This window comes from Coptis chinensis, chromosome 6 (assembly GCF_015680905.1).
Source record: "Coptis chinensis isolate HL-2020 chromosome 6, ASM1568090v1, whole genome shotgun sequence".
Lineage (NCBI taxonomy): Eukaryota > Viridiplantae > Streptophyta > Magnoliopsida > Ranunculales > Ranunculaceae > Coptis > Coptis chinensis.
This window is the reverse complement of record NC_141461.1, coordinates 95,547,501-95,822,746: the sequence shown is the minus strand read 5'-3', so window position 1 is coordinate 95,822,746 and position 275,246 is coordinate 95,547,501. Positions and strand designations below refer to the sequence as shown.

Here is a 275,246-nt window from a genome sequence, read left to right as displayed (position 1 = left end):
AAAAATTAGTATCAGACATATATAGGGCTAAAGTTATCGACTAGAGACAGAATTTGTGGACAGGCACCAAAATGTTGTCCCATGGACAGCAGCATTTCATTGGTTCACATAAGCCTGAGCCACGTCAGACATTAGTATTTTCCAAAAAAGAAATGAAGTGGCAAAGGGTCAAATTGTTGCTCTGAAAAAAAATAAATAAACAAAATAAAAGGCAGCAAAGAAATAGCTGCATTCTACTATTCAAAGGGTGATACAAGAGAGAAACCACCCTGCCAAATGCCCAAATGTTTCTGGTCCTTATCGTTATCTACTTTTATACTTTTAATGGAAACCCTTTACAACTTCTCGTTATGTTATTTTCTTTAAAAAATGGCTCATTCTCCAACCTTTACAATTGAACATAGCCATGAAAGGTAAATATCAAATTCGGTAAGTTTTGAACAGACCTCGGGCTTCCCTGGAGAGAGTATACGGACTAGGTCGGTAAAGTCGATGCATACACTTATTTTCCTGTTTTTCTTAGGTACCGCCACAATGTTGGCCACCCACTCTGGATACTAAACTCCCCTAATGAAACCGACATCCAGCAACTTCTGTACCTCATCCTTAACAACTTGTTGCCATTCAGGAGACATGTAAGTTTAATTCTTAATATAACAGATGACACTTAAATTTATTCAAAAATAATCAAAACTTATTAGCACATGTACTTTGTAGCAATTAAAGAGAAGGCAGTGGCTACTGCAATGCATTTGGAATTGGATTAAAACACTGATACGTTAAACCACTGGGAAAACAAAAAATGGAAATACAAAGAATATAAAAAACCTATGAAAATTGAAGAATGGAAATTGAGAAGTTGTAACTTTTCACTCCAAGATGTTCTGGTTGTGGCAACCCATGATGTTCTAAACAGAAAACACAATTGAAACAATCAATACTATGGTGACTGGCTCAAAGCTGCCATTAACAAAACTAAATGTCAAATGGGAGAAAATGCAAAAAAGAAAAGCAGATTAGCTACCTTAAAAGTATCAATGCCAATGTTGATTCTTTCCATAATCATGTTGTGCCCACACTTGAGTATCTAACCATTTGACAAAATCATATTTGTAATGGGGAGAAAATGTCTTGAAGAGAAAGAAAATTTGAAGTTGAATAAATTGATGATGGATCATCTTAATGGTGAGGCAAAGTGAGATATAGATGAAATGGGGAGAGATGAGTTCTCGTATTCACGCTGTTCTATTATTTAGAATGATTCTTTACTGAATTGAAGAGCGATATAGATTATTTTTGTTTGATATTTTGTAATTTTGAAATTTAAATTGATTTTTTCGGACTTTAGGGAGATGTTTATAATCTATTAACTCTACTAAAGTTCTATCATTTCCTGTCCTCTCAATAAGCTAAGGGGCCATTTTGTTTTCCTCTTATAAAGGCATTGTCTGTTTATAAGATGTGGCTTTGATTTTGGGCATTTTTTACAGCTTTTTTAAGAAGATTTTAAAGGCTCCAATATAAAGCCAAATTAGATCTGTTATTACTTAAGTCTTATAACTCAAAAATGACTCAAACACCCCCATCCCCCCAGCCTCATTTCTTTTTTTTCCATTATCTTATTTTCCAAATAACTTTACCCTAACCACCACCGACTACCATCACCACCACCACCAACAATTTTTCACCACCACCATCACCACCACCACTACCACCCATCACCAAATTACCTCCGTACTATTAAGACTATCACCACCACCAAGTGTTTAAAATCACCACCACCACCACTTACCACCGCATCTTAATTAAGACTAATATCATCACCTCCACTACCACCATCACCGCACTTTAAAGACTATCACCACCACCACCACTCATTCACCACTTCTACTACCACCACCATCACCGTCTTATTAAAACCAATATCATCACATCCACTCCATCGCACCACCGTCTTTAAAAAGACCACTACCACTACCATTTACCATTTGCCGCGATTAAGGTAGTTTCCTAAAATCGATATTCTAATTATCAAAATTGATTTGAAACCAAAAATCAAACTATACTTTTATTTCAAATTAATATATTCAAGTTAAATGTGATGTAAAGTAGGGTTATATTTGTCAAATAATCATCTATAAGATGTCATGTATTTGTTTTTTCTATTTTTACAAGTGCTTATAAGAGGAACTTAAAATTAAAAACAAACCACTTTATAAGACCATCTTATAAGACCCTCTTATAACACATGGTCTTATAAGACCCTCTTATAACTTAACCCAAAAAAAACAAATAGCCCCTAAGCATTCGCTCCCCAAGTAGTCCAAAGAAAGTTGTCTGTTTGGCGCTCTCTTTTGTTTACAGCTTTTTTTATTTTAATTCGTAGCCAACTACTTATACTTACTTACAGTTACCAAACTTCCCATTTCTTTTTCCATCTCTTTGTACGTGTGAACAATTTTTGGTTCTACGAAGAAGAAGGGCAAGCCAAGTATGTTATTAATAAGTAGTAGCTTTTTCAATTCAATTTTTACAAATGAATTTACTCCATATTTTATAATTTACATTATAATAGTTGTATGAACCAAAAAGAGAGAATAGAAGGAACGATGAAAACAAGGACAAATGATGGCAATTAAACAACCAAAGTAGCGGATTAAGGGTCGTCCTTAAGAAAAGATTTAAGCCCTTCCAAAAGAGTCTTGAGAAAAGCGGCGAAGCATGTCTTCCTCACAGATTCAATGGTTAGAATGATCGACTTTGCACTAGAAACGGACTACCTACAGAACAACAATATAACTCTCTGGGCGGCTACATGAAAAGAAAAAAAAGAATAGAGGCATGGCATCTGTTTCTCGAGATGGATTTATGATATGTTGAAACCATCCCTCTATGGACTCGATCCCCATTTATAGAGGTTAGGTCCGTCTCCTAAACAGATAAGGAAGAGAGACCAACTCCTAATAGAACACCGAAACTTGCTGCTTAAGAAAAAAGCAAAACAAGTTTAGGCTATTGGTCAAACCACTACCCACAACAGTAAGCCCAAGCCCAAACCCGAACCCTACCCGATGTGGTGGATAACCAATGTGGGACTATCTACTATGCACTAAAGTGGAGAGAACACCCTTTGTTCATCTCTTCCACTTTGCACACACACACACTAGTATTTAGAAATACACAAGAGATTCCAACAATCCCCCACTATTTTGGAATAGGATATTACAAAAGAAATGGGTTAATTGAAAAAACAATACATAAGATATTGGTGCTTTACGGGCTTGAACCAGTCATAGGGTAACATGTCTTATAATACGTGAAAGTGGTGAATTAAAAAATCTTTGAACCAACATTCCCTTGTAGTAAAATAGATCACATGCACCCACACTGCTCTTTCATTATATGCCTGTTCTGCGGTGTTGAGTTTTTTGGCCCCTGTGTTCCATGAATGCTCTAGAGTACTTGCCCGAATACTCATAAGAACCGACCCAGTTCTACATTCACGTAGGTGGATTTCCATCAGGTGTATATTGCAGTTTAAATACACCACCTCATTAAAATATGGGATATGGAATCTAATAAGAGTTAAAGAACTCATCCTTACTCACTGCAATTCCAGTTATACAATGTATACTAAGTACCATCTCGCCATAGGGTGGGACGTCTCATAAATAAAGAAGACGATAGTACAATAGGACGACGAAGTGACTTGTTTTTCCCTTTGAACCTACTTCATGGGATCTCCAATCACATAGGTAGGGTTGCCGTCAGTGTCGCCCTATATATGGGTATAAGTCCAATCCCCCTCGACGTATAACCACTTGCCTCCAAAGAAGTGGTGCGGTCAGACATGTGGCCAAACTAAGTCCAACCTAACATAATCTCTAGCAGCTGCTTGATTAAGTTATATCTCAAACTTACATATATTCTTTTCCCATTGCACATAGGGTAACATGTCCTAGCTATTGCAATGAGATAGTTGCAAAGCATATACACATCAGGAGGCTATTTAAAGCCAATGGGAAGATTTGCCAAGAGGTTGCTAACCCACTCAGCATCATCACATGCCTTTTCTAAGGCGATTAGCTTGGATGATATCCAAGACACTCAATTTCCACCAAAGGTAAACACATAAACATTCTTTGGATCCAGGTTTATAACATATTACCTTTCCAACAATGATGGAAATCTACTAAATATCGATCCATAATCAATGGCTCTGCTATAAGACTTGGATAATCGACAATATATATCAAAGTTCCTTATAAGGACACAATGGGTTATCAGCTCAGTATGCCATTAATGTAGGCAATGTCATGTCTCACATACATTATCCATCAAGTACAACAGGCTACCAATGATATTGACATATTTAGTATGAGAAAATGCAAGGAGATTATTTTTCATAAGATGGATATCTGCCACAAAAGGTGTTAACACATGCTTACTATCATAATACCCATACTTTTCAATGAAAAATATTTCTACTAAGTGTTATAACAATATAATGAGACCAACATGAGTTTTAATCCCTATATTCACTAGTCATTCAATTCTGTAGTGCCCGAAATTCCCCTATACCATTCGGCCGGTCTGGTTTAAGATACGCTGTGGGCTTCAACCATATTCAAACGTCAACATCTTGACAACTAAATATAGCAGTTACAGAAATGAGTTTAACAACATAATAAACTATTGTTTTCAATGACGGTCTATTATGTGTTTCAAATAGGAATTTCTCTGTCTCATACACATTCTCAATGCTAGCACTCATGATATTAAACCATCTAAACAAAAAGAGATTAACACATATGTCTTGCTTTACTCTAAAGAAAGTACACATTTTTTATCAACAACAGTACTTTGACATCCATATGACACCAATATGTTGTTGAATTGCTCATGCCATTTATAGGCGCTTGAATCAACTCATACAAAGACTTAACTAAATTGTATACCTTAAGCTCATCACCCGTACTACTACTTCATTATTGTAGTTCCGCACAACTACTTGAACTAGAGTCTTTAGAATTCTGTAGAAGAAATTCTAGTTACATGAGCAAGGTTTCAAAGTAGTATAAATCTTGTCTCTTATTGAAACCCCTTGGCTATTATTATTAGCCTTTTATTTTGCAATACAACTATCACGTTTTAGTTTTCTCTTGAAGATCCAATTCAACCTATAGATCCCCCAATAAATCAAGAGTCCAGTTTAGAGGAGTTGTATCCTTAAAAAAGGACAATTCTCATAGATAGACAACTTCCTTATAGGTTAATGAATCTTCATCAAGAAACATATAAACATCATCACCGTGAATGGTGGATATACTCACTGATAGTCTTCCAAATTTCTTGTTCAAAAATTATGGGATCCTCTTATGTAGTTCATTATGAACATCCAACCACTCTATGCAAATTGTACATAAAGCACATCCTCAAAATAAAATTAGCATATAAGACATTCAATAATAGTGTGGTATCTACAAGATTGTTATCACGCATGACAACTAAAACAAACATCACTATTATGAGTTTCACCAATGAACATCTACTAGATAGTTCTAGGTCTCAAAAAAAAAATTCTTTTAGATTCATTCACAATAGCCTTGGCAAGACCACCCTCCCCTCCCCCCATTTTGGATAGGCCCAAGACCTTTCCATACTTTGTAGTTCAGTGTTTTTCCAGTTATCTTGTGAGGTAAACTTTGGTAAAACAGTGTCATGCATATGGGGCACAACCCCCCACAGTTCAATGGTTACTCAACCTAATCAAACTTACATGCAAAACACAGTATGCAGCTACAAACGCTAAAAGAAACAACAACAATAATATGCACTTTTATGACAAGAATAAACTTTACTCAAGTCTATGATTATGGATCATATTAAACATAGTCATATTATGTTCATGCTATCTATATGAAAGAAAATCCACAAGTGATTTAAATGAATTTTAAATAATAGAAGAATTAGATGAAAAAGGTTTTACCCAAGATAATATCATTATCATTCTTTTTTTCATCATTCAACATTCCAACTTACATAGAGAGACAATCCACGCACTTGTACATCACCTTGGCTATTTATTTATAGTCATAGGAGAATAATACCTAATAAGACAATCCACAATCGTTACATCTCCTTGTCTAAAATAGCCACTGGATGATATTGTCTAAAAAGACAATCCATAACATTACATCTCCTTGACTAAATTAGGTTTAGGAGGATATTGATTGTTTTCTATATTGTTTTCTCTCGTAGACAACGATGCTCATTACTTAATAATATATGACATAGTTAAGCTTCATGTCAATGTTAAATAATGCATTCATGCCAAACATGGTTAATATCAAATCATAGGTTCAGGAAAAGTAAATTTTAACTGTACCCCCCACAACAAAATGTATACGATATTAAGCAAATCTAGCCACTGAATATGCAAAACAACTAAGGACTCCACCTCCTCTCCTTACATGAGCTCAAGTAAGATAGGATACCTTATCAACAAGACCTCAAGTACTACCACAACATCTAATGGCTCAACCCATTAATGTCTTAAACTAGAAAAAATTTACCAATAAACTATCATCGATCAAGTTCAAAGTAAATCCACGATGATTAATATCCAAAACTAGCATGATATACAACTTTAACATATGCTATATTGAATATAAGTTACAAGTTACTTTATCTAACATGTATTTTCACAACAGTACAATTATAACCATCGTCTAACAACACGTACACTCAATAGAGGCAAACAATTATGCATTGAATACATTATAATTAATATCCAAGATTTGAGTGTGGTTGATATTAACTATCTTAAGGTCTCTCTTAGACCATCTACATACATCTACATATGTACAAAGAAAATTAATATCAAACTACTTCTAGTCAAACCAATTAATATCTTAGTGATAAACACATATAATTTGTTGACTAGGTTATTAAAGAAGTTTAAGCTTAGGGATTTCCCTCCTAAGAAAAACTAGCATGCAACTCAAGGCAAGAATATCACCATATAATCAAACCAAAAGAATTGCAAAGAGTGAAAGAATACGATACCTAACCGATTGAAAAATCGGATTACCATATTTTCCTCCTTCTAGAAAATAGTTCAAAAGAACTGTAATTCTGAACCAGCTCAGGACGAATTGGGTATCAAGGCTTATACCACTGGAAAGCTCTTTGAATCAGCTATCCAACACAAAAAACGGATTGCAAAACTGAGCTCTGAGCTGAAAGTTACAGTATTTTCCATAACGAGTGATGCAGCTGTCAAAAAGACGAACTTTGACGTTTTTCTTGATAGAAATCTCATATTTGACTCCCACAAATGTAGGAGAAAGGTCTACAACCATATATGGTTTGATAAACCACAAAATATCAATAAATATTCAATCTTTAATTGGTTTCCATAACAAAAATGAAATTATTAGAAAATTTATAAAGTCATAACCCAATAACACAAACAATAACTCAAAGTAAAATACTTATCTTTTAATTGCCGTATTAAAGCACTCCCCTTTGTTCTACTATGAAATTCTTTCCTTAAGATTGTTATAATAGTTATATGAACACAGCAACTAGAGTAGAACAGAAGGAACGATGAGACAAGGGCCAGTGATGCAATTAACAACCAAAGCGCATGATTAGAGTCAGTCCCCCAGGAAAGATTTAAGCCCCTTCTAGTGGTGCAGAAAGGCAGCAGTGGCGTCTCCTCACAGTATTCAATGGTTAACAGCAGTCTAACTTTGCACTAGAATAGACTACCCTCTAGAACAGCAATATAACTCTCTCTGGCGGCTACAGGAAGAAGAGAAAAAGAGTAGGGCAAGTTATGGTTTCTGTTTCTCTAAGATGGATTTCTGATCTGTTGAAGTACATCCATCTATGGACTCACAATCCTATTTATAGAGGTTAGGTCCGTCTCCTAAACAGATAAGGAAGAGAGACCAACTCCTAATAGAACACTGAAACTTGTTGTTCAAGAAAAAAGCAAAACAAGTTTAGGCTATTGGTCAAACCACTACCCACAACAGTAAGCCCAAGCCCAAACCCGAACCCTACCCGATGTGGTGGATAACCAATGTGGAATTATCTACTATGCACTAAAGTGGAGAGAACACCCTTTGTTCATCTCCTCCACTTTGCACACACACACTAGTATTTAGAAATACACAAGAGATTCCAACACTTTCCTCTTATTGTCTACACTTCTTAATCCAAACAACAATACAAATGATGAAATGAGAACAATTTTATTTTTAAATATTTTTCTTTGTTTTCACTTTTAAAATCGTCCTCATTCTCAATTGTTTCCAGATAAGCGATTAATTTTATCTTCACTGCTATTACTTGCATTGAGTTTTTCGTCCGCTCCACACAACATTTGATCTTTGCAAAAATGATTTTCATTTTGGCGCCCCTATTTCCTTATCTTTTCCGTGTTCTCCTAATAGAATATTTTTTTCTTTTATTTATACAGTTATAAATTTCATTTTTTCACGAAATCGATTGAGGTATTGTGAATGACGTTTTCTGCCCACAATGGTAACCATGAACATTCCACATGAAACTGATTTGGTTGCGGTGTAGTCCTTAGATCACTTAATATGACTTTTGTAAACTTTTTGCCCATTGAAATTTGAAAGGTTCGAAACAACTTCACATGTTTTGCATCAGATTGACTTATATGCAATAAGCTAAAATGATATCTTGGGGTACGAATCAATGGAATGGATAAGTTGAGCCGCTTCCAAGCACTGTCCTTCTATCCAAACTTATTGCATTTTGTTTTTTCGAAGGTCGGTATGCATACGTTGTCTTGCCGTTAATTGTGTTTCGAACAAGTTGACACAACTAAGAGGTAGCCTCCCTTTCTAAGAGTACACTTTGAAATTTTCACATTCAAATTTGCTATTCATTTATAACATTTAAATTTTTAAGTGGGTGTAATTGTTTGTTCCAAATTTTGAGTGTATTTTTAAATATTTTGGATCATTTCCCTTCATTTCCTCTAAGAAAGGTATACCATCCTCCCCTCTCTATTTACTTTTTAATTTGTTAACTCTTTTCTTAAATTACAGTTTCACATTCTCTCTGTTTCCTTTTGGTGAAATGCTAATAAGTATTGCGAATGATTTTCTTTTTCTTCGCCATCCATGTCTAGTTGTAGATTGAAGAGATTCTTTTGAAATCATTTGAGTTCCATGCAAATACAGTGCACTCCATGGGTCTTTTTCCCATCATTCGATTTTTTCGCAGAATGGTAAACGCCCCCTTTCACCCTCTCTGTTTACTTTTCAATTATTTATTAAACAAAATTTATTGGTTACAAAATTATTGGCTTTATGTTCACTTCTTTCTCCTTAATTCTTACTCAATATTTCTAATTTCTCACGTTATACTCATACTACAATATATTGATTTGTTTTAGTCTATACTCTGACTTCTTATCTCTTTATAATGGTGGTTTCTTTATTTCCATAGTACTCGAGTTCATTTTTTCTGTTCTGTTCTAAGCATTTGAGTGCATTTTTTTTTTTTTTGCTTTGTTCTATCGTCAGTTTATCATTCAATATTTGTGTTCAATATTTGTTTCTGAACCCAAATTGCTTCAAGCAACAATGGTCTTTGTTACCATGGAGGAGGCTAGGAAGTCAAGATTCCTTTGGAAAAATATCCTTAGGCAGATACTCAACAAAAGGAAGATTAATTTAGCGCGCGATGAGTTTTCGAGGAAAAGGACCATGCCAAGTTTCCCAAGTTCTAATAACTCAGCACCTGATGTTTGCATACATTCTCATACCATTGTTCATGTGGATGGTACATCTACAATGACCACAACTATGTCAAACAGTGCACCTAAATCGTGTCGCGATTTTAAAATGGAGATAAATCACAATGATTGACAACACGCAGTCCACATGCAAGCCAACACTTTTGGAAACAACCAAGCCAATGATGTCGGTGGATATTCACAGAGTGGTGAAAGTACCTCAGGTTTGGAGAACGTTAATTTATTTTTTTTTTATATTTTTCCTTTTCAAACTGATTTTTTAGAGAAACGTTGTATTTAGCTAACATGGAAATAGCTATTATTTTTATATTGATTATTACTTATAAGTCATAACTTGGAAACACGCTATTTGGGAATTGGGATCACCTAATCAAATATGTTGTCATTGTGGAGCATTCACTTGGTATGTAGAAAAGAATTATAAGGGAAAGACTACAGGAACCACCTTGATTTTTGGATGAGCTATTCGAATGTGATGGAGGCAGGACACAAGATTTCAGAAAAAAAAACATTCGCACTTACAATATGATATTTGCTTTCACATTGATGGGTGGGAAGGTTGATAGGAAGATAAATAATGGGCGGGGAGCATGTACCTTTTGGATTAAAGATTTGAATTATCATAGGCTTGGCACGACATGTTAATATAAACCCAAGTTTGCACAATTATACATGATACACACATACTAAATTCACTCAATCAAGACGAGAGGGATGACACCTTAAATCCTAAAATTGTGAAAGGACTTATAAAGGTATTAGATGACAATAATCATCTTGCTCAAACAATTAGAATGGCGCAATATTGGTTTCAGCATACTGACTTCTTAGATGTTAGTTTGTGAATTATTGGAAGTCGTCGAAGAAATGGTAGGCAATAAAAATGTCTAACTTCATCTGAGGTTTATAAAGCATTGTATGGTGGGTAATGGGTTAGAAAGCATTGATGGTCGAGATATCATTGCAGATAGAAAGGATACTAGATTGAAAAGAATCAGTGTTTTGTATCCAAGTTAACATTTTATGGCTATGCAATATCCACAGTTGTTTTCTTTCGGGGAAAATGGTTTTATAGTTAGCATCCCTTATTGTGATATCCGATGAAGGACTTTTAAACGTAAAAGGTCAGCATAAGAGAGTTCTATGCCTATATAGGACTCAATAAAGTTTTAGTGAAGTAGGTCAGACGTTAATTTGTAGAAGTCGTTTGTTCAAACAATATGTGATTGATGTTTATGCACGAGTTCAGAGATAATCAATCGAAGCTCATAGTAGAGTTGTACAGTGGATTGATGGATGCAGTTGTTGCATAAGCCACTACACCTGCCTCCATTGGGAAAATAGTTGTCTTACCTTCAACATTTACAGGTGGCCGGCCGTATATGATACAGAATTATCAATATGTCATTGCCATTTGTAGATGGGCAAGCACACCAGATCTTTTTATTACGTTTACTTGCAACCCAAATTGGCGTTAAATGAAAGAAGGTTTGGAACATATCAGCAACCAAAAATCAGAAGATAGGCTTGACGTTGTTGCACATGTTCGCAAGATGAAACTGGATGCACTTATGATCGACTTAAAGCAAGGAAGGCACTTTGATCGAGTTATTGAAGGTATCACATACTTTATATTATATATTTCATACACTTGCATTTTAATATTTAAAGAAAAATGTATTAACACCATTCAATTTGTTTTCCTTCAGCAATTAATCATGTTGTTTATTCTTCGGAAGAATGGAATTCCACATGCACACGTTGTGTTGTTTATTCTTCGTGGTGATAAACCAACTACTATTACTACCTGATAAAAGAAACCATCCAGTTGAATTTGAATGCATCGTTTAGTTCATGGCACACAAGCCATGTGGATTATTGAAGAGAGATGCACTTGCAGAATACAAGGAACATGTCCTAAGCATTACCCGAAATTTTTTTGCAACAAAACTTGTTTTGAAAAGTCACCAGTTATAAGAATGTTTGGATATGCGCTTTACATTTAACATTGCTTCTAGAAATGCTTTGAAAGCCTCCATAAGATTGTGAAAACCACATGACTATTCCAAGATCATTGTTCATCGTTGAAATGAAACAGCTCTAATGGAAGCTTTGTAGGACTGGCTTGATATAAGATTAGTCGACATTCTTCTTCTTTTTTGCAATTGTTTGTCAAGGTTCGAGGTGTTCTTGGGTGTGTCTATATCTTAAGTTTCTTAATCAAGAAAAAATACACATTTTTTTTGCTCGGTAAACACGAAAAACACACTTAAGTTGCTTCCATGCGTCTTATTTTTGGTGGAATTTGTTTGTTCATGCATGGTTGGAAGGTTATTAAGTAATCTACTTTGGAGTTTGGATTTGCTTTTAGTTTTTCTCTAAAAGTTTGACTGTTTATTTAAAACTATAAAAAAATTTAGTTGAATTCATTCTGCGGTAATGAAGTCATTGACACTCTATGTCCGAAAAAGCCATTTAGTAGTTGAACTTTTAATTAGCATAATGGATTGAACTAGACAGTCATAGAATCATTTCAAGAAAAACCCTCAATCTACTCAATAGTCTCATCCGATTCTGTGATGAGGGTGGATCTGTTATATGGTTAACCATTTAGATTTTTCTATTTTTTGTTGATTAATAACAATAGATCAACTCGGCCATTTATAACTTTTAAAGTTTCAAACTGCGGAATCCAAATCCCAAATCCAATTAGAAATAGCATAATAGGTACATGGTACTATGGTAGGCGAATTCTAAAGTGCATTATTTTGACTATTTTTTGGGTGAAATATAATTATTTTTTGCTTTTTTTATGTATATATCTATAGAGTGGTTTCCAATTTGTTTATCGAAAATAAAATAAGGGTACCCTAAAATTAAATCAATTGCATAGGGTAATGTTGTAGTTCAATTTGAACTAAAACTAAGGACAAAGTAACAAATGGGGGGAGGTGTCTCTAATTATTTAGCCACCCTTTTATGTGGGAGTCTAATAATATTGCACGGTTTGGAAAATAAAATAATATGGTGAGGAAAGAGAAAATGTGCGAGCTTGATATAGGTATAGATAGATAGATACGTCTAAGTCATGTATCAAGAGCGGCTAATCAGACTTCTTCGCTAGAGTCAATTTTTTTTATAATAAATGATATAACATAAGGGAAGGGAATGCCTTCGGAAGAAATTGTAAATTCATTATTTAAGTGGGCTAGTCGTAGTTCGTTTTAAAAAAAAAAAAGGGTTTTATATATCTGCACCCTTATTTTGAAACAAAAATAGACTTCCCCCCCCCCCCCGGACCGAAACTCACACACCGTCTTAGTCAATGCATTTTGACCGTTATTCCTTAGGTATTTTTAGGTATTTGGGTTTTATAGATATGCACCCCTATTTGAAAACAAAATTAGACTTGCCCTCCCAAATTCAGGGAAATTAGACTCCCCCCCCCCTCCATACTCACACACCGTCTCAGTCAACGCACTTTGACCGTTATCTCATAGTGAAATGTCCCAAATGTTTTTTAGTCTCATTGTGGAGCCACAAGATTAAAAAGGGCAGTTGGGACATGTGTGATGATTTTTCCTAATCTAGAAACACAAATATTTTGTTGATGATCAAAGAACAATGAAAAGTATCCTACGTATCCTGGCTGTGAGTATCCTACACTTTAAGCTTAACGCTCGGGTATTTTGTCACTTGAGCTTCTTCACAATAAGAGTACCTTTATATAAATATCCTAGTTGTGAGTATATGATCAGCTCCCAAATGTGTGTTTTATTACCCTTATATTACTGCTTACGTTTAATAAGAAGACAACTCATAGCTTTTATTGTTTTGTCAGGTTACAGAGAAATCCATATCACTTATCATAAAAGCTGCGTCTTAGCACCAAAAAGAGCCTTAATCACGCTTATTATAAAGACCAGAAGTGATGAAAAAGTCAAAGTCAAAGGTCAAAGGTCAAAGGTCAAAACCCTCAACTTATAAGACCAGAGATGGAGGTCTTTATCTCAAAATATGGCATTCTTCAAAACCTATCTTGATAAAGAAGAAATCAAAAAGCAAAAGCATAAAGTAAAGTATGAGGTGTCTCAATTGAAATGGAGAAGGGCAAATCAGTAAAAGGCATAAAGTAAGGGTATATAATCCAAAAGTTATGGAAAGATAATGCACCTAGACTTAATCTAGTGTCATGTAGGATTTAATTTCTAGTCTTTTACATTTTCAAGTCATTTTACTTTATTGTTCTTCATTTTTAATCTTGTTATTTTGGTTTATTTCAATCAATCAATCAATCTTCATTTGTTGTTCTTTGTTCAATCTTTCATTTCAATACTTTCTTTCAATGTTCATGTCATTTAAATTTTCAAACAACTTAAGTTTTCAATGTTCTTCATTAACTAAAAACTAAACAAGTTCTAAACTAAGAGTCTACCTTCTTTCTTCTTCAACTCCCAACATTCAAACTCTAAACAATTTAGAATGAACCACATCAAAAACGAATTTTGAAATACTCTTCACAACACTACATCAGTATCCTACACTGTAGGATACTTAAAATGTGTTCTGGTATTTTCTACCCACACTAAGACCATACCCGAGCGTTAAGAAGATGTTGTCACGTGTCACATATTCATTTGCTAAAATATGTACACATAGGATATTTTACCACGAGATAACGGTCAAAATGCGTTGACTCAGAAAAAAATATGAACTGCGTGGACTCGATGTCATGGCCCGAATGTCTAAACAATTAAAAAAATGAATATTTGAAATATAAATATCTCAAACATCACTATATTCAATTGTCTAAAAACTCAAGCTATGACGGGGTGAATACTACACATGCCAAAATCGAAAACCCACATCATAAAAGAATCTTAACAACAAAAATAATCTCCAAAATTCTACTTTCTAAAAAAATCTATCTTCCGTCCCAATAAAACATCAAACCACTCTAAGAATAGCAGGTCTTCAACATCGTATTTTCATGTCATATGAAAATAAAACTACGTTATTACATACTTCCAAAAGATCAGACCTAATAAAAATAACCTCCCGGACTGCTCCAGGCAAGAATCCAAATCACACGCCGCGGTTCCACTGCCTTCCACGGTTCCACCTATGTTCCCAATAACACACCCATGTTGCCAAAACAAAGCAAACATGGGTCAGCAAAATGGAATTTGCTGGTATGAGTAGACTAACCACATATAAACATTATCATACTTTAATTGTCCAAACAATCACTTTATATTTTCCCATAACTTAATCCTTTTCAGCTTGGAAGACAAGTAGTTCTGTCATTTCAACCGGCATAGTTTCTTCCCAAGCAAGACTTCCATTCTATTAACTCATTATCATAACTCGTTTTAATAACTAGGTAACTGAATTAAAACTTACTGATATCCACTTCTGGATAAGGATAGGACCGCGTCCCTGCACAAAATATTATTAAGTTCTACCCCCCTGCAAAAGAAAGTTAGTAGTTTTATATAACACATGTAGATATCCTATATATATTCAAATGTAAGTCCAAGCACACTTGCATAATCAAATTAATACCACTAACCCGCAAGGCGAATACCTTAGATCCTCTTTAAGGCAGTCCAAACAATCTGGTCATTCATGGCACATTTAATGAATACCCGGGTCATTCATGGCACATTCAATGAATACCCATTTATAACGCTAATGGGTCATTTATGACACATTCAATAAATGCCCACCTAACATATGACATCATTAGTCATAAAACTCATTTCCAAAACTTGAGACGTGGAGAGATCTAAAAGGGTGCGGTAAATTTGTTTACGCATTATTGAACTTTATTGCATAAATCATTTCAGAGAACGTAGGAGTATCTTGTTTCATGTATTTTTTTGGTTTACGTGTTATTAATTATATGGATGTCTAAGTGTCATAATGTTGCATATCATAAAAAAAATGGAATTATCACATAGTAGTTAATACACGTACACACGTATAGATAAAGGTATTAGCCTAAAGCCAAGCATGCTAAAAGCCCTAGACCTATCCTAATAGCCCAAATCATAATCCGAGTTAAAAGGTCAAATTAGGTCAACTGGTCAAAGTTAACCCTGGTCAAAAGTCAACTCTAGTCAAAGTCAAAGTCAAAGTCGACCTGCCAAGTCAACAGCAGTCAACCAGTCCCAAACTCTTCTAACCCAAAAGCCCAAAGTCTAAGGCCCAAAGTCTAATTAAAAATCCAATAATCTCAAAAATTAAAACATTCAAGCCCAAAACAAAATAGATCTCGGCCCAAGCCCAACTAAGGAATAGTGTCATCTTTCTCACCAGCTCCTCTTCTCCACCAGTCAATCCTCCACCGTCGCAGCAACCACCACTCGGCACCCCTAATAAACCCATCGGTTTTCATCCCCACGAAAAACCCAACCTACCTATACCATCAACTCTCAATTCTCTTATACTGTGACAAAATCGATTTGACGCCATTAAGGCTCTGCAAAAGCTCCCAACCGCACCTCAAACCATATACATCGACCCAACCATCAAACCTTTACTCCCCAAACATCAATCATCATTCAAGCATCAATAAAAACCAAATTAACCAAAGTTCACATAATCTACTGGCGATTTCTTGCGCTGCCATTAACAGAGTTACAAAGCTTCAAACCACCCCTCGCTTGACCTCCATTACATAATCACCCAAACCAAACATCAATTGCATTCCCAACACTTCACAATAACCACCCAGCATCATGAATCAACCAAAAAATATATCCCAGTTCAAACAGTTTACATACAGACGATTCTATTGGATTTAGAGACGATTCTATATGTGGGGCTTTAGCCGCCATGAACTGCGAAGCTTCCACCAACTTCGCGACCTACCAATAATCTATTCATCGACCTACCACTCTATTTACGATAGGCACGAATTAGTTTGAGCACTTCGCTTGCTATCACGCGAGTGGGACAAAGGTTTCCGGAGACGAGTTTCTTCAAACCATAAACGCGCATATAAACCACGGTTATCGATAAATAGAATACAACACTGAATAGAAACGATCTTAACGGTAAAAAAAATCCTATATTTTCTTTTTTTCCTCATTATCATAAAATCTACAATAAACGAAAAATCTAAAAACCTTAAAATATCTACTCACCTTTAAGCGGCTCCCGACTATCAACCAAATTTCTGGAAAAACTTCCTTTTTCTGCACATTAGTAAAACCCCCTCTTTTTTTTTTTTTTTCTTTTCTCTCTATAAAACTCTCTCTGTGTTTTTCCCCTCCCAACTCTACGTGAGAAAAACAAGGATAAAAATCTCACAGAAAAACAAGGATAACACTTATCTATTTATTTACGGGACTTTTATCCGAAACTGTTGGATAACATATATTTGTTTTATCTATTTCCATTATTACTATTATTATTATTATTATTATTATTATAAAAAAAACAAATAAAAGACGGGGTGTTATACTGGAGTTCTCAATACAGTGAAAAGAAAGTACCACCACACCTCCGAAAACAATGGGTCATATCTCTTGGTTTCTTCACCTCATTCTTTGTGTACTTCTCTATAGACACAACGTATCATTTGCCGCTCCCAGAGTCTGCTTTGACTTTGCAGGAGATATCATCGAAGAAACATGCCAAAAGTGTGCAGCAATGTCACCACGCTTGAGCTTCAACTTCTGTAAGAGTTCTCTGGAAGAAGTCGTCCCTCACAAAGGCAGTTTGAGTGTTCAAGAACTAGGCATCATTGCACTGGAATTAGCAACAATTAACGCCACCAACACAGTTACAAGCATACAAAAAATGTTAACTAGAAAAACGTTTGGCCCGCACGCCAGTCTATGCCTAAAGGACTGTCTAGAGTTATACTCAGATGTTATCCCCACGCTGAGTGATTCAGTCAGAGCCTTGGTGAACAACAATGAGTACACTGCTAATATAATGATAAGTGCAGCGATGGAGGCGGCGACAACATGTCAAGACGGCTTTGAGGAAGAGGAAGGTGAAGTGCGTCCACTGGTAAATGACAACAATGATTTTTTTCAGTTGTGTGATATAGCTCTGGTCATCACCAGTCTGGTTTCTGCAACACCAATGTTGCTCACGGCAAAGTGATAAGTGAAGCAATTCTTACATTCTTGTCCACAAATTGGATTCGATATACCATTAGGTCAGTGTCCATTATTTTCAGATGGTTATCTATGCAAAGTCTGTTATGAGACCCACAAAGCTGAATTATCAGCAAGGGAATCAAAATCATCTATATATATCAGCTACATGTCATTCTGATTACTGATACTGCTCTAGTCATCACGTGTTTTCTGAAAAAATTAGTGGGTCAAAATACAACGAGCTATTGAGCCTTGAATTTCCGTAAAAAAAATAATTATACTGATTACGTGCTCTGTCTTCGAGTATAATCACAGGCCTTGCCATAACTGCAGTCTCTGCCCAATGGATCAATTATCACTCTGGCTGTGCACATTTTCTTTTCATGCCCGGGTATTGACATATTTGTGTTATCTTTGGTGCACAATTGGTAGGCCCTCGGTAGGCTGGCTCAAAGACATCTTGTTGTACCCACTAATAATTCGAGTTTTGTATTTTCTAGAATTTGACATGTATTTTAAAAAACACGTTCTAGCAATGAGGTCACAGTCGAGCTCTCACAATCAAAGCTTCACAAGGAGCAATCTACGGAATAGCCCATCTTTTTTCATTTTATATAGACTGTAGTAGCCATATTTAGGGATGTATCACATAAGTGCTGGGCCAAGAGATAAGGCCCAGACCATAGTATGTATTGGGCCCAGAAAATGGGCCCAAGACCAAATATGCCCCATGAGTAACCCTAAGAGAGTGATATAAAGATGAGGAGAAGGGAGGAGAGAAGGGGGGCTAAGAAGAGAGGCTTGGAGGAGGGAGGAGAGAGGTGAACTACGGCGGCTTGATCCCGAAATGGGTACGTAGGCAACCAAATTGGTGCAGCCGATCCAAAATATAGAGTGAATGTGAGTAAAGTTAGAGATTGATGAGATTAAGCGGTAAAGAGGTTGTAACAAATGGCGCCGTCTGTGGGGATCGAGTAGATAAGTGGATAAGAGTGTTGAACTTCGTTCTCTTATTTCTTGAAGAACACCATATTTCCCCGGTACCCTGCAACAACAATGGTTAGAAGTATTAATTGAATCCACGCTTTTGGTGCGACTCGCTGTTTCCTTCTTCTCTAGCTTCTTTTCACCAAGAATGAAGAATTGAACTTTCCATTCTGCGGTCCCGTTACATCTCCATCCGCTTCCTCTTTGGACTCATCCAACCCAATATCCGGTTACGATTCGATTTCGTCATTTCTTCTATTGGGTCGACCATAGAGCTCTTCCCCATGTACATGTGTACCGGAACCAATAGTGCGGAGTTTGGTTTCGAAAGCTTTATTTGATTATTATGTTAAACTCTTTATCCGAGGTTGTTGGAAGCGAAGAAGCAAGAAAAGATTTATTTATTGTGTTTAAGATTTTGGAGCCATTTGGGTTTTGCGATCAAATTGATCACGAGGGTCACCGAAAAAGCTTAAAGATTTTCCGGTTGTTTATAATGTGATCGAAGATATGTACTTTCATATCAGGGAGAAAACAACAGCAGTGGCAGAATCAACTAATATTTTCGGTCAAGCTTAACGAATCGAGAGTCTCTTAAATATCTTCGACTATTATCATTGTTCTAAACCGAAGTTGGAGTGGGATCTTGATCATTGGCTTGCCAATATTAAGTGCCGAAGGTGGATTTGCTACTTTCGGACGAAGCAGGATCTTTGTATTGAAGTGTGAGAAAATTTCACGTTATTTGGTCCATTAAAACCGTTTGGTTTTTGGCGAAAATTGGTGAGGAGGCATCCTCCGTTACCCGGTGGATATGAGGTCATTTGATGAGCTATATAATGAAGAAGTTTATGAAGATTCGAATAGCAAGTCTCCGAGAGTCGTCTTCTTTGATGCCCCGAAGGTGTGGCATAAAAAAGTTCGAGGAAGAATCAATTATGGTGCGTCATTAGTTCATGGTGGCTCGGTTGTTGTGTATTCATTTTCGAACAACATTTCCGTTATACGAAGTTTTCTCCGTGATCAATATGCTCAATTTTTCCCATTCTCCTTGGTGGGGATTTTCAATAGTTAGGATTTAAATTTTTGATGGTTCAACCTGCAGAAGTCAAACACTTTTAGTATTGACTAGTAGGCGGTAGTTTTGCAAGATACTCGTGTGTTTTGAGGTGGCGGTGTAGCCGAAAATAGAGGCGATGACTACGTGTTCGCGGTAGCATTAGTCGAACCATTCATTAGTAAGATCTTGGTATTGTTGAGTGCAGTTATAGGCGCGGTTTCTTCGATTAGAAGCCGTTACCGGTTGGCTTTGGAAACTTCCAAGGATGCCAAGACTCTCATATTGATTTATGTAGCTTTGGCCTGAGGGAGTTGCATTTGTGTGTTTGTGAGAGCTATACTTGTTCTAACAGTTGGGTACAAGACAGCTACATTACTCTTCCAAAATATGCATTCATGTGTTTTTCGTCCTCCAATGTCTTTCTTCGATGCAACCCCAAGGGGATGGATAGTAAGTAGAGTTTAGGTGGGCCGGATAATAAAAATAAAGTTAGAAGTCGCATAAGAAAGGTAAGAGAAATGACGAGATTAGATTTTTTGCACCGGCAGATGGTGACGTTGAATCAGTTGAGGAAGTCAGGATGAAGTTTGATGCACTTAGACGGAGGTTTTCTCAGCTTGAAGATGCTAAGGAAACAAGCTCTGTTAATAAATGGGTTGATTTAAGAGCTAATACAACGCGATGAACAATGGGATTCGAGTGAATACAAGGAAAAGGATTGGAGTTGTTCCGGGGTTTACCACAATGTTGAAATTGGCAAAATTGCTGCGAGAAGCTTTTCATTATGGAGCCCGAGAATGCGTGGTAATTATGCAAGCCCAACATCTATGCCGCAAAATAGGTGGAATGATGTTGCGAAAGTCGGGCGTTGGATGAATACAAGGAGACAAAAAAGCGGCGGGTCCGATGGGATAGAATAGACGGTATGGTCCGGGAATTCTTCAATGCTGTTGATACTTGTCTTCAATACGAGGATATGTACAAAACTTGAGGCATAGGATTTGAGTTTAATTAGATAATCGAATCTGATTTTAGTGTGGGCCGAAATCATGAAGGCTGTTACAAGTGAGCTTGTTACTTATATTAAGTAAAATAATGAACTAGTGAACTTGCGGAATGACAAATTTGTCTAAATAAGCCATTGGATTCTGAGGGATGCGGTCGAATTCCACGAATTGTAGATGGTTCCACGTCTTGGGAGTTCGTCTATTCAGAGCAACACTTCAAAGGTTTGTAGTCAAGTATGATTGTTATCGATAAGCAAGAAGTTAGTATGAGATTGTTGAGGTGATCTATTTACGAGACACAATCTGCTATAAGCTGGGAAAGAGGATCAAACCTCGGCCGACCTTAATGATATCTGAAGGTATGTCTTAATCTATTGACCTTGATGCACTTGCTTAGGTGGTACCTTGAAAGGGGTGCGACAATTCACGCCCGAGTACCCGAGGAATGGTGACGGGTCTAACAAAGGGCAACATAGTCATCTCATTTGTGTTAGTGGTGATTTTAGTTTTTGTAGAGTATTGATGTAACAACATCGGCAACGAGGAAGTTGGAGACAAAGGGAACAATGGGACCAATAGATTGGGACGAGGAGATCAACTAGCGTGGAAGCGTCGAATATGGATGGTAAGATGATTGCACAAAAGTGACAAAACATAGAGGGGCATACACCGCGGCGACTGAAAGAGAAAGATCCGCGAACAGTTTTGAGATTGGCGGGTTTATTCTGAGGATATAACATTAAGCAAGACCGGGTCTAGCCCCTACTAGCTATCACGGGGAACCTCGGAATCTGGCGGTATCTCTACGTAGTGAAGATGTTGGGTCTACTCTTGTGTGGGAAGAGATAGAGAGGAGGCGCCCAAGCCGGGAGGAGGGGATGAGCCGCCGTGGACCCTCGATGTCCGAATCAAACATGGGGCGGGTTGAGTTGTTCCCTGATGTGCATTCGAAGAGAGAGCGGAGGGTTCGAGAAGACCGCTTCAGCGGATATGTCGTGGGGCTATCCGAATGAGGCGGGGTGGGATGAGCCCTCCGCTGGATCGAGAGGCGTTAGAGATACATGGGGCAATGAGAGAGCCCCAACCGGGAACCGGTCGAGCCATGGAGTGGGATAGAGCCCTCCGCGGATCGAGAGATGTTAGAGATACATGGGGCAATAGAGAGCCCCAACCCGGCGACAACCGGTCGAGCCCATGGAGTGGGATGAGCCCCGCATGGATCAAAATGCTAGAGATACATGGGGCAATAGAGAGAGCCCCAACCGGCGTATAACTCCGGTCCGAGCCAGCGGAGTGGGATGAGCCCCATGGATCGAGATGTTAGAGATACATGGGGGCAATAGAGAGGCCCCAACCGGCGACAAACCTGGTCCGAGCCCAGCGAGTGGGATGAGCCCTCCGGATCGAGAGATGTTAGAGATACATGGGGCAATAGAGAGCCCAACCGGTGACCTAACGGTCGAGCCAGCGAGTGGGATGAGCCCTCCATGGATCGAGAGATGCTAGAGGTACATGATAGAATGAGAGAGCCCCAATCATGACAACCCCGGTCGAGCCCGCGAGTGGGATGAGCCCTCCGCGGATCGAGATGCTAGAGATACATGGGGCAAAGAGAGAGCCCCAACCGACGACAACCCGGCCAAGCCCGCGGAAGTGGGATGAGCCCTCCATGAGATCGAGAGATGCTAGGGATACATGGGGCAATAAAGAGAGCCCCAAAAGCTGAGCTCGAGCAAGCCCACTTGGGATGAGCCACTTCACCGGGACAAAAGGCAAAGAGACAGGCGGTGTCAAAGAGTAGCCCCTGAGCTGGTTGAGCCGCAGGTCGAAGATACAAAAGAGATATCTGGGACATGAGATCCGAATCAAACATGGGGGCAAGGCGAAGTTGCCCTCATCGCTCCACTCCTTAGCAGAGGCAGCCGGGGGTGATGAGCCGCCGGACATGAGATCCGAATCAAACGTGGGGGCAAGCCGAAGGTTCCCTCATCGACTCCACCCTCTGGCAGACGGGGAGGAGGGGGGGAGCCCTCTGGACATGAGATCCGAAATCAAACCCCGGGGCAAGCAAAGTTGCCCCTCATCGGACTCCACCCGGGCGAGATAAGGGAGAGCCTTCCGCGACATGAGATCCCAATCGGACTTGGGGGCAAGCGAGTGGCCTCAATGAGACTCCACTTCGAGGTAGAGGCGGTGGGGGGGGGGATGAGCCCTCCAGCGTCTGGGAGTTCCGGAAGGAACAATACAATTGAATTACAAAAGAGAAATAGGGGAGGAGACCGCTGCGGCCGGTATATCGAATTACATGAGTAAGTGCAAGGGGGATGAGACCACTGGGCGGATACAATGTTGAGTCCTACGAAAGGGAAATGAAAGGGTGAGACACTCCGCGGACATGATAGAGATTTCTATGAAGGAGAGCTTATGGTTGGGCAGAGATCCTCCGCGGACATTGAAGTGAGTTATGAGAAGGAGAAATGCAGGGGTCGGTGAACTCCGCGACATAGTGGTGAAGTTATCCGAAGGAGATGGTGGGCGAGGTGATACATTCCGCATGAGACGAGGCGTGAGTTCTCTCGGAAGGAGATGGTGGCTAGGGTGATACACTCCACGCAGGCAGGCGATGAGTTCCGAAAAAAGAAGCGGTGGTCGGGGAGGCATCTACCGATATGGTAGGGAGTTCTATGTGAGAGGTGATGGTTGGGTTGAGACACATCGCGGGCATTGTATTGAGTTGAAGAGAGAGTGAAGGGGATGAAATAATTGAAGTCTTACGAAAGGGAAATGAAAGGGTGAGAGACACTTCTACTTGGATATAGAAGTGAAGTTATGTGAAGGAGAGATTATGATTGTATGGTGACACTTCATGGACATAGTGGCGAGGTTTTGGAAAGAGAGATGTTGGGTCGAGGTGAGACACTCCGTGGACATAGTAGTGAGTTCTATGAAGGAGAGCTTATGGGTCGGGTTGAGACACATCGTTAGGCATTGTATCGAGTTGAAGGGAGAGAGAGCGAAGGGATGAGATCCTTTGGGGATACGTTAATGGGGGTATATGAATAAGAACCGATGGATTGAGTACTTCACGATTATACGGTCCCAAGAGCGAGTACATGGATCTGAAATGTCCCGAGGAGGGAGAAGACTACGCTGATCGCGATATTGTGGATATCTAGAGTTCAAAGAGAGAGACAAGGAAGTTTGAAGACTTCCGGGTCCGCCCGTCATCATCGTCCCGAACCGAGAGGGGGCAAATGTAGTAGCCATATTTAGGGATGTATCACATAGGTCTTTGAAAAGAGATAAGCGCCCGCACCATAGTATGTATTGGGCCCAGAAAATGGGCCCAAGACCAAACTATGCCCCATGAGTAACCCTAAGAGAGGGATATAAAGATGAGGAGAAGGGAGGAGAGAAGGGGGGCTAAGAAGAGAGGCTTGGAGGAGGGAGGAGAGAGGTGAACTACGGCGGCTTGATCCTGAAATGGGTACGTAGGCAACCAAATTGGTGCAGCCGATCCAAAATATAGAGTGAATGTGAGTAAAGTTAGAGATTGATGAGATTCGCGGTAAAGAGATTGTAACATAGACCTAACAATATAAATCCACATTTTTCAAATTAATTCCAATAGAATAACCCTGACTTATAGATAGATTTGCACAATAGTCAGGACGTAGCCACCAATAAGCAACATGCAAATCAAGGTAGCAATTTCTGAGTTGATCCCAAAACCTTGAGCCCCAGCCCCAGTAGGCTTGACTAGCGGGTTGCCAGCACATTCAACACCTTATACGATTTTTGACTTTTCATTTGAAAGTGCTATATGACCATATTTTTCAGAAAGGACAAAACTGCATAAGTGGGCACTCAGGTCTGAACAAGAACGAACAAGGTCCGAAGACACTTCGGAGTTTGGACAGACATAGACAGATATGAAAATGTTGGCAAAAGCCCACTTGAATCCAACATTCAAGTTCCCATCTGGAGTTCTGGACCATCAACCAAAGATTAACAAGCGTGACACACTGACACCTTGTAAGATAAACCAAACAGATAAGCACCAGATGATTCTATCAGATCATCGTCTATCTTTCCCGTAATAAAGATAGAGCGGTCACCAGTACTTATGTAGTCTGGACTCTAGATAACAAGCTACGATATTAAAGCTAGGCAATCTATAGAATTCAGTTAAAAGATTGAACAGTAGAACTGTCAGGTTTTAAGACTATAAATCACAAGCTCTCAACAAACGTAAAGATCAACATCAAATTTTCTGTTTCCATCCTAATTGTTGTGTTAATACATGAACAGTTCAGGTTGAAAACACTGGGGAATAGTATGGCTAACTAGGGTGGTGATCAGGGGAAAAGACACAGAAGAAAATCAAATATACTATAAAAGAAAGGATGAATTACGACAAATACTAGTGAATGCTACAGATAACAAACATATCAACTACCACTTTTCATTACCACGATGTGAACCAAATCAAAATTTTGGCCTCCGTGAAATTTTTATCATACAAGGAGTAATCCAGTTAATTTTCTCTGTTTCAATCGAATTCATCACACAGGAACCCTTCTGCCTCTGTACCTATCTAAGAACTGCACAAACAAACAAACAATCCTTAAAATGAAGATGAGATCATACCAGATGACATATTGAAAAATTCCAAGTTCACAACCGAGATGAAACTATTGCAGTATTTTAAGTTTCCTTTGCAGTTAAAATACGGTAAAAATAAAATGAGAACATAGTAGCAGAGTACTTAATTAAAGAAACTTTTTGAACTATGGTGATAGATAGTAACCAGAGACTTGCAAAATTATAGAGTGATTTTTGCTCCCAGCGTTGGTTCCTCCAAGCCAAGGGATTTATCATTACACGTTTCATTTTTTCCATCCAAAAAAGATGTTACAGCTGTATAAAATCTTCAAAATTTTGGATTTTAAAGTTTGTCCCTCATAATTAAAAGGAAATAAAAAGGAAAAATATAAAGAAAAAGGAAAGTGGAATAAACCAACGTGTGTTCCTTCTTATACGGCAGTATCTTCAACTTTGCTAAATGAGAATTCGTGACCAAGAAGCTGCACCTTTTTATGAGCAGAAGTGTCATTGTGATGTTATCCAATTTCCATATAACTTTCAGATGCCTCTAGAATTCAACACTTTCTTACACTCCCCGAACACAACAAATGCAAAAGAACGAAGTTCCAAATAACTTTCCAAAAAGAACGAAGCTCCAAATAACTTTCCAAAAAGTTTTGTTCATTACTTCATTGTTGCAGAAAGCCAGAAAGCACTATGACAACCTTTTTTTGTCACAATGAGTCAATGAGATGATGGGGAAAAAATGTGCAAGACATCCTTGAAGTCTTTCAACTTCCAAGTAAGGGTAATGTTTGCTATGTAGAGGGAAAATGGAATGATGTGTTAGAGGTCATAAATACACAAAACTCAATGGTGATGAGTGGTTCTTTGATGTGCATTTGTACACTTGCTTTTGTTTTAGGTTTTACCTTTCTCCTAGAGGACAGTACAATGAGACATGCACCGAAATAAGGCATCATCCGAATTGGCAATAGCCTCAACTATCTAGGCACACCTCTCAATCTTAATGGACTCCATTATTTTTGTAGCCTCTTATTTGGAAGTTCTTTACCACCTTTTGACCTGTAAAGCGCGATGAAGCTACTCGAAACCAGTTCTAATGTCTCAGTGACTGTTAAATTAAAGTTCTTTTATTCTTTTCAGGTTTGATACTTTTTCTTGGTAAAATCAGGTTTGATACTTAGTAACCTGTATATACAATGAGAATATAAAGTTTTAGGTAGCACACACAACACACAATCACAGTTTCACTTCTATTAAGATTGACAAGTACACATTTAACATAACCTTTCCAAACAGTTCACCCACTATGAATTTTGTTATGAGCGGTCTGTTTTTCTGAATTAACTTGTGGAACTCTCATTCAGTCGCTCTTCTTTTTTTCAACTGAATCAACACTGCAGGCAGTGGATCATAAATCTCTCTGAAGCTGATAAACCTACCACTTCATTTCAAAATCAGTATTTGATTTTTGGAGGATGAAGAAAAAATCCTCCCCACCCCAATGTGCCAACTGCCTTAACCAAACAGAGTGTTGTGAGTGACGATAGTGTAGGAATTATTTCACAACTACGGTACAACTTACAGTAGCATCTACAAGCGCAGGTATCATCTTGAAATATATATAAAAATACAATCCTACATAGGGCATACAGACAAGTATCTAAATATCTCTTTAAGTCATCAAATAATAATTTAGACTCAGATGTCGCCCAATGAGGATGGAAATTAAGTAAAGCTGGTTAACATTGCAGAAGTAGAAAGCAGTTGACACACTTCATTAGTTCATTCTAACATGTAGATTCAGGTATCCCAAGTGTTAAGACAAACATCGATTAAAAACTATTAGGTTCACCAAAAAAATAATACTTGTTTTCCCATCGTGTTTTGCGGTAAGAAGTTGAAGATACTGCCGTATAAGAAGGAACACACGTTGGTTTATTCCACTTTCCTTTTTTTCTTTATATTTTTCCTTTTTATTTCCTTTTTTAATTATGAGGGACAAACAAGTAAAATCCAAAATTTTGAAGATTTTATACAGCTGTAACATCTTTTTTGATGGAAAAAATGAAACGTGTATGGCTGATAAATCCCTTGGAGCGCTTGGAGGAACCAACGCTGGGAGCAAAAAATCACTCAAAATTATATAACTACTGAGCCATACTCATTGTTCATTATGTCATTGAAAAGTCACATGTCCGGTAAAAGTCTGTGATATCCTGATACTGACCAACTATACTATATAATTGGTTTGGGACGTGACGACTTGTGCCTTGCTAAATAGTCCCCACTCCATAATTAAGCAATAATGAAGGCATATTTACGTTAAAACGCTATTTTCTACACAGTATATTTCCAAAACTCTAATAACAATTCCCACCCATCACATATCTGAACTTGTAGTAAAGCTTATAGCAAGAGATAGAAAACTCCGAAAAAACATTTTGCACAATGCAAATGCCCATGACTTCACACCAAAATCATTGTGCAGTTATGCTGGCCCATTGATCAACACGTGACAGTATTTGGTGTTCTGTGTCAACACATGCAACTTCATTTTATTTTAAATCTTTGATAGTAATAAAAGTTGAGCCTCAATGGTTCTCACCGACGTCACAAAGGGCTGTTGGAAGATCCAGCCAACAATAGGCATCCTTTGCAGAAATACAACCAGTGTGGGCCAAAAGCCACTGCCAAATGAAAAACAAAGTCAGCTATCAAAATTCCTCACGTACACTTGGAATAAACTTAGAAGATAGAAGCTTCAGACCTGAAAAGCACAATGAAACCATATGCTTCCAAGATCATTCCCATAATCGGCCATCCAATGAGGACCAGGAAGAAGCCAATTCCAAATGATATGGTACCCTGTTTAATTAATTAAAAATGAGAAAAAAAAAATGAAAGGGGAACCGAGTAATTTAAATACCCGTATCATCGAACTGGTTCAACGTGACAGTTCGAGGCCAGACTTGAGAAACTGTCGTGGGTTGATGATGACGGTGAATGTTGAAGGAGTGCATTGGATCCTCATCGTCGTTAACTTTCTCTCGTGGACTGTTCAAATCTACAACTCGTTGGAGAAGCTGAAAGATGGTGCCGTCTGGTCTCTGGACCCCGCACCTCGTTTGACAAAGTTGTTAACGGTGTTCCCTTACGCACTTCTTAACTCAGATAGTGAGTGTATAGACATGGCAAAACTGGGTCGCTAGTGGAAATTGGAGTTTGCCAAATGCGCCAAACAGACGACATACACAAAATTGGATACACACTTGCCTTTGCCGATGCCGACCGCCTACCGTAAATTTGCCACCGCCTTTTTCAATCAAAGAGGCTTAACGATATCAAGAAAAAGAATAGCAAAGGACTTGTTGGACTTTGGCATGACCGACTTTAGTATGTGGGAGGAGAGCTTCTCGGTCTTTGGACTTTGATGTGGGAGAAAAAACTCCAACAGTCAAGGGTATATCTGAAGTTGAAAATGCACCAACTGTTGTTGCTGCTGAGGTGGAAATGGTTGTTTAAATATGTCCCAAACACTAATTTATACTCTAATTTTGGATTAAAAATCTGCTACTTCAATAGGACATTGTGTGACTGTTGTAAGATATCATAGTTACCTACTGAGTTCTACACAATTTTTACGCAGGATGCTAGTATGTTTATTACTCAATCAAGAATCTACGTACGAATTCTTCCTAGCTTTGGAAGTGTCTTCCTTTTATCTTTAAAAATATATTTAAGTGTCACGTATATCATATACCAATTATTGTGAGTAATTATGTTCCTCTGTCGAGACTACGTACTTATTTGCTATCTCTTACAATTTGGCCACCCTGGGTTCTTCATCAAAAATACGATAGCCAAAGATCTTCTAGACTGCGGGTTAACTTCCATGCCTGGTGACATTTATTGAAGTTGTTCATGTGGTGCGTCGTGGATTTGTTTGTTTATTCGGAACCCTTGTTTATTTTGGTGTACTTTAAATTTGAAAGCGTCGCATTTTGGTCTGTTTTGGGTTCTCACTTTCGACAGACTAAAACTATCAACTTCTACCATATAATTTACTAAAACTTATCAATACTAGTATTCACTTTCATCACAACAAAATGGTCATATAAAACAAGTCTGAAACTCCAAAACTTTCCTCATACAAATTACTCCAAATCACCATATTCGCTTTCGCCGTAGAAGTCGACTTCAAGAGCTCCACATGGCGGTATATATGTGATGCATGGGTCCTTTGGCTTTGTAGGCAAAATAGCACTTCTACGACCACTTCCACCCATTCCTAGTCTTGGTCGCTTTGAGAGTAGATCGCCTTCCATTCAATGTCCTCGAGACCATTATAGCCTTGTCGTAGTTTCTTTTCAACTACACAAGATTTGAACTCAAATTTATTGCACATAACATACAACATAAACAGGCAACAATAACTTTTCCTTTCCTTATATATCAAATACTATTATATATTTCAAACCCATTTTTATTACCTTTTTTCCTTGGCTATCCACTGATACTTGGCATGGTAGTCGAAATGGCAGTGCTTCTGGGCGTGGTGGTTTTTTGGAAACATCATAGTCCTTTGTACTTTCAAATTCTCCAGGAACTTAAGCGCATAAACCACGCTTGGGTATAGAATAAACCTCATTTCTTTGGCCTTTTTGCATTGTCAGAAAAAACACACGGTTGGTTTTACAAATGATCCCATCTCATACGATACCTAGCCATGAAGTTTACATCGAAATGCCAATTCCTGAGCAAGTCAATGTCAGAAACTAACTTGTGAAATTCTCGTTTCACCACCGCCTCCATATTGAGCTCGAAGTTGTACAACTTGTTAATTGTCACCACGAAAATCTCCATCAAATGGGCCAAAGTCTCTAGATCCGGACAGTGAGGGGTTTGGGGATGGTAACTACGGAAATGAAGGTATCCACTATTGTTACATATAGCCACAAGTTCACAACTGCTTCTGGTCTCTTGCCAATAATCCAGTACTCGTCAAATGTGCCCATCTCAACATGACTTTTCCACCAATAGTGAGCTTTCTTTCTACAATATTTCCTCTCTATAGTCTTTTCAGAATCGCCATCATGGTATAATTCCTTTGGACTTTGATATGCTTTAGTGACCATGGCTGAAACAAAAACCCGAAACACTTCTATATAAGTTCAATTTAGAGAGAATACTACAGTTTAACTGAACTAAACATGATCTTATTAAGACATCTTATATCCCAACTACAACACTATATAAGTCCACTTTATACAGCTTACTACAGTTTACCTGACCTGAACAAGATCATATTATGACATCTTATCTCCAAGGTACAACACTATATTAGAACACTTTAGACACCGTACTACTGTTTACCTGAATTGAACTTGATCATATCAAGACATCTTATCTCTCAAGTACGAAACTATATTAGTCCACTTTAGACAGCGTACTACTATTTACCTGAATTGAACTTGACCATCTCAAGACATCTTATCTCCCAAGTACGACACCATATATGCCCACTTTAGACAGTGTACTACAGATTACCTGAACTGAACATGATCGTATTAAGACATCTTATCTCCCAAGTACAACACTATATCAGTTCACTTTTGGGAGTTTACTACAATTTACCTAAACTAAACATGATCATATTAAGACATTTTATCTCATATGTACTCCACTATATAAGTTCACTTTAGAGAGCGTACTACAATTTAACTTAAATGAATATGATCACAGTAAGACATCTTATCGCAAGTGTACAACAATATGAAGTGCTATAAAATTCAAATTTGGATAACCTGAAAATACACGATTAATATGGTTTTCATCCCTATTTTGCTTTACTTTTACAACATGTGGAAAGAATCCAATGATCAAAGTGACTTGGGACATTTAGGATGTTGCTATTAAACTGACATTTAACTCGAATGTAACAGAAACATTTATAAGCGTAATCAACTTAAATGTAAACAATTAATTTTAGCCTATTATCAAGCACACGGTTACCTGCAGTGCTTCTCCAACTGATTTTCTTAGATGAAGAACTCTAGAATGAAAGGTAAAGTACCTTATCATAGTAGAAATAGAGGGAAAAAAGAGGGGGGAAGGAAACTGGGCGGGAAGAAATGAAGTTTTCATTGGAGACTATGTACTCAGGAGTGAATGTTGTTGAGAGAGAAAAAGAGACGTCCAGTTTGGGTAGGAATAGGAGAGAGAAAAAAACTTTTGATGTAAGATAGGTGACTAGAGGGTGGGAGATGTTCAAGGGTTTATATGTAAATTCCTATTATGTTAATTTCATTTTTTTCAAATAAAAATAACTAATATTTGGAAGGGTATTATGGGTACTACACACTATCTTCTAGTGGGGACCACATCCGGTAGTGGAATAAAACTTGTCTGGTAGATTCAACGGGTTCAGTTTTCCTAAAGATTAAGTCAACGTCCGATCCAGGCATTTTCCGATCAAAAAATTGGTCCACGCCATCAATAAAGGAAGCTTTATCTTTATGGTATATTACGTTTTAGTCCCTAAAATATAATAGCTATTACAATTGCATTTAGCTAACTCTCTTATAATTTTAGATAGAAACCGGGGACAAAACCGTCTGAAATAGTGCGAACGGATTTGCCACACCCAAATGACTCACTTGCGTACGCCGCATTATAAGGTAAAACAGATATCACTTTCTAGATTGAGAGGAAGCACAAAATACACAATATTCTCTTCCAAGCATCCGTTGGAGTTATCCTTCACATGATGAAGAAGGAGAAACAGGTAATGTTCGTGTTAATAAGTCGAGCTGCCACAGACTCGATTGTCAGTTAGTCTGCCCAGCTTTTACATCTTCGTGAAAAAAAATATAGTTATTTTTTCAGCCTCTCACGAAACATGTATACTGGAGTTTGGGAACTGGAAAAATAAGATGGCGCGCGCGCTCAAATTGGCCTTGCCAAGAGCACACTCGCACGCATGCCTGAACAAACCGAGTTCTGATTTTTCTACAGTAAACACGAAATTTCGCAGACGCTCCGAAATTTCAGATTACTATAAAAACAAAATTAGGTTTTGGAAAACCAAATTTTGAATAGAAACCCAATTTTGAGAGCAATCAAAATTGAGAGAAAACCCTTGCAAAAAGAAAAACTTGTAAGGAGATAAGAGAGATCTAGTAAGGTGGAGAGACTTGAGATGAGTGATTGTAATCTTCCTTCCTATACTTATAAAGGGATTTGCTCTTGTGGAAGTAGGCATCATTGGCCGAACCATGATACATTTTTGTGTTGTGATATGTTTTATTTTCTCTATATTACTATTGCCTGTTTATAATAGTTATATCCATAGTTTAGGTTGTTGGTTGTAGTTAACGTTTAGATTTTTTGTTAGAGTAGTAGATTGTCTAAGTACAAGCTATCTTAGTGGGGATTGATTAGTATCATTTTCCCCAACAACATCTACCTAAGAGTATTTGCAATGCAGGTGATAGAGGGGGGGAAGTGAAAACTATCACCTACTTGGGTCCAAAAGTGTTGTGCAATGCAGGGTGATAAACTCGGTGATAATTTTCCCCAGTTCAAAACAAGGTGAAACCTTCCACCGAAGTTTTTCATCGACTTAGTTAACCGGACGGGATGTTGGATTCCGGCCCGGATTACAAAACTCACCGGCGAATCCAACATCCCATCCGTGAGTCCTAACGGCTAGTTTACTAACGGTCAAAAGTCGAACGGTCAAAAACGGTCAAAATAAAAACTTTGGTATATATACAACATTTGTTTCATTTCAACTCACACTTCCAACAATCATATATCATATTTTCTTCTTCTTTAAAAATCAGTTCTTAAAAACCAAATATCAAATGGCATCAACTCAAGCATCTCAAGCAAGTGGTAGCACTCAAGCAAAAGCGAGAGCTCACTTTAGCATGTCCGATGATCAAGCTCTATGTCTTGCTTGGATAAAAATTAGTGAAGACTCCATTGTTGGTGCTTTCCAAAATGCAAAAGGATTTTGGAATCGTGGTAACAAACGAAGTTCAATCAAGCACGGGGTCGATAGGTCTCCGATTCAATTAGCGGTAGGTGGAAATATATTTCAAAAATGATGAACAAATTTGTTGCAATTGTGAATGCGGTGGAGGCTCGACATGCAAGTGGTACAACAATACAAAGCCGGGTAATTACAACGTTGTCAATTTGGAATTTATTGATTATCTTAGTCTTAGTCTAATTATTTCCGCCTTAGTCTAATTATCTTAGTGTATTTATTATTTCCATTTTAGTCTTAGTCTAATTATTATCTTAGTCTAATTATTATTTTAGTTTAATTATCTTAGTCCTAGTGATTATTTTAGTCTAATTACCACCATTTTATTTTTTAGTTGTTTGAGGCAAGGATGACGTACCAACTACAAGAAAAATCGGTTTTTTCACTTGATCATTGTTACGTTATACTCAAGGATAATCCAAAGTGGAGTAACGTTTTTGAGGCAAGGTCAAGCCGCCCCACAAAGGGAAAAGGTCGCAAAATGATGGTGAAGATTCAACTTCTAATTCACCAAGTGTTGGTGGAGTTGAATTGAGGGTTCTCAAGAAATAGAGCGTCCAAAAGAAATGAAGCATCCTCTTGATCGAAGAAAGCCAAGTCCAAAAGGAACCAAGAAAAATCAGTTGGTATGTTGGAGGGTTACTTTACACGTTTAGAGGATACATTTTCACAGGATGCAAATGAAACACAAAAATGCTTAGAACTTAGGGAAAGGGAACTTGCATATGGTCAAAGAACTGTGATGGCAAGAGAAGAAAAAAAATCGGATTCAAGCAGAAAAAAATCAGGTTCAATTGGAAAAAAATCGGCTTCAAAAGATGCAATATGAAGCTAAGATTTTAGCGGCTGATACAAGTGTCCTCCATCCAGATACCGCTTTTATAATCGAGCAACAACAAGCTGAAATACGTGCTGAATGGGCAAGGGCTAGAGGTGGTTCTAGCTCTAACTAAGCTTATGTAATATCTAGTATTTTATTTTAATTAAAGCACTATATATTTTAATTAATGCACTATGTATTTTAATTTCATTGTATTTTTAATTAATGAACTATGTATTTTTATCTAACTTTTTTTTTTTTATTAATGCACTATGTATGTTCTGTCAAATATAATTATTTTCATAGAAATACAATTACCAATAAAATTAAAATACATTGTAATATAGTTCATTAAAACACAACTCATTAAACACATAAGAACTTATAGGAATTACATAGGAAATACATTAGGAAATACATAGGAAATACGTTGGAACTTAATAGTTCACATTAGGAAATACATAGGAAATACACTTTCATTTCCATTTTAATTTTAAGCCTCCTTCTCCCTCATCCGATCCGACCAATTTGGATCATAAATTGGTACCGGATCTGCTGTTTCTTCAATGCCAATCCAATTAAAAACATGTTCAACTAAGTCCTTTTGAAGATTAGTATGTGTAACTTCATTTCGATCTTATTTCTTGCTTCAATCATCCGATAGACAAAATGAAAACCATCATCTTCCCGAAAAGAGCGGGTATTGTTTCTTTCCTCGACCTTTCCAATTCCAAACTCCACTTTCACGCTCATTCTCAATAATCATATTATGCATTATAATGCATGCCTTCATTATATCTCCAAGAACAACAACACTATGACAACGCGCGAAGCCTTAACAATATGCCATCGTGCTTGCAAAACTCCAAACGCCCTTTCAACATCCTTTCTTGCGGCTTCTTGACGCTGAGTAAAGATCTTTTCATGCTTATTTCTTGGATAACGAATGGCTTGAACAAATGTGCCCCATTTTGGGTAAATACCATCGCAAGATAATATCCCATATCATAGCCATTACCATTCACATTAAATGCAACAGCCAGGAGCCTCACCTTGCTCTAATGATTCAAAAACATGAGAACGATGAAGCACGTTAATGTCATTATCGCTTAACCCGGTAGGCGAAGAAGCAATGCCAAATCCAACAATGTTTGTCTGAATCGGCTTCAAGTATCAAAGTTGGTTCCTTCTTGTACCCTACATGTGTTCCAAACCCATCCACTTGGACAATTCTTCCACACCCAAAGGCATACAACATTGATCCAAGCATTCTGGAAAACCCCTTGCCGCATTTTCAGCTAATATCCTAGCGATTAATCCGCCTCGGTTGGTCGCCTCTCAAGTACTCTTCCTCAAACGCCCGGATAATTGCCTTGCACCAACGCTTCATAGATACATTTGCTTGTGGAATCTCCAATTTGTAAATATTCATCCGTTGAATCAAAGAACAACCGGTTGCTAATTGTGCAACCGCAGCTAGTCCCTTTTGTAACCCGTAAATTGCTTGCCGACCCAATCCATCCACCTTGTCTTTAAAGTAATCGTCGAATGATGCAACAAAAAGATGCAACATATACATAAAAAGCTCTCTTGTCATCCTCAGTACCTTCATCTAAACTTATGAGGAGGCCACCTACAAGGTGTTGTGAAGTAATCCCTCATTATCTTTTGTTTATCAAATCACCACCATCTCTAAACGCGGTACTCTCGCCGATCCACGGATCCGCGTTTATGCAGATCCACATCTTCAATTTCAATGGCTGCTTGAGTCAATAATGCCCCCAAAAGGATAATAACTGCAACCTCCTCCTCCTCCTCCTTCGCCTCATCATATCATTATGCTCATCTCTTACTCTTTCCATGTAGTCATCTTCGCCAAGTACCGTAAGACGACCCGTGAAACCGTAAGCATCGAACTATTACTACTAGATCCTCCCTATAACCTTTGGTTATATGCAATTCTTTCTTCTCTAGACATTTTTCCTATTTTTAGCTTGGTTGTGGGGAAGCAGATGGCTGTGTTGTTTGTTTGATCTAAAAGAAAGAAGAGTGAAACGAAATATTAAAGGTAAGGTCACATATGATAAGGTCACATGTGATACTTCGATTTTGGTCCACTTGCCAATTGACAACACATTTTATTAGATTTTTGCTCACTCTCCAAGTGACAACACATTGTATCCAAATGTCTATCCAAATGTACCCTCAATAATTCCAAATGGGCCACCATCCCCATCCATAATTCCATTGGTTGGAATAGTAAAAGGTGCAGGGAGAGGGACTTAAAACCGACGGGATGTTACATTCCGTCTCGATATAACCAGACGGATGTTACATTCCGCTCGATATCCCCATACACTATTCCCGCCGAACCAAACCACCGCAAAATGAGTGATATTCCAAACTCAAAATTTTCGTTTCAACAAAGACAGGAAATGAGTGAAACGAAAGTGAAACGAATGTTCCATTTTTGGAAACATACGAACTTATAAATTTTTAATTTTTTTTGGCCATAACCTCATTTGTTTTATTGACATATTCATATCCAAAACCTACTAATATACTTTGAAAATAATAAATAAGACAAACAACAATCATGAACAACACTCAAGTCTAACACAGAAACTCGGTAAAAAAACTAACTTATAATTTCTAAAAAAAATTGGACATAACCTCCTTAGTTTAATGACATATTTATATCCAAACTCATCAAAGAAAAACCTCGCTAATCAAAAATTCATTACAAACAACAATCCCAAACGCCATAAGACAAGTAATGGTGCACGCTTATTACAAACTACAAAAAATATCTATCGAGACCTCCTCCCCCTACGAGAAGGTTTCTCGGTCGAAGAGCTCTCCCCCTACGTCGTTGTTAAGCCTCTCGGTTGAGCTTGAGCTTGAGGTACTCCACTTCCAAAGATTCTCCAACTCTTGCACACGCCTCTCAAGGCCGCAAAGTTCGACACGTTCTTCTTGTAAGTACTCAAAATCTGCGACGAGGGACTCCATGAAGGACTCACGATAAAGCATAACCGGAGAGTCAGTAGTTAAGGAGCTCCGACCTTACTTCATCCCGCTTAACAAAACAAATGCATGTTAGGGGTTATAGTGAATACTAATAATAACAAATCATGAATAAATTCAAATTATACTAACCTCGCTAACCGCCGAATCAGATCGACAAATCTGCTACCACGTGGCATCTATCGGTGGAATAGGTATTCTCATATCTTGCCCCCGAAATAATCATGCTCCAATGCCAAAGGTCATCATCATCAAATATCTGTGGAGTTCTTTGCAAAGATCCGAATATCATGAAACACCACGGTCGCGGATCGGGGCAACTCCACTCCTCCTGGAAATGAATGTCGGGCCTCAATGCTCCGTATAACCCTTCAAAATTGGTGCCCCGGTATAACGCGACCTAGCAAGAGACCTCGACCAACCCTCTTCCAATATAAGTCATAGTCAGCCCGTAAAAAGCGAAAGTCGATCGCGTCCGCCACTCATTTGGGTTTGCTTTATAGGTGTGAAAGAACAGCAGGAAGAATATCAAAGGCTGTCATATCTATAGGTGGTGGGTAAGGTATAACAATCTCTCCAGATACTTGCCGCCAACATCTATCCCCAAGGTACCATGCAGTGACTGACCCTATAAGTATCATTCGCCACTGAGAAAGAAACATTGCTCTATGACACATATATAATAGTCTACGGTACTCAGTGTTCTCTGGAACATCTGGAATATCCGCATAAGGGGTCTGAAAGATGAAGGACTCGGCCCAGGGTTGCCACTCAATTCGACTAGCTCCTAAAAGCTCAATCTGCTGACGAATGTTATGAATATTATGCGATAGGTCCCCATACCCCCTCTGCCTACGATGAAGCCCCCATGCTTGAATCGTGGAATCAGGTCATGAGTCTCATCCTCTTCCAACCTCTTCAACACAGATGCATCACACGAAAATGTTCGTATTCACCAATACTTGCCATCAATAGATAAAATACAATATCAATATATATATATAAGCATGTCAACATTAATAATTAGATAAATAAATGAAATGAAACAATAACTTAATAAATAAGACTTACCGGTATAATCCAAACAAAGCCGCACAAAATTGCCTTTTAGCGGCTTTAGCCTCAACAATTGAGGGTCTAGCCACCGGTAAAGATATGCCAAGATGGATTGACCCCGGTCATAATCCCACATCCTCTACGCCCGAGAGATACCGCCATCCACCCGATATGTAAATAACTATCAAAGATATCCAAATAATACCGCACCAACAAAGTAGAAGAGGAAGGCACGCATACATACTAAGTGGATCGACTCCTCACCAATATGATAGTCTTTCGGCTTCTCCTTGAGTCTATTCAAATATCTCAAAGTAAACCAACTCATATTTATAGCTCCTCCCTTAAACTACTCAGCCGATAATCTCAAAAACTCGTCTTGCTCATCATCTTCAATCAAATAAAAACTATAACACCCCGTGTTTTAGTTCTCTTATTTTCATAATAATAATAATAATGAATAATATATAAAATAATATAGGATAACTATCAGTTAAGGATAAAAGCCCGTAGATAAATGGATAAGGGTTGTCCTTGTTTTTCGGGGAGTCTTCACACGTAGAGTTTTGGAAAAAAAAAACACAGAGCGAGGGTTTTAGAAAGAAAATGGGAGTCTGACTGACAGAAGGAAAGGAGATTTTTCCTGGTAGCTGGGTGATAATCGGAGAGCGCTACAGGTGAGTAGCTATTTTTGCTAATTCACCGAATTTATAGTTTTCGTGTATCAGTGTATAGGTTTTTGTTTTTATATACTGCTCATGATCTTGTTTTATTCGGCGTCGTGTTCGTCGGGTTGTTAAAACTCCGTTAAATATCGGAGATTTGTTTTTGAACTGTCGAAGCTTAAGCTTGGAGGCCGTTAATGGCGGCGAGCCAAAACAAACCGTTGGTCTGTTTATGGGTTGGAACTGTTGTAGATTATTCAACACTGTTTATGTATTAATTTCGTTGGTTGATGTCGGGTATTGAAGATGGGTTAGATTTCTTTGTCGAAGCTTCGACAAGCGTTAATGGCAAAGACACCCCAAAGATCGTTTTGGTTTTTGTTGATTGTTGTGTTGATTGTTTGTTAATTGTGATTTGGGTCGGTGTGTGGTGTCTTTGTTGGGAGTTTGGAGAGGGCAGGCGAAGGGAGGCCGAGCCCCAATCCTCCTCCTCCTCAGATATTTGCATTCTTGCGGATAATTGGGGTGGATGTTCATGTGATTTTGTATGGCTTAACCGTTTTGTGGATGAATGGGTTGATGTTTGCTTGTGAGGGGTGTGTTTGAGGTTGGTATGAGGGTCGCTGGAAGCTTGAAACAAGCTTTAATGGCGCCGGCGGTCCGATTTCTTCAAGATAACGTAATGGTGAATTGTTGATATGGGTAGTTAGGGTTTTTCTCCCCGAACCAAACCGGGTTGGTTTTAATTATAGGTGGCCGGTGGTGGCTGTGGGTGGTGGTCGGTGGTGGTTGGTTGAAATTGGAGAGGAAGGAGATGAACAAGAGCCAAAAAACGATTTTGGGCTTGGGGCCAAAAATCGGGGCTAATATCATTTTACTTTTGGACTTTTAATTTTTGGACTTAAGTTAGACTATGGGCATTTGGCTTTGGGCTTTTGGGTTTTTGAGTTTAGGCATGGCTGACTTTGATCTGTTGACCGAGAGGGACTCGACTTTGACTTTGACCAGGGTTGACTTTGACCGCTTGACACCTAAAATTTGACTTTTCCTAAAATTATGATTCGGTCTATTAGGACAAGTCTAGGACTATTAGCCTGTTTGACTTAGGCTAGGACTTTTCTAAATATACCTGTGTACGTGTATTAAATACTATGTGATATTTTAGTTTTATACACAACGTTATGACACTTATACATTCATGAAATTAATAACGCGTAAACCAAAAAAATACGTGAATCAAGATATTCTGTCGTTCTCTGAAATAATAATACATGAAATAAAGTTCAATAATGCGTAAATAAAATTATCCCTCTTTTAGAACTCTCCACGCCTAAAATTTCATAATTGAGTTTTATGACTGTTGATATCATATGTTAGGTGGGCATTTTATTGAATGTGCCATAAATGGCCCGTTAGCGTTATATATGGGTATTCATTGAATGTGCCATGAATGACCCGGTATTCATTGAATGTGCCATGAATGACCGATTGTTTGGACTACCCTGAGAGGAACTAAGGTATTCGGCCTTTGCGGGTTAGTTGTATTCCTTGAGTGTACGGGGAATGTAAGGTTGGGTATTCCTTGAATGTGGGAAATGACCTAAGGTACATAGGTTGTGAAATATGTGTATAAGAAAAATTGATTAATTGATAAGAGAAATTGATTTGATTATCGCGAAAGTGTATTTGGGCTTGCATTGGAATACCTATAGGATATCTACACATATTATATAAAATTGCTAACTTTCTTTTGCAGGAGGGTAGGACTTAATAATATTTTTGTGTAGGGACGCGGTCCTACCCCTATACAGCAGTGGATATCGGTAAGTTTTAATGCAATGTTTTAGATATTAAAACGAGTGATTTGAATGAGTTAATATAATGGAAGTTTTGCTTGGGAAGAACTATGCCGGTTGAAATGACGGAACTACCTGTCTTCCAAGCTGTGAATGATTAAGTTATGGGAAAATATAAAGTGGTTGTTTGGATAATTAAAGTATGATAATGTTTATATGTGGTTAGTCTACTCATACCAGTAAATTCCATTTTGCTGACCCATGTTTACTTTGTTTTGGCAACGTGGGTGTGTTCTTGGGAACATAGGTGGAAGGCAGTGGAACCACGACGTGTGATTTGGATTCTCGCCTGGAGCAGTCTGGGAGTTTAGTTTATTAGGTCTGATATTTTGGAAGGATGTAATAACGTAGGTTACATTTTTTTTATATGACATGAGAATACGATGTTGAGGACCTGTTATTCTTAGAATTTTATATTGATGATTTTTTTGAATGGAAGAGAGACTTTTTGGAGTTTTGTTGTTAAGATTATTTATGATGTGGGTTTTAGGTTTTGACATGTGTAGTATCCACCCCGTCATAGCCTGGGTCTTTAGACAATTGAATATAGTGATGTTTGAGATATTTATATTTCAAATATTCATTATTTTAATTGTTTAGAAATTCGGGCTGTGACAAAAACCTTCAAAGAAACTCATCGTCATAGTAAAAACCTCTAAAGTTTCATCAAAAGGAACGACATCTCCATAACCAATTGGGATACCCGTGAGCATTGTGAAATCAAGAGGGGTAATCCCAAGCTCACCCCATGGGAAATGGAATGTGTGGGTAGTTTGCCACCACTGCTCAACTATCCCAAACAACAACGCCTGATCATTTTGTCTCAAATTAGAATTCAAAAAACTCCCAAATGGTGTGGCGGATATAATATCGGTAACTGTGACAAAATTAGGACCCGTTTTTTATTTCATACAACGCCACCACGACACAACATTTGAAAGTGCACAACGCACTTTCCATAAGTGTACTTCCTACATTCAACAAATACGCAATACGATATAATTACAACTATTTTTTTTTAAAACAATGCGACAAATTCAAACTAATTACACAACAACAAACTTGATATAAACTAACATAAATAATAATAATTAACATACAAAAAAAAAAAATCAAAAACTTACTTGAGACTCTGCCACTTGATTTGCTACGTGTCGGACCGATGTTGACGCTAATGGTGGGTGTTCCTCGATTTCACAATGCGGTGGAAAATTAAACCCAAGTTCAATTTCGTCCTCCTCACTCAAATTACGCGTTCTCGATGACGATTCTTTTTGCCCATTTTTTTTGGAAATTTTAACATTTCCAAACCATCGGGAATGCTCTTCATGTGGTGAGGTTGGTGGGGATGGGTTGGGGGGTGGAGAAGTCATTATGAATGGAAATTTGTGTCAAAAGGTTGTTAATGGAGGCTACAAAATCGAAATTTTGGCTGGAAAGGAAGTGAAAATTGAGCCTGTTCGCGTCTGTTCATATTGAGCCATCAAACGGGATGTTACATCCCGTCTCGTTATAAAATATCAGACAGGATGTTACATTCCGTCTCGTATCAAAAACCTCAAGACGGAATTTAACATCCCGTCCAAAATATTTTTTATCACCTTTGCATTGCACAATTTTACCTTATTTTTCACCGGGTTGGTGAAAAGGGGGGTGAAAAGTGATGAGGTGGCAGTGATAGAGGGAGGAAAAACTATCACCTGCATTGCAAATGCTGTTAAGATGCTAGGTGATCAACTAAATGATTAGTTTCCCTAAATATACATTAATAAAATAGATACTCTCAAATTCAGTACATAGTTTTTGGATACTGATAACCAAATTTAAGCAGTATCAATAGGGGCTGCAATTATTGGAAGATGACATCGAAAAATCTTGGTTTGACCCATTAAATTGAGAAACAAGATTTCTCATTGCGTAAGTCAAGAAAAATAACCATAAAATTAAGCAATGTTATTGAGAATTGACTAGCTTGACGCTGAAGCCTTTCGTAACACGCAACCCGCTGCTGCAAAACCCGAATTCCCAAGAGCTGCCCCATCAGTATTTATTGCCCAATCATCAATAAGGTGGGTGCCAGACTACCAGTTTACATACAACGTGACATCCTGTTTATGAACCTTCTTCTTTTTTAACTTTCTCAGCTAAGAGATGTGGTATGAATCTAGGGTAAATTAGCGATACCCCCATATTTTCATTTTCCCCCAAAGTACCCCTGTATTGCAACTGTCCCATGACACCTCAGCTAATAATACCCATAGTCTTTTAATTTCGAATTTGTCACTAAGAGCATCTCTAGGTGGTGGTAGCATACTCTTCAAATTTGAAGAATGCTACCACAAAATTTGATAGCAAATTTCGACCAACTCTAGGTGGTCGCAAATTCGTGGTCGCAAAATTTATTGGGGACCCACCGCTTGGACATTAGTCTTGGCGCGCCAAGATTGCAATCGCGTAGCGACAATTGCTGGTAGGGCGCCCCAAGATTTAATGTCGCGGTCGTGTTTTATTTAATGTCGCGCGACAGTCGGACTTTTGTCATTTTGAGAGAATTCACTCTAGTTAGTAGGAAAAAAATGAGTTCCGATTTAATTTAATCCGCCTATAATAACCAAACACGATGGAGTGGTGGCGGTGAGGAAGAAGAAAACAGTGCATACATTTGGGATAATCCCAAATGGTGATCTAGATGATGAACCAACCACTTCCTGAGAGCTCGGAAATCAAGGAGTCGAGGTCGACGATCCATTGCTGCTTCAATATCAGCAAGTCGATTTTGAATTTCCTGCGGAGGCTATTGATTTCAGCCATCTTAGGCCGGTGTCTAAGAGGTTTCATGAAAGGCATGTCTCAAGAGTTGTTCTTGAACAACAGGTATGTATTTTAATTTCATAAATTAGTAGTAGTAGTAGTTAATTTTAGTAGTTCAATACAATACGTATATTTTTATTTTTATTTTTTTAATTTTAGTTTCATTTTGCGCATCAGAGATGTGTTATGTATCGGTTCGGTGCACTCCACGTGCGCTTAGGAAGTGGTGGGATGATATTAAGAAAGTCGGTGCACTTGACCATGTTAGAGATGCAATTTTAGCGACTCCTTTTGCTCATCTAGTTGACATCCCTTACAATAAGACTGACATTCAGGGAGTTATTAATGGTTTAGTTGAGAGATGGTGGGATAGTACACATACTTTTCACTTCCCTCAGGGAGAGTTGGGCTTCACTCCATTAGATTTTTGCATGATATCTGGTTTGAGTATAGATTAGGTAATCCGCTGAGATGTAAAGATCAATTCCGTGAGTTGTGCCCAAATGATGACTTTCTTCCCTTTGTCCGACCGAGGAGTCGTATGACGTTGCCGGTGTTAGGATTTCGCATCAAGGCTGCGCATACATTACACCGTTGACTACCGATTCGTGATTGCAGTTTTTGATAGATTATTTGTCACTTGATTCGATGATGGTCAAACACATGTTGATGAGTATGTAAGAGCTTTTGTATGTATTTGATGGGTGTCTTCTTTTTCCTTCCGCCATTCCACGATTAACTTGGGATTTCTAGCTAACTTTGAGCACTTGTAATGAGTTACGGTATTGATTTTGGTGGAGCCATATACCGCCATTTGTCATATTGTTTAGATAGATGCCCTCGACATACCGGTGTTGTCGGTGAGTCCCCGTGATGGGAGTGGTTTGTCATTCTCTTAGAGGTATGGTTTTATGAGTATTTCCGTCGTTGCAAATCCTATCCTCACAGAGTATACCGATGAGAGGCCTAGGCTCGTGGCTTGGCACGGACCTTGTCGAGCTGGCCCCGACCGGGAGATCACCATAACATAACTTCGTCCAACCCGATCGAGCTTAGCACACGTGCTCTATTGTTTGGAGGCCTTGAGGACATCTCAGGCACATCGGGCGCCGAATGATCAGATATGCATTGTTCATTTCTCATAGAGGATGGTATTCACTTGTGGGAGTGATATGGAGTGGTATTTAGGGGATAGATGTTACGCATGATACCACACCATATACTTTGGTATCCCTCCCCGATCCGCTTCTACCCATGTATCGAGGCTAAGGACATGACCTTAGAGCAAGTCATCGAGAGTAACGCATTGACTTGGCTACGTGCTTCTAACCTAGTTACATTGCAGACTTATGAGCAAGACTACCGCATCGGTTCGGGGTGTCTATTGGTCATTTGCTCCCACCGTAGGTCGCATTGCAACATTCATACGGGTTAGCAATTTGGGTGTCGACGCGAATTCCAGATTGGCCGTCCACCGTCACAACCGACGCTTCAAAGATGGACTGTGCACACATTTGTTCCAAAGACTGATCCCCCCCCGCCGAGTGGCCTTGGGTTTTCAGTTTGAGCGATCCGAGTGGCCGACGATTTACCAGCCCATTTCTTCTATTGATGCCACTCGCCGCACGCTTAGAGCCCCGACCTTGACATCTATCTCCTCGTAATTATTTTTATTGGTTTTGTTTTATTATTTTGGTTTATTATGAAAATGTCATAAATTATTAATGAATAATTATTTCGTGATGACCTACGATGAGATATGAGACAAGCATTCGTGGTAAATGATGGCTTGCTACCCTCGGTATTCGCCACAAAGTTGTTGAGAGAGAGACTTCTTTCCCAAGCTCATGTGGATTATGACGATTTGCAACGCCAGATTGATGAGTTACAGGCTCAGATTGATCGCACAAGGGTGAGTTCATCACAAAGATGGATTGGAGAGTTCAAAGACAAGGACAAATCGAGGAGGAGTTCACGGCAGAGGAGGCGATGTAGGATAGTCTAGGAGGTTGTTGATGAGTTTATTATTATGTTGTGTGATTTAGAATTGTTCATTTGATCATTTTGATATGTTGTGTCATTATTATTATGTTGTGTGATTTAGAATTGTTCATTTGATCATTTTGATATGTTGTGTCATTATTATTATGTTGTGTGATTTAGAATTGTTCATTTGATCATTTTGATATGTTGTGTCATTATTATTATGTTGTGTGATTTAGAATTTATTTCCTTTGATTTAGCAAATGAATTACAATTTTTATTAATAGAACGACAACTAATACATGATTGCAAAAACATCAAATAAAAATAAATAAATAAAAGATAACTATTACATATCACCCTTATTACATACTACTAGAGTTACTCTTAATTATCAAGCCACCATCATTTTCTTCATCATTGGCTTCTTCGTTGTTGGAAGCTTCATTTGTACTACTTGCTCCAAAATTTTTTTTTCATATTTAGCTACAATTGCATCTTGTTTTAGCTCTAAAACCCTTCGCAAACGAGGATTGACATTGTCGAGTGACATTGCCAACAACCTAGTCTCATTTTCCTCCTCTCTAACACGGAGTTTTTCTTGCTTCAAAAATAACTTTTTTTGTGTCTTCTCTTGCTTCAATTTCATCATACTTTGAAATTGCTCATTTTGAATCTCTTCTTTATTTCTTCGACTTTCTTTAAAAGCTTCAAGAAAATCATCCATATTTTTAGCAGTGGATGCAACATTACCCTCAACAGTAGAAGCAACTTTCTTGTTCTTCTCAATTTCTTTGCTCTGCTTCCTACCGACTGACCTCTCCAAAACCTTCTGCATCGCTAGGATCGTGACTCGAAAGTACGCTGAAGGTGAAGGGGTAGAGTAAGGCGCTGAAGGGCTGGGGTTGAGGGTGAAGAATCAAACCTTCAACATCTCCGGATCTTGCTTTCTTCTTTGGTCTTGGAGCAAGCCGTTTAAGTTACAGAATCGAAGTTCTTTTGCCACTTTGGCGATTTTTGACTAGATTATAACAATCTTGCCATATCCAAGGTTTTCCAAGAGTAGCCGATAAGTTGTTGCTGCCCGAAAGCTACGCTTATTAAAAAAAAAAAAAAAAAAAAAAAAATATCAAGTAGTATATAAAATGAAGTATAAATTAAACGGGCGATAAAAACGAATCTTACAATGTCTTCACGCCCCCACCCGGCTTTGAGGTTGTTCTTCAAGCTTTCTCGAGTATAGCATGATATTTGTTGAAGAACGGTAAAATAATCGCCTAACGCTGTGAAACTCCCTTCCACTTACGGTTGCGGTCAAAACCTTGAATTTGATTCATTCTAGCCATAATTCGCTCCCAATAAACTTGACCCGATTGATCATTCCCTACTATAGGATCTTCTCCATCTCAATCCATGCTCTAGTAAGAAGAGCAATATTTTCTTCATTTGTCCAACTTGGACCCCTTCCTTGTTTTGGTTGTGACATTGAGAGTGTTATGTGTGAAAGGTTGAGAGTGTTGTGTGTGAAATGGTTGAGAGTGTTGTGTGTGAAAATGAAGAAGGAGATGAGTGTAGATATAGAAGGTAGAAATCCGCCGCTTTTTGCCCGCTTTTGCCCGTTGAAGCACGCGACATTAGAGGGCGCGCCAAGAGTAGTGGCGCCGCGATGTGGCGCTGGTGGGTAATGGCCCCTTTGTTTGTGGTCAAAGTCAAAAAAGTTAAGCGACATTAGTAATGGCGCGCGACATTACTATTGTCGCTCCGCATCCGCATCCAAATTGCCAAATTTGCGAACAAGAATGTGAACAAGCAGGTGATGCGACCACGAATGCGACCACCTAGAGTTGGAATTCCGGGAAATTCCGACGCATTTCTTCAAATTTGAAGAATGCGACCACGGATACGTCCACCTAGAGATGCTCTAAGTTCATATCCCACCCCACTAAGACTAAACCACATGTGTCAAGATCTTGACATGTGTCCATAAAATATAATAGCTACTACAATTGCATCGGGAACAAAACCGTTTGAAGTGGTGTGAATGGATTTGCCACGCCCAAATGGCTCACTTGCCTGCACCACATTATAGGGGTAAAATAGATATCATTTTCTAGATTGAGAGGAAGTACAAAATACATAATATTCTCTTCCAAACATCTACCTAAAGATGCTAGGTGATCAACTAAATGATTAGTTTCCCTAAATATACATTAATAAAAGAGATACTCTCAAATTACATTAATAAGTAGTATCAAATATGGGCTGCAATTATTGGAAGATGACATCGAAAAATCTTGATTTGACCCATTAAATTGAGCAACCAGATTTCTCATTGCGCTTAAGAAAAATAACCATAAAATTAAGCAATGTTATTGAGAATTGACTAGCTTGACGTTGAAAACTTTCGTAACACGCAACCCGTTGCTGTAAAACCCGAATTCCCAAGAGCTGCTCCATCAGTATTTATTGCCCGATCATCAGTAAGGTGGGTGCCAAACTACCAGTTTACATACAACGTGACATCCTATTTATGAATCTTTTTCTTTTTTAACCTTTTCAGCTAAGAGATGTATGAATCTGGGGTAAATTAGTAATACCCCACATTTGAAGATGACTTTTGCGATACCCCCACATTTTCATTTTCCGTTGGTCAACTGTGAGTTGACTCCGTTAAATTAAAGACATTACCAAAATAGCCCTGTATTGCAACTATCCATGACACCTCAGTTAATAATACCCATAATCTTCAACATGATGGATAATGTTCATCTCATTCATCTTGTTTTTTCACCATTGGTGGGCTAGTCTTTCCTCTCTTTTTTTCAACTTTTAGAGATGAAGGGGGAGTATAGTTTTGAAGAAGATTGTTAAAAAAGATTGAAAGACCTGAGTGTTAGTCGTGTTATGCGTATAGCAGTCCAGCAGTGAAAGCCACTATTGAACAAACATTGAATTCAACAAGTTCTGTAGCCAATTCTAGTGTAAACAGTATTGGTTCTTGTGGGGTTGGGTTGGGAGGTTTTCGACCTGCGCAATCGGCTAATAGGAACATATGTGCAAACATAGTACAAAATATCAGGATATGGGTATTTATCGATATTCAATTTCTGGATATGTATCCTGGATATATCCCTCTCTTTGGAGATATTTGACATTATTTCACATACAAATATCGTAGATATTATAGATATTTCTTAATATATCATGATATATTATTTATATTTATTTGAAATATAATGATAAATATTAAATAAAATTGTTATATATACAAAATATCGCTAAATATCGTCAAATATCACAAATAATGTTAAAATATCACCGATATTTACAGTCGTATATATCTCTGAACATATCGTGATATTTATATATCTGGATAGATATCCCCAAATATCGCAATATATCGGGACATTTTGTACTATGTGTACAAAAGAGTGAAAATTAGTGAGATCTGTCCAAATTCATTAAGCGGGTTGATTTGATTTTCAGGCAATGATAGTGCGTGGGAAATTGAAAACTACATCTCTTTTGATAAAATATATATATATATATATATTTTTTTTTTTTTTTTTGAGACTACAAATTAATGAATTAGTATGAATATTGATCAATTAGAGTACAGTGAAATCAACCTCCAAAGCTCTCGGATTTTGCAAATGGGTTTCCGAACCAAGCACTATTAATGGCTGTCAATAGCTTCATACAACTTCAATTTCTTGATGAAGAGGACGTCTCGTTCTCTGAAAAACTCCCGAATAGCTAAATTAATGATATTTGATCTTCAATCTCAAATAGAAGGCCCTATATTTGAACTTTGCTTAAGCCCCGATTGCTTTGAAATGCTCCTGATGTAGAATAATTACGTCGTACGTGTACCACAATTATTAGCATTGCACATATTCATTATCCTATATATACATGTATAATATATCAAACACGTGTATTATATATATAAAATATTATAAAGTACACGTGTAATATATATCAAGCACGTGTACTATATACATAAATATTATCACGTACACGTGTATATACAGTATATTAGTTACTTCATAGTATTCGTATACACGTTGATATTATTATTAACATTTATACAACACAATATTTACATAGTATAATATATTATAATACACAATATTTATAATATACATTTAACCAAATCTAAAATAACCACAACTTCACCTACAAAATTATTTAAAGCATAATCTTTTGTGTATATGATCTACTAACCATAAAAAACATCTCTACAAAAATATCAAAATCATAATAATCGGTTCCGATTTTGATTCGGATATCCACGGGTTTTTAACTATTCAGTTCTAATAGTTCCAGCTCTTTATCGGTTCGGTTATTAAATACCCATTATTTAAACAAGAAATAAGCCAAAAGGCCCAATTTCAAATTTTAATCATAGTCTAGGACAACTGTGTTTTGAAACCATTGATAAGAACATTTTTTGGCTTATAACTATTAGAAAAACTAGATTTCACATTTTAATTATTAATAAGGACAGAACTTTTTTTATTTTTTACTCTCTCCAATTTTACCCTTCTATGTTTAGTATGCATTGATGTCTTACTTCGTGATACTAAGTATCTTGACACCGACACTCATTGTACAATTTTCTTTTGTGATGTTTAAGATGACCGACGTCGTCAAGATATCTCACATACCAAGAGGTAGTATGCATTGACACTTGTACATACTATTTTCTTTGTGATGTTTGGTATGCACTGACATCTGTGCATACCTCGTATACCGAGAGGTAGTATGCACTGACACTTGTGCATAATATTTTCTTTGTGATATACTATTGTCTTTTTCAGACAAAAGTCAACTATTGTCTTTAAGAGTGTTTTTGAAATGCGGATAAGATTTTTGGTTCATTATTTCGGAATTTTGTCCCATTATTTAAATAGGTTCCGATTCGGTTTTGAGTAATCAGATACCATGCACACCCCTAGTGGACACTAGACACTCTGTTGATGAAAAATTTATGAGATTATCATCTAAGCTATCAGCAAAAGTAGATAAACTTAGAACAATATTGGACAACATAATTTTTTAAACTCCCATTACTACGTGCTGCGACATATATTGTAGGGTGAACTAGTGTTACCCCCCTACTAGATGAGCCAATTAGGATTTCCCCCCCACTAGATGGGAAATTAGGGTCTCCCCCCTAAATACACACAAAAAAAATTCAGTCAACCTACTTTGACTTTTTGTGTGTGTGTATTTAGGAGGGAGACCCTAATTTCCCATCTAGTGGGGGGGAAATCCTAATTGGCTCATCTAGTGGGGAGTAATACTAGTTAACCCTATATTGTATACATTAAATATATAGAGTTTGTGTCGCTTTGGTGAAAAATATTTAACCTTGGATCTAGACGCTTGCTTTCTATTAGAACTTTGTGTACCTGGACATGCCTTTGTTTTTTAGACATGGGTCCTTGGGTTCGGCATGATTCAATCTATTTTCTATGAGGTCTATATATTTTAAAATGACTACATATACAAAAAGGGGGAAGATAAGGAAAACTACAGAGTAAATCTTCATTCCCAGCTGAGGAACAGTACGAAGCTTCATTTCATGCTAACTCACTGAAATCCCTTGTGACCCTGCATTTATAGCAAAAGTAAGAAGACATCACAAGAAACATTTGGAAGCTTGCTTCCGGAAATGCAGTGATGCAGTTATATTATGGATATGGCCTAAACCTTAGTCTTGAACTTCTCAAGAGTTAAAGAATTTAGAGCTTGCAAGTCACGCTCACCTTCCCAATCGAGTCAGATGTGGTTCTTCCATTATCAACTCTTGCAGTGACTTTGCATTTACTTCCCTATCACTGCCAGTGATAAAGGAAATGGAATTTGTTAAGATCATCATCACCAGATAGCAAAAGTTTAAAGAAAAAGGAATGTGTTACAGTCATCATCACCAAATAGCAAAAATTCTTAAGAGGAAAACTGTAAAGAGTCTCACAAGAGGGGTATTAGATCTCGTCTTTACCATTTACATAGCCATGAAGTGTGAATTTGGTGATTTGACTCTATACTTCATGCCATCTCAAAAAACAATCTAAGGTCAACATACTAAGACCTGTCTTATTTTACTATTTGTTTACTGTAAATGTGCACAGACCTCATACCACAGCTTCCATACTACTAAGAGAAACACATCCTATGGCCAGTCATAGGTAAATCACGCACAAAATACATTATTGTATGATCTATCCATGTGTTTGATATGGATGCCTTCCACAGCGCAAGGATTATGACTCGTGCGGAAGAATTTTTGGACATCATGCCCTACGAGTTAGTTGGCCAGGTGCCCCAAAGTGAGGCCTTAATCTAGCATTCCAAAACTCAACCTCCTGTCTTTCTTGAACAAGCGGCAAGGGAGTAAGGCAACGAATGATAGCTCCTGTTACTTTAAAGAAGGGTGAACCCAACCTCTCCCTCCAGCATAAGGGCCCAATGGTCTTGTTATTTGCCTCCCTAGTCACTAATCATGAATTAAGTGGAACTCTGGGCGGGGACGGACTGTTCTACATTCCGCCATGCCACAGTGACCAGCGTAGGAAACGATTGTACCTAATACCTCGCTTTGATGGCATCTCAATTTCACTTAAGAAGACAATTATCTCGATAAAAGTTTTGTCAGTTCGGTGGTCTAAAGTCTTCAAAGAGTTTAAAAGATGTTTCTTTGAGTCTTTTGTAGCTAGATGGGATCGTCTTATGTTCTTAGACATGGGGTGACGGTGCATGTCTCGGGTTTTTTTTTTTTTTTTTCATCTCTTGTAAATATTTTTTTTTTGGTTATTCTCTTGTAATGTAGGCCTTCTCAGCCTACTTTTCCTTCATCACTTTTTAACGAGCAAAAAAAAAATCTCTCTTGAAGTTTGGGAGAGTATTCATAACAGCCAAACCAAACCCCCACACCCCTATATATGAAAAGGGTCACTCATCCTTTTCAAAACAAGACACCACAACTCTCTCTCTCCCACAAGGCCAAACCTCCACATCCACTTACCTAACAGGGTCAGGACAAAGGTGTGGACTTTCCTATCCCCAAACCTCCAACCTTCTTAGGTAAACAAACTAAGTTCTAATTGACAAGTTGGCAGCTATGCTGCTCCTCTAAGTCGTCCAACAGAAAATTACAGATGAATGAGTCAATTCTATGAGCCACACATTCACGCTTCCGTACAGAGAAGATCTAGTTAACAGGAAGATTGAATCCTGACAAAAAAAACAACTGGGAGATTGGATAGTGTGCTCTTAATGAGCACTAACCTAGACCTTTTAGACAAATACATGGCCTTCCACCCACTTAACTTTTTACCAAAGGGTTCAACCGTAAGATCCAAATGGACTTAACTCAGTAAACCATGATATTTAAATGGTAAAGACACAGCCTCACAACTGAATACAGATGTAACTGCCTCTATATCTCCCACCCCACCCACAGGAAGCTCTTGGGAAGGTTAATACAGTCCAGATACAGGCATAAAACACCCAAGAATGCCCCTCAACCACCTCACTAGCCAAAGTGATATTGAGGGCATGAGCAAGAAAACTAGTCCTGCTAAATTCCTCCACCATGTTCATGAACTCCACCCTGATGGTTTTCAACCACTTGGAACTAAGTCTATTGGGAAGTCGTCAGGACCCAGAGAACAATAATACCTATGCTACAAATGGCAAACCACATTTTTTCAAGGTCCTTTACATCCTACGGCCCAAATGAAGGCCATCCAAAGGACGAAGCTGGCAAGGTACAATATAAAGCTTTGGACAGAAATTTGCAATGTCTTCTGTAAGACAATCCTCGCCTATAAACTTAATTCCCTTGGTATGGAGACATTCCAAGTGATTAATGCTTTCCTAAGTCCTAACACTAGCCATCTGATGAAACAAAGTAGTGTCTTGATCACTCTCGACTAACAACTTAGTCTTGCAATTTTGTCTTCAAGACACCTTATCTCTTCTTGCCAACCTTCACTATTTAATTTCTCCATAGAATCTGATAATGCTGATTGAAATGAAAAGATGCTTCATAATAAAATAAATAAACAATAGTGGCAGTATTTATAATAGAACGAAACATAATTAGAAGTACAATTGCATAAATTGCAGCTTATAAGGAAAAGAAAAAAGAACCGAACTAATTGGGGTATTAGGAAGGAAAGAAACAATCATGGGTTAACTAGTATTACCTCCCCCACTAGATGACCCAATTAGAATTCCCCCCTAAACACACGGTCAACTTGGATTGACCATTAACTTTTGTGAGAGTATTGTTTTTATTATTTTGGGTGTTTTTAGTAATGGGTGTGAGTAGCATTGTGTGGTTGTTAAGTGGTGTACCTGTGGGTGTAAATATACTTGTTAAGACATAATAAATAGTGGGTTAGAGCAAGAACAGTTTATTCCAGACTGATCTCTCTTTCTCTTTCTTATTTTTGTCCACTCCAAAACTTCACTACTTTCAAGTCAAGCAACTGAAAATGACACAAATGCCCTCATTGTTTTCAAAAAGAAAATGTTCAATTTTACTTAGGTGGGGGCAGTTGTGTCATTTTCAGTTATTTGACCTAAAAGTTAACGGTCAAACCAAGTTGACCGTGTGTTTGGGGGGAGGAGACCCTAATTTCCCATCTAGTGGGGGGGAAATCCTAATTGGGTCATCTAGTGGGGGGTAATATTAGTTAACCCAACAATCATATCTTCGACTCCAAGCATCAAGGAGTTGATCTAATTATGGTTAGATTATAGAGCTCATATTCTCCTTTAAAATATTTAAAATAGTGGACTCTTTGCTAAAGAATTTTAGTTGTAATATGCTTGTTGAATTGGACTCCATTATCTTGCAATTGCTCTTGTAAATTGCTTCCCTTGGCATCTTGCCAAGGGTATAATGATTGGGAGTTGGGCTCTTCATTTGTATTTATCTTTTTGATGACATTGTTTTACCTATTAAACAAACAAAAACAAAAGCAAAACATAAAATGGGTATGGAAGAAGCGCACCTATAATCAACAGAGAGCAGCCTATGATGAATATAGTAATCAGGACCAACGAAGTAACAATCAAGCTACCAGCATCAGGGTGAGGCCAGCTCCGTGAAGTAGGAAACCTCAGCATGAAGGTCCCAGGCTCATGGATTCCCCTCAAACCTCTAAGAGAAAACTCTGCGTGTTCCTTTGTAATCAAACCTTCAATCCACATGGATGACACACACCCCCAGATTGCATTTATCCACTTTCTAGACAATGTAAAAGCTACTAGGTAGAGCCAACACCACATCCTGTCAAAATTTTCTCGAGTTATACTCCTGGCATCCAGCGAGTCTATGTAGAAGCTCGAAGTCCTGAACATTCAACAAAGTATGAATAAGCAAGGATTAGTTTTAACTGGTTACAGGAGTTCCAGCTGGAGAGTGAGATAAAAAACTAAGCAGGATGATGGTGAATGCTCTCACAGACTCATGGGTATGAAGTCTTAAGTATCGGGACTTAGCTTGGTTAAAAAAAAGCGAACTGTGATAACTTCCCTAACTCATTATTATGAAACAAATAATCCTAGTCATATAACAAAACCTGATCAAGAATGCAAATTTTCATAAACTTGTACATACACTAACAAGATTGGACTTAAATCCTATAGGTTCAACCATGGCTCTTGTACACAAACTCATTCCTCACTTATCAAGCCTTCTTTATTAAGAGCTAGGAATAATAAATTTTTGAGTTGTTAAAGAAGTAACCTGGTTTATCAGACACCTTGAACTGCAGTGAGAAATTCTTGTGAACAGTTCTCCAATCTCAACGATTGCATTTACCCAAAGAACATGAGTGTTGCCTCGTGAAATTAGGTCCCAAGCATCAGACCCCTCCTTTAATAATTGATTTGCTATTAAAATTGGGTACCTGAAACATGAAACGACTAAGAGGAAACCTAAGGAAATCATCAAGTAGATCTCAAGGACGTTGCAGCAGGTAGTGTAGAACTGTACAAGCAAAAAGCATAGAGGGACCTCACAGCTAAAACAGTTCGTTAAATCAACGTGTTCAATTTGTGACATTCTTTTGGAGAATCAAAAGAACATGAAGGGGAGGAAAGGGAAAGTAAAGTGTTCAATAAGCATTTATAGTTTGTAAATGAGCAAGCTCTTTATACGAGACTTGTTTAATGGTAGTTCAATTTCCCCCAATTGGAATGTACAAATACACTTCCAAAATCGTTCTACTGAAAACCTATTTCAAACTTCAAGTCATAACTCATACAGATATAGCCATATAACAGAATTTGAATGTTACCAGTGGTGGGAACACCCTGTGTAAAAGGAAACTTGCTGGGCAAAGTTTGTCATTTCCAGATCAGTAGCAAAGGCTGCAACCTCCTTGAGTAGTAGATGTCGTTCATTTATGCCCCCTAGGCAACATTTGAAAATGGTCAAATCTGGTATTGGATTTCTAGTAGCTCCCACCTTCTTGATAGCTGAGTTGCTTTCTCGAACACTTTCAGAGTCTGACGGAGTATTGTCTGTTCCTTCGAGGTTTTCTACTTTCCCCTTGACACCCTCCCCGTATGCATATCCAAGCTGTGTAATTGGTAAACCAATATACTGAACTATGTATATGATAGTAAATAGAGAAAATAAACACAAAAAATAAATAAATAAATTTTTAACCTGCAAATAAAAACAATACAAAAGTCTCCCACCCCCACTAACAAGTAGAAAGAAGGAACATCATACCCATATGAAAAAAAATCTGTTATCAAGGCTCTCCTATTAATCCAACAGTACATATTAAACAATACAATCAGAAAAAAACATGTTATACGAGGGGAAAGAAAAAGAGTGCAAGATGATGAGGACAAATATAAGCAATCTTTGGCATTATACTAAGACGTAAGACTCCAAATGTTGATACCTGAGTCTATTTGTCCCCCCCCCCCCCCCACACACACACACACACACGGATATTTCAGTGGATAATGATGCACAAGGAGTAGTTCCGAGGATACCTGAGTAGTGTTTGAGTTATTGGAGTTGCATTTATCATATGGATGGCCAAATGTGGGGTCAGACTGGACCCTCACTGATAACTTTCTGCTCCTACTTTAACACGTTTTGGAGGCGGACTGCAATTTGATCCTTGGATAGCTGATTTTAAAAGCTCTCCATCTCCATTACTCTGTTGAGCTTCTGGGGATCCGTCATCAAATCCCGTGAACTGAGGCTCATAGAGTAGAGAGACGGCCGAACTTGACTTCTTGCCCATAACAGAGGATGTTCTGGTATTATGAGTCCTTGAGACGCAACGAATCTGTTTGGTGTATGCCTCAAGAAAAGGATAGCTTCTGCTTTTCAAATGTCAAATCGGACACGAAACAGCCGATTTTCACACTTGGAAGAAAGCTGAAAAACAAGAGAAAATAAAGTAAGATCACAATCATCAAAAGAACCTTGTGGAACTGGAAGTTGTATCTTAATAAGAAAACATTGGCACACTAAAGCCAGAAAACCTGAAAGGTTACATAGATTCTTCCTCACAAAATTTTGTATATGTCCAGCTGACATACAGACATGCCAATTAAAATTTTAAAACCCAGGGTTGAGAACCAATTTATTTCTTCTTTTTTTGTTCTTTCTTTTCTTTTTTCTTGGTGCTAGGTAGGGTGGAGCACCATATAGTGCCAATGCCATCAGGTACATCATATCAACAGGGTTCTCTAAAAACTATAGCCATCATTTCATCCACCCCGCATACATTTTCTACTTTTCCATTTTCTACAATATAGATGAAAGATTTCTATGTTTTACAAACCATGCTATTCAATTAAAGATTTGGCCCATTTACCTTACCAGATCATCGGAATCTTGGAAATTGTAGACCTTGTCAAGCCCTGTTTCAACAAAATCCAAGATGACTAACTTGAGTCTTTTACAACTTGGTGAAGTCAACCCGGATAGTTTGCCTGACTAGATCAACAGGAGGATGACTAACTTGAGTATTTTACAAGATCCAGTGAAGTCAATGAAGATAGTTTGCCATCTTAACATTAATATGATTCTTATTAGATGAAGCAAACCATTGATGAAAACTATGTAACCTCTACTGCTCTACACCATGACGGTCCAAGTGTTGACCATGCATGGCAGCGATCCATCATTTTGATGGATCCCACCTACAAGACAAGTAACCCAAATAGTAGGGGAGCCTAAACTAAGTGAACTATAGCATAAATGACATGGAAAGAGGGTGGTAAATAATCAAGTGAAGAACGCCAGACACTTGACTATAGTTGCTAGATTTGTTTTAACTTTTGGAAAGATAGATCTCCCCAAACCTACTATATTCTGGTTGCTAGTCAGTAGTCTCTAGTGTGCTCAACGTATACAACAATGAGTTTGATAGAATGGTCCCGATAATGTGGGACACAGTTGCGGAAGATGTCTAATTTAAACAATACTTCAAGCTAAGTTTCCTTATAGTCGTGGCTGTGTCCCCGTGTACATCCTTCCAATGTAAACCTTATTAGACATCTCCAGGGTACTAGTTTTATGAACTTTTTGAAGTATCACCCAGAAATACTTATTCATGATTCTAATATATTTTAATCATAACTGTCATGTTAATAGAGGTAGAAATAACCATATGTAATGTCACATCCTTGAATTAAAAATACATTCTAACTATCAAGGCTCTTAAACTTATGGAGCTTCTAACTCAAAATCAATTGACAATGAGTGGAAAGGCCCAAAAACTTATACATTGTTATGCAAGGCTTTCAATGTCCAACATGGGACCATATTAACCCCCCTAACGTGTGTCATTACTTGAGCCTAATACATGGACAAACATACTTGGGTGACGTGGAGCTTAAGGGCCCTTTGGTCCAAGCACAATAGCCTGCTCTAGCACCATCTTAAACTTTGGAGCTTCCAACTCAAAACTAATTGGCAATGACTGGAGACTTATATATTGTTATGCAAAGCCTTCTATGTCCCATGTGAAACTATTTAAAACATCTAAAAAAACACAACATTATAGTTCAATTATTAGCACATATATACAAATATAAGTCGTTTAATTGATGCAAACAAGAGCTTCAAACATAATAGTTGTATCAGACCCAATTGGGTGATGGAAAGTTACAGCATTGGTAAAACATTGATGGGAGTCATGGGACGTTGCATGAAAATTTAAGGTATGATGACTTTCCATAGGTACACATTTAGATCACAATCTGTTTTGAGGATTAGAAGTTAAGGTAGTTTGAAAATTTAGGCAATTATATAATGAAATGTGTAGTGTAAGTACTGGTCCAAATAAAGCAAACCCCGATAGAAAGCATATAACCATAATCACGAAATTGGCATTTATTCATTAAAAAGATTCTCATGTTGCGTCAATTTTGCTGACCAAAATACCCTTTATACTTCAACGTCTTTTATCCTAAACAGTGATATTTTAAATCTTTTCAAGTGTTGAATACCAAGCAATGCTGCAAAATACTAGCCACAATACAACAAATAAACACCTGAGATATTTTGAGCTTGAAAGATGCCCGACCATGCAGCAATTTGCTTGGTCTTTGAGAAGATGCAAATTCAATTCCATCATAGCTTGTCAATAGTGGAGCGTCTGCATCAGTTGGGTTCTCAACAGGATTTCCATTGTCAGCATATATAAGTGAAGCAACAACCTAGTAACACATGACAACAGGTCCTGGTAAACAACGACAGAACTGCAGTGGCATAGAGATTAGTGATTTGGAAATGAAGCAAAAATCAGAGAATAAAACCTCCATTTCCTTGTTTACGGGATGCCCGAGGCCATCTAATAAAACAACATCCAAGTTGAAATTCTTGCGACAAGATGCCTGTAATATACAAAATCACTACTATAACATACTGAATCATTCTACAGGTAATACTGAAGAAATAGATTAAGTTCTTCATAAAAGTATAAAGACTACTAAAAGGTGAATCTGATTGACTGCTGGAAAGTATTCTCGCCACAAAAAAAAAGAAGAAAGTGAAACGCTTAGTTTTTAGCAGTTAACTATTTTTTATTTTTTTTATTAAAGGTGTTTCCATCAAGAATTTCTCATCAATTTGAAAAGATAACAGTGTGTGCAATTAATGGAAATGCTTCTATAAAAGTTTATTTAATTCAAAATCATATATAATTCCTCTTCACTACTGTGAAAAACTAGTATACGGGTATCCGGGGCCAAACGAAGTATAAAGGAAGAAGAAGATGAGAGGGGTTACCTGAAAGCAGCGGCACGGAGACAGAAGAAGTGGTTGATGTCTTGACTCATGAGGAAGAAGGATGGAGGGGGCTGGGTGTTTTGAGGCTTGCTTTTTGTTTTGTTTTTCTTTGTTTTTTTGAAACACTAAAAGACAAAAAAATCGGACAGACGGAAAGTGAGTTTAAGCGTCCCTCACCCAAAAACTCACTTCATTCGGGACAATTACAGTAGGAACATTCGGTCATGGACCACTGCCCGATCGGGAAAAAAAAAATGGACCACTGACCTATGATACAATCAAGTCGGTCAAGCAACCATGGTACTATGGTACTCAGTAATAGGATACCGAGTTGAATCACCAAAACAAATATTCTGGCTAGACAATAGAAAAATCAGGTTTCATCACATTATGTGATGTGCAAAACAGTATATTATTGACTTGTATTCGAGGGGCATCAGTGGTTCAAACTCCAAAAACAATGATTTGAAGCAGTTTATGAATCAATATGGATGGAGTTCATCAGTTGTACACAGCAATAAGCAATTGCTGCGCAATTAATTGTTTTCGTGTTGAAATGAAACATATTCAAGCATTTGCTTTTATAGCATAGAGATCACTATGCACGTAAAACATACAATAAGAATATCTCCAATTTGGAAACATAAATGGCTCAACCGCTCAACGCTACAAGGGTGTCACATATATTTGCTGTTGTTAGAGAATATAACTATATAAGTACCAATGGCCTTAGGGTTTAGTCTGAGTATTCAAGTTTAGTTAGTAGTCTTACGTGATCTGCCTATATATTGATGTAACTCTCGTATGTGGAAAAAAAAAACAATATGATAATGAACTCCAGTCTCTTGTTCATCTCTCTCCTCTTGAATAGTCATTTAATGTGTTTCTCTAGTTTTAACTTGGTATCAAAGCGGGTTATTGTATTGGCCCAAAGTTCTTCACTCGACGTCACCCAAGTCTTTTTCTCCACGTGTTAGGCTCAAGTGTGGCCCCAATTTATAGATGTTTGCAGATAATTATTATTATTTTAAATTTTAGATTTGGATATTATTATGGTTTTCCTATGAGTCAGTTTGTAACACACCAACTGTTTAATCAGATGCCTCATTGAAATCAAGGATATGATATGGAGTGGTGGTATCGGACTGTTTTGTGCTTTGTGTCGGACGAGTGTACAAGTTTCGTGGCGTTGTTTTGAGTGCTGGGAAGCAGCTGGTCCTCTTCTTGTGCGCTCTTGATGTGTGAAGATCCTTCGGAATTGGTTTTTTGCTTTACAAAGTCCTAAGCTTTGAAGTCGGTTCAGTGTTGAGCAAATTTTATTGAGTTTTTTTGTCAGAATGGTCTTGTGATAACTGATTAAATGAGTTACTTGTTGTTACACCCTCAAAGAAGATGTTTGTGGTTAGCTGGTCGTTTGTTCCAATGTAATGTAGTTGATGACTTAGTGCTACTGTTGTGAAACTTCTTGCAGATCAAGCCTCATGCCATGCCTTCGTTCGCTATGCTCTGTTTATGTGCACCCTTATGTTGAGTAGGTATACTACTGACAACGTTGTGTTGTGTGTCGTAGTTGGCAGTTTGCCTGAGGCATGTTTTCCCTGGCCGTTTGTGTGCCCGTGTTTTCTTTCCAAGCGCATGTGTTCGAGGATGAAGTTTGTGGTTGATGTGTGAAGCTTAATGTTACTGGCTGCCGCTTTCTCTTTTGGATGAAGTGTTGGTGAGGTATTTTGTTGTGAGGGCAAGTGGGGTACATGCTTCACATTTGGGTGTTTAGTAGTATTGCAAGCCTGAAACATACAGTCTGAATATTTCGTCTTGGGGGAGTGTTAGAGAATAAGTGTACTATTATAACCATTAGTAATTAGGATTTAGTCTGAGTATTCAAGTTTAGTTAGAAGACTTAGGTGGTCTGCCTATATACGAATGTAACTCTCATATGAGAAAAACAACGCAGTATGATAATAAACCCCCTTTCCTTGTTTTGCACTCTCCTCTTGAATAATTATTTAACGTTTCTCAAGTTTTAACTGCTGTCATTTCCGGAAGTTGAGTTAAAAAAATTCACCACTTCACCCTACCTAACAGATATATTTCCATCATTTGTGCATAAGTATGATATATCACGCTCTATATATGCATTCCTCATGACGTGGATATAAAGATTGAAATCAAAACGTTTCATTTCAACTCAAAAATATGCAACTATCCTATAATTATAGTTAAAACTATAGCAAATTAAGGTCAAACAAAGGAGTCACAAGTAAAAAATTCTCCAACCTTTCCACCAATGATGCTCCAAATACCATCCCCATCTTCTTCAATCTCGGTTATGCCTGCAGTATCAATGGATAACTCAATTGGTGGGTTCTGCCATCAAACAAAAATACTCCTTAAGAATTATGTGAGTTTAACTCTAACTAAGACAAATTTTAGAAGCAGTAATTTCACATGCACCTTAACAAAATGATCTTCCACAGCGGATTTCTGAGGCAAGATGAATCTAATGTAGCGAACATAACCTTGCAGTCTCCCATTTTCTGCATCTGTGCCACCCAAAGTAACTCCTTTCAAATCCTTCAATTTGGAGTCATTCTCCAATGAGGATAAAAAGCTCTTTTCTCCCTCCAACTCCCCGTCAATGTATAGACGAATAGATGTTAAAGGTACCTAATTAAGCCATAGCATTTCAGAAGTGAACAAAATAAAACTCAAACCAAATGTAATTAAAAATTACTTTCAGCACTATCAACATATTATTGTATAAGAAACCTGATCATGGTCATAAGATTGCAGTGGGCCTTCCTGTTGCGAATACATAAAATGTATTGGATCGAATCATTGGGTCTGACTTACATAAAATTGTACACAAAAAGGTAAGACCATTGGCACCCCTATGGGGCTTACGGGGTCATGAAATTGGGTGCTCTCTCTCTCTCTCTGTGTTTCCTTTTCTATTTTTTTTTTTTTTTTTCCCCTTTGTGTGTGTGTGTGAGTGTGGCGTTCCCTTGTTGCTTGAACATGTCATTGTAACGAACCTCACATCCAACATGAACCCATTTATTGAATGTCCACTCATTCTGTGCTGATGCACATGGTACTTCACACCATGAGGCAAAATTGCCAGCATCAGGAGCTTTTTCGAGTAGGAAAAACAATGGAAAGAGCATCATTCTCTTTTCCTTGTTCATAACAAGGAAAGGAACATTACCTTCAATATCAGGGTGCGTCTGCATAACCAGAAACATGTTAGACATCATTCTTCATAAGCGAAAAATGTATAGGAAGGAAAATGACAATCATGAGAAGTCAATGGAACTAACTTATTAAATTTTCAGATTTCTGATGAAAAATAGCCAATATGTTTTCCATTTTCTTAGAGTTCATCCTAGTCAGATAACGACATGAATGACGACTTGCACTCGGTTCATGATGATAAACGCGAGAACTGCTTCTTTTAATAGAAGTATAACCTTCTTCACAAAACACGCAAACACCAACTGAATAAGATCTTTACCCCATGATTAATCCATGAAAAACACAAACAAGCAACACACACATTGTACATGAAAGAAATGTCCAACTACCAATTAAAAGTAAAAACAAAAAATGTTTCTCTTTCGCAGTGAACAACTTCTTTCCAACTCTGGATTGTGCTTATAGGGTACTATGGGTTAGCCTAAACTTCCATTTCATTGTAACATTCAAGTTATAAATGAATACTACAAACTACAAAACCATCAAACACAATAAAATGGTGTAGCTTATTATTCTTCCAAAAAAATAATCATGAATTATTATCACTCCTCTCCATTTGGTCACCAAAAAACTCAAGGCCTTGCAGAAACAACTTCATGTAAGAATTTTTTATTCTCTGTTGTTCGGTATATCTAATTATCTTGTGGTATTCGCCAATGTAACATTTTATTATCAAGGCATCATCATCTACTTCGAACAAGAGTGAGAAGAAAGGTGCAAGAAGGAAGAAAACGCTGAAGATTTTCTAGACCCTCAGACTCCTCTTGGCGAGAAGAAACAGCTTTCTACTAAGATGGAGAGGCAGTATTAACCCTAGCCATGTCGAGAAATCATGGTACGACTGGTGGGACAAATCAGGTTTCTTTGTGCCAGATGCTGCTTCCAGCTCGAAACCCTCGTTTGTAGTTGTTCTACCGCCACCAAATGTCACTGGGGCTCTACACATAGGCCATGCCCTCACTACTGCTATTCAGGACACAATAGTCCGTTGGCGGAGAATGTCAGGTCATAATACTTTTGTGTCTTTGTTGATACCTAGAACAGACCACGCTGGGATTGCCACGCAGGTTGTTGTGGAGAAGAAAATTATGCGCGAGAGTAAATTAACCAAGCATGATATCGGTCGGGACAGATTTGTATCTGAAGTCTGGAAGTGGAAAAACGAGTATGGAGGCACAATTTTAAATCAGCAACGCCAACTGGGTGCTTCTCTCGATTGGTCCCGTGAGTGCTTCACTATGGACGAGAAATGGTCCAAGGCTGTGACAGAGGCTTTTGTTGGGCTATACAATGAAGGTCTTATCTACAGGGATAATCGGCTTGTTAATTGGGATTGTGTCTTGTGAACTGCTATATCAGACATTGAGGTAGATCACGTGGACATCAAGCCAAGAACTATGAGAGAGGTTCCTGGGTACGAAGACCCAGTGGAATTTGGTGTGATGGAATTGTTAGCTTACCCTTTAGAGGGAGACGTTGGTGAGATAGTTGTTGCCACAACCAGAGTGGAAACAATGCTGGGCGATACAGCAATTGCTATACACCCTGAAGATGACAAGCATACTAAATTTCATGGCAAGTTTGCAATTCATCCATTCAATGGAAGAAAACTGAAAATAATTTGTGACACACTTGTTGATAAAGATTTGGGGACCGGTGCTGTTAAGATTACCCCTGCTCATGATCCAAATGATTTTGAATATGGAAAGCGTCATAATCTTGAATTTATCAGCATTTTCACTGATGATGGGAAAATAAATAGCAACGGTGGTTATGAGTTTGAGGGGATGCCACGGTTTAAAGCTCGCGCAGCTGTGATCGAAGCATTGAAGAAGAAGGTAATGTTATCTCAATGTAGCGTCACATTTAATCGCCTTTCCTTTTGTGTCTGGTGTAAAATATTTTATCTTCTAGCTCTTTTAAAAAAAATTATATTTACTTTTAACATAGTTATCCTTGCATTCAGGGACTACATAGAGGTGTTAAAAATAATGAGATGAGCCTTGCTGTATATTCCAGAAGTAATGATGTGGTTGAACCAATGATAAAGCCACAGTGGTTTGTCAATTGTGCCCTTATGGCTAAGGAAGCGCTTGATGCTGTTGTTGATGATGAGAATAAGAAGATTGAGATCATTCCTAAGAAATATGCTGCTGATTGGAAGAGGTTCCGTCACATTCCATTTTACTTAGCTGATATATTTTGGTATTTACATCATATGCTAGACTCAGGAAACTGTTTTCTTGATTCTTGTTACCCGACTCCTAAAACTTCTTGCCATGGATATTACTCTCGTGTTTGTGGAACATATTCATTTTTGGACGAACGGCTGACTTTAAGTTTATAACACTGTGATTGCAATATTTTGTCGTTCAAAAGGATAGGAAGGACATAGTATAATAGTAACAAAATAAAACAGGTTAATGTCTCATCATCCCATGTCATAGTATTATATACTCGGGGAGGAGTTTCAACTGATAGTATAGCCGGCCTTTGGATTTGTTCCAAGACTGCTTCAGATGTATTTTACCCAGTGTTCTAAAAAACGCTAGGCGGTAGTCGGGCGGTAGAGCGCTAGCGCTGTTAGCCTTCTAGACGCGATGCCTGGGACGGGCTAGAAGCTAAAGGCGGTTTTTTAATTATTATTATTATTATATATATAATATATAATATATAATAATAATAATAATTAAAAAAAAACACCTAGAAGTTAAAGTAAAATTAACTTTATATACTTTTTAAAAATACATATTAGTAATCCAACCACAAAAGTTAAGTAAAATCATAGCATGTCTCCTAACGGTCATAACTCAAACAAAATGACATAAGATCAAAATAATCCAAATAAACATACAAAAAGATAACATTATGACTTCTGAACTACTCCACTAAGTCTACAATTCTTCCTCTCCATATCTTTCCATCACTCTCTCCCATCGATTCAAACTCATACTCTTCATCTCTCTCATCCTCGCTCTCGTCATCCGACACAAAAATCTTCTTCATGAAGCTCTCTAACATTATTAAATCTTGATGATTCTCCAACCATACCACTGTAAATCGAACCGGGATCAACTTCTTCATCATCCCCACCATGAACAATCCATCCTTGTGCCTTACTAGCTTCACTAGCAAGTAATACATCTACCTCTTCTTCTTTTTTTTCCTATTCTTGTCGATGAGTTTGGCATTAAATGGGACATAGACTAGATGCTCCAACCTTTGTCATCAAATTCCCTTTTCTTTGTATGTATCTACACAAAAGAAAATGGAAGTTAAAATATTATTAGTACTATGACTTTCTTAGTTTATTTATTTAACCACTTACTACAAACTTTCTAGTTAGTACTTACCCCTCTCAAAAGCTCCAATTTCTCTCGATCCCGATGAACTTGTAGTCGGTGAGAGGATCCTTGAAGCCATTCTTTGCAAGTTTGAGTATGATTGCCATAGTTAGACCACCATCCAACTAGCCAATAGATAAGACAATAAACACAAATATAAATGGTGTTAGTGTGTTACTTAGTATTAAATAATATCGGTGAATGGAAATGAGTAACTAAGTAATGAATATCTTACGGATCATACTTATCATCATTCTTGGCGATCCTCACGCTGCCAAGGGTCTACCAAATGCACCTTCTTTTTTCTTATACACCAATAACTCATCATTTGTGACTTTATTTTGCATATCAAAGTCACCATGAAAGAAGTGCTCCTCTATACAAAGAAAAATCCCGTTCATGACAATTGGATCCTTTCCAATATCTTGATCTTTGAAGTAGTAATAAGGATTCAAAAGGTAGGCAGACCAAATGCAATGGATGGTATCAAACCAACCAGCGCTTTTTCTTCGATAATATCTATGACTGGATTGTAGTTAGCGCCACATTTTTGAATGTTTCTTTGATATCTTTCTCTGCTTTGGTTAGTTCACCATGTAAAAGCCCATAGATGGCTTATCTCCGTCAAAGAATCACGAAGCACTTTCACTAAAGGAGCAAAAATACTTTCAAGCATAGTGTTACCCCATTCCAAAAGCCATACTTAACACGCGGTGGAATATGCCATTTTCCCTTTGCGCTTGGACCATTTGCACTCCCCCATTCATCACTAGTAAACATAGTTTTCAACTTCTCTTTTTATCCATCAAACTTTGCAAAGTCGGGGAAAGAAGTTGCAAATCTAGTAACTCCCTTCACTATGTCTCTTTTTTTGTAGCTTTCCTCATCATCGACAATGTTTTATGATGTGAATAAATGAAGATAGTGAACGCTTTTGCCTTATCAATCACTTCTTTGAACCTTGGTAGCTTTCCAATCCGCTTCAAGCATAAGGTTCAATGTGTGAGTGGCACATGAACTCAAAACAAGTGTGGTCTCTTGTTCCTCGATAAAACCGCCCATGCCATATTGTTCAAGCATTGTCGATCCACAACTTGAACTACATTTTCGCTGAATTTCTTCAATACACTTATCAACATAAGAAAAATAAATTCTCCAATTAGTGTGACTCCTCTGAAACTTCCTTAGAAGAAAGGAAAGTTGTGCCTAGCTTGCAATTGACACATAAATTCATGATGCTCCTTCTTTTTCGATCGGACCACGCATCCGTCATAATAGAACACCCACTAGTAGCCCATTCTTTTTTTTGCTTCTCGAGTAAACTTTTGGTTCGCTCATATTCTTCCTTCAACAATGGCTCCCTCAATTGGTATTGGCTTGGAGGTAGGTAACCTGGGCCAAATTGACCAACCGCTTCAACAAATCTTTTGAAGCTATCATTGTCAATAGCATGAAAAGCAATACCGCCATACACCCATCGAGACAAATATTGATGCACGCTATGAGTTCTTTCCTTCCAAAGTGCATCATTAATATTTTGTTGGCGCATCTTTTTCCTTGCATCAATTGAGGAATCAGGAGTGATAGCGGATGCAAACTTATCCATAGGCCCTAGAGTATGTGGCCTCTTCCTCGACACCACCCCGGCATCTTCTTCATCAATAATTTGAACTTCGCTCTTTATACGCAATGTGCTTGTCTTTCTTACCCTTTTTAACTTTTGCTCCTTCTAGTGCGGCTTTACACTTGGCTTTATCTTCGTCGTTAGACTTTGGACATCTTTGTTACTTGTCCCTTAATGTTATGATAATGTAGCTTCATTCGATAAATGCCCCCACTAATTTCTTTATTGCACGACTTACATTTTAACTTATCCTTGTTGTTTGCATCTCTCAACATCCCATACTCCCAACCAACATCGTTGAATCACGTTTCAAAGGATCGGATTCAGATTCGAATACGCGGCATTAGATGCCGTTAAGAAGAAACAACATTACCAACCATTGAACTGAAAATATCACAAAGATCATACAACAATTAATAACCCAAAAAAGACAATTCAACCATATTAGTTCCATACATCGATTAAACAAATCAAGTTCATGTTATGTTAGATACAAATTTCTCATTATACAAATTGCTTAGGTACGTACCGCATGCGGGGTCATATATATAATTTTGGTAATTTAGTGCTTCATTTATCGATAGTTAGCCTCCTTAGGAACCACGATCATGGTGTGTCGAAATCCGAAATAGTAATCGGTCTTAAACATGGGAATCAAAGTCCATGAATTGAACGTTTTGATCCCATTTACGTTTATATAAGATGGAACAAGTGTGGGGTCTTTTATATAAGATGTATCACAGGCTTCACAGCACATTGAGAAGACTCATGATCATGAACCTGTTGGCTTGTTTATACTTAGCAATTCCCTACCTCTTTATTATTAAAGGTGCTAGTTTTCCTAGCTAGAGTTTATTTTGTATACAATGTAAGAAAAATGGAAGATAAGGAAGTTAGTACCTTATCTTGGAAGTTGGGAGACAATTGGAACAGCAGCTGTTGAACGAAGTTGGACGAGCTGCTGAAGTTGGATGAGCTGCTGAACGAAGTTGAATACGGGTTGAAGAAGTTGACGAAGTTGGAATTAAGTAATTTGACTAATTTCAGTCAAACAGATAAATGTTTCTTTTCAAACAGATATATAAGTATATAACTTATAAGCCCTATTGGGCCTTGCCTTGGGCGTTTTTCAAAAAAAGTTTAAAAACAAATATGGGCCCGACTAGACTGATTAGCCCCCCCTTGACCGCTGGACCGCTTTAGTAGGACCGCTTACCGCTGGTCGGGTAACCGACTTGTCCACCGATTATAGCCTTTTAGGCGAGTCGCCTTACGCCTAGCCACCTTAAAAGGGCAAGCCTGAACGGCCGCCTAGGCCGATTTTTAGAACAGTGATTTTACCTAATTAAACAATTGTCCTTGTGAACAAACAAAGACAAAGACAAAGACAGGTGATTGGAATTAGCAGCTGCTTTGACTAGTTCCAAGAACGTGCATAGGTTTGGACTTTAGCCTGTAGGCTGAGATATTTGACAAACACGTGTAACTTTGAGGTTGTAGGTTCATTGAAGCTGGGCCTTAAAGATTATGAAATACAAAGATCTGAAATCAATTTATATTGTTGTGCTCTTTTTTGTTTTGCATCTCAAATTGAATGGCACAATTTTTAATAGCTGCATATTAAAAGCTTGGTGGTTGGCAAGGTTTAGAAAAACACACTGATGCTTAAGCCTCAAGGTGCGCGTTAAGCCTTTTCTGGGTTTAGTGCCTCGAGGCTTAAGCCTCACAAGTTTTTTTTAATATATTTAAATTTGCTGAACCCCTCACATCTTCTAAAGAACAAAACTTCCTATTAGGTTATATTGGTTGGTTCAAAATTGTTATCATATATTTAAGTTTTTTGACCTAACATTGTTTGTTCTTTCATTAATTTTTTAGAATTCTGTGAAGAGTCTTGAGATTTACTCATGGGTTTGGTACATTGCAGATGGTTGGAGAATATTTGGGATTGGTGTATCTCACGACAGCTCTGGTGGGGCCACCGCATTCCAGCATGGTATGTTACGCTTGAGGACGACCAACTAAAAGAATTTGGCGCATACAATGAACACTGGGTGGTTGGAAGAAATGAGGAAGAAGCTAAATTGCTGGCAAATAATTTATTTGAGGGAAAGGATTTCCAATTGGCTCAAGATCCAGATGTCTTAGACACTTGGTTTTCATCTGGGCTGTTTCCATTGTCTGTGCTGGGTTGGCCAGATAACACAGAAGAGTTAAAGGTGTTTTATCCAACTTCAGTTCTCGAAACTGGACATGACATTATTTTCTTCTGGGTCGCTCGGATGGTGATGCTAGGAATGAAACTCGGTGGTGATATACCTTTCAAAAAGGTGTTACTGATATTTGTTTGTTCCTCTTAGAAAGGTTCTGCGACCAATAATCTCCATATGTATACAACTGTGCGTGCATGATAAATGCATAATAGTCTCATCTTGCATATCTCAGAACTACTGATTTTCTCTCATGTTCTATGAGTAGTTGCATCCTGACTACATTAGTTTGAGGTTCATACCTTTAAGAATATTTGCATTCAGTCAACCCTTAGAAGTTCAAAACCAATCAGAAATCACACTGGTTGAGTTAGCCAAATCTTGGATCAATTGCATATGGGGTACAAATTCAATTATACATATCCATTAGTGTATCGTTACCATAAGAACAAGAAAAGCATGACCAGCAAAGGTGGAACTTTAGTTATGTCCTAAAGCTTGAATATAATTTTTGGCCATGTTAGTTAGGACTTAGGAGCTGATTTTTTGTGAGGGAGTATGCCTCTCTCTTCCCTGCATTGTAATATTGCACTCGTTTATTTATGTTTTTCCTCAATGGGTGAGCGTTCCAAAACTTTTTTACCATGCGGAGAAGGCTGGTAATAGTTGACTTGAGAGACAAGGATTGACCGAGTTCTTCTGCAGATTTATTTGCACCCAATGATTCGTGATGCACATGGTAAAAAAATGTCGAAGTCGAAAGGAAACGTTGTTGATCCTCTTGAAGTAATAAATGGTATATCCTTGGAAGGTCTCCAGAAATGGTTGGAAGAGGGTAACCTGGACCCTAGCGAGCTAGTTGATGCCAAAAGGGAACAAGCAGTTGAGTTTCCTGATGGTATAGCTGAATGTGGTGCAGATGCTATGCGTTTTGCCCTTGTCTCGTACACAGCTCAGGTTCTTCTCCCAACTTCTCTATTTTTGACTTGACGTTGTAATTTCCAATCAGTGAGGTAATTGTTTTCTTTTCTTCCAGTCTGAAAATATTAATTGTAATATCCTACGAGTCATTGGCTATCGCCAGTGGTGTAACAAATTGTGGAATGTTGTACGGTTTGCTATGACAAAACTGGGAGACAATTATACCCCTTGTACGGATATGCAAGATGGAATCTATGCCTTTCAGCTGCAGATGGATTCTATCGGTCTTGAACAAAGCCATATTTGAAACTGTGTCATCACTTGATTCATATGAGTTTGCAAAAGCTGCTAATGCAGTATATTTGTGGTGGTTCCAACTGTGTGATACGTTTATTGAAGTGATCAAACCATACTTTAGTAGAGCTGATCCAAAATTCGACTCATCAAGGAGTGCTGCGTGTGACACGCTGTGGATTTCTCTGGATAGCGGGTTGCGTTTGCTTCATCCATTTATGCCTTTTGTTACAGAAGAGCTTTGGCAGCGACTTCCTAAGTCGTCTGGGAATTACTCAAAGGAATCAATAATGATATCTAAGTACCCATCAGTTACACAGGTAAGATAACATGACATGTTATTTTATATTATTTATTGCTCAACATGGAACTTACTTTATTGTTTGAACCTTTGAAGAAAAGGGATCTCCTTAGAACTTGATCACCAAGCACTGATAAGAGCTATAGGTTAATTGAAGCTTGATACAAATATGACTGCTTTGGCATGACAATTGTAAATCATTCTAATTTTACTGCATCAGTTATATATTATCGTTATAACATAGAATGACCTTTTAATCTTTTTTAACCATGATGACGCCTTGGTTATGGCTGTTTTTTCCACTGCTTTTGAAATTTATTATATTTAATTTGCTGATATTATACTGGTCCCTTGACCCATTTTATCTTCTTTATTTCTTTCCTCAGAAATGGACAAACAATAGGATTGAATATGAGATGGGTCTTGTTGAAGTTATTGTAAAGATGCTTAGATCACGTCGCTCACAGCTATCTTCAGATGTGACACATGAAAGGTAAATGTAAGTTTAGCGTGTAGCTTTCTGATTGAGGAAAAATGCTCTAATATGTCTTTCTTCAGATGGCCAGCATATGCGGTTTGCCAGATCGATTTTATTTCAGAGATTATAAAAAACTATTAATCGGAGATCATGACTCTTGCCTCTTTATCGTCATCGTCGTTGGAGGTGGGTTGTGGTCCTTATTACTTCACTACTTGTTTTGGGAGAAGGCTTTTTTAGGCTTTTGATTATGACCTTGCTATGAATTTGTCATCATGTGTTTGAAAATCATGAAATAGTTGTTTTTAGTCAAGTCAATTGAAAAGGTACTGATTAAACAATTTCAATTCTAGGATTTAATTATACTTAAATGTTTTATTGGTTGATGCATTCCTTTTTGTTTTCAGTGTACTTCTTTGCATCACTGATCCCAAAGTATATGATCGTGTATGCTATATTTGGTTTTTGGCTCCTAGGCCCTTTCTTTTTTAAATTATAACACCAGGACAATAAACTATTGCAGATTTTGGGCGAATATGATGATAGGCTAGCTGAATGTGGTTCTAAATTTCTGAATGAAAACATTACAGTTTATCTAGAGCTACAAGGAGGTTTGAATGAAGAGGGTGAGCTTGAAAACTGAGAAAGGGCAAGGAGAATCAGAAGAGTCTCTCTCTTTTTTTTTTTTTTTACGTTGTTTGGACCAAGTTGATTTATCCTTGATTCCAAGTGGATTTTACAATTTTCTAAGATGACATTCATGTTACCCAACTTGGTACAAAATGATGAAAAAATGATTTGTACATATTCTCGCCATAGTCGCCCTGCGATTATAAGATTTAGTGATTGGCATCGGGTGTAACGGTTCACCCACCAATTCACCTCAAAATGCTTTATTTGCTCCTAGAACAACAAATTGTTAAAAAAAAAAAAAAATTTATTTGCTCCTAGTGTGTTAAAAAAAAAAAAAGTGTGTGTGTGTGTGGGGGAGGATATGGCACAATACACCAAATGACTACCCATAGCTTATAGCTATGTGGCAGTTATGGAAATGGACAACTCGGTTATATTCATTAACGCGGTCCTCCCGGTATATAATTGTTTCTCTTTCAATCAACAAAATGAAATTTCAGTTTCCCGATTAATATTTCTCGAGAGAGTGATATTGAGCGCAATATTTTTTAGATTTTTCTCCCCGTTTTGTGATGAAATTTTTGAATCTGCATGTCACATAATATATTTTGATTTTGTTTTGCAGACAACATGAGAACTTAAATGTAACGCCCCAAGATCCAACACACATCCCGAGGACATGGAAATGTATCTCGAGGCATTATGTCATCCTAATTTTATAAAATTTCGACAGAGTTTCTTTTGAAATATCGACATTTCAAATACATAGACCCTGTCATAACCTGAAAATCAAAATAATATAATCCTCATAGATCAACCCTTATCTAAGCTTTATACATATCTAACTTAACATACATCCTTATGTACCTATCTTTAATTATATTAATAAAGTTAACTAAATATATATATATATATAAGTTTGAGTGTGAACTGTTATACATATACATTAAGTATTTACAGCAAAATAAGTTGGATCCTCTCTCATCAAGCATAGTGAAAACCACCCAAGTCACCATAACCATCATCACTAGTAGTAGTAATTGTCTCCTCCATAACGGTTTCATCTAAAAGGTATTAATATAGGAATGAGCAAACAACGATGCCCAGTAGAAATGTACATAGCCAATAAATAATCTACTTATAGCAAAACTATTTAAAACATGTAGGGTTTCCATCATAATAATTAAAATATCGTGACTATATAATAAATCACTAACTAGCATAAATCATATCAGCATGCTTTTTTAATACTCAAAATAGATTTTTCACAATCATTATACAACTATTGTGGCCGCTGCATCCTATTAGAATGGTGAGGATCACTACACCATAACAGCTTTTTTGTGACTGGGGCTTTTTCTATTTTGTGATGCCAAATAGATGTCAGATAATTTGTGACGCCATAATAGCGTCACTATATGGGTTTTGCCGTCACAATAAATCGAATAATTAATTTGTTTATTTTTAGAAATGTTTAGAAAAGATAATGACGGCAAGGAGGCGTGAGATAATAACGCACGTGATGGTCATGTGTAACAAGATGAGGTGTAAACTCGGAACTGTCTACAAAGAATTGGATTTCTTCTCGACCTCAACTCAAGAACACAGCAAAGAGAAACCCTTCCCTCTTAACTTCGCCTGATCTTTTCTCCATGTTTCTTGATCTATTCGAATTCCACCTCATTTTCGTTCATCTTCCCCAAATTTCGATGAAATTGAACTAAAGGAAGCAGTTTGTTCATCTCAATATCTTCATCTTAGACAAAGGTACCATCTTTCATGAGTATCTGTTCATACATTTCTGTTTTGTTCTAGTTGAACTTGGTTACCTGCAACAAAGCAATCTGTACTAGCTGAGCTTTATTTTGGTATGATATACAGGACGTTCGCAAGGCCCAGCAAAGTGTGAAAGACCCACAAATAAGGAAGAGTTCTTTACGCATAGGTTGGCGAGAGAGATACAAAGAAACGAAGTTAAGGGAAGTAAGTGGTGAGGAAGAAAATGATTACATCTCGCGGCAGCAGTTTCAGGTTTTTCTTTTTACCCCTTGTTTTAAGTATCTTTTGATCTAGGGGAAATGGGCTCAATTATGTGTGAATTTAAAATAACTCGGCACAGTCCGTGTACAAAAACAATGTCTCTATAGAGCATTAGAGCATATTGCAAGGTGAGATTGACTAATAAATTTGAACTCCAGTCATTGCATCTTCCAACTCTCACTTCCAGTGTTGAGTGCGTACACCGGTCTGTAGGAAAATATCAGTAAGACTCGTAAGAGTGGGTTGTCACAGAGTGGTATAGATCGTCTGGACTGTGGGAGGATGGTATATATTAGCAAGGCACCTAGACCGAAGTGGTGAAGGTTGTGTCTAGAGTTCCTCACATCAATTGGGTGTAGGACAAGGGATGCTTATATTTTTTCAATTGCCATGTTGAATACAAAAGTTAATAAATTTCAATATTTTGATATTAGTTACATTAAAATTGTCATACTTGTAATGAAGTGTTCAAATTAAGTGTATGTTGGGTCCTCCTAAGATCCATTAGTCTTTGTTCCAAAATTGAAGAAAACCTTTACTATCTAAATACCATTATGAAGATCTGTCGCTTTGGCCTCAAGTGGCCCTTGTGACCGGTAATTGGACCAAACTCCATATCTGTGATACCGACTGTGACCAAACTCCAAATCTAATGAATTACGCTAAACTAAACTGACAACATAGTTATAAAGACTCAAGAACTTAGTTAAGCATGAGATGATGCAAATGGGCAACTTGCAACTGGTTATGCGCTAAAGCTAAGACTGAATAAAGAAGTTCAAAAGCAATTACTTGAGATATCAGAAAACAGTTGTGATACCACAAGGATATGCTGGATATGTGCCTTTCCTAGAGGTGAGGGTTTGGTTAGGAGTTTAATCGCTTACTGGTTTGGTGTTTCCCTGACCTGGGTTCATAAGTGACTGTCAAACTTATCTAAGCACTGAGGACTTCAGCAATCCCCTCACATTTATGGAAGGTTGGTAAGTTGGAAAATATCGGCATGTAAGACTCTTAAGTGTGTTGACACTAAGCTGAATAGATTGTCTAGAATGTGGGGGGGTGATATATGTTGGCAAGGCACCTAGCTCCACGGGGTGAAGGTTGTCAAGAGTCCCGCATCATTTGGGTGTTGTCCAAGGCCTGGTGACGTAGGACAAGGGATGTTTATATTTTATGAAAGTCATGTTAAATATGAACTGCGTATCCTCAAATTAGTATATTCTAGTTTCTTTTTGTCCAATTTTAGTCCATTATTTACCCTTACTTAGAACTCAAGGAGTTACAGAATGCCCCGTGACAGTAATTGTGGAGACTTTGTTACTTTATTACTTTGATTAGATTTGGACCAAAGTTTCTTTTCTAGGAAATTTATTAATCAATTTATTAACTTATTAATAAATTATCAATAAAGTTTCTTTGTTACTTTATTACTTTGATTAGATTTGGACCAAAGTTTCTTTGTTAACTTATTAATCAATTTATTAGTTGTATTTATTTTATGTCAAAGTATACACCTCGCACCAACCGTTGCTTGATATTTTTTCATTGCCGTTTCGATTTTGTCTTCAATCCATCCACAGACCAGACTGGTAGCCACTTTCATCCGCACGTCATATATTCCACCAGTGCTATGAAATAAATGAAACAAGTACCATTCTGATTTTCCTCGATATTATGATGATGAAGATGATGATTATTGTGACTACAACACCATTGGTACATAGACACCATACTGATGTAGGATAAGTTAACAAGTATTGTATTGGACTATTGGGCTTACGTAGATGCTGAATTTTTGTATGTGTGGGCTGATGTTGTGTTCCCATTGTGAGTTCTTGTGTACCAGGATCTTAGGAAACTAGAACAACTTTACTGTGATCCAGTACAACGGTTAGTTGCCGATTGTGCTCTTATGGACATGGACACTGCTGTTGTTTCTGATCGGCGGGGTAACATAACAGTACTGTCATGCACAACTCATTTGGAAGGTAATAAGGCATTTTTTGCATTGTTAAACCTAAATGGTTAGACGTTCTATCATTTCCATAAATAAACTAGAAATTACAAAGCAACTCTGTTAACATGTAAGTTTTTCTTGTATGGATTGGTGCTCTTTGAAGTGTCGGCAAGGTCATAATTAGTCACTTGGTTCCAAATATTCGAGACGTTTAATATCACGCATTACTTCTCTAAGTTATCTGCTGTGTCTTTTATGGAGTTGGGATTTCACTGTAATAGATGTGGAACCTATGACCTTGTGTAGTCGTCGTGACCATAGATATTTTCAATGATTTTGCCACACTATGGTGTTATATTTCTAGACATGTCTGATAACCACTCCTCAGTCCTCACGCCCACTTTATATTAAGGGAGTTTCGTATGTACACGTGCTTTGACTTGAGTAATGAGTATTATATCCACATTGTTCCAGTCTTAGGTTTATATGTTCTGTTGTTTGCATTGAATTGTTGAACTTCTTACCTGCAGTCTTTCATTCTTTCCCTGAACTTTGCTATTTCTTCCCCTGCCCCTTACTGGTTTTCTTTTTCTGAACAAGACTTAACTTAAATAATTAGGTTGTTTATACCACTCGCCTTTTGAATCTTTGTGTTTTTTGTTCTAGAAAATGCAAGCCCAAAGAGCAACTTGACATTGAGTTGTTCATATTATATTGGGGAGACTGTCGCGAGCATCAGAAAGGCAAGTCCTTATTAACTTCATGTAGGAGCTAAAACTATTTGCTTAGGGCTGTTATTTGATTCAACTCATTTAAATTTTCTTCAGGGATCATTTTCGTACAAACTGCCAGTTGATGATGTGGTAAAGAGTTGTGATGGTGCTGATAAATCTTTGGAATCAGCACGAAACAGTATTGTGGCAAGTACACTGTTAGGAAGTGTGATGATCTTAATACCTATTTCCAGGTATGGCCAAATATTTTAAAACTCGGTTAATACTTTTTCATTTTAAAGCAACTTTTGACATGGTTAGACATGCTCAATTGAGCTGATTGTTTGTAAGGGTGATCTCCATTGTAAAGGAGACCTTTACCAAAATTCAGTCGTCAATTCATCTTGTAAGTCCACTTTTGGTGGTGGCATTCTTTTGGAATCTACTTATGGTGGAATTTGTAAAAGTCTATCCAATTGTTTTTATATATCTCCGGTTACATTTTAAGGTAAAAGTCTATCTAAACTCTTTTGTTAAATGAAACAGGTAATGCATGTGGCATTTGTTTGTTGCCGACCTTGAAGGATGGAGGTGGTCGATATTGCCACTTGGACACTTTCTAATAAGAAGACTTTCTTTCTAGCTAGTTGTAAGCATAATGTAATGTACTTTTTCGTTTGGAAAATTAAAGTACTTGGTGTTTACAAGTGATTTGTATTGTACTTTTCACTTGGAAAATTGAAGTACTTGGTGTTTACAAGTGACTTGATAATTGAGTGATGGAATGAATGTTTTATTCTTGAATGGGATTGACAATGTGATTGTGTATTTTATGGAATGGACTGTTTTTTAAAAGAGTTGTATCTTAACTAGTTCATATAGTAACCGGTGGTGGTTAGGGCTAGTTGTATCTTGAATAATAATAATAATATAGCAACCAATTATTATTATTTTTTTCTAAATTATATTTTGTGATGCCAAAATGATGTCACAAATTTGTGACGCCTAATATTTTGTGACGCCCCGACGTCACAAATATTTGTGATGCTATTTTGGCGTTACTAATTTGTAATGTCAAAATGGCGTCACAAATATTTGTGACGTCAAAATAGCGTTACAAAAATAATTGACGCCAAATTGTGACACCATATTTGTGATGCCAAAATGGTGTCACTAAAATTATTTGTGGCGCCATTTTGGCGTCACAAAAAAGCTGTTTTGGTGTAGTGGATACGACTGGTACTCAGCCCCAATCCCAGGCAATATCTCGGTTCAGTACTTCTCTGTGTAAACCATGCACCATTATTTTCTGATTTTACCGGGAGGGAGTTAAAGTGTCGTTAGTTGTGGTCTTACACACAAAACCCAAAGCTTTTAGGGCTCAGGTGGGCCCTATGACCACGACCTCCATAGGGGTTGTCACCTAATTACGGTGGTCAACCGATCGACGACTGCAAACTGCTCAGGATCCTGACACGTCCAGGAGTGGACTAAACTCTCACTCCTCACGTCTAAAACCTCTTCGAGGTAACGTGTAACCTCACACAAGCTAATCATCATACAGCGTGGCACGTACAAAGATGGCTATCTAGAAAAGTAAACTGGAATTCCCGGAATACAACTATCAATGTATCTCTCTAGAAATGGCCCACCACCTCTAAAGGTGAACAAGGTAATTGTAATTCTTAGAAAAAAAACTCGCCGTCTCGAATTTGACAACAATTCCTTCTTTGTAGGAATTCAACAGTTTTTTTCTAAATTTCCTCATGATATGTATAATCTAATAAATAATTATTGCGGTCTTTTTAAAATAATATAAATATATATATAGTTTTCTTTTGAAAATGTTAAATCATGTATGTGTGAGTTCCGGATTTCCAACTAATCAATACCACAACAACCTAGCTATGACTCCCAATCGGGCCCACCATAGTAAATAACATAAAACAAATCCAATCAATTGAACAATCTAGGAACCTCACACATAGCTTACACACAACCGGGTATCCCATACCCGCATTTCAAAAATCCATCTCCCTTCTTTCTTACTGAAAACGAGAGACGAGAACCCCTTTTCAAGACGAGTTTTTTTTTTTTTTTTTTTTTTTTTTTTTTTTTTAAGAAAAGAAAATTAATCCCAATAACCCGAATTTCACAAAACTCCTTTTTCACGCAAAACCTATCCATATATTTAGTTTATATCAATTTAAAAATAAAATGCAAAACATGAGTATCACATATACATGCATGGTTCGATAATCAAACTATCTTTTATCAATTTAACAAATAAATCATGCATAAAACAAGCAGGCTATATATTGGTATGTAAGTTCCTACCTTAGCACGCTTCATTTCCTTAATCCCAACAAGCAAATAACCTTATCCAACTCCTATAAAATCATATAAGCATAATCGTAAATCTATTAAAACCCGAAGAAAACTAACTAATATTTCCTTTCAACTTAAGTCGAAAGAAATAATTAATCGTTGATTATATTAACTACTAATGTAATTACTAACGTACTACCCTTCTATTTACCAAAAGTTTTGTTCTAGACTGCTATAGGCCACCACAAGTCGCTACAGAACACTGACAGGTTGCTGCCAGGCCACGGCAGGCCTCCCCAGCCATTTTCAGTTCTTACATACATTTTATCAATAGCTTAAACAATTCAATTGCTTCATATACACTTTCCTCCCATCCCAACACCAATTCCATTTGTAATAAACTCCCAATCCAAGTCCAAATTTCAACACTCTCCAAACCATAATAACTTCATCATTGAATGGGTGTGAATTTACTCTAATACATATAAACTTAGAATCATTGCTTTTATAATTCCAAAGGCATATGAAACAAAGTATAGAACTAGAGGATATAAAAGTTTCTTACCAAATCAATAAGAATTTTCTTCATTTAGCTTTCTTCTTAACTGATTTCATTAAGCCATTACCTCTCCAAATAGCTACTGCCAAAATCTAAAACCACCCCATTCAAATATCTTCAGTAATACATCAAATCCATTGAAATGAGTTTAAACTAGCTATTTGGGAAGAAGACTAGACTCACCTCTAAACTAATTAAATGGAAGTTAACGGAACTCAATCTCGCCTTGTCGCGCGAATAAAAGAAACCCCGATAGCCATACCTACGTCATGTTTTGAAATTTCACACTTAACTTTAGTATTTACAAGAGATGGGTTGTAGAAATCTTAAGGTGGATATATGGGTGAGTGAACTAAAATGGGATAAAAGAAATTTCTCTCTTGGTGTTATTCTGTAAGTGTAAGGAAGATAGCTATCTTGTTATTCTTTTTAGTTTCTATTAAGTATGGTGACTAAGAATTATTTAGCCTTTACATGTTAAGTTAATTAAAGCCCAATCCCACAATATCTAAACTAGGCCTAAGATCATAATTAAACTTCTACCCATTAACTAATTTGACTTAACGTCGTAATTATTTTTCTGCCCATCAAGTTTAATTTAATTTCCTACATCCTATCCCACCGCATGCTATAATGATAACCCACTCATGCATGTAAGCTATTAAATCGTGCCAACTTCGAACGCGGAAAAACCGCTAAACGACATTTTTGTCTAATTTTTTGCATATGAGTTGCTTACCTAATGTGGCTTATGAGTCGGAGTTAAGTTTCATTAAGTTATGTAAGTTTGAAATGTAAACCCGACCGACCAACTATATAAATGTCCCTAGGTTTGATATGAAATTTATGAAAATACCCTTAACGAGAATTTGAGACTTTACATTAAAGCACATGATGAGTGACGATGCTTACCAGCAAAAGGTTGAGGAGGACCATCAAAAGGGGGATGTTGTGAAGTTGAAAATGCTAATGCAAGAACTTAGTGTTATTGAAGAAAGAGCAAGAAACTTGGAGAACAGTCACTGGACGATGAAGGAAATTAAGGCGGGCTTTCACAATGTTTTAGAAGTCTATAGGACCTACCTAGTAGGGAAGATAGTATTATCAGTTGGGGGAGCCTCTGATTTGTACAAAACTTCATTATAATCTTTCCTAACATATCAATACAATTTGCTCAATTAGCCAAAAAAAAAAAAAAAAAAACGGGTTTTAGAGAGAGCGAATTTGTGGACATACACATTTTTCCTATCCACAGGACACCAAATTCTGATTGGTCCACGTCATCAACACTATACTTTACTCACCACATCACCTATATTTATGCTTTTTTATATTTTTCTTAACAAAAGAGGAAAAAGTAAAATTAAAACAAAATAAGTAGTACAAAAACTAGAAGAATATGTGTTGTACTTTTATTCATCTTCTCCATCCTCCTTGTTTGTTGTACGTTTATACCACCATCTTCCAACTCAAAGTTATCTCAGGGAGCACAACTTACATAAGAATATTTCAACTTTACAAGTTTGAATTTATTCGAAATGGGTTGCTACTAAAGACTATTTTTTTCTCCAAATTATGTTTGAGAACTAATTTAAAAAAAATAATTTTTAAGGAAGAAGAACTGAAATGAGGTGGTTCTTTCATGGTGACATGAAGAACAACTTACCAAATCACAACCTGTTACGGTCTAGTTTGAACCTAATGGGCTTCATAGGTCCGGAGAACCTAATGGGCTTTGTAGGTCCAGAGGAATGAATGGGCTATTAGGACGAAATCCAAAGAGGAGGAGTACGCAAAAACCATAAAGCGGAGGATATCAAATAATTGGCTAGGCGGTGGATCTGTATGTGCCACGTAGTAGAGGACACGTGGGAGTAGCACAGTGGATGGATGAAAGCAAGATCAAGGGTTAAGCGTAGAGAGCGGAGGACCGAGTATAGCGGTGGATCTGTATGTGCCACGTAGTAGAGGACACGTGGGAGTAGCACAGTGGATGGATGAAAGCAAGATCAAAGGTTAAGCGTAGAGAGCGGAGGACCGAGTATAGCGGTGGATCTATATGTGCCACGTAGTAGAGGACACGTGGGAATAACACAGTGGATGGATGAAAGCAAGATCAATGGTTAAGCGTAGAGAGCGGAGGACCGAGTATAAGAGAGAAGAGAAAAACCTAATAGAGGGGAAGGAAAAAACTGAGAGAGAGAGAGAGAGTGCCAAGAAAAAGGAGAGGAAGAATTAGGTTAAGAAATTGGGTCATAACATTGGCACCGTCCGAGTGGACTAAACCCACGACTACGCCGGTTAAAAGTCACGGTGCTAAGAGAAGAGATGGCACCACCAAAAAGAAAAACAAGAGAAGATACAAAAATGGAAGTCATTGAAGCAAACAGTAGAGAAGTGGTTAATCAAATAGAGGTGGTAGGAAGAGAAGCAGATCTGGCGGCGGTGGAGAGAATGAGAGAGATGGAGATAGAGATGGATAGTCTGAGGGAAGAGAATGGAAAGTTTAGAAGAGAAAGAGAAATGGCGAAGGCGAGAGTAGAAGGAAACAAAAAGGAAGGAGAGTCAGATGAAGAAGATTCATTTGGAGAACCTTTGCAGCCATTAGACGGAGGCCAGATCCACAAATGGAAGGCGGCGGAATAATAGATAGGGTTACTTTGCAGCAAGTTTAATACATGCTAGAAAAGGAGAGAGAGACCATCCGACCAACACACCAAGAGAACAGAGGAGTGGCGAACCAGATAATAGCAGGACTGAGTCATAATCCACTAGCACCGGCGGTAAGAGCAACGGAGGTCCCAAGGCGATTTACACCGCCTCGGTTTGATCGATTTGATGGAAAAGGGGATCCAGTGCATCATGTCCAACACTTTCGCCAACAGTTGGCGTTATGGCAAGAAGATAAGTTCGATGGCTTATGGTGTATGCTTTTCCCGGTGAGTTTGAAAGAAGGAGCTTCCGATTGGTTTTACCGACTACCGGCGGGAAGTATACATAGATTCAGTGATATGGAGAAGGCATTCGTCACTCACTATATCCACCAAAAGAAAAGGGCAATGGATGTATCCGTGATATTCTATGTAAAGCAAGGAGAGGCAGAGACATTACGAGAATTTGTCTCTAGATTCAATGCAGAGGCTATGAAGGTTGAGAATCTGGATGAGAAGACTGCGGTGATAGCATTCATAAACGGAGTCCGCCAAGGGAGCGAGGTGCACATGTCTATCGTTAGAAATGAGGAAAAAATATCAAGTCTCGCAGAGTTGTATCCAAAACTGGAAAAATACATCAGATGTGAAGATTATGTACCACAGAACAGCAAAAGAGGGGGAAAAGGAGTTAGTGTGGTGGAAAGGGAAAGTGAAAGGAAAGGCAAAAGGGTCTACGAAAATAGGAGTTACAAGATGGAAAGACGCAAAGAAAGGGAGAGACGGGAGGACAGGGGCAAAAAACCATACCAAGAGAGGGTGAGTCCACCAAGGGAGCGAGGTGCACATGTCCATCGTTAGAAATGAGGAGAAAATATCAAGTCTGGCAGAGTTGTATATATCCAAAACTAGAAAAATACATCAGATGTGAAGATTATATACCGCGGACCAGCAAAAGAGGGGGAAAAGGAGTTAGTGCGGTGGAAAAGGAAAGCGAAAGGAAAGGTAAAGGTGAAAAAAAAAATGATAGATGAAGGGAATTTAAGAGAGTTTATAACCTTTTGTTGTGTCTTTTGTTATATCAAAGACAATAGAAAAGAGGTAAGGATATTGGAGGATAGTTGTATTCTAGGAACCATAAAGGTCATATTCAGTGGTGAAATTCCAACGCGGAACAGACAGAGGATAAGATGAGGCAGACTATGCAGATGTAGCAAGTGTCATGGCGAGTCTTTTTTTACCGTTAACCCGAGTGTCACATGATACAATAATATCATTTTCACAAAGGGGGACAAAGAAAGTGTAAGTCTTCTCACCAAAAGAATTTTAATTGATTGTGGTAGTTCTGTTGATTTAATATTTTACATTGCTTTAGATGAAATGCATATAGACTCTGTGGTATTGAGACAAGCGGCGAAGGTAAAATAATTTGTTTGGTTCAATAGAAGCATAACTGAACCAGTTAGGGAGATAGATTTGCCAATATCTGCAAGTCCGGTTATCGTTATGACTACATTCGTGGTGGTAGACTCCACGTTGCAGTACAATATAATTTTGGGATACAAATGGATATATGCAATGAAGGATGTACCATCTACCTCTTATTACCAAATACGTGGTTAGATTCCCTATTACAGTAGGGACTTATGAAATCAAGGGAGACCAATCTGCAGCACAACCAAGTTATTTTGCTACGATAGCGGTGCGGTGAAAGATATGGTGAAGAGAAATGGTGGGGTAGAAAGTTCTAAGCCCCAAGAGAAAACATATCAATTACAGATAGGGTTGTCCATGGATAAGCCTCATCTGCGGACCGAGTCTAACTGTGGAGGAGGTACAAATGGTCAATTTGAGCCAGGATATAATGAAGTGAAACTCACTGATGTGGGAACATTGTTAGCATAATCATGGAAGAAGAAAGGGGAAAATGATCCAAATCAAATAATGCAATTGATATAGTGTCTTGTAAATGATATTTTCTTTTCCATAACATAAATCTTTTTATTGGTTCTCCAAAAGAAAAAGGGGCAGATAATAGTTGTCCCTGGACTTGGCATGGTGCGCCAATCCGAATCAAAGATATAGGGGCGGAGGTCCCTGGACGTGGCATGGTACGCCAATCCAAATCAAAGACTTGGGGGCATATAATAGTTGTCCCCGGACTCGGCATGGTACGCCAATCCAAATCAAAGATATAGGGGAGGAGGTCCCTGGACGTGGCGTGGCATGGCACGCCAGTCCAAATCAAAGACTCGGGGGCAGATAATAGTTGTCCCCGGACTCGGCATGGTACGCCAAAATCAAAGATATAGGGGCGGAGGTCCCTAGACGTGGCATGGTACGCCAGTTCAAATGAAAGACTTCGAGGGCAGATAATAGTTGTCCTCGACTTGGCATGGTGCCCAATCGAATCAAAGACATAGGGAGGAGGTCTGGATGTGGCATGGTACGCCAGTTTGAATCAAAGACTTGGGGGCATATAATAGTTGTCCCCGGACTCGGCATGGTACACCAATCTGAATCAAAACTGGGGGCAGATATTAGGTGTTCCCGGACTAAGCATGGTATGCCGGTCTGAATCAAAACTGAAGAGCGAATATTAGTTCACAAACAAGACACTGCCCAAGCCGGTTGAAAACACAACTATATTCAAATAGTAATAGCCCCAATTGATGCAAAAGGAGATACAATTACAAACAATGCGCAATGAAGAGGTTTACAGTAAAAAATAGCTCAAGTATATTGTGAAGACAAATTGATTCAAAAAGAAATGATATGTGTGCATACAAGAGAATGACAATCATAACAATTTGGTTGTAGTATGCCGCAATTTTCTTAACACAAAATTGTTGCAATACTGGGGGACATATATTAGTTGTCCCTGGACTTGGCTTGGTACACCGGTCCAAATCAAAGACTCGGGAGCAAATATTAGTTGTTCCTAGACTAGGTGTGGCAAGCTAATCTAAGACTATTAAAGTATCCAAGAAAAGGGTCAAATTGTACAATCACATTGCACTCCACGCATTTGTAAACGAAAATAAAGTACATGTGCAACAATGACATGAAAATTGTATGAAGTGACATTGGCCGGTGCATAATTTAGGTCCGCGGTATACCTTCTATAGGCTTCAATGGTTACTCGAACCTTCTCACTTCAGTTGAAATTATAAGAAAACAAATGGTAGTGTAGTATACAAGGCAACATCAGATCCAGATGAAATATTTCATTAACTGGGAGCATATGTTAGATGTCCCCGGACTAGGTAGGTACGCCGGTCCGAATCAAAATTGGGGCAAAATGTTTAAGATGGCAAGACAAGGCAAAGCTAGTTGGTAGACGGAGTGTGACAAATTATCCCGTATCAAAACAAATAAATATCAAGTTTAATATGAATTTGGTGAATTGACTTCACTTACAATTGTTTCAACTTGTAAAATTTCTCATACATTGTGGTTCCATTGATAAAGTACAACAAAATGTTCGCCGCTACGGCTTGCATAACTGGAAATTATAAAACTTATTTGGTTGAAAAGATAAGACCGCAGTACACAACGGGTTAAGGTTAATTTCATCGCGAAATAGTAAGAGTTCCACTCCACTATGCGCTCATAGCTTGTAAGTTTTGGTGGTTTAATTTTGCCATTCTCGCTCAGAGTTCACACGACAAATGCCAAAACTAAAAGGGGCATATGTATAATGAATATCCACAGCTTAAGAGTTTAACACGATCAAGGGAGAATATGGCTGAACTTATGGTTCGATAATAATGTGCGGTATCACTGGGGAGACTTCCTCTGGAGCATATTCCCAAGTGGCCAACTTCAATTTTTGTTCCGACGGGCTAACTCCTTACGAACCTTCTTTTCTGCATATTCCTTAGCCTCATGAGTTGGTATCGTGCTTGAAGATTGTTAATCTCCACCATAAATTGGCCATGAAGTTCACGCTCTTTCTCAGCCACCCGCTTCTCTAGCTCTGCGGACTGGGACCTTTCAAAGGCATCAAGGCTAGACTTCAAAGTTTTGATTTCAACTTGAGCATTCTCATACTTAAAACGAAAACCTGGTTGGGTTTCAGACCCCTGGAGTTCTATCTTTAGATTTTCATTATCACTCAGAGAGAGGTTGAGTGCACAGACAATGTGAATAGCATCTACCACTAGAGGAAAAGGGAAAATAGGTGAACTTCTTGATACCACAGATTAATACAAGTCCGTGATACCAAGACTGTTATGGTCTAAATTGGGCCTAAGGGGTTCTATAGGTCCGGAGGATGCAGTGGATTCATGGGCCTAAAGTGGTCCGCGGATTGGAGCACACATATATCATGGAGCAGAGGAGCATTGAATAAAGGGGAAGGCAATTAATAGGTGTGCAAATTAGTTGATAGAGTGAGTTGGATATGGGTGATACTACGGACCTATCCCTTGGATAATAAACTAGTTGACAGAGCGAATTGGCTATGGGTGATACTGCGAACCTATCCTTTGGATAGTACAGAGCGAGTTGTGTATTGTTGATACCGTAGACCTATATATAAAATTCTTTCAATTAAACGTAGTAGATTGAGCTAAAAGATCTTAAGTGAGTTTTGGTAAACTGAAGTTTCTTGGCACCGCGGACCTATAGACACTCAACGGAGCAAGACTAGGGGCAAAGGGGAATTGTAATCATATGCCTCGAGACAAATAGATGAAAGAACAAAGTAATTAAAGCGATTCTCCCTTTTGTAGTATATTCACCCTTCTACTAAGAGATCGAGCGGGGCAATCTAATTGAGATGCTATTTTGAACTAGAGCAACGCGATAAATACTTTTCAGTGTAAAAAGACTATTTACATGAGTCAAGGGTGGCTAAAGGAGCTTGTTGAGTCTAGAATAGACATGCAAGGAGGGGAACTAAATCCCTATATCACTATTAGAGGCAAAATTCTTCACCAAGATATTCAAAAGCTTTCTTAAATTACCATATCGAGACAAAAGCCAATAGTGCCTGGGATACTAGGAAATACACTAGGGGACGATATGCGGAACAAACAAAAATAAACAACAAGTCTTAAACCAGAAGAGGTGAAAGCGCCATAGTAGTAAGGTTACTCCGCAGTTGGAGTATCGTCCACAGCCGCGGGATTTGATTCTTCCTCGATGGTTTTTTCGGTAACATCAAGGGAATTGAATCAGCAGCAACTTCCTCTTAATTACCGGCCATAGGAGAATCCGGCTCAACTAAAAGAGTAAGTGGCTGATCTTCGGGGACAACATGGTGAATAGTTTCCAAGGAAGTTTCTCCCATAGAAATTTCGAGAATGGATTAGGTTCTGCCCAAACGAGCCACCTTTCGGCCTTTCTTAATCTGCTCCATATATTCCAGGGCTTCACGTTGATACGGAGTTTGGAGTTTGGAAATTTCCCCTAGAAATCAGTGGTGGAGTTCCTTTTCTTTCTCAGCTCTCACCTTCACTTTCCCATGTTCTTCAGCAGATGCCTTGGGAGAAGCAGTGGGAACCGCAGACACAGTGGAACTGGGGCATGGCAGTCCGCGGACCTAATATTCTTTTGGGGGTCATTTGAGGCACGAATATCATGCGCGTCATCATCAGAGGAATCACGATCGGGAAACAGTGTTGGAGCTGTGGGAAACTTAATGTGAGGGTTGGAGGATCCTTCCCAGTCACTAATTGAAGGGAAGTTGGTGGTTAGAGAGCTATCGCGAGTAGGAGTAAAAGAGTGTGAGTGAGAAGAACGAGACAGTCTAGCTTTCAAATGAGGAACTGGGGACCTATTTTCTTTTTGACCTTCTTTATGGAAATCTTGGAGGACTTAGGGGGACAAGGGTTTAACCCACAGGAACAATGATCTGATATATGTTATACATTAGCTCAAGTATCAATGATGTCGCGTGGAATTGGTAATTTGAGATAAGTGTAATATTCAAACCACAATAGACCATAGCGGAGGAGTTCTTGGCACCACGAACTTGTAGTCAGCATCCCCAGGAGGGGACAACTGTTACAGTCTAGTTTGAGCCTAATGGGCTTCATAGGTCCGGAGGAATGAATGGGATGTTGATGATTTCAATTTAAGCAGTAGTAGAATAGTCGAATCTATATGCCAAAATGAAACAATTTTTATACACTAGTAGTAGTACTACTGGACTGGTGCGCAGACTGATCATCCCAACACCAGCCTTGTTGGGCTCCATTGGCTATACCGCGTTGAATGAATACTCTGCAATCTACATTTCAAATAACTACTGTGGAGTCGTCCATAACTCCATTGGCAGCTGATTCCGCCATGGTGTGAAGACTTACCTCAAAAGGTATTGGGGGGGTACTGTAAATAGGGATTAAAGTCCACTAATTTCCGTTGAAATACTTCTTCATTGCTTTGCGATGCAAGACTAGCTTTCTTAGAGATGATGATCATTAAGCAGTTCTTCTTTTTGCGATATGGAGTCTCATCTAGAAAACATAAATGATAAGCTCATGTCCTCTAAAGGAAAATCATAAAGTAGATCAAGAGGAATAAAATCAAGCTTAGATTTCTCCACACCACATCTGTTCCTACAGAGGACGAGTTCTTGGCACCGCGGACTTATAGACCGCAGCTCCAAGAGGGGGCAACTGTTACGGTCTAGTTTGAACCTAATGGGCTTCATAGGTCCGGAGAACCTAATGGGCTTTGTAGGTCCGGAGGAATGAATGGGCTATTAGGTCCTCTAAGTCCAAAGAGGAGGAGTAAAATCAAAACCATAAAGCGGAGGATATCGAATAATTGGCTAGGCGGTGGATCTGTATGTGCCACGTTTGTAGTAGAGGAATGACGGGGGAGTAGCAAGTGGATGGATGAAAGCAAGATCAATGGTTAAGCGTAGAAGCGGAGGAGGACCGAGGAGTATAGATGGATGGATTCAGATATGTGCCACGTAGTAGAGGACATGGGAGTAGCACGGGATGGATAGATGAAAACAAGATCAAGGGTTAAGCGTAGAGAGCGGAGGACCAAGTATAGCGGTGGATCTGTATGTGCCACGTAGTAGAGGACACGTGGGAATAGCACAGTGGATGGATGAAAGCAAGATCAAGGGTTAAGCGTAGAGAGCGGAGGACCGAATATAAGAGAGAATAGAAAAACCTAATAGAGGGGAAGGAAAAAATTGAGAGAGAGAGAGAACTGCCAAGAAAAAGGAGAGGAAGAATTAGGTTAAGAAATTGGGTCATAACACCCATTTCAAAATCGAATAATTTAATACCACAATTTCATGGCAAATCAGCCAATCCTAGCTTAAAAACCACTATAGACATTTTGGGTTTCAATCAACAGATCACAATAGATACTCTCATCATGCATCTCCCCAATTTGATTATGAGTCTCGTCCCCAATTTGATTATGCGTCTTCGTAGGATCGTAAAACACAGTTAACAGAGAAGAAGACATGTTATTCTTGTTTTATAAATTTAGTTTACCTTATATTTTTTGTTAATACTTAATACTAAGAATAAAAACAAAGCTGATGTGGTTAAGTGGGATGATGTGTACCAATTAGAAATTGGTGTCCCATGGATAGGAAAAATGTGTATATCCACAAATTCGCTCTCTTTAATTTATGAATAAAAATAAGGGTTAATTAGACTAAACCTCCCAAAGTTTGTATGAGTTTAGATTTAAGTATGTACTAGTTTAGATTTAACCTGTTTAAATCATTAGACTTAGGGGTAGTTTGTTTTTCTGAGCCTGTGAATGTTGAATGTTGGATGCTAAACGGCCCATCCTCTGAATGCTAAATATTGATTGATGAACTCTGAAAAATATTTATGTTAGAATAATCTGGCTCTGAATGTTGAATATAAATCATTCGAATAGTTTTACCCTTGCTATCTATTTTAAACACTAACTTGATTTATTGTAAAACAAAATATATATTAGATTTGAGGAGGGAAGATTAATTATCGAAGAAAAGAAATGATAAATAAACTTATTTTAAAATATGCTTTCACAAATATATTTTAACGTTTTATTTTCAAATTTTGTTTACTTTCAAAAAGTATTTATGTAATTCTATTTTTAACGAAGTGGATATCATTCACCCTAAAAAAAGGAAAAATCGCCAGCATCAAATTTTGAAGAACCCATTTTTAAGCCATAAAAGTCAAGGTAAGAAAGTAGATTGGTTCTTAAGAAGAGACTTCTTTGTTTCAAGTATATATTAGAATTCAGCATTCAAGAGGAACTTTGGTGCGGAATGTTGAATGCTTAAACTACTTAAAAAAACAAACAGGTTTTTGAGCCTCTAAATGCTTAAAACTTAAGTTTAAGAGGCACTGAATGTTGAATCTAAAAAAAACAGGGGTTAACGAATATTACCCCCCAAATACAATACAAAAAAACACACAACCCAAATTGACTTTTTTTTTGTGTACTTTTTAGGAGACCCTAATTTCCTCATCTAAGTAAGGGGAATAATTGGCTCATCTTTGTGGTGTATTACTAAACAAACAACCCCTTAAATACCCATTTTGTTGCAAAATGGTTGGCATTTCAATTATTTCCAAGACTACCCTTAATTATTTGACCGTTCCATCTTCTTCCCCAATCACTCGTCCTCGCTAACCCTAACTTGATTCCACAATACAATCACAACCCAAATGAAACCTCATAAAAAATCTCAACCCCCAACACTAATAACATACCCAACTTTAGGTAAACCTAAAGATTTTCAATTTCAACTTCTAAATACTCAATTCTTCTAATTATTAGTCCAAAACAAATTGAATTGTGTTAGTTTTGACTAAAAATTAAAACTTCCGTTCCAAGAGAGTTCGCAATATAGTTTGAACATTTTACCAAGTAGGTATTGTTTCAAATTATTGGTACTTGGGTTATTTGTTTGGCTATAGTGACACTCTTATTCTGCTATAATCTCACACCCCTCATGGTCCCTCAGATCTCAGATCTCATCCTGAGATGACTGATAAAAAACGTGAAATTTTGAAATTTCAAACTATTTCAGAAACTAAAAAAAAAAACAAAAAAACGCAAAATCAAACTTTTTACAAAGGGTTTTCTCTCCTATTCCTCTCTCCAATTTCTCCAAATCCAAACCAACACTTCCAAATTCAGCACCTCCAACTTTCTCCATGAGTTTCCCCACGAAGAACCATGCACCGTACTTTCATTTGCGTTTGTCCATGGCTGTTGTGACGAGTAACGGGTAAGAAATCTCTCTATATCAGTTTTAAATGTGAAATTGAAGCTACAAATTATTGTATTTGTTGATTTTGAACCTATTACTTCTCCAAGTCAAGTCATTGTTGCAATTAAAAGTTATAAGAAACCTTAGATGTAGCACGGAAATTGGGGTTAATTTCCAATACTCTCTACTTTTTTTAGCATTGAATGGTGAAATTCATGTTGAATTTTGCATAAATATAGTGTTCTTCTTGGCAAATCTTTAAATCGATCCCTCTTGAATTTGCAAAAGTTTTATGTTGTTTGTTTTCGACAGTGCGTAGATTTATGATTTAGTCAATTTGGGTATGATTATTCATGCTTGATTTGTATGGTTGGAGTGCGTGGTGTGTGAGTAGTATTGTGTGTGGTGTTGGTGGTAGAGTGGTGTGCATGGTGTAGTAATGTAGTGTGTGCAGTCAGGTGGTGTGGTGGGTGTAGTGGAGTGGTGGTGGTGTGCTGCTGCTGCTGCTGCTAGTGCTGCCTGAGTGGTGTGAGTGTGTGTGCTGATTTACAAAATATAATAGCATTAACAGTTCTTGCTAGAAGGAACCATATCAAAAAATAAAAAATAAAGATAGTGTGTACCTGTCCAAAACTCATTGATTACGTTTCTTCGATCTTACGCTTGGCAGAAATTTCTTTAAGGTGTTTGACGTTTTCCTCAAACTTATCTAGACAATATGGCTTCACATACTTCAGGTGACATTCGCAAGGTATTTTATTCGGTTAATAGACTGTTAAGATGTCACTAACATTTTAGTAAGCAACCTAAATGTATAAACTATCATGCTTGTTCTGCAGATACTTGTCGCTCTAGTAGGCACATACAGGTATGATGGGAATGAGGTAAAGGCAAATGTGGCATCCTCTGAGGTCAAGATTCTTGAGGATGCAATTGAAGGGAAGGCCTTCAATTGGAATTATGAAAAAACATCTTAAGAATAGTTTTGGATATCTATTCCAACTATTAAGTTGAACTTACAATTTTGTGTTATGGTCTGTCAAAGGTGGTTCGCAACATGCTTACAAAGGTGGGAACTGATGAAGATGCCCTCACGTGTGTAATTGTTCGACACACTGAGAAGGATCTGAAGGAGATCAAGGAGTTGTACTTCAAGAGAAACAGTGTAACCCTTGCCAAATCAATTGCCCAAGGAGACATTTGGGGATTACGAAGCCTTCCTCCTAACCTTACTAGGAGAGTGAAGGGCATTAGTTCTCCTACAGAAAATAACTCAGTTGGCATCCAATTAGCTTTTAAATCACTTGGCTTTCGTTTGCTTTATGTAGACTGTCGATGAGGTTGAGTATTTTGCTTTCTAGGCTATTGTTTTGTTTTGTCTGTTAAACCCTACTCATTTCTAGTGGTTCTATTTCATTCTGTATTTGATATAGAGGTTTCTGGTCATCCAATGTCAGTGCATTTTGCATTCTAAAAATTGTTGTTGGTATAAGTAAAATAATCCTTAAGTTTTCTTTATCCTTGCTCATTTGTGCCATAATGAGGACTATTTCCGGCTTAGGACGTCCTTAAAAGGCAATATTTTTATGATCTTCTGTTCCAAGTCCTACTTTGAAATAGCAGCACAATCCGTGGGATCATGCCCCATCACAGATGTTGCGAGTAAAAAAAACATGAACTTTTCCCTGTATACTCTTTGCAAATTGGACATTTTCACAGCAGAATGAACTGATGTGCCTCTAACTGGGAACTCATACCCCAAAGTTCCATTTATCATTTAAATTCAAACATATTACAGAGAATTGAGAGATAGAGGAAAAGGAACAAGAAGAGCTTAATAAAAGAGCTCAAAATGTTACAAACCTATATAATCTATATAATCTATTCCCCAAATCTATATAATCTATATAATCTATATAATCTATTCCCCAAATCTATATAATCTTTTCTATTACAAACCTAATGCAAACTAGAGTCGAGTGCTTACAATAACAAGTCACTGAAAACATATCCAAAAGATAACCACATGGGTTTTGCTAATCATGTTAATATGCACAGTGAATGCGGATGGGGACAAATCATTTCTTGCGAGCCAGTGCTGCATCAATTCCACCAACCAAAAGCCCTACAACAGTTAAGTTGCAGCAATGCCTATGCCGATCACACCATCTGCAACAAAAAGATTGCTCTCAGAACCATGTCCATTATAGAGCAAATTAGTGATTATAAGTTTACCTTTAGCTATTTTGTCTTCAACTGTCTTTCAGGGTCAGGGCCTGCTTTAAATCAGGTGCGATCTGGAAAGTTGAGTCCATGAAAGGTTATTACAGCCGAGAAGAATACAGCAAAGAGGTCAAGCTTAAAGTTTCTCATCCTAAAACTACAACAGGAGTATTCTAGCTGCATCATTTTGTGCAGCACCTAAAGTGAATAAATTAAAAAGAGCACCTCCAAGCTTTGTTCTAACAGCTGCCTACTCCTCGAATAGTCACCACTCCTAAAATTCCCAACTGCCAAAAGATAAAGCTTCTCCCTCTTTTGTAGCGGACTACCTGGAGTAACCAAAGAATCTGGAAAAATCAAGTTGGTTAGTCATAACATGATCGAAAGGAAGATTAGATCAGCACAAACATCCCAACACTATGAATGCCAATAAATGAAATGGAGTAGTGCTTATATGATAAACCTTCAAGCATGGCGAGCCCACGTTGCACATCTTATGGTTGTTTAGAGTGAACAAGCGCCCACAATAACCTCATGATGCTCTCTTTCTTAATTTGATATGAGGTACCATTTGTAGCCTCTACAACTTCTCTCTCGCAACCCTGTTAACCACTATAAAGGTAAACACAGCCAAAAGGAAAATAGAAAAAGGTACTCCTATAATGCAACAAAGGAAAACAGTGAAAAAAAGGTCAAGGAAGATTTTTTTTTTGGTCCGTAACAATTTTCTAAAGGGAAAAATATCATTAAAAATAAAATTGTAATCAAGACATCAACCAAACCAATTAATAATTATTTACCAGATTGAACGCACCCTTTTAGCTATTACAAGAGCCTAAAAACAAGTTACAGAGAAAGTAGTATAAATGAATCATGGATCAAAGATGTTACCATTGTGACCATTACTAGGGTAAGATAGTGGTGCACAGAAACATATTTTTATCTCCAAAACACCCAAGTTTTAAACCAAACATCTCTTTCAAGCAAATGGGTAACAATATCAGGTACTAAACATGCCGAAAACCCGACAAACTTGTTTTGACATATATGAGAAACACTGGAATCAATCAACCATACAAATCAAGCATGAATAATCATACCCAAATTGACTAAATCATAAATCTACGCACTGTCGAAAAAAAACAACATAAGATTTTTGCAAATTCAAGAGGGATCGATTTAAAGATTTGCCAAGAAGAACACTATATTTATACAAAATTCAACATAAATTTCACCATTCAATGCTAAAAAAAGTAGAGAGTATTGGAAATTAACCCCAATTTTCGTGTTGCATCTAGGGTTTCTTATAACTTTTAATTGCAACAATGACTTGACTTGGAGAAGTAATAGGTTCAAAATCAACAAATACAATAATTTGTAGCTTCAATTTCACATTTAAAACTGATAGAGAGAGATTTTTTACCCGTTACTTGTTCGCAACAGCCATGGACGAACGCAAACGAAAGTACGGTGCATGGTTCTTCGTGGGGAAACTCATGGAGAAAGTTGGAGGTGTTGAATTTGGAAGTGTTGGTTTGGATTGGGAGAAATGGAGAGAGGAATAGGAGAGAGAAAACCCTTCGTAAAAAGTTTGATTTCGCGTTTTTTTGTTTTTTTGTTTCTGCAATAGTTCGAAATTTCAAAATTTCACGTTTTTTATCAGAATTAGATCTGATCACCATAATAAGAGTGTCACTATAGGCAAACCGATATATATATATATATATAGGGTTAGGATACAACCACAGGTACTGTAGCCACATTGTGGACACAGCCGATCCACACCTTTCATCTCCCCATCAACCCAACCGATCCTACGGACAAATGAAATTCCAGAAATTTTGAAAAACGAAATTCCGTAAAACCAAAATTTCGAATTTTGAAAACAAAAATTTTGAAACCAAAATTTTGAAATGTTTACCTTCTTCTCCAAAAAACACCTAAATCATTTAAACACCTAATTTTGAACCAAAACACGAAACCAAAACACGAATTGGAAAACAAAAAACATTAAATCAGACATAAACACGAAATGTTTACCTTCTTCTCCAATTAGTTCATCGTTGTGAAAAACAAAATCTCCTCCAATTTCACCGATCTCTCTCCAAAATCTATAAAGGAGAAAGCGAAAACAAATCTATAAAGAGATTCATTTGAAGAAGAAATTAGGTATAACTATTCTCTCAACTTAATCTTATTTGGTATTAATGGTTCTTGACTGATTATGTATTTATGTGTAGTGATGATTAACCTGTGTGTATTCTCCACAAATTCGTATTAATGGTTCTTGACTGACAGTTCACAAATTCGTATTAATCTTATTTGGTATTAATGGTTCTTGACTGACAAAGTTCACAAATTTCTTCTTCACGAATTTATGTGTGACTGATTATGATTATGTATTCTTTTCCTTGCAATGAGATAAGCTAGTGTGTAGTGATGATTAACCTTTATGTTTCTTATGTCATCTCATGGAGCATTCTTCATGACTTTAAACAGCCTACCCCAACTACACAAGCAGCTGCTCCACCTACCTCTGCACCCACCCAAAGACCCGTAGATGTTCCCTCTTCCGTGAGTTGCCATGTGGTTCTAACTTATTATTGTACACTTAGTTTGTTGATCTCAAGTACTATACTCTTACGGTTTCAGAATTGAATTTACCTTCGCTGTGGCCCCATAAGCACTTGATCCGATTCCTCACCACAAAATCCAGTAAGAATTTTTTTTTCTTTTAATAATTTGTTTCTAATTTTGATAATTTTTTTTGTGTACTTTCATGTTAAACACAATCTTTCATGTGATACATGAAGTTTTTGGTTCAATCGATGAATCAGACTTTATGATGTCAATCGACACCAAATTACTACCGAGACAAGAAAATGTTGGTTGTTAAAACTTATATGTGATGGTTTTTGGTTCAAATGAATCGACTTTATGATGTCAATCGACACCGAAATTACTACCGAGACAAGAAATGTTGGTTGTTAAAACTTATATGTGATGGTCATGGGCTCGACTATGCAAGTAAATGTTTTGATAATCGATATGAAAAATGCATCCGCTTTGACTTGACCGTGATATTGAGCAAGTATTGCACCGAATTATTATGGAAGTCTTCCTTTTGTAGGACAAGCTTTAGTTAGTCCGGCTGATGTTGTGTAAAAATTTAGAAACCACAACCTCTACTTACTCATTAGTGAGTATTATCTAGATCTCTAAATTGTTGAATGAAAGGGAACTATTAATTGAGTGACAACCCAAATTTTGTACTCATACAATCCAATAAATATGTCACCAATTGGATTAATATTATTTAAAAGCCGGTAAAAGTACATCATATATGATTAGAAACCACAACCTCTACTTACTCATTAGTAATACATCGATATGATTAAACTTTAAATATTAATCCAATTGGTTTTGAACTCTATCAGAGTTTTGAACTCTGTCAGAGTTTTGAACTCTATCAGAGTTTTGAACTCTTTCAATGAGTTTGTTCTTTTCGCGATTTCTTCTTCAATTTTTTTTTTCTTTAGAGGTTCATAGATGTAAGGTGCGTGAATCAGACATTTGGTATGGCAGGAGTGTGAACGGATAAAATGTTATAAACCTAGAAGCACTACTCTAATTCAGTTTTTTCTTTTTGTCCTAGAACTTTGACACGTTCGCTTAGTTATTTCTTTTTATTTCTACCATCCTTTCTTTCATCTGTCGAATATCCAATTTCTATTTTTTTAGGACAGAAAAATTTGCAACATATTTAATATTGTTCAGAATTGAGTAGCAGGGACAACTAAGTTGGTAGATACAAAGGCCCATTGATTAAGGTACGGTGTCGAACTCATTGAAAAACTTTAGTCTACCAATCTCACTGTCAGTGTTCAGAGTTTTGAACTCTTTCAGAGTTCGGTGAACTCTGTCAGAGTTCGGTGAACTCTATCAGAGTTTTGAACTCTTTCAGAGTTTTGAACTCTGCCGAGTTCGAGTTTTGAACTCGCCGAGTTCGTGAACTCTTTTCGAGTTAAGAGTTTTGAACTCTTTTCAGAGTTTTGAACTCAGAGTTGTGAAGAGTTCGTGAACTCTATCGAGTTTTGAACTCTTTTCGAGTTTTGAACTCGCCGAGTTCGGTGAACTCTTTCAGAGTTCAGAGTTTTGAACTCTTTCAGAGTTCAGAGTTTTGAACTCTGTTAGAGTTCGGTGAACTCTTTCAGAGTTTTGAACTCTGTCAGAGTTCGGTGAACTATGTAAGAGTTTTGAACTCTTTCAGAGTTTTGAACTTGAACTCAGAAGAGTTCGTGAACTATGTAGAGTTTTTGAACTCTTTTCAGAGTTTTGAACTCGTCGAGTTCGAGTTTTGAACTCGTCGAGAAGTTCGGTGAACTCTTTCGAGTTCAGTTCAGTTTTGAACTCTGTCCGAAGTTCGGTGAACTATGTAAGAGTTTTGAACTCTTTCGAGTTCGTGAACTCGCCGAGTTTTGAACTTAGATATAGATTGGCATGCACACCGCCTTTATTTCGTTCTTTTGTTTTTCACGCTGGTATTGCAACAATTTGAATTAGTTGAATGTCTTATTTTTAACTCCTATTTATTTTGTAGCAATGCCTCGAACAAAGAATCAATGTGAAGAATGCAAAGAAAAGTGTTTTCACCTGGTGCTAAGAAGTTGTTAGGTGGGGAGTAGTAGTTCGGTCGCCATGAGGAGCCCGAGAAAAAGAGAGAGGAAGGAGAACAACCACTTCGCATCAGGTTCAGAGAGGGGATCGGAAAGCGGATGATCCCAGAATGTTGTTGTAAGTGGTGTAGAGTTAGGAAATCAAAAGAGAAGAAAGGGGACAGTTCTTGAGTGATGTAGATGTAGATGTAGATGTAGATTTAGATTTAGATGTAGATGTAGATGTAGATGTAGATGATGTAGATGACGATGACGATGACGATGACGATGGAGATGGAGATGGCGATGACGTAAATATGGATCGTGGGAAGAGTGTAGTTCTAAGTCATGCTGATAGTGAAGAAGAGGGTGTTGATGATGCAGAAGAAGAGACTGACGAGGAGGAAGAGGGACGCCGGAGGAGGAGGAGGAGGATGACGAGGAAGTCCATGTACCAGACTCCGGAATATTGTGAGAAAGTCTAACAATGACTTGGAGTTCAAGAGAGGTGTTTATGGAGGTGGCCCCTTGTGTGTCACATCCGTTGTATGACTATGCAAAGGCACGGGCTCGCGATGTTTGGGAGGGGCAGGTAATATTATCATTGAGTGTCTATTAGTATTTAAATTTTGTATTACTAAACTTGTGCATACATTAATACTAAGTTTTGTTGTTTTAGGGAGCGAGGGGTGTTGAAGTGCCATGGGCACCTAAACAAGTTGGTACAATGGGATATCCCCTGAGAGTGTTCAAACCGTTCTACTTTTCACGTGGAGCTTCAAAGAACCGGGCTTATGTGCTCGGGTCTTAGGTGTATACAGCATCGATCCCTGTGGTTGGTCTCGCTTTGTGGAGAGGTGGCATCCGAGACCAACACGCTTCATATGCCGTGGGGCTTAGATGACAATCACGCTGACGATGTTTCCAACTCTTAGAGTTCGATCGAGGGCAAAGCAAAGGATCGGGACACCGATTTGACCTTGGAATGCATTGAAAAAGACTCCTCCACAAAGATCTTGGCATACCCATGGATAAGATAGATGCGAGATGAAATCCAATAAGTTCACTTCCAAAGTTAGGATGGATTTCTTGATGAAGCAGCTTTGTCGGGAAGGTAACCGATGAAGATTTACGGATGAAAATGGGGTTGTTGTGAAGAAGGCGCCAACCCAAAAAGAGGTGCAGCTTTGTCGTGAGAGCTTATCCGTTATTTTTCTTTGATGTACCGCCTTCACCGACATCGCCCTGAACTGCAGTTCCGCTTGTTATCCGAGACCGCTTTTGAAATTTGCCGAGATCGAGACTACGCTATGGGGTGCCTTTTACCGGGCTTACTTGTACAGGGTCTTGGGACTGCCACAAGTGCCAAGGTGAAGAAGGGTGTTTCGTGCTATTTCACTCTCCTACGTATTAGTTTTTTTTTTTTTTCAATGTCAATTTTATCTATCTATTACAATATTAACTGGGTGTCTATATTAATGTAGGCATGGATTTATGAGTACTTCCCGGTGTTCAGGCCATACCCAAATGAGGACTATCACTTGAGCATGTGCCGCGGCTCGTAGGTACTCGCCATTTCGATCTTTTATGCTAGCACAACAAATGCATTGAAGCATACCCGAGCCACCATTGATAATATGACTTGTACCGATGTAAGCATTTTTGTATGTAAATAGTTTTATTTATTAATTGATATTATTAGTATGTGGTTAATGATTAATTTCCTCGATCATATGCTATTTGACAGTTGAATGGTATCCCTATGTGCAAGTCCGAGCTATAACGGCGGTGGATGAAATAGCATTTTTCGAGGGATTTATATGCTTTCTTGATAATGTCGAAAGCAAGATAATGTTTCGAGGGTTGTACGTTAGTTGGGTCATATGCAGCTTTGTACCCTCAGATCCCCCAAGACCAAAGACCTCGACGCGAACTACTTCCGGACGCGGGTATGATGTGAAATTTAATATTGCATCTTCATACTGGAGTAAATGGCAGAATCACTTGATTCAACTTGAACAACGAGGACCCATTCCGTCTTATCCATGGGAGTGTGTTAGTAGATACATGAGTTGGTAATGAAAACAATAGTCATATGAGAATGATAAACCCTGATCATCTTATTCACTACTCCCTACAGAGTCTTCCATATCATAATCTGGTGAGTTAATATCTTACAACGTTAATTTTTGTTTTGTTTTGTTTTGGTATTTTATAAATGTAAATGTATAAATGTAAATGTAGTTTTTCGTTTTAATTTTGACAAAGACTCCGTCGCCGATGAAATTTCTCGCTTTGCTCAATCAAGGCCCCGCAATTGGGTGGATCAAGCGATTCCGTGACGATGCACGTAACGAAGTTCATGGAGGCATACAATTTGACCCGGTGCAAGTTCATTGGCGGACGATATCGTGAATGAGCATCTTATACTAGGTATGTTAAGTTTGGTTAGTTTAGGGTTTAGTGGTTAGCATAGATTTAGGTATGTTGAGTCCAAACTCAACATAGGGTTTAGTTTACCTCCTTTTATCTTGTGTTGGGATGAGTGTTGGAAATGGAAATGGTGAACATGAGGAAGCAAGTGGAGAGGTTAGTTTTGCAGGAATAAAGCACACACACATGTTGACTTTGAAACCGAAAGCTTTAAGGATTGTGCTAGTGTATAACAGATTAGGACAACAAGGCAAGTTTAGATATACCTTCATGATCCACCAAAGACGGGATAGTCCCTAACATGGGGTTTAGGAAGTCCCTAAGGATACTTACACAAAGTATGATTCCCAATTCACTAATACAAGTATCCAGTTATCTAAAGGTAAATTGCTTCGACTATCACCCAAGCGATGGATTTCACCTTCTACCCAATCGAACGACAACAAAAGCCCCACCGCCACGCATTTAAGCCTTAGTTTGTCTACCCTAAACCGTTATGCAAATGGCATGTTTACTCAATTTTTTCTTCGAATTGAAGTTGCTTCTTTCCCATTACTCTTTGATTAAAGAGTGGATGCTACTAAAAATTTCAAATATTACCCACATAATTCACCTTCTCATGTAAACTTGATATCCGTTGTAATCAGATCCCCGAATCATTGATCAGCCCATGAAACTAAAAGTTTGTCTCTTTCAAACTGTTATACTAATGGCAATTCAACTCAATTTTCTTGGTGAATTTCAAGATACTTAACCCTACTAAATTTATTTGATGAAAGGATACTTAACTTTACAAATATTAGACACACACACTTCATCAGGATGGAAATTTGTCCAATTTGCCTTGATCATTACGAACTTATCTTATAGGCTGTTAATAGAAGCTTGTTTGCTCTTCTTGACTGTTACAGAACTGAATACTGGACTGGAGACCTTAATAGAATAGATATTACGCTTAATGATTGCAAAAGGTCTATTGCATAGTTAATTATATTTGGCTTTATCTGAAACATTTGTAATACAGCTTACAATGTTCATCCTTATAAGACTTGTAGTGTTCCTCTTGGTGCAGGTCATATAATGGTTCGCAAAAGAATGTTGAAGAAGTTGAAGTTAAGAAAGTGAGGATCTGGGTTCGGACTTCGAGTGCCCCTCTTTTAGGCAAGAAAGAAAAGGGGTCTATTATATATCCGCTTTATTTGGAAAGTTATGTCCACTTATTGGAGAGATTGCGCACTTTTAAGTACTGAGAACTCAGAGTGTCATTTTTGGGATGTCAAAGTATTTTAGCATGCGAACAAACATGTTAACCCTGAAATTCTGTTCCCTCAAACATGTTACTACAAAAGAACTTATCTGTTCACATTTTAGATTTTGATAACATAGATTTTGAAAACTTATTAGTACTTTCGAGAGGGTGTATGGTTATTATTCGTGGTCGATTGATTACACAAACAAACACTATTCTTTTGCCTCGACTGATTGATTACACTTTTATTTTTTGTTTGTGTTATGTGCAAATGTTGTGTTGTGTATTATTGCCTCTATAAGTCTATGGATTCATCATAGCACGAAGTATATGGACTTGCAAAGGGGCCCAAACTTGACCCGAGCCCGATCTAATAATTTTTTCATTTCATTTTGTTGGTCTCCTCGGATAAACGCCAAGATTGCTTCATTTGAATTTATTGCTTAGCCCACCACAATATCCTCGCCTCATTCGCGCTTTGCTAGAAAAGTGGCCGACTATAACCCCATGGTTTTCACAAAAAAGTAATAAAACTCGAGATGATTCCTAAAACTGAAACGAAATGCTCGGCGAATTTAAAATTCCGTGACACTTGTAGGCGTTTACGATTCTTCTAACTATTTCTTCATTCCCTTTTCAAACACCGAATCATCAAAACAGCAGACAACACCATTTTTACTCACCGCTTTGGGACTAAAACCAAACGGTGTGGCCACACCGCTTGGGACTAAGGACAAACGGACAACAACATTTTTTTTAACTCAAATCCCAAACGGTGTGGCCACACCGCTTGGGACTAAGGACAAACGGTGTGGCCACACCGCTTGGTACTAAGGACAAACGGTGTGGCCACACCATTTTTTTTACTAAAAACGGTGTGGCCACACCGCTTTAAGGACAAACAGACAACAACATTTTTAACCCGGTTCAAACGGTGCGGTGTAGCCACACCGCTTTTGATTATGACAAACGGTGTGGCCACACCGCTTGGGACTAAGGACAACCGCATAACACCATTTTTAACCCAGTTCAAATCCCAAACGGTGTGGCCTACACCGCTTTGGACTAAGGACAAACGGTGTGGCCACACCGCTTGGTACTAAGACAAACGGTGTGGCCACATCGTTTTGTATAACAAACGGTGTGGCCACACCGCTTGGGGACTAAGGACAAACGCAACAACACCATTTTTAACCCAAAATCCCAAACGGTGTGGCCACACCGCTTGGGGACTAAGGACAAACGGTGTGGCCACACCGCTTTTTTACTAAGGACAAACGGTGTGGCCACATCGTTTTTGTACTAAGGCCAAACGGTGTGGCCACACCGCTTGGGGACTAAGGACAAACGCGGACAACACCATTTTTAACCCAATCCAAATCCCAAACGGTGTGGCCACACCGCTTGGGACTAAGGACAAACGGTGTGGCCACACCGCTTGGTACTAAGGACAAACGGTGTGGCTACATCGCTTTACTAAGGCCAAACGGTGTGCCACACCGCTTGGGGACTAAGGACAAACGCACAACACCATTTTTTACCCAGCCAAATCCCAAACGGTCGAGTAAGTCCAAACGGTGTGGTCACACCGCTCAAGAGGCAAAACACGCATACACCACCATTTTATCCAGTTCAAATCCCAAACGGCATGGCCACACCGCTTGGGACCTAGTCCAAATGGTGTGGCCACACCGCTTTTGTGCAATACAGACTACCTAGCCAGTCGCTTTAGCCTCAATTTTTGTCTCTCACCCGGTCAATCAATCATCAACACATCAATAATTACTACATGCATAATTACGTTTAAATCAACTGTTATACTAAAACTCAAGTTCATATAATTTACACAAACTTCTGACATGTAAAACTTCTGAAAGGTAATCAAGTTCTGACATATAATCAAGTTCATATAATTTACTAAACTTCTGATTGGTTCCAAAATGAATAAATAGTTTACTAAAACTATGATAACTAAAACTCTGACAATTCACCCAAATAACTAAAACCCAAATAAAACTCAAATCACTAAAACTTCTTCACAATTCCGAACTCGACAAAATTTCACCAAATAAAGTTGGTGACATGAATGGCGAGATATTCGTGGTCCTCAAACAGCCCCACCACCGCCTCTTGCTAGGTTCCATACGAAAGCAGATAAAACCGATAAAGGGAAATGTTATCATTTGTGCCCTCGCTTCGTTCTCCTCCCCATCCTCGCCTTCGCTCTCCTCATCGCCGCCGCCTCGCCCCTCTAACTCTACATCCAATACTCAAATCAAAAAGAATGGAAAACGTTAAGTTTTAAAGGCAATTGTGTAAGATAGGATACTACTAATTAAGCTTAAGGAAACAATATTATACTTACTTGGGCCCTTCTTTTGTTTGGATTTTCGTGACAATTTCATGTCATCATGGTTAACACCAACTTTGTTACAACATGTACATCTCCTCTCTGCTTTTGCTTTGGCTTTTAAGATGCTTGTTCAAGACCCCTTTTATTCTACCACTGTCCTTAGTTTTCTTTATAAATCTTCAATGACTTTTTTCTTCCTTTTTGTTTGAGAGATGTTAGGATTCAAAAGTAAAACTTGGGATAGGTCAAGGGCGGTGCAACTATCGCCAATAGTGCATGAATTAACAACCAAAACACCGTGGTCAACTTCCTTCGTTTTTGAGCTCCAATCGACAGCTTCTTGCAGTCTTTGTAGCATTAATTGGTAAGTGAATCAGTTTCCGCAGCTTCATAAACCAACTGATTAGCAACCATTTGAAGTCGAGTAATTCTCAGTACCTCAGAGTTCTCATGGCCACTTACCACTCCACGGTCATACTCAGCTCTATACTTATTTGCCCCTTTCATCCACCTCTTAAGAATAAAGAGCTCGGGAATCTCAATATCACGACTCTGAAATACCTTTATGAGGTGTCCACAAGGTATCCCCAGAAATTCAAAAGTTTTGCATTCACAATTACCTTCTTTTGTCGCTGGGTTGAACTTCACCTTCCATTCACGCTCGTCACCTGTAACTCGCGACTTATAAGTGTAGGTTCTGTTGCCGTCAGTACCTTTTTCATCATCATGCAGGACATACTCAGTTTCAAATTAACTCAATTCTTGCTTGAATCTATCATAAGCATTCCTTGTGTATACACTTGTCGACTCTTCAAGAGAAATGAATTACCGCCTATAATCCGATTCGAGTGTTCAAGAATATAATCCTCTTTTTTTCTTTCAACAATCCTCATCAAACACTTATCATTCTTCACTACAAACTCTCTAAGAGTTGTCGAGATGTGAAAAAAAGTTCTTGTAAACAGAATTCATGCTTTCGAACGCCTCGTAGTCGGCGCCGCATAAAAGTATCCAAGTGATAAACCGGAGCCCATTTGTGTCGAATCTTGTACATCTCTTGAAGCCATTCATTCTCCTCCAACTTAAAACTAGACATCAATTCTGCCCACCTCCTTTCAAACACATCAGAATAAATATTTGCCGAATACGTTGTTTTGAATTCTTTTTGAATTTTGACTTCCGATAATAATAATTTGGAAGTTTTTCAGGAACTTCTTCATAATATGCCATAGGCGAATCCGTCGAAAGTATTAGGGAATACCGTACCAATAGCTAGAGTCATAGCTCTATCTTGATCCGTGATAATTGCAGATGGGGCACGCCCCGCCCATAGCTCCAAGCCAAGTCTCAAAACCCACCGAAAAGAATCTTCTCGTTTCATCCAAAAGTAGTGCACAACCAAATTGGATTGATTGCATATGGTGGTTAACTCCAAAGAAATGGGGCTTAATGGCATTTCATATACATTCTTCCGATATGTGGTATCAAAGAAAACCACGCCACCAAAATATTGAAACCGGTAATGCCGACCGACCATCTACCCGTAAAAATTAATGGCCCTTGCTTCATGATCCATCTCATTGCATAAAAGAAATTAGGATCCTCTATACTTTTTTTCTTGAAAAATGAAGCACCGCTGGTAGCATCACCTCTCACCGGTTTCTTGTATTCTTTTGAGGGGCCCAAATGGTTCCAACAATCCCTATCATCAAAACCAATTTGTAATTCACAAGTATATCAACAACTTTATTCACAGTGTACACCACCATCACGAAATGAGTCAATCAACACCTTAGCTGCAGCAGGCATATTTCTATTAACAGCATACGATTCTTTTTGCCGGACTAACCAGGTTGTGATTGTGCTCGCTACTAAATTTCATCACTTTCCGTGATTCCACTATTTTGCTTTGTCACCCTCATTGAAGCAAGGCACCCACATTTAACTGTATTTGTGTTTCTTTTTCTCACTTCTTTCTCAGTTCCATCCACATTCTTATTTTTGCCTCCTCGATCTCTATAAACCCCAAATCGCGAGCAAGTCATTTGACAACTACTAACTTCATCCGAACGAGAAACTGATTTTTCAGAGCTTCGAATTACTGGACTAAATCCAAACGATTTTCCGTAAGCTATATAGAATTGTTTTGCTGCCTCAAGAGTTTCAAAACACATTCCCAAACATGGTGGCTTCACAATTTCCACTTCCACTTCAAACTCTGGAGGTTGAACAGAGGAAGAAAATGCCACAGAAGGTGCCGCAGAAGGTGCCGCAAAAGACTCTGGTACTGCAAATAAATGTGTCCACGTCAAAAATAAAACAAATAAACTAACACGGTACAATAATAATACAAGATTGAATTCGTGGTAGAAATCGAAAATAAAATTGAAACATTAGCTCACCTGAACCGTATTCTTCCTTCTCTCCGACTTCATCAATCAATATTGAGTCGTCCATCTACAGTAACAAAAAAATGTCAAAATTGTGGAAACAAGGGCATTGTGAACAAAGTATAGTAGCAACTACAACTCAAACAAATTGTTGTCCATTTAAGCAAGTCACAAGTGTAAATGTATAATAAGGCTAGTCGAGAAAAAATGCATAAGGAAATTCAAAATAGAGAAATTAATGAGAAATAGAGAAATAAGGAAATTCTCGATGTAATGTTTTGTTTATTTCGTGTTTTTTTTTTTTTGCAAAATTTTGTTTTTCTGAAATTTCGCTTTGGGATTTGAGCGTGATCTGTTTTTTTCTCTCTTGAACGGTCGCGCCACACCGTTTTCAGGGTCCCAAACGGTGTGGCCATGCCGCTTGGGATTTGAGCTTGATAAAAATGGTGGTCTGTTTTTTTTCTCTTTGAACGGTGTGATCATACCGCTTTGGATTTAGTCCCAAACGGTGTGGCCATGTCGCTTGGGATTTGAGCAATGACAAACTAAAATGCCAAGTTGTCGGAGTGTAAAACTAGTACGCACTTGTGTTATGTTATGTTAGCTTGTGCTTTTTTCAGTCGGTGTTCTCATTGTCTTTTTCTATTCTACTTGGCGGTTTTTTTGTATGTTTCGTGGAAATACCAATACTCGACAGCCTTGTACTTGTTCTCTCCGACAAAACTTGTAGGAACTTGTTTATCTTTATGTTTATGACAAAAAACTATTTAAGTTGTAGGAACTGTGGATGCCTTTTATTTAGTTTTTATTTTCCTCGACAGAAACTATTAGAACAAACTACCAATCAAACTTATTCATTGTTATTAGAACAAACTACCAATCAAATTTATTCATTGTTACATCAACACAAGATTCTCAGAGCAAATAAATCGAGTCATAGTTACAAGATAAGCACAAGTTCACCACAAGTTCATAACCGTGTGAGTCATAGTTACATCGAGTCATAACCACAAGTTCACCACAAGTTGTTACCAAGATAAGCAAAATGGATTAACCAAAGAAGTTCACAAAATGAATTAACCAAAGATAATTACATTCACCACAAGTTCACAAAAAACGCAATACAAAGAACTTGAAATCAACCACGACTCATCTAATTTTACAATGAAACTCAATTCTTTTCGACAAACCATCGTCGTCAATTTCAAGTGTAATTTTGACTTTTTATCTTTTTTTTGAGACGAGGAAGAGGTGATCGTGGAAGAGCTTGAACTCGCTGCCAACTCAATGTTGCTCCTTAACCAAGCTAACAAAGTATCCAACCATTCAAAATCCTTCCCACACTCGGTGCAATTCAAGAATTTTCTGCCTTCATTTTCCGTTTTCTTCATTGTTGTATTAACCTTTCTCACCCCCGCCAATTCAACTCCGTCGCAGATCCTAGATTCTCTAGAGGTACTAATGACGATGCTCTCGCCTTCCAACCATTGGAAGTCTCCGCAGCGGACAGTCAAAAATTTTTTCCCAAGAGATTGGATTTGGCTCGACTGTTTCAGGATCCTACTTCCACGACATTTTCGAATGCAACAAGGCGTAGACAACCAACAACATTTCTCTGATGAATGAGTGTTATCACCACACCTATTGCACAGAGTTCTTTCCATCTACAGAACAAAAAAATCCAAACAAACAAACATCCATTTAGCTACACTTGTCTAACAAACCAATAAAAAGAAAACTACGACCTATTTGAACTAGGACACAAGGACACGACTAATTAAAAATAAAACTATTTCTATTCTTTAGTTACACAACTAACTCTTGGGTTCAAGACCTTAAAAGTGTCTCTTTACAGATAAATAACTATGGAAGTGGCCATATGTCATATACAAAGTGTCCATGTTACTTAGCAAAAATCCAAAATTTGATTTTTGTCATCATCAATCCGGTCAAGATATCTCTTCTTGGACACCTCCGATTGTATAACTATCCAAATCACCTTTTCCTTTGCAACTTCATCTCTAAAACGTATTTAAGAATTAGCCTCACGCCTTCACATTAGATATTCTAACTTCAACTTCCCAATTTTGTATCAACAGATCCTTTTTTCATATAGACTTTAAAGAAGTAAAGTACGAGGTACTAAGTAAAACTTCACAAAGAAAAGGCTTCCATTAGCCTATAGTAAAAGTACATAGTCAAAAGAAGGGAAAACCAACCACATAAAGTATCTTCCCCGCAGAACCTTTACAAACAGGGGGTCAAGTCTATTACCCTAGTCCAACTGGGTCAAGACTCATGAAAGTATTTTGACACGAGTTTGGTGAACATTTGGGCTTTAAACCTAGTGTTAGAGGAGGCCTGCTGGAAATATGGCTTAGAAGACTTAAGATAAAATCAATGCAATCGATGTCATATGTCGTACTTTGTACAAATTCCAGTCTCTTACAATGATTGTTAAGGTGAACTAAAGAGAAGAGGGTATTCCACACTCTCTTCATGGCAACGAATGAAAAAAGAGATAAAGAGAGGCCTCTCCGGGTTTCTGCAAGAGAATCAAATGTCTTTCAAAACCAAAACATCGCAAGCTTCAAACACATTTCCACGTAAGTCCCCGATCCCACTAAATACAAAAAAGAAAGCCCATGCACAACCATAAAAGTGAGTTCTTCCCTACTTCACTTGTCCAACAAACCAATAAAAAGTTGAGTTTTCCAATTTTATATAGAAAGTCAAGCTAAACCGAGATCCAAGAACAACTTAAAACCTAATCGCACAATGCGGATGCATCTAAAAGCTTGTTGTAGCTCACAAAGGCGGATTACACTGAGACAAAGAGGAAAAAGTATACATATTTCGAGGGTGGCTCTAACTCACTTCATTTCAAATGAGCCAATTAACTTAACTCAACTCGACGAGTAGTTCAAAACTCGAAGAGTTCACCAACTCGACGAGAAGTTCAAAACTCAACTCTCGAAGAGTTCACCTAACTCTAACAGAGTTCAAAACTCGATAGAGTTCACCGCTCATAACTTCATTGCTTGATTTAATGATTTATTTATTTTGAATCATTCATCTCTTATAACAGAGTTCAAAACTTTGAACTCTCGAAGAGTTCGGTGAACTCGACAGAGTTCACCGAACTCCCCGAAAAGAGTTCAAAACTCTGAACTCTGAAAGAGTTCACCGAACTCTGACAGAGTTCAAAACTCTAACAGAGTTCACCGAACTCTGACAGAGTTCAAAACTCTGAACTCAGAAAGAGTTCAAAACTCTGAACTCTGAAAGAGTTCACCGAACTCTGACAGAGTTCAAAACTCTAAACTCTGAAAGAGTTCAAAACTCTGACAGAGTTCAAAACTCTGAACTCTGAAAGAGTTCAAAACTCTGATAGAGTTCACCGAACTCTGACAGAGTTCACCGTTCATAACTTCATTGCTTGATTTAATGATTTATTTATTTTGAATCATTCATCTCTTATAAATCCAATCAAGTAAACAAACAAAATATCTTCAATTAATAATTCAATCCCACTTAAATGTTTATAAAGCAAACAAATATCAAACAAACCCATAGCAACGCCAATTAGTTCCATAAAAAAGAAGCAAAATCCCAATTTATGAACAACAAAATCTTGTTTGAATGGAAGAAACAAACCTGTGAAAATAAAGGTTGCTCCGACCTTAAACCAAGCTTGAAACGAAGATTGATTCATCAATGAACACCTTAATTCAACACAACAATGGTTAATTAGCACATTGTTTTCGATTGAAACAATTAAGGTTTTTGGAGATAAGATTAAAAGAGAGAATGTAAACACAAACCTTAATTGTTTTCGGAGAGTGTAGTCAGGTCCACCGGATTTTTTTTTGGAGATTGATTCGTAAACACTTATTTTTTTGGAGAAGAAGGTAAACATTCGATTTTTTATTTGAATCCTATTTCGATTGTTTATCACACTGATTGTCACAATGATTGTCACACTGAAATTGGAGGAGATTGTCACACTGATTTTTTTTTGGAGAAGAAGGTAAACATTTCAAAATTTTGGTTTCAAAATTTTTGTTTTCAAAATTCCTGAAATTTTGGTTTTTCTGGAATTTCGTTTTTCAAAATTTCTGGAATTTCTATTGTCCGTAGGATCAGTTGGGTTGATGGGGAGATGAAAGGTGTGGATCGGCTGTGTCCACAATGTGGCTACTGATGTGGCTGTATCCTAACCCATATATATATATATATATATATATATATATATATATATATTTTTCTATTAGTAAAATACACCATAATTAATCCGGCCTTTTAAATTAGACCCGACCTTTTTTTTCTACCGCCTAATACCCCTAATTTAATACAAAAAATATTATTCAATGTCTTTAAAAAGGACTATTTCGTCATTTATTTTTGTATTTCCATTTATACCCTTCCATTACAACACACAGACAAAGGAGTTTTATGTAAATTAAGGGCAAAAACCAAATCCACGCCTCTATATTGACATGTACGCGGTTTTTGCCACTTAACTACCATTAATACCCACTTCAATTACCATTAATTATGGTCTAATTTCATACCAACCTCTTTAAATACATTGACTTTACGGCTCCCCCTCTCTTTTGCAAACAGAAAACATCATTCTCTCTCTTCCAATTCAGTTCTCCCACAAATAATCGGACGTCTCAACCAAGCCTTCAACCAAGCCTTCACTCAAGACAATTCAGTAGGCCTTTTGTTTCTTAACCTATTACGGATAGATGAAAATGTCCAAAGGGAGATTATTAATCATAGGTCATTGAGGCATCCTAATATCATTAGATTCAAAGAGGTTGGTATGAAATTATTTATTTCTGTGAGTATATATTGGAAGGAATGAAAACCGAAGTTTTTTTTTTTTTTGTTGATGCTTTGAATGCACTCAAGGTTGTATTAACACCGACCCATCTAGCTATTGTAATGGAATATCGTCCGGTGGAGAGCTTCTCGAAATTATATGTAATGCCTGGCCGCTTCAAATGAAGATGAGGTTGGTGGTCTACATTTTCACTTTTACCACCCGATGTCGTGTGCATTCATTGATTTCTTTTTCCCCTTATTCTGTTGCAGGCCCGTTTCTTCTTTCAATGGCTTATATCAGAGTTAGTTATTGTCATTCGATGGTAAAAGTGTTTTTTTTTAATTATAAACCGTGCATTTTGCCTTTATTATTATGGAGCGTGATTACCGATAGAGATTTATATGGAATTTTAACGTAGTTGTTTCAATTTTTAATTGAAGCAAGTGTGCCATCGTGATCTGAAGTTGGAGAACACGCCATCGGGCCGGAAGCCCTGCTCTCCACGATTGAAGATATGTGACTTTGGATACTCCAAGGTACAAAAGTTTGTATCATGTTCTAATTCATTACAACACCATGATCTGATTTTGCGAGTTGCACAAATGTTGAAAAATAGATATTTATGTATACATGTCTTTATGACACGACTAGAAAACCAGTTACATCGTTCTAGCTTCTCTTTTTCTCTCCAATCTCCTCTCATTATTAAAAAATTATAAGGCCATGGACAAGAAAACCATCTGACTATTTCTCTAAATTAGGTATGATTGTTACTTTCAATTTTTTAAATCACTAGAATTTCCTTTTATTCATCAGATTTTGAGATTTTTGAGATTTTTGTTTGGATTAATTCACTGCTAAAAAGATGATGTAGAAGATGAAGGGAAGGGTTTTGAGGGTGTTGGGGATTTGAATAGAGATGGGAAAAGAGTTATCGTCCCCGACATGTGCCTTTCTTTTTCTTCTTCTCCTTTGTATATTTTTTTAATACATTCATTATTTTTAATGCAACGAGTTTGGCTTATAATCACATAGTTTGGCAGGAAAAATATGCATCCTCTTTCAATTTATGCTAAGCATGTAAAATTCTTTTCTCGTGTAAACCGCAGAGGTCATTGAGGTTGGAGAGCTCTTGTCGAGTATGGACTTGAGCCCCACGAGTATGCACCAGTCGTGAATGCTCTTCGGAAGAACCCCCAAGCATGGCTTGATTTCATGATGAAGTAAGTTTCAGATTTCGATCTCCTCTATGTTGCTTCCATTTTAAATGCTTCTCCATATCTGCTGAAGTTTCATTTGTCGCTTCCTAAATTTGATGATTTGCTTTCATAATCGTTTTAATTTGATGGCTTTGAATTGCGTTTTTTTTTTAATTTCATTTTGATTAACTCAAACTTGGTAATGTTTAATTTTTTTTGTCTGCCCTTAAGTATATAAAGACTTCATGTGGGCAGAGGGTAAAGTTGTTTGAAGTTGTTTAAAGTATGTTCCTTGGTTTTCCGTCTTTCCCACCTCGATGCAAGACATAATCGCTCTGCTACACTATCTTATACCGGGGTTTTGGCATGATATGTGTTGCTTTCGATATCTCCTCAATGGTTTTGAACTTATTTGCGAATTATTTCCAATGGTCCGACAGGGACTTTTGAGCTTTTGGACTTTTGGTGGTGACAGATTCTTCATTCTATCATGGCGGTTGGCAAAGGTCACAAACTCCAAATACTTGTCGGTTGTCAAAGTTTTTCTTCACTCTCCTTTGACAGGAGGATGGCTTCATTTTTCTTTATAAAGAAAAAAAGCTCTATTCTCACTTCGGTGGCATTGGGTGCGGATTTGGCTGTTGGAAAGCTAAAGCCTTCATCATTTGCGATTTTCAAGGAGTCCGGCCTCCACCACGGGTCGAATGTAGTAGTCGGGTGGGGGGATTAAGAACTTAAATGTCGCTGGCGAAGGACTTTTGTATAACTTTATCATCTCTTTGGATCCTGTTTTTCAGGATGGACTATTGTTCTCGATCTGCGGTAATGTTGTCTGATCCAAGTTTGAGTGCCTTATTTAATATGCCTAGCCACCAAGTAATATTGCAGCCGATCATCTTGCAGAGTTGAGGCTTTTGAGGAATCATGTTTTTTGGGTGGGGAGGTTCGTCAATCATTTTAGGCCTATGTAACAACTAACAGATGACTGAATCAGTTTTGTATTCTCCACTGATGGCCTTTAGCCCTGTTGCATATTTCTGATTGATCCACCCTTTATTTTTTGTTGCTAAATGATTATTGAACTGCAGATTATTCTAGAAATTTGCATTGTTTTTAATAACTGATAATTTGGGTTTAAGCCAAATGCAGGCATACATCTCTAGGCAAGTTTGGAAAGTCATTCAGATATATTTTGAGCTAAACAAGAAATTTGAGGCTGATCACCATCGTCATAGAACCAATGTAGAAGTGCTCTTGAGCTAAAAGTATATGAGGTGTCAGGTGAGTGGTGGATACGGTAGGGGTTCCAAATTTCCGATAGATTGGCTCCTCACTTGGCTTCATCTCTCAAAAATTTCAAGAAGCCAATGATTGTGTCCGAAACGTTAAACAAAACTAATAAATTCCGGACTAAATTAAAATTCCAAATCAATTTTTTTTTCGAATGAACCGAAGTTTTACGATCCTACCAAAAGAATAACTTGAGCCGACGCGTCCACCGATGGTTCCTTCAAAGACTTATAGACGATTTCCTTCCGTGCAAACCGGCAAAAACAGAAAACGCTTCCCCACCTCTTTAAGTTTTAACTGGCATTTAACACTCTTGCATACCCCCCATTCCAAAAGAAAAACTGTTACACCATAATCAAAGAAGTTCCATAACGGAAAATTTCCCTCCATCTTCACTTCCCCAGTTTCTATATTCTCTTCATGAATCAGCAATTTAAGACAGTTTATTATCAAAGGGTGCGTTTGCAGAATTAGAATTAATCTGTCTACTCATATGTTGCTAATATACTAGAGGTCAAGATTGTTGGTAAAGATGATGTCACCCTAGATTTTGGAATCTAATAATTTGATGGTCTAGGAATCATGAAAAATATTTTCAATTCTGCCCGATGAATATTAAACAAAAAATCACACGAAATGCTTGCATGCACACTTACAGAGTAGCAGAGTTTAATGCACATTGTAGCAGATGATAAGGACCAAAGTCAAGTAGGCAAACTAATCGAGTTGTAAGATGCTCTATGGACTAGGTAGATACCTAACATTGTATATTTGTACTTGGCGCGATAATACTAAGCCCAATTGGCATCCTAGCTTGACAAAACATACAACAAGATATGAGTGGTCCGAGGTCTGAATACTATCCAAATAGGCTTCGCGACGCAGCCACAACACCATATACCTCCGTCACATACACGTGGTGCGGGTAAAGCGACCATGTATGGGCTTGGATGGACGAGCTAACTTGACAAAGATTAGCTCTGAAATTTCTGCCAACACTTTTCAGCCGACCTTCACAACGCGTCCGCCGACATGCCCTCTCTAGATGATATACTATCCATAATGAAGAAGAACTAATCGATTACGAAGAAGATGAAGATAAAGCACCCGATTCCATTGGAACTAAACCCACAAACGAATCTGCTAAGAAGTAAGTATATTTATATGGATTTGTTTTGTTATATAACAAAGTGGTGGTTTTATTGATTTTTTGGATATTGTATTGGTGGTGCAGGGGCTACGTTGGAATTCATAGTTCGGGATTTCGAAACTTTCTTTTAAAGCCTGAGCTACGTTGATTCTGGATTTGAGCATCCTTCTAAAGGCAATTTTCTCTCTAAACTTTGTTTATATACACTGGAATTACTGTTTAATGTTTCGTGCTCGCTTCAATGAATTCATCTTATACATTACAAGGAGTCACCTTGGTTCAAGCAGCAAAGTTTACAGGTTTGATATCGATTGCAAATAGTTTCTGTAATATGTTTATTGCTTTCGTAATAATCTGTTCGCATCAGTTTTTTGGCTTCGATAATGGCTTCATATACTTCTCGCTTCTCTTCTACCTGTTTTATAAGAGGAACACATTTTTCCCAATAAATATGCTTCAATAAAAAGAGGCTTCGATTATGCTACAATAAAAAGAGGAACACATTTTTCCCAATAAGTATGTATATGATCGCTACTCTTTGGCTTTGTTACCACTGACTTCTGAATGGTATATTTTGGTTATAAAATGTGCACAAAGCTGATAACTGGCGCTTAGTTTGTATATATCTAGGTATGCATGATTGACCATGTAAATTTCCTCTATGAAATACATATAAAGGGGTTTCTTATGGTAATGTTGGTATTGAAATGTTCAATACTGTAAAACTTCGCTTACGTAGGATTTCGGGAAGAATCTCTCATATGTCCTCTTAGAAAAGTAAAGTGTCTTCCTGATATTGTTGAGTTGATTAGGCTGCCTGGTGAACATGGAAAAAAGTATAGTCAATTATAAGATCCCTTGCAAAAGTCGCTTGGGATATTTTTCATTTGGAATCTGCTGCCTAAGCTCCTGTGGCACCAAAAAATTGAGTTCCTTGGTTTCCATCAGTGCATAATAATCAGTAAGTCGTACTAATCTCAAGATACTTCCATGCTTGCTAGAGGAACAATTATGATGCTGAAGGTAAGAAGATTACTAGCGCAAGACAATAGAGACTAAGCTTAATTTTCTTCTTTTTGTGGTTGGGTTGTACTTTTGAGTATTTTTCGATCAACTTCTATTTCTTCAGTTTTACAATGTTGGGTTTCCATTCACATGTGCAGGTAAGCTAGCAGATGGAAGCCGGTCTAATAAACAGAGCAGAAGCGAGAAGAAGAGTCACAAGGCAATGCTAAAGCTTGGTATGCAACCCATTCCAAGGTTAGGTCGTGTTACTATCAAGAAGAGCAAGAATGTAAGCCTCTTTCTTAACAATTATTGATTCGGTATGAGTAACAATTATTGATTCAATTCGAAGCATTTTTTTCCCTAAAGGTTTGAGGAGTTAGATCATGGCAAAATCAAGACAATAGTGTGTCTGAGGATGCGTCTCTGACTTCTGCAAGATCGAGGGAATGAGATGGACCAACTAGAAGGTGTGAATACTTGATTTCTGAAATGAATTTGCTTGATATGTCGTCGTCTTGGAAGCCTGTAATTAAGTTCCGAAGGATAACTACAAGAGTTTGGTAGATTCCATAAAGCTTTGAATATGCATTCAATAGTACCAACTCACCGGTCGCTTGAAGGTTTGTTGGCTAATAGTACCAACCGACCCCCTATATCACATGTATTCTTGAACAATTTTTGCAAAGCGTCCTCCAAATCATCCAAAAATTTGTCTGGCTGGTTTTGAAAGGAGTTTCCGAGCATCCTAGCAAATTGCAACTAGAAAGGGTAAGAGTTGTTTCTCTCTTTTTGTTAGGGTGCTAGATTAGCCTTCTTATTGAAATTGAGAATTGATTGTTTCATCTATCATGGAGCTGTATATTGACAAGGTTCCTCTAGATGCTCTCCATGATAATGACATAAGTTTATTTCATGGTTTAGAACCATGGGTCATACTATGTACTTTCAGATTCAAGAACATCTTTGCCTATCCGCTTGTGGAATTGAAAAAAAAAAAAATGAAGGTTCTATAGATCTTATGGTATATCACATTCTTACTAGATGTCTGGGAATCAAAATTAGTGCACTAGGGCAGCGTATTAGAATGGCAAAGTTTAAAGCTGGAAGTATTTTGTAAACAAGTAGAAACATTGGACTATATTTAATTACACTTTTAGGAAAAAAGAAAAACACAAACTTCTTGCTTGAGTCGATTAGTTACTTTATTACTTGATGCATTAGAGGACCCCCCACCAAAAACTACTTATATTGGTTGATGTCCAAATAAGACAGGAAAATCTTAATAAAGACTGCTGCTTCAACAAACCAACTCTTAGAGAGTATTTTTGCATGCAACACATTTTAAAGCAAACTATCTAATGTTCTAGGTCACAACAGGTTTGTTTGTTTTTTTCACTTGGTCAATTTTATGTGGCATTGATAAGCTATTTCTTTATTTAATGTCATTTCAGGAGCACACACTAGATTTATATTGGATCTAAATTCCAAGCAGTACTGTGATTACGTTATTGGTAAGTTGTTGAAATGTTCTTCTAATGTGCATGATGCTTATATAGAGTTAGACACAATGCCTGAAGGTTTTTGACTTGATAGTCTCTAATGACATTACAATTTTCTTTTACAGGCCCGTTTGCCACATCTGTGTTAGATGTCTACAATGTCTGTATAATTGCTTATGGACAAATAGGGACTTTGAAAAGACATTTACGATGGAGGGCCCAAAAGAAGATCGTGGTGTAAATTGTGTAACTCTGGCTTGAGGCGTTGTTTCACACCATGAGAGATCGTCAGGGACTATAACACTATGAAGTTTATGTAAAGTCTATAATGAACAAATTCGAGACCTACTTGTGCCTGGATCTCAGTCTACAGTAACTTCAAATAGGTAATTAGAATGTTATTTTACATTTTTTTTTTTTACCGCTAATGGTAATACTTTGTAGTTTTTTTAATATTTTTGTTGAAAAGCGATAAATAGGTTATGCCTAAGTGATATTTCTATGTGTTTAGGTTTGAAATTAGGCAAGTGGCAAATGGAGTCTATCATGTTCTAGGATTGGTTGAATCCCATGTGAGCAACATGAATGATGTCCGGGAAGTGTTACAAACAGTGACAACTTAAGGGCTGTTGGTGTTGCCAATGCAATTGAGCATAGTAGCCGGGTCTCATTGGTTTGTCTTTTTCCCTACACCTCTTAATCTTTGTAACTACTTGAACACAAATATTTTAGATACACAACAACATAGTCTCCTTTTTAAGATTACTATTGCTTGATATAAATGTAAGTTGCCTTAACAATGTAAAACAAGAACTTTTAGATACACAAAAACAAATGTAAGAAAAAGCAAGAAAAAAGATTTATAGGCTCTATGCATTGATGGCTATGCCTGTTATTATGATTGTCCGATTCTTAAATCTGTTGTTGTTATAAATGAATGGCCAGAACCAACATTTAAATATGAATTCATACAAAATCTCTTAAACTTTACTGAGATTTTATATTTTAGTTTTGGTTTGAGTGGCCTTGACTTATGTAACACTCTGTGCTTTTAGATGTGAGAGGCGTATTATCATATATAGTTGATGTTGTCAATGTTAATCTCAAAATTCAAACATTGTTTTTATGGTTTAAATGCCCAAGAATCCCCAAAGAAAGTACCTTAGATTGCCATTGTTCGAGGTTTAGATCAATTTCTTAAATGTCATGTTATGCGTGAATAATGATGGCCGGGCTGTATATACTTAAGACTCTTATATTCATATTAAACCTCTTCCCTTTTTCCACGTCAAGGGAGGCAATTTTTTTCTTCTTAGATAAGGTAGGATGTTTTGGTTGCATTATGAAATATAAAGTTTGTCTAAGTTTTAGGGTCTACCTCTTGAGCTTGAACTTATTGGACTATAGGGTTTATAATAGGTTGGATTTTTCATAAAATAAGATGAATGTGGGGGAGGATGATTCGTTTTGGAGAGTTTCCTAATGTTAAAATCCAAGCGGTAGGGATTGGGCAATGTGACGTAGCTTTAGTGAAACATGTTTTAGATTATTGATGTTAATAGTTTTCCTCTAACTTCATGATGACATTTCGACTTAGATATTATGCATTAACTCTTTTTTTGTATGATTCCTGGTTTTTAGGTCTCATATTATTTCCGATAGCAATGAGTGGGGACTTTTGCAAATAGAACAATGTATCTTGGTATGTGCCTACGAACTAAAGGTAGAATTCTTTTCCCTATCTTGACAACCCTGAAAGACTTCAATAGCTTATAATTTATGTGTTGTAGGTGACATTGGTTGGATTATGAATTTTTACCAATGGAGTCTAACACATTTTTTTTTTTTTTATCATGACCGAATCTGTTTAGCTTTGTAGGGCATTGGTATGTTGGATTTTCCACATTTTAGTAATTTGATTGTTTAAGGAGAAATGAGTTTTTAGACCTTACTTTCAATCATCTCACAACTTACAAATCAAAATTCAACCAAAGGTACAAGACGAGGGAAAATATTAAACAATTGCTCTTAGACTAGGAATTCAAACTGCTTTCAAGTAATTGGAGAAATTTAACAATCCAAGGCATATGCACTTTCCCACAGTTGGTCAATACTTTGTAAGTGCCTACTCAACTTTATAACTTTATAACTTTTTATTTTTTTATTTTTTTAAAATTTTAATATTATTGATTTATTCGTGAAACTCTTATACCATAGGATAGATTGATTAGAACTCATTCCTTAAATCTATCGATATGCAGATGTCGACCAAGGTTTTAGTTACTATTTCTGGTGTAGGTATATTGAACAAATAAATCATTATGTTTGAAAGGTTGTTGAATGATTTTGTTGTTAACTTTTAACCCTCAATGGACATCAAGGTGGTGAGCGAGGCTTGAAATTAAGATTAATGTTTACAACTATTTTAATTTAGTGTTTTTAATTTCCTTAAACCTTGGGTAAATATTCCCTCCACAACTTGCTTTGTACCAAAGTGATTTATGGATGTATGGTTTTTAATTTAGACATTCATTCAGGTCTCTATTGTCATCCTTACTATCAAGTTTATTGCATATGTTTGTAAAAATCACTTATGCAAATCATTTCAATTTCCAATTGGCTAAACTATATCCTTTGGTTTAGTGACATTGCTAACTATACAAGCAATATGTGTTTTTTTTTTTCTTATACTTTTATATCAATGTGTTAACCCCATGTATTTGAATTCTCAATTTACTTGACTTTTCATACTTATCCGTTCTTTTTCATTTTTCAGATGCATATAAGAATTATAAGAAGAGGATGAATGCATGGGAGTTGCCACATATGGAAATCCTATGTCTGTGTTAAGGAGCATGTCCTCTCTGTGTTTTTTTTAGTTGTTTTTTTTTTTTTTTTTGTCTTATTGTAACTTTTGAGTAGGTTGAGTGTCTGGTTTTATCTTATATATGGTGATCACTATATGTTTCACAACGGATGTACTTTTCAATGGGAAAAGATATTCTGAGGTTAAGCTTTGTCGAACAATTTTAACTCAGTATGAATTTTAAATAGTATGGAATAGCAAAAGTGAAGACAGAGAATTTGTTAGCAAGTCGACTGATTTTCTTCAATTTTTTACAAGTGTTTTTGTAGCAAGAAATGGATTACAGTTTTAGTTTGTATTAAAATATATAAATGGGCATTGCTTCTTTTTACAGCTTTTACATTGTGAAGGTCAAAGGCTCCTTGCTTAGTATACATGTTTCCCTTTGCTTTGAACCCAAAGACTTCTTTGAATCTCTCAGAGCTGTGTAACCAACTATGATCTATTGCTTTTGTAGTTTCATGTACATGGTGATCATATTTTTTCCTTTTAAACGTATTATTGCATGAACTCCACTCAAACTTGAGTTGGTCACTAGAAGTTATTGAAGTGATTGTAAATGTTCAGAAAACAATATGGAAAAAAGCTCGAGTAATCATTTTTATTTTTATGAACTTGGATAGCGGGAATATACTGAATTGGGTTTCAGTTCAAATTCTAAAAAAAATTCATAAAGGCATAAAATGTTCACTCTCTTCAATAAAATTTGTTTGTCAAGCATGTGCAGAGCACGTGCATTTTTGCTAGTATATATAAGTTAGGCTATAGGGGTGCCACCCTTATCTCACACCCCTCCTGGTCTCTCAGATCTTTTCTCAAGATTATCAAATCTAATTCACTCAAAAATCGCGAAATTTCAAAATTTCAAACTATTTCAAAACAAAAAACAAAAATTTGCGAAATTAGGTTCTTCTCCACGAGAAATTGGGTTCTTCTTCTCCACGCGAAATTGGTTCTTCTTCTCCACACGTCTTTGCCTTCTGCTTCTAAGTTTCAATTCAGTTGTAAAAGAGGTAATTTTATTGTCCTCTCTCCTCAATTTATCTACTGTTATTAATTTCTTGGTGTAATTTTCTTAGATAGGAATGAGTTGACATTTTTTTTTTGTTCTAATTAGACATTGTATGTATAAAGTGGTCTTTGACTTTGTTGCCCAAATTGGCCAAGCTTTATTAGTGCAATTTAAGGGTGGTTTTTTTTTTTTTTTTTTTTTTTTTTTTTGTTTGTTTGTTTGTTTGTTTGTTTTTTTTGTTTTTTAATTATGATGGTGATAATGGGAGGGCATTTTGGTGTTATATTATCATATTAAACAAAGAAGTCTTTGGTTTGTTTACTATAAATACAGTAAGCAAAGATATTGATGGAGCAAAGGACTCTGTCCTCTCACGGATGCTTCAAGCTATTGTTGTTCCTGTTCTTGGAAATGTATGTCACATGTTCATACACCATCGAAAATGTGTCCTAAAAATGACATTAATTGGGATTTTCTTCTGTTTAAGTTATTTACATTGTTTATGTACATTGGGATTTTTGTCTGTTTAAGTTATTGATAATGAGAATTTCGGTGCATTTACAGATTTCTCTATTGGAGTGGACAGATGAATACTTGAACCTTGTATAATGAGTTACATCTAGATAACGTTGAATTTTGTTTTTTTGTAGGTCTTACTCTAATAATGATGTGCGTGGAATTAGGGAGCGAAAACCTCGAACTCCATTGCGAGAAATGAAGCCGAAGAGGGTTCTAGGAAGGATGTCTCATTTACAGCTTCTTCTTGATCGATTTTTAGCTTGTAGACCGATGGGTATGGCGAAGAGTTGTCGAATGGTGCTTATTGCATTGTATCCAATTATTCAAGAAAGTTTTAAGTTGTATGGAGATATATGTGAAGTGTTGTCAGTGTTACTTGATAAATTTTTCGGTATGGAGTATGTGGAATGTGTGAAAGTTTTTAAAGCTTATGCTAGTGTTGCTAAACAGATTGATGAGCTTGTTGGGTTTTATAATTGGTGTAAAGATATCTTGAGTATCCCTGAAGTGCAGAGGATTACTTGATGAGCTTGTTGGGTTTTATAATTGGTGTAAATATACTGATGTTGCTAAGCGATACTGAGAGAACAAAATGTTGATGTTCAACATTGTCAACGCCAACTTGAGTTTTTCTAGTTTGTAATTTTATGCTTTATTTATTATTTATTTATTTTTGTATAATTTGGGGGTTGGTATACAGTTATATACTCTGGTACATGGACACACCATATTTTAGAAATAATATATGTCGGGTACGTGTCCACATGTCCGTGGAAACATTGTATGTGATATGCCTCAAGTTTGTATATTTTCCTGTGTCAGACACTTCGTATCCGTGTTGGATACCGACACACATATCCGTGTCAATGTAACTTAGGTTATATATTTTTATTTGTTTTAGTCACTTTTGCAGGATATGACCTATGGCAAATCCATCCTTAATGAATTTACAGTGAAGATTGGTTTGGAAATGCCTATTTTTACAACTACCCAGTCAAATTGTCTTATTCCAGGGTTCATCTCAACTTTGGATTTCCATGGTAAAACATATACGGGTACTCCTGCCAGGAGCAAAAAGGTGGCAGAACAAATGGCTGCGCGTTCTGTTATCAAGTTAATTTTAGGTAATTCTTTATGTTTTGATTCATGTTGATTAGATTTGTGGTTACATGGATTTTACTTTAACTATCTCTTAGATGATATTATCATGCAATTAGACCTGTTTGTTGGAGTGCTTTGAGTTCACTTATTGAAGTAATTTGCAGGTACTGAGGCGGGATCACTTCTATCTCAAATCATCAAATCCAAAAGGAAAGTTTTTGATGCATTGCCCAAAGTCAGTAGGAACGCAATGTTGGCAATGGTTCCATGGGTAAAAAAATCTGCACAAATTAGAGATGCCCCAGATATACAGGATGTCCAACCATTAAAAGGAGTAAAGTTGGAACATTTGTGTGGATGTTGTATGGGTGTGGTTGAAAATTTCACATCTGACCAAACAGGACTAATTGGTGGACTGGTGACAGCTGCTGGTACTAGCGGAAGTAAGCACCCTCCCTCACAAGAGCAAAAAGTGTAAAGTGTCTTCACCTTGTGATTCAAGTGTTTGTAGGCACCTTGTGGGAACTACAAGGTCATCTAATGGGATGGTTTTCTTGCAATTTTCTATTTGGCACATATTTTTCTAGTTTTCTTGCAATTTCAATTAGTGCTTGTCTTTGTTAGTTTTAAAATTGTGGTTTAAAGACTTTTACCACTGTATATAACATGTTTTGTAATGCAGAATCTCCTCTACGTGAATTACCAATGGACTTCACATTACTTCTCCTTAACAATGTAAAACATCAGCCAAAAACTTCAACAGGTTTGCCTAAAATTCGTGTAACAGTATAGTATCAGCCCTGGTCCTATCGATCCACGTCTTTCAAAAATTATCCTAACACAAATCAGGTCCAAAATGTAGATACCTGACAACAATGATCCCCTGTAGATCCACCCATTTGTAGAACCTGATAGGATATCAACCTAGGCATAAGAAATATTAAAATTTTAACTTAAGTACATCACAATAACAACCAGATAGAAAGTTCAATGTCGTTGCACTAACTGACAACATCAACAAGAGAATGTTTGTCAATAGTCTAATCCAGAAAACACACCTGTACACTTCTACTCAATAACGAACAACAAATTTTTAATACTAACTGAAAATATCAATAAGATAATATATTATAACGTTGCTGGGATGAAGAACCATCCTTACTACGATATGGAGCCTAAATAATACCGTACACGACATGATGTATACCATGTTTTTGTCAAATGGAGAAGTAAAGGTTCTTGTGTTAACCAAGCGGTAAGATTCAAATTAACAATTAGAGAAGCATGAACAGGATACTTTCCACATGTGCCAACGTAATTTCCATATAAGCCATTATGTGTACCATTCTTTAGTAGGTAGAGAGATGCAAAGGTTCTTATGTTAATTAGGCGGTTAGATTCAAATTTTAAATTAGTGCACCCCGAATTGGACACATCCCAAATATAACAGCATAACGTCCCTATAAGACATTGAGTATGCCATCCTCTAGGCTTTAAAGAGCAACATCGGTTTTTATGTTACTTAGGTTATTAGATTCAAATATCAAATTAGAGCTTCCTGAACACGACTCGTTCCTCTGATGACAACATAGCTACCCGATAGGCAATTATGTACACCATACTCTAGGTAGTTGATATAAGGATCGGATGTTGTGTTAATTAGGCGGTTAGATTCAGATTCAAAAATAGAAAACCCTCAACACTACACGTGCTTGATATGACACCATAGCTGCCCGATAGGCCATTATTTACGCCATACTCTAGTCCCTAGCGAGAAGCATCGGTTTTAGAGTTAATTAGGCAGTCAGGTTCAAATTCAATATTTTAGCACCCTCAACACGACACCTTACTCTTATGACAAGATAGCGCATCTATCAAGACCTTTTCTTTGCCACAATCTAGGCATAATTGAGAAGCATCGGTTTTACTATTAAGTAGGCGGTTAGATTCATATATCAAATGAGAGCTTCCTGAACACGCCAATGGAATCGATAGGACCCCAGAAGGTTACAATAAGACATTATGTATGCCAACTCTGGTAAAAAATGGTTGAGTTAAATATTAAATGTAGACAACTTCTAAGCATTGAGAGAATATTAAAGGTCCGAATATTAAACCAGAAAATTCCACACTTTAAATTAAACCCACTCGAAAGAACAACAATGGAGGGATCTACTTCACATGGAAAGAACAACAACAACACCTAATAGGGTTATATACTAAAAGCATATATACTTTTTTTGTATTAACTCTAATTATTTATATTTTGAATGAGAATCATATGGGCAAATGTTATGCATATTATATATGTTATTAGTTATATGCATGTGTCTAATATTTTATGTTGTAGATGATATGGTGTGGACACACAAAAGATCATATCATCAGTACCTCATAAAGTATAAGTAAACGTTCACAACCTAAATGGATTTGGACAAACCATTAGTATGGTTGTAGTATAATCTGGTATTAGTCTATCTTGACTATAGGATTACACTAGTACACTTTGTGTGTATTGAACAGGACCAAGTGAGATTGTTTCTCCTTATACTGACTATATAAGAGAACAAACACCTCTGTTATTATGGATGCATGTCCTCTTAATCCAGATATAATAACGGGCACTTATGTGCATTGTACATTGTTTTAAATCATCAATGAGTGAGATTCATTTGTGAATCAACAAACTCGATGGATTGGGTACTGACATTGTATGTAAGGTGTCCTGTTAATTATAGAAGAAATCCGTGTCCCGCAAGAAGTCGGGCTAATGATGTCCCTTTGAGGAGCTCATAAGGATTGCCATGTAAACCCTACAGGTGAATTTGATCTGACATGACAATGAGGTTGAGTGGTACTACTCAAGGACATAAGAAGTTGATTGATGTTGTTGTCAGTAACTTGACTTAATCAACGGACATTCGATATCTTAAACACGGGGAGATCAACGAGCATATCATATGGAGCCCATAAATGCTGACACGTAATTTGGGATTAGGGCGGTAGTGCAACAATGGCCTTTAGTGGAATAAGTCATTTGTTGACGAACTTGGGCCATGTATTATGGGCGATCATGGGAAACCCAAGCCCATCAAGAGGCCCAACCATAATTTCTCTTCATTGTCCCTGTTGTAACCTATAAATAGAATCCCTTCTCTCCTGGCCGAATCTACTATTCATCTGGATTGAAAAGAGAGGCAAGGAAAGATAGATCCAAAATTGGATCTAACTTTGTGAGAAAGAAGGGGGTTGGTAGATCGTTTCCCACACAATGTCCAATCTATTGAAAGGAATACAACAGAAGATCAAGGGGTTGATTGTTGGTTCGATTCATAGCTATTGGATTCTCAGAGTTATCTAAGCCGGATTTACAGGTATGTTTTCCATTCCAAAATCGTGAGAACCATTAATTCCGTTGCGCGTGGTTTTCATGGTTTGTAGAAATTTTCATTATGAAATAACGGTTCCTACAATTGGTATCAGAGCATGTAGATTTGTTGGTATATGTAGAACTGTTCTAACTTGGTTTTGCAGGCAGACCAACTGTTATGGTCAGAATGATTTCTGGAAAGAAATGGATCGATTTTTGTTTTTATGAAAAATTGATTGGATTTACAGCTTTTGATTATTGGTGGATGTAATTTAAATCACAGTATGTATCGTGTTATTTGTTTATTATCCTTGATGTAATCTATTATAAAGATCAAAAGATCAAAAAGATCAAGATTTGGATTGGTCGAAATCCGGATTTGAATTTTTATCTTTGGAGCTGGTCGCTACTGGCCATTTTGAAGTGAGCGCGCCACACACCTTATATAGACAAAAAAATGGAGCTGGTCGCTACCGATATGCTGAGCATGAGCGCCCGCCTTTATACAAGAACAACAAACGGAGCACGGGTCGCGCCCTTCATGACAGAAAGATAATTTTTTTTTTTCTCTATAATGAGAAGATTTTTGTTTGCTGTTCGGGGGTCTATGAAGTGATTCGTGAGGTTTTCAATGAAGGAAATAGGTCACGATTTCTAAAAAAAAATTTGGGGCGCTGCCCCGAACCCCACCGGTTTTTGCGAAGGCAACTAAAAAAGTTCGGCGAACAAGATGGAGCAATGAATATGGGCCATAACAGTTGGGAATTTATTTTCCATTTTATTGTTCATATTTTCTTATTCTATATGCATGTTTTTATTTGTGGATGTTTGTTAAAAACTAAGCCCACATGAATAATAGATACATGGACATAGGCCTGACCAGTGAACAGAAAGATCCTCAGTTCTAAATAACTAAGTGGGAATGGGAATTTGTTTCGTATAAATCCCACGGTCTCCATTACTGGTTTGTTGGTAATATAATTATACTTGCGCGTCGGTTTTAGTGCCTTCCTCCATATCGGATGAGTCTAATTATGGATTACCATAACAAACTTCTGAAGGACAACTATATGAAGTTATTAATGTATGGATTCACTTCTCCATCTGAAGGGATTCATTACAAATAATGGACTAAGATGTTGAGTAATGGTATACACTTAGATGCAAGTAATGGTATCCTCCCTATCGGAGTCATTGCTATTATTTGTAGGACCAAAGAAAGGTTAGCATTTTAGTTTTACTTGTCTAGATGGCATGTGTCCACTCTAACGAGTGGTGTGCTGTTAAGTTAACGAGAAGTAGAACTAATAGAAAAAACCTCTCTACACAAATGTAGATATGGTAAACGTCCACACTATCGTGGCTTACTACATCTCGGTGTGTAGGGTGCTGACGGGTTAATTAATTAATTTTTTTTAAGTTAACTCCAAAAGTATTTCCACAAATGTAGAATGGTAAACGTCCACACTATCGTGGCTTACTACTTCTCGGTGTGGAGGGTGCAAGTGATGGGTTGATTAATTAATTAATTTTTGTTATTAACTAAAGAAGTTTTTGCCCTACATAATAGTTATTTTATGTGATTCTCAAGTTTTCAAAATGGTTACTTTCAACCCACTAGCAACTATTCTTAAGGAAAACAAACTCATTGTCCCTTATAACATAGACTGGAAGGAAGATGGTCATCTTCTCAAACCAGAGAATAATGGAGGTATGTCTCATGCACTAGTTGTTGAAACATGTTTAGCGGTGTTATCTACCAATACCTGGTGTGTAGATACAGGAGCCACTGACCATGTATGCATTTCAATACAAGGGTTCCAGGAAACCAGAAAACTAAGTGCTGGAGATATTACCATATCTTTAGGAGATGCTACGAAAGTAGTAGTTGTTGCAGTGGGAGATGTTTATTTATCTTTTGGTAGAAATAAAACTATGGTGTTAAAGAATTGTCTTTATGTGCCTAATTTTAGAAAGAATTTAATTTCTATTTCTATGGAAATTAAGGATGGATATTCTGTTTCTTTTAATGACAAGGTAGTCATTAAGAAAAGTAAATATTTTATCTGATCTGGTACATTATAAGGCTATTTATACATCATTAATCTTATTCCACCCACAGTGCATTAAATTATTACCCCAAGTAGTATTATTCTAGAAGAATTAAGAGGAGAGACATTAAACTACTTCAGTACCAATTGTACAAGAACAGAAACCACAACATTTCACTAATGACGTACAAGAACAAGAGGTGCTTTGTCATAGTGGGAGGGCTGTTAGACAACTTCAGGGTGGATTGGTTTGGGAATGTCTTCAGACATAACCACTGGTAACCAAGATCCTGATCCCTGGACCTACAATGAAGCACTCCAAGATAGAGATGTAGAATCTTGGCAAAAGGCAATGAATTTTGAGATGGAATCTATGGATTCTGATCAGGTTTGGGAGCTTGTAGAGCCACCCAATAGTGTAAAACCCATTGGATGCAAGTGGGTCCATAAAATGGATGTCAAGACAACTTTTCTTAATGGAAGTCTTGAGAAACCATCTATAAAAAGCAAACAGAAGGATTCATTGAAAAAGGTCAAGAGCATCTTGTTTTGTACATGAAATTGATGGAATCGTAGTGGTATTTCTTGTGCTTTATGTAGATGACATCTTACTCATTGGAAATAATGTGAAAGTGTTGTCAGATATAAGGGTATGGTTATCAAAGCAATTTGATATGAAGGGCTTGGGAGAAGCGGGTCACATCCTTGGGATCAAAATTATAAGAGATCGCAAGAAAAGGATGTTACGCTTATCTCAGGTTACCAATATTGATATTGTGTTGACTCGTTTTAACATGCAAAACTCCAAGAAAGGTTTCGTGCCTTTCAGGCATGGAGTTCCTCTATCAAAGGTATGTGTCCCAAGACACCAAAAGAGATAGAGGACATGAAAGTGGTTCCTTACGCTTCGGTTGTAGGAAGCTTAAAGTATGCCATGTTATGCACGAGACCAGACATTTGCTTTTCCGTTGGCATGGTTAGCAGATATCAGAAGAACCCGGACAAGGGCACTCGACTGCGGTAAAACATATTCTGAAGTACCCAAAAAGGACTAAGGATTATATGTTAGTATACCATGCAGATAGTTTGGTTCTCTTAGGGTATACAGTTTCTGAATTTTAGTCAGATAGGGACAAGAGTAAGTCTACCTCAGGTTGTGTGTTTACCTTGTGAGGTGGAGCCATAGTATAGAGGAGTGTCAAGCAGAAATGCGTGTCTGAATCCACCATGAAAGCCGAATATGTGGCAGCCACTGAGGTAGCCAAAGAATCAGTTTGGCTCTGGAACTTTTTGTAAGCAAGTAAACACATTGAGCGCAAGTACCACCTAATAAGAGGAGATGTTCGCTACCAAGATAACATCAGAAGATAACCTAGCTGACCCCTTGACAGGCATGTTAAGGGGATGGGAATCAGATGCTTGGCAGCATAGCTTTAAGTATAAGTGGGAGATTTGTTAGTAATATACTAAAAAGCAATGCTTTGAGTATAAGTGGGAGATTGATAGGATTATATACTAAAAGCATTACTTTTGTATTAACTCTAATTCTTTATATTTGAATGAGAATCATATAGGCAAATGTTATGCATATTATATATGTTATTAGTTATATGCATGTGTCTAATACTTTATGTTGTAGATGATATGGTGTAGACACACAGAAGATCATATCATCAGTACCTCATAAAATATAAGTAAACGTTCACAACCTAAATGGATTTGGACAAACCATTGGTATGGTTGTAGTATAATCTGGTATTAGTCTATCTTGACTATAGGATTACACTAGTACACTTTGTGTGTATTGAACAGGACCAAGTGAGGTTGTTTCTCCTTATACTAACTATATAAGAGAACAAACACCTCTGTTATTATGGATGCTTGTCCTCTTAATCCGGATATAATAACGGGCACTTACGTGCATTGTACATTGCTTTAAATCATTAATGAGTGAGATTCATTTGTGAATCAACAAACTCGATTGATTGGGTAGTGACATTGTATGTAAGGTGTGCTGTTGATTATAGAAGGAATCCGTGTCTCGCAAGGAGTCGGGCTGATGATGTCCCCTTGAGGAGCTCATAAGGATTGTCATGTAAACCTTGCAGGTCGATTTGATCTGACGTGACAATGAGGTTGAGTGGTACTACTCAAGGACATAAGAAGTTGATTGATGTTGTTGTCAGTAACTTGACTTAATCAACGGACATTCGATATCTTAAACACGGGGAGATCAACGAGCATATAATATAGAGCCCATAAATGCCGACACATAATTTAGGATTAGGGCGGTAGTGCAACAATAGCCTTTAGTGGAATAAGCCATTTGTTGAGGGACTTGGGCCGTGTATTCTGGGCGAACATGGGAAGCCCAAGCCCGTCAGGAGGCCCAACCCTAATTTCTCCTCATGGTCCCTATTGTAGCCTATAAATAGAATCCCTTCTCTCCTGGCCGAAATTACTATTCATCTAGATTGAAAAGAGAGGCAAGGAAAGATAGATCCAAAATTGGATCTAGCTTTGTGAGAAAGAAGGGGGTTAGTAGATCGTTGCCCACACAATGTCCAATCTATTGAAATGAATACAACAGGAGATCAAGGGGTTGATTGTTGATTCGGATTCATAGCTATTGAATTCTCATAGTTATCTAAGCCGGATTTACAGGTATGTTTTCCATTCCAAAATCGTGAGAACCATTAATTCCACTGCGCGTGGTTTTCACGGTTTGTAGAAATTGTCATTCTGAAATAACGGTTCCTAAAACACCAACCAAACCAACAAAACCAACAAGGACATTCCAGCAGAAATTTGTGAAGAGATTGTCAAACGTGCTCCACTTCCATTTCTCAAAAAAGCCAAGTTCGTATGCCGAAAATGGGCAGCCTTTACAAGTTCAAGTTCCTTCACCAAGGAGCACGTGTTGATGATGGGATCTTTTTTTGGTTACATCATAAATACATAAAACAAAAGGGAAACGATGATAACTTTTGCTTCCAGCATTGTAAATAATCCACCAATTCCATTTCCAAGTTTGAACTCCAAACCATATGGTACATCGGTCATTGCCTCGTCAATGGAAGGTATTGTCCTATTGAACACACCTTATGAAATATACCAACAGTTTTACGTATGCAAACCAATGACTAGAAACGTTCATCACCTAAATAATCCTTGGAACAGATTCTTCACTAAAAGTGTGGGCATGGTGGTGAATTCTGTGGAACCTTTGCGATTCAATATTGTTCGGATTTCAATACCGAGGTACAATACTGTCCGACCTTCCCGAGACAACAAAGTGAGGACATGTGTCTATCGTCATGTTGAATTGTTTGATTCCCAAGTTGACAAATGGAAAAGGTTGGACAACCTGGAGTTGACAAATGAACACATTAACAGGAATGCCGGATTTGTTGCAAATGGAATTCTGCATTGGTCTCTTTGGCATGCAGGAATATTGGTTTTTAACGTTCGCCGGGAGCAGTAGACAAGGATTAGGCTATCGGATACTCAATGTCCATTTGAATCTTACAGGCTGTTTCCCTATGATGGCTCCATAACTATTATGTTTTCCTTGTAGCCCGAGGACAACACCTCTACTCAAATATTAGAACTGTGGGTTTTACAGCAGTACGAGAACAACCAGTGGAGTGAACCCAGGAGGTTTATAGGGTTTAGGGATGCAAATTTCGTCGACCTACTGCCATCAGATATTGGGGTGTTCAATTGGTACGACAAGATCATATGGTACAGTTTCATGGAGAAGAAGGTCCTAGCAGATCATGTAATCCCAGCAAGTGGCATTCAATCCATTTTCCCATTCATGTCAGACTTTACCGAAACCCAATTTAACTAGTCGTTTATATATGTAATTATTTCTTTCCTGTTAGTTAGTACATTTTAATAGACTAGGTACTTATTATGTATCTACTTCAGGAAGCACTGCATTGTGTTATGATTATGTGAAATTATTACTTATTAAACATGTTATGTCATTTCCTCAATGGTTAAATACACGACAACGTAACTATGTATTAAGACAACACAGTGTATCTCTAATAGAGTACTATACATAATCTGGAAACACCTATATTTGTCTAATCCCTTGTCTAATTGTCCCTTTATTAAGTTCTTGTTGTTTTTCTACGAACTTTTGTAATTTTGTGTCAGTTTCCCATTATGTTTAAGCTGAATTCATGTTTCTTGAATCATTGCCCATTATCATTTCATAGTTAAAATACATCCATTACATCATTACACAGTTAAAATACATCCAAAATGTTCACTTATTTCAACTTATGCTATCAGTAGATCCATTACAGTTCAATCGGCAAACCCTAAAGACTTAACAAGTGCTGAAATATCTAGGTTTTAACTTACGCTTATTAGCTATTTTGTGGCTAGCTTTTATATATATGACACTACATAAGATGTGTAAGACACTATATAACATGTCCGTAACTTAGTACGTACATACATGGCGAAATACATATACATAAGCAAACCGGCAAAATATCCATATAGATAGTTTCTGCACCTACAACAGGAAAATCAACCTAACCATTAGAGCAATAAGAACAATGGTCCCTAAGAACAACAAGCAGGCCAATAATGATGAGAGCCATGTTCCTAAGTAAAACTGATAGGCTGTTGTGCTCGGTTTGCACGCAAGTCTCCCCTGTAGTAGTGCTAACCGTGGGTATGAGTGGTACGGTTGTCTCTTCTAATGTCTGATTGAACTCATCATAGTAATTGTTGATTCCTTTCTTTCTAAGCAGTAACTCCGCCTCTTCGATAGAATTACATCCAATGTAGTCTTGGCCAGCTAATTTGTGTACATGTTCATGAAATGGTTCACAGCCTGTTTACTAAGGGATTTAGAAAGTAAACAGAATTTTGAGAATCCAGTTTGAAAAACATTGGAGGGAGAGAATTTCAGTTACCTGGTCCCTGCAGCTACTCGAGTGCCTGTATATACCTGGTTGCCACCCTCTAATGACCGCGTAGCAGAACTTTGCCATAAGAATGATTTAGTTGTGCAGAATGAAGTTCGAGTATGAAGGATTTTATTTACGGTCCTTTTTATTTAGTTGGGTGACAGTGAAGTGTCATAGGACATTCACTCACTGCTCTAATAATAATTATTATTATAATAATTACACAAACTAATCATGAAAAGTACAAAGATAAACATCTCGAACAACTAAACACTCTCTCTCTCTCTATACATTCTTCACCATTTTCACTATTTTTCTCTATCATCAACCTTTTCCCCAAACTTAATCTAAAACGTAAGGAAATAATTGAAAAGTTGGACATGATAGAGTTAGCTCTCTAATGGATGTTTTGTTATAATGGTTTATCCTCTCAAATTGAAAGTTTTTTCAATTTGAGAAGATAAACCAATATAACAAAACAAACACCGTATAGCCAACTCTATCATAACCTTCTTTTCAAATATTTTCATACCTTTTCAGTTGTTGGTGGGTCACATGGAACATGGAGCCGTCTGTATAGTGGATAGCACCCGAATTTTAAACAGAAGAACAGTGACAAAGGCTTTAACTACGTAGACTTCTCAAGAGTGATTAACAATTGATGTTCTCCAGGAGTGGGAGAAAGCTATTGGTTTGGGTGGCGGCCCGTTTCTAAATTGGTGGGCTTGTACCGCCACCCCAAACCCAATAACCCTTTCCCAACCGTTCATAATATTAATTGTGAAACTGAGAAGACCACAAGTAAAGCCTGTAACACTGATCAAGTTGCCTTTAGGTAACCTAAATTGGACCGATTGCAGAGACCGCGTATTTGTCTACACCTAAACGACCACATAACAGACTTTTCTCTGCATTATAATAAATCTACCTAAACTGACCGCGTATTTTAGTTATGAAATCTAAGCAAATCTTGCCAAAAGTAGTATTTGGGACATGTTTTGAATAGTTGGTTTAATTTGTTCATGGTTAGTTGTCTGTCATTGTTATGTTATAAGGGTTATAAACCAGCATTGTAAAAAAGTGTGCAACGGTGTCATATCATTCTTGTGCCATGTGGATAACAATATGAATCAACAATACATTATACAAGCCTAGTAAATCACTATATAAGTATATGTCATTAACCACGTCAAGAACATCAATTGTGTCATATACATTCCATTATATGTATCATACTTTGTTTTCCACATTTCTTGAACGAGGAAGTCAGTTATTAAGCCTTAAGTTAAACTTTCAACAAAATGTGGACATTCACTTCAAATATCAGTTACAAAATGTTTTGGACTAAATTTATGGCTACAAAATTGGTAATATGTTTGGCAAAGTGGTCAGAAATCAATAAAATTTAGGGATAAAATTTAGCTTTCCATAAAAAACAAAAAATTTACCAAAATTTCGGTAGATCCGGACACGTTGTTCTCCTAAATAGCCCCTGCCTTAATAAGTTAGCAACCTCTTCTTCTCTTACTTCAAGACCAAAGGTTTGTTTTTACCGAATTCTTCTCACCCTCTCTCGCTACTGTATGGATCTACACCGAAAGTAAATGAGATCTAAGGTTGTGACGAGAAGGCAATGTTAGATCTAAGGTTTTTAGTTGTTTTTAACTTTTTATATGGTCTGAGGTTGACTTAAACACTGTTGAGCATCATTGGGATACTCATTTTGGTACGGTTAGATTACATAATGATATGTTTTATTCAACATCTTAAAGTCCTCGACAATGGTGTGATCGATGATGGATTTGTTCATTGGGTTGCTCATTCTAAGAAAATGATCAATACTTATTTGTGATTAACCATCCTAAGACAGTGTACCAACAGGATAGCACATTATAATGGTTTACGCGATTCATCATTGGTGGTGTACTGGTGTCTACTTGTAATATTCCGTTCATCACAAAAAGACTACGACACATGATCAAAGATGAACTAGTAAATACAAATTAACACAGACCGCAACACATGGATAAACTAATAACCCTTGACATATACAGAAAAAGTTGTCTAACTTAGTAAGAAGATATGGGTAGTCACTGGCACAACAGTTAAAAGACCTAGAACAACATAACAAAGACACATATACACATAGCAGACCAAAACAAGAAATAGCAAAGAAGCCACAACTAAACAGAAATGCTTTCATTTGAATGGCACACACAAAGGCACCTAGGAGACCATGACATGGGTTCAAACTCCTGAGCCAGCATATACCGCAAATGTCTCAACTTGAACTTCTCATACCTAAGATTTTCCATCTCGTGGTTTGCTTCTTCTTCCTGTTCCATCTGCACCTTAGTTTCCCTCAAGTGTTTCATGACCTCACCAATGATTAGACGCTCTCCGCACTTGTTGTCGATGAACAACTTCATTATGTGCTTGTCTTTAGGAGAGAAGGGGCTGCCTGGCCTCAAAAGAGCTTTGACGTTGTGTTTTCCATCAAGGAAGGGGGAGCCATATTCTAGATAGGATTTTGCCTGTGCTGAAAGCAGAAGAGTGTAAAAATGGAGGCGTGGTTGAGATATTGTCCCAGACGTATGAGGAGATGTTCTTTGAAGAAAGCTTGTTGTTATCTTAATTAGCAATAAATATGTATTTAATATTGGGTGACTAGGTGTTGCTTTCACCGGTTTCAAAGCCAAAAGTAAAATTTCCCTTTGACTATCCCCTTACCTTAATTAATTGCATACCATGAAAGTTTATAGCTTGAAGTGACCAATGTATAGATCAAATTTACCAGATAATATGCAAATTTCAACATAATTATCAAGTACCCAAGATGAAGAAAAAAAGAAAAAAAAAAGTCACTTTAGACACACAAACAAAACAAACATCATGGAAAAAATACATGTTGTTGACATGTTATATATACACTAGAAAATTGTCGTTTAATGCGGTAATATATTTTGGTATCTCATTTAAATTATAAATTATGGGAGGGGTTCTATGGACATGTATTAGAAAAACACGTAAACAAACTCATGATTGTGAAGGTAATGATAATTTGAACGCGAAAACGTAGCCATAATTTGAATGTGAACACTTAAGTACCAAATATAGTCGTGATTCTAAAACCAAACCACAATGTTTAGGCATTGAAACACAAACTTAAGGGACTATTTGTTAAATTTTAACTAATGGAAAGGAAAGGAAATAAGTGGTCCACTATGGAAAGGAAAAGAAATAAGTGGTCCACTATGGAAAGGAATGGAATGGAATGGAAACAGTTTTAAAATTGTTTGTTTGGTAAACTGTGGAAAGGAAATTAAATTGTGCCTGTTTTTTTTTTCCTTTCCTTTCTCTAAAATTTTTAGGTCTGGACCATGGACACAAAAACATTTCCATTTCCCTAGTTTTGTTTCCACACGGAAAGCAGCCTTTCCTTTCCATGGGCAAACAAACAACAAAAAAACTATGGAAAATGTAGACCACACCTCTTTTCCTTTCCTTTCCTTAGCATTTCCTCCATAACAAATAGGCCCTAAACACTTAAGTGCAACTCAAGAGTGAAACACCAAACTACGTTACAACTAGTCAACCATGATTCTCATATGCTATTTATTGTATGGGATCCTAGACACATGCTATTATGATTGAAAGAAGACGAGGGTTTCTCACATTGTGTTTTTCTGCATTTTGATTTACATTTCTTTGCATACTTACTTGTCCTACTTTCTACTATAAGAGGCCCTAGTATATATGCTATTATTTGAGATAGGGGACTTTCTTGGATGAACAATAATGCATTGTCAAGATCCAATGTCAGACAACTACTGACATCGGAAATGGAATCAGTGGTCATGAACTTGGACCAGCAAAATGCAATGTATTGCAATTATACGCTCTATGCCATATATTTTGTCTTTAGAGCCTTATATGATGTCTTATATGTGTTAAGTGTATCAGTTGATTTTGATTGGGACACATGGCTAATGTTGACCGTGACAACAATTTCTCTAATAGGTCCCGGTGTACCAGATCAGTTACGTTCAGTTTTGGGGGTAGACAAGTATGGGAACTGGGATGGGAGCCCTCTCAATTTTACCTCAACTTCTACTTCCTCTTCTCCCATCTATAATCTGATAAAATTTCAATCAGTCGATTTCAGTCATTACATATCACTATGACCAATCCTAAGTATAGGTATAAGCCAACCGATACCTTTTAGTACAAACTACGAGAACGTTCCACAGATGATGAAATGTTTTCATCTTTTGCCTCCGGATGCGTATGATTCTTTTAGGATTAAGCTTTCTCACATTAAGACTGCATACATGGATGCTCATACACGAGCGCATTTAGCTTTGACCTTTATGCCCGGTAGTGAGAGTGTTGATGTGTATGTCAGGGTTTTTTTTTTTTATGTTTTTCATTGGTCATGTTCTGTTTCCAAATGACCATTCTATTGTACGACTTGGGTATTATGCTTATGTGTCTGATTTGCATCGTATGTGAGATTATAACCTTGGTAGTTCAGTATATGTGACATTGATAGTGACATTAGACAAATTTTCATAGACATTTAAAAGTAAAAATCCCCAAATTGTAGGATTCACAGGGACTTTTAGAGGTTTGGTTTTCGAGTTTTTCGTTGTCTATGTCCTAACATAGACATGATTACTGACACTCACCTTAGATTTGCAAGTTGGTTAGGGCCTCACTTGACTCGTGACAGAGGGCAGATTAAAAATAATGTGTGTATGGTTCGTGGTCAGATTGATATTAGATCGATGTTATCTATTGAGTGGAGACCTTGGCGATCGTCTACTGCCTTTAGTGATCCAGCTGTGCGGCATGCTTGTATTTTGTCATGTCACAGAGTTGTTTTTGCCACACGTGAATGCAAGGTTTAGTAATGTGGTAAGAGATGTTGGAAACAATTGATTAGACGTTTTGGAGTTCCATGTGCTTCCCTACCAGATGTTAGTGATGCTAAGTCGTGGAGTACAACGAAAGTTCATGAAGTTCATGCTAGTGGTGGTCCTTGGTTAGATGCATCTCAGTTTGTTGTTAAGCAAACCACTGATCAGTATTTTAGATGGTGGCAGCGTGTTTCTATGGGTCCATTGTTGCCCCTGTTGGTCGGGGTAGCAACTTCGAGTTTGTGGGCCTACATTGGATGAGACATGAACTACGTATTCCTCACCCACCACAGCCAGTTAACTACCCACAACCTTTTAATGCATATCATCCAGCTCCTATGTCTGCCAATGATCTGATGATATATGTCGTGTATGGACCTAATGGGGAGCCTACTTACATTCCCATTCCGAAGGTGCCAGATACTCGTGTATATGAGTTAGAGCCGCAAATTGATCAATTCACCTTGGTAAGTTTAGTTGTTTTATTTATCTTAGTGGTTTTATTTATCTGCTCTATTAATATAATATGTACTCACATTGTATATTTTTGGATTTTTAGGATGTATTACGGCAACAATACGAGTACAATCTTCGTATGCTTGATGACGATGAGGACTGGCGTGTATCACTACAGCCAAGAGAGAGAGGACGCATACATATCAGCAATCTTAACGTGCATAAAAGGAGACTCGCGAAGCGTATGAGGAGACTCAGCAGATGTACACTTAACAACATCAGGCATATGAGGAACTTCAGACTGAGATAGTTAACCTTCGTGCAGACAAGGAAGATCTTACTACTTAAGTTGATATCTTAAAGCAACAGGTTCAGAGCCTCCAAATGGACAGAGGAGAGTCATCGACTGGTAAAGGGCGTAAGAAGAGAGCTTAGAGATGATGTTGGTTTGTAATGTATATGAATATGTAACATGAGATGTATGTTAGTTTGGTAACTTTTGAGAATATGTAGCATGAGAGATGTTTGTTTCAGGTTATGACAGGATTTGTGTGTATGAGAATGTAAAAAATACAGAAGAGACTGCAATTTTTTAAGAATGTGATGTTAATTTTTTACACTCACTTGTTACATTCTACTCACATTCACTTATCACTTGTTACCTTTTTACACTCATTTATATCCACAACTCCAACCAACCACATTAACTTATAATCATTTATGTACACAACCCCAATTAACCACATTCACTTACATTCATTTATATCCACAACTCCAACCAACCACATTCACTTACAACCACATTTTTATTTATATCCACAACTCCAACCAACCACATTCACTTACAACCATATTTTTATTTATATCCACAACTTTAACCAACCATATTCACTCCACCATTCTATATATCTCAGTGAACACTCTCTTTTACATACGCACATTCTCTTCTACAATCTCCTCTAAAACCATGGAGAACATGTATGAATACTGGCCTTCTAAGTCTTCATCATCATCATCATCATCATCTTCTTCTTCTGATTCATCGAGCTCTTCAGATGATAACACTGCAATTAGGCGTTGTTTAAAATTGGTGGCTACTACTCTACCTTTGGTCCAACATCGCATGGTTTTATTGGGTCAGCAAGAAGCAGAGTCTTCTTATAAACCACATGGTGATTCGAATAAAGGAAGAAAATACAAGCATCATCAGTATGAGGCAACATTGGCGCGTTTAAATGCTAACTACTTTTGCACAAATCCTATATTCATTGACCACGACTTTTGACGTCGATTTTGCATGGGTCAGTCATTGTTCCTTCGTATCTTTTAATTTATAATCTTCAACACAATGTACCATATTTTAAACAAAAAGTTGATATTGCGGGTAAGTTTGGTATTCACCCAAAAATCAAAGTAATTACTGCTTTACGAATGCTTGATTATGGTTCTCCAGCTGATCTAATAGATGACATGTTATATATTGCTGACCCAACTATTCATGAAAGCATGCGCCATTTTTGTGATGGACTTATTAGATTTTTTGGGGATGAATACTTACGCAAACCAAATGTTGGAGATATTCAGTGCTTTCTCGAAGAGTCGGAGGATTGCAGATGGCCTGGAATGCTAGGAAGCATTTGATTGCATGCACTAGCATTGGAAGAATTGCCCATCTTCATGGCAAGGGTTTCACACTAGCCATGTGCGTAAACCAATAGTGATCCTGGAGGTGGTACTTCTCGTGACACATAGATTTGGCATACTTTTTTTGGAATGGCATGTTCTCAATGATCTAAATGTGCTTGACCGGTCACCAATATTTGATGATGTAGTCAATGAGAAGAGTAGAGAGTTTGGAGTGCATGAAGTTATAGTGCAAGAATGAGAAATATAGCCATTTTTTGGCCATTTTTTTTACCATTTTTTCAATCAGAGCACGCTGCTTTCAATACACCACGCGGTTTTATCACAACCACGTGGGCCTGAACATAAAGTCCATGCTGCTTTCAAAACCGTGCCGTAGGAGCCCATAATTCAGTAAAAGCCCACACGGTTAAAAAAACTGTACAATTTTGGGTAAACCGCAACGTACATTTGATACAACACTAAAGCAAACACCAAATTGAAACCAATTTGATGTTTGGTTTGGTGTATTTTTTTATGTTTTTTTTATTTGGTCTTACCACTTAAGATGGTTTTTACCAAATTTTCAAGAATTTAGTGTTTGGTATTCATTTGGTCTCACCATTCAAAATTCTCTAAGGCTTTAACTATGGAACATCTCTAGCAATCATCTTGACTCATTTCCCATGCAAAAGTGATGTCTTTATGCACATATTTAACTGCAATACCTTTTTCATTCATTTTTATTGCTCTGATTGGGTCAAGGCCTAAACCAGTAGAAAGTGCTTTCTGAGCTAGTCGTTGTGACATAAAATAGGCCCGATTCTGAAGTCGGAGTCCAAAGATACACCATTTTGAAGTTATGTTGACTTTATATATTTTTTTTTTGCCAGAGTTGATTTTGACTTTCCAGCTTTGACTAAGTTTTTTCTCCTTGAAACTTAGGCTTTAACCATAAAACTTTTCTAGAAATCATCTTGACTAATTTCCCATGCAAAAGTTATGTCCTTAGCAACGGCGCCATTTGATATAGCCTAAATTGATGCCTTTGAGAAAACACATACAAACAATCTAGATTATAGTCAATACTTTACTCTCTATTAAAATATTGTGTTATAGCTTAAGTAAGGGTTTCATACCCATCTCAAAACATATGGAAAATAAATCAAGTTAGAAACAAATCAATGGGGAAGAGAGAAAGATTTCTTACTTTTATTTGATTATTATACTACTCTAACTAATAAATCCAAATAAGACTAAATTAACTAAACTATTAGAAATAAGGTTTGGAAGGAATAAAAGTTTATAAAGAAGAGTAACAATCAACCTAATGATTAGTTTCATGCAAGAATCAAATTATTCATTGAAAAGTGATCTTCTTTGGGTTTTCACACAATGCTCTGACCTAAAGCCTCAAACTTTATCATTCCTAGCAACAACCTACATCTCTATAGTCATTATTACTAGCATATAGGATTATTACAACTAAATCTCTCAACTTAATTATAACAATCTCTAGTTTAATCTACTATATGTTTATTTTGTAAATCACACAATAAATTAAACTCATTGAAACACATACATAATTAAATAATTCTACTCAAGCAATCTATATTCTTCATTAGGCTTCATAATCACTCTCTCTAATGGGGAATTAGCCTAATGTCATTGGAAGAATAACAATAATATAATTAAAAGAATACATTATACTATATGGAAGAAGAAGAAAAGTGGAAAATTTTAGAGCATCATCAATGCACTGCTAAAATAAATTGTGACACATCAGCTTTTTGGTACTCTCTCTTTCTCTTTCTCATTCCTCGTTTCTCCACTGCCAGCAAAGCAAACTCAGGTATTCTCTCTTTCTCAAATTGACGGAAACTCATGATGATTTATTTATTAATTAATTAATCAAGACTGGAAATGACTTTTTAGGTGTTGGTCTGTTTCGATTGATTGATGGTAAAATAATCTTTTATTTATTTATTAGAGTTTGCTTGTTTTATTTATTGTTGTTGTTGTTGTTGCAGATAATCATAGTGTAGATCAACAAAATGGTTTTTGAGATGAACGACAGGAAAAGTATGTGCCTGATCATTATTTATGTTTTTTCAATATTATTTCATAATTATAATGGATGCTTATGGTAATGGAATGGTTATTCTGGTGTTTAAGAATAAGTTTTTTTTTTGGATGTTTGCTATCTAAAAGGACTTGACTGAGTGTGCTAAGGTGGTATCACATTTGGGTGGTTTTTTTGTTCTTGCCAATAGTCTTCTCGACTTTATTTCTACGACACTTTTATAAAATGTACTAGTGAATAGCAATATCATTTGGTTGAATTCTTCCACCATATTTTTGGTACGGATTATTTATACTTCTTATATCTCTATTCAACTATGAAGGGAAAGGAAACATAAAATGTTGCAATGATATGGTTTCTTGGTTGTATTTGAGGAGATTCGTTGTAAGAAAATAGTGGGGAGAGAAAAAGAAAAACATCAAAGATTGTTTGAGAAGAAGAAATCTCAAAAGGGTTGAAGAGAGGAAAGTAAATATTAGATGTAATTTTTCTTTAGGATGGAAAAACCAAGATGGGAATTTCCGACTCTAGAACTCTCTGGGAGGGGCTGTAAAAATAATAATAAAAGAAAGTAGTGAAAAAAAAAAAAAAAAAAAAAAAAAAAACCCTATAGGCCATCCAACTCGAGGCCATAGTTGTCGATCACCGAGGCCTATGCCTCTTCCGGAATGTGCTCGACTCTGAATGGGTGCACGGACCTTGAGGAATATGCTAGGTGGCAATCCCGAGTGATAAGCTCTGCTAAACCTCTGCTTTCAAGACCTAATTTGTTGTATAGCACTCTATTAGGGTGCAGACTGGTGTCATGATCTTACTAATGCTCGCTACTATGGTTCTCACCTGAAATAAGGACCCTGTTAGTTCTTTAGTATTTGTCGACTAAGCCCCCCCCCCCCCTTGAGATGCCACCTCAAAACCTTCTTGAACTTGCCTTGGTATTTTGCATGATCCACCATTACACCAATTGGAAAATGCATGAAAGAAGGCGATATTAAACATACATATAGTTCTTCCCTAAAGTGAACAATAGCCGTATCCATATTTGGAGGATACTCGTTCTTTAGGATAGATCAATGTCAGTTTTACTTTTGTGACTTTGGCAAATTTCAATTGTTGAAGTTATTGAGTTTATGTGCAATCTTCTACTCGTTAAGCTCTTATTAGAGTTTTGTGTTTGATTTATTCCAACATTTAATATAAAATAAATGTCTCTCTTTGCGTTCTTTTTCCTTACTTATTTTTGCCCATTTGACCTGCTGTGTCCTTGTATATTCTTTTCCTTAGCAAGTTGCTAGTTCCAGTTAGCCATCTTTAGGAGATTAGAATCTATAATGAAGCAGCTGAATGATAATATTATGTATCTTTAAGATCTTCTTAGATTGAATGAAATAGTTGGAACTGATGATCAATTTCTCCCATAAAATAAAACTTTCATACTATATCCATTTCTTTTTAATCTATTGCAACTGATTAAGCTATAGAAAACTATTATTTGTGGCGTAAGGGTTTTAGGAAAATCGTTTTTGGTTGAAAATATTGTTTTTTGCAATTTTGTTTTTTTTTTTTTTTTCGTAATTAGTTATATTATTTAGGAAAAGTTTGAGATTCTAGATGGGATTGTTTCTTTATTTATATCATACTTTTTCATAATTAGTAATAGAGTTTAGAAAAAACTGGAGTCTCTATGAGTGTTCCAAAAAATAGATTGGTGAGGGTATAACTATGATATATATCTAAGGATTTGGAATTCCTTTTTTTTCGTAATTAGTATTAGAGTTTACAAAAAGTTAGAGACTCTCTAAAGCTTTGAAAAATAGAGCCAAGAGGGTATAGCTATAATGTATATCGAAGGACTTTTTTAGGAATATTTATCTAAATTTTGAGAAAGTGGGTTCATAGTCTTCATACAAGTTCAACTGTACAACAACAACAATCCTTTTAAACCACACCTAGCTTGCCCAGAAGCAATTAAGTACTTGGGCAGCCAAAGAGTAGCCGGGAGACTTAACTAAAACTCCCAGCCCCAGCGCAATAATTATGTATTCCAAATTTCCAATTGAAAAGTGTTTGATGAACTTTGATCTTTGTGTTTTTTTCTGGCCATTTTCCAGGAAAATGTGCATTATTTCTATGTGATTTTTTTTCCGCTAATTTTCTATATGATTGGTAGTATATATAGTAATAAGCATAGCATTGATAGGATAAGTGAATTTCTGCTCATGAGTTGTAAGGGCTTAGGGGTGGAGACGAACTATGTTGCTGAGTGTTACGCAATTATGGAGAATGCGGAAGTAGCAATTGAGAAAAGTTAGTTGAACTTACGGTTAGAATCGGACTCAGCGGCTGCAATAGAAGCTTTTAGTACTACCAAGATGCCATTGCAACTCAGTAAAAGATGGGAGTGGTGTAAAAGCAAATTGCAAAGATGTATGCTCTCTCATACACAGAGAGAAGCTAATTTTGCAGCAGACATTGCTGCAAAAAGAAGATCTAACTTAGATAAAGATGAAGTAAGTGTGTATGTAGGTATTCCCCCATGGTTGTATAAATGGGAGAATCCTAATGGGCTGTATTTCAGATTTGTAACATGAACTTGATTTGTAACTCTCAGAGTTCAGACACTTTTGTAACTTTCCTTTTTCATATGTAACTTTCCTTTTTCTTAATATACAATAGATAAACTTACCAAGCAAAAAAAAAAAAAAAAAAAAATAGGATAAGTGAATTGATGGTAAATGTGCTTTAGTAGAATTTTCTTCATTTGATATATATATCGTCATCCCTGTTTAAAAGCTGTGTAAATTTCTCATATATATGTCCCTGGACACTATAAAATTGATGATGTGAAAATTATAAACAAACCATCATTTTCCCAATGAAGCCGTCTACCAAACTTCCTAGCTAGGTACCTAGTACACTACCTTGCTTTATTTATGAAGGTGACAATGGCGGAGCAATTTTAAGCTAGCAAACTTTCTTCACAAGTATCTGGTGACCATAAAGTAGTAGCCTTTCCTATTCTTGTCCTGTATAACCCAATATAAGTCTAAAATCCGCCGATAGGAGGATCAAAGATTGTTTATCATTGGGTCGACATAAACGACTGATTAATTATGTTGTATGTATAAGTAAAATAATATATAATCAACTGATTTTACGAACTCGCATAGACATGGTTTTTTAAACTTCGCACTATGCAACACTTCGCACATCAGAAACAAGTGAGAAAATAAAAAATCTATTTGATTTTGAATTTACAACATGCCTGTTATGTATAATCCTTGATACAATATACATTAATATGTTCTTTTCAAGTAGCAAAGCTCCAGGGAGAAAAGGAGAAAACTATATATAATAGTATAGTAATAAACATATATATCTTAGTATAAATTAACAAACATTATTAAAGTTGAACAAAAGGGAAAAGAAAATGTAAAACAAACCATTTCATCCTAGAGACTGTATATATTTGAATAATGTACTCATATTTCAAAAGAATAGGATTTGGAAAATGGCTAATAAGAGAATAACTACTTTCCCTAAACTGGACACGACTATCTACTTCAGATTTTTTTCAATCCTACTTTATAAATAGCTAGCTAGGCAACTACTATATACAAATCTAAATTAGACTATGACTATCATAGTCCTTCTTCATGAATAGTTAGCCATCTACAAATCCAAAGGTGACGAGATTGGAGGGAAGCTTAACAGACTATCCTCACTAGTTTTAAACTGTACTAATCCATGGCTCTTGCTGTTCTGGCCAAATTCGATCAAAATCATCGGCCTTTATCCCATAGGTATTGTCTTTGACATTGTTCCTTGCTTCAGATTGAGGAGATCCACTTTGAACTGTATAGTTAGCTTCCATAAAAAAATCTTGAGATAAATCTGTAGGATATTCTAAGAGGTAGCTGTAGGAGTGAGTGGAAGGAGCGTCACACATTGTCAATATATGATATCTTCCGTCTTCATCAAAGATTGGTTCTAACTTACCAGATTCGAAAGAAGACATAAGATTGCCATTGGACTCGGGGGTGGATGCTGGATTTAAATTATATGCAACATCTATAGATGGAACTTCTATGAGGTTATCACCTTTCCTTTTTCTCGACACTTTAGAAGCAACTTTATCAACCTTTTCACCATCCTTTTTCGACACTTTTCTCGACACTTTAGAAGCGGCTTTTATCAACCTTTTGACATTTCCTTTTTTCTGGACACTTTAGAAGCACTTTTATCGACCTTTAGATAAATTCTACATAAAACCCAATCGTCCAACTGTATAGAAAAAAAATGCAAAAAATGAGAACAGTGATGTGAATTGCCATCTTAATTTGAGAATTCAAGGGATCGTGGGCAAAAAAAATTAAACAATGCTATAAAATTATTTGTCTTATTACCCTCATGTCATGTAATCCTGCTCTACTCCGAGGAATCTCATCATCTACTCTGTCATGTAATCCTGCTCTACTCCGAGGAATCTCATCATCCACTCTGTACTCTTGTTGGGGATTATATCAATACCAATCGATTCCCCACTACACAGATAACTTGTATGAACACACTTCAACTCCAGATAAAATCTAAATATCAACTACAACCTATACTAACATGCCCAACTCGCTAAACAACTATTAACAACAGATAATAATGTAAAGCAGTAAAAGCAAACCACAACACAAAGATTTACCGTGGTTCGCCAATGATGCCTACTTCCACAAGAGCCGCTTCTTAATAAAGTGGGAAGGAAGATTACAATCTCTCCTTTCAGTCCTCACCTTACTAGATCACTCTTATCTCTTTACTGAGGTTGTATCTCCTCAAAGGTTCTCTCTCTTTGTTTTAGTCCGGATTCCAATCCTTCCGACTTGTTAGGTTAGGTTTTCCAAAACCTTGATTTTGGTTTTATCTCCAAAACCAAATTTCAAGGGTATCGAAAAGCAAGGCCCACGAAAATTAGACTGGAAGGAAAGCGCCAATGTCTTCGAGATCGAGCGGGTCGCCTTCTATGAAGCGCTGGTCGCTAGTCTATCGAACCCCGGAACCACGTCGCTTCATCCGAGCGCGGGCCATCGACATTTCCAACGCCGACTTAAGCCTGCTCTCTAGCTCTGTTTCTCCCCTCATGTGAGGGATAACTCCACAATCTCCCCTCGAGCGGGGGGATACCTCCATGCAATTGCCAAATCAATGAGGAGGTGTCGCCATTCCGCAATAGCACAACAAACATCAAACTTACCTTTCGGTAAGACTTTGGTCATCATATCCGACCCGTTCTTGTCGGTATGGATCTTCTCGATACACAAATGCTTGTCTTCGAGTACTTCTCTAATCCAATGATAACGCACGTGTATGTGCTTGGACCTAGAATGAAAACTCGGATTCTTGCTCAAGTGGATGGCGCTCTGACTGTCACATAGAACTACAAACTGTTTCTGCTTTAGCCCTAGTTCGTCGAAGAACCTCTTCATCCATAGCAACTCTTTTGCAACACTCGCTGGCTGCAATGTACTCGCTTCAGAAGTGGAGAGGGCAACACACTTTTGCAACTTAGATTGCCAAGAAACCCCCCCCGCAAAAGTAACCCGGATAACCGGCGGTGGACTTCATCGAAGTCAACATCACCGCCATGTCTCCGTGATCGGTGTAGCCTTCAAGTAAGGGCTTACTTCCACCAAAACACAAACACGATTTGAAGTGCCTTTGAGATATCTCAATATCCACTTAACACCTTCCCAATGCTCTTTACCCGATTTGATGTAATGCTTACCACCCCAACGGCGAAAAGCAATATCCGTCTAGTACACACCATGGCATACATCAAACGCCTCATCGGATGCATAAGGAATCTTTTCCATCCGACTCGCCATGCTCACCCCAGACACATCTCTTTGGTCATGTGGAACCGCCACCAAGCGGACAACCGATCGGGTTCGCTTGATCCATGTTGAATCTCTTCAACACCTTTCTCAATGTAGCTTTCTTGAAAGCCACAACTTTCCACTCTTTTCATCACGAAAGTGATCCGTGATCCCAAGTATCTGCTTTGCTTGACCCAAATCCTTCATCTCAAAGGACTTACTCAAGTCTTTTCTTCAAATTTTAGATATCTTGTTGATGTTTGGGCCAACTATCAACATATCATCCACATACAAAGAATGAATACAATGAAATCTCCATCCGGAAATCTCCCCGAACAAACGCGACAATGATCTAGCGGACTTCTTGTATCCTTGCTTCGCCATAAAGGAGTCAAACTTTATGTACCACCGCCCTCGTGTGCTTGTTTCAACCCATACAAGCTCTTTTTATCGGCTTTGCATACTAGGTGCTCCTTGCGCTTTGACCTCAAACCCTCTCGTCGGGTCCATGTAGACATCTTCTTCAAGGTCTCCATGAAGAAATGCCGCCTTAACATCTAGCCGCTTCAACCTCTAGGTTCATACTTGCGCCATACCCAATACCAATCCCTGGATAGAAGTCATCTTCACTACAGAGAGAAAATCTCATCAAAGTCAATTCCTTTCCTTTGACCGAATCCCTTCACAACAAGGCGAAGCTTTGTGCCTTGGGTGAGGATTGTTCTCCCCATGCTTGACTTTGTATATCCACTTATTCTTGAGAACTTTTCTCCCCCGGGTTTCTCAACTAACTCATAAGTGTGATTCTTATGCAAAGAATCCATCTCGTCATGCATGGCCTTCAACCACTTTTCTTTTGTCCGTACGACTTCAAGTGCCTTCTTGATAGTACATAGGTTCTCCACCATCCGATAGTAAGACGCACGTTATGTGGTGGATACCGTTGAAGCTTAGTCTCCCTCCTCCGGACCTCCTTGCCCCATCTATCGGTGCCTCGTGAGGTTGCACTTCTACTTGCTCGGTGGTGGTTCATGCATCTTATCTCAGATCTTCTATACCAATAGGTTCTATCCCATCATGAGCAATAGATTCTCATCATGAAGCTTCAAACTCATGGTGTTCTCGTGATTCTCAATGCCTTCTCGACGCTCCACAAGTAGAAACTTCGGTTCTCAATCAACAAGATCATTGGTGAAAGCCTCAGAACTTCACCCTCCTCAAAGTCCGCTATGGTTTGGTCTTCTAAGAACACAACATCTCGACTTCGGATTACCTTCTTGTTAATCGGATCATAGAGTTTGTAACCAAACTTTTCATCTCCATAACCTTAAAATGCACCGCTTGGCTTTTGTCATCAAGCTTGATCTCTCATCCTTCGAATATGCACAAATGCCCCGCACCCAAATACCCCAAGTATCCATAATCAACATCTCTCGCCGACCATACTCTCTCGATAATCACTATTCGGAGGCTTTGCCGGGCGACAAAGTTGATCACATGCACGGTAGCGCGATTGCTTCTACCCAAGTAGCTTCTAGGTAGCTTAGAGTGAGATAGCATGCATCTCATCCTCTCTACAATGGTACGATTCATTCTCTCTGCTATTCCATTCTCATTGTGGTGTCTTGGGGAACGGTCCGCTCATGACGAATCCTATGACTCGGGTAATACTCTTCAAATGGCCCAATGTACTCACCCCCATTATCCGAGCGAAATACATTTCAACAACTTCCCTCTCTTTCCACCATGTTGTGGAATTTCTCAAACACGCCAAGTACTTCATCCTCGGGTCTTCGACTATAAGCCCATATCTTTCTTTGACGATCATCAATGAATGTCAAGAAGTACGAAGCTCCCCTCAGTGGGACTTCACTCTCATAGACCACATAAGTCGTATTGCACTAGCTCAAGGATGTTGTCCTTTCGCAGGAGACGGAATCTTTGGAAAGACACCCTGTTGCTTTCCTACCAAACAAAATGAGTACATGTATCTAAATGTGTACCTTTAATGTCCGCACGACCTTTTGCTTAGCAAGAACTTCCATCCCTTTTATGCCCGATGTGATACGCGGTCTCTTGTGCCACGCTCGATGAAGTTTTCTTCTTCGCCAAGATTCGCTTCGCTTTTACACAAACTAGCCTCGTGTTTTGTAAAGAGAGCAAGTTTTTTTCCTCCTCGCTGCTACAATGGAACTCTCGCTTTCGGTTCCATACCCCGTTGCCAAACGAGTTTACAAAGCCATCATCATCTAATTTCCCAAAATTAAATTAGGCTTAACCAGATATGTCGGGGACATGTCTTACATCCTTGAGTGTCAAGGTGTAGCCGACATTGGTTTCTATATGAACATCTCTAATGCCTATAATCTTCGAGACTCCATCGCTACCCATCCTTTTCACCATATTCACCACACCGTAGTAGGTAGTGAAGAATCCCCTCATCGTGTGACGGATAGGATGCTCCTCAGATCTATCACCCACTCAGATCCCCGACATGAGGTACTAAGACAAAGACACACCACACCGACATTCCCCCACTCAGGTCGCCGACTAGTGCGGTGTAGTATCTCTCGTGTTTTCCGCTCCTCCGCACCATGTCTTCATGTACACGCTTATTCTTCTCATCCCTCTTCGTTTCTCGACTCATATCCTGAAGTGGCCTTTTGTGGCACAATAGTAACATTGCCTCTCCGCGCCTTGGGAGTTCTAGCTTCACCCCTAGATTTATTTCGTATCACCTCTAGAACCGAGATGGTTTTCGTTTCGACCTCTCCCCGCTTCTTTGTGAAAAGGATCTCTCGAGTGAGAAGAGCCGCTTCTTGCACTCCTTCTAGTCTCCTCATTCAACAAAGACGCAGTAGCCATCTCCATGGTAACAATTCCATCCTTGGGTCGCTCCATGTAGAGAAACGCTAATGTCTCCCAACTTTCGGGTAGAGCCTAATAGAAACAAAGCCTCAACTTCGCCTCCCAAATTGATCTTCATCAAATGCATCTGATTGATGATATTCTCAGACTTCATTAAGATGCTCGGACATTGAAGAACCTTCGTACTTCGTGGTTCCGCGAAAACTTTAACGACTAGCACTTTGTTTCCACCTCGACTTCCTCTCATAAAGGTCTTCGAAGTTTCTTCCATAGATCGGGCGTCAGAATTCTCGGGCCACATGGTGAAAGACACCGCTGCCAATCAATCCACCGTCGAATGTATCCAATCGCTTATCTATCAAGCTTTTCCACTCACCTCATCCCTTTTCCGGTTTTACTCCTCATTCTCAACGGAAGTGCCAAGTCCTTTGCAGATAGCAAGTCTTCCATCTTGGCTTTCCAGATGGTGTAGTTCTTCCTATTCGACTCATCATAATGAAGTGTTCACTTTAATGGTCCATCTCTACAAGTTATTTAACCTCAAATCTTCTCTCTCGTGAATTTCACAAACACCTTCCGACCAAGATTCGATAACACCCCAGCTATTCTAACCAAGGCTCGATACCACTTGTTGGGATTATATCAATACCAATCGATTCCCCACTACACGAGATAACTTGTATGAACACACTTCAACTCCGATATAATCTAAATATCAACTACAACCTATACTAACATGCCTAACTCGCTAAACAACTATTAACAAATGATAATAATGTAAAAGCAAAGAAAAGCAAACCACAACACAAAGATTTACCGTGGTTCGCCAATGATGCCTACTTCCACAAGAGCCGTTCTTAATAAAGTGGGAAGGAAGATTACAATCTCTCCTTTCGCCTCACCTTACTAGATCACTCTTATCTCTTTACGGGTTGTATCTCGTAAAGGTTCTCTCTTTGTTTTAGTCCGATTCCAATCCTTCCTCGACTTGTTAGGTTAGGTTTTCCAAAACCTTGATTTTGAGAAAATTTCTGTTTCTCATGATCGAGGCGCCAAGGCCAGAGTGAAGGCGCGACTCATTTCATGACTCCAGTGATTTAATACGAATTCGCTCAAAGAAGGCGACCAAGGCGTGGCTTTAACACACGGGCGACCCAGCCGTTTTTCTCCGTGGGCTTCGCTATAAGAATCGCCAAATTTTGGTTTTGGTATAAAAACAAAATCGCCTTTTGAAAATTTAACTTTTCCAAAACCAAGAAAGAGTGATTACAAGAGAACAATTCTTTCTTTGAGTTGAAAGTGTTCATTCTTTGTGAGTGAATTGAGAGAGACTTGTAATCGCCATCCCGACATCTAGTAAAGCTTGGAACTCAAGCAAATGTGGGACGTAGCAAATTGCGAACCACGATATATCTCGGCCTTGTGGTTTGTTCTTCTTTACATTGATTGTTTTATTTCATATGCTTGTTATTTGATATCGGTGTTGGGATATTGCTTGGAGGTGTTGAAGTCTTGTCTATCGAGAAAGATCAATCTTTGTGTAGGATTGATCCGTTTGGTATGGGTAACGTTGTTTCCGCAGCTTAATTATTCACAACAATTGGTATCGAAGCCGTAGGTATACGACTAGGATTTTGAGTTTAGTACTAAAAATTTGTGTAGACAAGGTGTTCGATTAAATTCGAGGTGAAACCGCTTTCTTTTGGTTATTGTGTGTAACTTGAAAGATGGCTCCCAAGATGTCAAACGCAAGGTTTGAAGTAGAGAAGTTTAATGGGAAGAATAACTTTGGGATTTGGCAAGTCCAAGTAAAGGACATCCTCATCCAACAAGGTTTGCACAAGGTTTTGAAGGGATTAAATCTAAAGCGCGAAAGTATGAGTAATGATGATTGGGAAGAGTTCGATCTTCGGCTTGTTCATCAATCCGGTTATGTCTTGCTAACGAGGTCATGTATAGTGTGATGGGAGAAAATACCGCCGGGTATTTGGCTCAAACTAGAGTCTATGTATATGACCAAGAGCATGATCGAACAAGATGTACCTTAAGAAGTCGCCTTTATCGGTACATGATGGTCGATGGTTCAACGATGCAAAGAGCACGCGAGTGAGTTCCGCGACGCCTCTAGCGGATTATTTGAATGTTGGTATGAAGATGGATGATGAGGATCAAGCGGCATGTTTAATATTCTCCTTGCCGAAAGCTAAGCATCTAATGACTACATTCATGAACGTAGAAGTCAGCCAATCTTGACGAAGTTCGTGAGTGCACTTCTTTCTTATGAGTTGATGAAGAAGACACGCAGAGAATAGCATTGATGCAAGTCGTAATAGTGGCAAGAGGAAATTCGTTGCGAAATCGTAATTATTCAAGTAATGATAATTCTAGGTCCAAGTCAAAGAAGCCTTTAAAACATGTACGCTTCTACAATTGTAATGAAAAAGGACATTACGCTAAGTAATTGTCCTCAACCAAGAAAGAGAACAAAGAGAGATGGTCAAGAAAGGTAAGGCAAAATTTGAGGCAAATTATGCTTCGCTCAAGAGGGATTTAGTTCACTCGTGTGTCCACACAAGACTATACGACCGGTGAGGTGGATTCTTGATTCCGGATGTTCCTATCATATGTGTCCGAATAGAAAGTGGTTTACTTCTTATGAGAGCATTGATGGTGGTTCCGCTTTAATGGGTAATGACGCTGCTTGTAAAGACGGTAGGAATTGGAACTATACCGGTCAAGATGTATGATGGTGTAGTGAGGACTCTAACCGATGTGAGACATGTTCCCGAAGCTAAAGAAAAGTCTTATTTCTCTTGGTACCTTGATTCCAAAGGCCACAAGTTTGTAGGCGGGCGGAGTCCTAAATATTGTTAATGGCTCTTTAGTTGTTATGAAGGGTCAAAAATATGGAACCTTGTATACCCGATTGGTAGTACGGTGATAAAGCGGCGATGTAGCAGTGGGTGCATGTAGTAATGATTCCGAAGCACTAAGATGTGGCATACGCTTTAGGACATATACGAGTGAAAAGGGTTTGTCCGAAGTTGGTAAGCGGGTTCTTGAAGAACTCAGCTAGAAGCCAAGCATGGGTTCCGCGGAGCATCAAGGCCTATGGGAAGCAAGTCAGAGTCAAGTTCAAGTCAAGCAAGCACACGACAACGAGGCATCCTTGATTATGTGCATACGGATGTTTGGGGACCCTCCGTGGTGGCTTCCAAGCGGAGGTAACCGCTATTATGTCTCATTCATCGATGATCATACTCGCGCATGTGTGGGTGTATATGATGAAATCGAAAGATGAAGTGTTTGAGACATTTAAGAAGTGGAAGGCAAGGGTTGAGAATCGCACGATAGGAAGGTAAAGACATTACGGTCCCACAATGGTAATCGAAGTATACCTATGGACCTTTCCAAAGAGTTAAATGCGCGAATTGCCGGATTAATCGACAAATCGAAAACGCACGCCAGAATGGAATGGGCGAGAGGATGAATAGAACTTTGCTTGAAAAGAGCAAGATGTTTATTGTCTAATGCCGCCCAGGCAAAGAGTATTGGGCGGATGTAGTGTCCATGGCGTTTACCCGTATTAATAGGTCACCATTACCATTATAGATTTGGGGGACACCTTATGAGGTGTGGTCAAAACCCACCGATTATATATATCTTTCGCGAAGTGTTTGATCGACAGCCTTACTACCATGGGGACGAAGAAGCTAGATCCTGAGCTAAGAAGGCCATATTCTTAGTTTCGCGAAATGGGTAAAAGGGATACAGATTGTGGTGTCTAGAAGACCACAAGTTCCCCGGTCGCCAGAGATGTTACCTTTGATGAGACTTCGCGGTTATCTTCAAGCAGTTTCCAAGTAGTCGCGTAATGGTGAAGTCCATGGGTTCAAGCTCACCGAGCTTTGAAGTTGTCCGATGCGACGCCAGATGACCGGTTAGATCATGATGAGGTACCAAATCATGGAACCACACGTAAAGAACAGAAGAAGAGCATGAGCATCCGCAACTTGTAGTGGTGACCCCAGCCACGCAGACAAGTTAAAGAAGTGCACAAGTATGGGCATGGTAAGCCGGTGAAACACTATGGTCGTGGATTTAGTGGCATATGCACCGAATATCGAAGATGATGAGCCGATAGCTTCAAGGAAGCCGCTTAGAGATGCTCATTACGTAGATTGGTTGGTAGCTATGCAAGCAGAGATGGAATCTCTTGATAAAAATCACACATGGGACCTAGTTTTATTGCCAAAGGGCAAAAGGACTATCGGCAAAGAAATGGGTGTTCGAAGAAAGAGGTCCTTTCCCGAAACCGACAAAGATCGGGTACAAGGCAAAGAGTGGTAGCAAAGCGGTTTTTCACGTAAGGAGAGGCCGACTACAATGAGGTATTTTCCCGTGGTCAAACATACGTCCATTCGTGTGTTGTTGAGTTTAGTTGCTCACTTCAACTTGGAGTTAGAGCAACTTGACGTGAAAACCCGCTTTGCAATGGGGACTTGGAAGAAGAGATCTATATGAGACAACCCTGAAGGGTTTGTCATTCTTGAGAAAGAAGATCATGTACGCAAATTGAATCGGGTCCATCGTGTATGGGTTAAAGCAATCGCCTGCAATGGTACAAGCGCTTTGACACATTCATGATGCAACATGAGTACACCGGGCAAGTATGACCGCCCGTGGTCTACTTTAGAAGCGCTTCGTGGTAATGACTTCATCTATCTCCTCGCTTTATGTGGATGACATGCTTATTGCTTCCAAAAGCATGGTGGAGATAGACAAGTTGAAATCTCAACTTAGCTCGAGTTTGAGATGAAAGACTTAGGTGGAGCCAAAGAAGATAATCGGGCATGGAGATTGACAGAGATAGGAAGAAGCGACGGATAGTTGTATCTCGGAGAAATACCTTCGTGAAAGTAATTTCACGATTTGGTATGGAGAATGCAAAGTCGGTTTCTACACCTTTAGTTTGGGCATTTTAGGCTTTCAAACTAAGTTCTCTCCTAGTTCGCTGGAGGAACAAAAGCATATGGCTAATGTTCCTTATGCAAGTGCCGCGGGTAGTTTGATGTATGCTATGGTGTGCACACATCGCATTTCCACAAACGCTTAGTGTTGTAGCGTGTATATGGCAAAACCCGGGAAGCAAAGATTGGAGGTAGTGAAAATGGGTACTAAGGTACTTGAAGCGGTACCTTGGATGTGGATTAGCTTATGGTGGAGGCACTTGTTATGTCACGGGTTTGTGGATTCGATTATGCCTGATCTAGATGAGACGACGATCGACTACCGGTATGTGTTTATGATGCATGCCGCAACCGGTTAGTTGGAGGTCTATGCTACAGCTGCTCTGCTTGCTCTATCTACTACCGAGGCAGTATATATGGCGAGAGGCAAAGAAAAGAGGCACTATGGCTTCGGGGTCTTCTAGGTGATTTGGGTATTGAAAGCGTAATCGTTGTTGCCGCGGTATTGTGATAGTCGAGTGCTATTCATTTGGCGAAGAACCAAGTTCATCATGGTCGGACCAAGCATATTGATGTCCGTTATCACTTTATACCTGATGTCATCGGTGATGGTGATGTTGCGACTTGAGAAAGTAGACACCCATGACAATCCTGGCCCGATATGTCGGACGAAAAGTTGTCACCGGAGTTAAGTTCCAACACCGCTTTTGGACTTGCTCCAAATCCTACATGTTTGAAAGAGCCCCGTACGGGCATAGCCCCCGGCGCTTAATTGGCGAAGTCTTCCTTTTGCCGGGAGGTGTTCCTACCGGATGTGATCTTGTTGATGTGTTCGGCTTTGGTTTTATGTGTTAAAACCTCACCGAGGTGGAGAATGTAGAGAAAATTTACGTTTCTCACGATCGAGGCGCCAGAGCCAGAGTGAAGCCTTCACTTCTTCATGACTCCGATGATTTAAGCGACCAGCCAAAAGCGACCAGCCATGGCTTTAACACACGGCGCAATCTCAGCCAGAGGAGGGCGGAGAAGCCCGCCGCCTTTTTCTCCGTGGGGCTTCGCTAAGAATCCACAAATTTTGGTTTTGGTATAAAAACAAAATCGCCTTTTGGAAAATTTAACTTTTCCAAAACCAAGAAAGAGAGTGATTACAAGAGAACAATTCTTTGTGAGTTGAGTGTTCATTCTTTTGTGAGTGAATTGAGAGAGACTTGTAATCGCCATCTCCGGACATCTAATAAAGCTTGAACTCGCGCGGTGGACTGCGTAGGCAAATCGTCAACCACGATATATCTCATCTTGTGGTTTGTTCTTCTTTTACATTGATTGTTTTATTTCATATGCTTGTTATTTGATATTGAAGTGTTGGGATATTGCTTGGAGGGTGTCAAGTCTTGTCTATTGAGAAAGATCAATCTTTGTGTAGGATTGATCTGTTTAGTTAATGGAGAACGCGTTTCCGCAGCTTAATTATTCACAACAAGATTTCGTGCATGATCCACTTTGTTTTAGCTCCTTTAGGGGACTTCCCTACATAAAAGACCAAAACTTTCCTCTTCCCTATTATTTTTTTGGCATCTTTGGTATTAGTTGTAATATCTCTGTCAGCTCCAGTGGCCTTCCAATATCCATTACCAGCTGCACGATTCGGACGGCTTCCATTTGGATATTTGCGATCCCTAGGTGTGAAGAAGTACCATTCTTTCTCTCCATCATCCCCATATGTCTTGTAAAGATCTATGGATCATTGAAAGACTAAGAATAAAGAAAGTTGCATGAAAAATAAGACTTTCTAAACTTCATGGTGTCCAAGAAAGAATAATAGCGTATAAACCTTCCACCAAAATTGACCACAACAGTAAAAGCTATAAACCGCATTCGTATAAAGTTTCAACAATAGCACAACAACAATAACAAAACATATTTGTTAAGAAAAATAAACTTTTTTAGTGTGATAAAGCCAAATAACGTATATAACTAACCTAAGCAACTATTATCTATGAAGTTCTGAAAGTTCATACTACTATGAGTTGCAATGGAAATTAATTATTGTAAAGGGAGTGCTTTAACTGAAAAAGGATAGAGAACGTAACATAGACTTACTTCTACTGATTTAACTCAATAAAACTAGTATAAAATACCTGTAAAATCCTGAGGATTGTGCTTGTAAATATTTACATCTTTAATGTTATTGATTGGTAGAGCTTGTTCATAAGATAGTGCTCTATGAGCTCATCATCACGAGGAGCAAAGCGATATCCAGGTGGAAAAGATTGGAGAAACTCTTCATCAGCATCAATACTATTAACTTCAGCAACTTCACTAGATTCAGTGGTTGGAGAACTAGTAGTTTTTTCCATATTGGAGTATGAGTGAAGACACGAAAAGAGTATATACGAAAGATATGGTTGTTTTTCTTTTTATACATGTTGAACCCTTACAATAATAAGAGGCACGCACACAATTGTTTTTGGTCCTTAAGTTAAGGGATTTTGATTGCCTCATTTTAACTTCTTTTTGTTGAGATTGAGTTGTTAAATATTGATTAGTTTTCCTAAACAAACGGGAAGGTTTGTAATCTTTATCTAAAATTCATCACTAACAGAAAAAGAATTCTTTCACCAATTATTTCCTTTTTTTTTTAGGGTTTTGATTTTAAACAGCTCTTGTCCTATTTGTTTCTTCCTTCCTTTGCTTACATCTATAACCGCGGACAATTGGTATGTGCAATTAATTTGTGGCCACTGACACTTGCACTTGTATCAGGTTTGAGCGTGAGGACCGCAGCGAAAGACAAAAGATACTTAATTAGCCGGCATCAAAGGCTAGATTTTCCATTGGTGCAAACGTTGGAGAGTTCAAGGAGATGCTATTTGGGCCTTTGGTGGGTTTTCCTTTTTCATGTGAAACTTTCACCCGCTGGATGGTGGTTTTTTTTTACCAGCTTTGTTTCATTTGTAAGTTGTATGCCTTTGTTTCCTTTTACTTGATGATTGTTTACCTTGTATGAGAATGACTCTGCTTGTACTGTGCGTTGTTTTTCCTTTTCTTTTTATACCATTCCTGTGGTCATGTGGTGTCACTGTAACCAGCAAAATGGAGAGAATTGGTAATAGTCCCTTTAGCAAGGTTCAAAATATCGATATCGATGAATATATCGGTGTACCCAAAAACCGATATATATCGGATATATCTATTTTTTTGGTGATCAGTCCAAACTATTTAAAATATTGAAAATATCGGATACATCGGAAATATAATATCGGAAATATATCGGAAATATATTGAAAATATCGGATTTATATTAAAAAATGGTCAAAAAGTCAAACGATATATATCATAAATATCATATATATCGATTATATCGGCGATATAAACTTTTATATCGAAAATTCCGATATATATCGGAAAAAAAAAAAGAATACTATATTCGGTGGATATATGTCGAAAATATCGATATCGGTGTACCAAAATACCGATATATATCGGATATATCGGTGATATTTTGGTCCATGCCCTTTAGAGCTTAATCTTATATATAGTCGAATTGAAGTTCTGCGCCTTCACAGCTTTGATAACTTCAGTAGCATCTAATGCCACTTTCATATTCACCCAATCACCCATATGACTGAACCGTCCAATTTCAACACTTAACGATTCTGGAGAAAATTGTATGCAGTGCAGATTGAGTGTATTGGAACTTATGTCTGAACAACGACAGAACTTTAATGCTTCTGTTTTCTTTGTAGGAAACTTATTCCAAAAATATATTTATTGTTAAGTAAACAAGAAAATCAAATTGATATAACAAATATATCATGAACAAACAAACTTTTAGTTCAACTAATGAACTTAATTTATTAATGATTAAATCCGAGCCTAGTGAAGATTCACTATGTCTTTAAGACAAATTTTTCCCTCACGATGCTTGAAGGTTGATGGGAAACTGTCTCCCAAGATAGAACGGATTTCTTTCTATAGAAAGTTAGCACTTCAATTCTATAGACTCAACGAACACAATATAATATTTGACTAAGAACAGGAGGAGAAGAGAAAAATCAGAACTCTGTGTGATCTGGTGTATATTTCTCACCAAATTCATCCACTATTTATAGGTGAGTGGTGTCTCTTTGAAACAACACAGTGACTCTTGGGAAAAAGTAAACAACTCTTTGAAAAGTCACATGTTTCGAAATGACACACCATTTCAATATAAAACACTATTTCAAACTAGTGCCTATTTCGAAAGGTCACACATTTTCGGCATGATACACTGTTTTGAATCAGTGCACATTTCGAAATGTCACACCTTTTCGGCATAATGCACTGTTTGGAACCAGTGCATCCTTTCGAAAAGGTTTTTCTCACTTTACTTACTATTGATAAACCCATTTCATCTCAATTTAGAATAACTTGGGAGACAAATTACTAGTTCATATCTCAATGGATTTGTACAAATTTATTTTTCCAACATTACTTTCATAAAGTGAACCATACGACATCTTTCTTGCATCATGTGTGTTAGCATTTCGGTATAATCTCTTAATTCATTCCTAATTTACTTCTTATGTTTATTATGATATTCCATTGGTAGCGTCTACAAGAAAGATATCCATGAGAGTACATTTCAGTAACCTGAGCTGTCATGCAAGTTTCAAACGCTATCGGAGGGATCATTTTTTGTTTTGTTTATTTTCCCTCTTTGCTGCAGGAACCACGGCTGACTGGCACACATCTCAGTGCAGGCTCAAATGGGGGTTTCATGCATTATCTTAGTTTAAGTGACTAGAAGTGAAGTTTTTACTTGTGCAAGCAGAGAAGTAACCGGAGCACTTCCTCGATCAGTTTTTGCAGGACCAAAATCTTGTATTATTTGCCTATTCAGGTAAATAGGATTTCTTTAGTGATTTTATTTTGTAATAGATGCCAAAGACCCAAAGTTTTTTGTATTAGTTTCCCAACCAATCTTAGGGTCTTCACTCATTAACTAATCCCGAGTACATAGTATCGACACAATGAAACCTGCCTTGGACTCTTGGTTTTCATATGTTTGGATCCATTTGTCCTCTGAGAATTTGTTAGCAGTATATTGTGTTCGGAGTTCGGACATTTCGTCTAAGTTTGTCTTCTGCTAGCTTATTGAATTACACCGACATTTGTTTGTCTTTTGACTACAATTGCACATGTACCCTTCTACCGACTGCTAAGGTTCTACAGACTGGTCAGGTAAGTTGTGTTCGTTAGAACTTAGAACTGCAATTTGAGCAAGGTGAACCCAAGCCTAGTGGTCATGAGTGGATTTCATGTAATGGGATGAAATGGGCAGATCAAGAAATTAAAATTGAAACTAAACCTGGATAAGAGATGGTGGATGTTAGGTGATCTGCCCAACCCGGATCCAATATGTAAAGACCTTTCGAGTTTTAACTGTTCATGACAATGATCCTGAACTTTGGGAACGATCAAATTAAAGCTGAACAAGTCTTAGAATGGTAAGCCCGTTGCATGTACATTTTGAGTTCATTCATTCATGTCATTGTTTGCCTCATGGTCCATGAACAATATGATATGATATTATAGGGCGTAACATAAGTTAGAATTCTCATGTGAAATCAAATTAAGATTATAATTCTCATTTGAAATTGTTAAGCATAGCTGCCTGTATTTAACTATTTATGCTTTAAAAGTGTTCTTGATTAAATTGTATAAATTTACTTAACCTACGGATATGGGAAATATCAAGTTATCTCTGCAGTCTGCACTATACTACAGATCAGAGTACGCGCATCTCGTCGGCACAACCTTTGTTTGTTTTTTCTCCCTTTTGCTATGTATCAGAATCATCTTACGCTAATAATTTTTCTGAAACATAGTTTGCGATTTTCAGAAACTATTTAGTAGTTGTTTTGGGCTAAAAGTGGAAATAAGAACGGGTACGGTACATGAATCTCAATATCTCATCTCATACGCTAAAACTGAATATAACCATGGCAAGTGGTATGCAGTAAACTTATGAACGACATGAAGGTCTATGTTCAAGGAATACTAGCTAGCTTCAGTAAAGGTAAATCAAGATGCAAGAATGCTCCTGGAACAGCTAGGCGTACCAGCCACTTATAAACAACGTATCCCTGTACAATGCATATGGACTAAACTGGAAGTCGGTTCTATAAAACTTAACACAGATGGTTCCATGTCAGATGCAAGCGCTAGCATTGGAGGAATGATCAGAGACGGTGATGGTGAGGTCTTACGTGCTGGTGGAGCTAGGCTGGTTCTATACCAAGAAATGAAAGCAATTTTGATGGGATTAAGAAGATGTGAACAACTTGGACAAAGTAACGTTATTGTTGCTTCTGATTCTAAGAGGGCCATAGAGATTCTCCTTAACAAAGAAGTTGCACTATAGATATGTTGGGACGCCAAAGCTGCTATACTAGAAGTCTGGAAGTGGTTAGGAGAATATAATGTCCAATGTGCTTTCCATTCATGTCTATAGAGAATGTAATCATGCTGCAGACTATCTGGTAGCACTAGAGTCTTCGAATGGTGGAGAAGAGTTGAGTATAGTGCTTTTGAGAGATAACTTGTGTGTCGTTTTTGGGTAAGAAAACACTTCAAGTTCTAGGCCAATATAGTATAACTAACTCCATTGCGTGGCTATTAGGTTGCATTGGTGTCCTCAACTTTTTATATCACTCCCTAATAGATTATGTAATCATCGGTCTTTCTTGGCTTGTAAGTTTGTTTTTTTTTTTTTTTTTTTTTTGCCTTGTAAGTCGGTAAAACCTTTGGGTGATGATACCAGAGGTCTAAGGCTCGAACCCCACCAGTATCAAAGAGTTACTGATCTCATTTAAAACAGAGGCTTGCCAACCAAAAAAAATAGATGATTGTTAAAAAAAAAATTGAATGATAAATGTAGACAACCTGAGAATAACGAACAAAACCATATGGGAACTCAAATAAATAGTGAAAGGATATCACACAATGCCATATCAAAGTCATCGAAGTCATGAAAGCATGACACTACAACAGGACGGTTTTATAAGGCAAACAAACCATACAGTACAAATACATTAAATGTAAATAATAAGGTTCTAGCAAATGAAGAAATACAAGAATCAGGTCAAGATTGTGAGACAGCATCTGCAACAACAACAAAAAAATACATAAACCGCCTTTAGATTATGAAATTCAAAGTGCATTTCTTGCTAAATTCCTTGCCACCAAAATAAAATGCAATGTGCATTTGTTGTGCATTATTTGTAAATGAGCTTAATTATTCCATGAATCATAATCAAGTGAGCGGAGCGAATGTTTTTGCAAGGGGTGAGGGGTATGTGGTCCAAAATGTAGTTTTTTTTCTCTCTCTCTCTCTTTCTCTCTGTTATTTGTAAATGAGTCTTGGACCATCATTTGAAAGGATCTAAATGGGCCTCTAAAGTACAAACTACAGTCATTTTTTAGCATGGTTCACTCAAAATCTTGTTTTCCAAGGGTATAGGTAGCTCCATACTTCATTGAGACAAGCACGAATGAAACGGTAATCCATTAGAGTGGCTATCGCCCAAGGGCTGCAATCAGTGCATGCAAACAAAATGAACTTCTTTAACAGCAATGCGCACTTAAATGACTGAAAGCATTCAACCAAGAAAAAATTGTAATGCTTAAAAGCAAATATAAAAATGTAATTCACTGAAATATGCTACATATACTTGCCTAACAGTCCAACTTAGTATTCGGCTTTTCCCAATAACTTGGGAGTATGGGGCTATGGGCTATGAAGTATGATCCATATACAGATATCGAATTCTCGATGCCCTTATGAATAGAATGAGTTTAATTAGTACCTTGAAGGAGAGAAACCATTTCAATTCTGCCACCATCCTTGAGTAGTGTCTTCTCCGACGGATCATTCAGTCCATCCTTTCCATGAATCTTACCTTCAAGATCAGGGTGGATCTTCTTCTTCAAAACTTTTGATATCATCTAAACACGTAAAATAATATCAATGAGTCAAGTCTTACAACTAAAAAACCATCGAAAATATGCAACTTAATTTCTATATAACCATATGTATACATGTATCCCTTATGAACTCGTCAACAACTCAACATCATGAGCACAGATAAGATAAGTAGCTATATATTTGAACTTTTTTTTACACCGGATTGGCACCCCTTTGGTAAAAGGGTAGAAGAAAGATGGTTATTTCATATTTCCATCTATGTCTTTCTTCAATATGGGTTTACACCCGATTATGCAAGGAAACGAGGTGTCGAGAATTTTCACATTTAACGGCAGTGAAATACCGTGAGAGAAAAGCATCCACGGCATGGCCTTGCCGTGAATGTTTCTAACCCAAAAAAATAGAGAAAAAAATCACTAATAGAACTTCAATAAAAAAACAACAAAAGAGAGAACTTCAGTAGTTCAGTAACACTTCAAAGTTTTGAAAACTTTTTATACTATTATTTCTACCTCTACGTTTAATTTCTATCTTTTTTCTAAAAAAAAAAAATCAATCATTGAATTACTTGTTATTGATAAAAAATCAATATGAGAAACTCACCCAGTCAATGGTTTTCTCATTTAGTGAGCTCAAGTCACATTTGCTTTACTAGTTTCTTCTTCTTTTTTTGTAGATATGTGAGAAGACAATGGATATGGAGAGATTTGGGTTTTGTGGGTTTGGGCTTTATTTTGGCTATAAGATTTTTTTTTTATATTTATATTCTGGTTAAACAAAAAGAAAATATAGATGACTAAAATTATTTAAACACCCGCGTAAGGGTGCAAGTGGATATCCAAATATTCGAATCCGATTTGAATTTGTATTTGAAAAATCATATATTATCCGAAAATTTCGGATATCGGATTCGGATAATTTTTTATGTCCGAACTGGTTTTGGATACAGGTTTGGATACTGGTATATCTGCATCCGAAAATATAAGATCCGATTTAAAAAATTAATAGTTATTATATATAATTTATTTATTTATTTAGTATTGTTTAAAATATTATATAAAATTATAAACTAATAATATAAAACTATAATAACAAAATAATAATAATAAATGACAAATATATATATTTATAATACTTTTTATAGTGGTAAAATAAATTATTCAAAGCAAATAAAATTTTAATTAATATTAATTTTCAAATCGGATATTATCCGATATCCGATTCGGATATCCAAAATCGGATTCGGATAAAATTTTTAATATCCGTCGAATTCGGATATCGGTATAAATTTTGGGATTCGGATTCGGATACAAACATATCCAAATCCGAACCTATCCGTTTGCACCCCTACACCCGCGGCAGTGGAGTACCGTGATATCATATATCACACGGTAACACACTGCCATGTGCATATGAATATTGTGGCAAGGGCTGCCGTGAAAATGTAGTAATTGCGTGAACTGGCTGCCGTGAGAATTGAGAGGTGTACAACATCTTATATAATTAATGGGAAGGGTGGCCGCCGTGAGAATTGAGAGGTGTACAACATCTTATATATAGTTAATGGGAAGGGTGTAAAACCTTGTATGATTAGTGGAAGGATGTTAATACTAGAGAATTCAGTAAGGGTGCCAATCCCATTACTTGGGGTGTAAATACCCTGTCCAATTTTGATTTCCCTATTAATCTAATTTAGAAGCATCTCCTTCATTGAAATTAGAACTAGCTCCCCTTTATTAATAATTAGAAACCCCCTCCCCTCAAGTCACTGAAATTATACAATTATCCCCCCACTTTAAGCCTCCCTTATGTCACTAAAATTATATACCACTCACATACAATTTCTTGAATTACAATTATAATCCAATGAAACCATATTACCTATCGAAGGACGATCTCAAAGGATGGATTTGAAGAATTAACAACCAATGTTTAACTCGGTAAAAAGGTTGCACAGTATTACAAAATTACTCACAAGTCGCAATCAACAATCAACAATTTTAAGTATGATTTCAAAAACTTTTGCACTTTTGGTGTCAAAATCTAGTTCGTTTATTGTACGTGCCGAATAGTATTCTACTCGAAACTTTATAACAATTCGGACACTCCAACCAATTTGATGTTCTAATGTAATCAGATTTATATAGCATTAACAAGAGAAAAATGTCAAAAGACTGAGAAAGAGAGAGCACTTACTCGATGTAGTTTTGTTGGATGAGAATCATTTCCTTTACCCTTTTTGCCAAATGACGCCTTACTCTTTTTTTCAGTCTTACTATTTTTTTCAGTTTTAGCCGATTTCTTACCGATACTTTCCAATACCTCAACGGGATGTAACTTCTCGGTTACATCTACATCTGCTGACAATAAATCTGCTAATGTAACTCGTCTCCTTATTTCGGGCATTTCAAGAAGTGGCGTTGTCTCGGGCACTTGTTCAACATGAACTTGAATTTTGGCATCAATAACGTCTATCTTGGGTTCTGGATTAACAACCTTAACGACCAACGGATTCAACTGATTCAACTGTCCTTCGCGATTAACTGGACATTCTTCTTCCTCATTGTTTTCCTCATCTTCCTCTTTGTCCATGCAATATTCGATTTGGTCATGATCGAAACCGAATGTGCCAATAGTTAGGATGCCATCTTTCCATATGTCCATGAGAGTGACTTGATCGAGTAAAGCCTTTGTGTCTGTTTCGTTTGTAACAGTGTCGCACTTGTCCACATTGTTGTAAGCTAATTCATCTAAAAAAATAGGATAATCAGGACAATGACAATTGAATAATTAAGACAATATGCTTTGTGTATAACGTTATTTTTCTTCCATCCAAAAATAAAAAATCCGAAATATGAGATGACTTTAGCACTCGATCAATATGTTTGTTTGGTACTTTGAAAGAAGTTACCATCGCTATCACATTTTTTTCCCTCTGTTAATATTAGCAACTTGGCATTTTGGTATATTCTACAGTTTTTGCCTACCCAGTGTCCTTTTATTTTGTACATTTAAGTTTCGAAAAAATAAATTGGTGTTGAAAAGTTGTGATGCCATTGTTTCCTATTGCGTGTATGTAACTATGTATGCAATTATGAAAAGCAGAGATGCGCTTGTGGTGCTTAGCCTGTTAGACTCTGGCCATTCTCGCTAGCCAAAAGTCGTGTCACCTTAAAACAAATTGTTCAGACATCTAAATTACTCTATTAGGCTAAATAGAATGGCAGAAAGCGAACTACAAACTCGTTCTTTGGTTTCAATTTGTATACATTGGATTACTTTCACAGATAATCACTTGAAATTACACCCTCACTCCAAATAATCACTTGAAGAATATAAATGTGCAGTATTAAGAATTAACTATGATGTTAGTGTGAGTTTTATATTTGCTTCGTACCTTTCTTTGGAGAAACCATGTAGCCATCAGCATTGTGATGAAATTTCCTGTGCATCCAGTTGAAGATCTGTTGCTCCAAACAAAACACATATAAATAACTCAACAGCGATATGTATTACGTGTTTTTTATAAAGTTTATTTTTCATATTTAGTGTATAAACTTACCTTCATCTTCTCTTCGATCTGTAACTAAGTACAAGATGGCACACAGTATGGGAAGGTATTGAAACTTGAAACAGAGAAAAATTTGATGAAGAAGAGAGGGAAGGGGCCAGAATTTGTAGCACGTAAAAATGTGCCCAGTGTACACTGTAGGGGCCTACATATGCGGGCATGTTTCATGTTGGAGGACAGTTTTTGAAGCAACTATTTGTTCTTTCTCAATGGCGCGATCTATGTAGTTGAAGGTAGTTGGGTCATAATCCAGTGTACTAGGGAGTGGAAATCACGGCATTGACTGAATTGTAAATTTTTACGGGCACTGACTGAATTTTAAATTTTTACGAACATTTCCGTCTTCAACCATGAAATCAAATATCGTGATATTTTAAGATACTTCTTGAAATCTGTCAAGATACAATAAATCAACATTGAAATATCTACTTTGGTATTTTCAATTGCATCCATCGTTCCTCTGTAAAAAAAATGTTAAGGGTAACTAGTATTACCCCCACTAGATGAAGGTCCCCAAATTGAGTTGTCTCGTGTGTTTTTTTCAGTGTATTTGGAGGCAGACTCTTATTTTCCATCTAGTGGGCTGAAAATCCTAATTGGCTCATATATAGTGGGGGTAATACTAGTTAACCCAAATGTTAAATATGACTAGTTTTTCATTTGGTCTTTCATTTTTCAGCACAACATTACCTAGAAGGCTAGAATCCCAGATTAGTAGATTGCCTTGCCAGTTTAGAGGCCAATGATGCAGGGTAAGAAAGAATATAAGAAAGGGAGCCCAGATCGTTATATCACATCACATTTATTGGATCAACTTGTTGTTTGGCCCCGGCAACAATGGAGGGAATTTGGTAAGACCTGACGAGAAAGTGAAAATTGTAATGTGACAGTTGAATCTCATCTTCTTGCATGTGAAGCTAAACCCAACAAAGTTGAGACCACCATGAAGGTTGTGGCCTCTAAGTTCCTCTATGCCTTATAACTTATTGGATTCCTCTACAAAAAGTAAAATGATAGCTTTTATGCCATAGGGAATGTCTCTCTAATGGGTCACTATGCTTCCTTTACCACACAACTATCCTTTGCCAAGGGAAAAACAAACTACTTTCGAACAAACACTGAGAAGTTTGGTATACACTATGTCACTATACAGTATGATTTTGATCATTCTGTTAAAAGTCGATCTCAATATAGACATGATCCTCATCTCGAATGAATGGTCCGGCTTCAAGCCCAATAAAAATCTTTCTGGAAATAGGCTTTCCCTAACTTGCATTAATTGTTCAAGACTTCATGTTATATGAATTGAACTGACTATAATTAGTCATTACTGTCTATCCCTTTGCCCAAGAGAACAGCTAGGCATCGAGTCGGGCTGCGAATCCTCATCCCCGTAATTCCATTGTCTCCACAATTCAAGAGTCTGACACTTGCTATTTACATGGTAAGTTAGTTCTGGCACCAAATATACGCACTGACGAGGTTGCAATGCTAAACGACTAGCGTGGAGATCTCAGTGCCGTTTCTAACTCCAAATAATGCATTGCCTTGTCAGGCATTGTTTACATACACATCGACACTTCGTCATTGACTCATTGTTTGCAATTCTAATCATTTTTGACTTGTCACTATCAACTTATCATGTATACGTACAATACAATATGGTGTTTTTTCTTTTTTGGGAATCAATACGACACGTTCCATTGGTGCTTGAAGCTCAAAAAATATCTATCCCACCACATTTCTGTGGTTGTAAACAAGATATGTAAATTAAACAAAGTTATAAAGTATAAAGTAGTTGACATCTTTGTATGAACTCAGATTCATCCATGTGAGCTGCTATAACCTATACAGAACTAATGAAAAATGTGATTGAAAGTTATGTTTTTGGAGCTTATATACACTGGCTATGTCATCTCATTTTCTCCAGCAGTAATCATATAAGTCTATGATGAAGAAAAAGTAATAAAGCAAAAGAAAGACAATCACAACAGCAAATTCTTGTTAGGAATGGGCAAATCATTGGCCATGAACATTTGCTAGACAGCGTGGATGAAAGACTCATACAACATTGAGACCCACAATAAGGATGCAGGTACATATTGATCGACAGTTACAAAAAAAAAGGTACATATTGATCGACTACTATTAGTACTATATACAGTTAAATGATAAAAGATTATTGAGTTCTGATTTCATCTTAAATTAAAAGCATCCAACTCGAAACAATTTGCAATGAGTGGAGCGGCCCCAGAACTTAAATATTATTAATAGGCCGGTTAGGCTAAAAATTCCCAATGAGGCATGTTTATCTCAATAGATCTCTCCTGTAATAATAGGACAGGCTATAAATTTCCAATTTGCAATGACTACTATATACAGTTGCTGTTTCGGATCTCTGCCAATACTAAAACAAATTGATAGAACTCCTTTTGTGTCATTGGTATTTGACTAACCAGGATTGAATCAGTTAACACTGTTATGCATAATGAATATAAACACAATATATAATATTAATTATCCATTAAATTGCGCGTTTAGTCAATACGTCTATTTGAAAGCAATTAAATTAGGACCCGATGAATATTTTCCACCGGGTAACCACAAATCATCTCTATTGGTAACTGGATATTGTGGTTTTGAAGTATTTCTCATTTCTTGTTTTATCTCTGGAATATTAGCATCTTTGGAATGTTGTGTATCTTAACTTTTTCATTTTTCAGCATAATTTAATTCAATGCAGATGGCTAGCAAGTGGATGAAAAGGTATGGTGCATTATCTATCTCGAGGTTAGTACGCTAAGAAAGATTTATTGCACTGATCAGGCCATTAACACTCTAGTGCTGCACATCAGGGGTGTGGAATATAAGCTGGTGACTAACTGACTACTGTTATTTTTCAAATGCCTACATACATATTTGGATAATACGTACTAGCACTGAACTATCATTATTAGATAACGATCTTCTGAAATGTTACTGATATATACACAGCCAAGTCTTCTGCCTAAACAAGTAATTAGTTTCTGTAATCTGTCGAATAATCAACTCTTTCTTACCTGTGTTCTACATTCATGTGTACTCTACATCAAATTATGCAACCCGTTTTTACAACATTGCTGTAGCATTATTCTTAACAAGGGTAGTTCCTAGTTCTCTAAGTTCATCTAAAGCTACAATTCAGACTTGCATCTGCTATATATAGACTACAGGTAACCATCAGTGATTATTCCTTCCGCCCTAATTTTCTTCCAAAAACTGACACTAGGTAGAGAAGAATCGCATGCAGATGGGAGGATTAACTTTAGCCAGAGCGAGAATGGACGAAGGGAGGATCCACAATCCATCCCCACAGATTAAACCAGAAGCAACTGCGGGAATCATCAAACTCGCCTTCTTGTTGTTGAGTTTGTGCCACACATATACTGCCAAGCTCCCAACACACATATCAATTGCAAAGTTAGCGCCAACTAGGAAAGGAACTGCCATAGCCATGGGAAGAGGAACATAGTTCCCGATCTTTGGAGGGGAGAGATCCCTCATCAAGTTGGCTGCAATTGCAAATGCAAAGAAGCCATAACATAGCTGCAGGCAATGCTGGGGCAGTGCAGAGAAACCTTCGACGCCTAGAATTGCCATGTTTCGGTAAATAATAGCATATGGAGCTTTGAACTCTCCGTTTGGGTTTCCCACATCAAAGGCCTTGTAGAAGAGAAAGAAAGTGACAGGAGCCACCACACAACCCATTGCTGTCCCAACAGCCTGGCTCAGGAGCATTGAGCGAGGGGAAGTGAGTGTGAGATGACCAGATTTGAAGTCGTGCATTAGGTCAGAGGAGATTGAGACTATAGATTTGATCAGGCCACAACCTACCATTCCTGCAACCACACCATCATTTTTTCCGGACAGAGCAGCAAGCACAAAGAGAGCTACTTTCCCATAGTTATAAGCCATGTTCATGTCAGTTAGACCTGCTCCATAAGCATTACAAAACCCTAGTGATGGAGCAAGTATGTAGGCTACAACGACATAGTACCACTTCAGCTGCGGGAACATTAACGGAATCACAATGATAGATATGATGGAGAAAAAGACATATCCAGTTAAAGCAAGCCATATGGGAATACTTTCTCTCATGAAGAATTCATTCCGATGAAGATCATCGATGAGGTGATTCTGATGATCTGTTGCTGCAAGATAGAAGAGAATGTGCTAGTCATTTTCAAGGTATTGCAAGTTTCTTTGGTGCTTTTAGAACAGCAGCAAATTTGAGGTTTTAATTCACCAAGCAGGTCACGTGGTAGCTTTTCTTGGCACTCCTATGCAGCATTCAAAGGACTAGATTCAGAGAAGCCTAGCTAGACTAACTGGTCAATTGACACTAATCTATGGTCTGCATAAAACTAGTCCTCCTGTCCATCCATGGCCTATAGTTGTGAGGCTGAACCACATGTAGAGTACGGAGCAGACCCAGCATCTAACCTTGAGCTAGAATAGGTACATGGACAGCCAAAATAAAGCATTTCCATTTCAAAGACCTTCAGTTTTACTTTACCTTTGGTGACGCCCTTTGCCTTCGACCTCATTCGGATACTTCTAGTGGTGTAAAATAGTATCTTGAGAAAATTGTAAAGCCCATCTCCTAGAATGAGTGCAATTGAAATAAAGACCTGTTGACATGTGTGTTAATTAGAAGTCATGGTATTTGCCTAATCACAAAAACAGTATTTGCCGATAAATATTTAGAAAGACATTATAAAAAGTGAACAAGATAAGAATATTGAATTAACATCACAAACCTTGTAACCAGTCAAGCTCTTCATACTGCTTTCAGATAAACTCGCAGGAAACCAGTCGCCTTTTAGCCCATGAATAAGTGGCCACATTATCCCCCATGAAAGCACAGCTCCAAGCAGCAAAGACAAATTTACAAGATGGGAGCAAATCATCCCGGCTCCAATGTACGTCATGCTGAAGTCAAAGAAAAATCTACAAAATGAGAGAAAACTGGAAATGTTAGAAAAAACAATTAGGGTTTAAGCTCCAATTAGTTTCAATGAGAGATGAGAAGAACACACACGTTTGCTTCCAAGCCTTCAACCCAAAAGTTGGGAACTGCGAGAAACCACATTGGTCTCCTCCAGAGTAGAACCATTGGAAGAAACCCCACAAAAAACTCAGAGAAAAGAACTTCGCAAATCCGTGAACCTGCTTCCTACAAGAATGATCTACATCACTATATGTATTCAGATCCAATTGAAAATACAATCGGATATTAAGGAAATGAAGAGAAGTCAAAGAGTAAGAATAATACTTTGCCATTTTATCCCCTTGAGGCGTATGAAAACCATTTATGAGAACTGCAGTCGCAGTGCCACTTGGGTAAGTTAACTTGTAGTCTATTATCATGATCTATGAAGGAAAAACAATTTGATAAGTAAAGCACCAGTTGGAAAATATACAGAACATTCACTAATTGTCACAATATATAATAAGAACATTCGCTACACCCAAGTTATTTCAAAATTTTGTTAATTTTTTCGGGTTCCTATATCTACTCTAGCAATACTATTGAAGAACAATAGTATCTAACTGAATCCAAACCAAATCAAATACGAAGCCAAACCATTATTGTTAGTGACAAACAGGTCCTCTGCCCTGCTGAAACAAACGAACTATTTAGCACGTTTGACGAACAGAGTTGAGCTCTTTAATATCTTTGTTTTAGGTCATTGATTTGAGTCATAATAGATTGCATCAAACATGACCAACATAACCAATCCACACCAACATACATATAGAAAAAGCTAATAGCAACATTTTTTATTTAGGATATAACAAAATTAACATGGCCAACCAGAATTGCAATGAAGAAAACAACAAAAACAGAATAGAGAGAGAGAGAGAGAGATACCTTCCTTAGAGGAACTAAGGACAAGAGCCCAACAAAACTTGTCACGAAAAGGAAACCAGTCATCCAACCAATTCCAGGCTCCTTATAGCTTCCTGGTGTATTCCCCTCTGTTTCAACCCCTACTAGTTCATATGTCTTTTTATTCAAACCCAAAAGATATGAGCCAAAACCACCTGGAATCGAACTACAAACGTCGTAAGAATTTCCACGAGACAGTAACATTATAAACATGAACTCCAAAAAAATTGTCGCTAAAAACTTAAAATGATTAAAAAATAAAAATAAAATACACGAATTAGGCAACACCTCCAATAGCAATACTATAACATGCGACTGCACACGTCTGAATTACAGTGTTTTCCTGCCGAGTAAATGGAGTCGAGACAAATCCAGCCTTATGAAGCAACTTGGTCCAAGTACGAATGAAGACGAATGCGAGAAGAGCAGCCGAAACATTAAGGTTAGGAATCAGCCCTGTTGTGAGATTAAGCTTCATAACAATTACACTGTAAATAACCCCAATAAAAAAGCTTGCCACAAGGCCTCGTAGTGTAATCTGCTTGTTCCATGGTGGAATTCTCTTTGAGTACTCCGCCTGTTGATCCTGCTGGTTTTCAAAATCCTCTTTTTCAATTTCTTTCTTCTCTTCAATTGTCATAGCTCTAAATTGCAAAACTGAGCTTCGCAATCGCTTGTTTCCTATTCAACAGATAGCAATATCTGAAACTGCAATATTGAGCAAAGTTCATGAAATGAAATTTTGGAAGATTTGTTGACTTGTTGTATGCAATGATTAATACGTATCTGGACAAGTGTTCTACAGGAAAAGAAAAAAAAACACATGAAAAACCTCCATTCAGTGTTTGTCTTTTTCTTTAATAAAACCAATCAGAAACACACAGAAAAGTAGAAAACACCAGGTAATAAATCCATATGTTCTGCTTCAAGTTTCACAGAACATGCATTCCCTTCTTCAAAATTGTTTATCAAAACTTCCATTAACTTCACAAAATCTCAAATGAGTCCATTTCATCAACGTACACTCAACCAAACCCCTTAAAAAACATGTTTAAGAAATCATGAACACCCAGAAAACTATCAAAACCAACAGACTATCAAACTATCAAAACATCAAAACTATCAAAACCCAGAAAACTATCAAAACATTTAATTGGCCGGGCATTCCTAATTTTCCAATCTACAAGCTCAAAATCCACCCAAGAACAAACAAAACACAGATAATCAAGAAATCGGTCTATCTATATTTCTTCAAATTACTCACCTAAATATCCAGGTATGCTAAGTCCACAAGAGATGTGAATTACTGAATATATGATCTTCACCTATTAGACACAAATTCAACTGAATGATCTAGCTATATATATGAAAATAAAGCACACACCAAAAACTTACCATACATGTGGAAGTATCTTGTGAAGACCAACAGCAGGTGTACTACTGAAACTGTGAAAGTACAGACTTTATGACTTGTAGTACAACAAACTTCATTTAAACCACTAACAGTGTCAACATATAACCTTGACTTGTGCCAAACACACGCTTCCTCTATTACTCTCTCTCATTTATCTTTAAAAGCATCAATTCTTGCATTAAAAGTCTTGGTGATTGGCTTGTGGTTTAAACACACATGTTAACTTTTTCTGGGGAGTCTCAACTTTTCAATCTGGTGATGAAGAGCATTCATAAAGAGGAGGCTCCATAAAGAGCTTCGTCAATTCTCATCACTCACTCTATGGAAGTTGACATTAACGGCCATTGTCAGAATATCTAAACCGTCGAGTGGTTCAGTCTATATTATAAGAAAAATCCAACGGTGTATTATTTAAATTTTTGTCTTGAAAGTTGACGAAAGGTAGCTTTCAATACACTGGGCATATGTTTTAGAGATTAGATTCTCCTTGAAATGGGGATATGTCATTCAATAATACTGGGTGTACTGTACTGGAGATCTGTTACAGATAAGTCTGACTCCATACATCCATTGTGTGCACGGGTTGTCAGGATGTCACAATTCTAAACTTTACAGGGAAAATTAACATCTAATAGTTAAAAAATCCAAAAACTATTAATTGCAAAAAAATTGTGTTTTCCACTTTTCCAGAGGCCACTGTTTACGACATTAGAATAAGGCAACTGATAAGGAGAGATCGTTAGAGAGCGCTTAGATCGTAACCGTCCAAACAGACAGCTAAAATCTGTGGTGGGTTCTAGTGTTCTACAACCAAAAGTAAACATAACGTGGCAAAGGCTGACAATCCCAATAACTCCGGTGGAAAGCTTTCTACCAAATTTTAAAAGTCTTCTCTTTGAGTTTTAGAGTTCTGTTTTTAATATCTTTTTGGCAACAAATCACTGCTGATATTGTTCAAGAATGAACAATCATCCGAAATTTTTAATGTATTTTTTTTTTAGGATTCTTACAAATTTTATATGGGTGTAGAGGTTTTAATTATGACTTTAGAGCATCATCAACGCATTTCCATTTTGCGTTGTGACACTTCATAAGTTTTGGCAGTTCAAAATTTGAAGAACCAACGCATTTTGGGCAAAATTTGCTTTTTAATTTTGGACGGGAATAGTTGTTCCGTGCCAAATTACAAAAGCCCAACAGTCCAAAAACCCAACGGTACAAAATCGAGCTATTTGAAATTTTTTATTAAAAAAAACGAAAAAAAATCTGGACGACTAAAGTAGTCCCGTCCCACTCTTAGACAAGTCAAATTGTCCCGTGCGAGACATTTCTATTTTGGTTCCAGATTTGAATTTTTTTATTAAAAAAGACAAAAAAATGATAGACGGCTAAAATAGTCATGTCCCATTTTTGGACGGGTCAAGTTGTCTCGTGCACACCATTTCTATATTTTTCACCAATTTGGCTCTAGTTTTGACAATTCTTAAAATCAAAACGATCATTTGACAATGCGTTGGTGATGAAAATTACTATAAAAATTGTCAATTGTCACATTGAAAATGAAATATCACAACACGTTGATGATGCTCTTACAATTTTGGAGAATAGGATTTATATAAGATGTTTGACTGAACTTATGTCGGTGTTCTGAACTGCCTACGTATCCAGTTATCTGATGAATTAGAATCAAGTCAGACGTAATTCATTTTGAGTGATTGAGTTGGAGATGGAGAGAAAATGTCAGCCCCCCTTAGAATGGAGAAGATGCCTCATTTTATAGTCGTAGATCTACCTTTTGTATTGTCTTGATGATTGCTTTTACTCCTTCCGTTACAAAGTAATGATCTGTCATTAATGATATTGTTGACTAGTTTGCAGCGGTTATATTTCCTAGGTCGTTTGAACGACCTAACCTTAGGTCGTATGCACAACATGTTTGTAGTCTGGACACGAGTGGTTGAGAGTGGAGAATACTGACAATAGAATTGGACTTCTATTTGATAATTCCGAATTTGATCACCATATGTTGATGGTATTGATTTCTATTTTGATAACTTTGAAGGAATTTACAAGCTTGTTATTGATCCATACCAAATTGAAGAGACTGATAAGCATGAACATTACAATTCATTAATAAAATTGTAGATGGTGTTGTTGGAAACAATGGAAATAGGTCTCAAAGTATTGAAATAAAATAGGAAGATAATGAAAATGAAGCGGTTGAATTATCAATATGTGTGTACATGGATCAATATCAATATTCTTGTAAGGTTCATTTTTAGGTGTTGGATAGTTCTATATTTGGTGTTGGCTCTAGCTTTTGGTTAGCCAAATTGAGCCTTCTTATTCGAGTTGCGAGATTTATTTTCGACCCAAAAGTGGAGAGAAGAGATCACAAAACAAGAGAGAGAAGATGAAGAGGAGTTTTGCAAAATGGGGAAGAGGAGAGATAGAAGACTGCCTAGTCAGACTCCTTTAGTTGTATTAGCCACGTGTGAGTCTAGAGATACTCATTTCAACGGTTGTCGTGAAGTGCGATCTCTCCTCATCAGGACTCTTAGAGCATCTTCAACGCAATTAATTACTTGATTTGGAGTGCAAAGTGATGTCATCCACTTAAAGATGATGCTAGTTGAAGTATGAAAATTTTTCTGCACCAACGCACCACATTCCAAATTATTGTTTTATAATGAAATATATCATATAGACACAATTCACTTACGTTAAAATGTTACACCTCCTCTTTCCTTGTCACCACCCCATATCTTGTCCATATACTTTATCTCTCTCTACCTTACATTTTTCTACAAATAAAAAAATAAGCTTAGTTCCACCAATTTCTAATCCCAATTTTAGCACAATGATTTTTTGTGTAAATTAATCTCTTCATAAAATTGAGATGGATGAGTCAAATCAAGATCAAACACTACTTGCTCATTTCATTCAAACAAATCACACGATAATTGGGAATTTGAGGTTAATGAAAACGATGAAGGAAGGTTCCAACGGTTCCTTGGTCGGCATCGCGAAATTCGTTGTAGGCAGACTAATATAGTTTTTCAAGCTGCTTTGATAGATCATTTGTGGGAATTGCGTGGGCAAAATTAATTCAACAATGGTTGATATGTGGTGCTCTATGTCACTTTCTTATTTTGGTGCAAATTTGTTTCACTTATTATTTTGTTGCAAGTTGTTTTGAACTGAATGTGAAATGGTTTTTTCAACTGAATGTGAAGTATTGTTTTGTTCATGCTTTCTCTTTAACGGACATGTTTGAAGACAGCTTATATATAGTCTTGAACAATCTGTTCCTGGGCAGCTTATATGCGACAATGTATAAGTTGTGCACGACACTGTACAAACTGTGCATGACACGTTAATACTATATAACAGATAAAGTTTATATATGACAATGTATAAGTTGTGCACGACACTGTATAAGTCCGTCCACAACTGAAGCACACACTTGCAAAGAGAATTATATATTTTTAACATATCAACACACCATCCTTGAATTAGAAATTATTCATAGTGATAAAAAAAGTAATTAAATTTGGTTGTTTGCACATGTGACAAGTTTGGGCAGCTTGGACAACTAGTATGGAGTGGCACTTGATAAAGCAAATCAAGCTCTATATTTGATTCCTAAAATAGAGTGTAGTGAGTTGTCAACTTGATATAGAGTATGGATTGGTATGGAAAATTTGAACTCCCATTCTAAACCTAGGACAATAGAGTAGCACTGAAGATGCTCTTAGAATAATACTTACTCCTTTATGTAGTTATGTTTCTAGCGATCTAAGGGTGTGTTTGTTTAGTGGCAAACCTCTAGTGGGAAAATATTAGATTTGCCAGCATTTTCCCACTAGAGTTTTGCCAGGCTAATTTGTAGTGGGAAAATTTCAGTTTGACAGTGTTTGTTTGCAAAAATTTCTAGTGGGAAAATATATAATTTGCCAATTTTGCCAGTGTTTGTTTACATGGTTTTTTTCCAATGGCAAATAACTTTTCAACTTTTTAGAATTCTTTTTTGGTTTTCAAACTCAATGAAAAAACAAACAAACAAACAAACAAACTCCAACTACGTGAACTTTCCAAATATGGCGGGTGAACAAGCACCTCCATTGGACAAAGAAACTCAAATCCAATATTCCAATTGCTCGAGAGTGTCATCACAAAACTAACACGATACCATCTGTTCAATTTCATACCAAAACCAACTTGATGTGTCAAGTAAATTGGTCGATTCAGAATCTAGTCCAACATAAGAATTTTAAAAACCAAATATCCACAACAAACATGACACAAAACAATCTAATCAACTAACCAGGAATCATCAAGCTATAAAATCAAAATAAACTTTTGATACCACATTATAATCCCAACTTGTCATATTTTGTTTAGAGTATAACCAAGACTCGAGAAAAAACTAATTAATTCTAAAAAAGCAGTATAACCACCTTGCAAAGAATAAAGACACAACACCTTGCGGAGCAGCGGCGGCAATAATAAGAATAAATAATGGCAAAGACTCCAACGGCCGCGTAGCACAATAATCAACACACAAGAAGAAGCCGAAGCTAAAGACGCAAACAACAATAGCGATCGCAGCCACCGAACCACCATAGACCAGACCACCGTTCCACACCCGACCAGCCATCACCACCACCACATACACACACACACACACACACACCACACACACACCACCACACACCAATCACTACACACACACACACACACACACACACACACACACACACACACACCACCACACACACTCACAAGACTTGGCACATCCTTGGTGCGACCTAATTCTAAGAGTGTCGACGGGCAAGGTAGACTTAGGCAATTAGCATTAGGACCTTTAAAAGGCCAACTTTAGAAAACAATACCGAGCCTAAAGGCCTCCCACAACACATACCGAAGTTCGATGTTGGGACCGCGACATAGATCTTCCTCGCCACCTTCAATGTACTCCCTAAGATCAAGCAATGCAACCACTACCTCCATTTCTAATATCGGGATTTGCGTAAAGTCAGTACATGAACAATTTGTTTCACACATTTCCTTGCATTCCTTGAGATTCATATTTAAGTCAACAAAAGTTTTCAATGTATCAGGCAGTTTCATTCTCTTCATTTCTAAGAACCCGTCATCTTTCCCGCATTCAAATTTCTTTTCTCGGACACAGCCACTAGATCCATCTCCCAACTTCCAATCCCATAAATTCTTAGGCTCAAATCCTTTAGTACATTTACAAACAGGTGACTTGTTAGGGTCACATATACCATAAGCACCACATTGATTATGCTGCCACTCCATGACCCTTCCAATAATTATTCTCAGCAAACCATGTTAATATCTGAAGATCTCGAAATAATAGATTCGTCACTTATTGCAATTGAGAAATAAGTTTGTTTTTTATTGTAAATAAAACTGAAACTGTATCCATCTTTAGATTTCATTGTTGGATCACCACTAAACTGGATTCCATTCCATGGACCGCTTCTAAAAATTGGAATTTGTCCTTGTAACAAATAAGCTTCAGGAGAAATTAAATAAAATTAAATTAACCTGAATAGAGCTTGAACCCACCTGTGGAAAAGCAACTGAAACAGAGAAGAAACAATATTTCCATCAGCAAAATTCGAGTAGCAATAAAAATACAGCACTTGAGGAATTGGAAAAATGAAAGTAAAAACAATTATAAGATGGAGGAAACAATTATTTTGTACCTCAAGTGTCGATTTCCAGCAAATCCTCTAAAATCAGCTATAAGTAAATTGAAAATAAAGGAAAAAAATTGTGAGGGAGAGATAGAGAGAAGTGAGAGAGGAGATCGAGCAGATGAAGAGAGAGACAGAGGAGAGAGACTATCTCTTGATTTAGAGCGAGCTGTGAATGAGAGAGGGAGATGAGAGCGAGAGATGATGGTGGCAAATTTTTCTTCCTCTAGTGGGCAAATTTTGACTGGCAAAAGAGTTTAGGGGGAGAGGTGGATTCTATTTTCCCACTTCTAGTGGGAAAATATCATTAGCCGGCTAAAAGAGAATAGTGTTTGCCAATGTGCTTAAATGCACCCAAACACTGGCAAATGGTACATCTAGTGGGAAAATAAAATTTGCCACTCTCATTTGCCATTAAACAAACACACCCTAAGACTTTATAACCCAGCCTACCGTCTCTAGGCTATGCTAGGACCAACCCAATATGTGCCCACAAAGAGGCAAAGGGTCAAACTCAAACGGCATGTCTTGTTGCATGGTTTAAAATGCGCACCAACCAACTGCACTACTTTGTTGGCTGCTTTTGAAAAGGCTTCGAAGGACTTGAGTGTTTTAGCTTTTAGGTGTTGGTACTTGGTACTGACGAGACATACAAAAATTTCGACACAATGGAATATGGTATGGGCTGAAAGTTTAATCCAGTTATGCGAAACTAATCCCGGCCCTTCCAGGGGTGCAAGTGGATATCAAAATATTCGAATCCGATTCGAATTCGTATTCGAAAAATCGAATATTATCCAAATTTTTTGGATATTGGATTCGGATTCGAATAATTTTTTATGTCCGAATTGGTTTCGGATACAGATACGAATTCGGATACTGTCATATCCGCATCCAAAAATATCCGATCCGATTTAAAAATTAATAGTTATTATATATAATTAATTAATTAATTTATTATTGTATAAAATATTATATAAAATCATAAACTAATAATATAAAACTATAATAACAAAATAATAATAATAAATGACAAATATATACATTTATAATAGTTTTTACAGTGGTAAAATGAATTATTTAAAATAAATAAAATTTTAATTAATATTAATTTTCGGATCGGATATCCAAAATCGAATTCAGATAATTTTTTTAATATCCGTTGGATTTGAATTCGATATAAATTTTCAGATTCGGAATATACGTAACCTTCAAAATTTTAGTATATCCGATGTGATATCACTCCACAATGGAATACATGTAACCTTCTAAAAGAAAATGACGTTTGGGAGGGGGAGGGAAAAGAGAATTGAAGATTCACTCGTACACAGAAGAAGCTTGATCTTTCCATGATTGTTCACTTAAATGGCTTGTCAAGGTGTCAATAGATCTAAACCAGACAACCGGTTGACTTTTTTTAATTAAGCTAGGAAAAGAAGCAAATCTGACCCAACCCAAGTTAAATATGGTAGTGACGGTAGACCAGTAGTGTCAAATTGTTCAAAAATGGACCAGAGCTGTTTCCTTGTTCTCTTTGTCCATGTCAAATTGTTCGTTCAGTGCGTGTTAATTCTCGGACTGCAGATTGTTGGATTTTATGTGGTGAGATGCATAGTACAAAATATTACGATATTTTGTGATATTTATTAAGATTTCAAAAAAAAAAGAATAAATATCATAATATATTTAGAAATATATACGACTATAAATATCGGTGATATTTCAATAATATTTATGATATTTAACAATATTTTGTGTATGTAACAATTTTATTTAATATTTACTATTATATTTTAAATAAATATAAATAATATATCATAATATATCAATATTTTAAATATATCTATTATATTTACATGTAAAACAATGTCAAATATCTCCAAAAAAATATATATATCCACAATACGTATCGAAAAATTGAATATCCATAAATACCTATATTTTGATATTTTATACTGTGTAAGATGAAATTTTTACTTCTCCGGCTCATTAAACTGCTGGAACTCAAATTATTGAGAACTTTTTACCTCGCAGGGCTCTCAATTTCTGCTTTGTTGTTTTTTCCCACATGCCAACAGCTTGACATCAGTGAACGTACAATTATCAATCTTTTATAATGTCAGCTTCGCGACGATACATCATTTCAGTCTAAAGTAATATGCGTTCTCATCTTAAGAGCAGGAATCTTTCCTTCATTTCATTCCATGTAATGATTTTTGTCTAGATACATGATTAACTATACGGAAATCTCTACCATAATAATTAACAGAAGAGAAAACTCAAATTAAAATTGCAGAAGAAAACACTTATTAAGAGAGAGATATTAAGCCAATCAATCCCCGCCCTAACATTATTGTACATGTGATTACCAAAAAAAAAAACATTATTGTACATGTCGTTCTTCAGATGAGACGGGCAGGTGCAATACATGGCAAAGCCAAAACGTGGAAAATTGGTAGATGATGGATGGGGGCATTGAAAAATCTCTTATCAGTTATCACTGTTTGCCACATACGAAAATTTCAGCTGACCGACCGCACTATCTCGTTCTCCTGTATTCTCAGTCAAAAGTCGTATTCCTTTTCGTGGGTGACTTTTAAATCGTCATAGTGGGTCGTTGTTGCCGAATTCGAACCATTCATATCTCCACTTTGAGAATGTTGAATGCTAGCAGCTAGTCTATGGATTTACCAAAATAGAATGTGTGCCTATGGGCATTTCAAAAATTCAAAGTGCAGTCATGATCAACATTTTTGTCCCTGTACTATTTGTGAACATGGTGTCTCTCCCCATTGGTTATCTCTTTCGTTCACATCACTTTCTTTTCTTACTTTTTATTGAAGTCACTTGCTGTGGACTATGAACCATCTACTTAACCATTTCCAAATAAAGTGGGCCTAATTTGATAGTTTGATACCTAGAGCGAAAATCTGATGATCACATCTCCACTTTATATGGTGCTTAATTTTGACGCCATAATATCTGGGTCGGTCGGGCTCTGTTTCAACATTTCAAAATTTCAAAACATTAAAATTTCAATGATAAAAAATCCTTGAAATATCGGAGAATCTCAGATTCCCGCCTTGAAACGTGTGTCACAAGTGTTTAAGGTTTACGTATGAATCCTTAACATTCACCAACAGTAACTACTACCCAGCGCACATTAGTCAACACCCTAGTACAAATGAACATTCTCACAACGCCACCACCATTTACTCTCAAACTTCCATTTCTCCAACACCCACACTCAAAATATCAACTCTTAATCCAAAACCAAATCAGGTAACCCCAAAATATCATATTTTTTTTTATTTCAGCTCAAATGGTTTCAAATATTGATCTTTATATATTTTTTGTTGTAGAGAAAGAAGAAAAGGGGTTGTTTTAAATGTAGAGCTGAGTTAATGCAAGACGCCCCTTTCGCTATCGCGATTGGGACATGTGTGTTGAATTCATTAGTTTTTCCACTTCCTAAAAGTGGAAATGATGATGATGATTCTCCAATGGATTCTACTGATGCTAGGTTTGCTGTCATGGGGATTATTAGCTTCATCCCCTATTTTAACTGGCTGGTAAATTTTATGCAACCTTTTTTTTAAAAAAAGTATATTGATTTTATTTGTGCTTATTTATTTACTTGTTTATATTGTAGAGTTGGATATTTGCTTGGTTGGATACTGGTAGTAAGCGTTATGTGGTGTATTCTATTGTTTATTTGGCTCCTTACCTAAGGTTAGTTATTTCGTCATTTATTAATTAATGAGCATTAGGTTTGTTTGTTATTATGTCCCTGTACAAATTAAGTTATGGTTAGGTGTTTTAAAGCTTAGAGTGTGTCACATAGATCAGTAGTTTGCTTAAAAGAATGTGTTGGTCTAGAGGCTATGAACCTGACAGTGGGGTTTTGTTTACGGGCATAATTTCTTGGAACATGGTAAGATTAAGGCTGAAATAGGTAGGTACGTAGCTTAATAATAAGTATGGGGGATAACGTTTTTGTAGGAGAGTATATACATAAGCAGAGTATGAATACAATTTAAATGCTTTTTCCCAAGTATGCGGTCATTGCTGTCATTGCTGTCATTGATGTCTTTGATGAGATGGGATCAATCATATCCTTATGGGTAGTAGCATCACTTAAGTTTTACGTAGCACTGTATTGATGTAAATCAGAGCACTGGGCTGTTTTTTTCTGAATAAGAGCAATGATGATATATTTGCTTTGTAGCGTAGCCTTTAACATAGTTATTAGATTTAAAAATCTACTTATTATGCTTACATGCTCAAAATCACTGCAATTGATCCCCTTTCACTTATTTCTTATGTTAATCGTGAATGCTAATAAGTAACAATTGGTCTTTACTAATTTGGAGCTCTCATCCCACATGCTTCAACCATTACTTTCTATTGAAAAGTTAAGTGTTGTATTATATCAAAGTTAAGTAGTTTGAAAGTAGGTACTAAATACTAGGGTTTGATAGCTCTTGGATATCCGCACCTTGAAAATTTTGGTAATAATCAAGGTACATCAGTGGCGTTCTCAGGGTCAATGAGTATCATTCTCCAAAAGTAGTCACTCTTGTTGTCTTACGTCTATTTTTCCTAAAGCAGTCGATCTTATATCAGAAGTACATCTTCACCATGGAGACTTGTAGTTGTCTAACTAGATTTTGATTGGTAAAGACCTAGGACCGGACTGTGCTCTTGCTGTATAGTAACTCTATGACTTCCTTACGATTCCTGAGGGTATTCCTTTTTCAGTTTTTTCTGGAGGTCTTTGTTGACCCCATTGTCGTAAGGGCTTGATATGGATTGCAAGCTGCAGAGTTGCATCACTTGCATGATCCTTTTTGGCATTAGTGCATGGTGGACTGATATGAATTAGTGGATTAACTTCCAATCTTGGGGAAGCTTTTTTAAATTAACTAAATCCATAGTATTGTAATCTGCATTTTCTTTTTGCGTCTCTATAATATATATATACCTGATTGTCAATAAGGCACGATCTTGTGGAAGCTGGGTTTAGCTTATTTGTACACATCCTATGGCAATGAAATGCTATGGTTGTTCCCAGTTACTGTTAGTTGCCTTTAGACCTTGTTAGTTGAATGAACCATAGTTGTTGAATGCATGTTAAATCCATTGGTGTTTGGTGCTTTGATGTCTATATGCAACCTCCATGACATCTATCGTTTGGACCTCTCACTGGTAGTGAACATTCTGAGACTCCTGGCTTCTGGTTCACTCATAACGTGTCTAGTTGTGATTTTATAGGACAAACTTATCGTTGTCGCCAGAAGAGAGCTGGTTGCCTATTGCTAGCATCTTCTTCTGCATAATTCACATTCAGGTACAAGTATAATTCCTCTTCTTTGATATGAATTACCCAATAGATGTTTGGATGAGTAGATTCTAAACACCTCAGCATTGGCAGCTTGAAGCAAGCATAAGGAATGGAGATCTCCAGGGCTTCCAAATATTTAATGAGGCTCTAAAGTATGGCTCTCCATTAGCCAAAAAGAATAATGCTGATCTTAAGATTGATGAAGGAATCTCTAAGAAGGTATTCTCTTAACAATTGTCTGGTGGGTTTAATTATGCTAGACAAATGTTGAAGATGCTGATATAATGTTTATGTGCATTTCCAAAATTGCCTATTCCTTAGGGAAGGAAACAAGAACGTCAGGAGCTGCCTTCTGCCAATGAACAATCAAGAAATGAGCTTCATGGATGGGGAGTCCCAGAAAAGCCCGACAAACAGACAGAAGAAACTGGGGATACAAATAAGTGAATACTTTACCATGGAGATGTGTTGCATTCAAGAACAGTAGTAACCATAGGTGGCTTGTCTGTCTGAAGCAAGAAGGCTGTGTAGTTAATTGATGAAACTATTGGTTGCTATTTAACGGAAATGGTGATTTATGCAAACTCGGCATTTCAGGTCGCTCAAAAACAGACCATTTGATGTCAGGTTTCAGATTGCTGGGCACTTTGGAGGTTGCACGATATTTGGCACTTGGCGTTATTGAAGGATGTTGTGAAGTCATCGGTGTTGATATTTCAAAAAATGCATCATCTACTGAAACAAATGTGTTGTAACCATGGTTAAAGAACTTATTCTTCAGAATTGAACCTGGCTCTGCTGTGCAGCCCAACAGGATAATCAGTTACTTATCGTGATTTTTTTTTTTTTCCCGCTAGTCTGATTATGAATTCACGATACTGACTAAGTTGATCTTAACAATTTTCTACAGTGGTAACATATTTTGATACTAGCTAGGCCATTAGTTAGTAGCTAGAAGTTATAGCCCTACCTGGGCCACTAGATGACTCTTTTAAGCACCAAACTTTCAAAATAGCAGTTGAGAGCGAGCTGACTGAGTATGTTGTGCATCTCGTCCACAAGCAATTGCTCTATTGAAGTATACAGATCTCAAACTGAATAACTTCTTCCGAGATCTGATAAGTTTATGATTACGCCAACTTAAGACCATATAGGCATATACTACCACGATGAAATGTCTCCCTCAATTTTGTATTGATGTTTATTGCACGAGCCAATTCCGGATCATCCGATTCAAGTTGAGTGGGTGTGTAACACCAGTGAAGTCATTAGGTAGCATGTAACTGGAGTCACCACCTATCCACAAATTGTGCAAGAATAAAATGGTTTTAAGATTTTACATGATTTGTTCAGGAATGTAATTATCGAAATATAGAGATGTGCAATGTATTATGGTAAGTGAACTTCAACACTGATGATAGTTCATGACTTCATGCTCAATTTGTTTACAAAGGATTCCACATATATGTATCACTGGTTTGGGAGTAGTCGGAGTACCCACCATCACAAATTACTACTGAGTCACTCTTCAGATCCCAGCGAACTTTGCACACACTTTTTTACTTTAAACACACGTCGAATAACTTTATTTTATTAAAATGTTGTGTGTCGTACTTAGTGTAGTCAATGCATTATTATTGCATTAAGGCGTATGGGTTTTTGTCACAGAAGATGGCGAATCCAATGAAATTTGGAGTTTCCGCTGGGAAGATTTCGTCTGTTGGAAATTAGAGACAGGCTAGAGACATTCATTGGGATAAACATGGGCAGGTTTGAACGTCTCTTGAAGCATATATTGGACTTAATCGAATAGTTGTTACTATATGTGTCTTTTCTTTTTATACTTTTGTTTTGTTGAATAACTGTACATCATCTGAATCTCAATCACTTTTGTCATCACTAATTTATTCACTTTTATATTCCTTCGAAGCTCCTGTAGAGCGATTCCTTCTCTGCTTAAATCCACATGCATGAGGATCGAGCTTCCTCCTGGTGTTATTACGTTGATAGTATGTTCCTAGAAAGTCTGTTTTCCTTGTCCTATGTGGTTTGCAATGTGACGCAGGACACACTAAACTAGTGTTAGTTTCTATTTTCTTCTTTAGTTTTAGAATTAGCCTTATATATCTAAATAGGTTATGAGTTCCAGTTTAGAGATTATCATACTTTTAGTAATATTTATATTTCAATTAGTATTGTAAACTCTATAAATACAGAACAAATTCTATAACAATTTATTCAATTATTCAATATCACTCCAATTTATCAAATTTTATAGTTTCTTTTCTTTTAAATCGTTAATAGCCCATCACGTTGATCACATCAAGCTATCACGACACAAATAGTAGAGATTTCATCATTGAAAGTGTCTTGTTTCATCACATTGATATCAAGCTATGGACAAGCTTCGAAACATCGCCTTAAGAGATCGTTGTCGCCACACTTCAAAATGAACGAGAACGAGCAAAACAATCAAGCGAAGATATCGACAACACCGATCGTCTTCAAAACACCACCCATAGTGCACCTACTGCCACTACTCAATCACACCTTCCACCAAACATCGCAGGCGAGGAAGAAGGTGGCGCTAGTTTTGAACTCTCTGGCCATCCTTTTCTCAACAAAGATTTCTCCCTCAACAAACTCTCACGCACTATCAAGCCCCGACCCACTTTCTATACCAAGCCCAACCCATACTAACCCTCCCAATTCACAAACCATTAGTTTCATCAAGCCCACCAACATATCCAGCAAGCCCAACTAGCCCAACCAGTCTATCCAAACCAATACCCAACTGACCCAGTTCAATACTCAGAATTCCAGCACACCCCCCACCCGTTACTGGCCCAACCCAAATTGGTTTTTCAACCTAACAAAATTCGTGAAAACCTCAAACCCTCTAATGGTCTCGCGGGCGACGATGATGACGACAATGAAATTGAAGACATTGCTATTCCACATAATTCCCAAACTTTGCAAACTCAAAATAATTTTTGTCGACAAGAAAATAATTATGGTGGTAATAATAATGAGTATCACATCAAGGTGAATTTGACAACTTTTAATGGTCTTTTGCATATTGAGGATTTTATTGATTGCTTAAGTCCGTGGACTGTTTTTTCGATATTATGGAAATTCCTCTATAGAAGCAAGTTAAGATTATGGCTTTAAAATTTACTAGTGGCGCATCTTTTTGGTGGGAGCAAAAACAACAAGAGCGTATTCGTCAATGTTTGAAACCGATTTGTTATTGGAAACGTATGAGGCAAATGTTAATGGCACAATATCTTCTGCCAAATTTTGCTCAACTTCTCTTCACTGCACTCCAGAATTGCAAACAAAGTAATCGTACTGTTCAAGAATATATTGATGAGTTTTATCGGTTACTTTCTCGTAATGATTTGCAAGAGAACGAGAATTTACAAATTGCTAGATTCATTAATGGGTTATCATAGAATATTCAAAAAGATCTAGTTTTACATCAACACTTCACTTTGCATTCCGTTATTAATAATGCACTTAAGATTGAACAATTCATGAAGCGACCTGAACCTTTTAATCGACCTTCATATAACCAACGATCTACACCCTATCCTATAATAATTCACCATCTCCATCTCCATCTCAAATAGGTCCTTTCTACCCCATCCACTCCACATGAAACCCTTACCCAACCCACCACCTCTCCTTATAAAGCACATACACATCATCAACCTAGCAACCATCCTAATAACCACTCAACTCGCTTCCACAATCCCTCAAACACTAACACCCAATATCATAAACCTCCATCTACCAATCCTTATCTCCATCCCAAACCTAGTACGTGCTATAAGTGTAGTAAATCTGGTCGTTCCTCAGTTGAGTGTCGAAAATAGCATATTACTCTTGCAGACGAGGTCCTTAATATGGATGATTATTTTGAGGTTAATAAAGAGTGTGTTGATGATGAACACACTTTTGGTGATGATGAGGGTGAACGTGTTAGTCTTGTGGTTCAGAATTTGTTATACACTCCACATGTTTATATTCCACACCAACATAATTTGTTTTGAATTATTTATACAGTTCAAAGCAAATTGTGTTATCTGATTATTGACAGTGGTAGTAATGAGAATATGGTGTCAAAGAAAATGGTTAAGAAATTGGAGTTTCTTACCCGGCCAGTCACATCATTGGTCTTATAAAGTTTGTTGGATACAAGATGAGTGCAAACAACATATTAAGGAACAATGTCTTCTCAGTTTTTCTATTGACAAGTATAAAGATACTATTTTTTGCAATGTTGTGGATATGAATGCTTGTCATGTTCTTCTTGGCCGTGCTTGGATGTGTGATGTGGATGCTATTCATCGTTGCAAGCAGAATACTTATCTTTTGTCAATGATGGTTTGAAAGTGACATTGGCTCTTTCTTATGCAAAACCTAAGTCTTCTCCCTTCTCTCCTGCCAGTGCCGGCCCTGACATTTTCGTGTCCCAAAGCGATGCACTAAAATGTGGCCCTATATGCAGTAAAAAAAAAAAAACAACAAGACAAAACAAAATACTTATATTATTCAACTTTCATCTGCCAATATATAATTCGGAGGGGGCAAAAAGAAAACCTATAACTTAAAAATCATTCTTCTCGCATTTTTAGATGCGAATTCACTAATTACACTTGAATAGTCAGCCTTTTCAACAACAAACATCTTGAATATACAAGTCATCTTCTATCTTGCTTCTCTCCATTTGATAAGTGTCGAACATAATGAGTAGAAGAAAAATGCCTACCAAAATCATCTTTAGGAAAATCAACAGTGTTATCTCTTTTAGGGCCTCTTTCCACTAATAAATCTCTGTAATTTTGATCCATTTTATCCCAATTTCGCAGGTCATCAATGTTTACTGGCCCAAATAAGTCAGCCACATTTGTTTGTTGATTAAGTTCTTCATCAACCAAATCCTCATATCATCTTCATCCACCAAATCTTCCTTGTTTGCAGCCACCAAATTTTCATTGTCTTCAGCTACCAAGTCTTCATATGTGTCATTCATCATATGATCCTCATTATCATTGGCAATTGTATGTTCCTCATCTACCAAATCTTCATGTGGTACATCCATCAAATTTTCATGTTCTTCATTCACTAAATCTTCATCAGAACTATTTTTTTCTTTGCCACTAGAAAAATACTTATGAATAGCTCCTGTTTGAGATTGAATAAGTTGTTTTGTTTTTTGTTTTTTTTTTCTTTTGCTACTAGCAGATGCATGCATTCTAATTCTAGGAGGCATGATTGTAAACAACAAACACTCCAATCTAATTATCTAAATATTTAATACCAAAAACCAGCTAGAGTGAGTAGAGTTTTGTACCTTTACGTCTTTACTTCTTGAACAGACGAATAGCGACTTGAGTTTTTTTTTTTTTTTTTTTGTCCGTAGGTGGCTTTTTGAGAAAACGTAATAAACTTTCCTTTTGTGGACTTTTGTGGGTGAGTATAATGTGGCCCTTAAATTTGATACTGACTTGGTGGCCCAAAGCGGCGGCTTGGCTCGCTTTGCATCAGGGCCGGCATTGTCTCCTGCAGAGGCTCCTACTTTATGGGTTTCAACTGATGTTAACTCTGACTTTGAGAAGCCGAATGAGATATTTGCTGTAGTTGTGAAGCCTGCTTCTTCTAATTCTCCTATCAAGCGGGTCCCGGAGAAAAGTTGTACCTCTCTTACATGAATTTTTATGTGTTTTACCTTCTGATGACCCTCTTTTTTTTGTCTCCCATGAGGAACCTTTTATTCAGCATCATATTGATTTTGTTCCAAGTGCTAGCTTGCCTAACATACTTTGGATGTTGTTACTTTGCCTTCTTTGCCAGATTCACATGCTGATGCAAATGAGTTGATTGATAATGTGCAAAAGTTGTATGAAGATGTGAAAAAGAATCTCAAGTATTCTAATACTAGGTACAAAGCAGATGCAGATAGACATATGCATATGAAGACTTTTGAATAATGTGACATGGTTATGATTTTTCTTCGTAGAGAGCGTTCTCCAATTGGTACTTACAACAAGCTCAAGAGAAAGAAAATTGATCCCTACGGATTCTCAAGAAGATAAATGATAATGCTTATGATGCCGACCTACGAAAAGCTTGCATATTTCTCCTACCTTTAATGCATGTGCATGATATCTTTCATTATCATGGAGATAATTATGTTTCGTTACCTGAAATGAACTCGAGGTTGAGTTTTTTTCAAGAACGGGGGGATGATGAAGGACAGTAAACTAGTATTAGTTTCTATTTTCTTCTTTAGTTCTAGAATTAGTATTATATGTCTAAATAGGTTATGAGTTATAGTTTAGGCAGTATCATACTTTTAGTAATATTTCTATTTAAATTTTAAATTAGCATTGTAAACTCTATAAATACAGAACAAGTTCTGTAAACAATTCATCCAATTATTCAATATCAATTCAATTTATCTAATTTTCTAGTACATTTTTCTTTTAAATCGCTTTCGCTTCGTCACAATGGATAGAAATGATTGATGTCATACTGATGAATTGATACTTTAGGTGGAAATGAGTGATAAAGAGTGATGGCCTGTCTGGCAGGTATAGATCTTTTATTTCCTTTCGAATACATAGAGGTACGTGGTGGAATTTCCAAATCCAAAATTTGAATGAGATGGTGGTCGGGTTTCCAACCAAGATTTAACAATCAATAAACATTTTCAAATGGAAACAACCCCAGCTGCCAAACACAACTTAATGCAATAGACTAATACTATCTCTTTTGTTATGTTTTCGTCAATGGCGTTAACTGATTTAAAAGTACTATGAGGATGGTGTCTTTACTGATCAAAAGAAAATATATTTCTCTTTATGTATCAATTTAGGACAAAGAACTTGTTGTCTCTACGTGATTTTAGTTTTCACTTCTCTCTGCATTGTGCATGCGAACAAAAGTTTCAGTTTATTTGGAAGTCATGGAATAAATCATAGCTTTCAGATCGTATATCTTAATATCTTATTTATACTTCTGTTAAGATTTTATTCATGCTACTCTCTTTTTTTGTGTTATTGTTGTTTTCATAATCTACTTATAAGCATATCCTTTACTGACTGGTATCTGCTGTAGGTTTGCTTTGCAGGAATACAGCGAATTCCGCACTGTGCCTTTCAATGCAATGAAGCTGCTGTAGCTATTGCTGCAAGTGAAATATTCGAGCCCTAAACCTGCTTTTTAAGCGCCATCCTTATTCATTGGCACCTTTTATATTGGACATATTAGCTGCAATTCCTGAAACGGTTCCTGTCCAATCTTATGGCCAGCTGCTTCCTGAGATATGTCCTCCTACGGATTTTGCTCTGAGGGAAAGTGATTGGGTTGAATGTGAAAGGACTGTAGATTTTGTAAACAAATTTCCAAAGAGAGAAAGCAGCTCTATATGCGTCAAAACTGAATCAATTATTAAGCAATCCCTGGGTTTTGTTTGGCCATCAGTTGATGAACTTTGTCTCTGGTACAAAAGTAGGGTTAAGGATATAGATAATTTTAGTGGGAAACTAGACAACTGCCTCTGCTTGTTGAAATTCGCCCTTGGAAAAGGCATCACATAGTTGGAGCCTTTCAATAAGGATATCTCGGACTTGTGTCATCTTATATATTCCGATGACACTGACGAAGAACGAATTACCATGAGTCTAGCTGAATGGGAACAATTATGCGAATATGATAAGTTCAAATTGATGCTTGATAAAGTCAATCAGGATAAGGTAGTGGAAATAGTGAAATTTTATTATAGCTAATCAAAAAGAAAATTGAGAGAGAAAAGAAGACGGCTTAGTTAGGTTTCAGCCCCTCCTCACACTTTTTATTATATAGGAAAATAGTATGTTTACAATATAGATCGAAAGCTCAAAAAAATCCGGTTCATGGGGATTAAGGGGCCGGGGGACACTCCGCCAGCTTTCGGCTGGCTCCGTGTCCCTTCTGTCACGGCTTACAAGAACTCTAACAGAAAGGATATATAAGGGCAATTCCATTTATGTTAAATCAGTTTTTTGCTATTGCCTCAGTTTCTGCAGATGAAGTGGCGAACCACTAGTGCGAAGCGAATGACAAGCATACCGAGTCTTTTCTGGTGAGATGGCTTAAAGAAACTGCTTCGGATAATAAATTGGATACATGTTTGGTGGTTATTAAGGAAGGATGCATGGATTTTTGTGCTGATGGAGTTTTTAGGGATGAAATTGAAGCTTTGGAATGTGCTTTATAGTGCATATATTTGTCCATCACCACAAAAAAACAAAACAGTTACCCCGAAGGAGACAATGCCTCATCTGTTGGGATATTTGGCCTTTACAAAGCCAATGAACATTTATTGTTTATACATGATGATGTTTAATTAAATACACGAATCTTATTATTATGCATATGAGTGAACTAATATCATATGATAAAACTATAAGTTCCATAGGTAATAGAATTAGAACAATCAAGTATATGAAGTAAGAGTCACGTGCGGGAGATTTGATTGTATCTATTTACCTAGAATACTCACAATTGGGGGTGAAGTCGGACGCTTCACTTATAAGACTGTAATATACATAACTGCTATATGATAGAATGATGATATCTCAATCATTTGAGTATGACTCTAAGTTTGTATATTGGTGTAGTCATATGATCGACAATCGAGGGATCAGTGAGAACACACTATAAATTAAGCTATTAAGGTTAGTGTGCAAATCTCACTATACCAATTAATCCCTAGACTTGAGGAATTGTGAATTTTTTTTGATTGGTAAGCTTTGTTTTAAATGAGATCGATAACTCTTTGATGTTAGCGGGGTTCGAGCCCCAGACCTCTGGTATCATCACCCAAAGGTTTTACCGACTTTGCTAGTCGGCACCTGCGGAATTGTGATGAAAATTTATTGTGTCTCAAATTTATTACTTTGAGATGTTAAAAAGTAATGTCTATTCATAGACTAGACTTGGCGTTTTGGGTAATGAATGTAGGGCGTCTTGAATCCGCAATTCTAATTAATAAATGATCCACCACTCTACGGAGTTATGTATTAGTAAATTGTGACATAACTAATTGAGCTCAAACCCGGCCGGTATAAGAAATAGTTTCTTAATGCTCAATTGATATTAAATGTCACATTGGGTCAATTAGACATGGGTGTGACAGTGAAGAACATATTCCCAATGGTCTAATTATGAATACAAGTGAGGTGGAGGGACTTAGATATAATTAATGGTAGGAAAGGACTTTCTTGGAAGTTCCAGGAGCCTTATTGTAAATATGGATTTGTTAATGGGCACTTTCTATATTAAAGATATATATATTAAAAGTGTTTTAGTATATAAGTATAAGTACTTGTATGACAAAGACTTGTCCTCTTAAGATAAGACTTGGAATCCTAAGTGGATCCCACTACACACACACTTACGTATTCTCAAAGTTTCTCTATATAAGAGAACGATTTTTTGGTGAAAGGGACCATTAGTCTTTCTAGGAAAAGTACAACTAAAAGTAGGAGAAAAACAAAAGTGTTTTGTGTTGTGTTGTGTGGTGAATACTACTAGAAGGTTGAAGACTAAGTTTTGGATTCAACTTTGGAAAGTTTTTCTTTATTGATAAGCACCCAAAAGTGTATTATGAAACCCCATTGAGACATATAAATTTGGTTAATTATGTGTTTAATAATCATGAAATAAATATGTTTTCATACTTTTGCGGGTAATTGCGATAAACATGGAAATATTGGTTAAACACGAAATAAAGCACGAGGAATGACGTATATATGAATTCTCCCAAATCCACATAGAAGCATCAAACTTCCAAAGCTCCTACCTCTCGAACCAGGACTCCGAATGCGACAAGAGAGCTGCTCAGACAATCAGGGCGATGAACTCTACGCATAGGCGGAAAGTTGTAACACTGCCCAAAATATCGGACCACCACTGGATTTGCACATGGACCCACTATCTTGGGGCCACAAGATTGGATGAGTCATCAATCATGGAGCATGTCAAGACAAAGATAACAAATTATTGGTGCAAAGTTGACACCTTATATGTAATAAATTAGATTAGGTGTTAATAGTGAGAAAAAGGCAAGGTGTCACTTTGTTTTAATGTGGTAGATAAAAATGAATCAATGTGGTTTGATAATTCACGTGGGAGGAAATGAGATTTCTCTCAAATGGAGAAGAAATTAGACAAGGGTGGGGGATACTCCATTTACTCCCTTGACTTATTTTCCTCACATGGCATTATTTTAGTTCCTTAGTGAAAAAGATGAGAGGTTAGTTTTTAGTGAATTATCAAAAAGCTTGTAATAGTTTTAATGGAGGAACACTTGTTCTTCTAGAAAATAATAGAAGTGAGTTTGGTTGTTGATATCTCTCTCTCTCTCTCTTTCTCTTTTGTGTTTTTCTTAGTTCATAAATCCTTGTCCCAAGGATCATGAGCTAACTTCCCTTTTGGGGAGTTAATCTAACTCATGTGAGGGTAAACCAATTGTTGTTGGTAGGTTTAGGAAGAACAACTAACTTTACATCCTACCCCAAAATAATAGTTGGTGTAGAGTTTAGTTAGGAATCAAGCAATGAGCTTAGAGATAAGTCATTGTTTGGTTTCACTTGCTAGCATGTATGAGCTCTTTAGTGAGCCATGCATGCTAGGGACCAAATCTATTTTTCCATTAGGGACTTGTCTATGAGTCTAGGAAGAATCAAAACCTTTTTCAAATTAACACTAATGATAGTTTCACATGTGGAGGATTAACTCTCCAACTTCTCTTTCAAATTTCTATTTCGGTATTAAGAGCATGTTTTCATTGTTAATGTTTTTATTAATGTTTATGTAGGAAGGAAAAATCTTACATTTATATATTATATCCTTACTCCTTAATTTTCCTTTATTGTAACATCTAATTTTTAGTTGTTCTAAGCTTTAGGTTAGTTCGAATCCTTATTCAAACTCTACGAAACGAAGATCGTGAGTAAGGAACCTTGATTGCTTTTACATTAATTTAGAGAGTTCAAAACTCTAAGTAGTAGTGACAAGCTTATATCAAATGGCGCCGCTGCTGTTCTAAAGCAATAGAAGTTGTGCTAAAGATCGGAAGTTGCATCAAGGGGGAACCCCAATTCTCTTCCTTCTTTTCCTTTTCGTTCGTTTACGTTTTTTTTTGTTGTTTTTCGTATTTTTGCCTCGCGATTGACCTGTAATCCAAAAAAATTTTCGTTCCACTTTCAGGTGCCAAAAGTTAGGATTGGGAGAGATAAATACAGACGATTATAAGACTTCTGAGAAAATTTGAAAGTATTCTGAAATCTTGGACAGCGTCTTGTGGTTGTTGTGAGTCGCGTCTTGGCGATTGGGACCCGCGTCCGCGGGTGAATTTCTTCAGTTTTTGCTCCTGTTCAACCACCAGCATCTCCAAATCTACCTTGATCCATTTCCAAGCCTAAATATCATACCTTGTACCTGAAAATATCGATAATCCTTTGGGATTAATCGCGTCGACAAATTGAAACGTTTGTTTCACGGGCGAAAACGCGGGAAGCTACAGGTTCCAATTTTCAGTATTATTGTAATTTATTTTTATTTTTATTATTATGTTTTTCTGCATGTATGCCATGTATATAGTATTAGGAAAAATTTATGGATTATTATTTAAGCTTTAGCCTCGAATTATGCATGAATCAAGTTAGGTATACGGTAAATATTTATATCGTTTACGGACATGAATTGCATATGAATGTATATTTACATATTAATGGTACTGTTTTTGCATGGGTATATGTCTTTCTACGATAAATGTTTCTTGTTACATGTTTGATATTTCTCTACATTATCATTACGGTCTTGTCTAATAAGTCGATTTTGTCAAGAAAGAGGAGAACTTTCCAACGAGGGTTAAAATCTGAGTTGGGTAAGTTGTTTCTAAACCTACTACGGGTAAAGTCGCTCTCTATAGGACATTACTTAATCTCAATGAGTATTGTCGAAATCGCTTTTATTATGCAATACAAGAGTCGTATTTTTTAGTTTAGGTATAATACTTTGCATGTTTAGTTTTGTCATCTATTCTGCAGTATGTATCTTGTATTAGGTATGCTAATGTATTTAGATCGTATGAGTGATTCAAATTAAGCTTTATTGTTGTTATATACATTTCGTAATATTGATTTACAAATTAAGCGTACATATCGTTATTACTTGATGTATATTTGCACTGCGTATGAAAATATTTATCGATGACACAAGCTTGCATATTCGTATAGCTATACGTATGAGTAGAGTATCTTCACATGCTACTGCACCTAGTATTGTATGAGTAGATCGTATTTGTATGTTTGTATTTTAAACCTTGCATAAATCTTAAAAAAAAAAAAAAAAAAAACAAAAATTAAATTAAATTAAATTAAACTAAAATTAATACCGCCTTTGCATAAATTTTAATTCCATAAATTTTAATCATATTCCAATGGTGTCTAGGAAACTTGAAAGATTGAGGTTACTTAATTAGAACCGTGCTTGCACGGAAATCCTCCCTCATATCTCTCTTGTGACCTGGCTGTTGGTTTATGCACACATATTCCTAACCTCCCTGCTACGTTAGCAGCAGCTTAGGCATATGTTGTTCACCCCTAATGCTTAAGATAATAATAAAATTCGTATCCTACTAAATTCCTTCTGTAAGTTAGATCTAATTTTATGCTTGCATGAGATTAAGGTCTGGTTCCACTAAATAAATTGAACATACCTATCGTCGGAAAAATCGATAAGCAATTCGTAAGTTCTCACATAAAAATTGTTCTTCTTCCGCTAATTACCTCCATCACAATCCTTCGTTAAGCCATCAACTTACGTCATTATGGCCGACGATTCTCCACTGCCAGAGAAAGCCCTCTCGGACTTCTATACTTGCATTACGGGGAAGGACCTTCTTCCCCGCATCAAACTTGAGGACATTGTCGGTGATTTTCGTGATCCCACCAAACGTTTTCAGTTTGTTACCAATATATCATGGTTTGGAGCACGAAAAACCGTCAATCATCTTCGTGAAGCTTCAACAAGTGGCAACAACATTTCATCATCCAGTGATCTCTAAGGAACAACTCTTGCCCGATTTTTCCATTCACTTTAAGCGGAAAAAACCTCAATTTGGCTAGCGGGGACAACAGCCACAGTCCATAGACACATGGAATAAACTAGTTCAAGCTTTTATGCTTCAATTTTACACTCAGAAGAAAACAACTGAAATGCTTCAGAAAATTCAGTTCTTCCGTCAAAATCCTCATGAATCCTTTACGGAAGCATGGAGTCGTTTTACTGATCTTCTGTTAGAATGTCCTCACCACCAACTAGAAAAAGCTGTCCTTGTTCGTTCATTCTTTAATGGTCCAATGCGATCATCAAAAAAAAAAACTCTTGATATAATGAACGGAGGTTGCTTCATGGACAAAGGAGCTACTGAAGCTTATACTTTTCTTGAAAAACAAGCGAAAAAAGGTACACACTGGGGTAACACTGAGTCGTCTAAATCATCAAAGGATACTGTTACAAAAGCCACATCTATTTTTGAGGTAAAACCCGATCCTGAAATAAAAAATTTGATAGAATCCCTAACTAAAAAAGTAGATGCCCTTGCAGTTCAAGTAAACGATCAACTACCAAAACCAGTCATGAACGTTGACACCGCTCCTTGTGTCCTTTGTCTTAGTCCTGATCATCCTGATGCATATTGTCCCTTGTTATATGCTTCCCCTACTCAACAATCGGAGGAGGCATGTGCATTCAACATTCCCAATGCACCGTGGAGACAACATCCGAATTTCGCTTGGCGCCAAAATAACCAACAAATGGGGGCTCCTCCTGGTTTCGCTAATCAACCTGTTCGACCTACCAATAATTTTATTCCATACCGTCAAGGAAATAATCAACAATACCAACAAAGTCAATTTCAAAATAATTCCAATCCTAATTATCAGACCAACCGCAGCCTTGTTCCAGCTAATCCACATCCCAACTATAATCAACAACTTCTAAGCAATAATCGAGAACTACTACATTTGCCTGACTGCGCCAACCATTACGGATAGGACAAATGAGACTTTCTTGGCTTACATGAACCAACGATCTCAAATTTTAACGTCTATCCAACAATCACTTCAGCAATTGGCGCAAGAAAAGAGAGTCGAAAAAGCGTGTTTTCTGCACTGGCGGTTCCAAACCCTAAACCCGACAAAACCACGACCTTTGAACTCACCAATGCCCACAGTACAAGCACCCCCAACCAAGGTGAGGTGCATGCAATCACTACTCTACGATCTGGAAAAAGCGTAGACAATCGGATAAGTATGCGGATGATCAACCAAAGGAAAAAAGAGGGTTCCAAGGTATCTAGTTCTAATAATGAACCTCTACGGAAGATTCCCCGATACAACAAAGTCAACACCTCCAAATGTAGGAAACAAGCAAGTAGACCCTTTGCCAAATTCAGCCCTAAGGCACCGTTTCTGCCACGGCTTGGCAAAGAATAAACTGATGACAATTTTTCTTTGAAATTAGAGACTTTTCAAAATTTAACAATCAACTTACCTTTTCTCGATGCTTTAAAACTATTACCAAAACATGCAAAATTTCTAAAAGATATGTGCACCACAAAAAGGAGAACTAATGTTCCTCAACAAGCGTTCCTCACTGAACAGTTTCCCTCCATCACCAGAACCAATGGTATAGTAAAATACAAGGACCTTGGTAGACCAATCGGTTCCATGCACCTTAGGTGACAAATACCGGCTCTTGCACTACTAGACCTAGGAGCTAGTGTGAACTTACTTCCATATTATTTATTTAAACAACTAGGTCTTCATGAGCTCAAACCTACCACCATGACTCTACAGGTTAGCCGATCGTTCCATAAAGTATCCAAAAGGAATTGTGGAAAACGTCCTTGTAAAAGTCCAAGATTTCTTCTATCCCGTAGACTTTGTTATTTTGGATCTGAAGTTGCATGTGATTCCATTCCTATCATCTTAGGATGTCCATTCCGCCATACTTTGCTAATGCTCTTATTAAGCGTAGAGATGGTTCCATGACCATGTCCTTCGAAATCTTTCGGTCGAGGTGAATGTGTTCAAGTTGATGAAACAACTTCCAGAGCCTGACATTGATGGTGAGGTCAACATGATTGACAACATTCCACAAGAGTATTTCACAAACTCTTTTCCTGAAGATGAAGTATACCAATTTCTTTCCTTTAGCGAATCTGAGTTTGAGGACGATGATTATATACAAGAAGTAAATGAATTATTAGAGTCAGTACCATTATTTGACCCTACAACAGTCATGTCAAGTAACTTGGATGATCATCAATCTGTTTACTACATGGATGATGACCTTCCTCAAGAATCTTTAATACCCAATTCGCTCCGCCCCACGAATTAAAACCACTTCCTTCGAATTAAAATACGATGACTTGATCTTTGATGGTGCGTCACCCGGTTATTATTTCTTCACAATTAACCGGCGATCGGGAAGCTCGTTTAATTAATGTCATTCAACAACATCGCTACGCTATTGGATGGTCCCTCGATGACATTAAAGGCATTGAACCTAATGTGTGCACCTATCGCATACACCTAGAAGAAAATGCTAAGACGTCGTGTGAACCACAGCGTCGCCTAAACCCTACCATGAAAGATGTGGTCAGGGATGAAGTGTTAAAATTACTAGATCGCGGTATTATTTACCCTATCTCGATAGTGTTTGGGTGAGTCCCGCATTACCGTAGTTCCAAAGAAATCGACATTACGGTTGTGCGAAATGATAAAGATGAATGCATTTCGCTCGTATCCCATAAAATGGCGAATATGCATTGACTATCGCCAAACTTAATGCCGTCACTCGTAAGGATCACTTTCCACTTCCATTCATCGATCGGATGCTCAAGCGTTTAGCAGGTCATGCCTATTACTTGCTTTCTTGATGGTTATTCGGTTATTTTCAGGATAGTCATAGACCTGGCGATCAAGAAAAGACAACGTTCACTTTGTCCATTTGGTACATTTGCATATAGGCGAATGCCTTTCGGCCTTTGCAATGCACCCTTACTTTCCAACGCTGCATGCTTCATATTTTCAGTGATATGGTTGAGCGGTTTATGGAAGTATTCATGGGCGACTTCTCAATTTATGGAGATTCTTTTGATAGTTGTCTATCAAATCTTGAAAAGGTCTTTACGTTGTGAAGAGAAAAACCTTGTTCTTAATTGGGAAAAATGCCATTTCATGGTTACTAAAGGAATAGTTTTAGGACATATCATTTCAAAGGGCCGAATCGAAGTCGACAAAGCTAAGATAGAAAAATTGCTTCACTTCCTATACCAAAAACAGTTCGAGACATTCGCGCATTCTTAGGACATTTTGGTTTCTATAGGAGATTTATTCAAGATTTCTCAAAGGTTGCTAGACCTTTAACCAATCTCTGCTTAAAGATGCGATTTTGATTTCAATTTCAGTTGCAAACAAGCCTTTTGAGGTATTAAAACCGCATTAACTACGGCTCCCATAATTCAACCACCGATTGGTCTAAACCTTTTGAATTAATGTGTGGCGAAAGCAACTATGCTATTGAGCTGTACTACTAGGGCAACGCCGAGAAGATAAGCCGGTTGTCATTTACTATCGCGAGTAAAACCCTTAATGAAGCTCAACGTAACTATACCACCACCGAGAAAGAGTTTCTGTTTGTTGTATCTGGCGTTAGATAAGTTTAGTCCTTACCTAGTGGGTTCTCCAACTATTGTCTACATTGACCATCATGCGGCGCCGTTATCTATTAGCGAAAAAGATGCAAAACAAAGGTTGATCCGATGGATTCTCCTTTTGCAAGAGTTTACTCTCGAAATTAGAGATAAAAAGGTAGCGAAAATGTGGTTGCGGACCATTTATCAAGACTTGTAAGTGATGTTGATGCCGATCTAGAACCTATCTCGTGATTCCTTTCCGGATGAACACTTGTACTCTATTTTTTTCGTCCCTTGGTGCCTTGACATAGTAAATTACTTAGTTACCGAGGAAGTTCCTTTATCTTGGTCTCAGAATGACCGGAAAAAGTTTTTATCCACTGTGAAATTCTATTTACGGGATGATCCCTACCTCTTCAAGTATTGTTCGGACCAACTAATCCGGCCGTTGCATTCCCGACCGGGAACACAACGATGTGTTATTCTTCCGCCCATGAACAATCTTGTGGTGGTCATTTTAGTGGTAAGAAAACTGCGGCCAAGGTTCTACAATGTGGTTTTTATTGGCCAACACTGTTTAGAGATGCACATGAGCATTGCAAAGCATGCAATCGCTGCCAGCAATTAGGTCGCATTACTCAACGTAATATGATGCCCTTAAATCCCATTCTAATTGTGGAAATCTTTGATGTATGGGGCATCGACTTCATGGGTCCATTTCCAAATTCTCATGGCTTCCTATACATACTTGTAGCAGTTAACTATGTGTCAAAATGGATTGAGGCATTGGCATGTCGTGCTAACGATCATAAAACGGTCGTTTTGTTTGTAAAAGAAAATATTTTCTCTCGATTTGGTGTTCCAAAAGCTATAATTAGTGACGGGAAAACATTTCGCAATAAAATTTTTTGAATCATTAGTAAAGAAATATGGAGTCACGCACAAAAGTGGCAACTCCGTATCATCCTCAAACCGATTGTCAAGTAAAAGTCTCTAATCGAGAAATAAAATCCATTTTGAAAAAAGCGTCAATCCATCTAGGAAAGACTAGGTCTCTACGATTATCGATGCCTTGTGGGCATCTGAACGACTTTTAAGACACCTATAGGGATGTCTCCGTATCGCCGTTTTTTGGAAAACCTTGTCATCTGCCGGTTGAACTTGAGCACCGTGCTCTATGGGCCATCAAAAGCTCAATTATAACACTAACGTGGCGGCGAAAGAAAATTGCGATTAAATGAGCTTGAGGAAATTCGAGTGATGCCTATGATCTCTCCAATCCTATAAAGCCAACATGAAAAGAGTGCATGACAAGCACATATTGCGAAAAAGAGTTCAAAGTCGGTCAAAAAGTTTTGATGTATAACTCAAGATTACACATTTTTCGGAAAAATTAAAACTTCGATGGTCCGGTCCTTTCATCTCTCATGTCACCCCTTATGGGGCTATCTCTCGTGGAAAAAAACGTAAATGATGGTAGCGAATTCCAAGTAAATGGCGGTAAAACATTATCATGAGTTGCGCTCTCCAGATGTCGAAGAGACTCTTCTCAATGATCCAGTCTACAAAGACTAATAGATTCACTGTTGTACTTCTTTCCATGTATTTAAACGGGAAAAGTATGCCATTAGGGTAGCCGAGCCCTCTTCTATTTTCTTTTCTAAAATTCCATAGAGTGTGTGGTTGCAAGCGCCGGAACCTTAGTCCACAAAAACTATACTTCAGAACTGAGTATAAATGTCTTCTGATAATCGAGCAAACGTGCCTTCAGGAAAACAATGGGTACCAAAAATTTCAACTCCTTCTTTCTCCTCCCTTTTCTATTCTCTTCCTCGCGAACTCCAACTCATCATTTGGTCCAAATCTCACCCATCTCGAATTGGTAATGGTCGTAGTACTTTTGCTCGAAAGCGACGAGCGAAAAGGATGGGGTGGTGTATGAACTGTCAAACTCCTTTCTGTCCAGGTCTTGATCTTTTATCCGAGATGAGCCGGTATAAGGTATATTATTGTCTGACACCAGCTCAACAAGATAAACTTCGTCGTCGTCCCGTTGCTCCCACAGGTTTGGATTCGTCTTGAGGATCTGACGTTAAAAGACTCACATTCGTCTTGAGGATCTGACGTTAAAAGACTCACATTCTTCTGAAGGATCTGACGTTAAACGACTCAACATGTATATACTCGTTTTTTTCTTTTTATTAGCACCCAGCGTGGTGCCCAAAGAGAGTCGTGATATGCACCATCGAAAATTTCCTAGTTCGATGCGGGCAATGGATTCCACCGTGCCAACCCCGATCAGTTTTCTATGTGACTGTTTTCGGCGGTTTGAGCTATACCATATGTACTAAGGGTAATATTATTATTAGACCATTGCACATTGGTCGGGGATGGTACCGTCCTGAACCCTAGGCCCCAAAACATAAAGGATAAGCCACAGTCTGGCTGGATTGGGTTCGCCCAGAGCCAACATGAAAGTTGCCTGAGTTAAGCTGTTTGTGATGTGTTGTTTTATTTGGATTTCCGGTGTTGTTGACACGTTCTTCTCGACTTGTACATTTGTATATAAAAGTATAAATAAATAAAAACCAAAGGTTGTTGATAAAAAAAAAAATAAAAAAATGATGTATGAATGTGATTTTTCATATTCTAGTGGATGACATTTTTAATACTGATCGTTTCGATATCTCATCCGTTAAATTTGGAGTTGAAACGAATCGAATTTCCACGTTTGAAATTTCGGAACATTTCGGGATATAAGAGGAATTTCTGTAATTCATTTGTACTTGGGCCAAAATTTTGACCCGACCCAAAAACCAAATATCCGGTACAAAGCCCAGCCACAAGGCACCCACACCGTCCACCCCCTTTACTTCTTCTTCCACAAAAAGCGGATCTTGGTTCCCCACAAACCACTTTCAAGCGACACATCATTGAAGTAATTTCGACCAAGCACCGCGCGGCCAAACTCCACCAACCTCAACCCCCTTCCTCCGGCCACCACCTCCTCCACCTCTCTTGCTATTTGCACAATCAAAATTTAATTTATACGTATTGTATGGCGACGAAGGCAATTACAGTTGAGAGAAATTTCACAAATCTCTATAATTCGGATGTTTCACCCATTTTTTGATGAGGAAATTGAAAGTAGAGAGGGAATATCTATTACATCGAATCCCAGCTCAATATTCCGAAGAATTGGTGTTGAAATTTTATAACAATGGAGGTTTCCGGGTGTGAATTTTGGATTACTGGCGATGGGTTGGAACGTGAACTCACATTGGAGTTGATTTGAATACCGCCGCAGATACCGATTAACTCGATAGCCCGACCACGTTATTGTCGAGTATCCGACCACGAGGGATTTGATGTTTGACACGCTTCTCGGGGGAGTACAACATCACTCGAATCGCGTGTACCGGCATTTGCTCGAGGCGTAACCAATTAGTCGTCACTCAATGGTCTGGCACACAACGCGTCATTGGAACTTCAAAGACGTCGATGTGAACAAGACCTTCTTGCACCTACGGGATCCTAGGAAGGAAGCACTTTCGTATGGTCCATTTCACCATATTCATATTCTTCTTCGACCAGCGTCAAAGCGAATTCAGCTCCTCTTGTCTTTGTTACTTGTTACTTTCGGCTTATGCTTAACTTAGGGTTCCATCGCTACTCCTTTTATTGAAACAAGGTCTTTCGAGAATTTTGGAATTTTTGAGACTTGTGTTTTTAGACCATTGGGACCCGGTAGCTAGAGATGACATTGAGCATGATAACGTACCTCCTCCTCCTCCTTCACCACCGGATTTGTTTTAATGAAGATACCATCGCCCGAATCAATACTCCTATGGATGACTTGAGGAACATGAATTCTAGTATCTTTGCGCGGATGTTTCTTCGCCGCCAGAAGAGATGATTACTTCCCAAATGAGTTCCAAAGCAAGAAATGAGAAATCGCTAAGGCCAATTCCGTGAGAATGATGATGGCAAATCAGCGGCAATTCCAAGATCGGTTACTTTCTGATCTATAGGCCACATTCCTCGCCTGGTCAATTCGGCTGAAGTTCATCGTGGCGAAAGACGTAGAAACCGGGTTCATCTTACGCTAACCCTGAGGATTCCACGATAGTCTGTTTATTTCCTTTGGTTTAAAAATGACTATGTCATTTATTCCCCTAATGCATTGCATTTTTATTTTTTTAGTGCTAAATTATTATATATCGGTTGATTTCTCATAATTTTGTATCTCCAGACGGTTTGAATGAGAAATTATTTATGTTATGCGAATATAGTACTTGCAAAAATATGAGTTTGCTCCTTGATTCATTGGGCCTACTCTCAAAGCCCAACGGTCAGAACCCAACGGACTGATCCAAACGGTCAGATGCCCAACGGTCAGAAATCAAGTTATAAATACAACTCTCCTTTCCACTTTCACTCATTCCCTTCTCTCACTCTTCACAAATTCTTCTTCACAAATTTTCAATTTCTTGAACATAATGAATCAAATAGACCGATGGGAAAAGGAGCAACGCGAATGGGCTATCACATTAATCGTGATAACAGTGTTTATCATTATTCTCTTGTCACTCATGCATAACATGATCCAGAACATCTAGATCTATGTAACCATTTTTCTGATTTTCATTTTGTATATTAGTATGGTGTGTTAAATAATTCTCACACATTTGTACGGGTTACGTATTAAATGGAGAAGTTCGTATTAAATAATTGTGTATATTAGTTGTCTTTTCCTCTCTAAAAAATAGATGATAAAAAAATAAAAATAATAATAAAAAAAAATAAATAATAAAAAAAAAATAAAAATAATAAAATAATAATAATAATAATAAGTAACTAAATAAACAAACCATAACAAAGAAAGGCCATCCAAAACTCACCAAAATAATTAATGGATACACATGGTGTTCAGAGAAAATCGCGCACGCTACAAGGTAGACATAACACTTGTCACACATGCAGCTCGATTATTCTATCCATATTCTATTACTGAGTTATGATCATCATTTCTGAAATTACGTGTAAGTCTAACTACCCTGTGAAACTTTCCTCCGTATTTTTCTAAACATTAAACCATCTCATTAATTGTATTTGGATATCGACATGACAAAGACTTCTTCAGGATCCCCTATGATCTTTGTTCATAAACACATGGGTCATTAACTACACTTGGACTCAGTTGGTATAGACTCATAGATTGGCTATAAATCTCTTCTTTTTCAGCCATTCTTATTCAAACAATTTTCACTATCCTTCCCTCAAGAATGGCTCAACCAAGAAAAATAAATAATGGAGAAAAGACTACACGAAAAACTTTCGAAGAGGGCGGGTTTTCTCCTTATTTTGACACGAAATCATACGTCGCGGATGGGCCCTCTTCTATATCATTTCAAAGACTAGTTATTCCAGAGAATTGGTTTTGATGTTCTACCAATTTAGCGGATATGAAGATGGAAAATTCTACTTCAACGCCTATGGACAACGATTGGAATTGAATAAGGAAATGATCTCCGACATACTTCAAATCCCAATACATACCCAGGAGTCCCTTATTCAAGAGTCATCATTTGATTCCGCAAAAACTTTACTGCGAGCTACCGTATCTCATGGCGACGTCGAACATACACATCACATGGTTCTTCAATGCTCTTTGAAACAAAATCAACGTGTTGTGCTCCACTGGTTGGGACATAATGTGGTAGGTACATCACACCAATCAGAAGTCACAAAGCCTCAACTTCACCTACTTTGGATTTTGCAAACTCAAAGAGATGATTTTTGTCTATTCCAACATCTCTGGAACATAATAACCAAGAAAACAAGAAGGTCAGCACCCCTACCCACTTTAGTAACGCAAATTATGATGCGTTGGGGTTATCCAATAATTTCTCCAGAGACACCCCTTCAAAGAGCATATATAAAGGTACTCCAAACAGACTACTCCATTGGTTTTTGGACCCCAAATACTTTGATAGAGGAGCAGAACAACCCAAGCTCAAATTCTGTCCATTTATTTGATGAAAATGCCATGCTGAACATTATTAATCCCATGGAAGGCATTAAACTTCTTCATCAGGGTTTGAGGGAACTACACGCTCGTCAGAATATCATCATCACAACTCTTCGAGATTTCCAAGATTGTCAAACAACGATGATGTTGAACGAGGAGGAGATCTTGGAAAATCATTCTCAATCCTTGCAAAATCACGCTCTCCTAATGGAAAATCAAAAAACTCTCCGGCCAAGGGACATTCGGATGCAGCTCGGCCAACAAATTGAAGACCTAAAACGATGCGGTGCAAAATATGCATCTCCAAGATCAATATAAGAATCCATGATATTACTAAGTAAATAAGATTATAATAATATATATTATTACGTTTTTCCGTCGTACTATGTATTTTGTCTTATCTTTTTGTTTTCTTTTGTATGCAATGCTTAGTAGGATTGTCATAATTTCGTTTGGACTAATATAATTTTAACATGTGCTCTGAGGAGGTTTATTTTCTTACATACTCATTTTCCATCCAGTTGCCGTACCTAGTTCATTACTTCATCCACCATGGCATCTTCATCAAACACAGAATCTTCATCATCCATGGTCCCTCCCAAACTCATTCCCGAAAGCAATCCTTTTCGTCCTATGATGGATTCCAATGCCTATGGCCATCTCTTCCATGATTACATCACAAACATTGGGTGGTCTTCCCTAATTCTTCAACCCCGACCAAACGTATTCTCCGAGTTTGGCTGCATACTTTTATGCTAATATGGAAGACACACCCGGCATTCAACCATCGCATGGTTTCTACTTAGAAGGGTTCACAATCCGAGTTGGTGACACACCTCATATTTTTTTCTGAACAACAACTTGCCCTAACTTTGGACCTTCCATATCACGAACCTCTTTGCATCTTGGCATTACATCTATCATAATTCTTACCGTTCTTTTCGGTGGTAAGCATTTTAGCGACTCTTATGGTGATGGTCTTGAGATCAAACGAGAAGGAGATGGACATGTGCCATGGCATGCAACATCACCATTCCATTAGCAAGCATGACAATGAACATGGGGACTGCAATGTTATTTGTACTCTCGACATTATGGGAGATTGGCATTTTCTCTTTTGATGAGAGGCCGCTGCGTCGTATTCCAATTACACTAGCTTCGGGTCATGCATTATTTAACATTTTAGGTTGTGTTGTCTCCAGCTGAAGCGAGCTCGCGCTTTTAGGATAAGTATATACTTTTACCGATCACCTTGCGAATCATGAAGACACATTTCCCACGGTTTGCGGCTACTTTTCATGGTCAATCAAGGTGGATTCCATGTGCCCAAAGAAACGTAATCATTAAACTCATTGAGGTTTTCGTCAATGGAAGCGTCCCGCCGATACCGGGCATGTTCGATGTTACCCAAAGGGCCGAAAAAAGATGAAGACCAATTTGAGGGACTCGGGAGACAAAGAATGGGCAGAAATTTGGCGGACTATTATCTATTGGCGATGCTAAGGAAATGCATTTCCTTAAAGAGGGCCTTGGACCTTCACGTCTGGTGGATGGTAAACTTGAGTTTGCCATTGTACATATATCTAGCTAAACCTTATGTTTAGTGTGCTATTGTTTTTCATGTTTAGTATGCTATGGTTCATTATTTCGTGTGTTATGTTTAAGTGTGCTATTGAACATTTTCTTGTTCTTTCTGAATAATATATTATGATCTCCAACCTCTCTGTTCCAGCAATCTAGCCCTAATTTTGCTCACGGTTCTCAGGTACTTTCTCTCTTTAATTATTGATCCTTCGAGGACTAAACATCATTCAATTTGGGGGTGCTTTAAACCTGTAGCAAAAAATTAGGCATCTTGTAACCTATATATAGTTTTTATTTTCGTATTAATAATTGTACTTAGTGACAAAGTCTTGTTTCCTTTTCAATGATGAAAATTGTCTAGAAATCTCACATTAGTATCCGAATTAGGATTTGTTTTAAGAAACTTTAGATAATATGATGCATAGTTTATACATCTTTTCATGAATATTCATGTATCTTGAGTATCATCGATTGTACATAGCGATAAGTTTGGAACCAACGGTTAGTTACTTAAACTATAAATCCTGTGAGAATCTAACCAAAAGCCTTGACATGAGTGATTTGTGTGATGACACGGAGGAGTAGTTTTTCGATTAGAGGAAATCACGATCTACTTACTTGATCACCATCCTAACCCTAGGCGAGAATTTAGGCCTTCTTTGGATCGACATAGCTAAAAATCTTACCTATTACAAATATTACCGCTAGTCACTCCATCGAACCTTTCATCAAACCTTTCACTTTCACCACAAAAATTCCTTACCCATCTATTAAACCAAATAAAAGAACCTACCTAAGTGATGAGTATGAGAAATAGGATGAAATGTGGAAGAATAAAGAGAAAGACTTGTCCTAAATATAAGTCGGGTTTGCTTGCGGGAAAAGAAAAATAGAATCATGTTCTTAAGCCATATATATATATATATATATATATAAAAAAAAAAAAATCATCGATGTCGAGAGGCTTAAGAACAAGGTTGGAAAAACTCAGTTAGAAGAAAGAAAGGAAACAAGGATTTCTCTAGTGTAAATATATGAAGACCCTATTCTCTCATACTCGTAAATTTTGATTATCCATTTCCATTTTCTTGTATACTACCACCTAAGCCCCACAATACCCAATAAAGACCTCTAGCTCAATTAGGAGTAGGGTGGTGTGATAATAAGTGGTAGACGTGATTGATCGACTTCGGCTCCTCTGACTGTCATTGAGATGTAAGGAAACGTGTGCCCACTGCACACTGGAGTTAACAAAACCTGAGTGGTAAAATTTTGAGTGGAATTGTGTTTCAACACATACCTGTGAGAACCCATTTAGGTACGCTCTCCAAGGGATCCAGAAACAACCCTGCTAGTATATTTCAATGAAAAGTTCACTGCATGAATAATCATATGTAGATGTTTTAATTATTGAATACATATTAACTTGAGTTTCAAAGAAATCAATCCTCGTTCCCTGCTAAGGAGATGTATGGATATCTGAGATTAATTTAGGAAACAAGTTTCTGTCACTGAGTCGTTGTAGTATAAATGAAGTTTGTGAGTATCTTTTCTGGAAAACTCTCACGAGGCTATAACTCGTCCACTAGGGAATTCCTAGTGGTTTAAGGCCTTGTTGCATATGGTCAATGCAACCGCACTCTGCGAAACGAGAATTAGTTTAGGACTACACATTTTTGGCCACTTATCTATTTTAGTGTCTCTTCTTTGGGGACAAGCAAAGTCTTTGTTTGGGGGTAGTGTGATAAACACCCAAAGTGTATTATGAAACCCATTGAGACATATAAATTTGGTTCATTATGTGTTTAATAATCATGAAATAAATATGTTTTCATACTTTTGCGGGTAATTGCGGTAAACATGGAAATATTGGTTAAACTGAAATAAAACACGAGGAACGCGATATATGAATTCTCCCAAATCCACATAGAAGCATCAAACTTCCAAAGCTCCTACCTCTCGAACCAGGACTCCGAATGCGACAAGAGAGCTGCTCAGACAATCAGGGCGATGAACTCTACGCATAGGCGGGAAGTTGTAACACTACCCAAAATACCGGACCGCCACTGGACTGCACATGGACCCACTATGCAGGGCCACAAGATTGGATGAGTCATCAATCATGGAGCATGTCAAGACAAAGATAACAAATTATTGGTGCAAAGTTGACACCTTGCATGTAATAAATTAGATTAGGTGTTAATAGTGAGAAAAAGGCAAGGTGTCACTTTGTTTTAATGTGGTAGATAAAAATGAATCAATGTGGTTTGATAATTCACGTGGGAGAAAATGAGATTTCTCTCAAATGGAGAAGAAATTAGACAAGGGTGGGGGATACTCCATTTACTCCCTTGACTTATTTTCCTCACATGGCATTATTTTAGTTCCTTAGTGAAAAAGATGAGAGGTTAGTTTTTAGTGAATTATCAAAAAGCTTGTAATAGTTTTAATGGAGGAACACTTGTTCTTCTAGAAAATAATAGAAGTGAGTTTGGTTGTTGATATCTCTCTCTCTCTCTCTCTTTCTCTCTCTCTCTCTCTCTCTCTTTTTGTGTTTTCTTAGTTCATAAATCCTTGTCCCAAGGATCATGAGCTAACTTCCCTTTTGGGGAGTTAATCTAACTCATGTGAGGGTAAACCAATTGTTGTTGGTTTGGTAGGTTTAGGAAGAACAACTAACTTTACATCCTACCCCAAAATGGTAGTTGGTGTAGAGTTTAGTTAGGAATCAAGCAATGAGCTTAGAGATAAGTCATTGTTTGGTTTCACTTGCTAGCATGTATGAGCTCTTTAGTGAGCCATGCATGCTAGGGACCAAATCTATTTTTCCATTAGGGACTTGTTTATGAGTCTAGGAAGAATCAAAACCTTTTTCAAATCAACACTAATGATAGTTTCACATGAGGAGGATTAACTCTCCAACTTCTCTTTCAAATTTCTATTTCGGTATTAAGAGCATGTTTTCATTGTTAATGTTTTTATTAATGTTTATGTAGGAAAGAAAAATCTAACATTTATATATTATATCCTTACTCCTTAATTTCCCTTTATTGTAACATCTAATTTTTAGTTGTTCTAAGCTTTAGGTTAGTTCGAATCCTTATTCAAACTCTACGAAACGAAGATCGTGAGTAAGGAACCTTGATTGCTTTTACATTAATTTAGAGAGTTCAAAACTCTAAGTAGTAGTGACAAGCTTATATCATTTATTATCAATCTCCAATTCCGGCTTTGAAGGTATTTGTTTTTAATTCAGTTTTGATCAATTATAGATTAACATGAGAAAGATATAGGATTAAAGTAATCCCAACATCATCTGCTCGCAATAAGGGTGTCCCAATTAAACATAAAGTCGGCGAACGTAAATTGCTTCTTGTCCTTATGAACTCCCATCCAAAACCATATAATCCCCTTGATAGCTTAGATAATGTTTCCAATACATAGGTTGCCATCTCTGAAAATCAAATTGTTCCTTGCATTCCATACTCCCCAAATAATTGCATAAGGCAAGAGTCTCCACATAAAGGTAGTGAAGCCATTGTGTACAAGTGGAGGCCATTCCTTGAGGAGGTGGCAAATCGAATGAAAAGAGTAGATCGTGACTGTAGATAAATGACTCCATACTTGAGTTGTGATAGAGCATTGGAGGAAGAGATGTAAGATTGTTTCCTCCCCATTCTTACACAGAGCACATCTATTCGGAATCGACATGCCTCGAGTGATTAAGTTATCCACCGTCATAATTCTTTCCCATAAAGTGCACCAGAAGAAAAACTTTATTTTAGATGGGATCTTAACCTTCCAAACGATCTAATGTGGAAACGGAGAAGTAATCTCAGCACCATTTCTACTAGCTTTGAGTAGTTGACGATAGAACGATTTGACTGTAAAAGTTTTTTCCTTAGTCCACTTCCATTCCCAAGAGTCATCCCCATCCCCAATATGAGTAGTAGAAATAGCATCAGTGAGTGCATTGAGAGAAATTGCTTCACTCTCTCGGATACTTCGTCTACACACTTGCAGGTTCCAATTAACACCATTCACGTCCATAGACATATGGTCCATGGCTGTGCCCTCCTTCAAAACTGTAAATCTGAAAATATTCTGAAATCGCAAGGAAAAGGGTTCCTCGCCACACCAAACATCATGCCAAAACCTGATATTATTTCCCTGACCAACACAGTAGCGAACACCACTAAAGAACAATGATTTAGATGCTAAAATGCCTCTCCAAAGGCTACAACCATAAGTGGTTGTCACGTCAGGTGGTCTACCCCCTATGCTTTGAAGACCATACTTGGCAGTGATAATCTTTCTCCAAAGAACTCCATGTTCAGTACCAAACCTCCATGTGCAGTAATGGCCACCATAGCAACCAACTTAGCATATAGAAGCACTCTGTCATACTTATGCTATGTTTGGTCGGACATTTTTCCCGTCTCTGTCAAGAAACTCAGTTATCACGATTTAATTGGCAAGGAACAGAAGGTTTCATATCAGATGAAGACAAATTCCTCATCCTTTTCAGAGCCATTCTATTCCCATGTTTTATATCGGAGCTTGTAAAGACGAAACAACACCTTTTAGTTGGTTTTATGGTTTCTCAGATCACACATACAAATCCTTCTCTCACTCTTATTAATGTTGCATAGGCTAGTCTGAAAAGATATTTTGAAGGACAGATTCATATACAACAGGATCCTAAGACCTCTCTTGAAAAGATTGGTACTTGTAAAAATTTAGAATATACACTGTTAATAGTTTTTGAGAGGCAGGTTAAAAGGTTTGCTTTTATATGCTTTATCATTAGTTCTAGAGAATGTAAGATGAGATGGAAACAATCTTCTGTAGTCGGAGCCTTGCTTACGAAACAAATGAAATTACATGGATTGCGTCGTAAGTATTTTTGACCTCAAGTTTTTGACTTCTGAAAAGGTAATGTATGAATGAAGTGTTAAGGGTTTGTTAGCTTGCAAACAATCAAAATCGTTCTTTAACCAAGAAACGATAAATAAAATTAATAAAATCCAAGTATATCTTATTACAAACCTCAAGAGCCCTTAAATAGTTGTCTAAAACCTCAAAATCAAGAGTGCGGTGATCCTAAAGTTCATTGACTAAATCCTACAGAAAACAGAAAGCCTAACTTCGAATAGCCTAGAGCGCGAGAGCGCCTAGTAGAAGGCTAAACCGAGGGAGTGCACACCTTCAACTAAAACAAAGGCCCGACTTTAAAAAGCCCAGAGGGCGTGCGCCCATGTCAGAAGGCTAAACCAAGGGCGTGCGCGCCTTCAACTAAAAACAACCAAACTATCAGACCACCGAGACATCACCATGTGCATCCATATATGTATTTGCAAGATCATGTACTACATCATTCCCCCTTGGATTGAAGGAATTCATCCTCGAATTTGAATCATCATCATTATAAGAGTCACCAAAGTAAGGAAGGAGATGCTTCATGTTGAAAACATCAGAAGTGCGAATATGACTGGGTAATCGTAGACGATAAGCATTCAGATTAATCTTCTCAATCACTTCAACATGACCGATCTTTCGAGGGCCTAACTTGTTGTAAGCACCCACAGGAAATCTATCCTTAGTGAGAACTGCCCAAACGAAATCACCAACCTCAAACTCCACAGACCGGCGATGTATGTCGATCAGCAGCAGCCTTATACTTGGCATTAGGTTCTAAGAGATTTGTGCGAACAACAGTATGAATATTGTGGAGATGTTGAACAATGTCAGAGGCAGCAGGATGAGCATGCCTTAAGCCAGAGATGGGAGCAAGATCGGCAGCAACCCGAGGGTTAAAACCATAAAGAACTTGGAACGGACTGTACTCAGAGCTCTGATTAACCAAACGGTTAAAAGCAAATTCGGCTTGCGCAAGAAAAGAATCCCACTACTTCACCTTAGTGCCAACCAAACTATGCAGTAAATAACCTAAAGAACGATTAACCACTTCGGTCTGTCCATCAGTCTGAGGGTGATAAGCACTACTAAACTCTAAATTGGTATGTAACATCTTCCACAAAGAATGCCAAAAGTGACTCAAAAACTGAGTATCTCTGTCGGAAACAATGGAATCAGGCAAACCATGCAAGCAATAGACATCACGGAAAAATAACTTAGCGACATTAACAACATCTGTAGTCTTCTTGCAAGCAATAAAGTGAGCCATCTTTGAGAATCTGTCAATTCAACCACCACAAAGATGGAATCAAAACCCCGTTGAGTACAAGGAAGACCAAGAACAAAATCCATACTAATAGCACACCATGGTCGGTTCGGCACAGGTAATGGCATATACAAACCTACATTCGTAGCATGCCCCTTAGAGACCTGGCAAATCTGGCAACGCACAACAAACTTTTGAACATCCTTGCTTAAACTTGGCCAAAAGTATGAGTAAGAGACTAACGTTAGGGTCTTGTCATGGCCAAAATGCCCCTCACAATGCAAATAATGAAGAAGGCGAGCGAAGGCTACAATCGGGAACACAGAGGCGACGACCCTTAAATAAAAAATCGTCCTGTAAAGAAAACTCTGATAATTAACCCTCCTGTATAGCAACTACAATAGGAGAAAAATAGGGATCACTCTGGTAGAAGTCAGGGAATGAATCAAAACCCAACACCGTGGTGTGTAAGGATACTAAAAGAAAAGAGCGCCGACTCAGGGCATCAACCACACGATTCTGTACTCCAGACTTGTGAAGCAAAACAGTAGTAAAGTCCTAGAGATAACTAGACCATTGCAACTGTCTCGCACTAACGTTATCCTGATTTCCAATATGTTTCAGGGCCTCATGGTCAGAATACAAAACAAACTCAGAGCGAATCAGGTAGTGATGCCAATGCTTAAGGGTCTGAACAATGGCATAGAACTCCAACTCATAAGCACTGTAATTATGTTTCTCCATATTGAGTTTCTCACTAAAATAAGCAACAGGATGAGTACCCTAGCTAAGAACAGTGCCAATACCAACTTTAGAAGCATCAGTACATACTTCAAAAGGAGACAAGAAGTCCAGCAGTTTAAGGATTGGTGCCGAAATTAACTTGGTCTTGAGCACTTGAAAACTCTCCTCCGCGGCCTGAGACCAAAATAATTTACCACTACGCAAACAATCAGTAATAGGTAAACTACGTGCTTCAGTGAGGGGTCGTCGGGCTAGGCCGAGATCGAACGGCCTCCACTTTAGAATTATCAACATAAATTCCTTCTTTCGAAACCACATAACCCAAAAATAAAACTGAGTCAGTACAGAACACACACTTAGGAACCGCAACAAAAAGTTGAGCCTGACGTAACACAGACAATACATTGTGGAGATCTTGGAGGTGAGATTGAATGTTTGCTGTAAACCAAAATGTCGTCAAAATACACCACCACACACTTGCCCAAGAATGGCTTTAGGACTTGGTTCATGACACACATAAAAGTGTTTGGAACATTAGAGAGGCCGAACGGCATAACTAGCCACTCATAAAGGCCTTCCTTTGTCTTAAAAGCCGACTTCCACTCATCACCAATACGAATACGGATCTGATAATAGCCAGACTTCAAGTCAAGCTTTGTGAACCCGGCAACACCATGTAACTGATCAAGGAGGTCGTCTAACCGAGGAATAGGAAAACGGTACTTCGTAGTGATCTTGTTAATAGCCCGGCTGTCGACACACATACGCCAAGTACCATCTTTCTTCAGAACTAATAATGTTGGCACATCACAAGGACTGAGACTTTCCCGAATAAATCCTGTCGGGGCAAAACGTTAACCCGACACTCCCGATGTGATGGTGCTTCCGAAGGCTCGAAAGATATGGGGGATTGGGATTTTTGAGGAAGAGAGACTACACCAACGTTCTGGTTGCCTACATACCCAGTGAAGAATCCGGGATCAAGTCTCTTCTAACGTGGTTACGGAGGATCTGAAAAGCTCCATATATATAGCAATCTACTGCCTTGGCGGCCAAGAAAGTGATTCTCGGAGATTGCATTCTTTCATGAATCCTATCATGACTCTATCTAAAATAGGATCATTATATTCTCTAAGATTCCATTCTATCATTGTGCAAGATCTTATCGGATTGCATTAGGATCTTATCGGGTGACTGGATCAGAATGATCCGGACGGATTGGGTCCCCGAACTCGGGCCACCCGGATGGGCCCTAAACCCATTGTGAACTCTAACGGATTAGAGGACCGGATTATCCAAAGTGTTTGCTCCCAAACTGGTCCACCCCTGGTCTTACACCCGATTCATAGTCCGAGTATACTTTGGACCGAAAATATGACGTAGGGTACACACATTGCCCCCTCTTCAACAAATGATCAAAACGAAGATGAAGATGATGTGTTGAATAATGAAAGTACCGAAAAAACCAAAATGAAGTAAGAAGGAACGTGTAATGGAGATAGGCCAGAAAGTTTGAAAAGCTTAAACACTTAAGTGGGTAAAACGAGTGGCCAATTAAATGATATGACCATGGAAGAGGCTAACCTGGTCGAAAAAAGACTAAAATTGGCTAGAAAACCGGTTGATCCGGCAAGCATACACTGCTGACCCAGGAAGAAAAAATGATGGCCCGGCTTGAAAATGTAGGAAATTCATCAGACCCAGATCTAAGTAGGCCGGAACCGGCCTGGCAACTGTTGGAACCGGCATGTATACCGACTGAATCGGTTGGGAATTGCTAGACCCAGCAGGAAAACCGCCTGGACAAGCTGGAAAATGTCCGAACCGGCTGGAAAAAGAGTGAACCGGCTGAAAAAATGTCAAAACCGGATGGAAACCACCTGAACCGGTTGGAAAAATGCTTGAACCGGCCGGTGCCGGTCGCCGGTCGCCGGTTACCGGTGCCAGTGGTAGAGGGTCAAGAGTTGAAGTGCACTGTTCAAGAAATAGAACTGACCCGGCTAGCAAACTGCTGACCCGGCAAGAAAATATATTGAACCGGCCTGAAAACTAGTGACCCGGCAAGGAAACAGTCTGACCCGGTGCGAAAATAGATAAAAATTGCCAGATCCATATAAAGTAGGCCTGAATCGGCCTGAATACCACCGGAACCAGCTTGTAGACCACTGACCCGGCAGGGAAAAGCCAAAATCAGCGAGGAAAATGCCTGGACAAGCTGAAAAATATGTGACCCGGCTGTAAAAACTCCCAAAACAGCTGAAACCGGCTGAAAAATACAAGAACCAGTGGTAAAAATGCTGGAACCGGTTGAAAAATTGTAAAACCGGTGGAAATAACGCCTGAACCGGCTGGAATATGCCCGAACCGGATGGGAAACTGCTGAACCGGTGGTGAATCGCATGAATCGGCCGGTTACCGGGTGCCGGGTCGCCGGTGGGAGAGGGGGAAGAGTTGAAGTGCACTCTGCAAGTACTGTGAACAGTATTTATTATTATTTTTTTTTGGAATGGGCCCTTTGGATGGGGCTTTGTTGAATACATGGGAGGCAATTCGAATAATGAATTTCGGATGTCTTGAATGACTGGGCTTGTGGCTGATCAATTATTTGATAGTCAAGCCTTAAACTATATATGCTTTATGCGGCAAATCTAGCCGACATGGCTGACTTCGTAAAGGTCATCAACTAAGATGCCCCCGCTTGTGTTACACGGCCCGGTATATAGCTCATCATTAGAAATAACATGGGGTTTGTGCGCGGAATAACACCAAAATAACATAGTAACTAATGAACCGCACGCTGCATCCGTGTCGTGTGAAGAACAAAGTCAGTAGCAGATGAAAGTATGGAAGCCAAATCAGGAGAAATAGAAGTGGAATCTTTGGAATTGGGACAACATCTCCAACCGATTCGACACTAATCCGGAAGATTCTCTTCATAGAACCTGCGAAAGTGGACATAACACGGAAAGAATATGTGTAATATCTTTATAAAATATTATACGGTGGTCTACCGTTGCCGCGACGATAACAATGCCACTAAGTTACTTGACGAACAAGCGTAGTTACACTGCAAAGATTCTCCCATAGACGATCCTTGAGGAGACCAACAGGCAACCCAGAAGTGCCTCAGTAGTTGGGTTTAAATCAGAGTGTAGCTTAGACTCCGCCACCAAGGGTATACGCTTGATGTAATCTAAACAATCGCACCAAGACCAAAAGCGAGACATTATCGTTCTTGGATTTTTATTGTCGAACCATGATGCCAGGCGTAGGCACACTGCACCACGCAAGCCGAAACTAAAGTGCAGGATTGCCTTCGTCACCCGGGTAAACTTAAAACTAAATGACCAATTTGAAATTAAAACACAACATAAATGGAAAAGAATTTTATTGATGAAAAATGGAAGGAAAGTACAATGTATGTGAAATTTATTGGTGGAACTAATGATAAGTAAATTACTTGTGAAATAAGCGCAAATGGTACGCGTTCCATGGTTTGGTTAGGACATCGCCAGCCAAGTTCTTGAGAAAATAAGAACCTTTGGATGCGAGCCTTTCAATGATAAAAGGTCCCTCCCAGTCACCGAGTTTCCGTTGTTGGGTTCTTCGTTGCTCCTTTTTGCGTGTAATAAGACCCAATCGCCTGGTTTGAATGCTTTCGTCTTGTAACTTCTTGTCATAAGCTGCGCTTCATAGAATCCTGGTAAGTCATGAGATTCTGCGCGGGGCTTCATCTCTAAGGTCCTCCACCATGGCTCTGTCAGCGAGCCAAGATGTCGACATTGACCTCTGTGGAGATGGCTTGTGGCGCCTTGTTGGGGCGATTATTTCGGTTAGAGTACCGCTTCCATTCCATATGCCAATGAAAAGGGTGACATTCTGTTGAGCGGCGGGGGGTTGTCTATAAGCCCAAAGCACCCCCACGGTAGGCTGTTTAACCCGATTTCCTTTAGGCGATTCAAGCCTTTTCTTCAACGTGTCCAACGGTTCGTTGCTTCCGCTGTCCATTTCCACAGGGATAATAGGGTCGCGGAGAAGTTATCTTTGTGATCTTCTCTTGGATTTCGCGAGAAGATGTGGATCTCAGCCAATCAAATCGGCGGCCGTTGTCCGATACCATTTCAAATGGGACACCGAATCGGCACACAATATCGCGCCCGGATGAACCGTTTGGCGTCCCAAGACCGAATCGACTCAAGGATCTGACTTCAACCCACTTAGTGAAGTAATCGATTCGCGACCAAGAGAAACCTCACATTACATGGGGCCTTAGGTAAAGGACCCACAATGTCGAGTCCCCACTTAGCAAATGGCCAAGGGCTAAGTATGGGATGAAGCTCATTCGCAGGAAGCTTAACAATCCGAGCATGTTTCTGGCATGGTACACATATATGGACAAACCGTTTGGCATCTTTTTGCATATATGGCCACCAATATCCTTGGGTGAGAGCTTTGTGAAAAATTCCGACTCCGACCACCGAATGATTACCACAAATGCCTTCATGAATTTCTTTTAAAATCTGTTGTCCTGTTGCTCAGAGTAAGGCATCGGAGGAGTAGGCCTGAACCCATGGGTTTTCTGTAAAGGCATAACCCCCCCTCCGAGGTAGGTAACAACACAAACTGCCATGCATCCCGTTTGACTTTGTCGGATAAAGCCCCGCTGCCTAAGGGGAGTTCTCCGGTTAAGAAGAATTCAACCATATTCGGCGCTTGATCGAAAGTAGAAGTTCCATTGACTCAATGTTGGAAAACTGATCATCTGGTATTTCAGGAGCATTGTCAGCAAGATCCATGTCGGAATCAGTTGCAGAGTCTTCCTCCTGTACAACCTCATTTTCCGCCACTGCAGAATCAGTATCCACCGTGGGGGAGATGTCAACATCCTCCTCATGGCTGCGAGGAGAATCCTGAGTGGGATGCTCTTGGTGCTTGTCCTGCTTTCTTTAGCGGCGTGGTATTTTATATAAATCTGCGTGAATGCCGCGCATTCGGCATTGTAGACGTCAGCCATATCGGGCAATGGGAGGTCAATGCTAGGCAATAACTGGACCTCTACCCTGATATTGCGAGGTTCAATTGAATCAATTGATGCTGAAAGGTAGGCCAATGCATCGGTGCGAACATCATTCCTTGGTCTTTGCGAAATTGAGATGCGCTCAAATTTTGCAGCGAGATCGCGTATCACATCTAAATAAGCCGCCATTCGCTCATCTCATGCTTGATATGACCCTCCAAACTGACAAGCAACTAGCTTAGAGTCCGTTACCATATTGATTTCCTTTGCCCCCATTTTGAGTGCCGCTCTCATTCCAAATATTGCTGCCTCATATTCGGCTTCATTGTTGGAAGCAGGAAAGCAAAGTCGGACGGACCTCTCGATTCGGCTACCGTTTAGGTCGACTATCACACAACCGATCCCAGACCCCTTCCTATTACTTGAACCATCTGTATACACAACCCACGCCTCGCCTCCGGTGAAATTCTCTTCAACGGAGTCAGGTTGGTGGTTGGGAAAATCTGGCAGTTGTTCTTCCTCGAATAACTCGGGTGAAACCATGATTTCTTCTACCGGGAAATCCACCATCAAAGAAGCTAATGCATGACCTTTTTCTGCGGTCGAGGGCTCATATAAGATGTGGTAAGCAGTTAGGTAGCTAGACCAATCAACAAAGGCGGCCCGGACTCTTCGGCTCGTCCGAAAGTGCCTTCTGGCGAAGGGATATTACAGATACACTTTAACCACACGTCCCTGAAAAATATGGCTTTAAGTCTACGTCTTTGCATGCACGGGGCAAAACGATTTTTTCTCAATTTTAGAATATCTACTCTCTGATCCAGTCAACATTTTGCTAATGAAGTATATTGGGCGCTCCTCCGGGTTGTCCACAAACAATACTGCACTTACTGCGATCTCGGAAGCTGCCAAATAAATTCCAATGTCTTGGCGGTTCATGGACTAACCAGATCGGGATACCAAATATGCTTTAATTTCTTTAAAAGCCCTATCACAGTCCTCGTTCCAAACTGAGGCACCTTTTAGGGTTTGAAAAAATGGCCTGCATCGATCTGAATACTTTGATATAAATCTATTCAGGGCTGCCAATCGACCGGCAAGCCGCTGAATTTCTTTTTTATTCGATGGTGGGGACATTTCGAGGATGGCCCGAATCTGTTCAGGGTTTGCCTCAATACCCCGTCGAGTCATCAAAAAACCTAAGAACTTTCCAGATGCTAACCCAAAAGAACACTTCGAAGGGTTCAACTTCAGTTTATATCGTACGAGCCTATCGAATACCTCTTGTAAATTCTGAAGGTGATCGGGTGTTTCTTTGGATTTGACCACCATGTCATCGATGTAAACTTCCATGATCATGAATCGGATCGGCAAACATAGTATTCATCATCCTCGATGGGTGGCGCGCATTTTTTAGACCGAATGGCATGACTCTAAAGCAATACAGGCCGTGGTCTGTTACGAACGCCGTGTGTTCCTGGTCCTCCTCAAGCAAAGATATTTGGTTATAACCAGAGGAAGCGTCCATGAACGACAAACGCTCGAAACCCGAGGTCGCATCGAATAGATCTGAGATGCGAGGTAATGGGTATGGATGCACCGGGCAAGCTTTGTTTAGGTTGGTGAAGTCAATGCAAACCCCGAGCTTCCCATTTTTCTTTGGAGCTAGCGACGTTATTGGATACCCAAGTCGGTATTGGATGGGCTTGATGAACCCCTGCTCCAAGCGGTTTACCAATCTCGTCATTGACCTTCCCGGTTTTAAACCGGGAGCCATCCGCCTTTGGTCTTTGTCGAACCGGTTTGAATCTCGGGGTCAATATCGAACTGGCAAAAGCGACATCCGTGGGAAACTTCGGCATTTGGTTGATATCCCGGCAAATATTTCTTGATAATCCCTTAACAATTGAATTAGAGCTTTTTTTCGGTTGGAGGTAAGCCGGCAGATGAAAGTAGTTTCGTTGCTCTAACCCTATCGAACTTCCTCCAACTGATCGATCGAGGGACCTTCTCCAGAGCGTCGGGCTTTTCGTACCTGATAAGCCCAACATTTCTATAAATGCTATTTGGCGTGATCAACTTGGAGGATCGTGTTGCCCCGGACTTCGGATTTCCGTGTATCTTCTAGTGCCAAATCATGACACTGATGTGACATCATCTGGTCACTGCGGATCTTACATACTCCTGTAGGCGTGGGAAATTTCAACGCCTGGTGGAAGGTGGATACAACAGCCTGATTTGCATGGATCTAATCCCTACCAAAAATTGCATTGTAACAAGAACCACAATCTATCAAAAGGAAATTTATCCCGATAGATTGATGCCCAACTGTGACAGGGAGATGAACCTTTCCAATGGCATGGGCTGGTTCGCCGTTGAATCCAATGATTGGGTTACGGTCTTCAATTGATCAAGTCCTCTGAAAGTTTCATTCTGGAGTAAGCCCTGGTGAATAACACGCTAGCTGAGCTTCCTGTGTCGATAAGAATCTTCTACACCCTAAAGATTCCTATCCATGCAGTAATAACAACAGCGTCATTGTGAGGGTAATACACCCCCTTTTCGTCATTCTCAGTGAACTTCAACCCGTGACCTTCATAGGTTTCCGTATTGATACCTTGGTCAAAATTGAAACTGTTGACCTGGTAATGATCTTGTATATGACGAAGTTTCAAGCGTGTTTCTATCTTGTGCTGACGACGTGAGACGCTATCGACACACGCGTGGCATACATCGATAACATTGTGTTCAGCCAAGTTGATATGGGCTGACCGAGGTTTGTTTTGAACAAACTCAGTAAGATGTAAAATCCTTCGTCAACGAGGCGTTGAACTTCTTTCTTTAAAGCTCTGCAGTGATTTGTTTCATGCCCAATATCATCGTGATATTTGCATTTTCGATTTTTATCCCGCCTACCTGTAGGATCTTCTGGTAGCGGCCGAAATTTTGCCGATAACATTTTTTAGTTCTGATTTTTTCGTACAGGTTTGCAAGGCCAAGAGTTAAAGGGGTGAATACCTTTTCCTCTATGTTTGGGGCCTTTGTATTATTCTGAGTACTCCTCTTGTTACCTTGACTGGCAATCTTATCCTTTGTGGAGTCCTTGAAAGTGGGATCTGCGCCATCCTTTCTCTGTCGAGACTTTTGATCATCTTCCACTCGAACGTACCCTTCCACTCGGGCGAATAAATCAGAAAGGGTGGTAAGCGGCTTTCGAGTGAGAGAGTTGTAAAGTCCATCTCTCATCGAAATGCAACGCTTTGATGGAATGCTTGTATTGCGAAAGCATCACTCACATCCCGAACCCGGTGAAGCTTCACGAACCGGCCATACCAAACTCTTAATTGTTTAGCCTTTCTCCATAGTGAGATTGAACGATTATGCTTTCGGACTCTTCTTCGTCTTCATGTTTATCGCTTGCGTTCAACGAACATATCGGCGAGCTTCGTGGAATGAATCAATTGAACGCGAAGGCAACTTGTTAACCGGGATAGTCGCGATCCTTTCAACGTCGCTGAAAAAATACGACACATTAACGACTCATGAAATTCCCATAAGGTCATAGCTGCTTGGTAGCTCATGACGTGCTCGTTCGGACAGCCATCCACGTCATCGTAAGTCAGAAGAGGGGGCTGTTTGAATGCCTCAGGATGAGCACAGTCCCGAATGTCATTTACAAAGGGTGAAAATTTCGGACCTCGCACAGCCCTTTCCAAGAGTGGATCGTCTCGGATGGTTTGCCTGGTCACGACTTAGTTAATCAATTCCTTAACCCTTTGTTCATTCATATTCTCACAGATGTCCTCATCTTGATTCTCTTCTCTCCAGATCCGTTCATCATGGGCTAAGATTCGGGGGGATTGATCGTTGCCGATGTTCGATTCTACCCATATACGCACGCCACTCATTTAGCGGGTAGCGGACTCTCATTCGATTTGTGTGTTGGGATTCATATCTTGATCCGGACACATCCACGGATGTCTTCGTTTCGAACCGGAACTCAATGCATTTCTTTGGCGCGTTCAGTTATTGATCGGTGTGTCCGAGAGGATTTGTGCCCAAACGATCCCAGACATTGTTTGACTATGAATGAGTGTGGACAGACACGATAGGGTGGACAGTCCAGCTTTGGCTTGGATCTTTAGCTTGACCATTATTGTGAATAAGGTTTTGGCCATTATTAGGATCTTCGCGCTGTCCCGGTTTGGCCCGTTGCCTTTGCCTACGTGCAGACAAAGGGGACTCGACCGATTGGTGCTCCGCAGGGTCTCTAGGCCGTTTGCTTAGTTGATTTCTCAAATTTTCGTTTTCCCGCAACTACTCTTTGTCAAAGAGATTAGAGCTGGATCCGATTGGTATTGCAAGTTCGGATGGAGGCGTGGGTTAGCATGTCTGCCTCCCCGCCCTTTATTGGGCGTCGCGTAGCATCATCGGGTGGGTTCAAAGGGACCATCCCCGACGTGGATTCTGGCACTCTTGTGCTCCATACAAAGATTGCGGCGAGGACACGGGGATTAGATTCCCGAGTCCCTAATGGCTCCAGAGTGTGTGGAACTACTTCAGACAGTCTGTTTCCTCCGTTATAAGATAAAGATCTACGACGGCTCGACTGCCCCACCTCTATAGTGGTGCCTGGAATAGTCTCCATGTTTTGCAGAGTTGCTTCATGCCGACTGGCAGCTTCTGTATTACTCATCGCAATTTGTTCAGCCATGGTAACAAGGACGTATGAAAAATAAGGCCGATGATATCAAACTCCAACGAAATACCACGTGGTCGTGGGTTCGGTCCCCACAGACGGCGCCAAAGAATGTCGGGGCAAAACGTTAACCCGACACTCCCGATGTGATGGTGCTTCCGAAGGCTCGAAAGATATGGGGGATTGGGATTTTTGAGGAAGAGAGACTGCACCAACGTTCTGGTTGCCTACGCACCCAGTGAAGAATCCGGGATCAAGTCTCTTCTAACGTAGTTCTGGAGGATGCAGAAGCCTCTATATATATAGCAATCTCTTGCCTTGGCGGCCAAGAAAGTGATTCTCGGAGATTGCATTCTTTCATGAATCCTATCATGACTCTATCTAAAATAGGATCATTCTCTAAGATTCCATTCTATCATTGTGCAAGATCTTATCGGATTGCATTAGGATCTTATCGGGTGATTTGGATCGAATGATCCGACGGATTGAGTCCACGAACTTCGGGCCACCGGATGGGCCCTAAACCCGTTGTGAACTCTAACGGATTAGAGGACCGGATTATCCAAAGTGTTTGCCCCCAAACTGGTCCGCCGCTGGTCTTACACCCGGTTCATAGTCCGAGTATACTTTGGACCGGAAATATGACGTAGGGTACACACAAATCCCTTAGCAAGCAAATCGGTGACCTGTCTCTGTAATTCAGCATGCTCCTCCGGACTCATTCGACAGTGCGGGCGATTTGGAACCAGGGACCAAATTAATTTGGTGTTGTATATCTGATAAGAGCCCAAAACTGTAGTTTTAACCCCTAATAATCATCTTTATTAGACCAATTATGTGAATAATAAGTAAGAGTTAATACTTGATTACGTGTTTTATGCATTTCGGGCTTCAAAGTCCATTATGTCGCGAAAATGTGCCACTTTAGCGATAAAGGAGCAAAAAGTCGTGAGAACTTCGAATGCCATATCTTTGGACTCAGACACCTCGAATGAGGCCTACCTTATGTCCAAACGACCGCTCGGAAAGAGCTTTGCAATGGTCCAAGCCTTGACCCAATCAGAGAAGTAGAAGTGGACGAAAAGTCTGTGGAAGCCAACTGCAGCTGAAGAGGCCTTTTTGATCGAAAGAATTTGGGCTGATTCTTCGGCCCAAAACATGGCTCAAGCCCATGCACAATTTTGGATCTGAATGTATAAGAACAAAAGCTTAACTTCGGTGTTAATGGCGTTAGGTTAGGTAGATAGCTTAGAATAGAAAGTAGCCATTAGAATAGCTTCTAGATCTAGATTTAATTGTTTTATTTAATTAGTTTCAAATCCTTGTTTAGATAAAACCTTTGAATCTTTGTTCTTCATTTCATTAGACAAATAAATAGTTATTATTATTCAATTTCGTTTTGTCATTTACAATTTATTAGATCTAATTTCAATTCTTGTTATCATTCAATTCTTAGTTATTAATTAGATTCCATTATTGTTTCATTAAGTAAATTTCAATGCTTTATATTATGTTTAGTTTAAATTTAAATGGAAATGATTGCGGAATGATTCAAGGCTAAACCTCCATTAGAGGGGGTTGAGAAACCTTGATGAAAGCTTGATTCCAATTATCGGAGATTGTCGTAATTTCCTTTCCACTCTAGAAACGTTTAGTTCACCATGAGAATGGGTTTAATCGTTCACATGCTAATTATTAATTGGTAGAAATGCCATGTGTAATTAGGGATTAGGAAGAACCGATTGTTGCCTTAGCGAGTTCAATTCGATTACGGCGACTTCGTCGCTAGTGGATTAAGTTGAGTTAAGGTGGAATCAATCCCCTCTAACTCCTTAACATCGAATCAACGTAGCATTCCTTAGTATTCGATAACCGACTAGTGCATTTCGTGGGTAGTTGCATGATCGTCTAGTCCCCTTTTCGTAAAGCTCTCATTGACTTTAAGTAGAGTATTGAGACTAGAAAACAAGCATCACCGAAGGACTAAGAAGAGTGGAACTAATCACTCTACTCCACTATATCTCATAGGATTGAGAGTAGAAAATATCTTTGATAAATAAGCATCAAATTAGTTGTTAGTTTACTTACGTTGTGAATTCATCACTCATTTAGTAGGTAGACTAATCAAAAATACAATACAAAACATGAATACCATATATACATGCATGGTTGATACGTAAACTATTCCTTCCAATTTAAACAACTCAAATCATGCATGAAAATAAGCAGGCTATATATTGGTATGTAGGTTCCTACCTTAGCAAGCTCCGTTCTCCTCAAGCCCACTTAACCGAATCGAGCCTACTTCACTGAATCCACTCGTATTTACTCCTATAACATCATATATACACGTTGGTCATTAGAATTTATAACTAACGAGAACTCTTATCTAACTTAAGCCGAGAAGAATCTCAACGCTACGAATTTGGTCTCAGTAAATGTTTTCTTCTAACCATCATCAATCAGCCAGCTACAGCCATTTCTAGCATTAATTACTACTCGACAGTCTCTACATGTGCCTTTATGCCCACACTACTCATATCTATCAATTCCACTAACGATTACGATTTTCCCCCAACTCTAACTACAAACAAATTCCACTATTCACTTCACCTTAATCTATTAATCAAAATCAAGAGTGTGTTCTTTCTCCTTAATCATAATTCAACATGATCTTAACAAAGCCTAGAACTAACATCAATTCTCTAAAATAGATTGAATATACAGTAATCCTTACCAAATCAGTAGAATAGCTCCTTAGCCTTCTGCTCCACAAATTTTGATCCACTATATCTTCTCCAAACGAGCTACTGCCGAAGTACTGAACCCCCAATTCAATTAATTCCATCAATACAATCCCAAGCTATCTAAATCGAGTCTAAATAATTATTTGAACGAAATTAAACTCACCTTTCGCTGTGATACGACGAAATTTTGAAATTTTTTGAATCTTCACACTTGAATTCACGGTTTCTAAGGATTGGGTGCGAAGAATTGTTGGTTTTAATTGATGGGAATTGATAGAATTGGGTTTTCTCTCACCTAGGTTTAAGTTGCGAAACGAATTGAAGAAATTGGGTGCGATAATTTTGTTTGGTGCGATTTTGTCTAATTTTTAGCCAAAAGACCATCCTACCCTTACCTTCTAATTTAGCATCCAACAAGGTTTTGAATCCCCCGCTCTCGCGTGCAACGCCCAAGTTTTGCCGACGCGATACGTAATGCGGATTTGTCGTCGAATGACTTGTCCAGTTTTACAGTTTCCGGGTTTACAGGCGACATACTCTTATTAACTATTAAATTATTTAGTTAGGCGGCCACAAGTTTACTACGTATCGAATTATTTTATCACTTATTATTTAACTTCTTTTCAATTTTCGTATATTCTAAGTAATCAATTATATGAAATCTTAGAACTTTTCAAGTGGTTTTCCGGAACTAATTTGGCTTCTCGGTCGGTGTTAAATTAATTTATGTTACGTCAGGCTAACTGTCTATCCGACTGGCCACGTACGTAATCGCCCCTAAGGTTTAAGTGTATTTTACTAATTTACCTTTAATAAGAATTCAAGACTTTACAATCACCCACGAAAAAAAAAACATTTATGTTGAGTTAAAACGCAACTTCCTTCACTGACCCTTTCTTTGTTTGAGAATAACAAGAAGAAGAAAAGGTAGAGAATATGAACAAATGTAAGGGGCTTGCTTATTTAGTGTTATTTGTAATATAAGTGTGTGCTTGGTCAAAGTAAGGTTAACTCTCTCTTATATTTTTTTCTTAGATTTAATGTGTTTTATTAGGTTTTGTTGAGTTTTATCTTTTTAGATTGATTACATGAAACTTAATTTGCAATGGGTTGTTATAATTTATAGTTTTTAGTGATTCTTTTAAGGACTGTGTTGTTGTTTTGAATCAGAATTGAAGATGGTCATTCTTTTCGTGTCTGGTTGGAATGCTTAACGCCAGTGCTAGTGACTGTGATCCACGCTACTAGTGAGTTTTCTCTCTCTTCAACGTTTGTTGGTTGAGTCACTTGAATGAATGTAGCTTATATTTGTTATGTGCTTGTGTTTGTTCTATTGCAAAAATAATTTGGAGTACGTAATGTTAAAACAATTGACTAATGCACTTAGAGAAGGTAAAAGTATTGACTAATGAATAGTATGTTCTTTTTTAAAGAAAATGGCGTTAAATGGGATGGGAAAGCACAAATTATTTGTGTGTGAAAGTATATTGAACTCACTCATAACTTGACAAGGAGAAAACAAATCATGCATTTGTAGAACAAAGACCTCAAGTTATGCAAATCATATAGAGAATATAGACATTTCAAATTCTTAGCATGATTGAAAAAATCAAGAGCGCCTTAAAAGAGCTAGTGAATATTGTTTTACTGATTTTTTTGGTTTTTTTAATATTGTTCTGGAGACTTTTATTCATGTTGTTTGCAACTAATTTCCTTGGCGATGGTATTTGCAAGGTTATGGTATAAGTTTTAGGACATGTTTTGAGACTATTTTGGAGAAGAGAGTCTCACTCTTCCCTGATGGTAACTGGATTTCTCAAAGGTTTCTGGGGACTTGGGAGTGTTATTCTCCACTCTTTCTCCGCTCACGCCCCCACTGCAATGCAATATACTAGTATCCTACGTTTCATTGTTCAATGTTCACAACTTGAACTCTTGATCCATCACTTATTTGAAATTTGAGCTAACCAATTCTACTAATAAAGTTCAATGATGACTATCTCTTAAAAATTAAAACTAATTTGTATTTTTAGCTGCTAATTCTCCACCTTTACATGATTTTAAATGTGCAGATATCTAGTTCGTACTTGAACGTTTTCCTTTGGTTCTTGTTATTAGAGGTTCAGAGAACAACCAACTACCCAAACAAGTGAGATTATACATATTCTCTATTTACTTAATGTTATGTATTTTACATATATCCTACTGGAGTATCTCTATCATGTCTCATCACTTTAATTAAAAAACCAATGTATTGTAATGACAGGTATGGAAGTTGTTGGAGCAGTAGTTGGATCAGCTATTAAAAGCGTACTGACTCGTGCGCTTAATCAGCTGGGTGTCAAAAGTCTGAGTGAACAAACTCAGACACTCAGAAACAAAAAAGGAGAATTGATTGCCAGAGTAAACAAGGTGAATGAAATTCTGCAAATCGCAGAGATACATGGAAAGACGCTCACAAAGGACGCACAAAATTGGTGGAATAATGCCAACACTATTATACATAATGCAGATGTCGTGGACAAAGAAGCCCACGCCGCAAAGACATGCCCAGCTGGATTTTTTTGTACGCCTAATTGTTGTTCACGACTGAAGTTGCAACTAAAAATTTTGAAATGCATTGAAGTGATGGATGATATCTTAAATAAGGCTAGTCATTTCTCAGAAGAGTCTCTAACGTTTTTGGGAATGGAGATGCCGACTACAAGACTGATTGGTAGTACTGCTGATAAGAACCTCAAGATGGTTTGGGAATGTATAGTAGGTGATGAGTTTGAGAAAATTGGTGTCTACGGTATGGGTGGCGTGGGAAAAACCACCATTATGAAGACAATCAGCAACCAGCTCGTGCAACAACGTAGCCGTTTTGAAAATGTTTTGTGGGTCACTGTATCCAATGCTGTTGATGCTCAAACACTTCAAAAGCAGATTGCGAAAGTACTCGGTTTGGATCTTTCTGATGAACAAGATGAAGATAGTAGATCGTCATCATTGCTCAGAGCATTGCAGAGAAAGGGAAAATTTGTACTTTTCTTGGACGACATATGGAAACCATTTAATCTACACGAGTTAGGAGTTCCTGAACCTTCAAAAGACAATGGGTGCAAGATAGTATTGACTACTAGGTCAAGGGAAGTGTGCGTAGGGATGTTGTGCCAGAAAGATGTCAAACTTGGTAAGCTTTATGAGGGCGAAGCATGGGAATTGTTCTTGGCAAATGTTGGTGAGGAGCTTGTTCCTGAAGTGAAAGAGATTGCAAAAGCAATTGTTGCAGAATGTTGTGGTTTGCCCCTTGCAATCGTCACAATTGGTCGAGCTATGAGAAGAAAGGATGTTATTGAGTGGCAAGTTGCATTAACAGATCTGAAGGAATCGACAAGTTTAAACATGGCCATGGAGGAGAAAGTCATTCAGCATCTGAAATTCAGTTACGATCAATTAAGGGAAAACCAACAGAAGTGTTTCTTATATTGTGCATTGTATCCTGAAGATGATGAAATCGACACTAGTGAGTTGATTGGGTATTGGGTTTTGGAAGGGTTAGTCAAGGGATCGAGCAAAGAAGATGAAATGCGTCGTGGCCATGTTATACTAAATGTACTAAAGCGTTGTTGCATGCTAGAAGAAATTTCTTTAGAAGGTCGTTACTATGAAGATGGGGATAGGGACTCTGTTAAAATGCATGATTTTATTAGGGATATGGCTCTTTATATCACGAAATCAAAACCTAAATTCATGGTCAGAGCTGGGCTTTCATCAATAGAAATACCGCATGAAGATGATTGGTCGGAAGATCTTCAGAGGGTTTCGTTTATGGGAAGTGGTATAAAAGATATTTCAATTACTCCCAAATGCCCTAAACTGTTGACATTGACCCTTGCTTATAGTTCGCTTCAACACATACCACCTGGTCTTTTTGAGCACATGAAAAGTCTCACGGTTCTTGATTTATCTAGGACTCTTATTGAGTCATTACCAAATTCAGCCTCTGATTTGGTGAATCTTCATGGGTTACTCTTAATTGAGTGTGAGAAATTAGTTAGAGTGCCTTCTCTATCCAAGCTTCAGTCACTGAGAGTGTTGAAGCTCACATGTTCGGCCATTAAAGAACTGCCTCAAGGGATGGAAAAGTTGGTCAACCTAAGAAGCCTTGATCTCAGTCGCAATTATAAATTGAAAGAAATGATCCCCTGGGGATTGATATCCAAGTTTTCCTTACTTCAAGAGTTACAATTGTTTGGAATAAAATCGGAATATGTGTATGCGCGAGAAAGAGGGAGAGATTTTGTGCGGGAACTCTCAAGCTTGACACAATTGGAAAATCTTCAAATCGAATTTCACGAGTTGTCGGACTTTATTGCCTATGGCTTAATTTGGAAACTTTGAAAGGTTAAAAAGTATTTTATTGTGATGGAATGGGAAGACATAGATACCATCAATCAGCGTCGGCCGTGAGAGATTTGTTTGGTTGTTCAATTCAAAGGGTATTCCTTGCAATGCCCTCTCACTTCCGAAACACACTCGATTTCTTTGTGTTGGACATTTCAATGAAATCACAAGGTTATCTGAGTTGCCCTTGAATGATTTGTCGGACCTAAGAGAACTTTTGATTAATTCCTGCAATTCAATCAAATTCATAGTACGGAAAGAAGAAGAAGGCATCTTCCTACAACTGATTGAGATCATGGTTATTAGTCAATGTCAACGTCTAAGCAAGATATATGAGAAGGTTCCAGCACACGGAGCTTTTCCTTGTTTGAAGAGCTTAACAATCGGGGATTGTGGTAATATCAAAATTTTATTGTCATCTAGGTTGCTTCAACAACTTCAAAACCTGGAAAAGATTATCGTGGAGAATTGTGCGGAATTGGAGGAGCTAATTGTAGAAGAAGAAGAAGAACCAGTTGAAGACATTGGTACTGGAATTGATTTTACTGTTGCACTCCCAAGGTTGAAGATATTGTACTTCGTCGATCTACCGAAACTGAAGAGCATTTGGAAGGGCGTGATGGTTTGTGACTCTATTCGAAAAGTTTATGTACGCAATTGTCCTGAATTGAAAAGGCTCCCTCTGTTCAACCGAGAACATAAGTCAGCCTTTAAAGTAATTTATGGAAGCAGAGAGTGGTGGGATTCACTCGAGTGGGATTATCCATGTCTTGAACATCTCTTTCAAGACCATTTCTTTCTAGAGCTCGAAAGTGATGACGATGATGAAGATGGTTGTGATAATGATGATGATGATCGTGATGATGACAAAGAAGAAGTTGAAAAAGAAGAAGAAGATAAAATCGATCTATCTCTGTCTCTCTCATCCACCCATTATCGATCTATGACCCTCTACAAAGAAGAAGTTGAAAAAGTAGAAGAAGATGAAGATGAAGAAAGAGAAGAAGATAATGACCCTCTTAAAATTGATCTATCTCTGTCTCTCTCATCCGCCCATTATCGATCTATGACCCTCTAAAAATTTATCTCAAATACCGTTTGTGGTGGTCTGCTTAGCTTGGTCTATTATGTCCTGAACATCTCTTTCGAGAGGACATTTATTAGGTTAGTGAAGGCTTTTATTCATTTTAATTATCTTTTCACTTAATAGTAGGCAAAATGTACAACGTACTTTATCTTTCTTTTCTTTTTTCATTTTAGATACTTTATTTTTGTTTTTACACTGCAGTACAGTGTACATTAATTTTTCTTTCTGTTAACGACCATGAGCCAAATTCCATTCAACAAATGTTGACATGTCATTTTCTTTTGCTTATATAGCATTAAGTCACTGTTTTGTATACCATAACAGTTGAAAACAGCCACATGAAAGACACATGACCCCTACTCTCCTCCCCTGGTTTTCTTGTGCACAATAATTTATAATCTTGTTTGAAAATTAAAAAAGGATATAACTAAAAAGATATTAATTAATTAATAAGTGTCAAAACCTTGTTAATTAGTTGGGTGTGAAGAATTCAACAAGAAGAAGAGAAACAGATAGGGTAAAGCTTGGTGGATTTCGGCTTCTTCGTTCTCTTTACTTAAGGCTAGTATTAAAAGCTACTACTCTATCTCAATATCAATCTTCAACTATTCCTAACAAATGGGGTAAATATGAAGTTCATCTCACTTTCTTTGATTTCAATTTAGTATTATGAGATGATGGATTGTAACTATAAAGGTAGAAAGAAATTCTAAGCTTTGGGTGCTGATTGAATTTGAATTATAATGAAAAAAGGATCTAAGTTGTTTATTGTAGTGTGAATGTGAATGGGGTTTAAGAGATTATTATGTTTGTTTCGTTTATGCAAGTGGAGAAAGAATTTTTTTAAAAAGGGTTTATGTAAACTAGTTTTGTAGAGAAGAAGAAGTTGTGAATTTTGGCATTTAATTATTTTTTTCAGTTTTTAAGGAAAAAAATCACATGTTTCTCATGTGCTTTATTAATACCACTTAATGAAATGACCGGACACGTTGTATATTTCGGTGGCCACATCAGCACTGACCGACTAGAATTGAGTCATAGTCTCAAAATACAAAAAAACTAATTGTACATTCTATTGCAGTGCAAAAATAAAATAATAATAATAATAATGTAAAGTACAAAATAATAATAATAATAATGTAAAGTACATTGCGTATTAAGTGATTATCCTTTCAACATTTTCACATTATGATCTAATGAAAATTTCCTTACTGTATAAAATCAAGGGCCGGAAGATTTGATACTACATGATTCTAGTTTCACGGTTGCTGATCAGGCGCATCAATTTAGAGTCGCCAGCAACTTGCATTTGCAGGGCAACAAGATATCTCTGAAGAGGTTTCCGTTTCTAGAAAGCAGTTTCTTTGTTTGTGATTTGGTGCATAGTACAAAATATCCCGATATATCCCGATATTTGGGGATATCTATTCATATTCTAGAAAAAGATATATAAATATCACGATATGTTCAGAGATATATACGACTGCAAATATCAGTGATATTTTACGATATTTGGGGATATTTTACGATATTTGGGGATATTTTATGTATATAATAATTTTATTTAATATTTACTATTATATTTCAAATAAATATAAATAATGTATCATGATATATCAAAAAATATCTACAATATCTACGATATTTTTCGATATTTTGGATATATCCACGATATTTGCATGTGAAACAATGTCAAATATCCCCAAAGAGAGGGATATATCCACGATACATATCTAGAAATTAAATATCGATAAATACCTATATCCTGATATTTTGTACTATAATTTGGTGTACTGTAATAAGGTTACCCGTTTATATAATGTCTACTTAAGTATGTTGTTGTCCCCTTTGGGCGAAGTAATTTAAAGACGTAATCTTTGTTTCTACTGACTACTGCGCCCATTCTTTTGGTGGTATTGCCTATTAAGCTGTATCTGGAGGCAACGTGACAGTTTTTAATGATCCTGGAAGCCTGTAACAGCCTGATTAAATCAATTTTGTGCCATTTTTGTATAATCTAAGTTGGTATTGCTCCAACGACTTCTTTGTATGTGGACAACATATGCAAATTGCTCGTCAAGGTTTTAGCCATTGGTATGTTGTATAAAAAATGAATCTTCTACGAACATCTCCAAACGGAGTTGTAAAACCTATAATAGACAAACTTTACACCTCCAACCTTAAAAAACCACTCCTAATAGAGTGTGTAAACCGTAGCTGTTAGAGCATTTCCAATGTAAGTCATTATGGTGGGTTTGTGACTTTATTCACTTCCAAATGGTTTAAAACTTTTTCCCAATGCAAAGGTGAATACTAAGGTGACTATTTTCCAAGTCAAAACGAAAGTGAAATCTTCAACCAAGATAGTGGCTGAGTTATGAACTTCGGACGGAATGTTGGATTCTGTCTCGTGTGTGTGTTTTTTTTTTTAAAAATGGGTTTTTTTTTTCGGACAGAATATTTCATTTCCGTCTTGCTTTTTTTTTTTTTTTTTTTTAGACAGAATGTTTCATTCCGGTTCCGTCTCATTCCTTCCGGAGCATTTTTTCGATTTTTAGGTCTAAACGGAATCTAACATCCCGACCGAAATTAATATTCACATTTACATTAGGCAGCTTCACCTTGCTTTTCACCAAAACGGTGGAAAATAGGAGAAATACTGTCTACGTTGAGATAAAAAGAGGGGAAAAATAATGACTTGCATTTGAAATGCTCTTATTATCAATGGGTAAACCCGGAGGGAAATATCCACCTGCCATACACATCACTAAAAAAGAATAGACGCCATTCAAACTGACGTACCTGTTGTGGTTTACATTGAAAAGTGACATTAAATGAACTGTATACAAATTTTTTTAAGCCTGGGCTACCCGAGGATATCCCTATAGGGATGAGTGTGCCGATACCGTTGGATCTCGGATCCATCTCAGGTCGGATCCAACGGTCCGAAAATCAAAAACAAAAAGGAAGAGAGAGAATGTGAATTTGTTTTTGATTTTCAGACCGTTGGATCCGAGCGGTATTGGATGTCGTCCCTATGAGGATATTCTCGGGGTAAATTTAACTCATTTTTAATATAAAAAGAGACAAAGTCAACAACCCACATGAGGAGTTTGTGGTGTATGTAGTGCTTGCACACTCGTACGTTGATTAATCTGACGTCCATGGTTTTAATTTACCACCTACTAACAGTCCCCATCGGCTTATCACGTAAGAGCAAATCCAATGGATAACTGTTAAATTGGGCTGCTAAAAGTGCTACATAAGTACTACATAGGCCTTTTAGCTTACCCAGCCAAATTTGGCTCTCCAAAATCAAAAAACCAATCCAATTGTGTTTTCTATTTTGAAGTGCTAAATGATGACGACAATTTTTTTGGACGGACGACATAGTTTTTGCCGTCCGCCGAAATTTAATAGACGGACGGCAGAAACCATATCGTCCGTCTCCCGATCTTATTATAGCAGCTGCTAGCGAATGTCTTAACTTTGGCTGGGTTTTTTACTCCTTCTAAATTTAAGACCCTTTTAGCAGTTCCATTAGAATAACATTTTTGTGGTTGGGGTGCTATATTTGCCTTTAGCAGCCCATATAGCCCCCATTGGACTTGCTCTAAAGTGTAAATATGAATTATACTTTAAGGTGGGATTTGGAAGTGTAAAAGTCTAGTGGTTCCTATGTGGAGCCTAGGTGGAAGTGTAAATCTACACTCCATTGGAGATGCCCTAAGTGATTATTTTGATATTTTCGTAAGCATTTTAATGGGGATGATAAAATGGTGTGACTAGTAATTGATACAATGGTTAGACTGGAAGATGAATGCGTGAGTTGGGATTGACATCGGCATGTAAGGTTTGCTGCCATTGAAAGCAGGTAGCCAACCTTCCTTTCGCGCTCCAATGTTATCCAGTTTTTATTCTAAACTTTATAATATTGTTTTGAGCAGTGCTCCAATTAAAAACAAATGGGATCGCAAAACAATCGATCAAGCTATTCTTTCGTAGTTTTGTACTGGTGAATAATACCAACATTTTACATCTACTACTGTCCTCTGGTGGAGTTCCTCACTCTCATAAAAATCATAGGTTCAATCATGTTGGACACCTACCTAAAAGGAAGCAAATATGTTTTGGGGTCAACCAGATGGAAAGGTGTTACAGAGTCCTTCACATAGCAGCTTGAGAAGCCCGATGGCGACAAACTAGTCAAGAAAAAGAATGGGCAACTCAGCCCAGTAATGTGTCCCACAGTACTTGTTCACAAGGGAACAATTTCATTTGTCTAAGATGGAACAAAGTCTACATTGTACACATGTACATGTTCGGTATTTTTTCACTTGATTACAGTATCTCTATGCAAAACACAATGAAGGATGAGATCAGACCGTATTTGAAGAGAAAACAGGAATCAGAATAATGAAGGAACATAATCAAGACAAACAAAGTTACATGTCTGGCTTGACCATTAAAAGGGATGAACATTCACAAGGAAGAAAATCATGAGCCAAACTCAATTGGCAGGATGAAAAAACGACGATATCCTGTATAAAGAGAGCCGAATAGAGGTATATACCAAGAGAACTTCTAGGGATATAAATTCCTGAAACAGCGGAAACTATATTTCCATTTTTTTTTTTTTTTTATTGCTCTTCTAGTTGCTCTTAGCCAAACCCATTTTGGTTCTGTAGCTCTGCATCAGTGAGCATCAAAGAGTTATGATGATGAACCAAGAACCACTGCCCATTATGGAACTCATAAACATTTGTGACATGGAATGGCTCCGTCTCCATGTCAACATAGGTCTTCATGGTCAACCAAGCCATGTCTGTTAACAACCGAGCCCGGAGATTTTGTACCTGGAAAGCAACCCCTTGGCCCCAACTAAATGCAAGCTGCCAACTCTGCATAACTGCATCATACCTGTAAATTGGACAAACAGACAATCAGTTATCAATGACTTGAATTCACAACTACTGTGTAGTGATTTGTAATGCATTGAGACATCATACAGCAAAACTCACTATCTAACTAAACTCTGCTTCTTCAAAAGAATTACTTCATCGCATATCTGTGAACATGACAGGTGCAACCCAACTTGGTGGTCCCATGTTTGAGATTGTACCACCAACAATTTTAGTGGCCAAGATGGGAAAAGTGGGATTTAGTGACAAGTCCTTACACAGCTCTCTACAGCAAGTATTGACTCAATGTTTGTAACCCTTCTCAACTACTTCACTCTTAAACTCATCTATCAGCGTTATTAACTAATAATATTCTCAAACGAATATATACTTCCCGAGAGGCTACATTATTAGTTGCTCATCTTGGTCATAACCATATATACTTCTGTTGATGCATTTAGAAACTGATAAAATATATGGCTGAAAGCAGTAACACTGTTTTATTGTTGAGAGTAGGAGCTGTTGCACAATGCCCACTCTTCCACAGAGATGGGGAGGAAAACAAAAGAAAAAACAAAAAGCAGATAAAAAGGAGAAAAAATGGACCAAACACTCAAAATAGTCCACTTGAATTCCCAGAAATGTCTAAACCAAATCTTTTGATCAAGAAATCTGCATCACAATCAAATAGACCAACTGCTATGACCATAATGTGGGAATATATCTTAATAACAAGTGATTTCACCAGCCAGGTATTTCCATTATACATTATGTAATACCTTTGAAGAAATGTTGTAACAAAAAACATGAATCAAATTTAACGAGGAAATGGAAAAACACAATAAGATCATTTTAAAGGCAATCATGAACTTCTAGCTTATAGCCTTCCCACAGAAGGTATAAAACAAAAAATACGGATAAAGAGAACCATACCCAGTAAGGAGCTCTCCAGTGCTATGGATACACTTGACATAATCTGCTTGAAGCCAAAAACGTCTCATTGCTGGAAGCGATCTGTCTCTGATGATGTCATAGAACTCTGCATTGACATTTACAATAGCTCTTGTTGCCGCATAATATGCTTTCCATCCATTAGGTGGTATTACATTATCCTGCTCCACAGTGAAGTCCTGGAGATACATGATGAATAAGTTAAAAACTAAAGAATAAGTTATTGTATAGAAATGAAAGATGTAGATGACAATTAAAAAAAAATGCCCACTTAAAGCTATAATAAAAGGAAAAGAAAAAAATAAAAATAAATGACGCTTCACTATTTGACAGATAAGCCAAAAGAAAGTTATAATATGCATAATATAATTTCTAAGATACTCAACATCAAATGATGCCGATTTAAAAGTCAAAACTTATTATTCAATATAAGCCATATTATGAAACTACCATAAGTTCGGTTTACCAAACAAAAAATGGAATAGAATTGAATGTGCAATATATGTATACAAAACAAAAACAGCAACCAGACTATAGAATAAGCTTGTGAACCAATCAAAAACCTTGGTGTACCTTTGATGTCCTAGTTCAAAGCATTTAATTTTGTCGATAGAAGGAAACCAATGAATAGAAGTATCAAGCATGTTGGTAATGGTAACACCTTCAATTACGATTCTGTATCCAAATCAAGCACTTCTAATACCAATCCAAAATGCAGAATTCCACATCATTGTTGTATCTAGTGCCACAAAAGAGCAATGAATGAAGAAGTCGGATATTTCCCTTATATAGTAACTTCAACCTATAACTAAAAATCTTAAAACTCAAGCACCAAATTGTGACAGCTTTTGCATCATGGAGTAAAAGAAAACCGAAAGGAAAAGACCTGCCAGTTTTCAAAATGGTTGCAGATATTCGCCACATTCACACACATGATTTCAAAACAAACCAAGCTAAATTCATTGCTTCCACGATGTCTTCCAAAAACTGAGAAAGAACTAGTTCTGGAAAAGTGTAACTACACCAATGCTTTTAAGTTTTAACTGTTTTCTATCAGGAAAACGGCATGCTCATACTATGTAACGCATCAGACCATTAAAAGTTCTCATATGCAAGCTTTCTTAAAAGACATTGATCCCAGAGAAACTGAAAACAAGATTATGCTACTGAACTTCTTCCTCATTCATTATAAACAACAATGTCTTAAGTTATTTCTCTGAAGTTTGTAATCCGTCCTAAAACAGAAAAAATGGCAACCAAACATTCCACTTTTTCTAATAACAAATGTCTAAAATTATTTGCACACAGCATAGTAATGATGAATTCAGCAAAGTATATCTAGTGAACATTAAATATTCATTCCCTTTACCCTAGTGAACACCTCAATGGTCTCAACCCTTGTTAGTAAGTTTGTGAATTATTCGCGTTTTAAACACGAATTTTTAAGGTATTTTTGGAATCGAATTAAATGGGAATAATTTGGAAATTATTCTGATTCGGGAATAATTCGTCAATCAAAAGTATTAAACGGGTAAAGTTCGAATTCGGGAATAATTAAAAATTGAATTTTCATAAAATTTTAAAAAACTTTTATTAGAGAAATTCTTATTTTTTACGATGAGATGAAATTTAAAAGGAATTTTGAATTTTTTTTTCATTGTTATAGATGTTTGTTTAGTTGGAACACCTAATTCATGTAATTTCATATGGTTTTGACCAGATTTTTGTGAAATGAATGTGGTTCACATCTACGATTTTTTACTAAATTATTCACGAACTACAATTTAGATGAATATTTCTGACCAGTTTTTTTTCATGATTTTTTTCGAAATTAAAATCGAATTATACCCGATTGATTCACGTTCCGAATAATTTCCGTCCCCGAACTTACTAACTAGAGTCTCAACAATAAACTTCAAACTTGTTCTAACTATTTGTATTCATAAGTTCATCTTAGTATGCATGCATCACCATTCACAACTTTAAATGAAGTTGTTTCACATTCCTAAATAGTGTTGCCCAATAAATTCATTCTATTCAAAAGAAACTTCAATGGTTGCAAACTCTGCAGTTCTCCATGCCTTTTTTGAATAGAATCATATGTTAACTATAACTAGATTATAATCATATAGTTATTGTACTTGGAAAGATAAAAGAGGAAGTACTCCAAAATTATATTTTCAACGAGTCAACATTCAAAGTTCTTCACATTTTTTCCGCTACAATTGAGGCCAGTAACACTTTTTGTACGTATATACAAGGCTATGGAAAAGGAGAGCATGTATACTTATGATTTTTGATACACATAAATGGTACAATGCATTGCTGCATCCAATATGCCAGAGCCTGTATCCCAATTTCACATCCAAAAATCGTATCATCAGCAATACCCATAGCCATAACACTAAAACTTTGATACGCTGCTGGATGCGCTTATTAAAGATGTCAAAAGATAGTCTAGTTTTAAACAATGTAAATACTCTCTCTTAATTATATTCATACTATTGCTTCATAGTTTTTGTTCTGAAAGCTGCTTTGGATTCCAAAACATGACATTCGGGGTGGAAGAGTGGATTCCTCAAACGACACAAAAGCTATTACCCAGTACCACATTTTTAATACGCAGCTGGAAGCGCTAACTAAAGATGTCAAAAGATACTCTAGTTTTAAACAATGTAAATACTCTCTCTTAAGTATATTTACACTATTGCTTCGTAGTTTTTGTTCTAAAAGATTCTTTGGATTTCAAAACAGGAAATTCGCGTGGAAGAGTGGATTCCTCAAACCAAACAAAAGCTATTACCTAGTACCACATTTGAGACTGTTGAGAAGAACAGCCACTTGCATACCCTTTGTTATTAATTAAAAAAACACAATCGACAATGAAGCTTGAGTTCCTGAGATAAACAGAAAATTTCATGAGATATGTCCACAATCTTTATAGTAAATCCAAAATTTATCTCTCCCTCTCTCCGAATGTCTAGAGTACTATCACATCTTTACAAAGAAAACCATTAAATCTCCTTGCTGAGGAAATGCAGACGACCCTTTTGAGCATTTAGGGGTGGAGTTGGGAAACTTCAATGTATTGACCGCTTGTAGTAGAGAACTCTTCAATTTAGTTTTTGATTAGATATTAATATACAAAATAAAACTAATTCCTTGGTGAGAGAAGGTGCTCCAAACATTTCATAGACTAGAAACGTCTAAAACTTCATGCACCATTATTGCATTCAGGGAAATTGGATCGTATCTTAGACAGTCGGGACCTAATCCAATTAAAACTCCATTAATGCCCCTTACTCTGATTATTCCTTATACACTAAAGCGTAAAACTTTGAAAATACTCAAACTATTCACTAAACGATAGACACCAAATAGTCACCATATATAATCTAAAAATTGTATAACCTAAAATTACCATAAATGACAATGAATTACAGTGATATAAATAAAACGATGTACCTTGCGATATAAAGCTTTCCAGGCAGTATCATCATTAGCAGCTTTCCTCATAGAAGAATTAGTCATAGAAAGTCTACAAAGACTAGGGTAATCCAAATAACTCAAAGTATGTGTAGTTATTTCAGGTACTAATTGTTCCATCATTGACCCACCAGCCGTTTGATTATTATTATTGTTATTATTCCTTTCCATAACAACTACCGGCATTTCGTAATTCGATTTTCTCGATTTTGATGTAAAGAAGAAGACGAAGAAGCAAGAAAATGCAGTAATGAAAACTGCTATGTATAAATTATCCATTCTTTTGATGAAGTAGACATCAAAACCCTAGAATTAGGGAAAACTAGGGTTTTGGGGAGGGTGATTTTAGGGTTTAGGTTTAATTTAGGGGTTTTTTCTCTTTCTAGGTTTTTGTTTTTGCATGGTCTTGTTTTTTGTGATTTGGGGAGAGTGAAGCTGTTACCTTAAAAAAAAAAAAACAATGTTTGGAGGGGTGTTTTGGTGATTTTGTGTATATGTGTATGGGTATTTGTGGAATTATATTATGTTTCTACGTACTTGCGGCAGACAGACGGTTGAGTTTGAATTGAAGGTGTTTACTGTTCAATATGCATCAACTACAATACGGGTGCTATATAGGCTGATAAATTTGTAGGGTTGTCTAGCAGCTAATTATAGTTTTGGGGACTCTCTTTAGGGCATTCAAGGTGAGATACTCTATTGTATAAGTATTATATAGCTCATAAATATCAAACACTTCCAATAATTTGGTGTTTTTCGAGTTAAAAAAAAATTTTCAAACGTGTGTTGAAGTGGACGAGCTTTTTAAGTTAAGCAAGACGTTATTTTCGTGTTGATGAAAATACCAAACCAAATTTTAGGTAAAATACTATCTAGCATCAAACACCAAATTTCAAAAGACAAAATGATGGTTTTTTAAAGCTTTGGTGTTGTATAAAATTTCTTTTGGTTTTGAAACTCTAGCATCAAACGCGGTGTTCATAGGTTTTGGGTTAGAGTGTAGAGGTAGGCTTTAATCAATCTCTGCGGTTTTGCGAAAACTTAGGAAATGAGTAGGCTTTATTTGGAAAGAGATAAAAATAAAGAAAGTTGGTGTGCGACACATTGCGCGGTTTCTGGAAAACCGCGTGGGCTTGACCTTTTAAGATGGGCTTCAGTGGCGCGGTTTTGAGAAAGTCGCGTGGACTATATGGCGCGATTTATCCAAAACCGCCTTATTTAATGTCGAATATTTGATGTTTCTCCTGAAGTTGGTTGGTGTTTTTTTGGTTTAGTGTTTAGTTTGGTTAAAAAAATTTGTGTTTTATCCGTTTCTCTCCTAAAAAGCTCTTTAACACTTCAAAGCTTAACAAACTCATTAGAATGTTTTTGATTTTTTTGGGCAGTCTCACGTAGCATAAACTCCAATAGGGTCCAATTCCCCAAACATCAAATGACCTTCCTAAATTTCGTTGGTGTGATATACCCAGTTAAAATTGTAGCATTGTCCGTCCGTGCGGTGAATTTGTAACGATAACAGAATTTTCGCAGTCTGTAATAATTTTGAGTTTTGAAGACAAAGACTGTCAAAATTATAATTTGTTCAAAACGTTGACTCTGTGGTCAAAATTAGACACACTCACTCAAGTCAGTTAGAAGTTAGAAGTACTTCTCTCTTTATTGAGAATCACAAAACGAAAAATCCATGGTTCGCCATCACAATGGCAATTGGCAATTGGCACCCTTAAAACACAGGCCCCACTTCTTGCTAAATATTAGGGCCCCAATTTATTATTTTGTGAAGCCCAACCCAAATAACTGAATAACATTTAACAATTAGAAGGCCCTCGCTCACTCGTCTGCTTCTGTTTTCAGACCTCTCCTTAAAAAATAAAAATACAAATGCTTTTTTTCAACATCTAGACTTCATTTCCTAAAAGCAACCCAAATATTACACAAATGTTTCATTATTATTAGGAATTCTAGTTGTTGTTATAGTTCATCTGCATCTTTGCCTAGACCAAATAATAATTTTGATGATGATTATGATTCAAAACAAATAGCTTTATCATTTAAAGATTGGTTTAGAACAACTAGAGAAGAAGATGCTTTACTAGACAGAACATTATTTGACATCTTAGCTGATAATGATGACTTAGCATCATCTGAATTGGAGTTGAGTAAATTAGGATTGAGACTAAATGAGAGGTTTGTTTTGAGAGTGTTGAATTATGGTAGAAGAGATGTTTTGTCTTGTTTGAAATTTTTTGATTGGGCTGGTAGACAACCTGGGTTTTATCATACTCGCGTTACGTTTAATGCCATTTTAAGATTTTGTCCAAGGAGAAATTGATGTCGTTGGTGTTGGATTTCTTAGAGGCTTATAGAATAATGCAGAAAATGTCACATAGAGTCAGGTTTCATGATACACTTGTTGTTGGTTATGCTGTTGCTGGTAAACCTGATATTGCTTTGAAATTGTTTGGTGCAATGCGGTTTCATGGTACTGATTTGGACCCGTTTGCATATCATGTGCTTCTTAATGCTTTAGTGGAACAAAGTCGTTTTGAATTCGTTCAAGTTGTGTTGAAGCAACTTGAGTTGAGGGGTTTCGAGAGCGAGGTTACTTTGTGTCTGGGTAAAGAATTATTGTAAGCAAAATAAGTTGAGAGAGGCTGTCTTTTATTTGCGCAGGTTGCAGAGTAGAGGTGATGTCGTAAATGATCATATGGTGGGTCTTCTTGTTGATGCACATTGTAAGAAGAATAAGTTTGAGGGGGCACATCGATTGATGGAAGACTTTTGGGGTTTAAGCAGGTTTCCACTTGGGCATACATATGGTATCTGGAATAGGGATCTTGTTCAAGCTGGCAAACTTGATGGGGTAATGGATTTCTTGCAAAGTAAGAAGTCAACGGAAGGGTATGTTCCCGAGGTATTCCGATATAATGTTTTGGTTTTCCGGCTTTTGAGAGAAAACAGGCTCCACGATGTCTGCCACTTGTTGGTGGAGATGATGGAAGGGAGAATTTCTCCTGATAAGGTCACTATGAATGCTGCCATGTGCTTCTTTTGCAAGGCTGGAATGGTTGATGTCACGCTTGACTTGTATCATTCAAGGTCAGACTTCGGGTTATCTCTCAATAACTTGGCTAACAACTATCTTATTAACACGCTTTGTGGAGATGGGAGTGTTGACGACGCATATCGGGTGTTACAGGATTCAATTAAGCTAGGTTATTTTCCTGGCAGGAGGACTTCATCTATTCTTGCAGATGCTCTCTGCAGGAGGGAAGTTGGATAAGATGAAGGAGCTATTCGTTATGTCCCTAGAGCTAAATGTTATGCTAAGTGATGATGTATGTGTCAAATTTATCTCAGCTCTCTGCAAGGCCAGAAGGGTGGAAAGAGGGTACATGGTTCATGTGGAACTTAAAAGATTGGGCAAAGTTACACATTGGTACACTTACTTTGAATTGATAGGCGGTTTTAACAGGGCAAATCGTGGGGATATGGCTGCTAGACTTCTGATTGAAATGCAAGAAAATGGTCACAGGCCGACCAGGAAATTGTATAGAGCTGTTATTTGTTGCATTTGCGCCATGGTTAACCCAGAGAATCAGTTCTTTAAACTGCTGGAGATGCAGTTGTCACATCAGGAGCCCACATGTCAGCTTTACAACTTATTCATTGATGGAGCTGGTCATGCTAAGAAACCCGATTTGGCCAGGGAAGTATTTGAAATGATGGCTAGAAATGGTATTGAGCACAATAATGACACCAAATTTTTTATGATGCAGAGTTACCTGAAGGGGGAACGCATCGCCGATGCTCTAAAATTTTACAATGATTTATGTAAAAAAACCGAAAAAGGTGCTCTTGGGAGGACACTCAACAATACTATGCTAGTAGGTCTCAGCAAAGCCAACAAGCCAGATCTTGCATTGGAGGTGTTGAGGGATTTGAGAGAGAAAGGATTGATTCCAAGTTTGGAGTCCTATGAGGGGCTTGTGCAATCATTTTGCACAGTTAAGAATTATGATATGGTGGTAGAAGTTGTTGACGACTTGTTGAAAACTGGACGTAAGGTTTCTTCATTTATTGGTAATATACTCTTGTTGCATTCGGTTAGAAGTCGAGAACTTTATCAGGCTTGGGTTCGATCAGGAAATGTGACTACAGAAGCATCTCCATCAGGTGATTTGACTCTTGGAGAGCTAATTGGTTTATTTTCTGGTGTCTACAAGGTGAGTGAACCTCTTGAGGACTTGGATGAAGTAATCGAACAATGCTTCCCACTTGACAACTTCACATACAATATGTTGTTGAGGAGACTAAGCATGACAAACAGATTGGACAGCTTAATTGAGTTGTTTAATAAGATCATAAAAAAAGGATATCAACCCAATTATCGGACTTATGACATTGTCATTACAGAGTTTGTGCAAGCATGGGAGGAGAAATGAGGCTATGAGGTGGGTGGAGGAAATTCATCGGATGGGTTTTGACTTAAATTAGCGTACAAGCGACTCATGTAGGTGACATTACACATCGACAAGTGATTTGGTTGATGATCTGTATATAATCAGCAACAGTCACCTGTCTATGAATTCTCTCACATGCTAATCAGGTAATTTCAGGATCATATATGTATTGTTGAATTTTCTCATTCAAGGTCCTTGTAGGAGAGGGATTTTAATTTTGTGGATAATCAAGTGTTTGATTTGTATGGGTTTAGGCATAAAGCGTTGTGGAGTTCGAAGATTAAGAGAATCAGAAACTAGGCTGCGAAACCGTTGGAGTATGTAGACCAGTTTGATATTCTACGTCTCCCAGTGCAGAAAGATGATAAGTTGCATAACTTGTGAGTGAGTAGTTTACTTCTGTGTTTCATGAATCTAAATGTTGTAATTTTTTTCAGTCAGTTCTATTTAATAGCATTTTAGAGGTAGTGGGCTTTGTTTGTATTGATTTTACCAAACTGCTTTTGAGAAAACAGAAGTGGATATTTTTTAGTTACTACTGTTTTATTCAGATAAGAAGAAATAGTAATTGTTTTGTTAATCCAATTTTGATCTCTTAGTGGGTCTCTTTAGTGTTTCTATTTTAGTTTTGGATATGCTTAACATGTTTTAGTCTTTCAGCTCAATTAGATCTTCTCTTAAATTGGATGTTTGGTAATGTTTGGGACGGTTGTTAGAAACACAGTGGAAATGTTAGATTTCTATTTTAGATTGAAGTCTTTCCCACAAGCGTGGTGCCAGTGCATTCCCCTTCCAACTCACAGATGGTCCGTATATACGAACAATACTAGGAAAATTTCATTTTCATTGTTCTAGTTCTTATTATCATATTCGTTTCGTATCTTTCTACACCTTTGGTGTACTTACCTTATACTGATACATGCGAAGAAGTTTCATTCTAGGGACTGGTGAGTATGACCTGGCTACATTTTTGGTTTACGTCAATATGTTTATCTTTGCATCTAAGACTCTGTTTGTTGCAAAGCAAATCTTTAATTGATTCTTGAAAGAAGTGTCTTCAAAGTGTTACTGTGGTCATTACCTAATAGGCTAATATATATTTCGCGTCTAAAAGCCAGGCCATGGATGTGAATTACAATCCCTTTATTCCCCTAGTTTTGAAATAGCAGAAAAGTCTTGATTGTATTTGCATCATCCTTGATAGGGGTTTTGGTAAGTGGGGCCACTTACCAACACAACGAATGCCCTCAAAAGATATCAGTTGTGCTTCTGTTTTGAGCAACAAATTTGGTCACTTTGCTGGTATGGCAAGCGTAAACCTTCATAGTTCAAATTGATGAACCCTTTTTGGCTTTTTTTTTTCCGTAGTTTCAGTGGTTCAAGGATGGCTTATGCGACCAGTTTTGATTTATTTCAGAATTTGTATGTGACACAACAGATGTTTCTTCGTAGATTGTCCTTCATTTTTTCCCTTTTCTCCTCTGCCTCTCCGATCCAATGTTGTGATGAGGCCTTCTCACTCTACTTTGTATAGTACGGTCCCATATCTCTTTGTGGAACATTCTTTTGCAAGATTTGTAATCACATTTGAAGCCTAGGCAACAAAGTTTGACTTCCAACCTGAAAACATCTAGAATGTGACACGACCAAAGTTAGGGTTTTAAATGTTCTCTTGGTTAACTGAAAATGATGCCAGTTTGAAGGAGTTTGTATTTGCTCTTCATAAGAAAAGTGCCGAGTTGTTGTTGTTTTTTTTGAAATTATGTATTTATTTTTTGACGGCCTTGTTTCCACGTCTGCTTGATGTGTTTTAAGACCATTTTATATATATTTTCTTCCGCTTTTTGTTTGTTGCCTATGTGTGTTCTTTTTTCCTTTCCTTCTTTGGTTACCTCTCAACTATTTGGTCTTATTTTTAAAGTAATTTTTAAGTTCTATCATTTGGAACATGGATACCTTCATGTTGGTCAATGAAAATTGGATATGTTGAATAGGATGATCCTCTGATGTACTCCCAATATAACAATTCTGCATATGCGATGTCTTCCAAGTATCACTCTTTTTGGACTTGTATGCAATTCTATTAGGTAACCCGTCATTGCCTTCGGTAAATAGACTATATGAATCATCTCTTGGGCTTTAGTATATTGTTGAGGCAACCTTGTGGTTCTGCCAATTTGTACTTGATGTAGGTTCTAGCCTATGATTTGTTTCCTTGGATGAAAGGCCTTAATTATTTCCTGAAAGATACATATTAAATAAAGTGTGCACATTCATTGCACACTTTAGATTGCTCTTGAAGGTGTGAAGGTATGTGGAGACTATAAATAGCTCTTTCATTTGGTTTGCAATTAGAGATTGAATTCTTCCATGAGGCATTTCGAAGCAACTGGCATATCCTAGAAGCCATTGCACTTGAGCACTTGTTTGCTTTTTGATCTGAAATTGTATATGCGTAGTATTCTTCCATTCTCAACGTGTTCAGAATTTGCTTTTTGTGCTTTCAGTGAACAGAGACATCCTTTTCATTTATATACTTATTTTTGTTTTCTCAGCTAGATATGTTCTTATCGTCCTTCTTGGCATCCTTCCAAGTCTGAACACTTCAAAAGATAGCTCAGGTTAAAAAGAGATGTATTTGAGTTTTGTGCTATGAAATAAGATAGACAGTTTGGACTTTGAAGCCCTGCTCACTTCCGAAAATCTTGTTGTTTCACCTTTCCCAGAAGTTACAATTACAATTACAATTACAATTACAATTGAAGTTCATTGAATTCATGGAGGGAGTTAAGACAATCGTTTGGGTTTTCTCTTACCCTTCCTTTCCTCTCCTTAAAACCTTTCCCACAGCCTCCACGAACAATGTTCCCACTAGAAAAACCTAACAACTACAAGTCTCTCTCCCTGATCGCCACTCTCTCTCTCTCTATCCTCTCCTGCACAAACTGTTGAAAAACATCCCCCCCCCCCCCCCTCTACTCTGTGTCTCTAAATTCAGGAATTCAACAATTTCAAGAGTGCTTGTCTTTGATTGGTTTTGATTACATTTGATTGTCTTTGCACTATGATTATTGGTTCAAACATCAAGTAGTTACTGATTGTCTAAAACTTTGCTGATGGTTTTTGGTTTTTAATCCTTTGTTTTGGGCGTTCTGTTTGTTTTGCCATTTGTTTTGGGAATTCTAATATGGTTTAAATTTTCAATTTACATTGAACTCAAGAACTCTAGAATGGACTTTGGGTTGGTTCATCTCCACTGCACTTTTGTCGCTATATTCTTTTTGTTCTTCTTATCCAGAAAAGCTTGACAAAGGAGAAAGCTTGGTCGTTGTTCCAAATTAGGCAATCCAGCAACCCAAATAATAGCCAGGGATCTAACGAAATAACTAAGTATATATACATCTAATTGAGTTGATCTTTGTTTTTCAAATTATTTAATTTTTTCTTCCTTTTTGTGGTTTGAATGCAGAAACGAAAGCAGAGTAAAATTTCCATAGCAGTATGGCAGGAATTGTTATGCAACTTTGCTAACTTCAAACTAAGGTTAGATAATTGTTTGATTTATTTAATACTTTTTGCCACCATCAGAATCTGAAGAGAACTGACAAATTATTTCAGCAGATCTCCTATTGGAATTCCATGTAGCACAATGGATGTCACCATATAGGCAAATCAAAGGTAGCCAATTTGACTCATTTATTCTATTTTTGTTTTTGTTTTTCTTTCTTGCAAACATTAGATGAAGTTTTGAACTTCAGGTCTAATAAGTGATCCTTTTTGTCTGTATGTAAGTGAAAAAGGAGCTTAGTTTGCACTACTGCATTCCACCTTTGTGGGCATGAAGCAGACAATGAAACTCTTCATAGGTGTGGACCTGCGCAAACCCAGGACTGACGTGCAATGGTGGTATTGGTGAGTTTATGCCTAAGGTAGTTGAGTAGTTAATCATGAATTGTAAAAAGCGCTTGTACTTTGAATAGCATTTTCCCATGAGTAATATATACTACAGGGATTACTTCTTTTATTACCACGACCTCGGCATTCATTGTACTTAGTGTTGGAAGTTGACGGCACAATTATTTTTAAATTGCAAGCTAGCTTTCAATACACAGTTAACTTTGAGTTGCAGGTATGGATAAGGATAACAGGATCACACATTCATCTTTGCAGTGAAAGTACATGATATAAGTATAGACAAATGAGGAGAAAAATCCAACTACAATTGCTATTTTGCATATATTCGGGTAAGGCACAACATGGGCTATATGCCTATATCACAAAATCTCTTTGCCTTGGCGACTTGGCGACTTGGACTCTAAGTCTCTAATCCCTCTCTATGTAATTCGAATTAAACATCTAAAAACTAGATAATTCGAAGAAATGTTCCTGCAAACTTTCTTTATAATAGACACTCGATTTGAATTTTGAACAGGCCATGTCTTCGTGAGCTGAACAAGCTTGTTAGACTTAAGTGCACACATCTGAGTTTAAGCAAGAGTAATAAAATCCGTGTAAAAAACTGGATTTTTCTCAGTATACAACTGAAATCCCTAGATAAATATTACTGGATTTCGTCCTTGGAAGTTTGAGGTCGGATATTCGTATTGGAATATTACTGAATTTCGTCTTTAAAATCCCAAGCAAAAGGAATATTCGAATAATCAGAATTTGAGACAGGGATCTTGGGCTCTAACTCTTAGGCAGAGTGGTTCAATCACACGTGCAAACCTACAACCCATAACGTACTTAATTACGTCATCACATCTATGCTTCCCTTAACACCTAAGCAAAAAAGTAGACCCCACAGCATCTTCTAGAATATCTAGACCACTAAAAACGCGTATTTTGTCACTCTTAATGCAGAAATCTATTTCAGAACTCCTTCACATCCACTCTACTGTGACAAGTGTACACGCTTGACTTCACTATAAAAATAGACCCTTGAATTTTTCTTCACAGTTCACATCACAAAAGTTTGATTCTTTACCTCATTTCACACAGCCCCAACGTTGAGTTTCATCAAAAAGTTTGATTAGAAATGGAGAATTTTAACAACAACCAACAGTCTTTTTGGCAGTTTAGTGATCAACTACGTGTTCAAAACACAAACTTTGGTAACCTTTCAATTAATGATGGAATATGGGGAAGTTCTTTAACTTCAAAAAAGAATGAAGAGAGAAGAAACTTTGATGTTAGAGTTGGTGGTGAAAGAGTTTCTGGTGGTACTCAAAATTTGCAACCATCAAAAGGGACTAATTTTAATGGGTTTAATGATGGTTGGAAGAATGAGAGTTATAATAGTAGTGGTAATGGAAATGGTGTTTTTCATAAAGGGGTTTATTCAAAGTATGGAAATAATAATAATAATATCAACAAGAAGAATAAGAAGGAAGTGGAAGTTGAGAAGAAAAGCAATAGCAATAGCAACAACAACAACAGTAGTAATAATAATAAAGTAGTTGATAAGAGATTTAAGACTCTTCCAGCAACAGAAGCTTTACCAAGGAATGAAGTGGTTGGTGGATATATTTTTGTCTGCAACAATGATACCATGGAAGAGAACTTGAAGAGGCAGCTTTTTGGTATGTTTTCTATCAATCCAGTTTTATAATTAGTTGCCTCTGCATATTTAATACATATTGTTTTGGAAATTGTATGTTTAATTGAGAGTTTAAGCCTCACAAAGAACTGTGATTAGATTGTAGCTGTGATCAGATGATTCTAGGGTAATACTCAGTAATCATTTATGCATCAATCAGACGGTCAGAATTTTGTTTTTCAGGCTCATAAATTGAGTTTGTTTGATGTTCATCTTGTAATATGGTTAGAATTATAAGTTTTTTGTTTGTTTGGGCAAATACTTACTAGTTACTACTACTATAATCATGATATGGTTCAAATCTTAGAATTGCTTGTTTAATGTCCACCTTGAGTCCTTCTTTTTAACGTTCATCTTAGCAGATAGTTTGACTTGAGGTTGGTAATCTCTCATCTTTCGGTTGGAGACCTTTTATTTTCCCCTGGTTATCTTAATAACTAAAACTGTTTATCACCATCAGTAACTTTGCTAACATTCAGATAGTTTGACTTGGGATATCTTGTGTGATAGAGCAATAATGATCATTAGTAATCTTAATCATCAATAATTGTTGCTTTGGTGTTAATGTCTTGTGTTTTGTTTGATCTTCATATTGTCAGAATTAAATGATATAATGCGCCCGTCTATATGAAGTACATATCTGTTTGATTTTTATTTCTTGAATGTTACATGATTTCATTTTATCATATGGTCGGAATTTGGTTGATTGATCGAATTAATCTGTGTTTGCTGTTCATGTTTTTTAAATAAAATTTGGTGTACTAACCTCGGTGTTTTGATTTTGTTGAACAGGTCTTCCTCCAAGATATCGAGACTCAGTCAGAGCAATAACACCAGGCCTACCTCTTTTCCTCTACAACTACTCCACCCACCAACTTCATGGAATATTTGAGGTTGGTAATCTCTCATCTTTCGGTTAGAGACCTTTTATTTTCACCCCTGGTTATCTTAATAACTAAAACTGTTTATCACCATCAGTAGCCAGATTATTTTATGATTGACACTCAGTTAATTGCTCATAGAGGGTACTTGTGAAAATTTCAGAGAAAAATAATGCTAATAGTTATAACTTATAACCCTCCAGGAGGAGGAGTGTGATTGTTTGCCTCCTTAGAGTGCATTGTTCGATGGAGTAACCGGAAAAGTATAAACATGACATTAAACTTTTCTCTCAAATCGGTGTGCTCCAGAAAGTTTTTTGATTATGAATCAAAAGTATGGTTGATTTGTTGACCATCGCAATTTGACTTGGCAAATACCAGAACTTACTTCTTAAAATTTATTCTACTAGAATGACTAGGCTTTCATGGAATCGGGAGTTGTCTGCAATGGCTTGGGACAGGCAAATCTTTTGCCGTCTACTGCTGCTCTATCCAACCTTGAATGGTGTTCCAAATTCCAATACATTCATAATTAGCATCTAGCTGCTTGGACCTCATCTATACGAAGGTCACTTTTGGCCCTGTTTCATCTGTTGTGACTCAAATCAATTTAGTTTTGCAGACTTGTTTGATCCTTACTGGAGGTGCTCTTACAGTTGCTTTTGGCTAACTCTTATAATGAAGTTTTTTGTGTTTCATCTCCATATATCTTATACTTTAATCCTTTGTTCAGGCTGCAAGTTTTGGAGGCACTAACATCGACCCATCAGCATGGGGGGACAAAAAGTGTCCTGGGGAATCACGTTTTCCTGCTCAGGTAGACTACTTGGAATTGACTTGCAATTCAGTGAGCCTGTCAAAGTAAAACGACAACTAAAATTAACCAATGTCTTAGATGATATCAGTGATTGAAGTAGTTAGTCTAGCTGTCTACGTATAACTATCTTAGATGCTGTAATTCTGATTCATTGTTAATCCCTCGTTGGACAATGCGCCAAGTCTGCTTTCAACAGCGTGCTTTGCAGATTTGCCGTGTTGTTCAAGAGACTGTATCTTTTTATTCCTCTGGATAGACTAAGTTAACTTCATTTCATTTGGTTATTTTACTCAAATTAATGTTTTAATGATCGATTTCTATATTAATATGATGTAGGTTCGAGTTGCTACTAGAAAAGTTTGCGAGCCATTAGAGGAGGACTCTTTCAGGCCTATTCTTCACCACTACGATGGCCCCAAGTTTCGTCTAGAACTCAACGTACCAGAGGTACTACCGTACTAACAGCTTTTAACAGATCGACGATGTCAGTTTTAAGTAGCATTTCTATAGTTATCTCGATCTCTAACCATTTATTCCCTTGTTCCTTTTACCAACAGGCACTGGCACTCTTGGATATATTTGCTGATACCAACCCTTGAAAGACTTGGATGAATAGTCAATAGGAAGGGGTCAGTTCTACACATAAATTTAAGTTAAGGAAACAGATGAGAAGAATAGAGATGAGGTTAGATAAAGACATCTATCATAGAGTCAAAAACGGGCAGGGCAGAAAGAAAGAATCTGTCAACTCTTCGAACACAAACTTATATTGTAATTTTCTACAGAAACTTACAAGTGTGTTTTGCTTCTCTTTTTGTTGTTTGAATGAATGTATAAACTAAACTCTCTTACAGTAAAGAACATGTTAGCTAATTGGTCTGCTATGGTTCCAGACTTCCAGATGACTTTCTAAGCATTTAGCGACAATAAACTGTGTTCAGACTTCAGAGACAGTTCTCAGTCTTTTTTCAACAAACATTTGCGTAGACCAACAAGAGGCAACCAAGTTAGATGTTTATTTTAGCTCACCATAGGTGAAAGCTTGAATATGAAGTAAGTAGCCATTTGCGCAATGGCATGACAGCATCCTTGGGTTATTTTAAAGGGCATCGTCAATGTGTTTACAGAAAGTGTGAAATCATTTCTTCTCACCAAAAGAATAATTAATTGTCTCAAAGGAGTGAAAGGACTATATTATGCATACTTATTAGGTGATTGCCAATGCAACTCTGCCATAGTTCTCAAAGTACATCAAGGGATGTCCAAACGGGCACCCCACCCGGTCCGAACCCGATTTTTTCGGGGTTTGAACGGGTATCTAGTTATCCGAACCCGGACCGGTTTTCAGCGGGTTGGGTTCAGAGTCGGGTATTTTGTTGAGAAGTGTGACCAAATCCTACTCTAATCTTATATTTCAGGTATCCATCGGGTTTGGATTTTGGGTAGGATAAAACCCAGTATAAATGAAAAAAGAAGACAATAAGAAACCTCATTTGAAATATATATCTACATTTTATTCTTTTTTCGGCTATCCACCAATCCTTCAAGCAAAATAAAACTTCTAATGAACTTGGAAGTAATTTTTACCTATACTCGGACATAATTATTTCATATGCTTTAAAAATAGATGGACTCAGAAGGAACTATAGATACATGATCACGTGCAATTACTGAAAAAATTGGAAATCGCGACATAAATTTTTCCATAATCCAATATATTAAATAACTCATCATTATAAACATGAATGAGATCATAATCTAAATATTTATCTAACTTATTCTTTTATATGAATTTAGTAGTATGCAATTGAAATCGGATTTGGGGTTCGGTTTCGGATTTTTTAGCTCTTTTAACTGGTTTTGGACTAAATTATTGGGTCAGGCTCAAATCGGTTCGGGTTTAGAGAGTGTGACCAAATCCTACTCTATGTATTTCGGTCTGAGTTCAGATTCGAAATAGGATTCGGTGCGGGTTTTTTGTTCGGGTTTCGGGCAAGATGATCCATAATTACAACCAATAAAAAAAGATGCAATGCCAGCGAAATGTATTAGTTCAACCACTGATAAAGAATTAAAGATGCATTGCTTGCGATGCTAGGCCAAGCAACAATAAAGAAGCAATGCTTTCAATTGACCCGAACAGAAGCTATTTTGACTGGACTTTAGTTTAATTTTGACTTAATACAAAGCTCCAAATCAGCAAATAGCAAGCCTACAACAACAAGTTTGAAAATAGAAAGAAAAAAATGAACACCACCTCATTGCCAGCTAAACGTTAAACACAATAAACAAACAAAGACCATCCCCACAACCCCACACCCACGTCGCTTCCAATTTCTCCTTTTCTTCCACATTCCAAACCCTAGTTCTCCCATTTCACAATCTTCTTATCCATTTCATTAATTAGAACATGTAATTAACGTTTTTTTTAATGTTTTCTTGGTGTGGGTTTTCATGATTTAGGATCTTATTGTGTAAAGTGGGGTTTTTTATTATATGAGATCTCGTTCTTTGGTTTCGATTCATAGACCAATGGTTTCTGAACCTAGTTTGATTCATTACACTTGTATTTCAAGGGGAACTACGGTTCTCGCTGAGTTTAATTCAGGGGAACAAGATCTAAGAGCCTTAGCTTTACAATGCTTAGAATGTACACCTCATTTTCACCGCACATTTTCACATACTGTTGGAAATAGGATATATGGTTTCTTGATAGAGGAACCTTTTGTTTATTTCGTTATATTAAATGAAGAGCTTGGTAAACATCAGGGGTTTCAGTTCTTGGAACGTGTTAAAGATGCATTTGTTAAGGTTTCCAAGAAGAAATTGGTTAAAGGAGTAGATAATCTTAAGGATCATTGCTTTCATGAAGAGTTTAGTCCAGTTTTTCGTCGTTTGTTGAGTTCGAATGAGTTTAGGTCATTGAAATCGCCTGATACGTCTGTGGTTAGCCAGAATTGTGGCGTTGAGAATCCGAGGATTTCTGGCAAGAAGGCGATATCAATACCATTGCTTGGGAAAGTGAGTAAGCATACCAAGAAGAAAAAGAAGAACCCCTTGGACGAAATGAATGATGAAACTAGAGATGTCCCAATGGAAAATAAGGTGGATGTTTGCGAGGAAGTTACTCTGACTCGTGACTTTTCAGCGTCGATGCAGAAGAATGGTTCTTATATTGGGCATACTGGGCGTCATCATGCTAAGAAGATGTGGAGACGGCATGTTTGGACAGTGTTGGTAATAGACTTGGTTATTTGCTGTGTGTTGTTTGGGGTATGGCTATTTGTATGTAAAGGTTTTAAATGCATTGCTAGCTAAGTTTCATTGTGCTGTTGGATTATTTGGATGCTCGTATTGAGGATTTCAGAACAGTTCTCTGTGCTGCTAGCTAAGGAAGAAATTTGAGTTGTACATTATTACATTGAGACTTTGCTGTTTAGAAGTTGTGACAGTGTTACTTGGTTTTGAAAGACCACCATATGGCAATGCACTTCCTTGATGATGATAAATACATACTTGGGCATGAATGCTCTCAGTTCTTGTTTGATATTTGTATGATTTCACGACTACTCTATATATGTTTTTGAATAAACCTTTGTGCATACGGCATTTGTCTTTGGGTCACTTTTTGTTTATGTCCATTCGTTAGAATGGAAACTCACATCTTTGCATACAGCTCGATCTCCTTTGACATTTCGATCTGTAACACTTTCTAGTTGTTTAGAGTAAGGTTGAAGTGGAAAATAATATGATCATCTTAACAAAGACTAGCTAGGTGATAGGCTGCAATTTTGTTTCAGCAATGGCCACCCGCCACCTACATTGGTTGTCATATCAATGTTTCTTAGGCTCTTAGCATTCAGAAGCGTTGCAAATTTGCAATAAAGCACTTGAATAAGAAAAATTAGAATTAAACAAATTGGGAACCCTTCAAAAAAAATTATTGGAACTTTCGAACCTTGAAGATGCCCTAAAATTTCTTACTTATATGATTGTAGTAGTCTCAATTAGTATCTATATCTTTCTTCTCCTACATTGTATAACTAACAATTTTGCTTCTTTTGTTTACCAATTTGGTTCGATCACACCTATTTCCATATAATTGCCCACAAAAGAGTATTTGGTAGCAAAATACAAATAGGCAGTTGGTGCAATAAGTTACTATTATGTGCACTATATAAGTCGTTTCCATAATATCCATTTGGAGCCAAAAAAACAGTATAAATAGATGCAAACATAAGAGAAGTGGTTTCTTTTATATAAGATGTGAAAAAAGAAGTGGGCTGATAACATAACCAACTTTATACATCTTTTTGCCTTAGGTCTACTAAACACAAATAAATTGGAGACGATCCAATATAATCCGAAACGTCTTAAAGATGTAAAACATGTAAAACAAATGTCTCAAAGAACAGATGTGGAAAAAATAGTGTAAATAGATGCAAATACAAAAGAGGTGGTTTCTCTTATATAAGATGTGGAAAAAAAGGTGAGTAACCAACTTTACATCTCTACCAAACACAAATAAATTGGAGACGATGCAATATAATCCGAAACGTGTAAAACATGTAAAACAAATGTCCCAAAAATAACAGAAAGTAGGGAGACGTTTTAGAGCAAAACAATGTGAATAAAGAGTGTGATAGAAACAATAGAAACTTCGATGATGTCAGCAAGTCAACAGTCAACAACCAACCAAGGTGATCTTTTCATTGTGGGTGAGAGTATAACAATTTAGGGTGAAAATATCAAAAACCAAGAAGAAATAAAACAAAAAAAACCAAACAAGTCCTCAAAATTTTGAGAAGAGAGAGATGGGAGAGAGAGAAAGAGAAGGAGGTGGGAAAGTGTTAACCCTAATTGAGAAGGCAACGAATTCAATATCACCAGAAGTTGATCCACGTCTTTTAAATGCAATTAAATCGTTGGTTCGTTATTCTCATCACTCGGAAACTCAACTCGCTTTTGATTCCTTAATGCACCAAATGGAAAAAGACCATTCTCAGGTACTTCCTTATTTTCATTTATATATTCTTTTGATTGTTGTGTAGGAAAAAATAATTGAAATTGTGACTGCCCCCATGTGGAATTTAAAAGTTGATTTTGAAATTAGGGTTTTTTATTATTTCATTAATAGATATTGTAGCTTTTTAGATGAATTATTTACAAATTGAGGTTAATTTTGACTTGGGCGCAATTGTGTGTATGCAATTATAAAGAATTTGTTTTTCTTAGAAATTAATTTGAATTGTTCTAACAAAAGCCTATGTTCTAAAAACAGTGTATTTGGTTGCAGGTAAGGTATTTAGCACTTCTCATTATTGACGAGCTCTTCATGCGGTCGAAACTCTTCAGATCCATGCTTGTTGTGAAATTTGATCAGTTTCTGAGCTTGAGCGTTGGATTCAGAAGGAGTTTGCCACTTCCTGCTCCTGTAGCTATTGCAACTCGTTTGCGCTTAAAAGCTATCGAGTTTTTGGAGAAATGGACTACTTCATTTGGGATTCATTACAGACAAATTAGGTTAGGATTTGAGTACCTGAAAAATACTCTTTGTTTTCAGTTCCCTAATCTCCAGCAAAATACAGCTCGAATACAGCAAGAGAGAAGGGAAAGAGAGATGAGGTCAAAGGAGATTTTACTGAATAAATTTGAATCACTAAGAGGAAACATATCTTCAATCAAGGATGAAATTCAAACAACAATTGATGAGATAGGTGAATGTTTAGATATTCTCCGTCCTAAGGATGACTTGATCCCTCTTGATCCTGAAGATGATGTTGAGGAGTATAGGTGTTCTGCCCTACAACAAATTCGTCTGGAGTCATTGAAAGAAGGGGAAAAGCTTCATGAAGATAGTGATAACAAAGTTGTTTTCGATACTCTGAGGGAGCTGTACAAGCTTTTAGCGAGCAGACATTTGGTTTCAGTGCAGGAATGGATTTCTGTTCTCGTAAGGGTTGAGCCAGCAGATATAAGATTCAGAGATTCCACGTTGAAAGAATTCATTGATCTCCGAAATCATCTTCAGTCAATAAGTAAGAAGTGTGAAGAGTCGGGTTGTATGCTCACCAATACTTCAAATCATGAGGATGAAGATATATGGGAGGAGGTTAAGATAGAAGCAGTTGATGATAGTCCACCAAATATTCCTAGGGAAGACCATTCCACTACTTCTATTGCTCATGAGAAAAAGAATAGAACTTCTGTGAACACTACAAAGTCCAATGGCAGCAAAAAGTTGGATGGAGAAGGAGAGTGGTCTGGTTTTACCTCAGTAAAGAGAAGTCTTATGGCTGAAGCCCCGGTTATGCCTTGGGGGTCTTTCCTGGATGATTGGGGTGCAAAACGGGATGTCTTGGCTAATCAGAGGGGATTAGAACTAGAAGGCCATTGGGGTAGGGTAGACTATGATGCAGTCATTCCAGCAGAAAAGATTGCCGAGTTGAAATATCAGGCATCTGTATACAAGGAAGATCCCGTTGAACTCCGCCCATGTCTTGCTCCATTGAAAGTAGGTGGACTCTGCCAGAGAAGAGACAGGAGAGTTTGTCCTTTTCATGGCCCCGTCATACCACGAGATTCAGAAGGAAATCCCATTGATCAACCCCAATTAAACGATGTTAAAATTCTTGATCTGGAGAAAGAAGTAGTTGAGAAATTAACAAAACAGGCTGTAAAGAATGTGCGGGAGAGAGAGAGAGATGAAGCGAAGAGGAAAAATGATAAGAATACATCCAAACGTGCAAAGCTTGCAAAAGTTCGCGAGCACAATGAATCAGTGCTACGTGACGCTGCTATAGCATCAACCTCATATTCTGAAACATTGGGAGCAGCAACTGAGAGTGCTCCATTTTTGAAAGAGAAGAAGCAAACTCTGGCTTCCATGTTGCGGAAGAAAGAAACACCAAAAGATAGAATAGCAAAGAGGGTTCTGAACAGGCGCACTGCACGACAGTGCCTAATGGGAGAAGACACAAAGTATAGAGAAGCTTATCCAAATCAGTGGTAGACAAATGCATTACTGATGGTGTTTTATAGGTGAATTCTCTGTTGTTGCCTATCCCGGATGTGTTAGCTACAGAGACATGATAAGGCTAATGTTCTTTGGGACAGCCAAGTTGAAGCTCTCCTTGTCTGTCATCCCTCGACTGAGCAGAATAAATCATCATTTTAGCAGTTAACATTTACATCGATGTTGTAATATACTTGAGGAGTCCTTAAATATTTTATGGTAAATTTTATTTGATGTATTGAGAAAGAAGTAATTTTTGTATATGGAAAAATTAGCAAGAAAAGCATATTATGTTCACTTCTGATGTCTTTGTTTTACTGTGTACATGGTTTTAAAGCTAGCTTTCACGAAACTTAGACGAGGACTTAGGTTTCAGATGAATGTTTACTGCTTCTGACTACCCGCATGTTCCTTCTCGTTTGTGTTTCTATGTTGCATAAGAACTTTGCACACACCAGAGTTTGCTCCTTCGATCCTTCAGAGGACAACTTACTATATTTCCATATGCTTCTAGAGCTACTAATCAAGAACCAGAATGTCCATACTTTGAAGTTTGAACACTCATCTTCTTTTGTATATTCTTCCCATTTACGTTTTGGGTTTAGGCCATAGACTCCAAATATGTCAATTCGAGTAGAGAGAGTAATGCTCCTCTAACCGAATTTAGACAATCCAGCTCAGAGTTCTGGGTTCTGGTTGTCTTTGTCTATTATTTGACAGGTACAAGTACAAGCGTACAAGACCATCTCTACCGCCCTCTAAGCCTGCAAATCATGCGTTATACCCTTACATGCCAACATCTATTCCAGCTCACACATTCCTCCTGGTCTAACCATTGCCAGCTCTTGGTCTCACCATTTTATCACCCCAATTAAAATGCTTACGAAAATAATCATGGGCTAACTAGTATTACCACCACCCCCCCTAGATGACCAAATTATGATTTCGCCCCTACCATATGGGAAGTTAGGGTCTCCCCCAAAACACACAGTCAACTTGGATTGACTGTTAACTTTCAAGTCAAGCAACTAAAAATGACACAACTGCCCTCATTGTTTTCAAAAAGAATTTTTTTAATTTTACATAGATAGTGGCAGTTGTGTCATTTTCAGTTATTTGACCTAACCAACACACGGTCAATTTGGTTTGACTGTTAACATACCAATGCTAAATATTTGTTAATATAATGATGCATGTCAAATATTTTTACAAATTTTAATTCAAGATGATAGTTGCAACATGACGTGACAAATTGATATGGGTATGTATAATCCCTCCTCTATGTGGAATGTTTTTCGAATGTATTGGTAGTTACTTATAGTCACTTGTCATTGTGCATACATGCATGGTTATTAATATAGGTTCTCAAGTTTATGATTTATGTTTTCTCAAGTTCATAAAAATTGTAGTTAGGGTCTTTAGGATGCCTGGAAATGAAACTCGGGATATTAACTGAAAATATTTGTGGATCTCATCATTCCTGTCCGGTTGACCTGTATGGAGTTGGATGAGACCAAGTACCCCGTTTATGCCACATGAATATTGTATTCGGTCTAAAGAATCTGATTTGAATTGTATTGTTATACTGGTGATAATGCTAACAGTAGTAGCTAGCTAATGGTATTTTGATTCTATGATGATGATGATAGCTGCAATTGGTTTTGCTAGATCATTGATCATGTCCTATGATAAACGGATACTCCTAAAATGTCATTGCACCCGTATCGGTCGGTACAATACCCCCAATAAATTTTGAGAGAGAGGCTGACGGAGGAGATTTAGCAAAATTCTTTGACATGTATTATAATAGTTTTTCACATGTTCCTAAATTACTTTACTCAAAAGAACTACTAAGAGAATTTTCAGAATACACATATATTTTAAAATATTCATATTAATTAGCCGTTCCCATAGGACTGTACCTGTATCCTAATATTTCAGAAAAGCCGTATCGTGCCCCGTACCGGTGTTTCATGTCTATCTAACAGGCTGGTTTCATCACCAATACACTTCAGGCTAGAGCATCAATAATCGCTCTGTAGTACGTACTAAAGAGACCACAGCCTAGAGCCTAGCAGCATTTTTTATTGCTTCAGATTGCAAGAACATAGTAGCCAAGCTGAATGGAAGAAGTTATGAAGGTGATGGTTGAATATCTTTTATGTCTATTATATTCTGAGATCTTTGTTTACTGTTTGATTGGCATCTAGAACAATTTCCGAGCGGAACTTTGAAATGTAATATTCTAGCAAAGAGCCTAGGTGAACTAATTAATATGCTCTGTAAGAACTTATTGCCTTCAATGGTGTGACTGGTTTCTTCTCTGTTGTCAATGTGTTGGCTAATAGGAATTGAAATTTCTCCATGAATCCAGTGAAGTGATTGCATTACCGTGCTTGGTTAGCATCTAAGTTGTACGCTGCAGGTGAATTGAAACTCTCACAAAAGAGGGATTGGTGTAGCACATTGTCGGCTTGCGCAGTGGTTAGTAATTCTGAATGCCCAAGCCTCTTTAGCATTTTGGGAGTATCATCATGTTTTAACCCATATACAAAACAGGAAAGGACAGACCTCCTTCATATGGCCAGCAAGGTGATATAGATCCTCTCTTTAATAAATCAAATTGATGTATGTCACAGACTCCAGAGGTTTTTGAAAAAGGTCGAGGCCTGTTGATGCCTTGTTTAAAATTTTCAAGGGGATATATTTTGTGGTAATGCGGATTGACTACTGTTACGTTGAACTGTTGAAGAGATCCTGTAGACTTACGAAAAAAGAGAAGTAAAACTTTCACTCGACTCATCTAGTGCTTGTACTTTGGGAATTGGGATAGGCCGACTCAATAACGATCAACTTCAGAAAACATCACCACATTTTAAAAGGTTTATTAGTGGTAGAATGCGTGGTCCATAATAGTGCAAATTGCAATGAACTTTGAGATTGTGATGATTCTTGTGGAAATGATCATTCCCATTAAAATCAAGTGACTTAAAAGTTTTTATGTGTGTAAAATAAGCGTGAGTTAAATTTGAGTCTGAATTTTTCTGAATCTCTACCTTTGTTGATATAATGAATGAGGATTGATGACCTATATCATTCGTTCCGAAACCGGATCCATCGTTCTTATTCCTCATTCTTCCCTCTTCCAGACGTTCACAAATGCTGGCTAAGCAGATCCCAACCCTGGTCTCATCCATAGCTCCCCATCTGCTGCATTTGCGCCGGGAATAAGCTTGGTCAAGCACCTGAGACTGAGAGCGAGGGAAGTAATGTGAGCAGAGGGTATATTTCCATCCTCGGCCTCAACTTTGACATGCGGTGAATTTTGAATTTTCTACAGACTACCGCAATTGGGTCGGATGATGACGTTCAGTAACTTTCTTGGACCGCAAGTATTATGTTTGACATCCTGTATAATTTGCAATAAGATGCATTTGGCGGCCATATGAGTACTATAAATAAAGTATTAAAACACAGTTGTTCTAGGTTCAGACTACGATCTTGTAGCATTTGAATTTTTGAAGAGAATTATAATACTTTTCTCAATTAAATAATTCATATATCTATTCAAATGTCCATCCACACTTCAATCTTCAAGGAGTTAAGTAATGTTAGTTACATGACTTGGTGGATACGGGTCAAAAATGAGTTGGTCAGCTGTTCAAACTCCAAAGGGTAGTACCCTTCATTTTAATAACATGGTATATTCCTAAACTAATCTTCAAAAAGCTTTATATACTTCTGTAATCTATTTCCTAAAAGCATAGAAACCACCTTTAAAAGATTTTGCAGAAAATGGACAGACTTCCTCAAGAAATCACCATGGACATCCTTTCAAAACTACCTATCATCTCCCTCCTCCAATGCAAGCTTGTTTGTAAAAAGTGGCGCACCATTATATCTGATCCTATATTCTCCATTATCCATATCAACCAAGCCAATATAGCTAATCCCAACCTTATTCTCATGTACGCATACAGTGAACTCTATCTCGCCGAAAATAATATCGATGACTACAACAAAAATCTTCCCATGCTTAACTGGAAGAAGGTTTATGAATACAACATTTCAGCTTTCGAAAGTCTCTGTGTTTTAGGTTCCTGTAATGGCATTTTATGCTTGTCCCTTTTCATTCCTGGTGCACCACCTCTTGTTTCCAACATTTTCATGTATAACCCCATCACCAGGGAGAAGCTACCCATCCCTGATGTTAGATTTCCTGAATGTGAGGATGATCCACAATTCAGGTCAGGTTTTGGTTTCGATGTCTCGGAAAAGAAATACAAACTGGTATTAGTTTTGTTGTACAAACTAAATCGTATCCCTATACAGAATGAAGTGCTAATTCATACAGTAGGCAGTAAGATGTGGAGAAGAAAGGTTGGTATTGTCCCAGATGAGCTCTATGGAGCACATGGCCAAACTTCGTTTTTATCTGTGGACGGGTCTTTGCATTGGATTGCAGTGAAATATGCATACGAACGTAATAACTATGAGTTATTCATTGTATCATTTAGTTTGGGGGTTGAGGAATTCACTTATGTTCCAACACCTAACTCTCTTGTGGTGAATCACTCATGGCATCATTCATATCATTATGTACTAGGGGTGCTCGAAGAACAACTTTCTTTCGTAGATTCTTCATCATGCAATTTTATTAAGATTTGGGTTAGGAAGAGTGACAATGGAAAAAAGTGTTGGATCAAGCAAATTTTCATACAGAAGCATTTGGTGTGTAGGTGGGGCCATGAATTCGTTACGCCTATTAAGCTACGAAAGAGTGGAGAAATCTTATTTCTAGTATCTGATGATAGGACGAAGTCCAAATCTATGGTTTCTTATAACACTGAGAGTGGAAAATGCAGGTCAGTTAGTGTTGAAAGTAAAGAATCGAAGTTTAGATACATTCGAGTAATTCCACATGAAGGCAGCCTGATGTCGCTCAGATCAGCTTGTGGACTAGATAGAGACACTTAGTGTAAGATATGATATAATAGCAGATGAGATGATGGTCGATATAAATTTACTTTTTTCTTTCGGTTTGTAAGTTTTATCCTAAGTGTTAATCTTTAACTAAAGAGTGACTTATTTATCTATGCGAAAAATGTGAGTAGTTGTCAAGAAAATTTTCTTAATGTAGTCAATAAATGTCTTCAGGCTGTTCGGAAATACAAGCTCAAGTGAGCAGAAGTTAGCTTGTGGATCTCGCTCTTTCAGTTAAGTTGCCTGTCAATTATCTTATGTGGCAAGCCAAGACATATATGCTTTGCCCATATATGCTGTTGCTCAAAATTTACCAAGACATCGGCTCGTGACATCTTAGTTCAGAGTTCAGACAATTCATGACTTGTAAAGTTGTGTAGCATATGGCTCCGTTACCTCTGTATCAGTTTGTTCTTGATCTTTTGATGTTGATGATTACATCATCATTGTTATATATATAGACCCTAAAATGAACCGATGAACATCTGAAGAAAAATTAACAAAACAGGATTCTCTATGATTAACAAATCCATGGTCGTGTATGAAAATGCATTAGTCCTTACTTTTTAAAAGCTCTGACAAGGGTATGCCTTCATTTTTCTGGGAAAATAAAAACTATATTCATAATCCAATTTCTGGTGAGACAAAAAGGAAAGTAACACCAAATCAATTTTAGCTCTGTAGAACAAGATTTTTACTGAGAATCATGTCATCTGTTGTGAAGTCTGCTGCTTTTCTAAAAGTTCCTCTTCCGAAGTCTAGGTTGTAGGAATCTGCAAGGCCTTCTATCAGGTCAAATTCAGGCTTCCATCCTAGAACACTCTTGGCTTTGTCAACCGATGCAAAGAAATGCTGGATCATACCATACTCATTAGAAAGGAGCACTATGCATACACAACTATGAACATGATTTAAATCATCCATCTGTTGGACTATATTCGACAGATATGTTAAATATGCTTAAGGGATGCTCTTGAAGACTTTAGCCCACAACAAAAGAGCAGATATAGCTGGGCATGAGCTCTATTTCGTGATTTGGTCAATGTGCAAACCTTGGCTTATCCCCGGATGCTCAGCATTTACAGTGCATACATCGAATAAGATTTTGATGAAGATAATGTCTTCTGTGATTACTACTTTTTTGTGCTGTTCTTTTGAATCTTATTAGTCTCCATTGCACAGCAGACCCGGCTGAATTGAACCAAAGCATCCCTCATAACAACATCAACTGAAAGAAAGGTAAATGCGTTCCATTCATCTTTATAAGCAAACAAACTGGCAAAAGTATACATTTTTCATCAATTCAAGGAAAAAGAGAAAAGAGTCCACCTATCAGTTTCACTACATAGAATTGCTTGATTTCAAGACCAAACTCTGTTCTCGATCAATCTTCATAAGACAATAAAGACATGTTCACGCAAGGCTATTCACGAAAGAGGCATTCTTCTATCCCCAGGCACTCTGTTAACACACCAAAAGTACAGTAATAGATGTCTGCATATTGTATACATTTGTAATTTACCAAATCCATAACACATTCAGCTGTTACGGTCAACTCCAAAATCTTCATTCCCCATGTACAATGAGCAAGCAAGTAATCATTCTAAATCAGATGGCTGATCCATTTATACGAAATACATTGAGTTCCACATTTGACTGCACTAAGAAAAACAAAGAGAAGCATACTATTTCGAAACCAAAAATCACAGATCGACTAAGCATACACAAGTAAAAGAATTACGCATAGGCAATAAACATAAACCTTCTCACTGATCTTCTAGTCTCAATATTAATTTGCAGGAACATATCAATGAACCTCTAAAATGACATAAGTTCGATTCTACAAACTCCATGAAAGCTTGAATCTTTCAGTTGCCTTTGCCACCAGTATACAATGTGCCTCCAAACAATCATGCCGTAACAACTAGCTTCTACTGCTAGTTCAATAAATACGTCGACGTCCCCAAATCCCCCACTCAATAAATTCTCGAGTTTTTTTTTTTGAAAAATTAAGCCGGGGTTAAGGCAGATCCCCACCTGTTATATTGCAAATAGTTAAACCTTACAAAGTCTCCCTAAGAGTAAGATCATTAAAAGGAGGAACACAAAGACACAACAATAACAATAGGCTTCAAGCCTAACATACTTAAGATAACACATTGACCATGCTACATTCGAACCTAAGAAAGTAGAGATAGAATCCTACTTCCTAGTAATGGTGTCCTTAACAATCTTAGGATGATCCTTCCTAAGATGAGTTTGCGCTTTCTCATAGTTACAAAAGAATCCTTCGCAAGAACAACATACATAAGTGAGTCCCAAAGTATCATCCCAATACTCTTTAGTGTAGTCCTCAAGTCGTCTCATCTTTTTGTTTTTTGTTAGCGATTTTACCTTCTTCATCATTGCAATCGTAGGCTCTATTTCTCCGGAAGTTGATTGCAATGAAAATCACAGCTTCCATCCTGTTTCAAATCAGGCCGTACACTTCCCCTCAATGTTCGTTTCAAAAATGGATGTCATTGATATTAAATGGCTGCTGGCTTCCCACAAATGGAACTTCTTCAAAGTAGGAGTTTACAGCGTGACTACCTAAGCCACAGTGGTTATCAACTTTAAGAAACCTGCATGTTGCTCTTAATGTTATATGCAACCAGTTCGTGTAAGCTACACATCAGTAAAATTTCGCCGTTCTTTAGAGCTTGGATAGGCCTAACTAATCTACCAGCTGATGGACAAATCAAATTTTGCCTCACGGAAAATAGCTTGTTCCAAGACATCTTCCCATCATAACCATTCTCGAGCCATATATCCAGCAAACTATGCCCCAAAAAGGAATCCGCCAAAGAAAGACGGTCATCGATTACCCCTAGTTCAAGATATAGTTATATACCAATGGACCTTTTTCAAGATTTACCACATTAGAAGCGGGTGTTGGGAAAACTGTAGATTCTTCAAGCCCCAAGTGGACGTAAAAAATTAGTGGCTTAGGATTGGGTGAACTTTTATTTAAGGCGATCAAATAAAGAGTCCCATTAGCGAATGAACATTCCCAAAAGCCGAGTTTTGGACATCCACAGTCTTTCTTCTCCATGCATTGCTGCCTAATGCATAAACTTGAACATCACCAAGAACGTTCTGAGACATAGAATCAAGTTTAAACAAACACAGCACAACTACTTTGAATTCTTTCCTAATGACATTGAGACCAAATCCAAATACGCAGTGTACAGACACTTCACATGTAGGAAATAATTTTATGCGTGGGATTTTTCAGTGTTCACCAGTGATGGGATTAAATATGCATATACCTTCATTTAAAGTAAAATACTCGACCGATTGTCCAAAGCCTCTTTCTTCACAAAGCTGGACCTTCGTTCGGCTATTAGAAAGTCAGAATTGCAGAAGGAGACAAGCCTAAAACCACTTACTTCTGTTACCAGATATGGCTTTACGAGTTCCTTGTCATGCTGATAAGAGGCCAGTCGATGAGGCTCTTGAACAAGTTCCCGGCGAAGTTAGCCCTATAAGCTAACCGCCTGCCATGTCTACCCCGAAGGTATCTTTGGTGCTGTTATTCCTAAAAGTCTCTTCTTTCACTTTGTTTCCACACTTCCCCTGCTTTGTTGTTTCAGAATTGAGAGGCACGAGATAGCCCCCAAAAAAAGGCGAAATCCACGAGAAGGCCTCTTTGACTAAAGAGAATCGCTCTTTTCCACCTCCCTAATGGTCTGAAAGCGGAGAGAGGAAGACCTCGATCAGGGAAAGCCCTTGCTATTTTCAAGTTCAAGGTTTGATCAAATGATCAAGGTACGAGCAGACCAAGAAGCGAGGACTTACGAGATGCTTTAGTAACAACCTGAAAGCGTTAAACTGGTCATAGTTGCGACGTGTAGAGGAGAACATTCTCTACCAGAACAATACCAGAGATAGAGGAAATGGCACTAATAGTAAGTAGTAAGCCAGCTTTCTACTAATAACAAGACAGGGAAGCGATCTCTTCATGTCGAAGGAGGATGGCCTTCGTTTTTCCGGGTCTCCGCTGGGAATACTACTATAAAGATTGATCAGCATTAGCCGGCCTTCTCTTGAATAAAAGCGAGAACCTGGTAAGGGGAAGGGCAATCGGCAAGTGTCGTTAGGACGCTTTAGCCTATTACAAGGAAGATCATCTCAATCATTAGACTGAGAGCAAGGGCGAGAACTTGAGAACATTCTTTCTCTTATTCATTCAGGGGCCATTTTTCCTACATATCCAGTATATGCGTACCCACGGCCTCTGTCAATATCTATATGAACTGGTGGCTCTACTAGGAGCCGGCAAGCGGATGGATCGGCCTATTGATAAACACCGATCAGGTCGTAACCATATTCTAAAGCTTTGGCGCTATTTACCCTAGCTGTGATCCTATACCCTTAGTCAAGTAGAAGCCCGCTCTGCTCTCGTTTTGCTGCAAGCCGGACTTTCTTTGCTTTCAGAAGGACTACTTCTCCAGCTCTCGGGGCATGAGGTGTCTAGTGGCATCTGTTCGGAAAACTCTCTGGAAGGCAGCTCGGAGAAGGAAAATCCTTTTGCTACCCAAAATAAGGGGTGGAAGGATTGGTTGACAGTTTGCCACCTGGTCTCTGAGCAGAAAACCTCTATCCTGCCATTTTTACCAGGTGTAGTTCCGTCTGTGGAGATTGCTTGGCTTGATCCGGAGTTAGCTGGTACTTAATGGGTGGGCCAGGCCTTTCCTTGGAGAAGGAATTGGGGACAGTGGGTAGCAGCTCAGAGTAGAGAGTAGAGTCGGCTCGATGCTACTGTTACTGCTGCTAAGTGGGCTGCTCGGGTGCGGATAAGAGAGAGAGACTGTCAGGGGAGCCCGACATAAAGTACCGTCAGCATCGGTAGTTTGCGTGTTTCATGAAGGAAGTGTAGGCAGGGAATCGAAGATTAAGGAGAGTGCAGTTTGAAAGGAAATAGGGCATGGAGAAGCGGATTCCTCCTTAATCTGGAGGTTTTCTTTTCTTCTTTTTATTCTTATTCAAAGTGTTGTTCGCTTCTAGATTGGCTTGCGGCAAGACTTGTTCGATGCGGAAGGTGAGCTTGCTTAGAAAGCAAACGCATTATGACGAAAGAAATCAGCAAGCAAGAGAGCACAACAACTAAGGTTGGTTGGCTCGGTTGGGTCTAAAACAATAGATTCAACAAATGAAAGGTAGGACTTTCTTTCCAGGTCGGAACGTGGGGAGTTTTGTTTACCAAGAAAGGGAGTGATTGTCAGCTAAAGCAGAAGATGCGAGGGGATTTTGGGACAGCCGAATCCGTCTCATAATAAGACTCCGCTGAATCAACTGGATGTTGTAGCTAAAGCCGAAGGTCAA

The 275,246-nt window shown here is 37.7% G+C and overlaps 14 protein-coding genes, 2 long non-coding RNA genes and 3 pseudogenes across 31 annotated transcripts in view; 10 read left to right on the top strand and 9 right to left on the bottom strand.

Moving 5' to 3' along the window:
• Positions 1 to 14,698: 14,698 nt before the first annotated feature.
• LOC147495731 (uncharacterized) lies at positions 14,699 to 18,486 on the bottom strand. The gene is made up of 2 exons (XR_015197674.1): positions 17,316 to 18,486; positions 14,699 to 14,927 (listed from the first exon to the last, which is right to left on the bottom strand). It is a non-coding gene; the product is annotated as an uncharacterized LOC147495731 (long non-coding RNA).
• A 6,727-nt stretch (positions 18,487 to 25,213) lies between these two features.
• Positions 25,214 to 30,605, bottom strand: LOC147495730 (vesicle transport protein GOT1-like). Its single transcript, XM_086568463.1, has 4 exons — positions 30,537 to 30,605; positions 28,358 to 28,455; positions 28,196 to 28,277; positions 25,214 to 25,580 (listed from the first exon to the last, which is right to left on the bottom strand). Exons 1-4 carry the CDS (start codon positions 30,603 to 30,605, stop codon positions 25,542 to 25,544), a joined length of 288 nt encoding a protein of 95 aa, XP_086424589.1. The 3' UTR covers positions 25,214 to 25,541.
• A 20,626-nt stretch (positions 30,606 to 51,231) lies between these two features.
• Positions 51,232 to 64,124, bottom strand: LOC147495729 (SH2 domain-containing protein B-like; annotated as a pseudogene). The gene is made up of 11 exons (XR_015197672.1): positions 63,187 to 64,124; positions 62,606 to 62,818; positions 62,429 to 62,518; positions 59,680 to 59,757; positions 59,416 to 59,580; positions 56,896 to 57,289; positions 56,184 to 56,467; positions 55,631 to 55,793; positions 54,894 to 55,234; positions 51,636 to 51,707; positions 51,232 to 51,480 (listed from the first exon to the last, which is right to left on the bottom strand). The product of XR_015197672.1 is annotated as an SH2 domain-containing protein B-like (transcript).
• On the top strand, positions 63,818 to 94,109 carry LOC147495728 (valine--tRNA ligase, mitochondrial 1-like; annotated as a pseudogene). Its single transcript, XR_015199574.1, has 10 exons — positions 63,818 to 63,821; positions 64,117 to 65,244; positions 65,373 to 65,572; positions 70,302 to 70,704; positions 71,290 to 71,541; positions 71,621 to 72,119; positions 72,487 to 72,593; positions 72,659 to 72,764; positions 73,102 to 73,243; positions 93,498 to 94,109. The product of XR_015199574.1 is annotated as a valine--tRNA ligase, mitochondrial 1-like (transcript).
• Positions 75,249 to 160,607, top strand: LOC147495725 (uncharacterized). 2 transcript variants are annotated; one of them, XM_086564400.1, is made up of 5 exons: positions 75,249 to 76,991; positions 77,101 to 77,242; positions 77,878 to 77,954; positions 78,039 to 78,178; positions 160,344 to 160,607. In XM_086564400.1, the coding sequence occupies exons 1-5, from the start codon at positions 76,929 to 76,931 to the stop codon at positions 160,387 to 160,389; spliced, it is 468 nt and encodes a 155-aa protein (XP_086420526.1). In that variant the 5' UTR covers positions 75,249 to 76,928; the 3' UTR covers positions 160,390 to 160,607. The 2 variants fall into 2 exon arrangements, with proteins under 2 accessions (XP_086420526.1, XP_086420527.1); XM_086564401.1 differs by lacking the exon at positions 160,344 to 160,607 and adding an exon at positions 78,471 to 78,728.
• LOC147495727 (mitochondrial fission 1 protein A-like) lies at positions 94,393 to 107,380 on the bottom strand (annotated as a pseudogene). The gene is made up of 6 exons (XR_015198235.1): positions 107,326 to 107,380; positions 106,010 to 106,284; positions 95,345 to 95,483; positions 95,107 to 95,228; positions 94,894 to 94,955; positions 94,393 to 94,827 (listed from the first exon to the last, which is right to left on the bottom strand). The product of XR_015198235.1 is annotated as a mitochondrial fission 1 protein A-like (transcript).
• On the top strand, positions 143,432 to 146,507 carry LOC147495726 (uncharacterized). The gene is made up of 3 exons (XR_015197673.1): positions 143,432 to 143,644; positions 143,823 to 143,874; positions 146,107 to 146,507. It is a non-coding gene; the product is annotated as an uncharacterized LOC147495726 (long non-coding RNA).
• A 3,907-nt stretch (positions 160,608 to 164,514) lies between the features above and the next one.
• LOC147495724 (NAD-dependent protein deacetylase HST1-like protein) lies at positions 164,515 to 169,187 on the bottom strand. Its single transcript, XM_086564399.1, has 5 exons — positions 169,112 to 169,187; positions 168,947 to 169,013; positions 167,746 to 168,299; positions 165,431 to 165,569; positions 164,515 to 164,726 (listed from the first exon to the last, which is right to left on the bottom strand). Exons 1-5 carry the CDS (start codon positions 169,115 to 169,117, stop codon positions 164,707 to 164,709), a joined length of 786 nt encoding a protein of 261 aa, XP_086420525.1. The 5' UTR covers positions 169,118 to 169,187; the 3' UTR covers positions 164,515 to 164,706.
• A 2,899-nt stretch (positions 169,188 to 172,086) lies between these two features.
• LOC147495723 (metal-nicotianamine transporter YSL3-like) lies at positions 172,087 to 177,044 on the bottom strand. 8 transcript variants are annotated; one of them, XM_086564391.1, is made up of 9 exons: positions 176,448 to 177,044; positions 176,317 to 176,396; positions 175,341 to 175,760; positions 175,035 to 175,207; positions 174,435 to 174,532; positions 174,201 to 174,335; positions 173,920 to 174,109; positions 173,676 to 173,790; positions 172,087 to 173,310 (listed from the first exon to the last, which is right to left on the bottom strand). In XM_086564391.1, exons 3-9 carry the CDS (start codon positions 175,690 to 175,692, stop codon positions 172,385 to 172,387), a joined length of 1,989 nt encoding a protein of 662 aa, XP_086420517.1. In that variant the 5' UTR covers positions 175,693 to 175,760; positions 176,317 to 176,396; positions 176,448 to 177,044; the 3' UTR covers positions 172,087 to 172,384. The 8 variants fall into 8 exon arrangements, with proteins under 8 accessions (XP_086420517.1, XP_086420515.1, XP_086420518.1 ...); XM_086564389.1 differs by having other exon boundaries at positions 176,317 to 176,377; positions 176,448 to 176,966; XM_086564392.1 differs by having other exon boundaries at positions 175,341 to 175,733; positions 176,448 to 176,950.
• Positions 177,045 to 181,347: 4,303 nt separating this feature from the next.
• LOC147495722 (S-locus-specific glycoprotein-like) lies at positions 181,348 to 181,791 on the bottom strand. Its single transcript, XM_086568462.1, has one exon. The coding sequence runs from the start codon at positions 181,789 to 181,791 to the stop codon at positions 181,348 to 181,350; it is 444 nt and encodes a 147-aa protein (XP_086424588.1).
• Positions 181,792 to 185,315: 3,524 nt separating this feature from the next.
• On the top strand, positions 185,316 to 188,441 carry LOC147495721 (uncharacterized). Its single transcript, XM_086564385.1, has 6 exons — positions 185,316 to 185,477; positions 185,558 to 185,767; positions 185,848 to 185,927; positions 187,470 to 187,545; positions 187,630 to 187,758; positions 187,861 to 188,441. Exons 2-6 carry the CDS (start codon positions 185,600 to 185,602, stop codon positions 187,984 to 187,986), a joined length of 579 nt encoding a protein of 192 aa, XP_086420511.1. The 5' UTR covers positions 185,316 to 185,477; positions 185,558 to 185,599; the 3' UTR covers positions 187,987 to 188,441.
• A 43,896-nt stretch (positions 188,442 to 232,337) lies between these two features.
• LOC147495720 (disease resistance protein At4g27190-like) lies at positions 232,338 to 235,693 on the top strand. Its single transcript, XM_086568461.1, has 3 exons — positions 232,338 to 232,554; positions 233,380 to 233,456; positions 233,574 to 235,693. Exon 3 carries the CDS (start codon positions 233,576 to 233,578, stop codon positions 235,691 to 235,693), a length of 2,118 nt encoding a protein of 705 aa, XP_086424587.1. The 5' UTR covers positions 232,338 to 232,554; positions 233,380 to 233,456; positions 233,574 to 233,575.
• Positions 235,694 to 241,172: 5,479 nt separating this feature from the next.
• Positions 241,173 to 246,572, bottom strand: LOC147495719 (F-box protein SKIP8-like). Its single transcript, XM_086564384.1, has 3 exons — positions 246,101 to 246,572; positions 242,618 to 242,814; positions 241,173 to 241,703 (listed from the first exon to the last, which is right to left on the bottom strand). The coding sequence occupies exons 1-3, from the start codon at positions 246,398 to 246,400 to the stop codon at positions 241,445 to 241,447; spliced, it is 756 nt and encodes a 251-aa protein (XP_086420510.1). The 5' UTR covers positions 246,401 to 246,572; the 3' UTR covers positions 241,173 to 241,444.
• A 1,440-nt stretch (positions 246,573 to 248,012) lies between these two features.
• LOC147495718 (pentatricopeptide repeat-containing protein At1g71210, mitochondrial-like) lies at positions 248,013 to 254,712 on the top strand (the record flags this gene model as incomplete). The annotated part of the gene is given in 8 exon segments (XM_086568460.1): positions 248,013 to 248,421; positions 248,424 to 248,727; positions 248,729 to 249,391; positions 249,393 to 250,730; positions 250,839 to 250,968; positions 254,054 to 254,127; positions 254,206 to 254,262; positions 254,377 to 254,712. Coding segments are annotated over 4 exon segments (2,550 nt in total), but the record flags the coding sequence as incomplete, so codon positions are not given.
• A 731-nt stretch (positions 254,713 to 255,443) lies between these two features.
• Positions 255,444 to 258,754, top strand: LOC147495717 (DCD (Development and Cell Death) domain protein). Its single transcript, XM_086564382.1, has 5 exons — positions 255,444 to 256,166; positions 256,976 to 257,076; positions 257,798 to 257,881; positions 258,218 to 258,328; positions 258,439 to 258,754. Exons 1-5 carry the CDS (start codon positions 255,623 to 255,625, stop codon positions 258,478 to 258,480), a joined length of 882 nt encoding a protein of 293 aa, XP_086420508.1. The 5' UTR covers positions 255,444 to 255,622; the 3' UTR covers positions 258,481 to 258,754.
• A 1,489-nt stretch (positions 258,755 to 260,243) lies between these two features.
• LOC147495716 (phytolongin Phyl2.2-like) lies at positions 260,244 to 261,430 on the top strand. Its single transcript, XM_086564383.1, has one exon. It carries the CDS (start codon positions 260,378 to 260,380, stop codon positions 261,197 to 261,199), a length of 822 nt encoding a protein of 273 aa, XP_086420509.1. The 5' UTR covers positions 260,244 to 260,377; the 3' UTR covers positions 261,200 to 261,430.
• A 1,237-nt stretch (positions 261,431 to 262,667) lies between these two features.
• Positions 262,668 to 265,193, top strand: LOC147495715 (ENTH/VHS protein). 2 transcript variants are annotated; one of them, XM_086564380.1, is made up of 2 exons: positions 262,668 to 262,887; positions 263,163 to 265,193. In XM_086564380.1, exons 1-2 carry the CDS (start codon positions 262,696 to 262,698, stop codon positions 264,891 to 264,893), a joined length of 1,923 nt encoding a protein of 640 aa, XP_086420506.1. In that variant the 5' UTR covers positions 262,668 to 262,695; the 3' UTR covers positions 264,894 to 265,193. The 2 variants fall into 2 exon arrangements, with proteins under 2 accessions (XP_086420506.1, XP_086420507.1); XM_086564381.1 differs by having other exon boundaries at positions 262,669 to 262,887; positions 263,178 to 265,193.
• A 3,298-nt stretch (positions 265,194 to 268,491) lies between these two features.
• LOC147495714 (F-box protein At3g07870-like) lies at positions 268,492 to 271,041 on the top strand. Its single transcript, XM_086564379.1, has one exon. It carries the CDS (start codon positions 268,692 to 268,694, stop codon positions 269,871 to 269,873), a length of 1,182 nt encoding a protein of 393 aa, XP_086420505.1. The 5' UTR covers positions 268,492 to 268,691; the 3' UTR covers positions 269,874 to 271,041.
• The window catches only part of LOC147495713 (F-box protein At3g07870-like), a 25,731-nt gene continuing 20,959 nt past the window's right edge, over positions 270,475 to 275,246 (bottom strand). Inside the window, exons 2-4 of one of the 4 annotated variants that reach the window (XM_086564376.1) lie at positions 271,209 to 271,535; positions 270,932 to 271,107; positions 270,475 to 270,731 (exon numbers count right to left, since the gene is read on the bottom strand). The gene's annotated coding sequence lies outside the window, so the exon portion shown is untranslated. Of the gene's footprint in view, positions 271,108 to 271,208; positions 271,536 to 275,246 lie in introns of all 4 variants that reach the window. The other 3 variants (XM_086564374.1, XM_086564375.1, XM_086564377.1) reach the window with 3 other exon arrangements.

Bases quoted from the DNA above. Each gene is read 5' to 3' on its own strand.
- LOC147495714 (XM_086564379.1), top strand. From the start codon at position 268,692: ATGGACAGACTTCCTCAAGAAATCACCATGGACATCCTTTCAAAACTA.
- LOC147495717 (XM_086564382.1), top strand. From the start codon at position 255,623: ATGGAGAATTTTAACAACAACCAACAGTCTTTTTGGCAGTTTAGTGAT. The intron at 257,077-257,797 runs GTTGGTAATCTC...TCCTTTGTTCAG, and splicing joins AACTTCATGGAATATTTGAG to GCTGCAAGTTTTGGAGGCAC. The intron at 257,882-258,217 runs GTAGACTACTTG...AATATGATGTAG, and splicing joins AATCACGTTTTCCTGCTCAG to GTTCGAGTTGCTACTAGAAA.
- LOC147495725 (XM_086564400.1), top strand. From the start codon at position 76,929: ATGATGATGAAGATGATGATTATTGTGACTACAACACCATTGGTACAT. The intron at 76,992-77,100 runs GTAGGATAAGTT...CTTGTGTACCAG, and splicing joins TACATAGACACCATACTGAT to GATCTTAGGAAACTAGAACA. The intron at 78,179-160,343 runs GTATGGCCAAAT...CACTTGTATCAG, and splicing joins ATCTTAATACCTATTTCCAG to GTTTGAGCGTGAGGACCGCA.
- LOC147495722 (XM_086568462.1), bottom strand. From the start codon at position 181,791: ATGGAGTGGCAGCATAATCAATGTGGTGCTTATGGTATATGTGACCCT.
- LOC147495730 (XM_086568463.1), bottom strand. From the start codon at position 30,605: ATGGGCACATTTGACGAGTACTGGATTATTGGCAAGAGACCAGAAGCA. The intron at 28,456-30,536 runs GTAACAATAGTG...TTAATTAAACAG, and splicing joins TTGTGAACTTGTGGCTATAT to GGTACCATATCATTTGGAAT. The intron at 28,278-28,357 runs GTCTGAAGCTTC...TTCATTTGGCAG, and splicing joins GGTTTCATTGTGCTTTTCAG to TGGCTTTTGGCCCACACTGG.
- LOC147495723 (XM_086564386.1), bottom strand. The intron at 174,533-175,034 runs GTATCTCTCTCT...TTTCCTTCATAG, and splicing joins CCTTAGTTCCTCTAAGGAAG to ATCATGATAATAGACTACAA. The intron at 174,110-174,200 runs GTGTGTGTTCTT...CTCATTTTGTAG, and splicing joins TTGAAGGCTTGGAAGCAAAC to ATTTTTCTTTGACTTCAGCA.
- LOC147495719 (XM_086564384.1), bottom strand. From the start codon at position 246,400: ATGGATAATTTATACATAGCAGTTTTCATTACTGCATTTTCTTGCTTC. The intron at 242,815-246,100 runs GTACATCGTTTT...ATGTATCTCCAG, and splicing joins GGAAAGCTTTATATCGCAAG to GACTTCACTGTGGAGCAGGA. The intron at 241,704-242,617 runs GTATGGTTCTCT...TCCAATTTACAG, and splicing joins ACTGGAGAGCTCCTTACTGG to GTATGATGCAGTTATGCAGA.
- LOC147495715 (XM_086564380.1), top strand. From the start codon at position 262,696: ATGGGAGAGAGAGAAAGAGAAGGAGGTGGGAAAGTGTTAACCCTAATT. The intron at 262,888-263,162 runs GTACTTCCTTAT...TTCTAAAAACAG, and splicing joins TGGAAAAAGACCATTCTCAG to TGTATTTGGTTGCAGGTAAG.
- LOC147495716 (XM_086564383.1), top strand. From the start codon at position 260,378: ATGAGATCTCGTTCTTTGGTTTCGATTCATAGACCAATGGTTTCTGAA.
- LOC147495720 (XM_086568461.1), top strand. From the start codon at position 233,576: ATGGAAGTTGTTGGAGCAGTAGTTGGATCAGCTATTAAAAGCGTACTG.
- LOC147495724 (XM_086564399.1), bottom strand. The intron at 165,570-167,745 runs GTAAGTGCTCTC...TTACGTGTTTAG, and splicing joins ATCCAACAAAACTACATCGA to ATGATATCAAAAGTTTTGAA. The intron at 164,727-165,430 runs GTACTAATTAAA...TTGTTGTTGCAG, and splicing joins AATGGTTTCTCTCCTTCAAG to ATGCTGTCTCACAATCTTGA.
- LOC147495721 (XM_086564385.1), top strand. From the start codon at position 185,600: ATGCAAGACGCCCCTTTCGCTATCGCGATTGGGACATGTGTGTTGAAT. The intron at 185,768-185,847 runs GTAAATTTTATG...TTTATATTGTAG, and splicing joins TCCCCTATTTTAACTGGCTG to AGTTGGATATTTGCTTGGTT. The intron at 187,546-187,629 runs GTACAAGTATAA...CAGCATTGGCAG, and splicing joins TCTGCATAATTCACATTCAG to CTTGAAGCAAGCATAAGGAA.